Source organism: Crocodylus siamensis, chromosome 7 (genome assembly GCF_052110815.1).
Source record: "Crocodylus siamensis isolate JL-2025a chromosome 7, ASM5211081v1, whole genome shotgun sequence".
Classification (NCBI taxonomy): Eukaryota; Metazoa; Chordata; order Crocodylia; family Crocodylidae; genus Crocodylus; species Crocodylus siamensis.
In genome coordinates, this window is record NC_143401.1 from 8,042,600 (window position 1) to 8,307,335 (window position 264,736).

The 264,736-nt window shown below is 54.3% G+C and overlaps 8 protein-coding genes and 1 long non-coding RNA gene across 20 annotated transcripts in view; 3 read left to right on the top strand and 6 right to left on the bottom strand.

The window, feature by feature from the left end:
• The window catches only part of LOC149859429 (gap junction beta-4 protein-like), an 819-nt gene extending 656 nt beyond the window's left edge, over positions 1-163 (top strand). The window contains exon 1 of the mRNA XM_090058005.1: positions 1-163. This exon is cut by the window's left edge and continues 656 nt beyond it. Coding sequence (XP_089914131.1) covers positions 1-163 — 163 coding nt within the window.
• Positions 164-19,889: 19,726 nt separating this feature from the next.
• Positions 19,890-32,941, top strand: LOC149859430 (gap junction beta-3 protein-like). Of its 2 annotated transcripts, none has more exons than XM_090056855.1 (2): positions 19,890-20,037; positions 27,649-32,941. In XM_090056855.1, the coding sequence occupies exon 2, from the start codon at positions 27,680-27,682 to the stop codon at positions 28,487-28,489; it is 810 nt and encodes a 269-aa protein (XP_089912981.1). In that variant the 5' UTR covers positions 19,890-20,037; positions 27,649-27,679; the 3' UTR covers positions 28,490-32,941. The 2 variants fall into 2 exon arrangements, with proteins under 2 accessions (XP_089912981.1, XP_089912982.1); XM_090056856.1 differs by lacking the exon at positions 19,890-20,037 and adding an exon at positions 21,674-21,909.
• Positions 32,942-36,976: 4,035 nt separating this feature from the next.
• On the top strand, positions 36,977-42,350 carry GJA4 (gap junction protein alpha 4). Its single transcript, XM_090056854.1, has 2 exons — positions 36,977-37,110; positions 39,138-42,350. Exon 2 carries the CDS (start codon positions 39,159-39,161, stop codon positions 40,197-40,199), a length of 1,041 nt encoding a protein of 346 aa, XP_089912980.1. The 5' UTR covers positions 36,977-37,110; positions 39,138-39,158; the 3' UTR covers positions 40,200-42,350.
• Positions 42,351-45,122: 2,772 nt separating this feature from the next.
• Positions 45,123-65,222, bottom strand: SMIM12 (small integral membrane protein 12). Of its 5 annotated transcripts, XM_090056858.1 has the most exons (5): positions 64,938-65,221; positions 63,180-63,522; positions 46,457-46,609; positions 46,172-46,331; positions 45,123-45,235 (listed from the first exon to the last, which is right to left on the bottom strand). In XM_090056858.1, the coding sequence occupies exons 1-2, from the start codon at positions 65,135-65,137 to the stop codon at positions 63,189-63,191; spliced, it is 534 nt and encodes a 177-aa protein (XP_089912984.1). In that variant the 5' UTR covers positions 65,138-65,221; the 3' UTR covers positions 45,123-45,235; positions 46,172-46,331; positions 46,457-46,609; positions 63,180-63,188. The 5 variants fall into 5 exon arrangements, with proteins under 5 accessions (XP_089912984.1, XP_089912986.1, XP_089912988.1 ...); XM_090056860.1 differs by lacking the exon at positions 45,123-45,235 and having other exon boundaries at positions 46,199-46,331; positions 63,180-63,480; positions 64,938-65,222; XM_090056862.1 differs by lacking the exon at positions 45,123-45,235 and having other exon boundaries at positions 46,199-46,331; positions 63,180-63,480; positions 64,812-65,208.
• A 2,429-nt stretch (positions 65,223-67,651) lies between these two features.
• DLGAP3 (DLG associated protein 3) lies at positions 67,652-183,833 on the bottom strand. 3 transcript variants are annotated; one of them, XM_090057769.1, is made up of 12 exons: positions 183,649-183,833; positions 109,875-109,967; positions 89,823-90,879; positions 84,294-84,499; positions 82,467-82,533; positions 80,338-80,572; positions 79,165-79,505; positions 78,506-78,591; positions 75,947-76,371; positions 74,860-74,951; positions 74,155-74,298; positions 67,652-72,187 (listed from the first exon to the last, which is right to left on the bottom strand). In XM_090057769.1, exons 3-12 carry the CDS (start codon positions 90,819-90,821, stop codon positions 71,969-71,971), a joined length of 2,814 nt encoding a protein of 937 aa, XP_089913895.1. In that variant the 5' UTR covers positions 90,822-90,879; positions 109,875-109,967; positions 183,649-183,833; the 3' UTR covers positions 67,652-71,968. The 3 variants fall into 3 exon arrangements, with proteins under 3 accessions (XP_089913895.1, XP_089913893.1, XP_089913894.1); XM_090057767.1 differs by having other exon boundaries at positions 82,467-82,581; XM_090057768.1 differs by lacking the exon at positions 109,875-109,967 and having other exon boundaries at positions 82,467-82,581.
• Positions 183,834-202,285: 18,452 nt separating this feature from the next.
• On the bottom strand, positions 202,286-211,890 carry LOC149859434 (platelet-activating factor receptor-like). 3 transcript variants are annotated; one of them, XM_090058335.1, is made up of 3 exons: positions 211,800-211,890; positions 210,157-210,265; positions 202,286-204,068 (listed from the first exon to the last, which is right to left on the bottom strand). In XM_090058335.1, exon 3 carries the CDS (start codon positions 204,056-204,058, stop codon positions 203,045-203,047), a length of 1,014 nt encoding a protein of 337 aa, XP_089914461.1. In that variant the 5' UTR covers positions 204,059-204,068; positions 210,157-210,265; positions 211,800-211,890; the 3' UTR covers positions 202,286-203,044. The 3 variants fall into 3 exon arrangements, with proteins under 3 accessions (XP_089914461.1, XP_089914462.1, XP_089914463.1); XM_090058336.1 differs by lacking the exon at positions 210,157-210,265 and having other exon boundaries at positions 211,800-211,850; XM_090058337.1 differs by lacking the exons at positions 210,157-210,265; positions 211,800-211,890 and adding an exon at positions 206,293-210,106.
• A 4,850-nt stretch (positions 211,891-216,740) lies between these two features.
• TMEM35B (transmembrane protein 35B) lies at positions 216,741-222,802 on the bottom strand. The gene is made up of 3 exons (XM_090058268.1): positions 222,645-222,802; positions 220,165-220,345; positions 216,741-217,987 (listed from the first exon to the last, which is right to left on the bottom strand). The coding sequence occupies exons 1-3, from the start codon at positions 222,750-222,752 to the stop codon at positions 217,857-217,859; spliced, it is 420 nt and encodes a 139-aa protein (XP_089914394.1). The 5' UTR covers positions 222,753-222,802; the 3' UTR covers positions 216,741-217,856.
• Positions 222,803-223,257: 455 nt separating this feature from the next.
• Positions 223,258-232,235, bottom strand: LOC149859436 (uncharacterized). Its single transcript, XR_016443423.1, has 3 exons — positions 230,119-232,235; positions 223,823-227,151; positions 223,258-223,611 (listed from the first exon to the last, which is right to left on the bottom strand). It is a non-coding gene; the product is annotated as an uncharacterized LOC149859436 (long non-coding RNA).
• A 1,536-nt stretch (positions 232,236-233,771) lies between these two features.
• Positions 233,772-248,852, bottom strand: SFPQ (splicing factor proline and glutamine rich). 3 transcript variants are annotated; one of them, XM_090056578.1, is made up of 12 exons: positions 248,131-248,852; positions 247,794-247,982; positions 247,385-247,686; positions 247,122-247,217; positions 246,076-246,272; positions 245,784-245,868; positions 245,344-245,461; positions 245,085-245,133; positions 244,884-245,005; positions 235,566-235,613; positions 234,850-234,923; positions 233,772-233,866 (listed from the first exon to the last, which is right to left on the bottom strand). In XM_090056578.1, exons 1-10 carry the CDS (start codon positions 248,767-248,769, stop codon positions 235,590-235,592), a joined length of 1,821 nt encoding a protein of 606 aa, XP_089912704.1. In that variant the 5' UTR covers positions 248,770-248,852; the 3' UTR covers positions 233,772-233,866; positions 234,850-234,923; positions 235,566-235,589. The 3 variants fall into 3 exon arrangements, with proteins under 3 accessions (XP_089912704.1, XP_089912703.1, XP_089912705.1); XM_090056577.1 differs by having other exon boundaries at positions 235,566-242,047; XM_090056579.1 differs by having other exon boundaries at positions 233,772-234,923.
• Between the last annotated feature and the right edge of the window lie 15,884 nt (positions 248,853-264,736).

The following is a 264,736-nucleotide window of genomic DNA, read 5'->3' on the forward strand; positions in this document are numbered from 1 at the left end:
CCAGCACCAGACCAAGGGGCTCCCAAGCAAGACAGTAGAGAATGTGACTAACAGCTGGTCTCATGCCACCCAGGAGAAGAAGCAGGTTGTTAACATAGCCTCCTCAGGACAGACTACATTCAGGACTGTCCATCTGATATACGGAGGATGGCCCCATCCCTAGGAAGTGCTGATGAATAGAGAAGGTTGCCCTACCTGGGTTCAGGATCTACAGTGCAGGTGTAATCAACCCATTTAACTTTCCAGTGGCCTCAGTGCCCCTATACTCACCAAAGTGCCATTCTGCATCTTGCAGGATTTCACAGTAAAGTCAACTTTGAAGAAAAGATAGCAATGCAGTTACAGCTTTGGCAGAATAAGCTCTTTAAGGGCTCCATCCAGTGCTCGCTGAACCCAAGATCACACCTGTATGTGACACCTACACTGACAAATAGCAGAACCATTCAGAGTCTTCCAGACATCTATCTTTTCAATGGCAAAACAATTTTTTTTTAAAGCTTCCCCCCACAAATGTTTTCCATTTCCTGGGCAATTCCAATCAGTAGTCTGAAAGGGGTTAATCAAAGTGTGGCACGTGTTGTAGGCATGTTGCAGACATGAGTGATAGGTGATGGCTTAAGCACATTGGTGGAAGAGGGCTGAGCAGTTCAAAGACCCATCTGTAAGCTTCCTATTGATCTTCTGAAGTCTATAACTCTTGATGAACCATTTTTTCAACTACCTATGGATCATTTAGCAATTCTTTTTATAAACTATTTATAAATACATCCGTCATATCAAGTCCTTCCTGCAGAGTCTTTCCATTGACTTCAAGAAGCATTAGGTTTTGGTGCTTGATATGTACCTCAAAGCAGCGGATAAAACAGCATCTCATAGCTGATTGCAATAGGGACTTCTAATACATCTTTGTACATCTCTCCTTTTTGGTTTATGCTTGACATTCTCTGTACCTGTCTCTTATCCTTTGAGGGAGTTTGGGGGTTCCTTCATGAACAGAAAATGGTGCAAAATCTGCATCACAGAGCCTCACCACAGAGCTCACAGACACCTCACCACGTAAGCAATGCCTGCCCGGAAGAGCATTCCAGCTATATACCCCTCTGTGAAATATGAAACGTCATAACCAGAAGGAAATATGACTACATCTTGCTTACCACCAAACCACTTCGAGGTAAACAGACTATTCCAACTTTTCTCTGAGCCTAACCTGCACAGAAAATGAACTGTTCCAAACAGGAGATTTGGCCACAACTTCAACTCGCCTACGAAATACGAACTTTCATTTCTACCCAGGAAAAATTTTACAATGCTTTCTCCGATGCCTGAAGAAGGACGTTTGTGCCTGAAAGCTTGCAATGAAGGATTTTTTTATTTTTTTTTAAAAATAAAATCTAGTTGGTTTAATAAAAGATTACCATGAGTCCTGATTGCTTTTTCCTCTAGACCAATACGGCTACAACCTGGATACCTAGGCAAACTAGGCACATGCCTAGGGTCCTTCTCTCCACGGCGGTGGCATGAATGGCCCATCCACCTCCCTTCCCTTCCCTTCCCTTGCCCTCCCCTCCACTGGCCTTGTCGCCATCATGGCTGCTTCCTCGCAGAGGCACCGCGCCCCGCGCCCCATGGGCAGCAGCACCAAGGTGGAGAAGGGGGCCTCAAGTTTGTTTGCCTAGGGCCAACTAAAGGGTTAATCTGGCCCTGTTTGATCACCTGTGTTTGGTTGTGACCTCTTTGGAAAATCAGAGCACAGACCCTATCTGGAACATGCCCCCTAACAGTCCATAGGTGGTATGTCAAATAGCTCCTCGTCTCACGGCAGGTTTGCTGTAACAACCAAATGCCTGGAAGCAGCAGCCCACTCTCATCAGTCATGATAAAAGCCATTCGCACAAACAGCACGGAGCCAGCAAGTAGGGCAGATGTATAAACGAATTGCAACGGTATTCAGCCCACGCTGGTTTTGTTCCTCTCTTCGTTGCTGAATTTCTCCTTGCCGATCTGTGCTGAGGATCTGGCCAGACCTCTTTTCTGTAGTGAGCCCTGCACAGAACTTCTGATGTTCCTAAGACAGAAAAGGAAAGGAGAGGCAAAGGAGTCTCACTGCGGAGGGAAGAGAGCGAAGCACTTAGAGATGATTTGGTGATTTGGGGGCATCTCTGGTTTTGGGTGCCCAACTCAAGGTGCCACCGAAGGGGCCTGGATTTCAGAGGACGGGGGCTTGCTGGATATCATGTCCTTTTCAAGTGCTTCCAGCTGAGCCCTTGGAATCCAAAAAAGCCTTGGCCCCAGGTTGCAGGAAGCTGCCTGACTCTGTAGACCCACTCTTTCCTCCCTTGCCCTATCTCACCTTTGTCATCTTCCACTTGCTATATCAGGTCTTAAACCGGAACCGCCTTAGGTCAGGAACTGCGCTTTTCTCCCTGTGCTGGGAACACACCATTCACATAGAGATAAAAATGAATTTCAGGAGCGAAAGCGATGTAGAAATGACCTAGATTTGACCCAGTTACACTTGGCTTGAATTGTCCCTGCAATCTGCCACCAGCTCCAGAGGCCCTTGGATTCTGCCATCTGTTTGCAAGTGCTCTCTGCTGCATCTCCGGCACAGTAAAGAATCTGACAGCAAATCCTTTGCTAGGACGATGTGGGATTCTGGTGGGTTTTAGGGTGGCAGCTTGGCAGTTTTGAACACAGTCATCTTCCCGGTTTTCATGCCAGGCTTTATTTTTAGGGATACTAATTAATAATGCCGTAAAAACTAATTGGGAGCTTCATGGCGTGTTTGTTTTTGCAATCTGAAATGACAAAACAAGTGCAAACAAATGCTAATGTGGGAGTTTGTACAGCCGGAGGACTTGATGGGGTGTGAAATGGTTTAAAACAAGGATATTAAAAAATAAAATTAAGCTAAAATGGACAAGCTCTACAAAGATAGAGCTCACAAGCCCATCAATACTCATAGCCACGCTGAATTCTTGTGAGATGTATAATATTGGGCAAGGCCCATCCTGATTTCCATAAATAATGGAGATGCTGTGTAAAGGAAGCTTGCTTAATAATAATGATCTACTAAGCTTTTAGGGCCTGTGGCACAGCTAGTGTTCACTCCCATGGGAATCAAGGTGGGAAACAAGGTGACTGACACAACAGGAGTGTCATTTCCAGGAAGGTCAGATCTCAGAGGGGGTCATTCAGGTCTGCAAAGAGATCAACACCAGCAAAGTGCTGCTTAAGCCTGATGGAAACAATCTAGTGTTTTAAAGATGAAGACATAGGTGCAGATTGGGTGTGATTTTCCCCAAGTGATGCAAATCTTCCTGGAAATGACACTCCTGTTATGTGAGTCACCTTGTTTCCCACCTTGATTCCCATGGAAGTGAACGCTAGTTTTGCCACAGGCCCAAAAAGCTTATTTGATAATTATTCTGAAGCTAGCTTCCTTTACCTGGCATCTCCATACCTGTGACTGGAAACAGGGATCGGGATGGGCGCTGCCCAATGGATTCAGAGCTTGAAACCCCGGTCCAGTTGAACCAAATGCAGAATTCTCATTAACTTCAGCAAGTCCAGGATTTCAGCCCTGGGTTTTGGCGCTGGAAAAGGCCTTTTGCAATTATCCTGTCTGACCTCTTGTAGCACACGGGAAGGCCTGTTTAGAAAGACACCCCAACCTTGATCTAAAGCCTCCAAGAGACAGAGAATTGACTGCTTCCCCCAAGAAGTTGTTCTGATGATTGATTCCACTAGCTCGGGCCACTTTGGGCCAAGAGCGGTTTTCTAGATTGATCTGATTTGAATCTGGCTTCTAGCACCCCCTTCCCTTGCAGTGGGGGGCAGGGGGAGGCTCTGTTTTGAGCACCCGTGCTCATCACCACTGAGGTCTAGGAAGCCAAGCTAACTACTACTTTATTTTGTAGCACTGCAATGATTTCTTTCCTTTATGAATGCCCTCAGGGGCTCATGTCCCTTCTTTGTGGCCAAAATCCAGCTAACTAAGCATTTCACATTTGCAGCTGGGACATTCCCTACTGGAGCAGGTGAATGGGGCTTTTTGGGTGACCTAAATGGAGTCTTCCATTTCTGAGCCCTTGCTCCCATAGCTTCTGCTAAATCTATTGGTTAGCTGTGGGTCTCCAGAGAATGCTAGACATGGACAAGACTTGTTAGGACACTCCGGCCAGCTCTTGGCTAATTCAGGATTGTTCTTTACAGCATGTTAACTAGTGTTTGCTGTGGACCAGCGGTTGTTTCACCAACTGAGCAGCAGGCGTATTGCCCTGGCAAGTCGGGAAGAAATCAAAGGCAGAATTCTACCTTTCCCCGTGATTAATCTCTGCAGTGTGGTCTGCACATGTGCTCAAAGCTTACTGGTGGCATCAATAGGGGTTTTTAGGGCGAATGTGTGCAGAGACACTGCCCTTTCTGGGCAACGAGGCTAGCAGCTAGTGGAGGCGCTCGCCATGCTGACCGAAGAGGAGATGATTGACCTTGCACTGCAAAGCGACTCGTCTCTTTTCGCATGCCGCTCCTCCGCGGGGGCTGTGTTGAAGTCGGTCTCAGCTGTCACGGATCACTTCTTCTCTCCCTTTATGCTGCCTTTTCTTGTAACCAGTTTGCAATTCATTACTCGCTGGCTGCAGGCTGGTGTTCCTATCACTCTTCAAGTTTTAGATCTTGCCAAGAATCCCCCTTCATGCATGAAGCATGCGTGAAACTCAGCTGCCTCATGAAAAGCTTCATAAACTCATTCTCCAGTTCCACCCTCTGTATTGGGTGGAATCGGAGAATTGGAGAAAATGAGGGTTGGAGGGGAGCTCAGGAGATCACATCTAGTCCAACCCCCTGCTCAAAGCAGGACAGTTCCCAAATATATCATCCCAGCCAAGGCTTTGTTTCCCTGGGTCTTTAAAACCTCCTAGGACAGAAAGTAGCCTATTCCAATGCCTTACTGCCCTCCTGGGGAGACAGTTTTTCCTTTTATCTAACCTAAACTTCCCTTGCTGCAACTTGAGCCCATTGCTCCTTGTCCTGTCATCTGCCACTGCTGATAACAGCCCAGCGCCATCTTCTTTGCAACCACCCGTCAGGTAGTTGAAGGCTGCTAGTAAATCCCCTCCATCTTCTCTTCTCCAGACTAAATAAGTCCAGTTCCCTCAGCCTCTTCTCTTAAGTCATGAGCTCCAGCCTCCTAACCATTTTTGTTGCCCTCCACTGGACTCTCTCCAATTTCTCCACGTCCTTTCTGTAGCAGGGGGTCCAAAACTGGACACAGGACTCCAGATGTGGCCTCACCAGTGCTGAATAGAGGGGAATAATCACTTCCTTCAGTCTGCTGGCAATGCTCCTACTAATGCAGCCCCATATGCCCTTAACCTTCTGTGCAACAAGGGCACACTGGTGGCTCACATCCGGCTTATTGTCCACTGTTACCCCCAGGTCCTTTTCTGTAGACCTACTGCTTAGCCAGTAGGTCCCCAGCCTGTACTGGTGCATGGGATTGTTCTGTCCTAAGTGCAGGACTTTGCACTTGTCCTTGTTGAAATTCATGAGATGTCTTTTGGTCCAATCCTCCAATTTATCAAAGTCTCTCTGAATCCTAGCCCTACTCTCCAGCATATCTACTGCTCCCCCCAGCCTGGTGTCATCTGCAAACTTGCTGAGGGTGCACTGCATCCCATCTTCCAGGTCACTGATGAAGACATTGAACCAATCCAGGACCAACCCCTGAGGCACTCCACTTGATACTGGCTGCCAGCTAGACATCGTGTCATTGATTACTACTCTCTGAGCCTGACGATCCAGCCAGTTTTCTATCCACTTTACAGTCCATTCATCCAATTTGTACTTCCTTAGCTTGCTTGCTAGAACATCGTGGGTGGTCATAACAAAATCCTTCCTAAAGTCAAGTTATATCATGCCCACTGCTCTCCCTGCATCTGCAGAGCCAGTCATCTCATCATAGAAGACAATCAGGTGGGTCAGGCATGACTTGCCCATGGTGACTCCATGCTGACTGTTCCTGATCACCTTCTCTTCCTCTAAGTGCTTAGAAATGGATTGCTTGAGGAGCTGCTCCATGACTTTTCCAGGGACTGAGGTGCAGCTGACCAGTTTGTAATTCCCTGGATCTTCCTTCTTCCCTTTCTTAAAGTTGGGCACTATATATGACCTTTTCCAATCGTCTCCCAGCCAGCACAAGTTTTCAAAGATAATGGCTAGCGGTTCTGCATTCACATTGGCTAACTCCCTCAGCACCCTTGGGTGCATCACATCCAGCCCCATGGACTTGTACATGTCCAGCTTTTATAAATTGCCTCCTGTTATAATGGCTAGTACAGCATGAATGGTTGCTGCACATTGTGAGCGCCATCAGGATTCAGTCACCCTATCAGCCTCAGAATTTAACTTTTCAATCTATTGTGGCCTTGAACACCATGAGAGGGTCCTGTGGGCATGTTCCCCACAAGACATGGGTGGGGGAGCACTGTTTTAATGACTTCCTCCATAACACAGACCATAGTAAACCCTGCATCTGTTCCAACAATTTGAAAGGGAATCAGAGCATATACTTGAGAAAGTCATCCAGCATGGACTTAAACAGCCCAACAGATGCATGAACCCACCATGTTCATGGGCCAGCTGTCTTGGTGGATAATTCCCCTGACTGTGAAAACCTACATCTCATTTCCAGTTGAGATTTTGCTCTGCCTTGGCCGGCTACATTAAAAGAGCTCTCCAGTGCTGGATAGCTTCCTCTAAAGGTACTTATCTCCCTTCATTTCCTCAAGAGGACCAGTTTAATAACTTGAGTTAAACAGCATAAAACCAGGGGGACCTGGAAAACCTAAAGACTGCAGAGATTTTATTGCAATTTAAAAAGGATGGTGATGGTTTCCAGCATACTGTCACTGCTGCATTAATAGGAATGAATTTATTGTAATCAGCATTTGGAACTGAATTAATAGCTGCTGCCTGGTTTAGACTGAAGGTTATCATCATGTTCAGATCCAGCATTTGCAATGGGCACACGCTGGAATAGGGTGGGGTTGGCTGAGCCCTTTGAAATGGGAAACCATATCGCTCTAATTTCACCCTCTCTGTGCTCCAGGTCTACTTGGCCTGTGTCCCTTTAAGACCATGTGGCAAGCGATTAGGTGCTAGAAATTTCCGATTTGGAAAAAAGGAAAAGAAGGCGCTGGAAGCAAAGGCATTTAGCAAAGAGCTGGCGGGGCCTCTCCGTAACCCACTGAAGTCCAGAGATGAACAGGGACCTGGTTGCTGTGTGACTATGGGAAAGTTGCCTCTGTCTCTGTGCCCCATTTCCCCCCACCTCTGTCTGTCCAGCATAGTCATGAAACGGTGAGCTCTTTGGAGCATGGGTTGTCTATTACTATGCACATACAGAACCTAGCACGACGGTCCTTGTCTCTACTATAGCATCTAGGCCAGGGGTGGGTCAAGTATGACCTATGGGCCAGATCCAGCCCACCAAGGGATTTTGTCCGGCTCATGGCAGGCCTCTCAGTCTCACCCAGCCCAGGTACCCCTGGCCAGTGGCATGTGCTGCCAGTCCCACCACCCCCAGGCATGCAGCAGGCCTGGGGTGGTGCAGCAGCTGGACTCTGTTTCCTGGCAGCCCTGTGGCACCAGCATCTCCTTCCAGCTGCCACCACTGCTGGACCCAGCCCTGCTACCTGGGCACCCTACCCTGTCCACTAACCATTGAGGGCAGGACCCTCAGCCAGGCGGCTGGGATGGGGCTGTGGGTGGGTGTGGAGCAGTGTCTGGGAGTGAAACAGGAGGGGCCGTAGAGACCCCAGGATCTTGGGGTGGTAATAACGTGGGCCTGGGGGCAGAGCCACAATGTGCTCCCCACATACCCCTGCAATGGGCATGAGTTCTGCAGGCAGGGGCATGTGGGCAGTGGATCGCTGCTTTGCCCTAGCCTGTGCTATTACCACCCTGCAACCATGCCCCATGATCCCAGCCTCACCAGCTTGCCCCACTCCCAAACACCAAGCTAAGGAGGATAGTTGGGGAAGCGCTGAGGACCCAGAGGGGAAGGGAATCAGATGTCGAAGGTGAGTGGTTGCTCCTTAAGGAGACGATCCTCCATGCCCAAAGGGAGGTAATCCCAACAAGGGTCAAAGGGAGCAGGAGGGCACATAAACCCCCATGGCTCACTAAGAGCATCCGGGAATGTCTCCTTGCTAAAAGGGAGGCATATACCCAATGGAGAGATGGGGTCATCGCCAAGAAGGACTATGTTATAGTCGCCCGAGGATGTAGGGGGGGCAGTCAGGAGGGCCAAGGCGGAGTTGGAGATAGGACTAGCTTCCCGGATTAAGGACAATAAGAAGTCCTTCTTCAAATACATAGGGGGTAAAAAAGAGGGTCCCGGGTAATGTGGGGCCCCTGCAGGACACGATGGGCAACTTAGTCATCACGCCAGATGACAAAGCTAACATATTTAACGATTTCTTTGCCTCTGTCTTCCTAAGTAGGGACCAGTTCAGCCACCTCCCTGCTGGGCCCCCCTCGGGCCCCGAGAGAGACACGCCTGGGCCAAGGGTTAGCGAGGAGTTAGTTAGGGTACTTCTGGAGAAGCTGGACGTGTTCAAGTCCGCTGGTCCGGACGATCTTCACCCTAGGGTTCTACAGGAACTGGCTGAGGTCATTGCGGGACCCCTGGCACGGCTCTATGAGCACTCGTGGTGCTCTGGCGAGGTGCCGGAGGACTGGAAGAGGGCCAATGTGGTCCCTATCTTCAAAAAGGGAAAAAAAGAGGACCCGGGAAATTACAGGCCAGTTAGTCTGACCTCAATCCCGGGGAAGCTCTTTGAAAAAATTATCCTGGCACACGTCCAGGAGGGCCTTGCGGGGGAATGCATGCTCAGGGGCAACCAACATGGGTTTATCAGTGGCAGGTCTTGTCAGACCAACCTGGTGGCCTTTTACGATCAGGTCACCAAATCATTAGACGCAGGGGTTGCTGTGGATGTAGTCTTTTTGGACTTCCGGAAGGCTTTCGACACTGTCTCTCACCCTGTTCTCATCAAAAAGCTGAGAGACTGTGGTGTCGATGCCCACACGGTCAAATGGGTCGCCAGCTGGTTGGAGGGCCGCACCCAGAGGGTGGTAGTGGATGGGTTCTTCTCGACCTGGAAGGATGTGGGCAGTGGGGTCCGCAGGGCTCGGTCCTCGGGCCCGCACTGTTCAACATCTTCATCAGTGACTTGGATGAGGGGGTAGAAAGGGCATGTGGGCAGTGGATCGCTGCTTTGCCCTAGCCTGTGCTATTACCACCCTGCAACCATGCCCCATGATCCCAGCCTCACCAGCTTGCCCCACTCCCAAACACCACTCCCCACCTGCCCACAGGCCACATAGGGAGTTTTTGTGAGCTGCTGCATGAGGGCGGGGGTAGGGAGCCCATGACAGCTCAGCAAGACTCCCTACCTGGCCTGCAGGCCCTGAGAATTGCTCTCCCTTGATCTAAGCACTGCAAGGATTCATATGATAATGGATCAGCCCTGTGGTGTTTCTGTTCCTGCTTCCTGCCTCTGACATTGGTGGACTCTAGCTCCTGCAGAGGAAGGCACTAAAAGGGGGGACAAAAAAGACCCTGTGACTCATAGTGATGTGGTCACTTGGTCCCAGAGCCTCGGTCCTGAACTCCCACCAGTTAGTGGTTGGTCTATGCTGCAAAGCAGAGTCTTGTTCAAAACTCTCAACGTCTTTCAGTCCTCGCTGCTAGCTCTTTCCCCTTCTCTGGGCACTTCTATACGTGCACAGTAGCTGAAATTACTGCACAGTATGGGCATGCATCTACACGTGCATGCCCACACTGCACAGTAAATATGGAAACTTCCACCAGCGTGAGGCTAAATTTGATACCTGCACAATGCAGGTATCAAATGTATGCCCAATTAGTTACTGTGCAGTAACGCACGTGTAGACGCCTTACTGCTGCTCAGTAACAGTGTGTGTGTGTGTGGACTGACTTGGGAGTAACTTTAGTCCCAAGTCAGTCCATATACACCATTAATGTGCTTTTATGCCTGCACGTGGAGACACTGCCCTATTCTTGCTAACTGCACAGGAGCTTACTACGCAGTAAATTTAAGCCAGAGTAAATGCACATGTAGACCCATAACCTAGCCCAGTCCTTGAAAGCCCTGTCAGGCTCCTGTCCTCTAAGCCGTCACATGGCAGTGAATTCCACCAGGCTAACCAAGACCGTGTTTCCTTTCTAATCTAGATGCCCACGGCAGAAAGCTGCAGGCTTCCCTAGAGCAGAGGAAGTTTCTGACATTCGCATGGAGGAAACCTAGGGAGCCCAAGCAAGCAACACCGCCCCTGTACTGAGCACAGCGCTGTAATTCCTTCATGTACAATTAGCACCTGGATGCCCTGCAGAGAGATGCGTAAGGTGATGAGAGGTGGAAAGCCATGGAGATGCAGGTCCGAGCCTGGCTTTGCTCTTAACGAGGCATTAGTATGGGAATCATGCGGAGCCACAGCCCTGGCAACGTGTTACATTGATTTTTATGTTATTTAAAAAAAGGGGAGGGTTAAAAAAAGGGGAGGGGGGCACACTCTTGGTGTGTCGCAGGAGCTGTTTGAATGTTGCAGACAATGGCAGAATGAGGGCCTGCTGCTGTCTCTGTCTCCCATGTTTTATGTATGAAGGGCACACCAGTTTCCCAGCATGTGACATCAAGGGTGATTAATTAAGCGGCGGGGGAGGGCAGTAGTTCTGCAGATCCCAGGAGGAGGCTGCCAAAGTGCAAAGGGCCCCTGCTGCCCGCAGGCCACATCCTGCAAGCAGTGCTGTCTTGTGCTGGAGGCTGCTTCCCAATGCATGTGGCATTCATGGCCCAGGAGAGACAGCGCTCAAGGGAGTCTCAGACAACCCATGTGTTCTGGTTCTGTGCCTCAGTTTCCCCACCTGTAAAAGGAGAACAATGCTACAGACCTCCTTTGCTAAGGGCTTGGAGATCCACTGGGGGAAGGGGTTAGATTGCAATGGTCATCATCATTGCACTGCCCAAGCACAGCACAGCTATGGTTTGCTGGGTGCTCTGCAGCATGCCCAGACACAGCAGGCAGCGATGTGAAGAGCGGGTTAAGGCACTTCAAAAAGATCCCAGCAAGTCTGTGGCAGAAAAGGGAGTCAGTACTGACAACCAGACTGGGATCATCTCTTTGATCCCAGTTGGAGCTGCTTCCTCACCCAGGGAACCATGTTGCCCTTTGAGCTCATTGCCACAAAAGCTCACTGAAACCAGGTGCCTAATGGACTTCAGAGGGAGGCCTGGGTGCTGGCAGGGATAACAATACAGGCATTAATTGAACAGCAAAAGTTTGAGAAGCCTCAAAACTCTCCTCCTTCAGGGCATAAAGCAACCTCGGATACTTAGCTAGGGACAGACGTTACACATAACCCGGTTTAAGTGATCAGAAACTGGTTTAAACCTGTAACAGAACAGATGTTCACTGCATATAAACTGGTTTGAAAATGGCTGAAATGGGCTTGAGATAAGCCTGGTTGAATGCAGTTATCAGACTTAACTGATTTGGGTCAAACTGGTTTATGCAATGTCTGTCCCAGACCGAGGGCTATAAGGAAACATCCCCTGGGGAATAGGTTAGCCACGGGGGCAGGATTTTTACATCTTCTGAAGCAGCCGGTTGTGGCCACAGTTGGAGACAAACACTGGTCTCGAGGCACAAGTCTGATCTGTTGTGGCAAGTCTTGCACTCCTGTGTGCGCCCCCCTCGCTGAGGAGCTTGTTCCTCCCCTGCATTCCCATGAGGCGAGTCCCCATGCGGCACAGCCCTGAGACAGAATTGGGAGGGACGTGGCTCCATGAGCAAGAGCGAGATCACTGCACAAAACGTTTCCTTTTGCAGATGTCTTTTCACCTCCTGAGTATACTTAGCTCCTGTTAAAACACATTGATTTGCTCAAGCATGCGGAGATTATGTAAAGAGCTGAGGGACTGCCTTTCACCTACCCTGGACGAACCTGTTCTAGGGATTACGTGCAGGGTTTCACCAGTTCCTGTCTTTGAGAAAGTATCGTGCAGAAAACTGGCTGAAGCATTGGGGCCTGCCAACCTCCACTTCCCTCAAACACAAAGACATGCCCAGGGGCTCTTCTTTGGGGCGGGTGGAGAAGATCAGAACCAACCCAACTCAGCCACGGATTAACGGGACACACTGGACACATCTACACGTTCATTAATGCACATTTAGTTTATTTCTTCCTTAATAAAGTACTAACTAAATGGGCAGTACCTAGAGTTACTGTGCAGTAGCACTGGCACGTGGTTATTTGGTGATGCTTACTGCACACTTGCCTAATAACACTGCGCAGTAGGCTATGAGCACAGTTTGTGCTGTGATGCGCTACTGCGCAGTGTCATTAGGCTAATGCTCAGTAAACGTCTTGTGTAGATGAGCCCGCTGTAATGGCCACTGCTTGACCACCAGAAGAGCGAGCATACAGCAATCCTGGAGGTAATGACCCACTAGCAGCACCTGGGTGCTTCTTGCAAAGCAGTGGTTGAGGATCAGCATGATTACAGCAGAGGAGCAGGACTCGGGACTCCAGGGCTCTGCCTCTGGCTGTACCTGCTTTTCCTTAGACGAAGATGAGAGGGAAGCTCAGTAGCAGAGGTGTAGAAAGTTGTTTCCTTCTTTATACTCCAGCAAACACAAGAGAGCAGCAGGTACTCCTGAGATTTCTGAGATGAAGGAAAGGAACGTGTGAACACCACTCCTCTGTGCAGTGAGGTCCAGCTCTCCCACCGTGGACTCCCGATAATGAGCAGACTATGGCTCTCTGGGGTTTCTGATGGGATGCTGCCATAACAGTGAACAGAGCACTTACCATTTCTACCAGTCACCCTGTTCTTTCTAGAAATCTTTGTCATTCTACTGCCTTCAGCTTACCTGGGCTGAGAAATGGACCCCTGACCTTTCAGGAACAGGTCTGAACTGAATGTGATTCACCAAGGACTCATGTATCCAATGCACAACTTACTCTTCTTCTTAGAAGAGTCTCAATAGAGTGAGTAGGGGTGTCGAAGCCAGAGTTGCACCACATCACAGATCTTTCCCTGCAGATCCCAATAAAACCCGAAATTAGGGGAATAAACAAGGCTTGGAACAAACTGTGCTGCAGGAAGAACAGTGCTGCAGTCCTGCAGGCCTCGCTACTGACTTCCAGCAATGCACACAGGATGAGATAGCCCCTGCTTCAGGGCTCCCAGTCGAAACAGGTGAAGGGCAGGTGAGGACATGACTTGCCTAAGCTCAGATAGCAGGTCCAGAAACAGCACCTCGACCTGCTGCGTCTCAGTCCAGTACTAGCCACTGTGGACTGTGGGGTCTCACTCAGGGGATGGGCATATGAATGATTTAGCATGGACATGGAAGCAGGGCTTTACTAGATGTCAGCAGCTCTGTGACAGCTGCCCAAGTGCCCACCTGGCTCTGGAAGAAGTGGATGCTAAGCCATGGAAGCACAACGGTTTAGGGACGGAGGGTAAGTTGCTCCGGGCAGCCGCCACTTACTATGGAGTAAGAGCGTATACACAGGAAAGCACTGCAGTGCGGAGCCACTGCTGCGTGCTCACGGCCTCACTCCCTTTTGCCCAACAGCAAGCTGCTTACAAGCCCCGACCCATCAGACAGCCTGGACAGAGCCCTCCTCGCTCCAGCTGGCCGAGAGGGCCGGACCGTTTCTCACAACGGCAGCCCTCCAGCCCAGAGGGGACCACTGGCTTTTGTACTTCCAAAGCCTGGATGCAAAGTCCACGAGAGGCTTCTGATGCCAGATTCGGAGTGGGTCCCCCTTCTATGTTAAACAACAGGTGCGGAAATCCACTTTCCTTCCAGCAGTCCCTTTCCCTAGCCCCTTTCATGAGATCACTCGGTGACTCACCTGGCTGGCCTCAACTTTCACTCCAGACATCCAGCCACCTTTATCAGCCCCCTGGCCGGGCCATTTGTTGTTGTGTGGAGGGCAAAATTAGGATCGTACACACTGAGGGACAGTGCCCTGGCACCCACACCGTGGCTGGTCGGGTTTGCTTGCTGAGTTAATGCTGAGCGAATGCTCCGAGCTGAGTGTAAATCAATGTAAGGGCATATAGAGAGAGTTTGTCACCAGCACAGCTCACAACACTTGACCCAGGAGGTCAGTTCCATTGTGCCCATTACATATAGGGGGCAACTGAGGCACAGAGGGATGATGTGACTGACCCAAGGAACCAAGCCTCAAACCTTAATTGTTGATGCCCTTTACAGTGCTCCCCGCTGTAAACCCACTTCTCAGTTGCATGGGGCTGTCATTCCCCCCTGCTGCCAGCTCTGCTCCAAAGTCAAGTGCCATCCAGCATGCCTCCAGCCAGTGCACCCTGCCTTGCACCTGCAATGGCGATGTGCTTCCCAGGGCATCATCACCTGCCGTGCAGGGTTGTTTGCTCAGAGAGCTTCGGTCGTGGTCCCAAGCATCTCCGTGAGCAGCTGTGAGATCCAAGCATAGTGACCTGATGAAAAGGGTGGAGTCGAGTTATGCTGGGCACGTGTGTCGGGGGAACAGCACACGCCGTGTCACTTAGGAGAGAGGCAGGTCCTGAGATCATTGTGGTCTGGGAGATCGCTGTTTCAGTACCACCGATGCCATGCTCAGTGGCTCATGAAGCTGCTTCTCTATCTGGAAGGAAACCTGGGTTCCTGCTACTAGACTGGGCTACCTCACTTATTAGAGCTATTACATGGAGCAGAGAGAGTGAAATTAGAGCAGAGAAGTGGCATCACTGAGGAGGGCCAGGCAAAGCAAGACAATCCTGAACCTAGCTAAGCTCAGACACAAGCGTTACCCCCCGCCACACACACACACACACCCATGTCAAAGCCAGTGTGCCTGCACTGCATGGGCAACTATACCCTCCACACACCCCGGATAGAGATCTGGGCTTTTCCGCCAGAGTCCCCGAGGGTGCAGCATGGCCGGCATTTGGAGCACTGGGTAGATAAGGGATAGAGAAAGAAATCTCCATGTTAAAACACAGGGTGGGGATGGGGAAATCCTGGCAGCTCAGGGACATCTTGGCCAGGACAAGGGCATTACCACCCCGGCCTTGATAAAAGAAACCAGGGGATTTTTCTTGTCTCCTTGCCTTGTTCTTCTCCAGGACGTTTCCAGCAGAGACCCATTCGAGGGGGCTCTTTCCTCCATTCTGACCACAGCCCGTTCCCGCCACCCCCAAAACAACACAAAAACGCTCCGAAGAACCTGGGGACTGCACATGCATGCACGCAGACGCACACGTGCACACTTCTTTTGCCCAAGTTTGAGAGAGGGCTCTCATCCACAAAGCACTCCAGAGCGGCAGCCTGCTCTGAGGAAGTGCCAGAAAAAACACACCAGGCTTTTTAAGGCTGGGCCTGGTCCGGGGGCTTGTTAGAACAAGGAATGCCACGCTTGGCTCCTGCCTTTTGGAGGGCGTCTGTGGAGCATGAAAAACACTCAGATACTGTGAGGAATTCCCTCCTTCCTCCGCCCTCCAGCCGTGCCCGTTCAGACACGGCAGCACAGAGATGAATCAGTGTTCCCCACCTGGGTTTACACAAGGAGGAACTCCCAGCTCAGATGTGCCCCGGCCAGCAATGAATTGAGCCCTGTTCCTCCTTTGAAGAGAACCCCAGATGATTCATGAGAGCTCATGTCTTTAAAGGTGAGGCAGGAAAGAAGCCTACGACTCTTTCTGCAAATAAATTAGGGGCCAGGTATAAAACTCATACGAATTTTCATTTCTACCCAGGAGAGCTTTTACAGTCTTTCCAGTCTCCTATGCCTGATGAAGGGTGCCTGTGCCCAGAAGCTTGCAAATCTATATCTATCTATCTATCTAGCAGGTAGGCTGGGGAAGCTTGCCTGAGAGCAAGGATCGGTGTATGGGGACAGGGATGTCTGCACCATGAGTGCCAGCAAATGCACTAGGAATCAAAACTTGTGGCAGAGGTGGTATCTTTTATTAGACCAACCAGATAGCTGCAGTCTATCTATCTATCTGTCTATCTAGATGAAGGGTGCCTGTGCCCAGAAGCTTGTAAATCTATATCTATCTATCTATCTATAGATATAGATTTGCAAGCTTCTGGGCACAGGCACCCTTAGATAGATAGATAGATAGATAGATAGATAGCAAATATCTAGTTGGTCTAATAAAAGATATCACCTCTGCCACAAGTTTTGATTCCTAGCACATTTGCCTAGCACTCATTTCCTAGCACTCATTCTCCTATGCCTGAAGAAGGGTGCCTGTGCCGAAAAGCTTGCAAATATTTTTTTTCTTTTTTTGCAACTATCTAGTTGGTCTAATAAAAGATATTACCTCTGTCACAAGTTTGGATTCCTAGCACATTTGCAGGGACTTATGGTGCAGCCATCCCTGGCCCTATACACTGATCCTTGCCCTCAGGCAAGCTTCCCCAGCCTAGCTGCTAGCTGAGCTCCATCCACCCCAACCTACAGAGCCTCCTGCTGCTCTTCTCTCAACAGGAGGTGATCTCAGTATTAGAGACCATCTGTCCGTCCTGGCTCATTTTGTTTGTGATTCACTTTCCTAGAAAGCAGCAGTCCAAGGGGCCCTCGGGTCCTTGATGGAATGAAGCATCTAGAGCAAAAGCAATTTAAGTAGCCTGAAGGATGCTCTGAGGCTGAGGCAACAGGCTCTGAAACTACAAACAGGACACCATTGTTCATCACCTTTTTCGCCTTCAGGCTGCAATTACTGTTAGGCACGAAGCTGAACCTAAATCAACTCTCCCTTCTCAACTGAGCAAAGCACTGATTGTTTCTCTCCTCGGTGACTCCCAGAAGCTCCTTCCTCATCCCAAACTCCCAGGCAAGGTCACTTCACGGTCCTTTGGAGGTTAGATCTTGAAAGTGAGGCGGCTCCAGAAATACTTTGTCATCTGCAAATTCAGTAGCCCATCCCCTACTCGATGTAAATTTACCCAGTTCTAGTGAGGTCAATGGAGGCATATCAAGGCACACCACAGGAGGGTCTTTGTGAATGTGCTCATTATTTCTATTAAAATAGGTTCCTTTGGTAGCAACAACAGGCTCTCACCCATCTGTAACATGATGGGTTGTTCAGAAGTCCAATTTCCCCTGCGCCTAACATTTAAAGCCCACCATGAGCCTTGAGAGCAAGCGTGAGGATTAAAGGAATGAGGTGAAAATAATATATGTCCTTCAACTAGTAAGAACCTTCTTCAAGTGGAAAATGTAAAAGAGAGACCTGTGTCCTACCTTGAGACAATAGGGTGGAGCCATATAGACACAGGGTAAGCTGGGCAAATTCTGTCCCTCTCATTGCAACTGAGCGCCCGGAGGAGGGAAGAGTGTCTTTGGCTTGGAAATGGACCCTTTAGAAATAATAAAGGTCCATTTCCAAACAAAAGGGGTTCCTTTTTTTGAGCAAGCAGCTGAATGTTGCAATGTTTTTCTATACCACCTACCAAAAAAAAAAAACCCATGCTCTCCACATTCATGAAAAGATGGGGTTTTTGGTGCATAAAGTTGCCTGGAGTTTAAAAAAAAGGTCACTGAAAGGGAAATTTGGTGTGTATTGGGGGACATTTGGTGCATGCTCCCCAGTGGCATGCACAGTTATTCACATTCCTTTGAAGCTGAGCAGTTGAGCTGCATGGGACAAGGGGGAAACTTTATCTAAGGATGAAGAAATGGGCATTCCTGAGTGAATGCCTGTGCTTTAAATTCTCGGGGATGGACGTCATTGATTTAAGTGCTCAGGAACGGACACGGAGACGACTGGGCTCTGCACGGCGTTGCGCTGACTCACCAACTTCATTTGCAACAGGTTCAGATATATTTATCTTGGCATCCCACCCCAGTCCTGACCCAGCATGACCTTGCCTCTCATGTCAGAGCTGATAGGATCGTAGGGTACGGTGATACAACTGCGGGGAGCCTGCGTTGCTTTGGGGACATGGCATTCCCAGTTGACACTGTAAATGCCCATGTCATTGGAGAATGGTAAGGCTCTAGACTGCATAAAAGGCAAGAAAAAAGACTTTCCTGTGCATTATTGTGCCTGAGATCTTGCCTGCCCCATCGGCAACCAGTGACAAGAGGCCTGATCCTGCATGAGTGGCCTTGAACCCTCCCCGTGTTTGAGCAACCACGTTTTCCCAGAATGCTTTCCCAACTGGATGGTGTGGAGAGAGGAGCTGATTGGCTACCGCTGGCAAAAGGGGCCGGCCCTTTCTGACAGTGCTGCAGAAGTGCTCGGTGGCCCTTGTTACACTTGTAACAAAATTCTGTTCAGCAGGAATCCTACATACAAACGAACCAGGGTCGTTAGAGATGGGATCAGTCTGCAAAATGCAGACCTGGACCCTGATTTCAACCTGGCCAGTGACCAGGCAGCTTTGGAGTTGGGTGGTCCTGGACAGGTGCCAATGTCCAGGGGTGTTTGGGCAATGTCCAGGGGTGTCTAGGTCCAGAACGGTGTTTCTGTCCTGTGTGTATTTGTCAGCTAATACATGAAAGTGGAGGGACTCTGGCTGAGGTTGTTCAGATAGTTTCATGTCTCTTCTTTATGGTTTTCCAGAATCATTTGGTGACCTGGAGCCTTCTGGTTTCGGGGTGTCATTTGCGGAGTTTGCTATTGCTATTTGTCATTGATTGTAAGCTGCTCTGAGTCTTTCTCAATAGAGTGGGATACACAGCTAAATTATAATAATATAATGTCTCATGACCCACCACCCCAACAGGGAGACTTTAGCAATGCTAGAATCAGGCCCTGCCCCAGCCAGTCCAGCTGCCGGATTTATCCTTGCCTTCCTTTTTCAGCATTTTATAATACACCGGTAACGAGGCTTAGGGAACACATGTGTGTATGTGCATGTGTGTACATATATAAAAACAGTCCATTCCCGGTATGAAAACTATTTGATTGGTAGACCCACCCAGGAAATAAGAGCTAATTAAACCACACCCCAACCTCCTGAGCAAAAGAGCGGGCACAAAGTTTCATCACACCCGTGGAAAAAGAGGTTAGTCATCTCAAGCGCTGCTCTTGGAAAACTGCTCTGCAACTGCCCTCTAGATATTTAATACTAGGGGCAGTTAGTCTAGCCCCTTGGCTGGCAGGGAGAGAAGTAAGTGCTGGGTCCTTAGGGCCTGAAGCACAAAGGGCTGTGGAAATCAATCCAGAGGAGGGCACAGGAGGCAATGCTGTGTAGTGGCAGTGGAGCTGCACACAATATGATATTCTCCAAGGAAGATGGCTAGCAGACCAGGCTCGTCTGGAGCCTCACTGGTAGACGTGCAGGCACAGCCCAAAGGGCCCATGTCTGGTTTGGGACAGTTGTGCCCTAACCCAGGTGGAGGGAGCCCAGACCCAGCAGTAGGTGGGGGGAAAATCTAATTAAAAGTGCAAAACTCTTGCCCTTGAGGGGCTGAGCTGTGCGCTCCCCTCCGTGCATTGGCATCTCTTCCTGCCAGGTCAAGATCTCCATGCTATTCACTGCCCTGCACCCTGCAATAGGCAGGATTGGGCCTGTGACCTATACAGTAGCTTGTCTGGCACACAGCAGCATCCTGGGGTCCCTGCCCTGGTCTGGAGGTTGCAGCATCGGCCGGGTTTTGCTAGGTGCAAACAGCCTCTCTGCGTCTGTCCCAGCCGCAGATACAGCCCAGTAAAAGTTCGGCTCCCTCTAGCTTCGCACACAGACTCGCCATCCCCAGAGGGCTAATCTTCCCCTTGCTCAACTCCTCCTGGGCCCCACCCTCAGCACTGCCCAGAAAATAAAGGAGTTTGTTGCATAGAGATGAACTGAAAACCTCATGCTCCTTTTCTCTCTCTCTGCCTCCTGTCTGCACAGGAGGCATTTTAATGGCATAATCTTTCAGCAGGGCTGACCTGGGGATTTGCTTAGTTTTGCTGAAGCTGGGACTAGCAGGAGAAACAAAAACCTGTGCAGGTAAGTGCCGTGTACCTTTGGCTTCACTACAGTCTTGAGGAGGGGATGCCAGGCTGGGTGTATTGCTAGAAACGTTGTACTGAAGAATGGCAAGAGGAAACAGTTAGGGTTAACACCGGAGTTAGACAGAGATAGGCTGATATGCTTGTCCCTGCAGTAAAGGTATGATATAGCCCTTGATAAAAAGCTTTCGCTGGGCAAGATGAGCACTTTCTGGTGCTTAGTGTCGTTATGTTCTGGTTTCCAACTCTGTAATATTTTTCAAGCTGCGTTCAAACAGTAAAGGAGAAGGAGGCTATTTCCCCTTCTTTTTTGAAGCAATACTTAGACACGTTTGAGAAGTGGCTCCACATTTATTTCCTGTTTTGTTTTTTTGTTTTTTTGCTTTAAGACCCTTTGATCAAGCAGGCAGCTGGATTTGAGGACAGAAGAGAACGCAGGGCTTGGGGGAAAGTAAAAGGGCAAATTAGGCTGTTTCCTTGTCCCTGCACTATTCCATGCCAGACTCATACATGTGCGCTGCATTTGACTTTCCCTCTCCCAGCTGCTGGTCACTGCAATTGGGGATCAGAGGAGACAGGAGCATGAGCAAGTCTTGTGGAAATGTTTTTAGGAGACAGAATGATGAAAAGTGGTGAGGATCCAGGACAAAAGTCCACTAGGATCTTTCCACTGGCTCCTGTAGGCATTGGATCGGGGAGTGGGGGTTTTGTGCATCTCTGTGCGGGAAGGAGAAGTAGCCTGGGGAGCTAGGAGGTCTGTTCCACTTCTGGTTGGCTCCATTGCAGCCCAGAGACCCATGATTTCTGCCCCAGGCACATACAGATGCTCCCCAAACTGGCCCAGCTTTGCCTTTGGAAGGCCCTCGCTTGCTCTGAACACCATTTAATTCCATATAATGCCCCAGCAGCCCCAACAAGGCTGGACTTCCCACCCTGTGAATACAGGGCTTGTGACTCAAGTTACATGCTTATGGCAAGGGGCCACTGTGCACTGGCCATGGCCATGTCCCTGAAACAGGCTAAACCCAAGACAACCTGAATAAAGTCCCATCCCCACATGCAAGATATAGAAACTGGGTGGCATCCCTTTAAATAGTTTGGGGCCCCACTGCTGGCCCTCCCTGCCTTCCTTTGCAGAAGTCACCCCAACCTAATAGAAGAACAGTGCATATATGCAATCACTCCTGTGTGTGTGTCCAAAATTCATAACTAGGGGTGTTGGGAATCTAACCTTCTCTGTGCAGTTTCTTTACACTCATTGCTGTGTACAGAGCAGACACACCCCAGCCTGGTGAAACCGGGCTGTAGCCAAGCCGCTGGCACACGTGGCATTCCCTTGGCAAGATAACAGTAGTTACAGTTTGGGGCCTTCCTGGGCCTGCAGGCATCCCAAGGTATCTCATTGCACTGATTCATCATGTTCAGTCCATAGGCCACACTTGCAAACACCTGGAGTACTTTACCCACTGAACCAAAGGTGGAGGCTGTGTATTTCCAAAGGATCTGGGAGTCAACCTTTATGCTTTTCCAGCAGCTCCTGCATTCACTGCAGCTTCCTTTGCACCAGCTTCAACTTCTTCTTGGGTCTGGTCTGAAGCCAATGGGAGTCCTTCAAACAGGCCTTTCATCAGGGTGTTTGTATCCTCTGTAAAGTGCACCTGGAAACTTCCATAACCTGCTTGTCCAGTCCAGGAAAGCCTTATACCATCTCACAGTGTGTTTCATTGCCATGGGTACATTCTTTCTGCATGACTAGTGCAAACACCCACTGAGCGGGAGTCAACAGAGCTGAACTGGCCCCGATCTCCGGACACCACTTGGAACCAGGGTGGTCGGCCATTGTGGGCCTGATGAACGCTGTCTGCAAAAGGTAGCAATTATCACTTTTTCCCCGATAGTTTTGGCAATGAGAGAGCAGCAGTTTCATGCTAGCATGTGAATTTGTAAAAGGGCCAGTCTTACCCAGAAATGTTCTGAACATTTGCAAGTTGCGCAGACTTCAAAAGAAGTTCTGTGTTCAAATGAAATGTTCACATGTTGTGGCATTTGCTCAGAAAGTACAGCCCTGGTGTTAACACATGTGAGCTATTTCAGCCCATAAATCATCGCATGTTTTGAGCAAAGAAAGGCAAAATTTGGCCTTTCCACCACAGTGCTGCTTCCTCCCCCTTACTCATTCCAAAGAGCTCTTCGGAGAACTTCAAGTGTCATCCCATACCCTTGGCAAGGTCCTCACTGGTGTCATTTGTCCAGTTATTTTCAACAATTGAAATTTGCCTCTGTCCAGAGAGCCAGGGAAAGGCCACTTACATCCCACGCTTCTGGGATTTACTGGTTGCCACCTGGGCCCAGGAAGGAATTCCCCCCTCCCCCCCTGTTTTTCAGTTTTTTCAGCTTCCTCAAAAACATTGTGTGTTGGTAGCCAAGGCTGGAGATTTTGGCTGGGATGTGTGAATACTCCTGCTGGGACTCATCCCAGAGGTAACTGGTTAGAGGATCTTGCCCCACTACTCATGGTCACATTGGTACAGACTTGGGGAGGCAGGGGTTGCCTTCCTCCATAGCGGCATGGGACATTGCCCTCTTCCTTGGATCTCTCAAGTGTATTCAATAATCCTGGCAGTGGCAGGACATTGGCAATGCCCTCATCTCCCTGCTTGTCCTGTGACAGGGTAGGGTGTTCTTGGTGTCTTTGGGCTACAGTCCTTGTAGTTAAGTGACAGGGTGGTTGGTGTAGTTTTAGGAATATGTTAGCACTTGCAGTATTGCCGACTCTCATGATTTTTTGGTGTTATTCTTAAAGTCTACACTTCGGGAATGTGAAAAATGTAGCTCTTTCTGATAGATAGATAGATTTTTCACATTCCCAAAGTGTAGACTTTAAGAACTACATTAAAAATCATGAGAGTTGGCAATACTGCACCTTTACGGGATGGTTCAGATAGGAATGATTGGCCTTGGAGATGTAACCTCTTGCAGTCCCTTCCAGCCCTATGTTTCTACTATTCTGTGACCCTTTTTAAGCACAAAGAAGTATCCTGTTGGCTTTTTGCTTGCCATACACACAGGAGCAAATTTTATTCAACACGAGTGACTCCATAAAAGTTAACAACATGGGTATTCCCTCTTAGTCTTTCTTGCAGACTCCTATATCAAAAGAGACACATTTACAACTGCAGAGATGATTTTGTTAACTTACCATCACATGAAATCAACTTGGGATTTAGAAAGCCAGCCATCTTCTTGCTGTCTCTCACATCACCATCCGCCATAAAAATTCTGCAGTCGAGACTGAACTGATAATTGCCTTGATGAGGCAAATTCCTGGAGCTATGTGGACTCCTGCTGGGTGGTGGTCATAGGAGCTGCTGTTTGCTTTTTTCAGGGAAGCAAATGGCTCTGGCTTAATGGTGCAAGACGACATTTTCCAAAGGGGCTACTGATTTGGAGAGATGGTTAAAGGTCCTGCCAAGCACCTGCTGCTGAAAAAACAGGCCCCTGGGAGCATCTGCTCGAAAGGCATAGACAGCAAGTATGAACCAGTGAGGAATAAGGGCCTGTTTTAATATCATTGCTTTTATTTTACAATTTGGAGAAGGTTCAAATTCTGCTCTGGCTTCAGCTGCTGTGAGCAAGGAATACTGTTGCAGTAGGCTGGCCTGTATAGACCTGCAACTGGTCTAAATAGTCACAAACTGACAGAGAACAGATTTAGGCTAGATATCAGGAAAAACTTCACGGTAAAAGCGCCCAAAACTTGGGCCGGGCTTCCAAGGGAGGTGGTGCTCTCCCCTACCTTGGGGGTCTTTAAGAGAAGGCTGGATAGGCATCTGGCTGGGGTCCTCTGGCCCCAGCACTCTCTCCTGCCCAGCCAGGGGGTTGGACTCGATGATCTGTTGAGGTCCCTCCCAACCCTAACAACTATGAAGCTATAAACACAAAGAGAATGAAGTCTTTAAATGCTGCTCTAGGTCTGTTGCACAGCTGATAATCCCCAGCTTCGAGGCCTTCTCCTTTGCCTCAGGAGATGATAAAGCTTGTTGCAAAGGGGGACAGTGTCATTAGCCCCATTTTGCAGATGGGTCAACTGAGGCATGGGGCCATGAAGGGAGTTACACAAAGTCACCCAGCAGCAGAAGAGAGAGCAGAATCCAGGCTTGGGCTTGGTCCACTAAACCGTGCTGCGTAAAGGCAAGCTGTGAAGCAAGAAAGAGCATTAAACCTCCAAGGAAATTAAGCCACCCACCCGATGCTTTTTCCAGTTCATTTCATCCAAGCCCACAAAAGGCCAAAAGTGTAAGGTCAGGGCAAAGACGGGACCAACCTTCCTGTTTTGTGCATCCCAGGCAACAGAGAGGCTTAATTTAATATACAGAGACTCATTATTGAAGTAATGAACAAGCTTGTTAGCTACACAGTGATCAGCCATCTGAAACTAAGGAGGCTGGTTAAGAATGCGTCCGCTCCTGGCACACGGGTAAAACCTGAGCTGGATTCTCCGGGGCGAGTGCTGCTTGGCTTGTTCCACTGCTGCAACCAAGCAGGTGCCAAAATCTCCTTCGGGAGCTCATGCCACAGGGTGCTTGAGCTTCACCACAAGCCTGGCTGTTCCCAGGAGATCTTTGGGTGCAAGGAAAGAAACCTAGTAGGACCATACTAAAACATACTAGACCAGGGTCCTTTTGCCATGCCGGTGCATTATCTGCCAAGGATCCTGAGAGGAAGGATAACCTTTATATTCTCCTCTCACCGGTTCACAAACTTGATCCACACAGCATTGCACACAGCCAGTCTGGGAGAGGGCAGCAGGCGACATGGTGCACAGCAGCGGAAGAAGAGTTATTTTGGCCAAGGGCCTGATGCAAACCCCAGCCCCTTCCCTGCTCTTAGGAACAGGGCCATGGGGTCGTTAAAGTCCGCGCAGAGTAGAGCGAACCTTGGTGTTGAGCCCTTTGGTGGCTCTGTACGGAGAGGTGAAGGCAGATGGACTTAGTCTGATGTTTCAGGGCAATCCTTCAGGACCGGGGCAGTGCAGAGATGGAGCTGGCCAAGAACTCAGGGCAGGAAAGCCTTGAATTAGAAGCAAGTTAAATGGTACAAATGGGAGGCGCTTGTTCCCAGCGCAAGGAGCTGCCTGAGATGAGGAGGCCCAGAGTGTGAGAAGGAGGTGGAGGGGGGCATAGGAGGCAGGAGGGAACAGCAGACATAGCTCAAGGGGGAAGGCCTCAAGGCAGCTGCTAGAAAGCTAGCACTATGGAGCGGCTGCGGTCCCCATACAGCCACCAGGCGCTGCCATGGCTTGGGCAACGTCTGGATGAGGCCCTGTGCTGTCCCACGGGAAGACAAAGCTATTGGGGCTGGCGTCACTGAAGACTGGCAGCACCCCAGGCCAACCACAGTAGGTGCCGAGATAGCGACAGGGGCCAGGAGTCCAAGTCTTGCTCCCTGCCTCTCCTCCTGCAAAGGAAGCTGTTTCCTAACTAATTACAGCACTCCAGCAGCAAGCGACTAAAGCAGTGATTCAACTGGAAATGTTAATTGGCTAATTATTTGTTGCATCTCCCCTCCTAGACTAACGCTGGCAGCCCAGGGTTTCTTAGTAACATGAAAGGAAGTGCCCTAAATAACTGCTTAGGCTTGCAGGCACTTGGAGTGAATGAGGCTCTTGCATTTTGGAAGCAAGGCCAACGAGATCACTAAGAGCCTATTTGCAGAGGGATACCCCTCATCGCCTTCAGCCAAGGCCCCCGGAGGTAACTGCTGGGAGGAAAGCTATGATGAGTTGGGTCCATGCTCTGGAAGGGATGGCATGGGGCTGCCCATTCATGCGCTGGTGCTTGTCCCCTGAACAGGGTGCACTGTGCTTCTTTCATCTGGTCAGAGGTCCCTATCCGTTCACAATCTTAGGGCAAGAGATGGAGGAGGTGGGGACCTCCCACAGGCCCTGGTGTCTCGGTCTGTGCCACAATGGTATTTCCGGTGCAAAAATGTCAGGGCAAACCAACCCATCTTTCAACTTGCTTCCTGGAATTTGTGGATTAAATCATGATGTCTTTCCCATGCCATCCAGATCCACCCTGCTGGTCCCCTTGTGGGCCCAATTGAAACCTTCTGATCACTGTCTAAAACCATCCAAGGGTGAAGGAAACAGAGCTTTTACACCAAAGGTTTCATTCTTCCTATGGCCATTTTGGGGTAACGAAACCTTCCACTAACTTTGGCTCTCTGGGCTCAGAGGTGTTCTCCTCCCCCCCATACCCACTCTGTAGTGATCGCTCCCCACGGACATAGCTAGCGTGGGACTGGACGTGCCTTAGTGCACGCCCAGCTTGTGCAAAGAGCGTCTTCCTTCTGCTGAGTGCTCTCAACCCTCCCTACTCCCACACCCCACTCCCAACAATACTCAGGAGTAAAAGCCTGAGTTGTCTGACTTAGACCAGCTGATCTCAGTGCAGTTGTTCCCAATTTGGACTGGTCCAAGTGTGTAAAAGGTCAGCATCTTGTTGTCCGAGGCTTTTGGTCTGCCCATTTCATCCTGCCTTACTAATAAGCCCAAAAGCCAGGGAACGAGTGAAGAGACTGAGTCACTCTGCAAACCGGCCGTGACTCAGAGGGCCAATTGAAAACAGCACAGCATAAATGTCGTGCCGCCGTCTGACCCAGATTAAGCCAGCGCTCACATGGGATGGGTCACCTTTCCCTCCCAGAGGGCCTGGGTCATAGCCCAGCTCTGGGCTTGGAAAGATGAGATTTCCAAAGGGGTGAGGTATCTGTGCCCTACTGAAGCGAGAGCTGGATGCTTTAAATCCCATAAGTCCCATAAAGTCCCCTGGGAATACAAGAACTGGGATCTGCAAAAGCCTGGTGGGAACACTCATAAGCCGCACAGACACCGCCCCATGCCAGACACTTGCTCTGTACCCGAGGCAGCGATGGGGACCCACCCATCCCTGCTCAGATCCCCCGCTGGAGCACATGGGCCGGTTTACAGAGAGCAGGGCAGGTCCCAGGTCCTGAGATTTTAAGCTACTAGTCCTCAGCTTGCTGAGCCCCCTGAGCCACACCAGAGAAAGGGAGAAGCCCTGTTCCCAGTGGAGCAATTCTCCCATCTCCGGAGAGCAAGACAGCACCCCCGTGACAATCCCTCTCCGCCAGCATGCTGCCCTGAGGGGTTGCGGAGGACCCGAGCTGGGTTAGGGTTGGGGGCTGGGTTTCTGCACAGGGGTGGGTTGCTGCTCTCCACAGCTTTTGCCTTTTCCCCGTTGGTGGAAACTCCTTGCTCCAAAGGGGTTGAAGTTGCACTCCCCTTCTTAAAAGGATGCCCTGCTGAGTGCTTACTCTAGTGCAAGGGGGAAGCCTGGTGTGAGGCTCAAGGCAGCCAAAGGCGAGTTGTTCCCAAACAGAGGTACTGAGCAAAACTCCCTAGGACAGATCCTGGCTGCAGTGAATCCATGGATGTCGGCAGAACGGTGCCGGTTTCCTCCAGCGGGTGCCCCCGGCCCATTGATACTCCTAGTTCTCCACTGATTTACCCCATCTGAGGATGGTGACTTCTGATCTTTCCCCTTGCAGTCCCTTCACCTTCTCTCTTTGTTTTCCCTTGGCTCAGGTGAATCTGGCCTCCCCCAGCAGCCGCCACCATGGACTGGAAGACACTTCAAGCCCTGCTAAGTGGGGTGAACAAGTACTCCACGGCCTTTGGGCGCATCTGGCTCTCCATAGTCTTCGTCTTCCGGGTGCTGGTCTACGTGGTGGCTGCAGAGCGTGTGTGGGGGGATGAGCAGAAGGACTTTGACTGCAACACCAAGCAGCCCGGCTGCACCAACGTCTGCTACGACCACTACTTCCCCATCTCCCACATCCGCCTCTGGGCCCTGCAGCTCATCTTTGTCACCTGCCCCTCTTTGCTGGTCATCATGCATGTGGCCTATCGGGAAGACCGGGAGAGGAAGAACCGGGAGAAGAATGGGGAAGGCTGCCCCAAGCTCTACAGCAACACAGGCAAGAAGCATGGCGGGCTGTGGTGGACCTACATACTGAGCCTCTTCTTCAAGCTGACCATCGAGATCACCTTCCTCTACCTGCTCCACTGGATGTGGGACAGCTTTGACCTGCCGCGCCTGGTCAAGTGCAGCAACGTAGACCCCTGCCCCAACATCGTGGACTGCTACATTGCACGGCCCACGGAGAAAAAGGTCTTCACCTACTTCATGGTCGGGGCTTCCTCCATCTGCATCGTCCTCACGGTCTGCGAGATCTTCTACCTCATCTTCAAGAGGGTGGTCCGCCACACGCGCAAGTGGGGGAAGACTTCCAGCAAGCCCTCGGTCACCTACAGTAAAGCTTCCACCTGCCGGTGTCACATCAAGCTGGAGCAGCAGGACAGCCAAGTCAAGAACAAGCCCTTGGATGCCCTCAGGGCCTCTGCTCCCAACCTGACCGTGATCTGACACAGCATCGGGGTGGAAACAGAGGGAAACTTCCCTGACATTACCGAGACAAGACAGCTGCCAGAATTACCAGACTATTTCACTGGGACCTCAACAGCTACAGAAAGGTAAAGGAGAGGAGGCGAGTCTCGGGCCAGGGGGCAGGAACCCGCTTTGTTTCGTGTTGTCGACTGAGCTTCTTCCATGAAGATGCTTCACAAGTGGCATGCTGCTGCCCTTTCGTGGAGATAAGGCCCTCGCGGTGTGGGGTCCTCTTTCCATACGTGGCACGGGTGTTCCCAGGCAGCTGGGTGAGGGCCATGTGAATCCAAGGGTCTCTGCTTCTCTTTCTTTACAAGCTATTAGGACAGCTGAGGTAGAAGCTTCTCCTCTTCAAAATGCTCACACATGCCAGAGATGAGGGGAGGACATGCCTTTCAGTCTTGGGTAGGTCACCAATGTAAAGTGGCTGCTGTTAACATCTGTCTCATGTTCTCCACAGTCGCCGATAGGTTTGCAGCCATCACTCCTCAAAGCCCCGCTGCGTCACACAAGAGGGAGATAAGCACAGGCTCAGCAGTTTTGATGAATGGTTAATGAAGTAGGGAGTGGACGGAAGGGGCCTTATTTTGGTACTGAAGAAGTAAAAGGATCCAAGCCTTGCCCCTGAACCACCATTTTATCATAGATGGAGTCCAAGAGATGCCCAGGTAGCAAGCCACAGGGAGGATGTGATCTCAGTGTGCCCCGTTACTCTTTTGAATGGTTTGCAGGAGCTTCCAGCTCCCTCTAAAAGCCCCCACGCTGGAGAGCAAAGATGCCAGGCCCATCCCCTGCCACCTCTGAGATGCAGGGAAGGCAATAAGCTCTGCCTAGTCAATGTATTCATTATGAGGGCTTAGCCTAACCTTGCTTTTAATGTACTATTTATTGGTGGAGAAAGCAGCAGTGCCCCATGGCCCAGCTTCTCCTTCATAGCCTGCCTGGTCAGAGACATGCGGTGCCACAAGGGAAAGACTTCTGCATATTGTCCAAGCAACAGAGAGCCCAAAAGCAGTGATACAGCCCTGTCACACTGGACAACTACAAACCAAAATCCCAGCTCTGTCATTCCCCAGCCGTTGAGGTCCTGGCCTGACAGTTTTCTTTTTAAGGCTCTGTTGTCTCTTAAAGTTCAAGCTTTGGCCTGTGCTTGCTTCTCGCTGGCCCCGTGCACATCCGAGACAAAATGAAATGAGTTCTCCCCTTGCTGACGGCTGGGGGAATCTGAACAGAAGCTCCAAGGGGTCAAAGGCATGTCTGGAAACAGGTGTCCATCAGCTCACCCTTCGAGCGGACCTGCCCCTGGGAGATGGCTAGGAATCGGTCACGGCTGGCAGTACATTCCCCATCTCGGGTTGTTTTACAGCAGACTGGGATGCAACGAGCCCACAAGCTCTGAAGAGTAAGGGTTTTTTAAAGTGTTTTTTCTGAGTTGCTCCTGACTAAAATAAAGTACTGAGCAGATGCGCTTCAGTAAAGATAAAAAAAAACCTTCAGCGCAGAGACTGCAAAATCGGTGGCCCAGACCTGTGTTTGCTGTATAGGCAAGCAGATCTGGGGTCATGCATGCAAAGGGCAAAGCTGCCTCCTTAGCCCTGCAAAACAACCCACAAGCCATCCCAGGGGAACCAGAGACCCCACGGTGTGGACAAATGAAGAGCGGAGGGAGAGGGTGAGGACTCACCACACCTCGATTCAGTCCCGGCACAGGTGGGTGGGGAGAAGCAGGCGTCAAGCCAGAACAGCGGGATCACCAAACCCAAGCCAGCTGTTCTGCACGCTGGCGCTTCTCGCTCCCACCAGACGAGATGAGACTCACCGCGAGCCCCTTGACCACCGCGTTGTGGATTTCCCAGGATGGCCACGTGTCCAGCTCCCTGCTGTGCTGGGGATATGTGCCTGGCTGCCAGGCATTTCCCTTGTGTACTCAACTGTGTAATGAAGGGCCAAATAAACACTGCATCGTTTGTACATGCACAGGTCTCAGCTTTCCTGAGCAGTACGTGGGGTGGTGAGTAACCAGGGAGAAGGATGGCAGTGTTGGGGTGGGCTCCTTGCCTGGTGTCACAGACCCCGTGTATCCCATCCCGAGTACAACGGGCCTGCTGTTACATTTAGAGACTTATTGTGTTAGGCACAGTACACCCACCTCAGGGTGGGACAGGCCATGCCCCAGAGACGTTCAAGTCTAAATGGGCAAGAGGAAGAAAGAGAAACAGAGGCTTAGAGAGACTAAATGCCTTTCCACACAGCGGGTCACGGGGGGAGTCCTCGTCCAGTGCCCCTCACGCAGCCACTGCTCCCAACAGCTCACGGACGTTGGTTTGGATATCGTTTCTGCCACACGCAGCACTTCAGGGATGAAACATTAGAGATGAAGACAGCCACCAGAAAATACTGTGCCGTCCCATCCCTGCTTGGGGAAGTCCCCGTTCAGCGGAGGTCATGCAGGGAAAGGAAGGTTACAGTGGTGGAAAGATGTTGAGCCGGAGGGGATGGAGGCGGCGCTGCTGTGGTGGAGGAAAAGCACCATTTGGCCCCTTGGTGGGGATGAAATGGAGAAGGACATAGAGGGAAGGGTGACTTGGGTGACTAGATGGGGTGAAGAGCTGGACACACAGCTACAGCAGAAGGGAGCCCCAGCCCCAAGTTTGGCTGCGTGCTCAGATCCGGACCCTAGCAATGCTAGGGGCACCGGGCAGGACCAGGCTGAGCCGTGGCGCTCGGCAGGGGGCTCGGCCATGCTCGGTTCCACATTTGCTGTCCCCTTCGCAGTCCTCGGACCTGCCGTGCATCATTAAACTTCCACTCAGCATAGCTGCATGTTCCCCCAGGAAATCAGCGCAGGATTGGCATCAATTATTCACTGCCCCTTGATAAATATTACAATAAATACGAGTGATTGCCATTTAATCTGTTCTTAACCACCCCAGGCTCCTCGCACAGGTCCTGCCCACGCTCCAGTTGTGCCGTGCCCACTCCTGAGCTCACTGAGCAGCTCCATTAACCTTTTTGGGGCACCACCCCCCCAGCTCCCAAGATTGATGCATCCCATAGCTCTCAATGAGACGCCCACAGCACATTCAGCAGCACACGAAGTAGGTGGCTTCCAGATGTCACTGCAGTACAGAAACCCCTACCTACCCAGAGGCACCTGTAAGTGCTTTGAAGCTGATGGAAAAAGCCCCCTTCACCTCAAAGGGCTTCGGGCCAGGCCCTGAGACAACAAGGGAAAGAAATCTGAACCCTCACATCTGCATATAAGTCCCCCATGTTGACCTCTGCAAATCTGTCCTCCCTCGCCTTTGGGAGAATCTAGCACCCCTGAAAACTTAAGGCCGGCTTTGCAATCCCAGCCGTGCTACTAAGGAGGCTGGTTCCTGACTCCCAGCCCTGCGTCATGGGAAGCAGGGGCCAGCCCCATTAGCAAGGATCATCAGGATCGGCTCTGCCTTGGCTTGCTCTGTGCTGCAAACAGCCATGCTGAGAAACAGTGATGTTTGGACCTGGGGAAGGGTCCATTGAAGTGGATCCCATGACAGGGAGGGGGTTTTCTCAGACGGTAACATGTTCCCACACTGCATGCAGCAGATCAGAAATGCAGAGGGCCTTTGCAAAGAGAATACCTACTGCCAAAGCACCCGACACCCAGGAAGAAAAGGCAGGGCAACATAGCAGAGCAAGGGCCTGACATGAGAATCAGGCTCCAGGAACCAGGTTGCATACGAGTGGCCACTCTAGGCTTGTTCCCCAGCAGCAACCGATGCAGTGAGCACGATCCCACACATTACCTACACAAGCACGAATCAGGAGTCACAGCTTTGAAGGGGGGACCCAACCCTCAGCAGACCTCAACCAGCCTCCTTCACAGGTAACAGCTTTGCATTCAGCCGATTGGCAACAGCTGAGAAACCAGCCTGCTGGACCAGGAAGGGGGAAGAGAATGGACCCAGCCAGTGGCTATGAATCAGAGCAAGGGAAAAGGTAGGACGATGAAGGCAGAGTCAGGAAACTGGATGCGATTCCAGCTGGGCCCTTCCTTACTGTTTGTGCAGCACCGTGCCCTGCCAGGAATGTCATTACTGGGCGTTAAATAATAGCTTATTAGTTAAATAATAGCTGATCCACAACAGCTATAATGATAGCTGTGAAGTGTCTTGTTCTACTCTTCCCTGTCATTCACACACTTTTTTTAGGAGCAGATGTCACTAGCGGCCGTTTCAGAGCAATCCCTGTCCTGGATATGGACTGCTTTGGCATCACCTTGGGTGGATTTGAAATCCTTCACCATGCTGGGCCAGCAAGCTAGCTCAGTGAATGCACATAGGCTCTACGGCCCATACATTCCTGGCTGACATGGAAGAGCTCTGGATGGAGATAACATAGCCTAGCCAGCCTCGTGCAACACGACTACCAGTGACTGGATGTACAGCCATCCACCACTCAGCTAGAAACCTGCACATCACCCAGATAACATCCAGGGGATCTTTCTGACACTCTCAGCCCTGGCTTGGCACAACTTCCAGTAAAGCCACTGGACTTTCAACACATTCATAAAATGAAGCACTTGCTTCATTACTTTGCTGAATCAGAGCCTGGAGGTTGAAAGCCTGGTTCTGATGCTCATGGTGACCTGCACAATTGCATCTCATGCCAGCAGCAGGCTTTGGAGACACCATTTATAAACAGCGAGAGAGATGCAATCCGGCCTGAACTGGTCACGTTTTTTGACCCTTCAATCTCTGGGTGCCTAACTCACAGGCAGGGATTGCTGTCCCTTTAACAATATCCACAATAACCCTTCCATACAGCTGCACAGAGCCTCCATGGCTGTTCCAACGAGGGAGTTCTGCTTAAAATGTGATGGCGTGCTATGGCCCCTGTATATTTAATTAATCTCTTTGCATTAGATTACTGCGTCCCTTTAACTGACTAAGGGGTTTATTTATGAGAGACAGAAACTGCTCCATATTTAAAAGAGCTCCTCACTGAGGCAGGTCTTCAGAGGAGGAAGCTTTGCGGAGACTCCTGCATCCCTGTAGTGCCACCCAGTGCCCAAGCTGGTGAACGTCACCACAGGGAACACCACAGATCCCTGCCCCAGTTTGATTCGGGAGCTTTCTGCTCCCACCAAGCTCCCAAGACAGGATGGAGGGGGAGGCTGGGACCCTTCCTTGGGCACCTCACCATCTCCAGCAAGTTCCTCTTCACTGTTCCCCAGGGAGGCCCAACACTGCCAGGATCCGCACGGTGCAGATGGGGAAACTGAGGCTGAGTGATACTGGGGGAAACTGTTGAGTGACCCACGGGTTGTAGCTGTATTGGTCTAGAGGAAAAAGGCAATCAGGACTCATAGTAGAGATGATATCTTTTATTAGACCAGCAAGCTTTTTGCAAAAAGTAAATAATTTTTTTTGCAAAAATCCTGTTGGTCTAATAAAAGATATCGTCTCTACTATGAGTCCCGATTGCCCCTGGAACAGAGGCACTTGGGAGACTCGCATCCGAAGTGACTCGCCCCAGGTTGTACCAGGGAGTCTGGGGAGCAGACAGACAGACAGCTCAGGAATGAAACAGGGCTGAGGGTCTTGCCTGGACACCAGGAGACATGGGCTCCTTTCCTTGCTCTGTCCGGCCACTTGGTTGGTGCGCTCCCCCCCTGGACAAGCTCACAGGATAATTTCATAGATTTCATAGACATTAGTGCTGGAAGGGACCTCGGGAGATCATCGAGTCCAGCCCCCCGCCCGAAGGGCAGGCAGTCAGCTGGGGTCATAGGATCCCAGCAAGATAAGCATCCAATTTGCTCTTGAAGGTGTTCAGTGTACGTGCTTGAACCACCTCCGATGGCAGGCTGTTCCAGACCTTGGGGGCTCGGACAGTAAAGAAATTCTTCCTTATATCCAGCCTGAAACGGTCTTGCAGGAGTTTGTGACCATTCGACCTCGTCATCCCTTGGGGCGCTCTGGTGAACAAACGTTCCCCCAGATCCTGGTGGTCACTCCTGATAAACTTATGGGTGGCCATCAGATCACCCCCGAGCCTGCGCTTTTCCAGGCTAAGGACCCCCATGGCTCTCAGCTTGTCATTGTAGGGTCTGTTTTCCTGACCTCTGATCATGCGCATGGCTCTTCTCTGGACTCCCTCAAGCTTCTCCACATCCTTTTTGAATTGCGGATCTATCAAGGTCCCAATCCATAATAATTGGGACCTTGATAGATGTCATGAAACAAAACAGGTTCCCCCACTTTGTGTCCACTTCTGAGGTTATCCAGGTCCAGCAGATGGAGACAGGGCTAATAATTCACTGCCTTCCCTCCCTAAACTCAACCCATCGGCCCAAGCAGGAATTCCCCAAGTGCTGCAGGGAAACAGGGACCTGGATGCCTGCTTCCACCCCGGAGGCCAAAGATCAGCCAGGCCCAGAGCTCGCCAGTGCCACTACCTAGCAAAACAGAATTTCTTTGCTGCAGGCTTGGCTGGCCAGGGAAGTCATGGCTCGGGAAGCGGTGTGAGAGGCAATGTGCGCTGGCTGCTTTGCACTGACCTGCTGGTGCACGCACAGAGTACACTGCAGCTGCTCCCCTTGCAAAGAGTGATGGGCTCACTGGGGCCACACGTGGAGTTCACATGCACTAGCAAACAACTTCCCTGCACTAGCAAACAACTTCCCTGCACAGACAAGCTCTCAATAGCCTGAATAGGAAGTCAGAAGCTTAAACTCAGGCACTCGGGGAAGGAGAACGGTGGCCTAGTACATCCCCTCCGTTGGAGGGAGGGCAGAGCGGGGAAGGGATGCTGGATGTTGGTGGGGGAATCCTTTTCATCTGCTAAAGCCCGGTAGAAAGGTCTGTGGACGTCGGCCTTCGTTGCCAGGCTGCGCAGAAAACAGAGGAAGCCACACTGCCCAGTACAGCTCCAGGCCGGGGAAAAGCAGCACCGGGCTGGAGAGCTTTGCCTTCCCCTTCAGGGGAACCACAGCTTCCCTCAGGGCCTGCAGGACAGACGGTTCCTGCCGTGTCCGAGGGGCGGCATTGCTCTCCAACAGCTGCCAGGGCCGTGCAGGAAGGGGGAGAGCTGCAGGGTCCGGCCCTGCAGTGCAGGGGTTGTACAGCAGGAGAGAGAGGGACTATGGGCTCAGCTCCCCCTGTCCGGCGCTGGGTATCGGCTGCTGGGCAGAGCCCCGGGCGTGTCAAAGGGAGAGTCTGCGCACAGCAAAGAACAGCCCGACCTGCGCCAGAAATAGACCTGGGGGCATTTTAAACAGGGTTGAATTAACCCCGCAGACAACATTCAAGCACCGAGTGGGGACAAGGCTCAGCGCCTTTAAACCCAGCTCTGTGCTCCCCTCGAAACCCCACCCTCAGCCCTCTCTCGTTGCCTGGTCCACCACCAGCAACCTCCTCCCTGCTCCTTTGCTAAACAGCCAACAACCCGCTGCCTTCTACTTCAGCCGGCGGACTAGTTTCCCACCCCCAAAGCTATTCGCCCTTGGGAGACAGCCCCCGCCACCCCACACCTCCCCTATTGGGTTGGTTCTGCACTGTGCTCACTCAGATGCCACGTGGGAGTTGGGCCAGGCCCCTTGCAGCAGCTTGAACCCTTGCTGGGTCTCAGACCCAGGCGTGGAGCTGCCTGCTAACTCAGATGCACAGGCCAAGCCATGCACCAGCACCAAGCCCCAGAAGAGCTCAAAGGTCCTCCAGAGTCTGCAGACTCCTCCCTCCCGTTTGATTTCCCATCGCTTGATTCCAGTGAGCACTGAGTACCCCCCTGTTTTGAAGGATTCGGCCTTAGCTAGGAGGAAAAGGAGACAGGCAAGTGGAGACGTACCTGCCCTGAGGCTCACAGCCAGGGTTTACCAAGGGAGTTTGCTGGACTTCTGCAACTCCCAGGAAATAACCAGGCCAGCTACCAGGACAGCACAACAGCCAGCTTCAGGGGAAGACAGAAGTACTGACCAGCCTACCCCAGGGCACCAGCCTACCCCCTGCAAGCCTCACTGCTGCCAGCTTCTCAGCCCCTCATTGTTTCCATGCATTGCCCTGGCATGGGATGCTCCCCACAGCCCTGCCCATGTTGGTTTTGGCTCCGAGGGCCTCCTGACCCGGACCGAGAATTATTATTTCAGTCTCGTCTGGCTTGTTTTCCTCCATTTCCTATTTCCACAAGGCCCTGGCTCTGTCTGCGAGTCCCTTTAAGAGCGAAGTGAGCCCAGCAAGGCCATTGTACCCCCTGCCCCTAAAAATGCTCTTTCCCCCTATTCCAGTGACTTCATGATGCACCAGCAGGCAGGAAAAGAATGAAGTCACCACTTCCCCCCCCCCCAAACACCTGTCCCAACAGCTGGCCCTTTAAAGCCAGGCTCTGCAGCTGGACTCTTTGCTTTACCAGCCCCTCTTCCCACCCCTGCTTCCTGCAGCTCCTCCCCTCCTGGGAAGTGACTCTCCATAGCCAAGTTTTCCCTAGAAGCGTCCCAGGGATTCGGGTGGGCAGCACTGGCTTCCCTCACTTGCAGCCACAGGTAGCACCAGGTGGGGCAGGCAGGGTGCCCCACTCCCAGGAGCAGGGACTTGGCTACGCAGCTGTGCCTGGTGCAGGTGAGTAAATGCCAGCTGTTGGCATGCTGCTGGGTCTATTTTCCAACCAAGCCAGTGACATGGGACCTGCAGGCTTTGTGCCCCTGAGTGGCTGGGGGGGGGCAAGTCACAAAAGGGGCTGTGGGATGATACAGGGAAGGGATAATGCACTGGAGCTTGGCTTCCTGCTTCATGGCATGCACCTTCCAGCCTCACTTCAACCCATCTGCTATCTCCCTTCTGCTTAAGACCCAGATCCCACTTCTCCTGGCCTTTAATTTCACTTTTAAAAAGTCAGTGGAGCCCTTAATTGGTTAATTGAAGGGGGAATAATTACAAAGGAGCTTCCTACCTGTGTCCCTTCCTGGGCCTGGGGTTGACTGGCAGCTGGGGGTAGGAGAGCCTTGTAACTGGGATTGCACGTGCTCTTGGGAGGTGAGTGGGGGGCTTGGGACTGTCCCCAGTCAGCTGCTGCTGTGCTGGGGATGTAATGCCTCCTCTCTAGGAGCAATGGGGGTGCCCAGGCTGAGCCAGGAGCCGAGTAGCTATCCTCTGTTCCCTTCCTGTGGGAAATGAGGGAGTTGTGCCCACAGCTTCTGCTTGTTGGTGGTAAGGGGGAACTGGGGTGGGGGTCTTGCCCCTGCCCCATGAGAGAGAATGTGGCCCCAGGGATGAGGGCTCCCACCCCAATAGGCAGGATAAGTTGTACGAGCTGGGGAGGGGCTGGCTTGTTCCTGCCCCCCTCCAGGTGGTGGCTGCTGTTTCTCTGGGGATGTGGCCCTGATGGGAGGCCTTGAGCCTGGGAATAGTTTTGGGGGTGTCCCCTGCTGCACAATTCAGCTCTGCCAGGGTGACTAGAGTCCCTGACTTGCTTCAGTGGCTTCTCTGCTCTGCCTCTTTCCCCAAAGCTGTTGTAAAGAGTGGGTGAGAGCTGCAGGGTTTTGGCTGAGTCTCCACGCTGGGCAGCGCTAAGGGGCCATGCTGGCTCCTTGTGAGAAGCCTGAGGGCTGCCCCGCGCTCTGCTTCCTTAACCGAAAGCAATGAGCTCCCTGCTTTGCTCCCTGATGGACAGGAGGAAACTGCTGCTTGCAGACCCAGCGATGTCTCTTGAAATGGACTCTGGCAGCATAAGGGACTCCTTGCTGCCCAATCTTATTTGGAAAGCAGGCTCTTTGGGGAGGGTGTCCTAGCTCCTCCTGAACGAGAAGCTGGGGAGCCTGGCTAACACCTTGCTGTAGCAGCTGGGTTTGAGCAGAGACCATGCTTGAGAGCAGCGTTTCTCAACCTGTGGGTTGCAAGAATACATGAAAGGGTCTTCAATGAATTTTAAAAATGCATTCTCCTTTAAAAGAGACAGAAGTAGGAAAGGGTTTCTTTTCCCTTGCAGGCTGTCAAAGTTGTAGCTTGCAAGAAGCTGCTTGGGGGTGGGGGGGCCCATGCCCCACATGCATCCTCCCACATGGGGAGGTTGGGACCTGAGGGCGGGGGGCAGCAGGTCAGGAGTGAAAGGCAGTGGGTCAAGACTGGCCATCGATGTTTACAAATGGGTCCTGGTACAAAAAAGGTTAAGAACTGCTGCTTTGGGGGTCTCAGCCACAGACCCACAAGGCACCTAGCAAAGATGCACTCCCTTTCCATGCCACTAAGGTGGCTAGAACAGTCCAACCAGCTCCGCATGAAGTGTGTACTGGCTTCAACTGGGACCAGCATATCCTGTGCTCCCTGGAACACCCCTTGTGTTTCCCCCACGCCGCCTTCCTGCAGTGATGTAGGCTCCCAGTGTAAGCTGAAAGACGAAGTTCCCTGATGCTAGAAAGCTTAGACCACAAAGTGAAGCTGCTCTTGAATACCAAACCTGTATGCCAGACTGGCAAAGCACCTATGCCTTGCTGGGGTGACCTGTCTAGGGTGTGTCACCCATTCAGTCACAGGGATGCTGGCCCCAGGGAGTGGACTAGTGAGGTGTGGGAGGAGACCCCACGTCTCCTCTGTTTGGCAGGAGCCAAACAACCAAGCTGATGTGATTCTTGTTGTCTCTCTGCTGCCAGACCCTCGAGACCTCCTAAGAGATGGGAGACTGGGGCTTCCTGGAGAAACTGCTGGACCAGGTCCAGGAGCACTCGACAGTGATTGGGAAGATCTGGCTGACGGTGCTGTTCATCTTCCGGATCCTCATCCTGGGCCTGGCAGGGGAGTCGGTGTGGGGAGATGAGCAGTCAGACTTCTTGTGCAACACCAAGCAGCCAGGCTGCACCAATGTCTGCTACGACAAAGCCTTCCCCATCTCCCACATCCGCTACTGGGTGCTCCAGTTCCTCTTTGTCAGCACCCCCACCTTAATCTACCTGGGCCATGTCATCTACCTCTCCCGCCTGGATGAGAAGCTGAAGCAGAAAGAGAGCGAGCTGCGAGCTGTGCCAATCAAGGACCTGAAGGTTGAGCAGGCCCTGGCAGTGGTAGAGAAAAAGATCTCCAAGATCTGTGTCGCAGAGGATGGACACATCAAGATCCGGGGGCCCCTCATGTGTTCCTATATCGCCAGCGTGATTTGCAAGAGCATCTTTGAGGCTGGCTTCCTCTTGGGTCAGTGGTACCTGTATGGTTTCTCCATGCCAGCTGTCTTCGTGTGCGAGAGAGTCCCCTGCCCTCACAGGGTGGACTGCTTTGTCTCCCGGCCCACTGAGAAGACCATCTTCATTATCTTCATGCTGGTGGTGGGTCTCATCTCTCTTGGTCTCAACCTCATGGAGCTCATCCACCTCTGCTGCAAGAACATGCTCACCGGCTTAAAGAAGATCTCATCCCGGTCCCCTGCCAGCCTGGGTGAGGAGTCCTTCCCGGACGAAAAGCTGTGTGAGGTGCCTGGTGGCCCATACCAGCCCAAGCAGTACCACTATCTGCCCATGAGCACGGCTCAGGCTCCTCCCTACCAGTCTTACAATAAGCTGTCCAGTGAGCAGAACTGGACCAACTTCAACACGGAGGAGAACCTGGCCCTGCGCAATGGTAGCAGACCTTTGCCCAACGGCTATGCTGCTAATGCCCAGTCCCTGGAGGAGAAGCAGACCAGTCGTCCCAGTAGCTCCGCTTCTAAAAAACAGTATGTCTGAGCATCTGCAATCAGGCTCATGTCTTCTGGGCTGCCCCGCTGGAGGCTGTGATGGCTCACAGACTTTCTGGTTGTGTCCTCTTTCTTGGAGAGGCTTCTCTTGGTTGATGGGCAGAAACCTGGTTTCCTCATGGGTCTGTGCATAAAGTAAGGGTGCTGTAGATGTTGCTCCATGGACTCCTGTGAGCCCACAGCAAGCATGGGGGGGGTCAATGGCATGTGGTAGCCAACTGGCCACAGGTCCCAGTGCAGTAACCTTCTGAATCGTCCTGCTGAAACCTACACAAGACCGTGGGGAAGAGGACTGTCCTCTGGACAAAAGACCTTGAGTTAACTGTTGCTTCAAACAAGCTACACTTGGACTTTTTTCCAGCTGCTGTCCCTGGAGGGCAGTTTATGTGACTTTTTTTTTTTTTTCTATTTTTTTTTTTAACACTGTATAAACATGGAAACCAAACCAAATCCCTTCTCAGCTGGGATCATGGGTGGTTTGCATGGAAAACTAAGTTGTTCTTCCATGGGATAGAACTGCTACTGGATTCTCAGGGGAAGCTAACTGGATTGATATCCATAAAGCAACTATCAGGGAGAGGAGCAGGGGGCTGATCAAGGGTTACGGCAAGTCAGTGGCTTCCAGCTTGGCAGGTCTTGGCTGTTATAGCCTTCAGGTGAGAGTAGTCGACAACGGTGGTGGAGAAAAGTGAATCTGGACCAGGGCAAGGAAAGAAATCCCCTTCTAATCCTGTTGGGATCTGCCTGCCTCCAGGGTGTTGCCAGGTGCTGGCTTCGGCCTAGCAATCCCCTTAAGCAACACTTCCATATAGGCTTTTAATTGAAGCAGGTGGTCCTGAGCTGAAGCCAGCTCTTTCCCTGGCTTCAGAGCCCCTTGCCCAAATGCTCTTCAGGGAGAGAGTTTTAAAAAAAAAAACAAAAACCAAAAAAAAAACCTAGCACTGGCTACTCACTATGCTATTGCCTGACTTCAGTAGCTTATTTAACCTGTTAAGTGCCTTGCTACACTGTGTCCCCCTTGAGATCAGAGTAGTTCCCAGGGGGATGCCTTTGGGTCAGAAACTGCTGTAATGGAGGATACTGCCTGTCCTAAAACCCAGGCTCCCTTGAGCTGCCTGGTGGCAGAGCTGAGCTATGTGCGCTGTTCACTGTTTGTGTGTAAAGCAATGTGCTGTTCATGTATCTATGTATGCATTTCTCCTGTACACATCAGCAATAGTAGCCTTGCTGCTTTACCCTGGGTTCTTCCTAACTTCTATGATTTGTCTAATTTTCGTTGTTGTTGGTCTGAGTGAAAGGAAAAAAAAAAATGACAGTCTCTGCCACTGGATCTACAGCTGTCTGGCTAATATGAACCACCCTATCCATGTCCAACTCTTCTAGAAGACTTGCTGCACATCCAGAACTGAAAGGCCCACGTTCTGGAGTGCGGACTCTCATAATACTGTAAGAACTTGGCTGCATCCAAAGCTGGGGGAAGGATAAATGCTAGAATTGAGTTGAGATGGTCCTTTTGGATGTCCAATGTTATGAATGTGGCCAAAGAACTCCTCCCCACGCTTGTTCCTTGGACTCTGTCATTCAAGATGGGGATCATGCGAGTCCAGGACTGGTAGCTCTCCTTTCCATGCGTGGGGGCTCTGTGGGATAGGGTGGAGCAGCAAGGCACAGGTGTTCACAGCTGAGAGGTCTGCACTGCAACAGCATTAAAGTCATTTCACCCTCTGGAGGCAGGGGAAGAAGGAATTGGATGGCTCCTCTTCCACACAGGTCCTCTCCTGCTGTAGCAAAATGTCACCATGGAGGGGGAAGAACAAACCTGTTGTTCCTGTTCTTAAAGCTCAGGCTACAGTAAGCTGTCCCTGGTATCCCAAAGCTGTGAAACCACAAGGATGTGACCCAACATCCTTCTTTCTGTTTGTTCGTGTCACTGGTTTTTTGGGGGGTTTTTGTTCATTCCAGAGACCAACCAAAGCACTGCAGATGCCTGTCCCAGCATAACCAAAGTACACGGACTCTGCTGTGAGCGGGTGGCAGACTGGAGTTGCTCTCCAGGATTTTTGTTTCCTTTGTATTTCTCTCTTGGCAGACTTCCAACTTGCATCTCGTCAAATAAAATGGTGACCCAAATACCTTGTGCTTTACAGAGTGGTTCCTTGTCCCCTGCCCCAAGTCCCAATTTGTATCTAGTTGCGTGGTTCTGGGAGCCGGCATCCCTTGGCAAGAAGGTTTAAAGGGCTTTGCTCAAGGCAAGTTAAGCCAGAACCAGTGTGGTTTTTAAAATCAAGTGTTCCTATAAAAATTGGCTTGGGAGGGATTCAAAATGACCTGTAGTCTAAGTGTTTGGGGTGTTTTTTTGTTGTTTTTGTTTTTTCCTCCCTGGCTCCAGACAGGATGGTTTCTGCTTTCACAAATCTGAGATGGGTGTTTGTTATAATCTCCACTTAAACTCCTGAGATGCATCCTTGCCTCGCTCTACGTCAGGGCTTCCCAACCTCTTCCTCAGCGTGACCCTATTTAAACAGTGGGAGCTTTTTGCATCCCAAGATGCTGTAGATGAGATCAATGAGGAAGGATGCATCAAATTCCTGCTTTCATGTTTCGCGTTCCTTTTGTTTCTTGTTCTCATCCTTGTCCATTAGCTTTATTGCTAGAGCTTGAGGCAAAACTTTTATTTATTTTTTAGAGAAAAGCATCCATATTGGATGTCTCCATCAGGTAAAATGTATGCCAGCCAGCCAGTATCAACAGAGTGATTTTTACATCCCCTTCCTATAACATACAAGTGCCTCGTGTCGAAGCTGCAGCTGCCACGCGTGGGCGAATAACTGCCATGCATGAGAGTTGCGTGTCTATAAATGGGAAGGGTGTTCATCATAACTGGCTGATGCTGTCAAGTGTCTTTTGGGACCCCATTTTTTTTATCATTGCAAATAGAGGAGCTGAGTACGTGGGGCCCTGGTTCCCCTTGGGCTGTCACCTGAAATGCATAAAACTTTCCACATGTCCATGTTTTGGCACTGCCCCCTGCTCCCCACTGCAAAAATAAGTCTGTGCCTATGGTTGCAACCCCCAAGGGGGTCACAACCCCAAGATTAGGAACAGCTGTTCTAGGTGATCTGTTCCAGTGTAGCATGGCAGCCTCGCTGGCTCTCACATCCCGGTTGCATGACTGAGCTACGTGGCTGTGCCAGGGTCTTTTCTGCCCGCTCAGGACAGAGGGGAAGGAAGTCTGACCTAATCCCATTGAGTGCCCTGAGTTACAGTCAGAGCATTAATGATCTTGTGCTGGTTGCTGATGTCATTCATGATATGATCTTCACCTTTTGGACTTTTCTTTCTTGTTTGACTTGCCCAGTGCATAGGCCACCCAAAAATAAACTCCTTTGGTGCTCTAGAGCCATGGTAGCGTGCTTGAGCAATCTCTCTGCAGCCCTTATTCATCGGGGCAGTCTCGTTATACAGCCCTGAGTCGCACAGCCTCCATCCTTGCACAGTAGTGACTGTCCCTGATGTTGTACTACTTGAAGCAGATGTGGGATCTTAGAAACGAAGCAAAATTTCTCTAGGAAAAGGGTGCTGGGATTGTCCAGCTGTTAACTTCCCTCTGCATGCAGGCTAGCCTTACATCTTCCTAATAAACTGCCTGCCTCTCACATAGGGAATATGGGCTTGGAGATGGTGATAAAGGACCATGCAGGCCATAGACCTAGTTGCTGCTACATAATAGGTGGAAATGAGCTCCTGATAAGCTGAAACTCCTATATTGTTTACTGTTCCTATAACCAGAAAGCTTAAAATACTCCAGCAAAGCACGTTCCCTTCCCTAACGCTGTTGCATTCTTAAAAATAACTCTTGGAGTAGACAAAAACGCGCCCCCTCCCAGCTGTGTGAATGGGCCCAGTATCGCTGCAATCAGCTGTGGAAGGAAAGAGATGGAGGGAGGAACATGTAGAGAGCTTTTGGGTTTAACCCTTCAGATTCGGATGCATTTCCCAGTTCTTCCTCCCCTCCCGCCCCCGGTCCTTCTGTCCCAGCAGTTGGATATTGGCCACCCTCTTGTACAGCAGCACAAGTGTGGGGGGCTCTGCAGGCCAGGAATACCCTGAGCAGCGTGGAAAGCAGGGGGCTGGCATGAGAAATCAGGGTGGCTCTTTATTGAATCGCTCTGCCAATGTGGGGTGAGCAGCTGTGAGCTGCAGTCCCCCTCCCCGCACAGCCATGCTGGCATTTCAGGGCTGGGGTAGTAGCAGAAAGCCCTTTTCTTGGGGCTCTGTTGTTACAGGTGGAAGAGAACGGGCTGGTTTTTCAAAGGGCCACCTATACTGAGCAGCTCTGCCTTGACCCTGCTGCTTCCTCCCTTTCATCCTCACAGCCCTGTGTCCCCTCGGCCATAGCAGAGTGCTGTGCAGAGCTGGTGTGAGCCCCTGGCTAGGCCTTGCCCTGGGAACCTATGCCCACCATAGTGCCCAGAGGGAGGCAGGCATCTCTTGTGTGAGGTGGAAAACTAGTGCTTTCTGATGCCGTCAGGACAGAGCACCTCTGTGCTTCGGTTCCCATAGACCCAAGTTGTTGGGGTTTTTTAAATATATCTATATCTATCTATATCTATCTATCCATATACACACACACACACACACACACATATACCTTCTGGTCACCGCTCATTACCTACTTAACCGACCAGGGAACACCCTCGCACCCATCACAATATACCCACCCGCAGAATTGCGCTGCCACACACCCATCTGCAAGGTTTCATCTTCCTCCAACCCTGTCTTTTAGTCTGATCCCCGAATACGGAGTTTAAAACTCAGTTCATTCACGGTTGCTTTTGCCGGAGGACTTGCTGCTGCGGTCGCTGCTGCTGTCCTCGTTGCTGTCTTCTGATCCGGTTGTCTTCCTGTAGCTCCGAGTGCTGGGGCACCAGACGTTGGCAGAGGGAGGCTACACCAGGCTTGGTGGCTTCGGTGTTTCTGCCTTCCCCACAAAAGGGCAGCTGGTCTCACGGTTCCTGCACGGAGCTGAGAGCAGCGGTCAGGTCCCAGCTCTGCGGCAGACTCCCTGGGACTGCTGGGGTAGGTGTCGAATCCCCCCGTGCCTCCGTTCCCCAAGCGTCCGCGCCTTCTCCCACCCTCCTCTCTGGTCCCTCGAGGCTGCCCCTTCTCTGGGGTAACGACCCCTCGCTGTGGTTGTACAGAGCCTGGCCTGGAGCATCCCTGCTGTCAGCTGCTGTAGCAGGGCAAAGCCCCTGGGCACCCGTGGAGAGTAGATGGGACTGGAGCCAGACTCTGCAGCCTCAGCAGGGCGCCAGACCTCACTAGGTGCTTTCTTAAACCACCTCAGCAGTGTCATGAGAGGAGTCGGGTCATGCTGACAGGAGAGGAAATGCTCGAGTGAAAGGTAACAATGCAGGCCCCTCCGCCCGCCGGGGCCCTTGGCAGCCCTGCTGCTTAGTCTGCGCTTTATTATTTGGGTTGCTCGGTGTTTTTGCTCCTGGAACTAATATTTTCATTGGCAGGGCCAGAGCATCACGCTCTTCCCCGGCCCGCCAGCCAGCAAGGTGGAAAACAAGACAGCAAAGAGCCCCTTGCCTGGAACCTGCAGACGTCCCTGTCCCGACCTGCGCGCTCCCTGGGCCGCGGCTGCAATAATAACGGCCTCAGCAGTGCTATTGTTTGTCTGTTATGACAAGGCTGCCCTGCGCTGCCCCAGGCATGGCCAGGGGCTTGCACAGCTGGAGGAAGCAGCCTTCATTGCACTCCAAGAACAACACACAGGAGTTAATTCGCGCAGCAGACTGTTTCCAGGGGTTGGGTCGGGAGCCAAGGAGGCAATGAGGGCTCTGGCCCTTTTCGGCTGGTGTCACATGCATGTGTGTTTTCCTAGAAGGAGGGTGGGTGGCTCTTGTGCAAATAAAAGTTTTCAGCTGATAAGGTGATGGGAAAGAAATCACTCACTATTCCCCTTCACACGGGCCAGGTTGCAGGGGGTGGGGGAGAATCTGCCAGTGAAGCGCGGCGTGGGTCTGAGTCAGCAGGCAGGCTTCCCAGAGGAGGTGGTGGCGGAGAAGCAGGACTGCTGCTGGGCATCCATGGAAGCAGGCAGGGGTGGGCAGCACTGTTTCAAGTCATATAGCAGATGCAGGTAGCGGTAAGGTGAGCAGCAATCCCCACAGGGATCTAAGAGACCAAGGGCAATAGGGAAACAGAGGAACTGGGGGGGAGAAGAACCCACTGACTCACCAAGTAAATCCAGGAGAGATGCACACAATAGGTCTGGCCTGCGCTGGTCTTTCAGAGCCAGGTCCCCTGCACGTGGAAACCTGACCCCAGGTCCCTGTTGCAGCACGCTGCATGCTAAAGCGTTCCTTTAGTAGAGAAGGCTGAATATGTAGCCTGTTGGAGAGAGCAGACAGGTGAGAAGTCCTTGGTTTGAGGCCCAGCTGGAGGGCTGGTTCTGCTCTTAGCCAGTGAGGAGATCCCAGGAGGCAGGGACCAGATCCAGGTCTCCCTCCCCTGACCCATGCCCTAATCATTATGCTACAGAGGCACTTCACGTGACAGCTCCTGCTGGCCTCAGGGCTCTTGTATTTAGAGCTGGTCCGGAGTCAAGCTTTAACCATCTTTGTTGCCTTGCCTATAGCCTGCCGCTTAGGGCACTGTGCTAGGAAGCAGGCCGGACAGGTGCAAAGCCCTTTGGGTGAAAAGCAGCTGGCTTCTTGAGCCTGTGCCGTGGTCCCTCAGAAACTAGACAAAAAGAGGAGCTCCTTTTGCAGGCTCAGTTTCAAGTGGTGAATCCCCGTTCCACCATCACCTGCCCACAGGCCTGAGTTGGTGACCACGTCTGAAGGAGTGGTGGGCTTCCAGACATGTGCCCCCTTCCATCTTTCCTATTTGCTGGTGTCAACACCATTCACCTGCTGCCTGTTATGAATCCCAGCCCCAGGGGCCCATGTTTAACCTCTGAAGTCCAGGGAAGCAGTCCAGTAAGCCCCTCGCTTGGGCTTTGGGAGCTGGTCAGTGCCCTTTGAGGCATGGGAGGGCATGCCTATACCCCCTGTTTGGGGATGAGACCTCCAGCCCTGCCTTTGGCCTGGCCTGGCAATGATCTCAAAGGACTCCCCCCTACCTCTACCACTATGACAAGAGCCTGGCCTTGCAGAGAACATCCAAGCCAAGTGTCCACGGGCCAGTTGCTGCCCTCCCCTGAGCAGAAGCTGCTGATGGCTGGTCTGACATTGGCAGTCAGAAAAGTGCACAGCAGCCTTGCTTGAGGGGCAACTCCTAATCAACCTCTAAGGCTCCAAACTGGACTCAGGTGGTGTGTAGGCCCCTAAGGCCCTCCAGGTAATATCAGTTAGGACCTCATATATGTGTATGGAAGTCAGAGCAGGGCCCGCAATGGTCTGGTGCACTGCACTGCTGGGGCACAAGTGCCTTATGGCCACTCTACGTGGAAGGATTGCAGGGAAGGTTGCAGCCGGAAACCGGGCTATGCCACGCTGCTGGCCACCAAGGAAGGCATATTTGACTATAAGACACCTCCATTTCCAGCCTGTTCTCTGCTGGTGGCTCTCCACTGGCCCCTATTCCTTCACACCTGACTTTTACTGGTTTCTGTTGCCACGTGACACAAGATCACATAGAAATACCTGTGAGGTGACAGCCACAGCACAGTCTTCTGAGATCAGATTCCCGACGGGAGCCCAGCCAAGATGAAGTGGGGGTGGTCTACCTTTTTCCAAGGACTTGGAGAAAAGTCAAGGCCAACCTCCCCCCACTACTGCACCTCAGCTTCCCCATCACATAGCTGGCGATGCTAGCTAACAAAGCAACTGGAGATCCTCCAGCCCCAGCCAGTGAACCTGTTTGTGCTGCCAAACACCGTTACACTGATGTTGAGAAAAAGCCACATCCGACCGTTCACTACTTAGAGCTCAGACCCTCATGGCTGCTATAATTATAATTAAACACAGTAACTGCCACATTAACAGTAATCCCACGACCCTTCTCGAGGGGGTGTGGATCAAACAATGAATCATGTTCAAAAGGCACATCCTATGCAGAAAAAAGATGCTGGCCTCAAATCCACAGAGCATCCCCCCCCAGCGCTTACTGTGCAAGCAAAGTTTGGACTCATGAACAATCACAGGCTTTCTCCCCATTACAGCTGGTGAGTTTTGTTTCCCTTCTGAGCCCTTCTGCAAGCTAAATTGTCCCTGTTCCTGAGTTTTCAGCAGTGATAAGGCAAGCCTTTGTGCGATAGCCTGGGGTGGGCCACTGGAATGAGTTCCTCCCCTAGACTGTCCATTCTTTTCTGCGATCAGGAAATGGGCTTCTTGATAACACCACCCAGAAAATACCAAACAAAGCATGTGGTGCAGGATAAGCACCGTCAGAAACTCCCTCTGGGATGCCACGGGCCCAGGTCAGCCGCTCCAGCTCAGCCGCCACCTCCAGACAACCAGCCCATGCCCTCAGCGGGGAGGCAGCAGTGGTGGAAGAGCCATGGAAGAGTGGCTGGGATGGAGCAGAAATTGGGCAGGAGTCTATGTCCATCTCTGCTTCAAACCTCCTCTGTGACCGTAAGCCAAGCATGACCCCACTTGGTTTCTCCATCTGTAACTACCGGGCATTTAGCCGTCTCCGCAGCTTTTCCCAAGCTGAGGGAGGGCACTTTGTGGCTCAAAGATTGTTGGACGTCCCTGTCAGTTGGTCCGATAAAAGAGATTATCCAACAAACCCTGCTGCTCTCCTGTTCCCTGGGCCATCACAGGGACAACGCCACCACGGCCCATCTGTAAAGCCAATCTAATAACACCTCTCTCTTTCACAGGGCTTACAGAGTATGCTGGATGACTGTCTGTGCTGCGCTGAACTCACTGCCAAGGCTCCTTGGGATGAAGAAGCAATGGTCACAAACTGACAGAGAGCAGATTTAGGCTAGATATCAGGAAAAAACTTCTTCACGGCAAGGATGCCCAAAATTTAGAATGGGCTTCCAAGGGAGGTGGTGCTCTGCCCTGCCCTGCGGGTCTTTAAGAGAAAGCTGGACAGGCTCTTTCCTGCCTAGGCAGGGGGTCAGACTCGGTGATGTGTTGAGGTCCCTTCCAACCTCAGCATCTATGAAGATGGCTTTATGCCATCCCAGTCACAGGCCAGAGTAGCTTCAGTAGCTTCAGTAGACCAAGTGGCTTGTCTAAAGCCAACCCTTGGATGGGAGTCCTTGGAGAGCAGCTTTACAGCTGTCTTCTACAGCTCCTGCTACAGGCAACTGCTGCCCTGGCTGGAAGCCAGGTAAGAAGCTCCCTTCTGCACCATTGTTGTGCTTTCACCTGCCGAAAGGGTCAGGGGAGGGATGAGGGTCTCCCCCTTCGAGGGGGTTGTACTGTACTCTTTGGCTAACCCTCATGGCAAGCGCCTTGGTCAGGGGTTGTCATTATTGTACCTAGCACACTGGGACTGAGTTGGAGGTGCCTCCCAGAGCTGCCCTAGTACGGCCCACTATTGCAATGCACCTGTGAATTCAATGACTGGAGGCAAACCCCATGCATAGATGCCCGGCAGGTCCGCATGTCATTCAGGCATTCCCTGCAAATTCCCAGCTCTCCCACTGCCTTCAGACACATCAGGCTCCTTACCCTAAGACCCCTACATGGAGGTAATGGTACAACTTTTCTCCCACGCTTTTTCTACCTTATTCGGGTTGCAAGCTCTGCGGGGCAAGGACGTGCTTTCTCTTACCACAGCACCTGGCACCACAGTCTAGCTGAGGTTGGCTTCTTTCAGGGACCGCCACCCATGTCCCTACGGGAGGGTCCTGGAGCAGGATGGCTGTGATCACTTCCCCAGTATGGGGTGGACTTGCTGGGGAAGCTGAAGGGAGAATTGCTGCAGGGTGTGAAAGGAAGGCTCCCTAAGCCCTCGCTAGCCCTTCAAGTCTTGACTCCTTCTGCGAGCCCCCCAGTAGAGTCCTACAGGACCCTGCTTCATCCCTAGCAACGTATTTTCCCTATAGGCTTCTCCGCCTGCCCACAGCTCATTTCTAACGGTGATCTCGGGTGCAATAGCATTCCCCATGCCACAGCTGCCCTCCCCGCCCGTCTTTGCTATCCGGACCCGCTCTGAGGCTGCTATTTCCTATGCTCCCCCTATTGCTCCCTGCAGCACAGCAATGAGACTTTATTTTTTGCCAGCTAAATAAACAGATAAGCAAGGATATTTCAGTGCCGGCGGGTCCTGGACTGTACAGTGGCTCCCAGGCTCTGGGACAAATGGCCACAAGGGGATTAGAAAGAGCTGAGAGGACTGGAGGGAGGAAAAAGAAATGCACAGATTTTTTTTAAACCAGTGCAGTGGGAGCTTGAGGAACTCTAGGACAGGATGGCCTGATGGGAACGGAAACACTTGTCTGCTCGGTGCAGGAGACAACGGCTTGCAGAGGCTGCTGGGAACGGATGGGCTTCTACCCAGAGGGGTCAGCAGTCAGTGGGGCTGGGGTTCACAAAGTAACCCACGGCTCTGCAGCTGCATGCACACACACTTGCGTATGTGAATATGAGAGTGGGCAAGCAAGGAGAATGAGAGAACGTGTGTGTGAGAGACAGAGAGTGTGCGCAAGCATGTTTGCAGTTGCAGATGTGGGACTATGAGAGACAATATGTGTGCGCATGCGTGTGTGTGTGTGTCAGAGAGAAACAGAGCATGTGCATATGTTTGCAGGTGCAGGTGTCCATAAGAGAGCCAATGTGTGCATACCTGTGTACGTGTGTGTCTGTATATGAGACAGAGGCAGAGAAAGAAAATGCGTGTGTTTGCAGTTGCAGGTGTGTGAATATGAGAGACAATGTGCACATGTGTGTCTGTGTGCATATGTGTCAGAGAGAGAGACTGCGTGTTTGTGGGTGCGGGTGCATGCATATGAGAGACAATGTGTGTGTGCGTGCATGTGTGTGTAAATGCCTCAAGAGTATCCATTTCCCTGGGGTAGGGGGTGTAGGTGTGTGTGTCTGTCTATAGATCTTAAGTATATGTGTAAGTGCCTCAGTGCCTATTTCCGTGTGCATGCATGCATGCGCATTTCTGTTTTGATGGGAGTGAGCACCTCATTAGAAGCATTGATTTCTTTCCTTCTGTGTGTCTTTGGGCGCCTGCAGGTGGCGGGGGGGGAAGGGGGCACCCAAGGGACACAGCCCCTCTCGCTGTCTCCAAGGCATATCCCTCACCTGTGCGAGTGAGCTGACACCAGTCCCGCTGCACCAGGATTGGGGCGGCAGCATGAACAAAGTGCCTTTGCAGAAGCAGGCAGGAGTCGGAGCTGTCAAGTTAAGGGCTGGCTCCGCTGCACACCTCCCCGCCCCTCCCTTCCCCAGGCCTGGCAAGCTGGAGCCACAGGCTGACGGCAGCACTTCCTCTGTGGCTCTGGGGATGCTCTGGCCTGCCCTTTCTCAGAGGAAGAGCCCTCGAGCCTTGGCCTGGCTGGGCTCTGCTGCACACTGGGCCTCCAGCACAAGGGTGGGGGATTGGGGTGGGATTCCCTAAGGGATGCTCCAAAGGCCTGGCTCAGTGAGCTCCTGCCTAGGCAGTGCCCATGCTCTGAGACATAAGAGCCTCGTGGCTCAGTGTGTGGCTGCTGCATGCCAGCCCAAGTGCCCTCCAGTGAATCCCCAACCTAAGGTGAGTCCCTGGCATGGCTGGCTCTGTCCAGCCTGTAGGACCTGGCGCCCCATCGCTGTCCCCAGCCCTGCACCCAGCCGGACCTCAGCAGCAGCTCTGGTCCCAATGGGATGGGCCAAGGGGAGGTCTGGGTTTGCTCCCTGTCCTGCCCCTAAACCTTGGGAGGCAGGGGGCTGTGCTGCAGAGCCAAGGGCCTTTGAAATACCTAGAGCCCAGGCCTGGCTGGCATATAAGTGAGTTGTGCATCTGCCTGTGGGAACCCCTCAGACCTCTCAGGGCCCAATCCTGCCCAGGTAGGTACTGCTCAGGCTTACAGATGTCAACCATGGGAGTGCAAGACCCCTTGTTGTCCCCAATCTTGCTGCTCCCATGCCATCAACCTGCTTGTCCCACTGCAGCCCACAGGCTGTGGGTGCAAGAGCCTTCTCCTCCACAGCCATTGACTGCTCAGAAAGTGCCCTACCACCCCCCCCTTCCCATCCCCTAGAGCTTGTTTTATTGGGACCCGGGGCACTCCCAAACTGCAATCATGGGGGGGGGCAGGGAGAGAAGCTCCTCTAAGCATCAGGCCCACAATCCTGTGACCCTGCTATATATACCACTGGTGCCAGAGCAGCATCTGTCCCCGTGGATTCAGCTGGTCTCCTCACTGAGCCCAAAGGCAGGTGAGACCTGAAGGCACATGGAGCCAAGCCAGGAGCCTGGCAGAGCTTTGCCCGGTTGCCGGGCCATGGGAAGGAAGAGAAGGGCCAGGGAGGGGAGGGAGGCCGGCAGGTAAGCCATGTCCCCGGCCCCTCCAACAGGCAGGGCCCTGTGGCTGGCAGGACACCAGCATGGTTATTTTTAGTCATTCCCGTTATAAGGAGCTTCCAAATCAGGTTACTCGCAGGAAAAACCCGGCTGGAATCTACAAGGAGCAGCCAAAGGAGGAGGGGACGGTGGGGGGAGCAGGAGGCCTGGCCTGCCCCGCCACACTCGGCTTTGTTCAAGAACAATTGCCCTGGGCTGGAGCAGCACACGGCTCCCCAGAGCTACTGGACCCCCTGTACCAGCTCTGGGCTGGGCCAGATGTACCAAGCTGCCACCCTTGCAAAGGAGGGGATGCGGGTTGGGGACACAGCCTGGAAGGTGGCCAGAAAGGATAGCAGACACCCACAGGGTGCTCCATCAGCCTGGGAGCATGGGCTGCAAACACAGCACTGCAGGGTGCTCTTGCAAACAGGGCCCTGCGTAGGCCAGCTGCCCTGCCCCGAAGGAGGCACCAGTCCGCCAAGTCTTCCTGTCTGGCGGGCTCCCCAGGGCTATGCCGTCAGCGAGTGGCTTGTTTCCTTTTCCTCTATTGCCGTGACCCCTGCCGGGCTCGCCGCCCCAGGGCAGGTGGCATGACCCAGCAGGGGCAGGTAGCAGGCAGGGGGTAGGCCAGCCCCAACACTCACCATGGCCCCTGCAGTACCACGAGGCCCACTCAGACCTCATGCTGGAGCCCAGACCAGCCCTTCCCTAGAAATCCCAGCCTTGCCCACCTCCCACAAGCTGGTGGAGAGGGGAGGCTTTTACACCCTATTCCAACTAGGTGGTAAACTGAGGCACAGGAGGCTAGGACCCACACCCTGCTTGGACTCCATTCTGCTCTCTGAGCCAGGACTGAAAACCAGGACCCTGATCTCTCCCCTCCTCCCTCCAGACCTGAGCACCCAGCCCCCTGATCCCACCAACCAACCAACCCAGACCCTGAGCACCCCCCACCCACCCAGCCCCATCTCACCATGACGAGTCAAGCACCATTAACGTCACTCTGAGTCCCTGCCGCGTCCGCACACACAGGTCCTTGGAGGCCTCGGCTTGCCCTGTCTCTCTTGCTCCCCCTCCCCAGGTCCCAGTGGCCCCTCCAAGACGCCAGCACCTGCCCACGTGGAGACGGGACCTGGGCAAGCTGTGCCCACCCCACAGGCCTCCTATTGTGCTTGGAGCAATAACAAGCCCGCGTCACCGGAGCGGGATCCCAGGCACGATCGGCTCCCCTGCCAACAATTCAGAAGAGAGGAAAGCAAGCCCCAAACAATCCCTCCCCCCCAGCCCGCTCCCCACCGGCGGGGGGGTTATATATAGCGCTCTGCGCTAGCCCAGACAATGCCAGGGCCCTTCTCGGCCCATTGGGCTGGCCCGGCCCTCCTGACGAATGTGTGAGAACGCCGAGGCCGGAAGAAGTGGCTCAATAGCCTCTGCAACTTCCCGCATCCTGATATTGTCAGTCACCTCCAGACACTTCCTCAGAGCGAGGAATGCTTGGGGGGGCAGGGGATGGAGGCTCACAGCACCCCAAGGTATCACATCTGCCCCCAAAATCACCCCCTAGCCCCCCCAACAGCTCCATTATACTGAAGGCTGCAGATAGCAGGAAGGTAGCACAAGGCATTGCTGTGTAGGGCTCAGACAGGGGTGTCAGGACTGCTGACCTTGGGAGGGGAGCAGGGCTGGTTTGGACGAGGTAGTAAAAGGGAGTAGGAGTGGGTCAGCGAGAGCGGGGGGGCGGGCATTAGGGCTCGTGGGAGCTCAGAGAGAAGTGATGCCCAAAATCAGATCAGAAGGAAGGAACCCAGTTCTGCTGGGGTCAGCCCCCAGCTCCAGGAAGGAGCATGCGAATAGAGCCAGGGGCCAGGACCCAGGACTCCTGGGTCCCAAACAAGTAACTCATCCCAGGCTAGGCACCTGTCTCCAGGTGCAGCTCTCTGCAAGGGAGAGAACTACCTGCCTCATGGATGCCACACGGCATCCATGCACGATCCCAGCCGGGTTGGCAGCAGGCTCCTCCCCGACCCCAAGACTTAAGAGAATGATCCCCGGGGTTGAAACGGATCCACACAGGGATGATACGGAGGAAACCGTGGGAGAGCACAAGCGAAGGACACGGGCACCTGCCAGATACCTGCCACGAAGTGTTTGAAGATGCATCTTAAAACTCTCCTTGAATAAAAGCCCCAAGGTCTAGCTCCAGCCTCACCTACGCCCTGCCCAGCCTTGCTCCATCAGTTAGCAGAGGGTTGGGCTCCAGGGGTGTAGGAGGGCCCTACCCAGGCCAGACCCCACCCCAGAGTACCAAACATCTTAAATATGGCATCGCTCCTCTCGATGGCTGGGACAGAGGGGCAGCAAGATGCAGGCATGCCTGGGCCATGGGGACTGTAACAGGCAAAAGGGTCTTGCAGAGAAAGGGAAGGAGGAGGCTGGGAAAAGATTCCCACAAGCTCATGGCAAAGGGCAGATCAGAGCCTGGGAACCAGATACGCCTCCCCGCAGCTCAAAGGGAAGAGAGGCCGAGGAGCGAGCAGTTCCCCTGGGGATGTGTAGGACATCCTGCTTTGCTGCAGTTCCTTTGGCTTAGGTGCTGCCTGGGCCGTGGGCACTGGGGGTGCCTTGCACGGGGCCTGCAGCTCAGCAAAGGAGCCCGCCAAGCCACCAGCAGCTTGGGGGCATGAGTGGGTTTAGTGCCCAGGAAAGAGGCTGCACCCCAGCCATGCCTTGGGGTCTGTAGGGGAGTGGATGGAGCGGGGTATTGAGGCCCTGGCCCAACTCGCTGCCTACCGCAGAGCAGCAGCAGGGCTGATCTAGTGCAGGTCCCTGGAACAGCCCCTCTGGTGAATCTTGTTCTTCCCCTGCACAATGGGCTGAGGCAGCACTAGAGACAAGGCCTTGGCCTGCTCCATCCCCAGCAGGTAGGCTGTCTGTGCTGGCGGACCCACCGGGGGCTACTTCCCAAGCACTTCCCAAGCCTGCTCAGCTGTGCAGTGCCCCAGCCAGAGAGACCAGAGCCCTGGGTGCAGAGGCAGGGGCAGGGACAACTGCAGGCCTGGCTGGAAAGAAAGGCTACGTGCTGCTGCTTCTGCCTGTTAGCAGCTCTTTTGCTGTGCAAAGCAATGCAGGCTGTTGTTCACACCAAGCCTGCATCTACCCAGAGCCCCGGGCTGCTCAGCACCACACTGCAGCCAGGCCCCTTGCCATCAGCTGCATCCTGCATGTGGGGAAGAGATCTCCAGTCCTATTGCTGGCCAGGGGCCTGGCTATGATCTCACAGGACTTCCCCCACCATATGTGTGCTATGACCAAAGCCTGGCCTTGCAGGGGTGCAGGCAACATCTGAGCCAGGTGTGCCCGGGCCAGCTGATGCCTTCATCTCAGCAACAGCTGCTGACAGTCAGGGAGAAAGGGGGCTGCGCCCAACCTAGCAGCAAAGAGCACATGGCTATAAGGAGCCCAGAGGCAGATGTCTGATGTCCCTGGTTGTCTCTGCAGAGGGATGAAGCGCCACTCCATCAGAGGAGGGGGCCTCGTATGCCCTGCTGGGACCAGGCTGCGTCACCCAGCACTATCAGCACCAGCTCCACTATTCACTCCCCTCCACCCTGCCTCCAAAAACAGCTGCCTGATCCAAGCACCCCCGTCCAGCCACCTGCATCTGAGGCGTGTGGGTTGAACGCTCGGCAGAAACAGCAAACTAGGGGCAATGAACAAAGTCCAGGAAGAGTGGGCATTTCTCAAGGGACTAATCCTACAGGCACAGAAAAGGACCATCCCGGTACTTAGAAAAGGGGGCAAACAAGCAAAGAAACCCTCTTGCTGAAGCAGGGGAATCCAAGAGAGCCTGGAGGCAAAAAAAGATGCCTACAGGCTGTGGAAGCAGGGGGCTGCCACCAAGGAGAGTGTACCTGCTTGGCTCGAGCTTGCAGGGAAGCACTGAGGAAAGCCAATGTGGAAATGGAGCTTAGGCTGGCAGCAAAAGTTAAGGATAACAAAAAGTCATTAAGGAAGCAAAAAGAAGGCGCAGGGTAACTTAGGGCCCCTTCAGGATGAACTAGGGCAACTGGTAACAGATAGGATGGCCAAAGCAGAGCTTCTAAATGATTTCTTTGCATCCGTGTTCCTGGACACGAATACAAATATGCATCCCATTGGGACCTTAGGTGAGCCCAGTATAGATACCAACCCTCCCACTGTTTGTGCTGACCTAGTAAAGGGGCACCTGGAGGGGTTGAATGTATTTAAGTCAACAGGTCCTGATGATCTTCATCCTAGGGTACTTTGGGAATTGGCTGAGGTCATAGCGGAGCCGCTGGCACAACTGTTTGAGCACTCATGTTGCTCAGGACAGGTCCTGGAAGACTGGAAATGGGCCAGCGTGGTCCCTATTTTCAAGAAGGGGAGGAAGGAGGAACCGGGTAACTACAGGCTGGTTAGTCTCACCTCTATCCATGGCAAGACCTTTGAGAAAATTGTTAAGGATCACACTTGTGGGGGACCAACGGGTAAAATGATGCTAAGGGGCAATCAGCATGGGTTCATAGCAGGCAGATCCTGCCTGACTAACCTGGTTGCATTTTATGACCAGGTCACAAAATGCTTGGATGAAGGAATAGAGGTAGATGCTATTTACTTAGATTTTAATAAGGCCTTTGACACAGCGTCACACCCAATTCTTATAAACAAACAGTTGCATTGTAGATTATTACACAGTCCAGTGGGTAGAAATTGGGTCATGGGACGCACCCAGAGAGTGGTGGTGGACAGGTTGGTTTCTGCCTGGAGAACTGTAGGCAGCAGAGTCCCGCAAGGCCTGTCCTGGGACCTGTACTATTCACTATCTTCATTAGTGACTTGGACGAGGGAGTAGAAAGCACCCTGTCCAAGTTTTCTAACACCAAACTATGTGGGGAGGGACACAAACTAGACGGCAGGGATCGAATTCAGGCTGATTTGGACAGGTTGGGAAAATGGGCCAAACACAACAGGATGCAGTTTAACAAGGATAAGTGTCATGTGTTGCACCTGGGGAGGAAGAAACATCAACAATCCTACAGCCGGGGAGGCACTGCTCTAAGTAGCAACTGCGGACAGGGATCTTGGAGATGTCCAAAATGAACATGAGTCACCAGTGTAACGTGGTAGTAAGTAAAGCTACCCACACCCTTTCTTGCATAAGTAGGTGCATCACGAACAGGTGCAGGGAGGTGATGCTTCCCCTCTATGCGGCGTTGGTGAAGCCGCAGCTGGAGAGCTGCGTCCAGTTTTGGGCACCGCACTTCAGAAGGGATGTGGATGGCTTGGAGAGGGTTCAGAGGAGGGCCACTCATCTGGTTAAAGGCCTACAGAAAAAACCTTATGTGGACCGATCGGGAGACCTGAACCTCTTCAGCCTCCGCAAGAGGAGGTGGAGAGGTGATTTCATGCCCGCCTACAAACTCATCCATGGGAGGCAGCGAGAAATAGGGGATGCAGTGTCTACCAGGGCGCCCATCGAGGTAACTAGAAATAATGGCCACAAACTGGAAGAAAGCAAATTCAGACTGGACATCAGGAAAAAATTCTTTACAATGAGGGTTGCCAAAATATGGACTATGCTTCTAAGGGAGGTGGTGTTTTTCCCTTCCCCGGAGGTGTTTAAAAGGAGATTGGACACCTGGCTGAGGTCATCCGACCCCAGCACTCATTCCTGCCCAGGGCAGGGGGTCAGATTCAATGATCTAATAGGTCCCTTCCAACCCTACATCTACGAAACTATAGAAGTGCAAGCAGGTGCTTTAGCAAGGGGGCAGTTTCATGGCCAAGCACACGCCACGTATACAGAGTGAAGGGCACTGACTGGGTGTGGGGGCAGAAACAGGTTTGCCAACTGCCCCAATAAACAACCCCACAGGCTGCTACCGTCGGGGCCACAAGCCCCAGCTTACCCGCCTGCTGCTCTCGGCCATGGCACTGACCGAAGGGGAGTGAGGTGGGGCAAGTGACTGCCCCCAGCTGCACCTCAGGGCCTTGTCTTGGTGGCTTACTGAAACTGTAGTAAGCATTAGCATGCCACGTTAAAAGCCAGAACCCACTCTGTGCAGTCTTTCAGTAATTATTACTACAAATCTCCCAACCCACAAGCCTCACAGGGAGTTCTGCTAAGCCTGGACTCTGCCACCCAGGGTGGATGGAGGCCCGGGGAGCCAAGCCTGACAGAAGTGCTGGATCCTACGATCAGAGCCAGTTTGAGACTCTGGTGCAGTCCTAAGGCTGGGCCCAACAATCAGCAGCCCCAGACCTGGGATCACAAATTGCTCCTTTTATCTCTTTAGAGCAGTCAGATGATAGCAGAATGTGGGCTAGTTAATGCGACGCTCCTCCCACAAAACGTCCTAACTTTGCCATATGAGCACACGTAGTACATTTTACTGCTTGAACACACAGACTCATGTCATAAGTGCACTTAACATGTGCAAAGTGTAACATCCGACAAAGCCTTCAGCTTTCCTCTCTGTAAGGCTGATGTAATTAGCCTGCCCTGCCTTTGTGGAAGTCCTGGAAAGACGCGCTGCAAAGGGGAGCCGAGCTCAGGGACTCCAGCAGACCCCTGCTGCTACAGCTGACCTACAGCACCTGTGGTGAGAGGAAGCCACTCGCGCATCTCAGTGGGGAACACGCTGCATCCCAGCCCCGGGCCTCGCAACCAGCCCAGCTGCTTACCCCACAGCTGCTGGCACTTCAGTTTGCCAGGGCAAGGTCCCAGGATCCTGTCCTCGGGTGCACTGAGACCTGGGACAAGGCAGGGGTCAGCACCAAGCCAGCACAGGCCCGCTGTGCCACTTGAGCCAGTTTCTCGGGCAGGCAGGTAGTGGACTTCGCCACAGGACTCAGCAGCAGCTCTGCAAAGCAAGCTGAAAAGGTTTGCTGTAGGTTACAGAGAAGAGGCCTCTCAAGCCTTATCAGCCCCAGCCCCAGCAACATGTGCAGGACAGCAGCCAGGCTGATAAATAATGCAGGCGGCTGCCATCAGAGGAGCAAAAAGCCCCTCACAGCCATTGCCTCCTTATGCCCATGTCTCTGATGCTCATGAAGGGACAAAGCTAGCCATTGCAGTAACATTTCAACCAGCCCAGGGGTGGCTGCACTTCAACAGCAACAGGACTTGATCCCAACAGCAACAGGAGATCCTTTCTGCGACGGGCTTTCCCCGAGAGACAGGGAAACTCCTACCACCAGAAGCTGGAAGGGAACCAGGCTGCAGCTCACACTCCCCTTTCCACCCCTGGTATTTCGGGCTGCTGCTTCAGGGCTGCCATGCAGATCTGAGGCCTCAGCCGTGGCCTCTGCTGCTGGAAACGTCCTCTGAAGCCCTTCCAAAAGGGCCTAGCAGCCTGGCCCAGCTGCCCTAATGGAGCAGTGTGATGACAGCATAACCGATTGTCCACATAGCAGCCCTGCAGTGGAGGAGGGAGGCAGGTGGAAAGGCAAGATCCAGCAAATGTAGAGCAAAAAAATCCAGCTCATTCGACCCCCGTTTCCCTTTTTATTTCCCATTAGTCACTGCCCAGCGCTCGCTTCCCCTCCCCCGAGTGGGTTCGCTGAATAATCTCCCCCAGACAATCCCCAATTGTTCAGGGCATTGTTGGGATTCAATGGGAGGAAGGGTGTTTTTGAAAGGGGAGCTCAGGAGAGTCATCTCTGTCACAGCCGTCCTGGGGCCAAGTCACTTCTCTACTCTGTGCCTCAGTTTCCCCATGTAACATGCAGGTGATACCTGCCTGGCCCACGAACCGCTTGAACAGATTGCTGCATTAACGCACGTGGGGTGCAGCCGAGGCAGAATGGCTGCACAGTGCCCCAAGAGCACCGCGCCGTTTGGTCCTGAACCGCACATGCAATCTGATCAGAGACGCTCAATGTTTGGATACGGGACTATAAGACTTCCCAGTACTGATCTATTGTTGAAGCTTCAGAGAAAGTCTGAGAAGCAACACAATGGCCCCTCTGCACAAATACTCAGGGGGTGACTGCAAGACAATGGGGGAAGAGGCCAATAGCGAGGATCCTGTCTCCAACAAGATGCAAGTCTGAGTAGCCAATGCTGGGAAACAACAGGCTCTCAGAAGTTTAGAGAACCCCTCGGTCTTCAGGAAACAGAGCGAACAAAAGGAGCCTGGGGTGCTGAAAGACCTTTTTTTTCCTGCTTCAGGGTTTCGGGAGAAATGCTCTGAGGCTTACAGGAACCACCTCTGCTAGCCAGACGGCAGAGATCCCAGGGCAGAGGGTCTACAGCAGTGTTTAACCAACTGGGAGCTCCCTGCTTAAGGCAGTAAGATGCCCAAGGAGCTAAGCAGGCACGTAGTCTGTTTTAGGACAAGTGGTTCTCTGTAGTGCTTTGGTTGTCATGAATATAACTGCTACTGTAAGGAGGCGATTAGTCACTTGGTGTCATTGCCAGGGGACAAGGAAAGGGCACCCCCATCCCCTTCATCTCTTCAGGGGGCAGGACCACAGGGCCAGGGCATATGTCAATCCTGGAGCCCTGGTCTGAGAAGGAGCAGCCAGTGATGACACAACTGCCTCTGGCCCCAAGTTGGGAGTCCCCCAGAGAGACTAGGACACAGGACCTGAGCCTCAGCAGGCACCAGTTAGCCTCATGCCCTCCATTTCAGCACAAGGAGAAGGCCCAAAGGCTGTAGATCACGCCCCTTGCTGGGCTGGGCCCAGGGCAAACTGCTCCCATTAAAGACAAGCCTGGAGAGTTAGCTCCCCCACAGACCAGGGGATGGCAGGGGCCACGAGGCAACAGCAGAGAGAAGCCTGAGGAAACGCAGGGCCCAGCAAGGTGCCACGCAGCTCTGCCATGGCAGGCACCCCCATCATCTGAGGGCTTGAGCTGCTTACACAGGAGGTGCTGGTGGCGCAGCAGGGCACGAAGAGACGTGAGCCTTGCACCCACAAAAAGCTGCGGGTGCAAAGCCAGGAGCAGGATTTGCAGTCCCCGCTCTGTGCTACCAATGGCTGGCTGCACAACTATGGGTACATTACTGTTGCGCCCTGTGCCTCAGTTTCCCTTCCTCCATTAAAACCTGGGAGGGGGCAGGGGACGGGAGGGCTCATAAAGCACCCAGACTTGAGTGCTGAAGGCCAAAGCGCTATTACAGCCCCATGCGGGAGCAATGCACAAGCAAGTGCAGCAGATAAACACAGCCAGCGAGGGCTGCTAATAAAGCTGTCAAGCACAGGCTCCACGCTCTGGCTGGCTGCTCCCTCAGCCATTACCACAGAACATCTGTGGGAACCGGGGTGACCTCTCACCCCACGGCGCTCAAGGAAATGGGGCTGGCGCAAGGCAGAGCGCTGAACTGGCTGGTGACCTTGGGGCCTCATGTGCTGCGGGACAGCACGGCTGCCTCCAGCCAGGCGGGAGGATGGCCAGGCCAGCATTAAGGGAAGGCTCCAGGAGCAAGGAAACATTAGCAGCTGTACCACGGCCAGCTCGCAGCCCCTGGGGCATTCGGTGACTTGGTCTCAACAGCTATCAGAAGCCACAGTTCTGCCAGTCTGGACCCACGTGCAGCCGTTAGCAAGAGCAGGGTCATGTCCTACTACAGCTTATACCCCAAGCTGGTCAAGCAAAAGGAAGCTCATCCCAAACCCAGCCCATTCCCTTCCCTCTCTTGCAGCTCATGACCCATTTCTCCTCACCCCCAGCTCCCATCTGGTACTTTTCCTCTTGTAAAGCCAAGAGGCCGGTGATGCACCCTCTTTCCCATGGATGAGGGAAACTGAGGCACTGAGCGGCAAAATGCCTGGCTAAGGTCAACCAGCAGGTCCATGGTGGAGCGGGGAAGTGAACCCAGGTCTGAATCCCAGCCCAAAGTCACGTGCTGGAGATGAAGTCAAGGTCCAGAGAGACAGAGATAAGATAAGGCTGCAGCAGAGGAGCCTCCCCTCTGCCCACAACAGCCAGGCTCACGCGCAGATGTTTTAAGCCAAGTCCACAGCTGGTGCCAGCCCCCGGCACCCAAGGGAGGCCACACCAGATTCCACATCCTTTGCTGGGAGTGTCCTCAGAGGGCCAGATCCCCTCCTCCTCCTCCCAGGCAGATCGGATCATGGCAGCCCTTGACACTGAGAGCTTCCTCCCAGGACAGCTCGAGGCTCTCCCCTTTGGAGTGGCTGGTGCCAAGGCTTCTGCTCACAGCCAGCCTCCAGGAAGCACTTCAGGGAGTTCCTTCAAAACGCCACAGCAAGCACATGCTTCAGACCCCAGAGGGTTGTAGTGCCAGCTGCGTTCTTAGGTTGAGCTTCGAGCAGACTCTGTGCCCCAGCCCACGAGCACCATCCACCGGGAAACAGTCCTGCCTCAGCCACCTCACTGCTCCTCCAAATGGACCAGGCTCCAGGGAACAGCCTTCCCCAGCCATACGTCTACTGGAGAGCCACCCACACGTGCAGCCCTGTGCCCGATCCAAACGCACACACACCGACCCATTTTCCACATGCATACCCTTTAATTTCAGCGGGAGATGCAGGCCTCAGCACTTCTGCCAACTAGGCCAGCAGTCAAGGCAGATCCTCCTGGGCAGAGAAACTGAGCGGCGTCTCTTCTGCTGGAGGAGTGAGATCCTTGAGTTGTGAGGCTGAATCCATGCGGTGTGGCTATTACAGGCCCTCTACAAGGGCGATGGGGGTCCACCAGCCTTGGAGTAAAACGTCCCGTGTCCCAGCTGTTGAGCAGAGATTGTGCGCAGACCAGAAGGGAATGACCTCCCTCTCCAGACGCAGCTGCATTTCTGCATACAGGGAGCCTGGGGATGACAGGCAAAAGGCTCAAAGCCTCAATCCTGGACCTGGAAAGAAGGGAAGGCTGCAGTTCCTAGCTGTTGTGCAGAAAGGCAGCACTCTGTGCTTCTTCCTAAACCAGCCCTTTACTGCGGCCGCTGACCCCTCTCCTTCGGAAAAGGATGCCCCTCACCGCCACTTGATGGCAGCCCTGCCTCAGCATCCCCTGCAAGCGCCCTGGCAGGGCCAGAGGGTTGGTGCCTGGATTTCAAGCATTTGCACTCCCTGGATTTGGGTTCGACTGCTCCAAGCTACCCCAGGGGGGTCAGCTTGGCAGGGTAGGACCCCCCATCCCAATCATACAAAACAGCTTCCCTGCTGTTGGGAAGATGTTCCCCTCCCAGATAAGAAAGGGACGGGGAAAGGGCTGAGGCTGACCACTGTTCAAAGCAGCTGCTGGTTGTGGGGAGGGGGTGGGAAAAACAGTTCCTGGGAAAGCCCGATACCCAACTAGGCCACAATCTTCAGGGTATCCCCTCACAGCACCACGGCCTTCAGCCGAACAGCGAGGCCCAGACATGCTCAGGATGTTTGGGGCAAGACACAAGAAGAGCCCGAACCCCCAGGCCAGGCTTGCATGCAGCCATCCTCCCCTGAGCCACCCCAAAGCCCCGAGCCTGGTGACAACAAGCCCTGGAGGAGGGAGACAGCTGAGTCACATTCCTCCGCCAAGGACATTCACTGGGGGCAGCGTCACTTCCAGGCCACCCCCACCCACTGCGCCCTTGACCGGGAGGACGAATTTAAGCCCGGCCCTTGCAGCCAGGCTCTCCGTGCAGCAACCCCTGGACCCACGGCCGGACGAAGCAGACACAGAGACCCACCGGGCCCTCCTCCCCCTCAGCGCGGTGTCTCGCAGGCCGACCCCCCGCCCAGTCGTCGCCTCCTACATGCAACACAGGAGACTTGGGTGGGAAGGGACCTCGGAAGCTCACATCTAGCGCACCCCCCTGCGCAGAGCAGGACCAGCCCCATCTACATCATCCCAGCCAAGGGCCTTGTTTAGGTGGGTCTTAAAAGCCTCCACAAAGAGAGATCCCACCGCCTCTCTGGGTCGCCTAAAAACTCGTCCTAATATCCAACAACGAGCCCATTGCTCCTTCCGTCACCTGCCGCCACTGAGAGCAGCCCTGCACCCTCCTCTTTCAAGCCCTGCAGGGAGCTGAAGGCTGCTATCGACCCCCCACCCCAAATCTTATCCCCTTCAGATTAAATAAGCGCAGGAGCCGTGTGCCCAGCGTCGCTCCGCCCCAGCCCGGGCGGGGGGGAGGGGGCAGGGCTATCCCCAGGCTCTCACAGGAGTTCAGTCCGGCTCGGCCCCTCCTGGCAGCGGCGCGGGCGGGCCTAGGCGCCCCCCGGGCGGTTGCGGTCGAGCACGGCGCGCGGGGCGAACTCGAGCCGGTCCTTGAGGCTGCGGACGCACGTGGGGTCGTGGGCCGGCATCTCGCGCAGCGCCCGCTCCTCCCGCCGCTCCGCGATGCTGCGCTCGTCGTCGGCGGCCGGCGGCTGCGGCCCGCGCACCAGCTGCTCCACGTGGTAGCCCACGGCGCCCACCACGAGGGCCACGGGGAACGTCACGTAGGGCGCATAGGTGCGCAGCGTGGCCCACAGCAGCGGCCACATGGCGGCGGGCGGGGGGCACCCACGTGCGGCTCCGCACCCCCCGCGCTTCCGGGTGCGCCCCGCTGATTGGATTGGCCGCCGCCGCCGCCGAGGACACGCCGGGCAAGAGCGGCCGAAGCGGGCAGCGCCTCACGCCGCGCGCCCCCTGCCGGGCAGCGCGGGCGGCTCAGGCCTGGAGGGCCGTAGCGGCACGGCCTGGGGGCTCCAGGCGGGTGGGGCACGGGCAGGGATCCTGGTTCCCTAGGGTTCAAAAAGTCCCCGGTTTTCGGTTAAAATAAAGAGATTCTCTGAGGTTTAAATAAAACACCCAGAGAGAAAGAGAGAGTGTGTGTGTGTGTAAAAGCCCAAAAAGCTCCAATGAACATTTCCCCATGATTTAAATGAAACGCCACATATATATATATATATTTGTGTGCATATATATGTATGTATACACACACACATATATATGTAGATAGATAGCTATTGTATATATATGTGAATGGATAATTTCTGAGGCAACTAAGTCCCTCTCAGGGAGTTTTAACCACCTTTTGCCTTTGCTGCTAGTGTCCTCACTCACTCACTGGCAAGTTCCAGTGAGCGATATAAAGTAAATAAGAAGATGTATTTGCATGCTTAGTTGCATATTTTTTTAAGTGTACGACGGTTTTTCAGAAAATACAGTGATTTTGAGCTTCCAGTATGATAACTTCATATTTAAGACTTGGCAACGCTGGTGGTTAGTGCCCTGAGTGGGCCGGGCAGGACTTGAGGGGGCTTCAAATCTGATTTTCGCTGGGCTCAAAGCACATCAGATCTTCCATGCGATTCCAATAGATCTCAGCACGGATCTCAGAGAGGATAGATCTCAAATAGATCAGATAGATCTCAAAGAGACTGGATCCAACCTGCTGTGGCCTTCCTGAGCTCCCTGAGAAGAGCTCCAGTATATTCCCCATAGTCAAGAGGGGAGCAAAAGTGAGGACCTGGTGTTGTCCAGGTCATAGTGCTATCACCTCATTCATGAATGGCCTTATCCATGGCGGAGAAGTCGGGCTGGCAGGGACCTCCAGAGATCACAGCTAGCCCAACCCCTGCCCCAGGCAGGATCAGGCCTGTCCAAACCATCCTACACAATTTATCTTCTACACACTCTACATAAGATGACCGTGACACAACACAGATATAACCCGAACCTGCTGCAGGGAAAGCAAGGGGAACCACAGCAGCCCACGCCCTGCTTCTATAAAAGGTTGTCAAGAGACCCCAGGGTAGATGACCTTATTAATTCCAGTCTGAGTCTAGCAAGGTTGAGAAGCACTGCAATGGGCACTCTGGGGCATCAGCCCCTGCAGGGACACATGCACACAAGGGTGCCCCTACTCCGCTCCCTCTCTCTGTCTCTGATACCTGCTGAGATGCTTCCTTCTTCCTTCCCTCTGTGAGGGAGTCTGCAAAGCCTGACACCTCCATCCACTCCCCTTGGAATGGGATTTCCTACCCCTCTCCTTGCTCAGGGCGCAGGTGGAAATAAACCAGCCAAAAACGGCCTCCCTGGGGGGTGGGGAAGCCATCTGGACTGCTGCTAGTCGCAAGTTTGAGCCACACTGCGCTGGGGCTTGGCCCGAAGCAAAGCTGCAGAAGGCAGGCGGCTGGGAGAAGGACAGGCAAGCAGACACTGACTGCTCCAGGACAGGTCCTTGACTCCTTTTCTGGCCCTCCCAGTGCTGCTGAGGCGGTGGGAGCATCCCACACCAGCTCCTCTCCAGCCAGGTGCCAGTGCCAGGCTCAGTGCATCAAAGCTCTGCTCTGGGCAGCCTGGCAGCACTGCCTGCAAACAGCCAAGCACCCTAGGAGACAACACAGGGGAACCGTCCCTGCAGGGAGCTGACGTGAGGAGGGGTCTCCAGACGGGTCCAGGACCTTCCTCTGACTCCACTACTAGCAAAGACAGCTCTTTAGACGGCCCCATGCAGTCAGGGCTACTAGACAGCCCAGGGAGAGCTACCCAGTCAGGGTTAACGCCAGACCTTCAAAGGGCTGTAATCATGGAGATACCCCCACGCTAGGGAATGTGCAGGCAAGAGCCAAGCCCCAGGCTACGCACACGCCTTGTTGCCCCCCATCCAGCTCTCCCCCTGGGGAGGTGGGTGAAGGGGAGGTGGGTATAAGCACCAGTTCTGTCGATTCCCTTGCACCCTGACCCGCAGGGCCACTGCCGCTCCAGACCTGTTCTCAGCCTTTCAACCCAGCTCTGCCCAGGGAGTGACTTGGACATGTTGGCAGGGCCCCACTTCCAGACTCAGCCAGAATATCCTGGGCCCAGCCCAGCTGCTTTGAGAAGCTGACTGGTAAGCACTGGATTCAACCCAGACCGCGACCTTGCAGTCCCCTCGGCCAGGAGAGGCACGGGTGATTCTGCACCTTCCCCGACATAGCCAACAGCTGCTTTGCTCCCGCCGGACTGCAACGCGCCCCTGACCCCTGCCGTGCCCCGAAATCAGACGATCAATGAGACACAGGATGCAGAGCTCAAAGGTGAGAGTAGCGCCGGCTGCCTCCCCTGTTGACGAGGAGCCTCACGCCGGGCCTGGAGTAATCAAAGAGTCGTCTTTATTACATTACGGTTAAGTTTGTTACAATAAAAATGGAACCACATGGCACGGTCACTGTACAGTATTGTCGTATAGAACTGACAGGTGGAAGGGCTTCCTCTTCCAGGCACATTGCTAAGAACTAAGTTGGATGGAGGCAGGGAAGAGGTGAAGCGCTCTGTTGACTGCCTGTTGCTTTCCTGGCTGGGATCGTAACAGTGGCGTTGAAAGGGACTGGCCGCTGCACACAGAATTGGCTGCCTTGGCTCTCCCCGGCAGGTGGATCTTACGCCGAACTATTCGATAAACTTCTCCCTCGCCCGTCCCTGCAGTGATGTTAACTGAGTCGTTGGAGGCCACAATATGGCTCTTTAACAGCCAGACAGGTAGATAACAGCCCGCAGGGAGGTTTGAGCGCCAGACCCCTCTTTCTTGGCAGCATTACATGCACCCCCCCAACCCCCTCCCCACCCCTGGCTGGACAAGCCACTAGAGCCGCGATCGCCCCCACCTCTCTGCACGTCCCACCGGCGCCACATGCTGCATGGAGGTATCCCAGCGGGCCTCAGGCAGCAAGTCCTGTTGGACCGAAGTGCATTATTTGTGTTACAGTGGTTCCCCCCCACCCCCCAGTAGTGCTAGGTGCTGCACACTCCTGAAAAGCCAGTTCCTGCCCCATGAACACCCAGCCTAGGTGACACTGCTGCTTCCCTCGCTGCAGGAGCCGGGGGCTTTTATCCCCTGCCGCTGCTGGCAGCAGGGCCCCTCCAGGATAGTTCGGCAGGAAGGAAGCTGGGGCTTGTATAATCAGGGGGGTGAGGAAAAGAGGGACAAAAGTCCCCCTCAAAATGTTTCACAGTGCAGGGAGCTCCCCAGTTTGAAGCAGGGGCGACATGAGAAGGCAGCACTGAGTTTTCCCCTGGAGCCCTCATTGTGGATGTAGCAGACCCGCTGTCCCAGGGCAGATCACCTCCTGCGTGAGGGGGCCGGGGGGCACGATCGCTTCTCCCCCGCTGCAGAGCCAGCCTTGAAGGCGCTGCCTCTGATGGCACAGCCTGGGCCTCGTGGGGGGTGGGAAGGGTCAGGGACGGGGACCGACGAGAAGCACCATGAGCAGGCTCCTGAGATCACTTTGATCTCCAGACCCAGCCTGCTACTGAGTCCCTCTGGGTTTGTGCCTTGTCTCCCACAAGCCTTCGCTTAGCAGGGCTGATCGGCCCGTACCCGCCCTGCGGAGAAGGTGCCCAGGCAGCCCTGGAGCCCTGCCCATGAGGAGGCCATGGTGCAAGGGCTGACCAAGCTCCCCCATGCTCTGCTCCTCCACCCTGGGCAGCGTGACACACTGCCTGGGGCAAGGGCATTGCTAGCAGAGCCCTGCAAGCTACCGCAGCAACTGTGCCAAGAGGGCCATCTCCTTTACGGCACCGCACATGAAAGTGCCACCTCTGCCAGGCCCTGGAGGATGGGGCCCGTCCATGCTGCCCACATCCACCCCTCATGAGCAGGCTTTCACCTGGGCAAGAGCAGACCCTTGCCTCAAGCCTGTCTCCTGTGATGGGGAGCTGAGAGGTTACAGCCCCTTGGCTCAGGACAGTGCTGTTACCCAGAGCCATTAAGGGAGCAGGTACGAGTGCTGTATAAATGCCCACAGCCATGATCAGTGGGCTGAACCCACCAGGGGCCTGTGTGCTCCACTGTCCTTCCCCAAAGCCCCTTATTTAGATTGGCAAAAGGCAGGAGCCAGGTGCTACTGGTTCAGGATGGCAGCATTTCCCCCACCATACAGCCCGGCATGGAGAACCACAGCCAGGCAGGTTGCAGGCCTGCAGACGGGATGCTTCTGCCACAGCAACCTCCAGCACCCTCTGCCATGGCCTTGCTTTCCCGCGTCATGCTCCCAGGGACCGAGAGGGGAAGGCGGGGACCAAGAGTCACTGCCTACAGGCATTATGACCCGGTAGAGCCTGGAGGTCCAAGCCTGCAAGCCTTCCCCGGTCTTACTCAAGCAGAGCTGAGTGAGGTCCTGGGGATTGACTGCTGGGCTCGGTGTGTGCCAACGCAGCGGTCGGTAGAGGGCATCATTGCACTGCTCGGTAAGGCATGTGGCTGGCAACAAGGGTCCCTGCCTGGGGAGCTGGGGGAGCTGGGGTAAGCCCCCAGAGTAGGAGCGAGCAGGTGAAACGTGAGCTCCGCGGCGGACGGGCAGAGCGAAGTGCAGGCACTGGCCATGCCAGCAGGCCGGGCAGCCCACCAGTGGCTGTGCAGGGGTGATCCTGAGGGAAGGAGGGCAAGAAACTGGGCTTGGCTGGAGTTCAAACTGCTCCCTCCCAGGGCATGGCAAATAGTCCCTGTGGGTTGCAGTCAGTTCAAGGCTTCATTCAATGCTGGGCACCCAGGGCCCAGCAAGCTCAGCACCATCACAGCCTGGCTGGATGAGCCCTCCCACGTGCCTTGAAATGAGGAGCATGAGGATCACGTGTGTGGCCAAGAGGTGGTGCCCACAGGACTGGGAGATTTTGTCAGGCCCTGCTCCACCTTGCTACCTCCCCAGGCTTCTCCCCACTCGGTGCTGGGGGAAGGACAGGGCACACCGGACCCCTGAGGTTGAAAACCCTGGGAACAGATTCACTCTCACAGGCACCCATCGAGCACCCCCTCTGCCTTGCAAACAGGCCAGTCCTGCTTCCAGCCCCATCACCATCAAGGGCTTTCCCCCGGTCCCCTTCTGTGCAGCTGGCAGGTCAGGGGGACCGGCCCACGCTCTGCAACAACGGCCCACCACAGCTACAGGACCCAGCTCAGGCAGCGCACCTTCCCGTGGTTTGGCAATGGCACGCTCGCCCCTCTCTCCCCCCGCCCAGCCCCTGGGTGCGGACAGGCCCTGACCCCTGCAGGAGACAGGCCACAGCCAGCACTCAGTAACCCCGGGCTGCTCCCCTGGAAGGTCTGGCCTGGATCTATGGAAAGTCTAAAGTGAAGCGCTAAAAACAGCAGGAGAAACCCAGAACCAAAACCAACCTCAGAGGCATCAGCTCCTGGCAGCCATGCCCAGACTCTCCTCCTCCTCCTCTCCTCTCCATAGAGTTGTCTTTGGAGGGGAGGGGGCATTGTCTTCTCCCTCCTCCCAAACCTTGCCCTCCTGAGAAAATCTAGTCAAGCCAGCGACCAGAGGAGATCAAAGACGTGTGGAACATAAAGTGACTAGTTAAGTTTGACCTTCTCCTTGCCTCCTGCAGCCAGCGGGCACATCCCAGCTGCAGTCCTGGTCGCCGTTTTCACAGGAAGAGAAAGAAAGAAAGCAAGAAAGAAAGAAGAAAAAGGAAGGAAGGAAGAAGAGCCTATTCCTAGTGATGAAAGATGTGAGAAGAAAGCAGGGGGCTGGTTTTCTGCTGTCTCGGATTTCCTGCTGATCTGATTCCAGTCTCACCAGCAGGAACACAGCGGCGGTTGTGTGTCTGCTTTGTTTTATTCCTTGGATTATATTTATATATGTATATGGGGCAACGAGCCCTCCCCGAGGTGTCCAAGCGAGAGGCAGGGGTGGGAACAAACTGGGGCTGCCCCTTGTGCTCGCCACGTCCTGGCGCCTCCCGCCAGCCTGAGAAGCTGGCCCGCTGGCCCGCAGGGAAGGGTGGCTTTGGCACAGGCTCCGGTGTGGCATGGAGCACAGCGGCGCTTCCCTTGCAAGACGCTGCATTTGCACTGAGTTAAGGTTGAGGCTGTGGGGAAGAGGATGCTGGCGGCCCCTGCCCACAGCTGCCCCATCTTGGGGGTGGGGGGGGGGCCCTTCTTTTCCTTTAATGGAAAAAGTGGGACAAGAAGGGGCTGTGAGGAAGGGGCTGGTGCGGAGTGGGGTGGTAAGCTCTGAAAGGAGGCGACAGGCCTCCCAAGAGAGGATGGACAGAAGGGAACGGGCTGGAGAGAGGGCAGAAGGGAAGTGAGAGGAGGAAGAGCTCCAAAGAGGCCCCAAGGAAGGCAGAGGAGGTTTCAGGGGGCAAGGGAGGAAGGAAAGGCCTGCCCTGCGCGGGGAGGCTGGGAGAGGCATGCGGGCAGGTGGAGGGAATGGGACAGGACCAGGGGTGTGTTCATTCGCCGTCGGATCCATGAATCGTATAAGACAGAGACTAGAGAAGCTGTGAGCGGGCCGGGAGCTGCCCCGAGGGGGCGGGGGGACCCCCCACGGCCCGGGCCCTGGCGATCACAGTGAGCTATGGACTCTCTCTGTACAGTCCAGGTAGAAAAGCCAGGGCTCCCTTCACAGCCTGGTCTGGGCCTCCGGGATGTAGATCTCGATACTGTCTGCGCTCTCCGTGGCCGAGTTCTGGCGGAAGGAGGCGGCTCGTTTGGCTGCCAGGAGCCTCTTCCTGGCTTCCTGCCTCTGCCGGTCCACGGAGTCCAGGGAGCGCTCCTTCACCGGGTGCACCTTGGAGCGCGGGGGCTTCTTTGGTATGGGGGGAGGGACCTTCTTCTCCTCCTGCACAGACAAAGAGAGAGGTTAGAAACATTCAGGGCGACAGCAGGAAGGGCCTGCCGCTGAGGCGGGTCATCTGGACCAAGGAAAAGAGTGGCTGGGACTGCATGGGGAAGCTGGGTGAGGGCGTGTGCATGCGTTCCTGGGTGTGCTCACCTATTCGCATGCGCTCGTGTCCATGCGCAGAAGACTGTGTGATTTAGTTGGGGATGGTCCTGCTTTGAGCAGGGGGTTGGCTCGATGACCTCCTGAGGGCCCTTCCAACCCTCACTTTCTATGACTCTATGACCGCACACATGTGCACACATCTGTGAGTGCACGTTCATATGAGCATGTCTCTATGTGCATGGGTAAGCTCAGCTAAACGTGGATGCTTGCACATCTGTACACCTTAGCCTGCACACATCATATGCACATGCCTCTGCATAGGCAGGTGAGCTCAGCTAGACATAGAGGCACACTTGCACATCTGGACATTGGGCATACACACACCTCCCAAGGCTGGTGGCACCCAGACAGGTGTGTGCATGTCTGCACACACAGCTGTGAGCTCACACACTGCAGAAGAGTCTATAGAGAGAACATGGGGCAGGTCCTGTGCCAGCTCACACCCATCACTGATCACTCCCACAGGGTTGAAAGTAGCTGGGGTCTAGCCCGGCACCTGCCGCACCTGACTGAAATGCTCAGCTCTTGCGCCGAGCACTAGGGCCGCCTTGCCCACCCAAGACAGGGATGGCAATGAAGCTCGACCTTGAGAGCATTCCCCTGGGGAATGCATCAGCCTGGAGGGCGGCAGAACCACGAGGGGTTGAGGTAAGTGGATTTTACTCTGCCGGGGCCTGCACACAGGGCAAGCATCTCTGCGGGTGTGTGCCTGCCCCTTTGGAGATAGCAGCAAGCAGGAGACACTCTGCAGAGCCCCTTAAAACACAGCGGAGAGAAGAGGCCTCTTCCTTCGGGTTCTTTCTTCCTTAAGCATTCACAACAATGCCCCTCGGTTGTGCCCAGCATATCTCAGCGGTCGCAGCTCCAGAGCAGACGCGTGCAGGGAGAGAGCAGCCGGCAGCCACGATCACAAATCTCTCCACGGACCCACGGTCTCCCCTTTCATGCTCATGAAATGCAAGAGATGCGCTCTAGGGCGGGACATGCATAAGAGCAGCTTCCAGCTGAGCACTGCAGTGCTCCGTCTCAGGCTGCCAAGGGGGAGGCACTTTGCAGAACAGCTCCTCCGGGGCTGCGCCAGCTCCGGCTGCGGGCAGGGCTCGGGGCAGGCAGGCAGGGTCTCTCCCTCTCTCACTCGCCATCTGGCTCTGCCCTAAGCCTGGATAGCCACACCAGATCCCAGCACCCAACCCCCCTCCAAAACAAATGTATTGGGAGGTGGAAGGAGGGAGGAGTTTGATCTCTGTTGAGACGTACACCCGCATCCAAGGCTCATCACAGCCTGGCCCCTTCTCCCTGTAGGGCAGCAGAGACCTCTGCAAAGCCCCTGCAGAGTTTACACCCACTCACCACTGCACTGGATCTGCAATAGTCAGAGCTCACCCGCCTGAATATGGAAACAGCTGAGATGTCCTAGGACCACATGGTTCCCCTCAGCTCCGCACGGGTTCCAGCCAGACCCACTTCTGTTGGGGATGGGATAGGAGCTGACCCTCTTTCCCTGTTGGGGATGGGAGCTGACCCTCTTTCCCTGCTGCTCTGCATTTGCTGGATCCAACACACATTGGAGACTGGAGGCAAAGGTGAGCAGGCCCTCTAAACCCAACAGGGCAGATTCAGTTCCCTCCTCTTCTCTCCCAGCAAACCTTCCGGCCTTCTGCCAAGAGAGGAAGGAACCAGCCTCCACCAGTCCTCTGTGTCCTCCGTAAACAGGTCGTGGCAATGTGAAAGAACAGCCCTGGACCCCCCAGCTGCACCCGGCCAACCCCAGCCGACAGGCACTTACAGCCCTGTCTCCCTACCTTGGCCTCAATGATCTTCCACCCGTTGGCCTTGAGCTGCAGAAGTTCTGCAAACTTCATGCTGACATCCTCAATGGAGAGCTGCAGGAGGTCCCAGAATCCAGCCAGGTCTTGGAAGGTGGGCACAGGGAACGCGTTAGGGTCCTTGCAGAAGGGGAGAAAGGGGATGCATCACTAGACAGGCAGATTATTTCCACACATCCCAGAGGACACAGAAGGCTCACAGACTTTCCATCACTTTGCTGCCCAAGGCAAGCTGCTAAGCACTAGCGCTGGGCTGTCTGACCTTTACCGACTGCATTAAAACGTGCCCCTTTGGCTCCCTGTGGCTGACATAAAATGCTTCAAGCAAACCAGGCCGGGTCTTTACTCTAGAGTCCAAAGCAGTCACCAGCATGGGGAAGCATTTGGAAATTGCTATTGCTTCCTAATTAAAACGGGGCAGCCTGTTTATTTCCAGCCGTGCCCAAATCACTGCCAGAAAGAACGGTTCATTTCCTAGACTTGTGGGATTCCTAGCCCGGTTTTCCCCACCTTAAGGGAGGAGACTTGTGATGGAGTGTGCCTTCAAATGGGACCAGCTGGAAATAAAGCCAGGTGAGGTATGCCCACCTCCAGCTGCTGCGTTGCTCGTGCCCCTTGGAGCTCTGCTGTGCCACCAGGCCCTGCCATCTGCTAGGTGGGCGAGGGGGAAGATGCACTCACCATGTTCTGCTGGCAAAGTCGGTAGAACTGCTGCACCTTCTGGGACATCAGGAGCTGGGCACTGCCCACCGCACTCCGGATCTTCTCCAGAACTGGCAGGACACCCAGAGAGAACTCAAGTTAGGGCTCTTGTTTGGGAGTAGACTGGAAGAGCTGAGGCATTATTGACCAGCCATCAGCTCCACCCTCCGAGCTATTTGGGTGTGCTGGAGGGGAGCAGCTCAGACCAACCCCAACCTCCCAAACAGCTAGGCTTGCCCCTCCCTGGAAGACCCTCAAAGTGATAGACCCCTGTTCTCTACTGCTCAACATGCAACAAGGAGAGAGAGAGCAGGGGGACTACGTGTGTATGGGGATGCACAGACAGGAAAACCCCATCTTCCATCTGGGCAAGGGTCTGTTGGCTCTTAACAAGCGCAAGAGCCTTAGGAGACCACCCTTGCTCTCCCAGTGGAGGTGGTGACAGCTGATCACTTGGGTCACTGGAATCCAGATCAGATCAAGCCCTTGGAGAACTGGCTTCCAGGGGGGACCCTACAATGGCCAGACAAGCTGCAAAGGGGCTGTCTCAGCTCCAAGGCCTCCCAGGGAGGCACACCCACTCACACCAGCCAGCCCTCAGGCCTGTGCAGAGGGGGGTTCCTGCCCTGTATCTCCTGTGAGCTGCTGGCCAGCACCAGGGCTTTGTCCTCTGCAGAGAGGACGGCTGGACTTCAGGCAGCCAGGATTCCTTGGGTGCCATTGGCAAGTGCCACACCAGTGCCACGGCTTGGACCTGGCAGCAAAGAGCAAGGAGGCAAAAAGGAGACTAATGAAGCCCAACTGCATGCCCTTCTCCACCCCATCACCCCTAGCAGGGCCAGAGCCCAACCCCCTGATCCCTCTGTGAGCTGGCTGGCACTAAGCACACATGGGCTGTGGGCTCAGCTCCCGCGGGGAACATACCAGGCACATCCGGCTGCATAGCTTTGCTGGTGCTTCCAGGACAGCCCCAGCTGGGTGATGCCGGCCCAGCCAAGACTGGCCCCACAGCCTGGGGGAAATCCTTGGATACTGCCCACCCCCTCCCCACCTCGCCGGGACTCACTCTCCTCTGGTAGGTCGTAGTCCTCAGCCTCCCGCTCCATCTGCTGGCACCAGCCCTCCATCTTCTCCACCTCCGCCTGCAGCAGCTTAATGAACCACTCTCCGTCCCGGTGGCAAGGGGAAGCTCTGCCGGAGTCGGGGAGGCTGCGGGAGCCCCTGTCGATCCAGGAGTCCCGCCGGGGCACCTCCACAGTGTCGTACTGCATCTGGTAGTCCTCGCGGTAGGCCCACTGGCCCTGAGTGTGCACTGTCTTGTACACCGCGTACTGCCGGGTGGACTCAGGCTCCGACGAGTGCCGCTGGAAGGGCCGTCCAAACTGCAACGCTTTGTCCTCCGTGGCCACGGCGAGGCCGGCAAAGCCCTCCAGCTCCAGGTCCGCCTGCACGCCGGCCGTCACGCTGTTGGAGCGCTTGAACCGGGCCCGCCTGCAGATGGGGAGGAGAAGGGGTGATGGAGACAGGCTCCTGTCCCCCAGGGGTGGGTGCAACACCGCCGGGAAAGGTGCATTCAGCATCCTGCAGGGCACTGGCAGAGCATGGAGGGCCGGCACGGCTGGGGGGCCAGGCTGAGGGGCATCGTAAAACTGGGTGTGCAGTGGGAGGTAGGGCTGCTGGCCTGGGCAAACCATCAGCTTCAGCCCAACAGCGGCGCTTCCCTTGCGAGACGCTGCATTTGCACGGAGTTAAGGTTGAGGCTGTGGGGAAAGGATGCTGGCGGCCCCGAGTCTCACCCGCCACCGACCCCAGGCACTGCCTGGCCCTGGCCAGAAGCTGCCCCTTTGCCATTAGACCTGCCCGCCGCGTTCAGACAGGGCTCCCCTCCCCTCCCGGACGCAGAGCGAGGGGCCATGTTGACTCCTTTTACAGCATGTCGGGGAGCAGAGGGAAGCTGAGCTCGGAGGCTCACAAGCTGTTTAGCTCCTGCGCCGTCCGTGGGGACTGCTCGCTAACAGCCGCTTCCTCATGTTCCCTCATTTAAATGCCTTCTCTCTGGCTTGCGCTCGCTAGCCCGTTTCTATGGAAACCAGCAATGGACGGATGCTGAAGAACTGGGGAGAGGGACGTGCGCTCGGCCCCCTTGTTAAGCCACGAGCAGGAACATTTGCAAAGTTCACCTCGGATGCCTCTCAGCGGCGGGGCCACGGCAGGGAGGACGGAGCCAGCGGATATCGGGGTGGGGGCAGTCAAGGGGAGCACCCAAAGCCACCTCCCTCCGTAGGGTCCCTCCCTGTGACACAAGGGGCTCGGGGCAACGCTGAGCAGGCCCCCTAAGGGTCTTCGATCCAAAGAGCCTAGGTGAATCGTGGCCCTCAATGGCCTGGCAGTCACCTGCAGGAGACAGAGGCTCAAATCCCTCCATCTCCCGAAGGCACGTGAACCCACGTCCCAGAAAAGTGCCCCAACCATTTGGCTGCAAGGTCTGAGACAGGGGATTTAACTCCCACTGTGGAGGCTGCTCCATGTTATGGAAAGCACATACCCATTCACCGAGCTGGGGGATAAGAGAGGGAGCGATGGTTTGGGTGCTGAGCTAGGAGGCAGCACGTCTGAGTTCCAGGCCCGGCCCAAACAGGCCTTGTTTGCCCCAGACAAAATGCTGTTGCTTCAGTGAGGAAAAAAAAAAAGTGCCATACTGGTTTGATCCAAACTGAGTTTTTTCAGCCTCTGAACCAAAAATTCAATTCTTTCCTCCATGCAACTGGAGCCTCTGCAACCTCTTGGGCTCTTAGACTGAGCTGCCAAGGCTTGGCCCATCTCATCATGAAACCCTGCAGCCTGGACAGCCTCGCTCAGCCTCCAGCCTGGCAGCAATGGTCTAGACAGGACCAAACCCCTGGCTGTAGGCTTTTATCACCGAGTGATTCAAAACGCTGGAGTTAGGGAAGAACCAAATCTGCAGAACCCAAATCCAGGTCTGGATCGGGACACAGTGAGGACAAGGCAGCACAGTCCAATGGGTAGGTACCCACTACGATTGCAAAAGTTAAGTCAGACGGCTGTGAACCCCTCAGCACCAGCTTAGCCTGCAGGTTATAATATGTTTCGCGAGCGCGTGTTGTTATAGGACGTAGCTCATGTAGTTAGCCTGCTGCACAGGGAGCCATTTGGTGACCGGTGTGAGATGAGTCGGGGCGGTCTCAGCCCGGCTCACAGTGGACAAGCATCCCCAGCACTACCCTCAGCCTCCAAAACAATCCTCATGCTGACTGGCAGCTGACAAGCCCTGGGCTGTTCCTGAATTACCTGCTTGCCCTTCTGACGCCATCAGATCAAACCCAACACGCATGCCAGGGGGCCGGGAGGGGATGGAGGGGCTTGCCAAGCTGCTGCCTGCACTGCCCGTCACTTTATGAGCCAGCAGAGAGACAGCTGTGCTTGGCCGTTGATGCGGGAAGCTAGCACGCACTGTGCTCTTGGGATGCTCGGGAGAAGAGGCACACTATGAATATTTAGTCTGGAGGAGGCATTGTGTGAAAACAATTGCGCCCGTGCGGCGGATTTGCTCAGCCCTGTCTCCTGCAGGGAAGGGAGGATAAAAGCTGCATTTAACCGGTGGTACCTTTTGTCTTCTTCCACCTGCACTCCAATGGAGTGGAATTCCCTTTGGCTCCGGCTTTCTGTGTCAGAGTCAGATATGGTCTCCACCTGCAGTGGGGATCAGAGGGAAAGCTTGTCAGGAAAGGATCTGTGCGAAGCCTCGGGCACATTAGACTCGTGCATCTGAATTTCCCTCCGCCAACACAGCAGTGCCGTGCTGGGAAAGCCACAGAAAAAAATGGCCTGAAGACAGCAACGGCCAGATCGCTCCAGGAGAACTGAACTGTGCTGGGCCCTGTTGGTCCAGGGAGAGGTTTAGGAGCAGGGCACTGCATGGAGGGAGTTTATGCCACCACTGCCTGTTCTGTTGAAAAGGCCTTTTCACACATCTGTCCCAGCCAGAGCTTGCAGCCCCCTGCCCAGCCAGCCACGATGCCCTTTGCAACAGCTCCTGGCAACCGTGACGGTGAGATGTGGGTACAGCAGACCCAAATCTGCGGAGAGTTGGGGCCAGGAGACAGGCAGTTGCCCTGTCCTGGGGCCCTCACCCAGACCTAGGGCACCGGAGACCCCAAAATGTGCTGGATGCTCTGAGAGGTGGGCGATGGCTTGGCTCCAAGTAGGCTTAGGCTCGGACTGCTCCTTGGGCTCTCCAAAGAGCTGAGGCAGAGCAACACCTACCTGAACCCCAATGGATGGGCGCCATTTCCGCTGCCGTGCCAAGCTCCTTAGTTCTTCCCGGCCAGGGATGGCCTTGATAATGAGTGTGGAGGGCTTGGGGGAAGCCCTGGGCTGGACGGGAGGCAGGTCTAAGGAGATGGCCGTCACCTTGGAGCTCTCCAAGCTCTCCATGGAATTGCAGCGAGCCGCAGCCTCCTTGGACCACGAGGGGCTCCGGGCGACCTCGGTGGGCAGGTAGGTCTCATGGGTGGACTCAGTGCTGCTCTGTGCCGTGACGGAGATGATAGGCGTGGCTTTGTTTCCTGGAGGGATGGGAGGTGGAGCTTTTCTGTAACTGAAGGCTGTTGTGGGAGAGGCGCATGATAAAGTTGCATGAAAAAAGGAGACACATTCTCATTTCCGACCGCGCGCGAATGCTGCCGAGAAAACCCACCTCTTCCTCCATCTGCCTCGTGGGGCTCCAGGAAAGGCACTAGGCCCACTGTCCAGACCCCATGAGCATGGCTAAGCTCAGTTACACCCATTGAGGACCTGTCCCCCGTGCCCACTTGCCCTCGGCCCGTGTACAAGTCAGTGCCCACAAATACCGGTAGGCTAATTGTGAGCATGTGCTGAAGGTCATGCTGAGCCGGTTTGCTTTCACACGGGCTCTTGGGCCAGTTCATTCCCATGGTCCCTCTGCTTTATCCTCAAATGGGAGGGAAGATCAATGCGCTCTTGTGCTGGCCACGCCATTGCCATGGCAGCCAGCATGAGCAAACACAGGACAGCAAAAAAAGGGGACGGGAGAGAGACAGAAAGAGAAAAAACAGGAAGGTTCAAAGAGGACAGGAAGGGAGACTACTAAAATAAAATGAGGAGAGATGGACAAAGTGGCTGGGGCACGGGTCAGTGTCTGTCCAGACTTTCTAGGCTTTCCAAGTGATGTACTACAAAGGGGTTGGCCAAGCCCTCAGACAGTCCAGGAGTCATATAACAAGGTGGTAGCATGGGACTTTGGTAGACAGATGTTTGGCAGGGAAGTGGGAAACAGGGTCCCTCTGTGGGAAAGGAGATGGGGGTGTAGGATCCCTAGGTCCTGGCAGTGAAACCAACACCCGGTTCCCTCAAACCCATGCAACAGAGCAAAAAGGGCCCAAGAGCTGAGCCCTGGGGCAGCAGGCCGGTACTCACAGGTGCTGGGCTTCAGGATGCTGCTGGTGATGGCAGGCCCGGCGGGGGCCGACATGGAGAAGAGCGAAAGGCAGTCGTCATCCTGGGAGCAGCCAGCCTGGATGGCCCGCAGGTAGCTGTGGCTCCGCATGCGGAAACAGCCGGGCAGGTCCAGAGCCTCCACAGCCTGCGACTCCACCTCGCCAAAGACAGACTCGCAGACGGCCTCGAACTGGTGGTTCAGCTCGTCGTTGATCTGGTGGGAGAGGTCGGGCGGTGAGAACGGAGGAGACGGGGCAGCTCTGACGGGGACCAGCTCCCAGCTCTGTCCTTCCACCCCACATCGAACTGCACCAGGGAATGAGCCAAACCGGGCCGCAGAGGAGGAATGGAAATGGTTGAGGGAGGTGAATGTCCCTACCCCCAGCCCACTCTTATCCCTGGCCCTTTGGTTCTGCCAAGAGGCACCATCTCTCCCAGGAGAAACGGCCCCTTGAGTTTAGCAAAGGGACAGGGCAGCTCCCTGAGCTCCCTAGCCGACACCACAGCTAAGGGACAGCAAGTCTCGGGGTCCCTGGCAGCACTCAGCTGCCTCCCTGGGTGAGGGGGTGGGTCTTGGAAACTTCAGCTGTGCCAGTGATGCTTTCCAGCGGATGCCATGTTGGTGAGAGGGGCTGTCCTGAGAATTAGGCCAGAGGGATGCTAGCACAACTGGGATCTCTCAGCCTGCCTCTGCCACCATTTCTCAGGACAGCCCAGCATGGAGGGCTCAGAGAAGAGCTCCAAGATCCCCTAGCCAACTGAGATGGCCACCCACATGCTTTTGGGGTGTGGAAGTCTGTCCACTAGGAGCTGGACCAGACCCATCTAACATGAGGCACAGATATTGCTACAAAGCCAAGCTGCCTGCAACCACCAGGATGGATTTGAGCCAACGAGCCAGACAAAAAAGCCACCCAGTCCTATTATCAGGCTACCGGTCCCTGCCACAACTTCCCTGCTATTCACGGCAGCTGCCTCTTCGGGGTCATGAGAATATGTGGAAAAGTGTGGGGCTCAGCTTGGCAGAGGAGCCAGAGACTGAACAGGCCACGCATACTGGGATCCCCCTCCTCTCCTGGAGGAACCAAGACTTGAGGGGCAGTGAAACAAGAATATGATAGGAGCTTGCCGGGCCACTGTCCGTGCTGTACCCATCCTAAGGAGGCATCAGCTAGGCATCGGTCCTCAATGCAGACAAGGGGGTAGGAATTACCTGCCGAGTGGAGGAGGCCTCTGCTACCCACAGAGCATCCTAAAACAACACAGCACAGCCCTGCACGGCCTGAGCTAGAAGCATCAGGGTCAGGGCCGGCCCAGGCAGGGCTGTGGGGGGCAGGTCTCTGCAAGGCACAGGCACTGCTCTGCAAAGCAGGCGAGGGAATACTGATGGGGAGGTGCTTCCAGCAAAGGCCCTGAAGGACCAGGGCAAGGGCACGGGGAAGGAGCAAGGTGAGGGGGAGGGAGCTAAGCCCCATCATGCTTAGGAGCAGCAAGGAGAGGCTGCAGGTCTGTGCTGCCACCTGTGCAACGAGGGAGAGGGCGGCACAGGGCAGGTGTCTGTGCCGCACCGGTCAGGACATCCCGGGTGCTCTCTCGGGGCCATGCTGAACCCAACCCTTTCCCCCATGTTCTGACACTGCTGTCATTCTCCCGGGCTCTGCCCCTACACTGAGCTGGCTGATCCCAGCTGAGTCAGCCCCAGCAGCATCAGCCCCCAGGTCCCAGCCCTGAGCTCCTGTCCCACCTCTCATGGCCTTAGGAACTGCTGCACCCCCATCCTCAGCATCTGAGCCCCAGGGACCCAAGCAGCAGAGGCCTGATCTTTTAACCCACCTGCCAGTCTCTGGGCTGGTCACAACTTCATCTCCATCTCCCCTCCAGCCTCCCTGGCATCCTCAGCACCCATGTGCCAATCTCCCCTCCACTCCAGCCCCTCACGGAGGTGCCTGTAGGGGTGCTGAGCGGGGGTCTTAGGTAAACCCAGGCATGGCTGTGGGTGCTGAGCACCTTCCTCCACCCTCCTCCCACCATGCGAACCCAGGATCTTCGGCAGCTAAGGATGCCAGGCAGCATGGAGCCAAGGGCAGCAAAGGGCCCTGCTGCCTTACCTGGCCAGTGGTGAAGGAGCGTCCGTAGCCCTGCCCCCGAGGGTGCACTCTGGGCGGCGTGCAGCAGCTGGGACAGTTACAGATATATGAATCAGAATAGTGCCTACTTGCAAACCTAATGAGACACAGTGGGAACAAAAGGGGTCGCACCAGAAGCAACACATTCCAGCAGAGCACCTGGAAGCACACCAGCCACGGGGCTTCTGCCTGCAGCCGCTGCAGCCACCGGGTCCTGGCAGCCTGCTCCACCCTTCCCACCATGCATGCACTGCCCCGGGGAACTGCGGAGCAAGAAGGACAGTCCTCATGCCTGCTGGGCAGGCACACAGCCATCCTGGCCAGGCTGAGCCCCAAGCTGCTCAGCGAGCAGTGGCCTAACCCCTCCCCTGTCTGGTTTGGCAGGGAACATGTGTGAGATGCACAGCTGGCTGGGTCTGGAAAGCATTGCAAGTGGCCAATGGCAGGTAGGGATGCAGGGCAGTAGCGTGGGGTTGGCAGACAGCGTGCCAGGGACACTGGGAGAGAGGAGCAACAGATTAACCCACAGGCATGCTCTTACCTGTGCTTCCAGCACTGGAGAGCACATTGGCCATGCCAAACCCATGAAATCCCCTCCACCAGTCCCTTTTCCCAGTCCCATTCCCATAGTGGGGATAAACTGCACCAAAGCAAACCCCTCTGTGCCAGGCTATGCTGGGCTTTCTCTAGGGATGGGCATGCAAAGATCCCAAAGTAGACAAGACCTCCCCCTCAAAGACTCTAAGATACAGACATCCCCTCAGCCCCAACCGGTTTCTTTCAACTTGGGGCTTTGGCCCACCACCCCAGCGTCTCAGGCCTGCACGCACAGACTGCTCACACAACTGGGCTCCCAGGGTGCAGCTCTGCAAGTGACTCCCTGCATGGATCCCTGACTGCAGGACACGTTCCCCAATTCCAAATGCGCTGCGATCGTTGCACAAGCAGCCTCCGTGTCAGCTGCCCCCGCGCACATGCACCTTTACCACGGCCGCGTGTGCAGGTCATGCAAACGCCCAGGTGTTGTGAGCAAGCAGCTCTGAGCAGTGGGACCTCTGAAACCCGCCGGTCATTTTCACAGTGTGTTTCTAGCAGCCTTCCAACATCATCCCCAACATTAAGCCTACTCGCCTGGGGAAGGGAAATGAACGGTTTTAATTGCCTGTAAAAATAAACAGAGGCTGCAAGCCCTCCGTGCCGGCGGCTTTCTCCTGCGACGTGTATGTGCATCACAAGGGAGCATCGGAGTCGCCACCGTGTTGCACGTAATAAATAACAGTCACAGAAGCACACAGGTAGTTAGCTGCGTTAGCCTGAAGCCAGGCGGAAGGCAGGGCAGGGTGGCACCTTGGAGACTAGCTGGTTCAGAGAGGCATGAGCTTTCCCAGGTGATGACCTACTTTGTCAGCTGCTAGGAACGAATGCACAAACCAAGGATTTTGGAAAGCTGGCACCTGTCCGCTTCCACATCCAAGCCCTTCTAAGCCAGCCCAGTGCAAGAAGGGGGCAGCGGGCGATGTTCTCCCTTGACACCTGCAGGTCTATACCTGAACTAAGGAGGTGCAGCCATCCCTGGGACAGGCTTTGCAAAGCCAGCTTTCTGCTGAGGGCTACCCCTTGGAAGAGGAACAGTGCATTTCAGCCCCTGCCCCTTGGCTCCATTTCAAGCCTGCCAAAGCCGAGCAGCCTCAGAGCACTTGCCCCTCCCATCTCAACACCCTGCCTAAATCCCTCTGCTTCCCAACCCTGCAGCAAGCCCCAGATCCAAACAGGTCCAGAGAGGCCGAAGCCCCCAATGCCCTCCCTTACTTGGTCCTGGCCTGGTCGGCGCTGGAGGAACGGCGGTAACTATCCCGCCGGGACGCTGCCTTGGGAGACACCTTGGCACTGGCATCCGAGTCACCGCTGTCGTCGTCCCCCATGGCCTTAATGTAGCTGCCGCTGCGCATGCGCCGGCAGGGGATCTCGCCGTCCTTCCCCGGAGTCGGGTACCCGCCCCACTCATCCTGCGGCACCTGGAGGGAGAACCAGGAGAGGGGCCTGTCAGGAGCCTGGGCTGCCAGAGCAGACGTGGGGTGCAGCAGACTCAGCCGTTCGTGCCAGGACTGCAGTATCCAGGGTCGGACACAGGGGAGAACCTAAGCGAGCGCTGCCTTGAAGAGCGGCTCCTAAACTAAGGGGCATGACCCCAAATGGGGTCAGTCCTAACAAGTAGGGTCACAAGCCCGACAAGCATCCCATTATCCGACCCGAGCTTGGACCAGAAGAGGGGTCACCCATGGTGGTGAAGGGTCGCAAGCCCCATCGTGGGGTCGTAGGCCAGAAAGGGTGGGACCCAGACAGCCCAAAGGAACAGGATGGCCCAGCCACCTCAAGGAGCATCCCCTCCGTGCCATTACAGGTAGGTCCCATCTGTTCCCCACAGGCTGCGCATGCCCCTAGCTATCAGTGCTGCTCTAGGGGTGAGGGAACCGTCAGCCACGGGAAGAAGCCATCCCTTCCTCATCATCTCTGTCAGACGTAGACAGTCCCCTACTTAGGGCTGGAGGAGCTGGGAGAAGCCTCTAAACCTAGCCAACCCTTTGAGACACTGCACCTCAGCCCCTGATACCCTGGCCCCTCTCCTGAGCATCCGTCAGATGGAGGCTCCCTCTCGGCTCTGGAGGAACTCTAACGGGGCAGCTATTGCCGGGGGGAGCTCTGGGATGGCGCCTGGTACAGACTTCAGGCCCAGGCTCTTTCCCAAGCACAGCCTGCCTGAGCAAGATGAAGGCTGTCGTAGAGACTATTCATTCACTGTCTCCTTCCCCCAGGGAAGAGAGGAGCTCATTAGTCTGTCATTAGAAAGGGAAACCTCACATGTACTGCAGAGGCACATCCCTCTCCTCGCAGTCCCGGTCAAGCCCACCCATAGCCCCAGGCGCTGGAGCAGAGACGGGGCTCTGAGGCTGCTAAATACCTTGCACCCTGCGGTGTGCGGGTGCTGCTTTGATGCCCCCAGGAGTGCTGCTGCCTTCTGACAGGCCCCTCCGGCCAGCAGCGCAGCCGAAGTAGCCGGCCAGACCCAGGCCAAGAAATGTCACGTGCGCGCATGCGCGCACACACACACACACACACGTGCCACCTCATGCTGGCAGACTCCGGTGTTCATTCTTACACAGGTTCACGCATTCATCACTCAGGCGCGCACACCACCCCCGTCACTTTCCTTCTCGCACACCCGTGGACATGCACGTGCAATCCCTCCCTCACACACGTGTTCACATACACACACAATCTTTCCCCCTCACACACATATGTGGACCCACCCACATGTACACACACATGCACACATGGACACACACATGTGGACTCACACACACAATCCCATGCATGTATGCACATGTGGACCATCCCTCCACTGCATGCGTGCACACGCACATGCACACACCAGCCCTCTCCCACTCGCACGCTGTCCTTCTCCCACGCTGTTCCTGGCCCAGTTTAGCGGTGCAGTCTGGAAGGGGTTGCCCCAGCCGGCTGGCACGGGCGGCTCCCAGCCGTGACCATGCAGGGGACAGGAGCCTGGTGATGAGCTCATTAGACAGGCAGGTTATTCACAATTTTCCAGTTTGAGCTAAGGAGGTGTGAAACAAATAGCAGCATGGCGCACTGAAGTGCTAGGGGGCAGGCGAAGGGTTCACAGCTTGCACACTCAGGGTCTAGTTCAATCACAGCTCATGGAGCAGTGACAGGTCTTCCCCAGGAGCTAACCCAGCAGTGACAGGCAAGCAGGGTGCAGGGGCTCCGTTATCCCAGGGCTGGTTCCCCCTTGGCCTCTGGGCCCCTGGGCCCCTGGACTCAGTTTCTTAGAGGCAGGTAAGCACAGATGGACATGGATGGAGCCTGGCTTGCCTTCAGGCAGAAGAAAAGGCTTTATTGCAGGGGGGAAAGCAGATCCTATCATTTGCACTTCAGGAGCTGGGGAGCTCTGCAAGGGCCTGTGAGGTGCATGTTAAAGAGCAAGGCAGGCACCGGGGGAGGAATCCTGACAGGCTGCAGCAGGAACCGGAGGCTGGAGGTAGCCCCGAGACTGGACGCAGCTGCAGTAGCTGAGCTGGCCAAGCCACCATCTGTGATGCCTGCCTGGAAAAGAAGCTGGTGAAGGAGCGGGGCAGAGTTTCAGGGGCCTTGCTAACCTGCAGCGAGCGGCCACGGCCTGGCAGCAGCCTCAGCGTGTTCCCTGGTGCCCGTGGGACGGAGGCTGCTGAAACCTGCCCACAAATCGGTTGCTCACAAAGATGAAGAGAGCTGGCTGGAGCCAGCAAGAGCACGGGAGCAAAGTCCCTCTGAGCTTGGGGGCTGTAGTGCTAGGCACTGTACATACAGAGGCCAGAGTTGCATAAAGCAACGCACAGCTGGATTCTGCTCAGCGGCACTCCAGTTCCCATGATATTAGGCTGGCCCAAGCAGAGGGGTGCAGCAGAGAGGACACAGACCCACATGTCCTGCAGGGTGAGCTTGGGCCGGGGGTCCCTGTGCAGCTCGTGGGTCTGACGTCATCAAGGGCTCAGTGAAGCCAGGGTCCTTGGGGCTCCATCCTGCTGTCACCCTGATAACGCCTCCTCGATTTACACCAGACAAACAGAATCAGGCCTCAGCTTGGAAGCTGTGGGGCCAGGGCTGTGACTCCTGAAGCAGGAGGAGCCTTGAGCTGTCTACGCCTGGAGAGGGGCGCTGTCTGTCTGCAGGCTCCTCGGGGAGAGGACAGGGCGTGATGAAGGCAGTAGCCAGGCTCCTTGAGCCTTTGCCCTGCTTGGGGACATCGCTCCTTCCTGCAACGAGCTCACAGCTACGTGCGACTCACTGCAGGGCTGGCTGCTCCGAGGAATTGGAGAGCTCAGCCTGGGTCCTTCGGCAATGAACAGAGGATGTTTTTGCACAAGCTGCCTCTCTCCCTTCTGCCTCCGCTGCTCTGTTAGCTCCTCATTAGAGCTGGGACCCCACTGATCAGGCCTCCATCTGCCTCCGAAAGCCAAGGCCCCTCATTGTTTATTCGGCCGTTATTAGGAGCGAGCGGGAGCCGAGCTGTGCGGCGCTGGGGACTCCGGCCTCTGGAAGCCCCCCGCCGCCAAGAACACAATCCTCTCTTCCTTTAATAAAAGCCTCGCACTTTGTGTCTTTGGAGGATGAGGCTATTATAGCACTGGCATTTCTCTCATCGCACACATCAAGGCGCCAGCCGCCATGCATTGTGGGCAGGCGGGGAAGAGCAAAGCAAAAGGGAAAGACAGCTGTGGCCTCCTCTGCTCCCATCTCCGGAGACTGGCAGCTGGGCTTGCCCTACAACTGAGGGCACCTCTGCGATCCCCCCCACCACCCCAAGTGCCCAAGGGGCCGTCATCCTGGAGCCCACGCTGCTCCCAAAAGCAATACAGGTCCTTGGTGCAAGCCTCAATCTTCCAGCTAATGCAGGGATGGGGCCTTGCTGGGTGGGGAGGGGAGTGCCAAGCGTTTCTGGAGATGCAGAAGTGGACCCAGCATCAGTGGCTCCCTTCTCTCCAAGCCGCTCCTCCAGGAAAAGCTTGGGCTGGTGTTGCCAGATGTTCCAAAAGAGGGCTCCAAAACCCAGAGTCAGGGCAGCGCGGCTCAGGGCCTTTCCCATATGTGTGACGGCAGAGACGGGCTGCAGTAGAAAGAAGAGCACTTTCCTTTGAAAGACGAGTGCTCATTAAAAGCAGCCAGCGCTGGCCAGCCAGCCAGCTGCCCACGCAGTGCATCCCCCCGGGGAGCTCTCGGCAGGAGGGGCTGGTAGGCTTGAGCTTCTGTACCACCACTGAACACAGCAACATGTCCCTACCCTGGTCTTCCTGTCCATCATGGCACGGCCCGGATCCCAGGCTCTCTGCCTCCTAGCCCCACGGCATTAGAAGGCACTGGGCTGCTGCTTCTACCCTCGGAGGCTCCCCATCTTCTCCCCCTCCCCGGTCATCCATGGTGGCTCTACTGGCATAGGTGCTTCACTTCCCATCCTCAGCTCGAATGGGGAAGCATGCTGCTGACTATTAAGATATCATAGCACCGAGAAGTATCCTTCTCATTCGAGTTGAGGACAGCAAGTGGGACACATACAGTACTAAAGAAGTGCCCAGCAGCTCCAATCGTAAGATCAGAGCCCTGCAGAGACACAATGAGACCTCACCCAGGCAGAGAGAGGGAGGGATGATGGAAGCTGCAACCCAGCCCTAACCTTTGTGGGCCACCTACCCCACAGTGGCATCCCTTCCTCCCAGCCTTCTGCTGCTCTCCGGGCACTGCCACCTGCCTTCAGAGAAAACTGCAGTTGATAAGGCTGCGGGGGCAGTGGGTGTGAGAGCCGGGATCAGGGGGACCGGCTCCAGCTGAGGCTGCTAAGGACTTTGGAGTTCGCTTGAGGCACAACCCAAAGCAGCAGATAATGGTGTAGCAGGCTGGGGAGGAAGGGCCTCAGAGCAGGGGGCTCCCAGGCAGACAGTGCTTGCAGGGCGTGGAAATGGCACGTATGATGCCTTGGGAAATCTGACCCTGAGGGTGCCAGGGAGCAGCGCTAGCACGGGCCTGCTTCAGACACCTGCCAGTGGCCTAGACAGGCCCCACTTCTGGGCGGTTCTATTTTTGGCAAGTCTGTCTGTGTGAACTGGGAATGAATCCCTTTCCCACTCTGTGCCTCAGTTTCCCAGTCTGTACAATGGACCTAAGCAGCCTATAGTGACCCAGGCAAGATGCTATGAGGGCCTGCAGGGGTCACGGGCACCCTGAGATGACAAAAGGCAAAAGCCTACATGTGGCCCCACTCTGCAGCACCCTCATACTCATCCCCACGCGGCGGTCCTTGCCTAATCCCCCAAAGCCTATTCGCGATGCCTTGAAAACCCTCAGATGGGGGATTCCCCATCCAAGAACTGGCAAGAGAAGGGCGGGGGGGTAGCCCTGAGGTTGTGCCAGGTCAGCAATAAGTTCCCCTCTGCCACACAATCCAAGAGAAAGGACCAAGCAGAGGAGATGACTCCAGTTGTCTTTCTTGCACTTCCACGGCACAAAATAGGAGTCCTCGGCTGGGCTCTGCAGAGGGCACCGAAGCCCCTCAGGGAAGGCTGGGACACGGGTCAGCTCCAGCGCTTTCTCATGCTGTCCTGACCACGGCACCTTGTTCCCACCTGCTTGCCAGCCATGGTGCTGGGCAAGGCTGCCCTTGCCCCTAGCAGTGCCCACAGGGGATGAGAGGATCTCCAGGCGGACTAGATGTGATCCCAGGATCTAGAGCCACCAGGCTCCTTGCACTGTCCCACCCCGGGCTCCTGCCCCAAGAACACTCCTTACCTGGAGGTACTGATAGGCTCGGTCTTTGGCCTTGGCCTCCTGCAGCATCAAGGTTTTCTCCTGGCTGCCTCCTGAGCTGGGGTACGCCTCCCGGGCCTGGCTGACCGTCATGGTGTGCCAGGCGCTCCTCTTCAGCGTCTGGCCGTCCAGCGACATGGACATCCCGGCACAGGCCAGGCACTTGCCCTCCCCACCGCTCTTGAGACTCTTCAAGGTCAAGTCTCTGAAGGCACTTTCGGGCGCGTCCACACAGTACTGGGTGCCCTGGTCCACGGCGTGCCGGCCTGACACCATGTAGCTGCTGTCGCTGTCCAGGTTGTCGTCGGAGCTCCACCAGCCCATCATCTTGGTGCGGTGGCGAGAGTCCAGTTTGCGGTCCTTGCTCTTGCTCCGCTTGCCGTGGCGGGACTGGTGATGGTGGTGATGGTGGTAGCCGTCCCCTCGGCCCTCCATCTTGGTGCCGTTGTACTCCCGCTTGGCCGGGGCCTCCAGCGAGTGGGACTTGGCAAAGAGCTTCTGGACGGAGTGGACCAGGTGGCGGATGCGGCTGGGGCTCTCGCTCCGCTGCTCCGTGGTGCTGGCCCGCTGGTACTGCAGGGTGTGGAAGCCGTCGTGGTGCAGCGGCAGCTGCTTCTCGAACTGGTCCAGCAGGGTCGGGGGGAGGCGGTTGATCTTGCTGGAGGGGTGGGTCGCAGCCATGCACTCATCACACGAGTCGTACTGCTGCGGCGTGTGGTGCATCCTAGGGAAGGTGCTGCTGCTGCTGGCTGACAGCGGTTCGGTCAGGCTCATCGGCCCGCCCGGGCACTCGGGGCTCCGAGAGGGGCAGTAATGCTGGTCCAAGGAACAAGGCTCGCTGGGGCTGAGGAGATATGACGGCCTGCCTTCCTGGCCATGGCGGATGAAGTCCATGGGCTGCTCGCAGTCCTCTGGGATGCAGTGGCAAGGATGCCCCGTGGAGTGCTGTGACTGGCTACGCTCCCCATGGTAGCCCTTCATGGTGTCAGAGCCCTACGCGTAGCCACCGCATTCTGCAGGGTTGTCCCTGCCGGGTCACCTGCAAAGACAGGACAGGTACATTAATCGCCTCCCGAGCCCTCATCACGCATCCAGGCCTTGGGCCCACGTTTCCAAACCCCCAAGCTTCTGCCTCATTCCCCAGCCACGACAGAGAGCCAAAGGGGACCTTTTCAGACCTGCATAGCTATATGGACCAAACGTATGGTCCAGATGTTCCCCATAATAGCCAATCAGCAGAGCTCTGCTGGCTTTGAGGGAGGATCTGGACATTGCATCTCAGGATTCAGCCGCGTTTGCAAATCAAGTCTGAAGGGGCTGCAACATTGCAGGTGCCAAACGCGGCGCCTCTAGCCAAACAGGCTGAGATCCCCGGCCTCCAAGTCTTGCCTCCCTGTGGAGCTGGGTAGAGGACAGCAACTCCATGATAGGAAGGGATTTGGCTTCATTCAGAGCAAGAACCTGAAGCATCGAAAACTCTCCTACAAAGCAAAATGCTGGGAGGGGAAGAACCCGTGGTTTGAACCGATCAAAATGGCTCGTTGCAACATAACCCAACTGCTCGGGTTTTGACCTGGGTTTCTCAAATGGAGCTCAGCATCACACTGCCCTGCCAGACTGGAAGCATCAGCGCAAATGGCCGTTGCAAGTAGAAAACCCCGAAGCTTGCACAGTCCTGAAATGTTGGAGCTGGAATTTGCAAGACGGGCAGAACTTTGCGGCTGCTTTCTCCCCTCTCCCCGCCCCGGGTCCCCAGCAGGCAACCGCACAAAGCCTTTCCGATGGCAACGGAGCGGCCTTTTCCGAGGGAAAATGGTTCTGGCAAAATGTTTTCCCCCCCCCACCAGCTCCACTCACGTGGCTGCTAATGAGCTGCGATAAGGAGCTGTAGGGAAGAGAGAGGCTCCGCTGCGATAGGAGATCTCAATCCCTCCCCGGCCTCCCTGCAGCACTTCAATCAAGCCGTCCAAATGGCCCTTCTTCAATGTTCGGGTGGAGGTTACGGAGGTATTTATAGCAGCTACCTCATACCCTCAGGAGCCGATCGGCTCCTACCATTTATCAAAGCACCTGCCGTTCTCCATTCAAGCCAAGCGAAATAATAGGAAGAAAGAAACTGAGCAAAGAAAGTTAAACTGGATCCAGGGCATTTTATTCCACGGTAGGTTTGGAGGGAACAGCCTGGCTCTTCTCTCTAACAGGCTTCCCCCTCGGGCCATGGGGGTGCTGGCATTTATCTCACGTTGCCCTTTCCTGACTCTTTGCTCAAGCATTGCCAGGGCCTCATGTCAGTCAGAGATCCCAGCCCTTGCTGGAGACTGGCCCCAAACTGTGCCCTAGAACAACCCATGGAGCACTTGGCCCCCAGCCACTTAGAAGTAGGACAACCCTGTGTTATCCCAAGGGACCAGCGACTCTTCACACCGCTCCTGGCCTTTGGCGAGTCTGTCAGCCCCAGGGGCTGCAGGTGAGAAAACCATTTCTCAGTTTCTCATAAATGAGGGAGTCCCAGCAGCAGCCAATGACAGGGCCTGGAGAGGAGATGAGATGCTTTTGTTCCTGCCATCCTGAGCAGGGTTAGACCTGGTCAGTGCTGGGGCAGGAGACCAGAGGGATGCTGGTAGCCAGGAGAGGGAGTCGTGTCACCCTGCTCCATCCTCCAAAATCAGAAAGGGCCTCAGCTAAAAAGGACAGTCCACTGTGCATCCCAAATCACCAACCCTGCTGTGAAAGCCCCAGTGCCTATGGGTGCCTCCCATAGCGCCGCCCCTCACTGGGGATGCTGAAACATGCAGCCACGGTCTTGTCCCTTTGCAGTCTCTAAAGATCCCAAGTCATTTTCCCAACAGCAGTGTGAAGCCCAGTGGCCTGGCCAAATGGAGTCATTATAATCAACCACCTGACCTCTTCCGTACTTTGCCAAGCAGGTATGAGATCCGCCTTCACTTCCCATCCCAAACTGATGAGCAACACTGCAGCCATTCAACAGCTGTCACCTTCCACCCTAGAGGTAGCCAGCCACATGCCCCTGGCCTGGGAGAACAGTACCTGTAGGTATAACCCATGAAGTGCTTTGGGAGGACAGGTGCTGCAGGGCTGGGTGTTTTTATCCGCTGCCTCTCAACTGGAAGGAGCCAAAAGAATTCTTCAAATTAAAAGCCATCGTCTCGGCTGGAATGTGACATGGGTTTATTGTTATTAATGGCCATAATAATGCTGTACTCTGAGCCAGGCCAGGTTCTTTGGGTAGATGTGACATCTTTTATTAGACCAATTGGGAAAACAGTCTCTGCAAGCTTTCGGGCACAAGCACCTGGCATAGGGAGTCTCTGCTCTTGTTCTGGGATCCCAAGGAATGATAGACGCTAAAAGTGCAACAGGAGGGCAGTGAAAATGTAAATAGGTGGGAATTAGGAGAACAAAAGGTAGAGAAGGGAGGGAAGGGGACATGTCAAAGGTAAGCAAGGGAGCCTGCTGCAGTTCAGTTCTCCAGCTACTCAGTTGGTCCAATAAAAGATAGCACATCTACCCTAAGAACCTCACCTGCCTCTGTCCTTAGACCAACACGGCTGCAACCAAAAACCTTACTCGGAGCCAGCCACTCACCACAGCAGATCTCAAAGCAGTTCATGTGGGGAGGGAGGGCAGTGTCATCACCCCTGTGCTGCAGGAAGGGAATCAGAGGGACAAAGTGACTTGGCCAAGGCTGGCCCGCAGGCCAGAACGGAGTCCAGGTCTCCGGAGCCCAGACCCGTTCCAGCCCCAGACTAGAGAAGTGCACAGCAGCTTCCAGGGAGGTGCAGTCTGGAGGATGGAGAGCAAGGTTAGCCACCCAGAGGCCCTCGGTCCTAATGCTGGCTGGCTGCAGGGACACAAGCAAGTCATACCACTGCTTTGCCTCACTTTCCCTGTCTTTAACTAGGGAGCATTCACTGCCTCCCAGGAGGGGCTAAGGTCAGCGTGGTAGTCTGAAAGGGCGCCATCAGTGCTAAGTGCTGTGGAAGCTACAGAGAAAAAGGGGGATTTAGGGAAGAAGAAATTACCTCCCTGGAGAATGGGCAGGACATGAGACTGCCCAACCGTATCATTGCAGGGATCCTCAGTGAGCACAAGCAGCCAGGGAGACTCAGTCCCACCCCAGCACACACCCCAACACTCAGGTTGGGGCTTTACTTTCTGGTTCAGCTTTGCTTGGCGGTCTCACGTGCCAAAATCAACCCAGACCCAAACTGCTTAGTCGGCGACCACAGCCCAGGCAGGAAGCACAAGAGCACTGCAAGGCCTATGACAGTCAGCCCATGTCTTTCCATCCCAACAGAGCACTGGCAGCAAACAGGGCCTTGAGATGCAGGCACCGAACTGGGTCTCCACGGGCTGGCTCCATCTATCAGGTCTGCTACCAGCTTGACCTTGAGCAAAACCCTTCGGAGGACCCGCTGTGACCCCTGTGAGAAGTGTGCCGATGCCTGGCGTGCAGGAAGGTATTTCTCAACCCTTTGAAATCCTTCCCAATCAGGGAAGGGAGAGGAGGGGGGAACTTGCTTTTCAAGCCTCTATAGTAGTGTCAGCTTTAGGGCTGTTTTCTATTTTCCCACCCTTTTTCTCTGCCCTATTCTGAGTCTTTGTAGCAGCACGTGAGAAAAATAAAAAAGCCATCTCCACAGACACAAGAAACAAGGTCAGACTATTCCCCCGGCACCGTTCTCTGGGTTTAGTTCACGTGGGAGCCTAGAAAACACAAGTTGTGGTTTAATAATTATTAATGCAGACTAAATCAGGAAGGAAAAAGGTAAGCAAGGGGAAAGCCACAATGGCAACATGCATCCTCGACAGACAGACAGACAGTAGCTTCCCCAAGAGCAGGCAGGCAAGCCGGGTGTATCCTATCATATCAGTAGCTTAAGAATAAGCAGCTCGTCAGCAGGCCAGAGCGCCTGGTGCTGCCATAAAGTATGAGTAGGACAAATAAATTCAGTGGCACTAAGGACGTTTTTTTTTTACAGCTGCCTTTTTAAAGCAACCGGAAGTGTCTTGCCTCGGCGGTTTCATGTGGCCATAAAAATCAAATTTAATACATGCAGGCACTTGGCAAAGTTCCTCACACACAGCTGTGCCATTGCCCTTGAAACCTGACCCACAGCTCCCCAGCCATCCCAGTCCTGGGCTCCTTCTGCTCATCAGCACCAGCTCCTCAGCCCTGACCCACAGCCCCCCTGCGATCTGAGCCCTGGGCTCTTCCCACATCACTGCCAATGGCTCGTATCACCCAGGGCTCCCACAGACACAGGCCCTTCTCTCTTGACATGCAGAGTCCTATACCAACTCCCGTTGCCCCCCATTTCAACAGCAGTGCACGAGAGCTTGAAAGGGCTGGGCAGCAAATGGGACAGTCCCAAACCAGCCAGCCCACCCGGTAACTCAGCATTTGAGTTACCAAAGCTAATGATGCAGGAAAGCGTCCGGTATGAGCCAAGATTGGGAACATCCACCAGTAGCGAGACACTAAGAAGGCTCAATCTGTGTAGTCCATCCTGGGGCAGGTGAAAAGATGGCTTGTTTGTGGTTGGCAAGCACACCACCCCCCCACAAAGACACCCGCCATGAGGTGGTTTTTGAGAGTGGATAAAGGCAGACCAAGGTCCAGACACCAGGAAAATAAGACAGTAAATAAGATCTCCATGCTTGGATTGGAGACTGTGGAGTCTCCATCCTCCAAGGTTGCAGACAAAGCCTTGGCTGGGATGATCTAGTTGGGGCTGGTCCTGCTTTGAGCAAGGGGTTGGACTTTGTGACCTCCTAAGGTCCCTTCCACCTTGGAAAGTGGCTGATGACTTATCTGCCCCATCAAGCTGAGCAGGGATCTCGGGTAAGGCTCTGTGTCAAATGGGACACTCAGCATGGCCCCCTCCCGCTTTAAAGAGCTGTGAGAAGCGGCTGGGAGAACACACAGGGGGAAAAAGCTGAAAGCAGCTGATAGCTAGGACGCGGCAAAGAGGGAGGGATGGCGAACTGGGCTGCCACGGACGGGGAAGCGAGGCATTCACAGACTGCCTGCCACAGCCGCTCATCGTGGCACAGGATTCCCCGCGAGATGCAGGCGCAAGAAGGCGGCAGCTCTGCGCTGGAGAGCACAACGCTGCTGCTCGTGTCCTGCAGTCGCAGCCCAAAGCCCAAGCATGATGCAAACAGCCTGGGGCTCGGGCGGCAGAGCGCACACGAGACTGCGTGCTTTTGACTTCATTAGGATCCGTCAAAGGGCTGGCTTTGTTATGACTATAAATGAGGAAATTACTTATTCTCCAGCGTAGCTTGGCTAATTAACAGACGCCATTAGCGATCTTGTTAGCATATTTAGCAAGGGTGCCTTGGGCAACCTGTCTTCGAGATCATACGTTAGGAAAGGTAAACTGCACGTGAGACCAAGGTAATTGCACAAGTGATGGCTCTGTACAGAGACAGGGAGAGGTGGCTGAAAGCATCCATCTTCCCCTGTTGGCTGCGGGCACTTCTTTGATCCATTTGCTGTGGCCAGGAAGCCTCCATCCCTGGTAACCTGCAGCAGGGCTTTGAGTCTGGTATGGGTCACACACAGCACGTGAGAAGAAGAGCCCAGTGATGCTGTGGCCACCTGCAGTCACAGCCACCCCCAGTTCAATCCAAGCCCAGCTTGGAAGTGGGGTGGGGTGGGAAAAACAGACTTTAGTCCATCTGACAAAAGCCTGCAGGATGGATTTCAGCAGAGCTCTGGGCACTTGCAGGAAAGGGAGAGAGCAGGAGCGAGGCGCATCTGCAGAGCAGTGCATTGGGGAGCTCTGGGCTGGGGTAGCAGGGTGAGACTGCGGCTCCGCACAGTGCCCGCATGGCCCCACGATGCCTAGCCCCCACGGGATGCCCTCTCCACGGCTCTTCTCTTGCGAGGAATCCCCCAGCCTTAGACCATCAACTCAGGTCCACCTCCTGGCTGGATGACGAGGCCTGGCGGAGTGACAGAAAGGCCAAGGGGGAGACGGCCCTTTACAGTGCCCAGTAAAAGGCTTCAATCCTACTGACACGGGTGCCGTCACCCCAGGGACAGAGCAGGCCTGCGCGGAGCCGGGGAGAGGGGACAGGACCGCCAGCAGCCCACGTGGCCTCAGGCACAGAATGACAACCCCTAGGAACGAGTCTCCTCTAACAAGCTCCTTTCCTTCCCTTTCTTCCTCTCCACAAGGCTGGATGTTCGGTCGCGCTCGCCTGCTTCCCTCCCTGGCAATCTGACTCCTGCTCTAACGAGGCTCCTTAATTGCTCCATCTGAAGCTTAGCCCAGTACAATGGACGACAGCTCTCTTCCTGGCGGAAGCTGCTGAAGAACGAGTCCGTGCCCAGCTGCCGGAGCCTCGTGGCATGGGCAGGGCTCTCTCGTGTCACCCCACCGAGCTGGACAGGTGCAGGCCCCTCAGTCCTGTAGACAGGGCAAACCCAGCATTAACAAATCCAAGTTATTTATTTATTAAAATGGCCACAATCCTGGCTCCCCAGCCCTGCTGATGTGAGCAAGAGCCGAGCATGAGGCACTGCAGAGACAGAGCGGGCAATTAAAAGCAGAGAGCTGCTCAGTGGATCATGAGCGGGCCCCAACGGGCCCTGCCTGGGCTCTGGCGACAGGAGATGCCAGCTTAGCAGAGAGAGGGACCAGGGAGAAGACCGCAGGTACAGGGAGAGGTCGGAGCGATGTTCAAAAGGGGCAGCTAGCCTGGAGCAAAACCACAGGGCTGAACCCAAAGCCTGGGTCCAACATCATCCTTGGCAGGAGCTCCCAGCACCAGCCCAGCCTGTGACTACCTAAAGAAGGGGCTGTGCCAGTAGCTCAGCCACTGGGTTGGCAGCCTGGGGAAAGCTCTGGGCAGGGACTTATGAGCGTCCATTCCTGGATCTGCCCAGGATGCCCGGCCCCATTACAATAGCCTACAACCCCCGCAAACTCTCCTGGCTGGCAAGCGGCTATGGCTCATGCCATGAATTCTGAGGGGCATTTAGACCTGGATTCATAGCTCAGCCCCATCTCTCACTCCAAACAATAAATCCACCTAGGGTGCTAAGAGCAGCCTCTTCCCCAGAGCAACGGGTGATTTGCAGACTTCATCACAGTGTCTGCACTTACACACGGCCAACGGCGAGCAGCAAAATCTCATACCCTTGGAATAAACTGAGCCCCGCAGGGAATGGGACACAACCTACCATGGCACAGAGGAAGGTACCCTCCCCCCAGGTATGAACATGAGCAGGGGGTCCAGCTGGCAAAGGGTAAAGGTGGCTGGACCAGTGTGGCCGGCGTGATGAATTTAAAGAGAAGCTTATAAAAACTGGAATGAGAAATGAGATGGAAAGCCTTGCGGAGACCTGCAGTGAGCATGGCAGGGCATTGCCTGCCTGGGCTGTGCAGGAGACAATGGTATGTCTTCATTAGGATACGCAGAGTGGAGCAGCCAGGAAGAACAAGAGCTTACAGGACAGGTCTGGCAGCTGCTGCCATGGGGAGATGAGCGTGAAGGCTCCCTGCTTGGGCAAGTCCCAGCCAGAGCAACGACATTCAGAACCCAGGCCTTGAATGGGGGACTAGCTGGTCCTCTCTGCCCATCCCTGGCACAAGTGCCCCTTCTGCAAGGAGACAGACACCGTTGAACAGTGGACTTAGCCAAGACATGACTCACTGCCCCACCAGCATCCAGATGCCACCAACCAAGGAGGCCGCTTGGTCCCTCTCTCCCCCCCGACCCCCACTGCCTCCCCTGCCGGGTCAGAGATCTGGCCACGGAGATGGGGTTTCTCAGACTCCTCCACTGGTTCCTGCCCATGGGGATGGCTCCCGTGCCCGGTGCCACCTGCTCTTCCCCACTAGACAAGGGGAAGCATGGAGATGGAGATGTTATCATGGCTGCTTGATTTTCTGGCCAGCACTCAGCAGGGGCAGCGTCCAGTTTTAACCCTTTCACAGCTGCTGATAAACTAGCAGCAGTTTTTGGCCAAGCCGTGAAAAGCTAATGTCTAGCCAGCAGCAGCTATGAGAAAGCTGACAGTAGCTTTGCTGGAAGCAACCAGAAGCTGGCTGAAGGCGAGCGAGCCGGTCCATGCAGTCAGGATTCAACCACGACACTGGGAAAATCCATTTCTTCTTCATGCTGCCCTGCCAAGACAAGGTATGCATCTTCCTTGGCGCACGTGGTGTGCTAGAAATAACAGCATATGTGTGGAAACGACAGAAAATGAGACTGGCAGGGCCCTCAAGAGAGCATGACATCCAACCAACTGCTCCAGCAGGGTCAGCCCAGTCTGTACCAGCCCAGTCAGATATTCATCTGTCCTGCAAACTCCCAGTGACAGGGACTCTGCCCTCGCACTAGAGCACCTGTTCCTCACTTAACCAGCCTCCGAGCTAGACGGCTCTTTCTAGCAGCTGACAAAATCTCCGTTGCTGCAATTTCAGCCCATTACACCTTGTCCCGTCCCCTGTGGACACAGAGAACAAGCAATCATCATCCTCTGTGTAACAACTCTTTTTGTATTGAAGACTCTTATCAAACCCCCACTCAGACTTCTCCCCTCCAGACTGGATAATCCCAGATCTTCCTGCCAGCCAGATACATGCACAGCCTGCCCTGGATTTATGTTAGGGAAGATGTGTCAAAGAAACCTCCCTGGCACTCAGGCTGGGAGGCAGCATGGTTTACGATAGCCCTTGCTCCCTGCAGAAATTCATTTCCAGGCTGGGTCCAGCACTCCACCTCCCCACAGAGAAGAGTTTCACAAGAGAAACCTCATTGGAAAATGTCACCATCTAGCACTTAGAGCAAGAGATAGGAAGGCAGGATGTCTGGGTCCTTCCACGCTGGCTCTGCCTCTTTCCCTTCAGGAGGGGAAGGCACTGACCTCCTTCAACCGAGCTGGTTTTGGAGAGAGGATACTATCAAACAGTCACCAAACCTGAACACCAAAAATATGGCAATTCTAGTTTGTGCGGCAGGAATCCTACACTTACCTGCTGTCTGGCACCAGAGCCTCTTGAGCATGTGTCATAAGCCCCATACTGCAGTCACCTGCACAACGAACTTGCCACACCAGGCAGCAGCATTCCTGCCTAAAGTGTGCTGCTTCGTTTGAACAGCCCCTGAACTGGAAGTGGCACAGCTGCACTCACACAGTGCTGAGGGCGGGCTAACGAGCATCGCTGAGGGTCTGGGCTAATGACTCCGCGGACAAGCTAACTAGTTTGCATGCAGCCCTGCTCCAGCATAGCTCAGGAGGCAGTTTGGCATGCAGAAGGGCACTGATGCTTGGCACGGCGAGTTGGTGGCATAGGCACACTTTGCAAGTATGAAAGCTCTAGATTTGGGCTATAGAAGCAGCAGGGCTCCGGTTGCATATTCACTCCCCCGCTCCCCAAGTTTGTGCAGCACGGAGGATAAAGGCAGCTAGACCAGGAGGGAAAGTGCTCACTGCGACGCAGGGGGGACAGGTTAGGGACTGGACTTCAAGCCGCGGCAAGGGGGACAAGTTCTGCTCTGTTTCTGACCCATTGCTCCTCTCTCCCTCCTGCATTTGTACAGCATCTGGCACAGCAAGGGCCTGGGGTTCCCCAGCGCTGCTGCAAAGCAGCCAGTCCATTGCTGTAGACAGCCGTGCTCCCCCTCGCATCAGGCAGTGCAGTGCAGTGCTCTGCACGCTGAGCCGAGGCTGGGGGTGGCAGCCGGTTGCGAGCCTCGGTGGGGCGAGAGCGTGGGAGCAGAGGTATCAACGCCTGGCGTGGAGGGAGGAAAGCCACCCCGCTGATTTAAATATTGCGACTGCATCGGCAGGCGCGAGTCAAAATAGCGGAGCAGCCCATGATTACGTGCTGCCCGGGCTTTTGTGCCGGGGAATGAGATGAATTAAACAAAGCCAGGCTCGGGGCCTGCGAGAGCAAGGCAGCTCTGTAATTTTCTCATAAAGCGCTGTCAGCACCGGGGAAGAAGAGCCCTGAGGAAGCCTTGTAATGAAGCCAGGCAGCGCGTGGGCAGGAGGTGGGGGCGAGCAGCACCACGGTCCCCAGCCCCCATCCGGAGCACTGGGAGGGGTGGGGTGTGCAGTAGTGCCCCCCGGGGCCTTCCTCACCCACCCTGGGATCTGCCACAGCCAGGACAGGACGGGATAAGCAAATGGCCAGCTCAAGGCTGGGGGTGGAAAGGTCTCAGACCGGCCTCGAAGGATGGGGGGAGAAGTGGGAGGAGAGGCAAGGGAGGGATGGGCAGATCTGTCCCCAGGGAGGGTTGCAAGCTGGGGATGGGATGGAGGAGTCAAGAAAGAGAGAGGAGAGAGACAGAGAGAGAGATGGGGGTGCAGCAGGACAGCCCAGGGTGTCCCTGCCAGGCACAGCACCATGAGCATTGGCTCTGCCCCTGAGGAGCAAGGCATGGAAGAAAAGTGGGGAGGGGACTTTCAGTACTGGGCTAGAGGAGACAAGGGAAGATTTCCCTTCCTCAGCGCTGCAGAGGGTGGGTGGAGGAGCATCAGGACGGGGTACAGAGCAGGGCAATGGGCTCTTGCTAGGGAGAGGGTGGTGGGACAGCAGGGAACGGAGGTGAGGGGACAATGACAGCCCAGCAGCATAGCCCCCTAACATTGCAGCAGGGATACCTGGGATACTAGCAGGGACCCAGCCTGCTGGATAGGGTCTGACGGTCACCCAGCAAACCAAAACAGATCAGCGGGAAGGGAATGCCCCCTGGCTGATCTCCACCCTCTCAGATACCCTGCATGGCATAGCCCCTACCCACCACAATGCAGCACAACCCCCTGCATGCCAGCAATCCCTGTGTGCCCCACCCCGTGAGCCTGCACCCAGCCACCCGCCTGCTAGTGCCGTGGGAGCCAGGGCTAGCCCCAGAGCCACCCCCTGAGCACCCAGGGAAACACAGTGAGTGCAAGGGATCTGGCTTGACCCCCGCCCACCCCCAGCCCTGCCCACCACAGCACGCACACCCCCCAAGCCGGCCTGGCAGCGCCATGCATCACGGCCACTGCTCAGCACAGCAGCCTTGGCAGGATTTACAGAGCACATGAGCTCTGCTGCATGGCAGTGATGCCTCAATTACTGCAAGCTGTGTGCAAGCCCAGCCAGCATCAGCGCCCAGCCTGGGCGTCACATGCACGGCACCAGGGCAGCCTGGGGACCAGCCTCACTGGGGCTGGCTGAACAGTGGCAGGAGAGGCCCAGGTGCCAGCAAGCCACGAGTGAGGCCACTGCGTGGATCACAGCCCACAGGTCAGAGCTGGAACCCCAGTTTCAGTGAAAAGAGTGGCCACGGGCCCCCCAGAGACCAGGATCCAGGCTCCTCTCATGCCCAGTGGGCACTCAGGGGCAAAAGCAGCATCGCTGCAGAGGCTAAGGCTGGAACTAGAGTCGCGGTGCTGCACTTTCCTGGGGAGATAAGGGTCATTTCAAGGACTAGTGCTCAGAGAGGAGCCGGCAGGACCGATAGGAGAGCGATGCTGCTAATGGAAAGCTGCTGGGGACAGCATGCGGGTGCTGATAACGGGGATCATCACCTCCCTCCCTGCCAGCGGCTGCTGCTTCTCATGGTAATACCACCTTCCACAAAGCCTCTCCAGCCAGGCGTGTCAGCGCCAGCCCCGGCTCACAGCAGCCCCTGCCAGGCATGGCCCTCTCAGGAGCCTGCAGCAGGTGGGGACGGAGCTGGCTGTATCTGGACAGCTCAAGGGCAGAGAAATCCAGCAACAAGTGGAAACAGCAAGGGACTGGTCCAACCAGGAGCCAAGGGGGACGACAGGCAAGTGAACTGGGAACACAGAGACAACTGCTGACCTCCTCCAGAAAGCAGGTTGCGGTCCAGCAAGCGCGCCAAGGAGACCTCTACAACATCCTCCCAGCCTCGCGGACCACTAGCTGCTCAGAGGACTTGGTCCCATCACTTCCTAAAAGGGCCTAAATTTGGACCAAGTCCCCACAATCTGAGCTGCTTCTTTGGTGTGCAGCTGTGGCTGGAGATCCTATCGCGTCCCCAGCTCAGGGTAGAAACTGCCCCCTCATCTTGCAGAGCCAGACAATGGTCCATGATTTGGGAGGCCCTGGGTTGCCATCCCAGCTCTGATCCCCTGGCAGGAGGCTCCCCATGAATCCAGCCCCCGGTTCCTTTCATTCCTCCTTGCGAGGGTGGGGTGGGATTTAAGGCTCATTTCTGGACGCCTCATCGCTAGTAGGCCAGAGATGCGAGGGGAGGACATGAATCTGCTCCCCAAGCTTGGGTGAAGCTCAAGAGGGGCCTGTTTTGCTTGCCTAGCATCGAGAGGCAGGCCAAGATCATGACCAAGTGCTTCAACAAGGAGCTGCTCTGGACTTCCAGGAGCACGGGCTGCGGCGTGCCATCACCCAGTGCTGTTCTCGCTTCCCCTGCACATGGGGGCTCCTCTCAGCCACCAGCCCTCCTTGCCCACTGGCTGAGTCACCGCCCCGAGCGCTCCAGAGAGCCCCGTGCTTTCTTGACTCACAGATCAAATGGGGCCCCATGGCACATGGCCCAGCTGAGAGGCAGAGACTGCTTCAACTTCCCTGCACCCAACAACCTGGATGCGTGGGTCCGCCCAGGGGCATCTTTATCTCCTCCTCCAACTCATCATTTAATCCAGGTCCCTGCACTCAAACACTTCCAGAGAGCTAGGGAGAGGGGCGGCCTCCAAGCAGAGATCCAGACCCCCATGCACAGACAAGCCCCAATGACCTCCCATGCTGCAGACCTCTCGTCCCCGACGAGTTACTCCAGGGGAAACAGTGCTGGCTCTGAACCCCTCCGCCCCCCACTCCCCCACATCACGGATCGATGGCACAGAGACCCATCTACTTCAATAGCAGGCATTCCCCAAAGACGGGCAGCTTATCACCGCTCTTCCACTGACTTCAGGCAAGCACCCCTCTGCCTCCACTACCTCAGCTCTCCTTGCAGGAGAGGGTGCCAGGCCCCATTCCCCACAGACTCCCGTGCACCAGGGTATTTCTGAGGCACCCTCAGACACATCTACCCTCTGTCATGTACTTGATCCTCCTCCTGTATGGGTGCGCTGCTGTGTACTTCCCTCAAAGAAGGAGCTGAGAAACATGCCTGGCCTTGGAGCAGCCAGTAGGGAGGCATTTGATGGGCTGAGTTCCCATTGGGAGTTCAAGCCACAAGGCCAAGCCCAGCACAGATGAGATTTCCCCTCATTCTGGAAAGGCTTCCCCATGCCAGACTTGGGCCCATCCAGCTTCAGGCAATATTTCAGATAGACCTTGGTCCTAAGGGGCCAGTTCAACCCCCCAGCCAGGGAGATGGAGTTCATTAGTGACTCTGGGTGAGGAACCTGCTGCAGATACTTGGGAAGTCAGCAGCTAGAGGCAGAGCGGAGATGGAAACACAGATCAGACGCATGGAAAACCTGGTCACACGCCCCAGACTCCAACGCTTCCAAAAGGAGAGCGAGGAACAACCCCACAATGGGCAGAGAAAGGGTGATCCGATACCTCCATCACCAGCCCCACCAAATTCCCACCCTCGACCCCAAAGAGAAAAAGGATTCCTAAGTCTCCAGCCAGCAGATGGACCACGCTGGTGCCCACGTTGCACTGGAAAAGTGGCACCCACACCCATCTCCCAGACAGCACATGGAGCTGCAAATTCAATATCTCTGCAAAGGTAAAGGGGCTGTGGACAGGGCACTGGGCTGAGGCAAGAACAGCCCATCTGAATATAGAAAGGGAATGGGAGGAAAAGGAGATCTGAACGAGGAAGAGCGGGAAGCAAAAGCTTACAGGTGAGGAAGACATCGGGCCAGAGGGTGGCTCAGCATAAGGGACTGATGTGTTGACTTGGATGGGAAGGGGAGAATCGCCATGGGGGCGTCTCGTATTCAAGACAAGAAAGAGCGCAGATGTTGGGCGAGGCTAGGATGGAGGGAGGCGAGAGCAGAAGGCTGCCACAGCTCGGGAAGGAGCCAAAGGGGGAACAAGACAGCAAGACGGAGATGAGAACAGCTCCTCAGAAAATCAGATCTGAGCCAGAGCCGGGAAGCGGGCTTTGCCAGGGTGGGATCTTGGCGTTAGAGCTGTTGATACGAGCCGAATTTGTTACAGTAAACTGCAAAATAAAAAAGGGAAAAAATCAGCACGCCTTAATATTGTGCCATTTAACACCAGGGTAATTACCACCAGTGGGAACCTACCGCCCACACAATTATGTGCTAGGATAAACTGGAGGCACGTAATTACCATTACAAATAACTCACTTCTTGCCTTTATTACATCTGACGCCAGGAGAAACTCCCATCAGCAATTCCCCCACTGCAAAGTTAGTTGCTTGCTTTTGCTTCCGCTGCATTTTCTCCCCGGCAGAGCGGGTCAGGCGGCATGAGAGAGGACTCATCATCAGCGAGCGCTGGGTTTCGAGGCTAGCAGATAAATGGCCCCTCCGCCGAGAACCAAATGCACTAATTTGCTGTGGGGATGACAAACCACATGGTGCCTGGCAAGGGAGGCTTTTCTCTCCGGCAAGTCCCAGGTGAGCCACCGCTGCACACAGAACGGGGCTTCTCCTGGGGGCAGACTGGGGAGGCAACCAGGCACTAGAGCAGCCACTTAGGGTAGGGACTGGTTTCATGTGGATCGCAGGCTCCCCGTCTCTCCTTCTGGCTTCTGAATGGAGATGGGTTCATTTAATTGTGCTTCATTTCCAGCCAGTCCATCTGAGAGCACAAGGAAGTGGGCATGTGGAGGCTTCCTCGGCCTACATGAGCAAGGACTAAATACCCCAGGCCTGGAGGCCTCTTCTAGTCCTTTGGTCAAACATGGTGGACAAACCCATGCAAAGGCAGTGTTTGGGTCCATCTAGAAGCAGCCAAAAAGTCGGGGTGGATCAGATTTCCAGCTCCCACTTGCTCCCTAGGGCACCGGGAACTTGGCACAGGCCTGTTCCCCATTCCACGTGTAAGGGGGCAAAGGAATTAGGATCTAGGCTGGAGCTAAATGAACACCTGACCTTTCTGATCTACCCAGCCCAGCAGTGCCGATGTGCTGCAGCTCTGCAGGCGGAAGGGACCTGGCCTGGCCAGTGCTGTACCAGTACCAGCTCCCCCTCCAGGAAGAAGCACAGAGGAGCACTGGTGTGCAACTCCGAGCGTGTGTGACATGCTGCCGCGTACACGTCACATCTCCCCAGCAGCTGCTGCTCCCCTGGATGGGCACAGACTCCTACTCCCACCTGCTAAGGAGGCTGTTCCTTTAACTCATCTGGTAGAGGCACCTGCCACAGTATTGGCAGTCCCCAGGTTGGATCCATGTTGCTTACTGTTAAAGGTTATCACACGGGAAGAAAAGTCAGTGAGAGAAAGGAGAGGCTCCGGAAGACTAGGCCATGCAACACATCCTATTTCTCCAGGCTGCAGGGAGTTAAAATGGCCTGGGGGATGCCAAGGGGAACTCCCAGGGAAAGAAACTCAGGCAGATTTCTCCCTGATCTCTGGCCACCCTTCAAGCAAGGAGAGGCAGTAACTGCCCCCTGGGGTTCTGCAGAGCACACCCAGGCCACCACATCTGAGGTCCCTTCCAGCCCCTAACATCTGTGGATCTGTGAGTCTCATTCTCTTTGTTTCCACAGATGTGAGAAAGAGAAGAGGGTGAGGGAGAGGATGGGATTCACCCAAGAACACGCTGAGTCAATGGCTGAGCTGGGGGAAGACCCCAGGAGTCCTGACTCCCAGTCTTCTGCTCTGACTAGACCCCAGTCCTTCCATTTGGGTAGACAAATCATTGCAGCATCTGGCTGGTGGGAGAGGGTGCAGTGTCCTGCTTCGCTCGACCCAGGTCCAGCTTGGAGAGGAGAGTGCCCTGTTCCCGGAGTGCCCATGGGAGCACTCTGCCAAATGCAACCAGACTCCAGCCCTGTCTGCAACAAGGCACCTCCCTGGGCATACAAGCAGAAGGCAGGCAAGCAGAGCCATGTACCCATTCAGTCAAGGGGTGGCCAGTGGTGGCACTGAGGGCAAGCAGGGAGCACTTGGGCCTTTGGTGAAGCTGCTCTGCCTTGCACCAGGGACCAGGGCAGCCTCTGCAAGGCACAGCTCCAAGAAGCTGCCTCCACTCCTCTCTCCTGGCCCTCAATCCCTGGACCGTGGCTGCGTCGGTGGCAGCCGACACCTGCACAGCAACCACTCAAGCACAGAGGGAAATGACCGTGCACAGGAAGAGGGCAATAAAGCATGTGCATGAGGCAGGGCAGAATGGCAGCACTGGCTGATTTATCACCGCGCTTCTTAACACCAGCTCAAACTTGCTCTCGGGCAGTTGGAGGGCATCAGACAGGGATCTCAGCAGTGTCAGGAGACACAACTTTCCCCAAATGCCTTTGCGGGGACTTGGCCCCAACCTGCCTGGTCTTCCAGCCCGCTCAGCTCTTGGCCACTCCATGATTGATGCCAGCTGGTGCCTGCCAGGGCAGGTGGGTATCAGTCGGGTGCAAAGAGGCTGGGACTTGCAGGCCCTCAGAGGACCTACAGGCTTGCTGTAGCTGAATCTCCACCTGCAACCACAGTACGTGTCTTTCAGGAGAGTGCTGCCCAGACTCCTGGGCTCTATTTCCAGTTCTACCATTGTCTGGCTGACCTAGAAACTCAGAGGTGAGCCCAAGCTGACCATAAGTCATCCCCACACCCAAGAAGCTGGTGCCTTGTCCTCAGACAGCCCCAGCCCAGAGACACAAAGAACATGATTGAACGGTCTTGTTATCTGGGGACAGTTTCCACGTGGGCTCCAGGGCACCCCGACATGCCCAGCCCCCCCAGCACCCCTTGCTGTCCTTTGCAACTCCAGGCTTCCTTCCCTGGAAGAAGGGAAATAAGGCAGAGAGAGACACCAGACTCTGTACCCAACTCTTCCCCCACCTCAGGAGCACTCCTGGACAAGTCACCTTCCTGATTCATGCCTCAGTTTCCCCATCCGTCATGCAGTGAAAAGTGAAGGAGACACGGGTGAGGGAGTCTCTGCTCCCCGCCTGCTGAGGGGTCCCCAACCAGTCTCTGCACAATATTCTCCTCCGCCTCCTCCCACCGTCTCCAGAAACCCTCTCTGCTTCTCTCCTGGCCTCTGCAGCTCCATCCCCACTTTGCCCCATGTCCCACATCTCCTCCTCTCTTGCACCAGCCTTGCAGCAAGTAGCACAGCAGCAGCCCATCAGCAGGACTCCTTGAGGCGAGAAGCACCATGTCAGACTCCATTGGGAGGGGTGGGGGAAGAACTGATCCATCTCAGTCAGGGCCAAAGGGTCCCAGCCTGAAAGACAAGCAAGCAATGGGCCCAGGTAATGGCAGGGAGACAGGGACAGTGGGTTGCCCAACCACCGAGTCTAGTGCCCATTAGGATAATTGCAGGGGAAGAAGGGGAAAGCTGAAAGAGATGCAGGACAGTGGGAAGGCAGGCTGGGCTCTGCAGGGCAGGGGCACCTAGACACAGGCCATGGACACGGGAAGAGCAAGGGAGGGCAGGCTGTGTGGGTGCAAGGAGTGACACTGGCAGCTCCTGTTCCCTAAGGGGCAGAGAAATGGCAGGAGGGCACCCAACCAAGGCATAAAAACCCAGGGCCCTGAGACACAGCTCATGCTTACCCCCAGCCAATGCTCTCCCCACCATCCAGGGCTCACCAGCCAGGGCTCCCTTAACAGTAAGGGCCAAGCTCGTGGCAGACAAGACAAGGGCGGTACCGCCGCCTTTTCCTCCATTGGCCACAAAGCACATCACACCCCAGACTGCAGGGAACCTACAGCCTCACCTCAAAGTAAAGGAGTAAACCTGAGTCTCTCTTGGGACTAGGCTACACCTCTGAGCCTCCGTGCAACTCCCTGCCCTCTGAACATAACCAGTGCTGCAAAAAAAACTGAGAGGAGCCTGAGAGGAGCATTAAGAACCAGTTGACAACAGATGTTCTGAGTCCACCAGCAAGTCCAAGCAGCGTCGGCAAGAGCAGCAGCATTGACCCGGCGTCCTGGAGATGCGCCAGGTCGAGGGCTGGCCCGAGCCCAAGAATTCCCTTCATTGAGCTGTCACCACGTCCCAGCCTCCCAGCAGTACGAGGCCAGCACTATCACGACAGAGACAGAAGCCAAGATCTCTGCAGTTGGGGTGTTCATCTAGGACAGGCAAAACCCAGATCCAAGGGCATGCCCTGCCCCATTTGGGCCAGGGACTAAAACTAAACCAAACCAAAAGGAGGGTGCCTGGCTGCTGTTTCAATGGGAGACCCATTACCATGAGCAGCAGCTCCACCCTGGATCCAAGACATCCTCTCCATGGAGGTGGAGTCAAAACAGATCTACTGTATTTGCAAAGACATCTTAGTTCCAGCAGCAAAAGCTTTGTTGGTAGGTCTACGAACAGCTCCGCTACTCAGCATCCTCTGCCTAATTGGTGCCCCCCTACCGTTCCCCCGGACTAGGCAGCACACTCCTCCTTTTTCCATGTCAAACCCACTACAGTCTGCTTCACTGTAACAAGGAAGCAAGGGAAGGCAGCAGAAATGCACAGTTAAAGGGCTGCTAAGCTCCAGCCCGGAGACAGCCACATTTTGGCAGCAGGAGGGACAGGACTCCAAGCAGCGAATGACAGCAAAGTGCCTAGATGCTCCTGCATACAGAGAAGAGGAATGTCGAGAGCATCCTTCCCAAAACTGGTCACACTTATGTTCACCTCTGCCCACCCCTCAGTAAAGCCTCCTTGCTGGCAGTCTCCATGCACACACAAGCATCCTCCAGGCTGTCTAATCTCTCCCAGGCTTGGCCTCTCTATCCAGGAGCGTTTTTGACACTATATCACCCAGATCTCTACAAAGATATGGTGAGATGTACTTCTGTGCTGTCACCCAGCTGGACAATTTCCAAGGCACTCAGTGACCCAGTCTGCTCCAGACCTTGCCAGTGGGACTGGCCTCCTGAATGGAGCCTAAAGGAAGCATTGCAAAGAACAAACACATGTCCATCTCACTCACCGCCCAGCTCCTACTGCGATCCAAGCCTCATGGTCCCAGGGGACTGTTCTCTTCTAGGGAGAGTCCTCCCTCGGGCAACACAGCACCATGGGTCTGGAAGGAAGAATGGCAGAGTGTGTGAAAAGCAGAAGATGGCGGTGGGTGATGTGCTTTGTTGGGAAAATGATTTTCATCGACTCCAAAGCAACCCCAAGCCTTCCAAAGTTTCTCTAGAAAGATTTATCCCATGCAGCAAAAGACAGGTGCGCATGCACACGCACACCAGGGGATGGGGCTTCTCCCCAGAAGCCTTACAGCCCTGGGAAGTGAGACAGACCTGCTGGCTTTGTTTGGAGCCAAGGCAGGCATCCTTCCAGGGAGGACAGGAACAACTGCCCAGGGATAAGACACATTGCATTTGCTGGGGGACCTGAGCCTTCAGAGGTCGAAAGGTGATGCTGAAGCTTTGAGGGGGGAGCTCACAAAGGGATCCGCTGTCCCAACTTTCTGAATCAGAGCCATAATGAGCCCATTACTTAAATGTCACCCAGCAAGACAGCCCCTCTGATGCCTCCTGGGGTCTTTCAGTATTCAATAGAGGCTCATGAAACACCATTGTTACCTTCCGTGGAGACGTAACATCTTTCACCTGGGCTTTCGGGGCTCTTGCAGACCTGCTGTGGTGAGAGACGTGGGCCCCGAATGCCAGCCTACACTTGGTTAAACCAGACCCACTTTGGGGCCCTGGGACCAGTCAAAAGGCGCAGTGGCGGCTCAACCTTTCAGCTCTGTGGGCCAGATGAGTGGTGCAGGGCCAGTCTGTGGGATAGATGGGATTCTGCAGGACAGGATTGGGCCTGTGGGTGCACAGGTAGGTCCCACACCACCTCTGCCTGGCTCCCAGGCTCTAGGATCAGGCCCTGCACCACCTCCATGCAGCCCGATGTGCCCAGATCAGGCCCCGCATGCCTGATCTACTGCACTGAGCCATGGCCTGTGGGGCTACCCACAGACCTGTGGGGAAACAGGACTCTGGGGGCCAGATATAGCCCATGAGCTGGGGACCAAACACCCCTGTGTTGGTGCAAAGAACATGGGAGCCATTGCTTAAACCAGCACAGCTCTACCAATTTCCACGGTGCTACACCAGATTCTGCTATTTGAGAGCCCGACCCATGGGTTTTGTTTGACCTGCGAAGATTTCGGAGAGAATGCTATTTGGAGCTACGGCTTTCCCTCCCAGCCAGCCCTTCCCCGATATATAAGCAAGTTTACATTTATTGGAAAGGAAACATTTCTGCCCATTGTTCCTTCCATAAAGGCAGTAATTCTGTAGCTATTCAATAGGAAATGACTTTTAAAAAAAAAATAGAGGGTGCGGGGGGGACATTCTCAGCTGATATAAATCAGCAAAGCGACACAGCTCAGAGCGCAGGCTGGGGAACCTGGGTATGCTCGCATTGGTGTATTGAATGCGTCTCTGGTCATTTTACATACAGCTCACACTACTTGTAGGGGTAGGTGGTGTTTAGCTTCTTATTGAATACATGTCCAAGAGGATCCTACAGAAGCAGCCCAGCAGGCTCCCTCCAGCAGGGGAGTTACTGCTGACTTCAGGATAATTACAGCAGTTCTGCTCTTTCAAATGAAAAAGACGCTGCTGTTAGCAGAAGGCTGCAGCCATAGCATCACGCCAGTGGGAGAAGCAATGCTGTTACAGTCAGAGCGACTCAAAAACCCCATCAATGTCACTGCTGGGTTTTATACGGACTTGGCTCAATAAACCGTATTCTGCCAGGCGCTGAACATGCTGACCTTCATCCACCGCATGCCTCAAGCCTGCAAGCAGCCAATGGAGGGCAATGAAACGACGCCCGCTGTTAAAGCCAAGCGTGCACCCAAGTGCCTTGCAGGTGAGATGGGGGGGTGAGAAAAAGCCCCATCTGAATCAATGCTCTACCTAGGTTTCGAGTCAAGGCTCAGTAGAAGCTTCTCTGTTGCCTTTGCTTCGCTTAAGATCAGTCCATAAACTCCCCGTTCCAAATCCACCCTGCTCTTTGCCCATCTTCCCAGTCGTCTCTGTCTACTGTAGTAAGACAAGTAAGGCTTATGACAGACATTTGCCCTAAAGAGCTACCCAGCTATGGCAGAGCAAGCTGGAATCCATTCTGCTTCGCAAATTAGCAGCCAGATTGCCAGAGGAGTTCCCGCCATGGGATCCTTATTGCTCCCGACGAGAGCAGAATGCACACACAGATTGAATTTCCAACACTGCCTTACAACCACGGCCACAGCAGTCAGAAAAATGGCCTTTCCACTTACAAACTGAGTGAATTTGATCTACATTCATTGGAAGAAAATATGGAATCCCGCCAGGTCCTTTTTACCGCACTTTCCATCTATTTCCCTTTTTTTTAAGCCGGTTGCAAAAGAAGAGTTATAGAAAGCAAACATTTTATTTTAATCCTAATTACACTCTTATTTTATTAGGCTGCATTAGTAAAATTTACTCAATCCCACAAGAAACGGGCTTCACAAGGATCCACCTAATTTAGTACGTAATTTTGTATCAAGTAATTATTTTTTTTCATAAGTTGAATTAGCTAAAAGCAGGTCCCAAATATTTCATTAGCTGTTTCAGGCAGGAAAGAGATAGTGTAATTAGTCAGAACTTTGTCATTCCTCTAAGTAATTACTTCACTCAGAGCATGTGAAGAATGCACCGTTGTACGAGTGCGGAGACGGGCGGGAGAAGATGGTACGATGGAGGGCTCGGGTGAGGCCCACCGGATGCAACGTTGGGAGCCCCAGGGTGTCAGTGGGCTTTGGAACAGGCCTTCCAGGGACTGCCCAAAGAGGATAGATGGGGGGAGCTTCATGGAGGTCCATGTTGCCACCCCAGTCCACACCAGTTAAAAAAAAAAAAAAAAAAAAAAAAAAAAAAAAACCAACCCTGTCCATATTCCAGGTCCAGAAGACATTGCCTTTACGTATTGCCCCTCGATAGGTTTGCATTACATGCCACCTGTCCTGGCAGAGAACAGAGGCAGGACCCTAGGCTCCACGCCCAGCCACTGATGGCCACAACCTCTCAGTTCACCTCATGGCCTCTCTCATCTTTCCTTTCCTCCTCAGTTTGGAAGAGAGCCCATGCCCAAGGACTCCTCACACACAGACGTGGAACAACGGGCTCCTCATGCCAAGTTAGAAAGCCTGGACAGAAAGATGCCCATAAAGCACTAACACGTAGACCACCGATCACTCAGCCCACTTTCCAGCCAAGCCAGTACCATGTTGTTGCACCCTGGCTGATCGCCAGGGATCCTGGTTTTCTCCGATTTAAAATAAATAAATAAATAAATAAATCACCAATTTTCTGTTAAAAAGGAACCCCAAATCCACATTTTTCCATGAGATAAATGAAACACCACCAATATAGATAGATATAGATATAGATATAGAGATATAGATCTATAGTGATGTTTCATTTTAATTATGGAAAAATGTGGATTTGGGTTTGGTTTTTTTTTTTAACCAAAACTTGAGGATTTTTTTAAAAATCAGAGAAAACCAGGATCCATGCTGATCACCAGCCCCAAGACACATTTTGAAATTACTGCACATTGACCAGTCTGCATCTATCCTTCTGTTGCAGGTGACTTGCTTCTGCCTGACTGCAGAGACCTCCAAGGATGCTGGCATGGAGGAGGAAGGACTGCCCTAGAGGCAAAATCTCGGGGCAGGAAGAGAGGCTGAGTTTACAAAATGCAAAGCACAGGTCACTGCTGCCACGGCATGCCTGGCAAACCAACAGGCCCAAGAAGTGTGGGCCCTTCCTAGAGACAGAGCAAACACCTTACATGCATTACAGTGTTATAGCAGCCAAGCATCTCACAATCTAAGGCACTCACACCCCCCTCTACAATACAGCAGTGCTAGTAGCTGCCGGGTATAGATCAGAGCTGTCCAACTGGTGGGCTATTGGCCACAAGCACCCCTGAGAGGTTAACCAGCACCCCAGGCTCTTCCGCACTCCTCCAGCTTCCACTGCCTGCCCCCACCCCTGGGGGCAGGGCAGGGTGGCATGGCCTGGTAGGCTGAAGGAACGCAGGGCCAGGGAGCACCGTGTTGCATGGTGCAATGGCGGCACAGACCCCATGCAGTGTGGCACAGCGGGGGGGCCCATACGGCATGGCATGCAGCCAGCATGTGCCCCAGTGGCATGTGCCCCAGCCACTCAGAACTCAAACAGCTCTGTTACAGATAATGCAAAGCGTTGCAATACTAAGCAATGATCCCAGGGTCACAATAAAAGTCTGTGGCACAACAGGGGTCCAAATCTAGGTTCCAGGTGGCTGTCCACGGGTTCATCCTCCCTCCCTCCTTATCAAAGGGGGCAGGTGGTGCCGGAGGACCCCAGCTGGGAATGATGCGTTGGAGAGCACTGTACAACCGCAGTATGAGCCTCTAACCTTTGCTCTCCCATGAACTCAAGCCTGCAAAGCAGTCCTGTACACATGCGGAGGTATTCACCAGACACCCACACTGCACAAACGCCCACGGGCACGTGCACAAACTCCCCACGTAGCTCTACCAGGCTCCAACCCTGCTCACAAGGAGATTCTCCCAGCAGCCCACTCCCGACTAGAACGACCCTGGCTGGCTCACTTCACCTCTCTTACCCTCCCTAGGCCTCAGCTGGTCTGAAGGAGCCTGCAGGATGACAAATGCCTCATCTTCCCGGGCCCCCCTGCTTGCAGAGCGCTGCCCGTGGCGCCACGCGACGGCCCGTCAGCGGGCCCACGATGCAGTACAGGGGCTGGCTGGAGACTTGGCAATCCTCTGCCTCGCGTCTAACAGCTGAACATTTTCTAGCTCATTGGAGAAGATTAGTGGTACGCTTACTGCGCAAGGAAACGCTCCTTGGCCTTGTTTATCCTCAGACGAATGGAGCCTGTTAAAGGTTGCGGGGAAGCTTTCCCAAGAAGACCCTGGGAGCACAAGGGGCCATGCAGGATACACACCAGCCTCCGCACTCGTCTGCATTAACCTCATCTGCCGGAAGGGCTGGCCAAGCCACAGGGCCCTCGCCCGGCCACTTCCATGGTAGCAAAGGTTTGCCATGACGTCCTTAAGAGAAAAGACAGCCAGCAAAAATGGAAGTAGTTGTGGGAAAAACCTCTGACTTCTTCACTGGCCAGACCTCTTCCCCCCTGTCCAGGGGGAGTTTGTGGGCTTCCTACCACTTAGAGAGGGCAAGGGCTGGTTGCCCCACCACCTTTCCAGCCAAGGCATTGCCGCCACCACCCTCACCCACATCTCCCCACTCCAGCAGGCTGCATGAGAAGCATCACTTCAGTTGTACAGAGTGGGAAACTGAGGCACTGGGCAAGGCAGTGACTTGCCCTCGTGGCCCAGCAGGGCAGCAGCAGAACTAGTAGTCCCAGTGGCCACCCCTTCTCCTAACCGCCGGATCCCCGTGCCATACAGTGCCATCGAGGGGAGTGTGACTTCAGTGCACAACAGGCCAGGCCTGTGCTTGCAAGTCCCCTGCCAAGTGCCTGCAGAGAGCTCCAGGCAAAAGGAAAGAGCCCAGATCCTCGGCTCAGGCCCAAAGGCAGCAGCTGGAGGAAAGGTGCTTGCTGCACTGGCCCGGCTGACCTGCCTGGGGTATGTTTGCAGAGGGCCAGAGGCTGAAGAGCCAGCTGGTGGCTCCCATGGCTGCACCTTCAGTGGGCAGAGCAGGAGAGAGGATCATTCTCACCCTGCACCAGTCCTTGCTGGGCTTTCAGCTGCCTGTATGGGTCAATGCAAGCTGCCGCTGGCCTCTGTCCAAGCTGCTGTCAGCACACTGGGCTGCCAGTGCCAGGCAGTAGCTTGACCCCTACTCGGGAAAGCGGGAAACTGAGGCACGGGAAAGGACCAGTCTTGTAGTGAACCACCAGGACAGCCCAAAGCAGCTGCCAGGATTGCTCAGCCCCCAATGCTGGGCTCAGGGCTGCAAGTTGCTGCATGTCACAGCCTGAAGCAGGGCCATGCCATGATAGACGCTGGGGAACGCAGGCCGTTGTCCCTGCCGCTGGCATGGCGGGCAGCAAAGATCCAGCCCTGACCTCCATCGCAGGATACAGCCGCCTGCAAACGTGCTTAGCTATGCTCCAGCCTGGTTTTAAACACCCACCCTGTTATCCCATGGCTTACTATGCTGACCTACATAGCAGCTCCATCTTGTTTGCCGTTCTTCCGCCCCTTCTCCCTGACAGATGTTGCGCTGCTGCTGCTATTACTGGATTGCACAGCATGTCACACAGCGGCCCGGAGCCAAGCCAGAGCCGGGGGCTCAGACAGAAACGTCGCTTACTGAACAAGCCCTGCTGAAGAGGAGGTGAGCTGATACCCCACTGCTTTACAGCTGCCAAGAAGCCGTCTCAGGACACGACTGGCACAGGCCCGCCGACTAGACCTTGCGTGGCTCACGGCACATTGATTCCAATTACCCTCCTGTGCACGGCTTAAACCCTGCACAGCCTCTCTGCACTCAAAGCCCATTGCCATTACTTCCATACAGCAGTGCACTAAGCCACACAGCATCCCCAAAAGGCAGGCCAGAAGTGACCCCCCTCTTTAATAATCAGGGAAAATGAAGCATGGGGAAGCAAAGTGACTTGACTAAGGTTACCCCATACATCAATGGCAGAGTCAGAAACAGACCCCGCCCCTGCCCCGCAGTTCTTCAGTCCAATACAAGCTCCTCCCTGCCTCTGGCGTCCTCATTTCAAGGACACAAGAAAGAGGGGGGGTGGAGAGGGAGAAATAAAACATGCCTGGTTTCTAGTTCTAGGCCACAACTCAGAGCTGAGCAAAGCCCAGCCTCTCTCACCATGTCTTCCCAGGGATTAGGAAGCCCCCTCTCTCAGGGAGCTGAAGACAGTGAAAGAAAGAGCAAAAGATTTGCAGGGATCCAAAGGGGATTGCGATGCTGAAGCCTCACACTGCAGGCTTAGGCCAATTAAGAGCCAGGCCTTAGCACGGCACCTCATGTGAAAGATTGGGGCAAGGGCATTACCTTCATCTCTGGGGCAATTGGCTGTCAACCCCCACCCAAGGCAAGACCCTACCCTATATAAATCCACATATGACCAGCTCTGGGACTTGCCGTTGAAGTCAGTGCCTGATCTCCTACGGATCTGCCCAGGGAAGCCCATCTTAGGCATCTCTTTGCTGTTTAAAGCTGACCTGGAGCAGACAAGAGCCTGAAGATAAGAGAAACTGGGGCAGTGAATGAGTGGGATAAAACGATTGCAGCAAATGCAGCAAGTAGGAACTGGAAATCAAACCCAATTACCGTTCACCAAACAAGAACTAGAGGGCTGCAGACAGGCCCAGCACAGGGGAGACATCATGGGGCAGGCACCCACCAGCGGCAGCTATAAATAAGGGATGAGGCGAGACATGAAAGAGTCATGAAGGACAAGTATCAGGTGAAGAATTGCAAATGTGGGCTGAACGGGTAATATGTGCAGAGCGACACGGGAGAGGCTGGGGGCAGGGAGTGAGGCAGAGAGCCTGAAAGCTGGACAGTCTGCAATCACGGCAGCGGCCAGAACAGAGAAGGACTGCAGAAGGCCAAGCCTGCAGGGGGTGGGAAAGAGTCATTTGTTCTCCCACCGCGCCAGGTGCTGCACATACACATGGTAAGAGAGACAGCTGCTGCCCTGAGGAGCTCGCAGTGTGGAGAAGAAAGCACGAGAAGGGCAAGAAAGATGAAATGGCCTGCCCAGTAACAGGATTCAGCTCCTAGAGGAGACCCTGCACATCCAATTGCTTTCATGGATTTCTGGGGTCGCAAGGGACTTGGTAGATCGCCGGGTCCGACCCCCCTGCTCCAGGCAGGAAAGAGCGCTGGGATAAAGTAACCCCAGCCAGATGCCCGTCTAATCTCTTCCTGAACACTGCTAGGGCAGAGGAAAGCACCACCTCCTTTGAAAGCCCATTCCATATTTTGGCAACTCTCATCATAAAGAATTTCTTCCTTATGTCCAATCTAAATCTATTCTCCTTCAGTTTGTAGCCATTATTTCTGGTAACCCCGAGGGTAGCATCTCCTATTCCCTGCTGACCACCCCCACCCCACCCCCGATGCGTTTGTAGGCAGCCACAAGATCACCTCTCACCCTTCTCTTATGGAGGCTGAAGAGATTCAGGTCCTTCAGTCCGTCTTCATAGGGTCTTACCTGCAGGCCCTCAACCATATGCGTAGCCCTCCTCTGAACCCTCTCAAGTTTATCCACATCCCTCTTGAAGTGCGGCACCCAAAACTGGATGCGGTACTCCAGCACAGCCTCACCAATGCCGCATAGAGGGGAATGCTTTGGGGTGCACCCAACCTAGCAAAGCACTTGGCACAAGCTGCATCAAGCTCAGCACCTTGGACCGTGAAACTGGGCTGAGGGCAAAGGCCAGTGCTATTTTTTGTCTACCTGTGAGGCTCAGCCCTTCTCCTTCACCCTCCCCAACACCCTTGCAAACAGGCTTTGTGGCCTTGGGGTCATGCCCACTGATGAGTGCCCCACTTCCCACCCCCCCCCCCCCCCCAACATCCCTACCATGGCAAGCAGCTCTTGCAAGTGCCCCAGACCCAGCTCCTAATCAGCCAGGGATATGAACTCCCTGCTTCCCGGGGGCCAGGAGCACAGCACAAGAGAGACTCTCCAGCACTAATTAAGAGAACTCTCTCCCCTAATTACCCAGCTGCAAGTCCCTCTTCTGCTGGATCAGCAGGAAGATGGTCTGCCCTTCCCCACCCCCAGCCCTGCCAAGCCCTCCCCTCCCTTCTCAGAAACCAAGGCTCTTGCCAGGGCCTGGACCCCTCCTGGAGAGGCTGAGCTGATTGAAATTCGCAGTGCTCCTCTGAGGATCACCCTAAAGGTGCCTTGATGGAAGATAGCGCAGCTAATTAGCTGCAGCAGGACCCTGTTTCCACTAACACCCCAGCCCAGCTATTTATCACTCCTCCTTCCCCTGCCTCCCCTCTCCCCCAGAGGTGACTTTAAAACAACACACTTATCACAGCCCGGCACTGCGGCTCCACCAGGCAAATGTGCCCTGAAGCGGTATTAAGCCAATGTCACCTGCCAGTGACTGGCATGCAGAGGTGAACAGCTCTGTTCCTGTTTTAGCCTGTCCTGGATCCCCTCTTTCAGCTCCGGCGGTGGGGCTAGAGCTCAGAAGGCTCTGGGTTCAAGTCCTGTCCTTAACTCATGCCAAAGAGAATGACAGATGCATCAACCCCCAGTATGGCTCTTACCTCCCAAATGCTTCCTTGCGCGTGCCACAGCTGCAGGGGCCCTCCCTGGTGTACTCGCAGGCCTCTGCGCTTGGAGCACTGGAGAGACGCTGGATGGCGGGCTCTCCTCCAGGGAGGGCTGTGGTGCTGCAGTATCAGAAGCAGAACTCACCATCAGCTGCCCCTGTTTCAGTCCAGCCTGAGGTCTTTCCAGGCAAGGGCTCTGGGTCCTGGACAGCAACGTGGTGGGGGCATGCAGAGAGGCACTTGCCGTGAAACTTGTTAGTAAAAAAACTCAGGTTGAATCCCCAGAAAATGCAGGGCAGGTGGAACTAAGTTTGCAAACAGGACACCTTGAAGGGGAGGGAGCTGGTGGGCATCACTCCAGTGCAAGCCCCCACGCTGACAGAAAACCAGGACACTGCAAGAGCAACAGCTGCTCTGGACGTTGCAATCCATTGCCTTGAAGACCCTCCTCTGAATTTGTTTGGGTCCCTATACCAGGGTTGTAAGGGTGACTCCAGCTCCCTCAGCCCATTCCTCCTCTGTGGACTCAGGCAAGCACCACAACGGTGTTCTCTCTTTGCCACTCAAAGAGGAAGGTCCCTTGAGCTCAGCCTTCAAAACTGGGCCTTTTAAGCACGGAAATGGCCGAAGAAGCCATAGGTCCAGTTCAACTAAAGCCCATTTTTGTGGTCTCCCCCACCCCATTTTTGTTTCAAATCCGCAACAAAACCTCCTCGAAGGGGAGTCCGGCTCCAGCAGCCTGAACATTTCAGGGGCCCTTTGAGATCCATCTGAAAATTCAGCCCACCCAGCTCATAGCAAGGGGCAAATTGGGTTTCTCAACAGCACTGAACTGGGACCTGGTTTAGGCATGTCCCTTCCCAAGATACCTTGGTGCTCAACTAGATGCTCCGCACATTCCCAGCCTACAAAACCCACTGGGATCATCTGCTTCCCAGGAGGCCATGAACAGCCTCGTAGGGAAGAAATAACATTTCCACTCCCAGCCCAGGGGGTGAACAGGAGATCTGAAATATGCCTGGTCCCCCACATAGTATGGGGAACTGGCAGCCATTTGGGAATGCCCTCAGCACCAAAGTTACCCTCAGTGATCAGCATCCCTCCCCTCTGGTTCAGCCCTGGAAAACCCTGCGCAAAGGCACGACTCCACAGTGCATCCCAGCTGCATCAGCCCTTCCCAGCTGGCTCCAAGCTCTCCCAGGGGATAGCTTGGCACACCTTGCCCCAAACATCGGATGCACCTGCAACTGGGAAGTCATTAAGAGTGAAGCGGGAAGAAGCTACCAGCAACAGGTGCCACAGGGGCCATAAAAACACACACCACTGAGGATTACAATAAATGGGGCCAGTGGCATGATGCAGGGAGCGTGGCACAGAACAGCTACAACACAAAGCCTCTGTGGAGAGTCAGCAGAGGGGGTGTAGCACCAGGTGCTGATTTGGAGGACGATGGCTAGTGGTGTCTGGTTTTACATGCTACCCTGATGCTGCCCACTTTTTCCTCCCCGCATGTGTGCATGCACGTGCGCGCACACACGCCCTGTAACAGCTGGACAGTGTGTGCAGAAGCAGGCACTAATTCAGCAGTCTCTAGAGCTGAGCTTCCAACCAGAGGCAGCTTCACAGAGTCTCATTTCTCAGATACACCCACCATTCACAGCTCCCAGTCAGTGACCGGGGGTCAGTCCTGCTGGGGAAGTCGGGCCCCTTTGGGATGTTTCAGCTCAGGTCGCCCACCCAGCCGACACCAGCAGCCACTTTGGAAAGCCCGGGAGGTTTCCAGAGGCCAAGCAGGGCCCCCACCCCTGGATCACAGCAGGAGCCAGGTCTGAACTGTCCTTCATACAGCTCTACTGTGTGAGCCAACAGCTCATCCCTGACCCCCGCTCGGCCCAAGGAGCCTGCCCTCCAAGGCTGCTCATGCTCCATTATCCTGCCTGTTCTCAGGGCAAGAGAAAATGGCAGCTTTGGTTAGGAAGTCCAGGAGTGAGGCCCTATCCGTCTGGTTTAACCCCATGTATTGCGCAAGCCACAGAGCTCCACCCAGTTACCCCTCTACTGAGTCCAATAGCCCTGGTATAAGTGACCACACCAGGTGCAGGGATTGAGAGACAGAGCCCAGGGCCCAGCAGGCATGGGTTCAGGACAAGACCAAGCCCCTGTTCTTCCATAGACTTGCCCTATTTTTACTGCTGCAAGACAGCAGCTCTGAATTATTCACATCCTCATCACGCCAGCAATTCCAGGCACCGTGCTCCAGCTCTGTTGCATGAGAATCGCTCTTTCTGCTCTTCCACGATTAAGCAGAGAGCTTTCACCCGAAAGAAGCTGGCATGGTGGCTGGATTGGACTCAGCTTAATTTGGCTCTGGATACTTGTGCCAGCAGGCAGGGGAGGGGGAGGGAGTTGGAGCCCCACACCCAGATGTGAGCAGCCGAGGAAGGGGAGGCCAAGCTGTGGCTCTGAGGATGAGGAGCGTGTGGAGGGCGGTTTTACGACGCTTGGCGCACCTGGCTCATCCTTCACGAGGGGACTCCGAGGACAGGTTGTTTGACAGGAGGTATAGTTTATTAGGCACATGATTAGTTTTGGCATGGACTCCCTCTCTCTGACAGATCCCTCTCCAGGGCTGGGAGAGAGGTGCTGCCTGTGCTGATGCAGCGGTTGGTGGGATGAAAAATCCTGCAATGCAGCACTGCTTCTTAATGAGCCATTTGTCTTCCAGGCTCCTGGACTCATTAACATTCCAGGAGAGGGCTGGGAGTTGCCCCAAGTCCCCATCGGAGCAGTTACTCCTCGAGCAGAGAGAGGAAACACGGACGTGGCACATGCCCCAGCTGCCAGGAATCCCTGCAAGTTCAGAGAGCACCAGGCTGGTGCCTTCACCTTGCAGAACACCTCTCCATCCCTCAGTGCCCTCTGCCCGCCACTGCCTTTCAGTGGCATGGGTGCAAAGCGGCAACATCAGAGGCAGGGCAGCAGCACATGCAGTCCCAGGGCTCTGGCAGTTCCTCTCTCCGAGGAGCTGCTCCTTGGTCGCTCCGTTGCAAGCTATGAGCTGCTATGAGCACACCCATGAGATGCTCAGAGACCTGCTGGGCCCCCTGCAGCCTGCTATGATCTATGAGTGTGGAGGAGATCAGAGCACAGTCCTTATACAGTGCTCTGGGCCCCCTCGGGAAACCCTGCAGCATTGCATTGCCTACCAGGAGGTAAAGCCCAGAGTGTCAGCTTCCAGAAAAGCACTTGAGCTGGCGCTCCAGCCTTAAAAGATAAAGCAAGCAGAAGAGACAGGCAAAAGTCTCCAAGGGAGAGGACTTTCAGTTAAAGCCCAGCAATGCAAGGCCGGATGCCTGGGTTCTATTCCCAGTTCAGTGACTAATTCAGTTCATGACGGTTTACGCTGCAATCAGGGGGCTGATTGCAGCACGTAGTGCACTCAAGCCTGCTTTCATGAAGCTGGGGGACACCAACAGCAGCCAAGATGACAGCATGGACCTGCGGCCCCCAAGCGGTCTAGAGGGGGCTTGTAGCAGCCAGATCAAAGTCTGCAAGGCCACATTGCCCTGGAACGCTAGCAAGGACATGCCCCATCCTGTTGCAAACACCCTCCCAGCTGCATTGCAGACTCACTCCACGGCCCACTGATACCCAGGGCCCCACCACCTCCCCAACAAGAACACACAATATACTTAAGGCATCCAAACTCCCTCAGTCCCTTCTGATGCCCTCCAGATGCACAGGACCCACTGCTTGAAGATCTCAAAGCTCCCCACAGGGGCAGTAACAGAAGCCGGCATCATCCGCTGCTGCAGACCGTGAATCCAGGAGACAGAAGACAGCAACTCTCGGGAAGTATGCGAATGCGCCCCGACGCCAAGCCGTAGCACTGGCAGCCCAGGGCCAGCAGCCTGCACCTGGAGGATGACAGCAGCCCATCCAAGCAGCTGACAGTGTCACTCAGCAGCGATCACAGGAGCTTGAGGGCTGCCAGGCTCTGACTGAGGAATTCAGCTGGGGAAAGTGGAAGAAGAAAGAGTCCGTGCAGGCTTCCTCCGTGCTCAGAGACACAGGGCCAGGTCTAGAGCAGTCCAGCTGCATCCAAGCGCCGGGGGAGAACCCAAATTGCACCCTGATGCACAGCAGCAAGGTGCTGAAACAGCAAGTGGGGGGTCCCTGCTTTTCTAGGCAACACAGTGAGAAAAATATGGCAGGAGAGACCACAAGAAACAGGGGGTGGGGAACGAACGAGAGCTGAAGTTGTGAGGCAGACTCGGGAGGCGGCAGAGCCGAGATCAGCACCCCTCGGAGAAAGATGCAGTGTGACAGGTTTGATCGTGCAGCCGACGCTGTTCAGAGGCGCGCGGCGGCGGGGGAGAGCACGAGGGGATGGGGGAGGGAGGGATGCATGGGGCTGGCGAGCAGCAAGGCACCACCAAAGAGAAAGGGGAGCTGTTCTCTGGCGCGGGGTGGGAGAGATGGAGTCGAGGCTGCAGTGCATCATAAGTCCCATGCAGCTCAGGTCAGGTGGCTAGCAGGGGCACTGTAGTGCAGTAGACACTGCATGGGGCGTCACAACCGGATGAGTAGGGGGGCAGGGTCTGCTGTCATCCTCACAAGATGGGGAAGTGGATGTGGATTGAGATTCCTGGGCCCCGAAGGAGACAGACCCAACAGGCTTCAGGATTCGGCCTCACTCCAGCAGGAAGAGCTGGGCAATCATCCTCAAGGGAGAGTTTCACACTTCCTACCTATGCCACGTGAAGGCCTTGCCATGCCGCAGCCCAGTCCATGTGCCCCAGGGGCATGAAGCACTAAGCTCAAGACAGGCTGGCACAAGGGGTAGCACTGAGCCCCTGCAGCCCCACTGCTCAGCATTGCCATCCAGCCCAGAAACACTTTGTCCGTGATGAGCAATCGGATGGACAGGGCCCCCAGCCCGGTGTCCTGGGGAAGAGGGAGTCTCTTGGCAGCCCCGATGCTGAGTGATAGCAGGGAGCCAGGGCACGCAGCAGGGAGGGCTGTGGTGACACGCCGCGTCCCCTTCCCACCCACACGCAGCTCGGTGAGCCGAGCCGCAGAGCCGCCCCAAGGAGAGTCCTCGCAGCTGGGGAGGAGAGCAGCCGCTCGTGGCCTAGTCGCAGCGAAGTCAGACAGGCAGGAGACGGGGGAAGCCAGCCCGGAGGCGGCCTCGCCCAGCAGGCTCTGCATAGCCACTGTCCTCTGAGCTGGGGGAGCAGTCAGGCATCCCCGACCCCTGCAAAAGAGCAGTGACACGCTTCCCCGTGCTCGGCGGTCGCATGCACGAGTGCCCCGGCAGCCTGCTCTGCCCGTTCCCTCCGCTGGCCGACGGGGAGAGCCAGGCACGGTGTTGAATCCTCCCCGCCACAATGGGAGTCAGGCCCCAGTACGGGCCACGTGGCAGGAGGAAAGCCAAGCCATCTAGAGACAAAGCAGGGAGGGAGAGGGCCAGGGGCCCACAGCCAAAGACAGCCGCGCTCAGAAACAGGTCGGCTTTTTGCTCTTAACTGCCCCCCGTGACTGCTGCTTAGGGCAGGAGTGGCCACCAGACAGTGCCACGGCCATCGTATGAGAAGGAAGATGGCCACGACAGGGAGAAAAGCAGCCACAGACCCCTCCAGTCACCTAATGCACCCAAAAGAGACCCCTCTGCCCACCTATTCCTCCTGACTTTTCTACCCCTCCAAAGCAACTTGCCTCTACTTCCCCTACACCAGGTGCTGCCACCTTCGCGCTCTGCCAAGCGGGGAAGATTAAGTCCCCCTGGAACGGACCAGGAGGTGGGATCTGGTCCAGAGGAGGCCCGGGGTTGATCCAGAGGAGGAATCCAGGCTGAGACCACTGAAGGAATCAGACATTTCTCATTTTAACTAGACTCTGCCAGGCTTTTGCCTGGCCCCAGCGTCAGCAAGGAGAGTCTCTGAATAGCACCGTTCTTCAAAGGGGAGCCTCGGCAGCCTTTTGAGAGGAAAAGGACAGAGTTGGAAGTTCACAAGTCGGCAAAAGAAGTTGGCTCAGAAATAAAGAGCCGGCAGACAAAGGGCCGGGGAGCAGCGAAGCGAGAACGCTTTGTCGGGCGGCGAAACAGAGAGGCGGAGGCACGCGCGCGCTGCTCGCTGCCAGCCTAACAGGCGACTGGGAGGTGGCTCGGCGCAGATGAAGAGATCAGCATGGGCTTTGAAGTGCCCCAGCTCCAACGCAGGCACCAGGCACCGTCGAATTCAATCAGGAAGGGGGAGGGGGACTGCAGGAAACAAGAAGCCAGGGAAAGAGGAGAGAAGCTGGGCAGGAACAAGGGGTGGTAGATGTGCCCTCAGATGCTGTGTTACCACCTGCTCAGACCCACCTTCGCTCCTACGGTGTATTCCAGTGGCGCTTGGGAGCCCCCATCACAGCCCCGGCCCCCAGACACAGAAGCAGAAGGGGACCCTTGCTACAGACAACCAGGGGTCTAATGAACCCATCGCAGATGGGCACGCGCGCCAGAAGCCAGCTGTAGACCTGAATATACCATCACCCATCACTGAATATACCATCACACATCGGTGAGCGGGAGCACTGGACTGCTTTACTGGTCCGAGTTTAGGTGGGACGGAGCCTGAAGCGCCCCTGAGAAGAGCTAGGGGCATTAGCCGTTGGGGTGCCAGGCCCCAGGGACGATCGGACTGAACGGCCTTTCCTGAACGACACCCGGCGGACAAGGAGGACTCTGTTCTCCAGAGCCGCTGGGAAAGCTAGAGGAACATCAACAGACGGGCAGGCCCATTACGGAGCAGGATAGAGAGGACCACAGGGGACGGCAACACTATTTCCAGGAGCGCTCGGTCCAAGCCACAGATGCTCCCTGAAAAACCTGGCACTCAGGATTTTGGAGACACAAGGACGCTTGCTGCCCTACTCACTTGAATGGCGGGGCTCTCTTTTCTCACCGCAAAGCGAGAAGCTGAGCCGTGAAACGTAACAGAGACTTTCCAACGGCATCCAGGGCCCGAGGAGCTTGCAGCGCATTCCCACAGCTGCGGCTCTCCTCCACCAGCCAGCAGCTGAAAGTAAAGGCCAAGCAGTACTCGGCCTTTTACACCCCAGAGCTGTAGTCATCGGACCCCTTTACCCTCAAACTCACAGTCACCCCAGCAAAGAGGAGATATTGTCGCTTTACCATAACAGGGGGGTGAGTTAGGTCACTTTATATGGTCAGTGGGAAGTGTTTGTCATGATAAAACCTTTCCTGAGCTCTTAGACATAGGTTTTTACCTGGCAAGGGTCCCTAGCACAGGCAGAAGGACATGTAAAAGGGCTGGGGCCTGGGCAGAGAAGGTGCCCCGTAGTCAGGGACCATCCCGCAGGCACCCCCTGAGCATGGGGTTATTAACGGCACCGAGCCACCTGGCTCTCTGCACCCGGTATGGAGCCTCTCTTACTAAGAAACCCCCCTCCCCATGCCCCATGTGCACATACCCTGCTGGCCCCACAGCGCAGCCAGGATCAGCCAGAGGCCCCATCGTCCCACAAGGGCAGAAAGCTCCTTTCGGGGCTTCGTGTCGGCCTGGCCTCGGCTTCGCTTCTCATCCAGAAGGCAGCAGCATCTGCCGGATGCGTTGCAGCCAAGTAAAACCCCCTCTCCCCCGCCCCCAAAGCACCAGTGCTGCCATGGCAATTCAGCCCCTAGTTCCTCCTTGGAGGTTACCATGGCTGGTACTGTCTGTGCACGATCCCAGCCTGCGGGGCGGTGGCTGCAGCTGTGCCCTTGCTGCCGGCAGACTGTCGCGATGCTGCCCCACTCTTAGTTAATCCACCGAACTGGCTCCCAATGCCCCACGTGTGTCACGGGCACACGGCTGTCTCTGGGGAACCCCAGGCGCCTGCTGGGATATGAGCCGGGCTCTGGCGCTGTCGCTGCCGAGCCAGTGATTGACAACGGGGTTTCAGAGATCTCAAGGATTCTGCACCGGCAGGTGATGAAATGGCAGCTATCAGCAGCACAAGTGTGCTCAGGGGGTCAAGAGGAGTGACTGATTGGAGCACGAGCCTGCGGGATCCACGCAGCGAGTGCTCTGATACACAGACACCACGCGCACACCTGGTACTCTCCTCCTGCCCGCTGCCCCAGCCTCCCCGGCTCCGAAATCTCTCTCCGCCCCAGCACTGAGGCCCCCGACAGAGTCAAACTCTGTATTACCCCACCCGTCAGGGGAAGCAGATATTATCTTAAATGCCTGGTGGCATGGGGAAGCAGGGCTGATTTCACTAAAGTGCTCCAGAAGCTGCTGTGTTAGGTCAGAGCAGCCCCCGTAGGTGAGCACACATGCCTCGGGCTGATTTAGGTTACGCTCACCCCAGACAAACCACCCTGAAGCTGAGACAGAAGCATTTACCAGGGCAGGGGGGTTGTTCTGGAGAAATAAAGGCAGCCCCTGGGCTGATGCAGTCAACCCCCACCTTCTATCAGTGTAGCTTCACCCTGCTCAAAATCAATCTGAACACAAAAGCCTGGTTTAAACTGAAGTCAAAGCCCTCACCCGATCTGTAGCACCTGCCTAGCTTAATCGCTCTGACAAACCTGCTCCTAGTAGGCCCCTTACGTTTCTGGGACCTTAGTGGGATCATTCTCAGAAAGACAAAGGCTAATCTAGCAACCGCTCACAGAAGTTGGGGAGAAGCAGCAGCATTATTCGACCCATTTTACAGATGGGAAAGCAAAGGCAAGAAGTGATGCCCTTTTTCAAGACAAGGTCCTAGACCAACGCAGATCAGCCTGCATGCTAGGCCCTGGCATGACTTGCCGGACCACAGCACCTTTCATTTCTGCTTGCAAATGCAGTTACCACCCAACATAACCTCCAGAATCACACGCAGCGCTGGGCAGAACCTCCTGCCCTGTAGCACAATGCCAGGGCTTTTGGGAATCAGCCTCCCACAGTCAGGCCGGGGAAGGGCTTTCACAGGAAAAATGTGGCTGGAAAGGCACAACAGGGGTGCAAGAGGGGCCAAGGGTGGAGAACAGGGTCTTCTACTTGTACGACGATCCACATTGAGTGAGTGAACACGCATGGCACAGGCTCTGCCGCTGCTGCTGGGTGGGGAAGGCTGATCTCACCCAGGCAGGACACAGCCTCCAGCCCCAAACCAGCCTGATTAAAACTTCCCCTGATCATCTGCTGGACTGGGAGCAACTGGGGAGAAGGCAGCAAGGCTTAGGACTATACCGTGCACCCAGCATCTGTCACAGCACAGCGGCTATTTGCTTGCTCTGATCCCAACCTAGCGTTATGGCTTGGAGCACCACTGCAGTCAATGGGTTTGCTCCACAGTTGATGTAAATCAGCACGGCTCCTACTCCAGCTGCAGATTTGGCCGTTGTTCTTCAGCTGAGGCAGAGTTTTCCCTGCCTTCGGTTTCTAGCCATTGACTCAAAAAAAAGCAAAGCTCAGCTGCACCTCTCAAGCTGAGCTGGATCACAGGCTTTTACAGCCAGCTTTCATGAGTTTAAACGATTTGAGAGGCAATGATTTCACAAGTCCTGCACGGATTTGATGCAACGTTGTCTCGGCCTTTGCAAAACATCAGTGCACAAATGTCCATAACTCTGGTGCCAGGCGTGCAGATTTTCATGGGGTTCAGGTGAAGCGCGGCACATTTTCCATACAAGGCCTGCACAAGTCTTCCGGGGACTTGGATAGGAGATTTGGATAGTTTCTATGCAAACTTGCACTCGGATTTTAAGACTGGCCCTGGTTTCCTCATAAGTAGCTCGGGGAAACACAGAGTGTGGGTCCAGCTCTACCTCGGTAGTCAAAAAACTCAAGTGAATCGGCTTTAAAAATTCTCAGTTGATACAGAAATGGGCACGCAGGCAAGTTGCGCCACATCCAGCTCTCACTGAAGCCCCTGGCTGCTCCCCTCCTCCCTGGTGCGCACATCCAATTCACCAGAAAACATTTAAAGAACGAACCTGGAAGTTGACAAAGTAACGTGCACCCCTGAAGCCCTCAACTGCCACAGTTGGAGCACCTCGGTCACCGACAGGAGCACGGGCTGCCATCCCGCAGGCATGCTCTTGCAGCTGGGAGTGCTGCTGGCAGTGATTGAGCTGGGTTCCCTTTCCATGTGAGCTGCGCTCTGTTCAACACCCTCCCGCCGCCTTGACCAAGCAGAGGGGCAGTGACCCAGAGGCAGTAAGACAACTAACCGGAGACCCACGCACCTTTCTCCCCTGAACTACAGTAAGTCGAAGTGACAGCCCCAATACCTCTCCCAGGCATCGAGCAATGGATGATGCTCCACCGAGTCGGTTCATAGCAGTCTGGGCTGCTCCTCCCAATTATCACAGCTACTCGGGGCCGCAACACCGGGCCAGACGCTGCTCGAGTCTAACTGTTCCCATCACCACTGGAGTGGGCACGCTGTATGAAAGCTGTTCTCCTCCCAGGCAGACTGAGGTCATGCAGAGACCGTAGCGAACACACAAAATCAGGGAAAAATCTTTCCCAAAATTTTATTGATTCCCCCCTCCATCTCAGCAAATCCATCTCTTTATTTGGGGCTTGCTCCTGCTCCCACTGAGAACAACGGAGATTTTGCCCTTCGCTGCACTGAGTCCTTCTCTGCTACACAGCGCTCCTGGCTGCTCTGTGTTGTACCTCAGCTCCTCCCGGAGCCAGGTCCTTATCAGTCAAGGAGCATCTAATATTATCATTATTATTGCTTAGGTAACAAAAAGAATCCGGCGCGGGTTTGTGCGCATAAGAGGAAATCGATGGGCCCCTATCGCGCCGGACAGTCATTACGGCGCAGAGAATTCATGACTGCAATAAACCGGGACTATTTCATCAGGGGGAAGCGAGAAACCAGGCAGGCTTATAAATTACTGAGTCATCAACTTCAGCGCATTAAGAAGATCCTCCCAGGCTACGGGTCCGATTCACCTCTGGGCACAAATCCGATGCAACCCCGTCCATGCGAGCGAGGCAAGGGACAATGGCATCCAGCCCTGCTTCCTCCAGGCGGCCGGGGAGTAGGGACAAGGGAATCCCACTCCGGGAGATTCATGAGGACAATAAAAGCAAACACAAATGGGGGAATTAGAGTGGGCTGTAAGAGCAACATAAAAAGCCAGCGCGGGGGCTGGAGCGCTCTCAGCAGAGCTGCCGCAGATAGCCTTCCTGCTTGGGGTCGGTTATGGAGCGGGCAGCATGCAGGGGTGGTGCCCATGGGACCAGTGGGGACGGCTCTGCCCTGCTCCTGGGGCAGGAGACTCCAGGTCGACACTGGTGAGCTGTGACCATCAGCACATACACCTCACAGGCAGACACAGGAGGACGAGCAGCCGATGGCTCCCAGTGCAAAGGGGCCCAAGGACCTGCTGGTGCGGCTCCAGTGACTTCTGGGGAGCTGGGTCAGTTCACACTGGTAGATCACTTGGCCCAATGGGGTAGCAATCCCGCACACACATGCTCTACCCTGCTCATGCTCTCCCCATGACACTGTGCATGCACACGCACATGTTCACATGTGTATGTGCATGAATGGGGAGGAAGGGGGCAGGCCAAGGATAAGCCCCATGTTTCTCTCCTAAGGGGAACACGTCCATGGGTCTGTTGCCCATTCACACGCTTCTGCGAGACCAGCCTGGGGCCCAGAGCACCAGCTGCTCAGCTCAGCAGCCCAGTCCTCCAGTGTCCTGCACCTCGTGGGGCCGCTCACACCTCCACAAAGCAAGCACAGGAGGCTGCCGGCCTGGGAGGGAAGACAGACACCACGTCCCCTTTGTATTGCTGGACCTGGGCATGAGGCGCAGAGAGAGAGAGATGCTCAGGCCCAGCCGTGGTGCATGGGGCGGGGAGACTGCAACATGGAAGGAGGAAGCTGCACTTCCCCGTGTCCAGCCCCGCGTGGGGCACTGAGCACTGCGACTCCCCCGTGGACCCAAGTTCCTGCTCTCAGCCCCATGGCCAGCTTCAACTCTTCCTGGCAGTTCACAGCCCACCCAGCCACACATCCCACGGGCCTGGCCTGGGGGAGCTGCACCATCTTCTGTGACAATGGCTTACAAAGAGTGGCATTGCCACCATCCCCTCCTGCCACTTTGGACTCCCCGCCACCAGGTATCGTGCCCAGCTGGGCTCCCCAAGGGCAGCCTTCAGCCCAAGTCCTAAACACGGCTCCTGCTCACACCTACAGCATGGCAGCAGCATGCCTCGACTGCTGCATGCCAAACCCCAGCCCTCCGAGTAGCAATTACACTTAATTGCTGGCACTGCGGGGGCTTCCAGAGCCTCAGTCCCTCCTGTACCCAGCGGTAGCTTCCCACCGGCTCGCTCCCCTTAGCCCCAGCCTGCCTCTTCCTTCCCCATTCACATCAAAAAACTGCCCCCCAGATGAGGGAGGCAAGACCATGGGGCCAAATTCATGCTGGTGTAAATGCTGAATCAGTCCCTGGAGTTCATGTTTTACCCTGGATTTATACCAGGTAACACAGGATCAGGGTTTGGGCCTGAGGGCCAAGCACAAGAGAAGGGGAAATGGCTGCATCCTTGACAAACCAGTGCCATTCTGTTAACCCCGGTGCAGCGACACTAGAGCAGGGGAGGGCAAAATGTAGCCCGGGGGCCAGATACAGCCTACCAGGCCATTCTATCCAGCCCGCAAGGGCCCTAAAAATTTAGAAAATTAATATTCATCTACCCCTGGCTGCATCTCATGCAGCCCTCGATGGCTTGCCAAAACTCAGTAAGCGGCCCTCCGCCCAAAATAATTGCCCGGCCGTGGTCTACAATCTAGTTCACGAGGGCTGGGGTCCAGCCCCCTGACTTCAGTGGAGCTCTGCTGACATGCATGGAAGGAAGGAGGGGGAAACAGAGCTCATTTGGCCCAATTCTGCACTCAGATGGGTGTAAATGAGGAATAGCTCCACTCAGTTGCAAGGACTCGAGCTCAAGCTGGAGACAGGCAGGGAGAGATGCAGAGGCAAGCACCCAGATGTCAAGCACAGCGACACCAGTGGAAATCCGGAGCGACAGCGCTGACCGCTGAAGGGTTACTCTGGATTTACACCCAGATGCATCCAACCCACAGGCACGTCAGGCCATGATTTCCCATGAGCTCAGCGATACCCGCTGCCATGTGGGGGCCCTAGCACATGTCTCTTGCCAACCCCCCTGCTTTTGACCCTGGGGGACCCCCCTCTCCCACTGCCCCCAGCAAGAGCAGCAGGGGCAGGACACTTTGCAAACTTCAGCCAGCAGAGGCAGGGAACGCCTGCTCTTGGCTGCTAATTTCAGCTCCATTAGCCACACAGGAGGGGGAAGGAGAAAAATCAACATTTGCCAGACTGAAAAGGACAAACATCAGGCTGGAAATAAATGGTATTTCTAAGCTTCTAAATGGGAAACAACCGAGAGCAAATATAGAGATTTTAGTAACTGTTCCAAGGCAGCGGCTGGCGTGCCAGGAAATAGGTACCTGCACGGAGCCACAGCCCGCCACCTGCCAGCCCCAGACAGGAGCGTGGGCCTGCCTCCACCTCAGCTCGCTGGGCATGCCAAGGGCCCCAAACAACCCGGCAGCCTGGCTGAGCTCGACTCGAGTGACCTGAGGCAGTAGCAGACCCAGGACACTGCAGCGTGGGGTGCGGTGGCAGCAGGGAGCTCTCAGCGTATGCGTCTGGCAGCTGAGGCCAGAGCTCTTGGTGATGGAGGGGCGCGACTGCATTGCTGCAGCCCACTGCATCCAGCCCTGACTTTGGGCAAGTCACTTCATCCCTCTCTTCCCTGATGGAGGCAGGAGAAAGAGCCCCGCAGCCACCTGCCCTGCTTAGGTTACGGGCCGTCTGCAGCAGGGAGTGGCTCTGTGCAGGCGCAGCCTGGCACTTCTGCCTGGCGTCCCCACAGGAGAACGTATAACCAGGCTGGGCCTTTCGGTTTTGTCCCCACGTGGGGTGGATCCAGGGGGAGACAACAGGAGCCATCCTGGGGCTCGCCCCATGCCCAAGTCAGCCGGGGACAGCAGCAGCAAGGGCAGATAGATCCCCCACTTCTGACACCGACTCCCTGCCCCGCTTCTCGGCGTCCTCCACCAGCCCAGGGGCTCCAGCGACACCTCACCCCCACGCCCCTCTAATACACCCTAGCTCTGCCTACGTCCCAAACTCCTGGGTTTGCCCCTGCTCCCCCATCAACATCAGGTCCAAACAGGCCTGAGACTATCGCAGCCAGCACAGGAGTCCAACCCACCAGCCTGACACAATTTCCATGCAAACATATTGGCTGACCCCAGCTTGTCTGGAACAGCGCCCAGGCTCACGGCGCAGGCTGACAAAACTCAGCATCTTTTCTGCCGAACCTGGCTGTAAATCAGGTTTGCAGCAGGAGCGGGAGCTGGGAGGGATCGGGGCAGGCCTGGGGGTTTCCTCAGCAGGTCAGAGGAGGGGGGTTAAGGTGTTGGGAGGCTTTCATGAAAAGCCCAGGTCTGAGTAGCACCACGCCCCCCGGGACTTTCGCTTGAGTCTTCCAGAAGGGGCTGGCATAGCCCGACACGGTAGGACTTGAACCCAGACCATCTGCACGACCAGCATGAACAAGCATCCCCTACCCTAAAGAGCAAAGCCTGTAAACTAAAGCTACAACAGGCCAACGTGCCTCTCTCACGCACCAAGCGCAGTGGGCAGCAGAGCCCCACGTCGAGAGAGCATGCGTTAGAGCAGCACGCATGGGCTAGGCCCAACCCAGCCCACCCCAAACCTCAGAGGTGGAGCCGCTGCCAGGGGTGGCTTCTCCATGCCTCCCCCAAGTAGGGAACGGGTGGAAATGTCAACCAGGTGCAGCTCAGCCAGCAGCTCCGGCATCTGATTACCCGGCGTGGCGCAGATTAATCAGGGCTCATCACGGCTCCCAGACACAGCCCGGAGCGAGGGGGGAAGGCGAGGGTTTAATTAGCAGCCCTATTAAAGCAACATGCAAATTGTGCTTGATCAGTGCTGCAATTACACCGGGCAGGAGTCACGTGCGATGAAGACCAAGCAGCGGGGATGTCACCTGGGGACGGCACGGGCAGCGTTCGGGGAGCCCACGGGCCAAACCTTCAGCACGTGTGATTCGGTGGGGCCCCAGTCATGCCAAAGGACTGGGGCTGGTTTACACCAGCTGAGAATCTGACCCCTTGCCTCCAGTGCTGCTGCTCCAGTTAACCTCTGAGGGCTTGGCCCGATATACTCCAATCTCCCCTCACATCACGAGCCCCGACAGAGAAGGATGCAAGTGCCACGGACGGCTTGGGTGGATGGACGGCCTTGCCTGGAGCTGGAGGCAAGGGGCTGACCCAGGTGGTAGCTCCAGGGAGACTTGCTGGAAGCTAAGGATGAGTAGGGAGAAGGGCAGCACAGGCTGCCCTGAGTGGGTAGGGGTTTGCACCCAGGTGAAAGCCTCCTGTAATGCCCCAGCTGATAGGACTTGCTCACACTGAGGGGGTCAGAGGTGGAAGACCAAGAGCCAAAGCACCCCCCTACTCACCATGCACCCCAGGAGCCCTGCCGGCACCCCTCCGCGGCAATAGCTCGGCCGAGGCTCCTGGGGAAGGGCACGCTCCTTCTGGGACTGCCTTGCCAAGAGGCTGGCTCGGGCAAGGAGGGGCTCTCGGGCCCGGCGCCAGCGGGCCGTGTACAACACTGTCGCTGAGGCCCTCGCTGTCGATAATGAGGAGCAGTGTCAAGGAGCAAGCGCTGACACGTCAGGAACAGCGCCCAGGCCACCCCCTTCGATGCCAGCCAGCTGTGCCGGAGAGCGCCCTCCTCACAGTGCCAGGGCCCGGGAATGAGCCCTGCCGGGGCTGAGGGAGGCTCAGCGATGCTCCTAGCTCAGCCAGCAAGCAGTGCGCTGGGCTCAGGGGCTGTGCACGTGCCCTGGGGTTGGAGACGTGCGGGTGGGGGAGCTCCCCTTCCTCTCCCTAGGCAGAGGAGCAGCCACCTCCACCTGAGCTGATACCACAGCAGCTGCCCTGCCTGCCTGCCTCTGCTCTAACCTTCAGCTTTGCCCAGGAGCAAGGCATCGAACCAGCTCTGACAGTACCCCAGGAAGTGCCTCCACTGGATCCCCTTAGCCTCTCCCATCTCAGTCTCGATGCCAGCCTTGTCACCACTGGTTACCAGGGGATAAACCCTGACCCGGGGATCTCAGCCAGCTGGGCTGCCTGGGAGCATGGGTCCCCAGGCTGGGTGGAAGCCCCCACAAGCCTGTGGAGATGGAGGTTTCTTGCCACTCCAGCAAAAAGCCTCAGTCTCCCCGTCATGCCGGAGGCCTGACCCTGACACAAATTAAAACAGCTCTATTGGGCAGCATCACCGATTTACCCCACCTGAGCCCCAGGCCCTTTTTTTAAGCAGCTCCAAGGTTTCCCAGCCAGACGTGCGTACCCTCAGCCTCCAGCTGACTGCCTCTGTCCCCTTCCCCCAGGCGCTGCCACCAGCTGGAGCAGAGCGAGGGGCACCGCTGGATTAATGCATAGGGCCCTAAGTGAAGAAGGGCCCCGTTGTGCTTATTTTACATATTATAATTACTGAGTGAAAAACGTAATATAAATATACAGTATTAAGTAGGGGCCCATGAGTTTGTTTGCCTAGGGCCCACTAATGGGTTCATCTGGCCCTGGGGAGGGGGTCATCCCAGGAAAAGCGTAATGAGTGTCATGCCACAAGTGATGGCGGCTCTGAACATCTGCTCCACCAGCTTGCTGTGCTGGAGCCTCAGCCACGCTCCAGCCTGACCCGGGGCGGTGGGTGAATGGACCAAGGAGAGGTTCCCATGGGCAGGACAATACCAAGTGTCCCAAAGACGTACGCAGGGTGAGGTCAGGAGCCAGGGTAAAGGGGTGCAGCTCCCACTGACCTCCCTGCTTTACACCTGCTCCGGGTTCTGTCTCACTGGCTAACATGGCCTGCGCTGTTTGGCACAGGAGGAAGGTCCTGTTTGCTGGGGGTGACAGTCACCCCCATGGAAGGACCCCCAGCCACCTCTGCCCTGAGCACAGCAGGGGAGGCCAGGCCTCTCGCAGCCCCGTTAGACTCAGTGGTAGCTCCTGGGCTTCACATGCACTGGTGCATGCAAGAGAAAAAAGTGAGGCCACCACCTGCAGGCACTGCTTCCATGCTCTGTGGCCAGTATTTGCTAGCACTGACTGCACCCAAGGCGAAAAGCCAAGCTGCTGTTACTGGGCCTAAATGGACTACTGCCTCCTGCCCCCTCTCCCCACTCTGCACCCACCCAGCTATGGCTTTCTCCCAGGCCCAGGAGTGCTGAATCCTGCCGTGCTGAGGTCCTGAGGGCCTCTCCCCTGGGAACTGAGCCACTGCCAGGATCAGGCCATTAGCACTAGGGCTAAGGAGGGAGCCAGGACTGAGGCCAAGCCAAGGGAGCTCTTGAACCCGAAGCTGAACAGCAGAAAGCCCCAAATGCAGCAGGCAGGCAGGGAGGGACCTCGCAGAGGTCAGTGTCCTCCAGGGGGGCTGGAGCCTGGGGTCACAAGCCTGGCAATAGTGCAGAAAAACCATAATAGTAGCAGGTAGGACAGGGCTGCAGGTGTGGTCAGGAATTGAATTCAGCCCAGCGAGAGCATGGGGCTGTTGGCGGTCCATCACTCAAAGGAATGGTGCTGTTAGCAAGGCCGGTCTCCTTGCCCAACTGAGAGGAAAAAGGGGAGAGCTGGCACATGGGAGCTGCAGGTCAGCCCAAGAGCTTCTCAACAGGACATCAAAAGGGACCACCGAGAGTGGGGCTTATGCCTCAGGCCGAGAGGAGGGGCCAAGGTTACACCAGTATCAATCTGGCATCCAGCTGCCCTGCAACTACTTCACAGCAGGGTCAGGATTTGGCCCAGAGAGGGGAAAAACGTGCTGAGGGGGGCAGATTTGTCTTCCAGAAGACAAGGAGCCCCTTGAGACCTTCCCCAGCAGCAGGCCCCATGCCAGACAGGTGCCGCCTGCCAGCAGCCTGGCCAAGAGGCAACAGGGGAAAGCGATGGGGGAGTCCAGCCTTGCCTGGACACCTGGCGCTGGGCAGACACACCGGGGTCCCATCCTGGGTTCTCCAGGGGTCCAGATTTTGCACCGGGATAACCTGAAGCAAACCCAGCTGACCCGTGTCCACGCTGAAGGAGTGACAGCACCGAGATCACAGACGCCAGCGATCCTTGCAATTTGCGGGGCGGAGCAGGATTTACTCCCACGAAGAGCCTTCCAGCCCAGCCCGATTCTTGCACGAGGCCACTGCTGTGAATACGGGACATCCCCAAAGGTCTCACCTGGTTGACGCCAGGGTGGAGGCGGGCAGAGGGCAGCCCCTCCCTGCCTGTGCCAGCCTGGGACCGAAAGGCCCCGGGCAAGGAGGAGGGGGACGCTCCGCGGGCACGTGCCAAGCTGCTCTCGCAGCTGTCAGCTCTGTGCACGGATCCTGCCGCGCTGCCGTCACACTATGCTGGCTGGAGACAGCTGCAAAGGGGGCGGAGGTGGGAGCGAGATGGGCCCCTCCGGGCCTGCCTGCCTGTCAGGCTGTTCTGAAACGCGCTCCAGCCAGGCAGCCCCCGACAGCGGGACTGCTGGGCCCACGCACGCAGCCCACGCGCTCTGCCCCCCACCGCATGCCCAGAGCGTGGCCCTGCCACCCCCTGCCAACAGCAACTGACAGCGCTGGACTGCACGGGCCAAGGGCCGGCTACATACGCCCCATCCCCGCTGCCAAGGAGGATACGGGGCAGATGCACACACAGCAGCACAGGTTCATCCACAGAAATACACACACGGACCAGGAGGCAGCTGCGTATACACAGAGACACACACACACACATGAACACACACGCATACTCCTTTTCAAACTCACACGGAATATGCTTTTATGACAATCAAATTAAATCCTTCGGTATTTAAGGACCAAGCGTAGATCCTATTCTAAATAGGACCAGATATAAGGACGATGGGTGGAAAGCATGACAGAGGAAGAGAGAAACCACGTTACAGCATCATACCAGGCCCTTAGGAGGGGATGGGGGGGAGCCTTTCTGCCCCCACAATCTCAACAGGAGAGAGTACAGCTTTGTACAAAGGGGGGAAACAGGCACAGAGAAGAGACATGACGGAGTCACCTAAGGGAGGCAGGAACAGTGTCAGGAAGGGACCCGGGAGTCCCGACTTCCAGCCAGATGCTCCTCCTGGCAGTTCTGTGCCACCGCAAGGCAAAGCATGCCGGGACCTGGCTGCCGTCAGGCCCTGCCCAGCCCAATTCCTCCCCAGGAGGGGCAAACTTAACGCAATAATGCCATGTTGGCAAAGATCATAGGTCGTGGGGGGAAGGTCACTGTCTCCAGCGAGGTCAGGCTCCCACCACAGTTTTATTCAAGCCACCATCCCCACTTCATCAAGTCAGAGCATCCTGGAGCTGTGGAGTGGGGGAGGAAGGAAAGGGGGGAAAGGGGGAAGCAGCATCTAACACGGGGAAAGACCAAGTGAGCTGGGGAGGAAGTGAAGCCTACCTAGCGGGACACTGCAGCCTGCTGTGGGGATCAATAGTGCCAAGTGCTGGCCTGCAGGGAGGAAGCAGGGAGCAGCAGGTGCATATGCTGAGCAACAGCCTCCATCGTGCTCAGCTCTCATCCTGTCAGCTCTGCCCGGGTCCACAGAGCCCCTGCTACTGCAACTGCCCTGCCTCGCAGCTCCGACAAAGCCTCCCGACCTTGACCTGCAGCCCCAGCCCTGAGCTCCTCATCTGCCGCCCTGCCCTGGCACCCCAGGCTCCAACTACTTCAGTCCTGGCCCCCTACGCTCCTCTGTGGATGCCCCTCTCGCTGTTTCCCATTGCACCAAAGCCAGCCTGAGCTTTGCTGGGGAAGGTGACACAGAGACCAGCAGTGACAGTAGCAGAGCTCCCAGAGGCATGTGGCAACCACCCCAGCAGGGCCTCCAGGGAACAGACATGATGCTTACAAGGCATCAAATCCTGATCCTCCAGGGACTTGGGCTTCTCCTGGGAGGCTGCAGGAAATTCAGGAGCTTCTCAGGCCTGCCAAGGGAGGGAGGAAATGGCAGCTCAGACCTGCTACGGCAGGACATGAGGAGGAGCAAGCGGGGCGGACAGGCCACCCTGGAGAGGTTCCAGAGGCAGGGGGAAAGGACCAAGGTGCAGGGGGGATGCAGTAGCAGAGGAATATGGTTTTACCTGCCCTCACTTCCACCCACCTAGTGAGCTCACGTGGGAGGAACCCAGGGCAGGATGTGGCCCATGCAGTCCTGCCAGAGTCTGGGGGAAACCTCACTGCCATAAAAAGAAATGTCTGTGGGTTTGGGACCGTGAGGCCAAAAACAGACAGCTGATTTCATAGATTTATTTCATAGATTTCATAGACATTAGGGCTGGAAGGGACCTTGGGAGATCATCGAGTCCAGCCCCCTGCCCAAAGGGGATTTAATGCAGTACGGATTGGTCCGGGATATAACTCCCATCAAAAAAGATGCAACCGTGACATAGGGACACAAGGCTAAAATAGCAATTAACTCAAATGAGCCAGGACTGTTTCGAGGGGACGCACTAATTCAGATAATTCACAGGTAATGTGGGACACTGGGCTTGTCTATCTGTAAAGGCCTGGGGTTTGAGAGCTTTATCTCACAGCAACTTTGAATAAAGCCAGTTGTTTTTGGCCCTGTTGCCCAGGTCAAGTGACCAAGTGGCTGCAGCTCTGACCCAACTAGCTACTTCCACAAGTGGGAGCCAAGGCCTTGCGAGACAGGGGTGATGGTAAATCCTCAGCATCATTCACTAAAAAGGCCAGTGCCTTCTTAGGTTATTTAGAAAAAATGAGGATTATTTATCTTGGAGAATGGAAGCCAGAGGGGGGAGGATGTGATAACAGTGTTCAAATACCTGAAGGACAATTACAAATGGCTTTTATACACATGCCCCAGGAGGGTCAGGGGAGTGGGGGGTACTTTAAATTAGAGCAGCTCCGAGCGCCGTTCTAATTAAAGCACCCAGAGCACCACATGTATCAGCATCCCCATGCTGAAAAATGGCAGCAGGGTCTCTTTAACTAAAGCTCGTTAAACAAGCTTTAGTTAAAGCACCCCCATCACCATTTTTCAGCATGGGGACACTGCTACCCATGATGCCGGAGTCTGCTGGAGCACGGTAATTACCACACTCCAGCAGACTCAATTAATCGAGTCTGCTCCGACGTGCTGTAATTACAGCATGTCAGAGCAGCCTCGCTGCACATGTATAGGCACGCAAAGAGGACAGAGATGAGCTTGCATGGGTTAGGACCAAGAGCAACGGCCTCAAGCTGCAGCAGGGGAAATGTAGGCTGGAGATGAGGAGGATCTTTCTGGCTGTGAAAATGGTCCGGCACTGGAATAGGCTACCGGGAGAAGTTGTGAGTTCTCCATGGTTGGAAGCTTTCAAGAGCAGATTAGGAAGACACTCGGCTGCAGGATGCTTCAGTCAGGGATGATCTTGCCCTGAGCAGGGAACTGGACTCAATGACCTTGTTGAGGTCCCTTCCAGCCCTGCGATTCCTACCTCCAGCCAAGCCATCAGGCCCAACCCAGGCTGCATGCGGTGGGAAGTTTCCTAGTTGTGCAGCACATCAGGCTAGCCAGAAGAGAAGCAGGGGGACACGGGGTGGGGGGAGGTGGAGTCTGTTCCCCTTCCTTTGGCTGTGGTTCCTGCAGCGTGGGCCTCCTCTGGGTTTCATTTTCAGCTTCTCCCTCCCTTGCAGAGAATCCTGGGATGGAAAGTGCAGCAGAAGAGCTATGAAATATTCAACACTCCAGGGCCGCATTGATGGGCTCCATCCAGCTCCAGCGCCTGCCTCTGCCGAGGCCGGCACCACCTGCTTCAGCTGGCAGAGGAAGCACCCCCACAGGTGTTGCCCCAGGACAGCGTCTTCCTGGCTCTCAAGACGTGGAGGTTCATTTGTGCCCAGAGTTTATTGCCTATCCCAGCCTGGAGGGCTGCAACTCCTCCCAGTTAAAGTCCTGCGTGCTCTCAGCAGCTAAACAATCCACCTTCCCTTCCCAACGGGGTTACAGGAGGAAAGAGCCACTGCACAGGCCGCCACCACCACCTTTTTGAGCCCCCAGGAGAAGGATGGCTGCTTTCAAAAACATGGGCTACACTCTGCTGGTGTGGACTTTGGGCCAAAGCTTCCCCAAGTTACAGCGACAGCTGGATTAAATCAGGGATCCACCTCCGACTCACACTGGCTATCTTTTCCCCCTGCGTCAGCATAACAACTTCCCCCTCTTCACAGCAAGTTCAGAAGAAGGAAACGTGTTGACATGTTCTTAAAAAAAACCCAGCCATCTCCCCAGCCATGTGGGCCACGGGCTGCAGGCTGGGGTTGCATCAAAGCTCCTACGGAGAGCACCCCAGCGGCACCGGGGATCAGCCGCAGTCCTCCAGGCTGCGGGAGGTCTCGGGCACTTCAGCTGCTGGCTGCCCCGTCACCTGCCGGCAGGGAGGCAGAACCTGTGTTCCATGGAGATAAATTCGCTCCGTGACAAGGGAATTATCATGGAATAGTCCATTCTTTATGCTTAAGACCATAAAAACTGCCATCTCCTGGGTCAGATCATAGGCCCATCTTGCCCAGTATCCCATGTCGCGCAGTGGCAGAGAGTGGATACTGGGAGAGTGAACTAGGTATGACCGCGGGTTTTTCCCGACTCTTCTCATCTCACTTGCAGCCTCCCTACCTAACCCTGCCTTTCTTGGGGGCTGTAGGAGCTGGACAGCTAGGAAGCGGGAGAAGGTTGGACCTCTGTCACACGTGTACCTAGTACCCTGGAGGTGAAATGTTATGCAGCGACCGAAACCTGCCCCCAGTAACCCTAGCACAGCCACGCTGAATGGCTCAGGCCTATCAGCAGGGTCACTCCAAGCCAGCCTTTCACAAGGCTCAGCACCCAATGGTTGCCACTGCAGCAACAGCCAGATTTTGCAAACCAGCTGAGCTGTCAAGCTCTTGATAAAGAGTATTTCCCTCCCCTGCCTGGCTGAGTGTTTCCACCCCTCAGAGAAGACCAGGCCGGTGGGATCATAAACAGAGGCTGCTTTTCATGTGAGCCACCTCTTGCTAGTCCCTCTCATTGGCTTCCATTCTCACTCCTGCTTGTCCCTCAGCTGGACGCTGGAGTGAGGAGGCTCAGGTCAGCTGTGCTTCCTAGTCACCTCTCTACCTTTTACTAGCTATAGTCCATCACCAGGTCAACATTCCCACCTTTCCGCCCCTACCGACCAGTCTCACACCTATTAAGTCACATCCCTTCTGACCTTCCCTGCCTGAAAGCTTGCAATTAAAGAAATATTTTGCAAAACTCTTGCTGGTCCATGAGCAGCGTGTGCCCGTGGGGGCTGGGGGGGCACGGCTACAGTGGCGGGAGCTCTCCGCTTACCTCCGCTGGTGCAGGGGCGGCAGCGGGGGGGTTAGTGAGCACCAAACATAGGTTGGCAACCACCCGCAGGTGCCGCTGGCAGTGGCAGCAGTGGCCGGGGCGATCGTGGACCGCCCGCAGATACATGTGCACCCGCATGCACCCCCTGTGCATTCCCCCTGTGTTGGTCTAAGAAAAGATTTCACTTGTACCATGAGCCCTGACTGATTTTTCTTCTAGACAAATACGGCTACAACCTGGATACCTGACAACGGAAGATATCAAATTTTAGCTGATTTTTTTAATGAAATCTTCATAATTTCCCAAGGAGGAAGCAACTTTGACCACCTGAAACCTGAGATACTGCTCCTGCCTCTGTTCAAGGTAATTTGCATCATCACCGAGCCTCACAAGAGAGCGGAGAGACACCTCACCAGCTAAGAGCTGCCTGCCCAGAGGAGTCTTCCATCTATTGACTCCTTTGTGAAATCCTATGTAATATGAACTTTCATTTCTACCCAGGAGGACTTTTACACTCTTTTCTCCAATGCCTGATGAAAGGTGTTTGTGCCCAAAAGCTTGCAATTAAGGAATTCTTTTTTTTGTACAAATCTTGTTGGTCTAATAAAAGACATCTCCTCTACCATGAGCCCTGATTGCTTTTTTCTCTAGACCAATACGACTACAACCTGGATACCTGCCACCTGCATTTTCAGAGACCTGCATTTTGTATACTGGAGTAAGCTTCTATTCCACCCAAGAGAGCACACAAAGACCAGTAGACTCCCTATGCCGGAAGGAGGGTGTTTGTGCCTGAAAGCTTGTAAAGAATGATTTTTCCAGCTATTAGTTGGTCTAATAAAAGATATCACATTTACCCCAAAGCACCTTGCCTGCCTATGTGCTTAGACCAACATGGCTATAACCGACATCCCAGTCTTCAGGCATTGGTCCTAGCTTGACGCCTGGCCACCATGGACAAAACTAGGAGTTCAGTGTCCTGGGTATGAGGGTGCCTAACCCTGGAAAGTAGGTATGGTGGGAAATGTTAAGCACTTTTATCTCCTAACACAGGGGCTGTTGCAGCTGCTGTGATGGCATGAGCTCCCTGAACACAAGCCCCTGCTGCATCCGCACAGGAGACAGCACAGACTGTGCCATACTGGTGCCTCTGTCAGCCCCTGGGGCTGGTGTCCCACTCACCCACCCCGGTGATGCTCCTGATGTGTTAAAATCACACCAAAAAAAGGATAGCATCATTCTGGAGGCCAATTCCAAGAGCTCTTGCTCACTCCAGAGGAACAACACAAGTGGCAAATTTATCTCAATGAATCTTACAACAGAAGGGCTGGCAAGACCCTCAAAAGGTGACATCTTGACCAGCCCCTACTCAAGGCAGGAGTGTCCTTATCTACACCAGCCTAGACAAAGGTTTGCCTAACCTCATGCCCTATGTCCAGGCACAATGCCCTAAACATCAACAACACTTTTTAGGTCACCGCAGGAAAAGCAGGGGACAGTCATGATCACACAGCTAAAGGTGCCCAGCACATTGGACCCATGTCATTGCAGAAAGCTGGCATCCCTGCCTGAGAGGAGGTGAGCTTTGACAAAAAGTTGGGCCTACATACAGTTGTCAACTCCAAAAATCGGGCCTCAAAAAAGTAAAATGAATACTTAGAGTGACTGGCTTGAAAACCAGACCCTTTCAAGATATCTAGGTGGTAGCTGTATTGGTCTAGAGGCAAAAGGAATCAGAACTCGTGTTAGAGGTGATCTCCTGTATTAGAGCAACTAGATTTTTGCAAAAATATGTCTTGATTTGCAAGCTGATTTGCACAAGCACCCTTCTTCAGGCATAGGAGAAAAGATTGTCAAAATTCTCCTGGGTAGAAATACCCTTTCAAGAGGCATTTAACAAAGGAAAGTTGTGGTTTTCTTTACAATCACCTGACTCCAGGAGCTGGGGCTTTAAACAATGACAACAACAAAACCAGCAAAGGAAATTGCAGAGGTGCCAATCACTGCCCAGAAATGGGCAGGCTGGATCTGAGCAGCAGCCTGCCTCATTCAAAATCCTGTTTCTGCCTCCGTTTAAGCCCAGCAGCTTTTACATGTAATTGTTAACTACTACACTGGGGGTCTGAGTTCCCTCCTTGCAAGAGGGCTTTATGGCATGCTGGCCATCTGGTGAGCATGGACTGGCTTGAAAGGAGGATGAAAGCTTATCCAGGCTCTTCTGGGCCCTGGCAGGATACTCAGAGGCCAGCACGTGACACTGCCTATTCCCAAAAGCCGTGCGATGCCAGGGGGTGCCTCTGGGCAAGGGGGCAGAAGGGGAAGAGATTTGTCTCCGAGCCGTGGGAGTGAACGGGGAACATGCGGGGAGCGGTGAGGGCTGTGCTGCAGCTGAGTTCACAAGAGCTGGGCAGAAGGCAAAGAGCAGGCATCTTCTTTTAATGGATGGGCTTAATTTGCAAAGCTGATGAAAAGCTAAATATTTAAATACATAATTCCTCACCACAGCTCTTAACACCAGCCCAATAAAAGGAAAGCAAGCAAGAAAGAGGGAAGGCATTAACCCGAGAAAGGAAGATTGGAGGGATTACGGCTGGCACAAAGCTTGCTCCGCTGGTTATCAGCTGCTAGCTCCTGCCTTCTCGCTGGGGTTTCATCCACCCACTCGATAGCATGAATGGCTCACTCACCATTTGGGCATGCCCACGTTAACCCCACAGGCTAGGTCACCCCAACCGTCCAAAAAAGGCTCTCACACTCCCTAAGATCTTGTGGTCCCCATGCTTATATAACTCAGGGGGGTAAGCCTCCCAGTCAGGGTTGGCTGTCTTAAATGACCAGACCCCTTTCTCTCCCCCTCTTCATTGCAGGCAGCCCCTTGAACAGAAATCAGGGGCTATCAGCTGCACACAGACTGGAGTCCCAGGGGGGATCCAGCCCACACCGGGGGGAGATGGCACTGTAATCCCCCTGCAGAGCACCCTGACTGGGTGGAAAGGGAAGGGAGGCCTGAGGCACAGCTTGCCTACACGGCTCCGCTTGCTTCAAGGGGCTTTCCTCAGCTTGGCAGCTTCACACCGTCACAGCTGACATCTGTCCTCAGCAGCAGCCATGCAGTCAGGAAGGACAGCCAGGGGCCAGGGCTCTAGCCAAGCAGCTCCCTGCCCTGTCAGCCCCTTTGCCTTTCTGCAGGCACCCACAGCGCCTCCAAGCTGGAAAACCAGACCCAGTGCAGAGAGCAATGGCTCACAGCGGCCGTGAGACCTGACAGCAACTTGGCGCTTCTTGACTCGAGACCAGCAGATCCCATGTAGCCCATATTTCCTGGATGAGTCAGAGCTGCAAACTCCCTGTCTTCACAGCGCCCCCACTCACAGCCGAGGGGATCTCAGAGCAGGATGTTCCCCTAGCCCTGCCTCTTCTGCCATCCACAGTTGCTTTACGTACCGCCGCCTCGTTCAGTCTTCAGAGACTCCTGTGCCCCGCACGCAGCTCCCAAACCCCCGGCTACACAGCCTCTCTCTGCCAAGGGGATACCCCAGCCCCATCCCAGCCAGCAGAGCCAGAATGTCACCCTGAGGAGCGAGCAGAGTCAGAGCCAGGTCAGGAAACACTGGCCACGTGACGAACTAGACATTGGTCCAGCTTGTCCATACCCAGAACCACCACGGGAGCCATGGTACAGCTGCAAGTCTCTGGGCTGACCTGAAGCCTCCCACAGCCTGGCACTAGAAAATGCTCCTGGATCAAACCACCTTGCTGGGGAGAAGCTGCAAAGCTACGTGGCGGGAGTGCGTCAAAGCACAGAGCAAGTCACACATGGGTGGAAAAGTCATGACCAGGGTGAGGAAGGGAGTTTGCATGTGCGGGGGGCGTGCCAGGAGCCTGGCAGATCTTACACACACACACACACACCCTCTCTGAACCGGTCCCTAGGGCAGTGGCTCTCAACCCCTTCTTAGACTCAAGGCACCTCTCGGGGACACCAAGCTGCGCCACCCCTCACTCCGATCTTTTTACTCCGTGACTGCCTGACCCCTCGAGTGCCCGGCTGGCTGGGGGGTGCTTTGTCACTGCCGGGCTTCCACAGGAGCAATGACAAAACGGAGATGCCTGAGCATCCGCCTGGGAGCTCCTTTAATGTCTCATAAACTGGGTACAAATTAAACGTCCTTCATTGGAGCAGAGCTGAGCAATGCCAACCTGCGGGGCATGGGAACCCTTCCAGCAGACTCCCAAGGTCATGCACAGAGCAGATGACGCCTCTGCAGCCCCTTCACTGTCCAGCGCCAAGGACAGCTCATGATTTTTAACAGGGCAATTAAGCAGGGGAACCAGACAGAGCCTTGGAGGCCTTCCTGACAGATCAGACGTGGCCCACCCCAACCTTGTAGGCTCGATGCCGATGGGCTGGGTAGGCAGGAGCCTCCAGGCTGCTCCATGTGAGAGGCAAGACCAGATCACAGCAGCTTTTTCTGATCTCAGCCTCTACCTGTTTTCTTCCAGCAGGGACATAACAGGGTTGTAGCCCTGATGGTCCAGGGAAGGTACGAGGAGCAGGATTTGTTCTATGGTAGCTTTGGTCAGACCGCCTGTGAGGTCGGGGGGTGACAGGCAAGCTCTGGGGCACAAAGTGCCCTTCCTCAGCTCCTTCAGGGCACAGCAGCCTGCTTGACCCCTCTCCATGCTGTAGCGTGCTGCTTACAGCACACCTTTCCTTTTCACAGCATCCGAACCTGGGCAGCTGCAGCTCCCAGCCCTCAGTACTTCTGAAGGGCCAGCCCTGAATTCACTTCCTTCTCAGCCACATGGTTTCATAGTTTCACAGTTTCTAGGGTCGGAAGGGACCTGAGCAGATCATCTAGTCTGCCCCCCTGCCATGGCAGGAAAAAGTGCTGGGGTCAAACGAAGGGGCCACGTAGCCCCACGATTCTTGGGGAAACATCTACATCAAAGGCAACCCCCGCATCCTGGTGACCATAAAGGATCCACCAAGAACCAGCAGATGGGGAATGAGGGAGACATTAGCCCACAGAGCCAGATCCGCAGCTGCTGCAAAGCAGCAAGCCCTCTTTGAAGCCAGTGAAGCTCCCCCACTCCCCACTGTGGGTCCAGTGTTTAATTTGATAGACACCTACATTAGGATTCCCTGTTCCAGCGTCTGTCTCGATAATTGACACTTAAGCATCTCAACACCTGCTCTAGGCACCCGAGCTCCCTAACGGAGATGCCCACATTTAAAATTAGATTAGTCGAGATCATTACAGCTTAATCTTGGTGCGGAATTAAGATTAGATGAGACGAGATAAGAGCAATTGAGAGAGAGAGAGAGAGAGAGAGGGAGAGAGAGAGAGAGAGAGAGGGAGAGAGCGCGATCTTCCAGGCACTGCTGCATTTTTGAATCAGAAGAAAACAGCTTGCAATTTTTGCTTCCTTTTGCTGCTGGTTGGATCTGAGCGACGTCTAGTGATTAAAGCGGGGCGAAAGGGGGTGGGGATGGAGACAGGACTCCTGGGCTCTATTTGCATTGCCACCCCTGAACTCCCGACGTGACCACCGATTTGTACCCATCGGGGGCACAGGAGGGCGCACGGGTCAGCGAGGCAGTCGATAAAGTACTCTGAGGAGCGCAAAGTCTTGTCACTGCCGGCAGTGAAAGCCATTTGTGAGCAGCAGAGAGGAAAGGGCATGTCAGCTCGGGAGCTCAGGCCGCAGTAACAATACGACATGCTCGGAGAGCGGGCAGGGGCACGGGTGCCCTGCCGAGCATTGCATTAGTTCCCTTCTCAAGCAGCCCGCCGGGCGGCCCTGCACCCCATCTGAGCCTGACACCATACCCATTCGCCACCCACCCCTGCAATGCAACTGCTCATTTCCCCTCCTGCCTAATCCTGAGCCGACAAGCATTTGCATGGCAGGAGGGTTTCATCTCTCTGTGAAAGTCATGAATGCCCAGGAGCCTCTGCTCTGTAATTTGCTGCTTTACGTTGAGGATTTAAAAAGCTCTGTGAATGGAATGAGTCACGGCAGACGGACATCCCGCCTCCCCCTCCCCGCTCCCACCTCTCCTCTTCTCCCGGAGGTTTTCCTTTTGCTGCTGGCCAGGTGAGGGGGTTATATGGGTGTAAAGCAGGGGGGGCTGGAGGCAGCACTCCTGAGGTCTACCTCCAGTTCCACCCCGACCTCCCGGAGGGCTCCCGCGTACAAGCCTCTGGAGATTGCACAAGCCACTGGTTTGCAGAAGCGTTGTGCCCTTGGGCTCTGGGGGGTTGAGGATGCACCCCCTTCCCTTGCCAGGCTGCAGGGAAGCGTTGCAACCCAGCCCCATTCTGTGAGGCACCATGACCCCTGAAGACCGCCGGGCTCAGCCCCGTCTGTGCCACGGTTCGGCTGTCTCGCAGGGGGTGTCTTGAGAAGGATGCACAGGGGAAAGCTCTGCAGGACACCGGGCCCTCAGACAAAAGACAGGAAAGCTCTATAAACCCTCGGCTTCACGGCATGAGCTAACCACTGCCCAAGGTCCGGGAGGAAATCTTTGTCCGAGCCTGGTATTGTGCCATTGTCTGTAGTTGGCATCTGGATCTTTTGCTGAAGCAGATAACGCTGGCACTGCCAGAGGCAGAGCTACTTCTATGATGATGATGGGCCACTAATTGTACAGCACCTGATTCTGTGGGACAAATGCTGATAAACCCGGGACAGGAATGCAGGTGAATGCTAGTAACGAGGACAGGCCCTGAGCAGACAACTCCAGCCAGCACCCGCTGCCCTCGAATATTTCTAAGGAGCCTGTGGCCACTGCCCCATGGCCTCTGCTGGGAGACATGCACATTCAAGGGACAGAAGACGGTCCCAGTCGCTCAGGCTCCCCGCGGCCAGCGCCTCCTGCCTGGCCTAGCAGGCAAATCATAGAAAAGTCAGGTCGGAAGGGACCTCCAGTGGCCATCTAGTCCAGCCCCCCGCCTGAGGCTGGATGGATGGAAACTTGGCCAGGCCAGAAGAAGGCTGACCACTGCCAGAGGCAGAAGACTGGACTAGATGGGCCAATGGTCTGGTCCAGCCTGGCAAGTCCCGTTTTCCTCTGGATGTGTACGTTGGGCCAAATCCCAGCCCTGGCAGCTGGCTGTGGTGCAGGGAGGAGGCTGAGAAGATCCGAATATGGTCACTGTCCCCAAAACCAGCAAATAACTGAGGCTGAAGGAAACCTCCTCCAGCCCACCCCGAGCCAGTGCTGGAAGCCGGTCTGCCAGCCACCCACCTGGAGCTAGCTCTTGTAACCCACATGGCTTGGGAAAGCAAATCCAGAGCTGGAACGGCTGCCGCAGGACAGCATCTCCAGGCACGAGAGCCAGGCTGGGCCCAGCAGGGCCAGAAAGCACGAAGCCAGCCGATCCCTGAATGTCCAGGGTTAGACAGCAAGTCAGCCCACGCTCTTCTCCCAGGCAGAAGCAGGGGGAGACAGACCCTGGTGCTCTTCAGTGGGGTAGGGCAGCTGTTTCCACCTCTCTGATCTTTGGAAACCTCTTCAGGAAGAGTTTTTTGGAGCTGAGAGAGAAGGGGAAGACAGCAGGTCCTAGCCCCTCTCATACTCCCCTGGCATTAGAGCAGTTAAAGGGAACATGAGTTACTCCTCTACCCTTCCTGCTCAATCCCTCTTACTTCAAAGCAGTGCCTGGACCTTAAAGGAGATCCCTGCCCAGCTGCACTGGGCACTGCACAGACACACAGCAAGGGATGAGCTCAGCCCCAGAGCCCTTGCCAGACCGGGGGGAATGGCTCTCCCTGTTTTACAGCAGGGAAAATGGGGCACGGGGGCCAAGGGGCTAGAGCCAGCGCTGTGGGTATGGGTGTCCATTGCACAATAAGCAGCCACTACATAAAGCCCTGCAGCAGGGCCAGGGAGCTGGGATCCCCTCTCCCTGCAAGACCTGAACCCCCAGGCTGCAGGGCCACGTGCACAGTCACTAGCTGCCTCTGCCCCCCAAACCTGGCATGCTTTGCAAAGTGTCAGCAGGGGGGGCAGAGGGGACCCCAGCCCAGCCCAAAATAGCCTCCAGCCTAGTGGCAATGAAGAGGCATTCCCATCTCTTCAGGTGTTCATGCAGGGCTGTCACTATACCGTCATCCAGTTCCAGGCCCACGGCTGAGGCTGCCAGCCAGGGACTATGGTGCTTCTGTTGTCTCCCCTGCACGCCTGTTCCCCGGGGAGCTGCAGAGACCTAACGTGCTCATCTCATCGAACAGGCCTGTGATAGCACCAACAACTGACCCTGCCAAGCTGGGCCCCTGCCTGGTGCCTCCCATGGTCCGGACCCCAACAGACGTGAGGCTCTGAGACAAGCGGAGGGAGCCGCTGCCCCATGAACCAATAAACCCTCGTAATCCCCTTGGCTCCCAGCGTCTGGTCAATCCGATTACCCCAAGTGGCTCCCTGCTCCTCTGTGAGATGGTCCCAGATCTTCCGTCTAATTAAACACACGCAGAGGTCTCTGTGGACACAGGCAGCTGTGTCTCCATGGGGGAGCTGGCCAGGTCAAGCCACCAGAGACCTCCCAGGGCCCCCGCACCCCAACGCAGCTCTGCTCCTTAGGCACTGAGAGGCTCCTGATCACACACGGCTGCGGGGCAGGATCAGGAAACTTTCTGAAGTTCAACCCCTTCCTTCACGACCCTGCCATCCTTACCTGGCACAGGCTCGGCCAGCTCCTGGGGCCAGGGGTGATGGAGCGGAGCAGCCTCGGCCTCCTGGGCTCTGACTGTCCTCAGAGATTAGCTCATCAAGAAAAGCTCCAAGAAAGGCAGAGGAAGCTGCTTTGGGAGGGGAAGCCACCACTAGACATCCTGATCTGAGAGTCTCATGGCTCCAAGCTTGAACTGGGCACCTAGCAAGAGCGTGTCTGCCTGCTGGGAGCATCCCCAGGCTTGCACCGTCTGCCTGGGCCCCCAGGCTGGGTACTGCACATTGCATCACACACTGTCTGAAGGGGGAAGCCATCCCCAGGGAGCTCAGTGAGGAAACCCACCCAGTCTATCCAGCCTCCCCTGCCTCTAACAGTGTGGAGCTGTGTCCTGGCTGGTTTGAAACATTCCTGCCAAGAGCCAGGCCCTTCAGAGACACTTGTCACTCAACCCCAGCTGTGACCCCCAAGCACCAAACACCCGGCGCTCTCCGAGAATTGCCCCTGACAATCCTGAGCTCTCACTTCCAACCTCCTGGGCAGGATGCACCCCGGGCACCATCCCCCCAGCTAAGCCCTGCATGCTTCCAGCTGGGCCCCAGGCAGGGCCTGTTCCACCCATGCCCAGCCAGGACCTCTGGGCTTATTTCCTTCTTGCACTGAATGTATCTGTCCCCAAGGTTCATTTGTCCAAGTCTGCCACTGGCTGCGAGCTGAGCCAGGCAGCTGAGCTGCCAGCTGGCACGGATGCCAGCGCCGGGCACTGGAGTATCTTCCTTTCCCTTCCAAGAGCAGCTCCTCCCCTTGACTAGTTCATTAACCCGTTGTTGCTCCAGCACCCCTCCAGCTTCCACCACCCCCTCAACCCCTGCTGATGGAGCAGTCAAACAGGCTCTGCAGGGGGAGATGCAGGTGGGGCTGGGAAGTGGCCAGGCAGAAGGATGCTCCCTGGGGCTGGGGGTGAGGGGCAGGGCCCTTTCATGCAGCTCCCTGGGGGCCCATGCACACTGCAGGCACCAGGGGCCTTGCACAGCGCTGCTCCATGTGGCCTCTGTGCAGGGGAGAGAGCCCAGTGCCTTGCCCTGCCTGGTCATCATCCCTTGTGAAGGGGGTGAGAGCCTCTCTACTCCCTTGGGTCCATGGACAGTAAAGTCCCTACCCTGCCTGGCACCCCCGCCCTGCCAGGCCAAGGGGACACTGGCGCAAGACCAGCAGCTTTCTGCTCCTCTGCGAGCAGTGGGGCAGGGCTGTGCAGATGCCAGCCCGGCACCCCCTGCCCCATTTGGGGGGCACATACATGGCGCAGCTGCAGGGAGACCTCAGCCGAGACAAAATCCAAGACCTGGCCCTGCCCTTCTTTTGGGGCTCCTGGCCCTCTGCCCACAGAGGTGAGGGGTTTGCCCATCCACACCAGGACACCAGACAAAGGGTCCCAGCCTGGACCCTGCCAGAGGCCCCACAGCAAGGACCTCCCCCCTGAAGCATCCTCCTAGTGCCCTCAGCTCACTGTCAGCGAGACCCCTGTGCTAAGGCACGTGCATGGGTACAACCACTCCATGCCCATGGCCTCTGTGGCTGGCGGCCCCAGAGGACAGCCCGGGAGCAGCGGGTGCAGACAGCACCGGGGCTCCGGCACAGCTGCTCGGAGAGGAGAAAGGGGAGGCCAGGGGTTGCGTCTGGGCAACAAGACAGCGATGTCCTGGAGCAGGACAAGGGATCCCTGCTGAGGCAGGGGGAGGGAGACAGCAGCCAAGGGAGGGAGTGACTAATGGCCCTGTCTGGAAAGTAGGTCGTGTGCCGAACAAAGGGATATTTATATCCGGGCTTGTCCCCCGCAGCCCTCGGAGCCAACAGAGCAGGGCACGGGCCTTATAATCCCAGGCACACCTTCCTGGCAGCAGCCCCCACTCACCACTACCACCCTGCCCTTGCCACACCTCCCCTGCCAAGGCCCCTCTAGCACAAACCCACCCAGTATCCCTCTCTGCTGGTGCTCCTCTGCCCCAATCGACAGTCTCCCCACAAAAGTCCAGACCCCCTCAACCCTAACGTACCGCCGTGCCCTGACAATCCAGACATGGGCTGCCCCCAGCTCTGCTGACGCCCCTCAGTGTCATCCTCTAGCCTCCCTGCCCATGCAGCCATGGACCAATTGCAGTCATTATTAGGCTGTGGATGAAAGCTGCCAGGGGCACCCCAGGGTCTCAGCAGTCAGCACAGCCCGGGGCAGTGAGTCTCCCACTGCACTGGCCCCTGACAGTTCGGGATTACACATGCAATCTGCCTGTGGCCTAGAGGCAAGCAATCCCAGCGCGGCTGCTTTCTGCTGAGGCGGCTGAGGGCTCACGGCACCCACGTGATGGATTGCAGCGGGTTATTTTTAATGTAAACTTTGCTAATGTGTAACATACCCCAGGACAGTCCCCAGCTGGACTAGTTCTCAGCAAATGAGGCCAGTAGAAGAACTGCCCCAGGCCCCGCAGCAAAAGTTCCCAATGAATAGAGCAAGCGGCCCAAAATGAAGAAAACTCAAGTGCCATGCACTGAGCAGACTGGGCTAAGCCAGCAAGTGCCTTCATCCTCCAAAGGGAACTCCATCCTCCTCGCTCGCCCCAGCAGCCAGGGCATAGCTTGTCCCTTTAGGACTCCATGCTCTCTTGCTGCTCCTTCTGCACTGTCACGGGCTCTTCCCACCCTCTCACTGGCACAGAGGTGTGCTCCCTGTCTGGAAATGTCCCTACCCCCAAGGGAGCCAACACCATCCTCTCCTGCAGCAGGCCTGAGTGCAAAGGCTCACCAGGAGTGGGACAAGGACATGGCCAGGGGAGGAGAAAGGGGCTCTCCCACTTGTTCTGCACCCCCCAGAGCCCCAGAAGGGGCATCAAGGCAGAGCTTTGGGAAGCTCTGAGGCATGAGAGAAGGGGCAAGCAAGGAGGGGAGCTTGCTGTGGAGGGAAGGCAAGAGTCCTACTGCAATGCAAAGAGCTGCATCATTCATCTCTCGTTGCCTGGGGCAAATGTGTCCCAGCAGGACACGGGGGTTCAAAGAAAGCTGCTTAAGGCTGAGGTTAGACCAGGGCCCCAGGAGCCAGGACTCGTGCATTCCTGCCCCAGCCTCCGTGGCTGGAGCCGTGGCTTGGGAGTCAGGCCAAGTCTTTGCTTTGCCACTGACTTCCTATACACCCTGCATGCCCAGGCTGGCTCAGAGAGGCTCCCCAGAGCCTTGTCCTGCTCCTCCAGAGCAATGTACAGCGGTGGGTCAGAGCCCTGGTGAGCCCATGTTCAGGCTCTTTGAAATCCGAGGAGTCACTTGTTAATAAACCCCTCTCTTCAGTCGGGGCAGGGAGCTGCAGGCCATGCAGGCTGCCCCGTTCAGCACTCGGGAGAGCGCCTGCCACAGCCTGGCCTCCAGCCCAGCCGGCTGGGCCTACCGGTGCCCGCCGCTAGACTGGGCCCAGCTAGGAGGAGTCCCCACGTGCAATGGCTCTGTCCTGGGTAACGGGCAGGCAGGCCTCTCCCCTGCAAAGGGAGCTCCCACCAGCTGCACGGTACCCTGCATCCTTGCTAGCCACAGGGATGGACGTCAAGCGAAATCCCTCCCTGTTCAGCACCTGCTGCCTGCCCGCCCCATCATCCTGGCTTCTCAGTGACCTCCCAGGGCACAAATGCACCCGGAGGCATCATCTGCCCTCCCCAAGGCTGTGCTGTGCCAGCAGCTTCCCTGGCTGCAAGCCCCGTTTCGACTCCACCTTGGCACCCACAGCACAGCGTGGGCATGGCCAGGTTACGAGGTGCCCTCACCCCCTGAGCTCTTGTGCCTTCGGGTTCATTTGCTCCAGGAAGGCACCCCCACTGGGCACCGTCAGGGGACCCCCCCACCCCATGTCACAGCCTGACTGGAACTGGTCCTTGAGGGGTTTTGTTGGCTATGGGGCAAGGGACCATTTCTTTCCATTTTAATAGGCCATGAGGAGATATTGCCCAGCATTGTGATGGCTGTCTCTGGTGGGAAGGGATGAACTTCCCAGTTTCTTTCCCTCTTCCAACAGCCAGCGTTGGCTCTGGTGACTACATGCCAGTGCAAGCTCCACAGCTCGCCCCTGGCCCCTTTCTGCCAGTGCACCTCAGCCAAAGCAGCTCCCTCATCATCCTGGATCCTCAGCAGCTCTCCCATCATCCGTTCAGCCCTGCCTTGCAGTGTAGACCCTCCGCTCCTTAGCTGGGAAAATACCCTTCGTGCCCAACTCCCCCCCTCCATCCAGTGCCCCATAGCCCTGCTCTCCCAGTGCCCAGCTCCCACGGCTCCACCAGCCCCTCTCCTCCCTGCCATGAACTCCCTTGACCTTGTTATTCCAGCCTATATATGCAACCCTGCAGGTGCCCTTCATCCTGACCCACAGCCCCTTGCTACAATGCACAGATGCCCTCAAAAAAAACCCCTCCCTGACATCCTCCCTTGCCTACCCCTGCATCTGAATTGGCTGCAGCAGAAATGTTGCCATAGCACTGCCCAGCAGAGCTGGTCTCAGCTCTCCAGGGCTGGGGAAGCCACAGCGCACCGCGTGTTCATATTAACTGAGTTACCTGTGCAATGAGGCCGTGCAAGGGAGACAGGTGGGGAAGGCACAGCCCCCCCCACCACCACCAACCCCCTTCCCCAGCCTCACACTTGCCTGCTCCAAGCAGCTGCTCTCATCTCAAGAGCGGTGCTGAACATGCACGTGCTACCAGGCCCATCCCAGCCCTGCCCCTGCCCCTGCCCCTGCCCAGCCTGTGTGGCCATCTTAACTGGGAAGGGCATTGGAGACCACAGTGATGGGCAGGGAGAGGAGGAGATGAACCTGGTGCATATGGATGAGGCTACTAAATCGAAACTCCTTTGCATCCCTGGCAGCTGGAGCCCTCTGCCTGCCCCCGGCGAGTCACATGGCCCCATTGCCACAGTATGAGAGCCCCTCACCATTTGTGGGGCAACGGAGGCACGGACAGCCTCAGCACCTCCAAGGTCACCCAAGGAGCGTGTGATGAAGCAGGGAATGCAAGCCCCATCTCAAGCTCCAGGCTAGCCATCAGCACCAGTTTTATTGCTCGGCTTCTCTACGTACTCTCATAGACCCATGGTCATACTCTCTCCGTGCCTTCCCTAAGCCTGGGACAGGCCAAGCCGCTACTGCCAGGCTTGGGCTGCCAGCAGCGGGAAGCCCCTCAGAGCGCCAGTCCGTACTCTTCCCGGCAGTGAGCTCCAGTTCTTGTCATCTGCACTTTACTGCTTCTCATAAAAGCCGGGGAAGCAGCTCGCCAAAGCCAGCCAGAGCCAACTGCTGCCGAGATGGATTTCTCTGCCCTGCCTGCAGATTTCTCTCCCTTCTCTGGCAGGTGAAAAGCCCCTGCTCTGGGAGGAGGAGGAAGCGATGGGGGGAGGACACACTGAAGGACTCCACTCCCCTGGGCCCCATCACTGGCTTGACCCTCCTGGACACAGATCGATCAGTGCTGGGGGAAGGAGAGAGCTAAGAGCCAGCAGGCCCTGCCGCTCCAGCTCCACGTGCCATGAGAAGATGGGTGTAAGTCAGCAGGCGTCCGCAGGGCTGATGGGCCATGGCTGGGAGCCGAGCAGTGGTTCCAGAGCCACAGCCCCTCACCACCCTCCACGTGGCAGGACTTTGGAGCAGTACTTTCCCTTCCCGTGCCTCAGTTTCCCCTCGCACTCTCCAGCTCCCATGACAGAACGATGTGGCGTGTCCGCTTTCCCTTCCCCTCGCCCTGCTGCCAGCAGGCCCAGGCCATCCCCTGCCTCTGCCCTGGTCCGAGCTGCTGCAGGAGAGAACAGCTGAATGGATTAAAAGGAGAGAGAGCAAAGGCTGATTAGAAAGAGGATGCCAGGGCTCTTGTTCCAGGGCTGTGTTAGCATGGCACGGCCCCCTCCCTAGCTCAACACAGCTGCTGCTGAGCATATTGTCGGCACAAGCAGGGGAGGGATGGGAACAGACACAAAAGGAGATGGCTGGGAGCCAGGCCAGGCGTGGGGGAAGGAGAGCACCAGCTGCAGGGATCGGCATGCCCCACATGCTGGCACTCTCCCCTTATGCCTACCCCTCACCTTCAGCCCACGAGGCAAAGGGCCCCCCAGGGCCAGCGCCTGCTCCACCTGGGTTAGAAGCCAGCCTTTAAAGCCCACAGGTGACATATTATCCCTACCCAAGTGCCAATCCCCTTCCCCTGACCAGTCTGCTGCTCTTCTTTCTGCTTCCTGCCCTATCTGCCACTGTGCCCCACAGCCCCAAAGACCCAGAGGCTGCCTGTGCTACATGTCCCACAAGTTGGCCAACCCCAACCTATTTCGCGGTTAAATGGATTGAGGGGCTGAAGCATGACCCAGAAATGCCAGGAACACAGCTGCAACCCACTGCCATCTTGGTCTGAGGACAAAAGTCACAGAAAAGTGGGGTAGTGGAGGAGGTCCCACCCAGAATAGATATTTTTCAGAGTCTGGTGCAGGACGGGGCAGGATCACACTGAGGTGCCCGGCAGGTGGAGTCTGGGAGCTGGTAATAGACCTGTTGCCAATTCCTGTGCTCTTGTCAGCAGTCCCACACTCCTCCGTGGTCAGATCATGCCCCCCACCCCCATGTCCAGACCCTGGAGAAGTGCAATAACCAGAGAAATCCTCCTTCCCAGCCCTCACCACATGCCCAGTGCCAGGGCACCCAGAGGCTGAGAAGCAAGCAGGCAGAGAAGACCCCCAGGGGCTTCACTCAGAAAGAGCCCAGGAGTTTTGAGCCTGTCTCATGATCTAAGTGAGCCTGACACCACGGTTTTGTTCCTGGTTGGGGGTGCCACAGCCACCATACTTCATTATATTTCCCAACTTCTCAAGGGAGTGGGGAGCCATGTCTGCAAAGCATTTCTAGGCAGAAGGCAACAGAGGAGCTCAAAGTGCTACTGTTAGGCAAATACAAGCTCTGGGTGCATGCAAGAAGGCTCCCGAGTGCATGTGTGTCGGGGACTGTACACGTATGCACATGCCCAGGGTTACATGCCCATGCATGGGCACATGAAGGCTAGACGTGCCTCACTGGGTGTACACGTGCACCTATACGCACCCTGTTGTGTGTCTGAGTGTGTATACGTGTCCATTTGTGCATATGCATGCATATATGCCCTGCAGCATGTATATATGTATATAAGATGGGTGTCAAGGTAATCTTCAAAAAGTGTCCTGACGCCCATCTTGCTGGGGTCATCTGATCCCGGCAGTCTTTGATTCCCAAGTGCAGGGGGGCTGGACCCGATGAGGTCCCTTCCAGCCCCTAACAACTATGAAATTATGCCAAGTTATATGCACAAGTGGGGGCAAGCATACATGCCCTGGGGAGGGTGTGTGTACACACACATGTGCACAAGCATCCAGATACATGCACACACCAGCAGCCAGTACACAAAATCACAAGAGCCCAACACTTCTCTCTCTCCAGTGCTTCTCACCTGGCATGTTCCCATTCCCACTCCAAGAGGAGCCACCTGTGCCAGCTTTATAATACCCGCTGCCCTGAGCATACCCACTACCCCCATGCCCAAAGGAACCCTCACCCCTCCTGCTCCAGGCGGCGGCCTGCCATGGGCTGGGCATCTGGGCATGGGCTTCGAACGCTTTGTACTTGTGCTTCCTCTCCTACTTCACCTTGTGGCGCGGGCAGATAAAGGAAGCAATGCTAATGCCTCCGGATGAAGCAGAGGCAGGGCGCCTGGCGCATTGTTCCGAACACTGCAGATGCTCAACAATAGCCAGGCATTGTGTGCACAGAGTCACATGTGTGGATTATATTATGGGTTAGAGGACAATGCCTGTATTGTGGCAAACATGCCACCACAGACAGAGCTCATCACCCGCAACGAGAAGATAACCAGGGCAGGAGGCAAGGACACATGTTGGAATATGACACGCCTGGCCCAGACCTGCCAGGAAACCTACCCACACAGAGCAGAACCTCAGCTGAGGAAAAACACGGGAGCCCCATTAGTACGGATGCAGCTACACCGATTTCCCCCAGCACAAGGACTGGCGCTGGTGCTTCTCAACACCTTGCTTTAATGCCCCCATCTTCCCCTGTCCCACAGCCTTGGCAGCCAGGAACTGCAATGGCAGAAGGGACGGGAACCCCTGAGGTCCGGTCCCAGCTCCACCACCCTCTGAACTAGGTGACTTTGAGCAGTGACCCTTTACTGTGCCTCAGCTTCCCCGGCTGCAAAATAAAAACAATGGTACAGGGGGTCTGGAAAATGGCCTAAGTGCTACATGTGCTGGTACAGGATACTTTGATCATCTCTGCTGTATGGATTTATGGCCGTCTTTCCAGCTAATAATAATAATAAAGTTCTTACCTACAGACTTCCCTCCATAGATCTCAAAGCACATCACAAAGGAGGGCTGTATCATGAGCTTCACTGTATTTTTCCCACATGGATAAAAACCAGGCACAGACTGAAGTGACATGCCCAAAGGGACGTGGCAAGACAGTGGCAGAGCTGGAAATGGGACCGCAGTCCCTGTGTCACAGTCCTGTGTGCTGGCCACAGTGCCACCACACCCCTTTCCACTGCAGCCCCTGGTGCTGGGTGTACCCCTATGGACCTACACTCTACATCAGTTTTTTCCCCCCTATTTTTGCACCTCAAGCCACTCCCAGCCATGGCTGGCATGTGGAGTCCCGAAGCCAGCATATTCAGGGCATCAGGGCAACCAGGCATATCACTGCTAATACTGGCCCCAGGCCACCAACTCACACCAACAAAGCAAAGACCAAAGGGGGGTTTCAGTACAATCATGCCCAGTTTCGTTTTTAAACACGCAGCCCAGCCCATAGAGCAGCAGCCCCGAGAGACCAAACCTCAGCCAGCGTTAAGTCACCCCTGCATGACTGGTGTCAGAGAAGCTGTCCTAAGCGGCATCAGATGAGGATCTGGCCTCAAACAGCTGTGGATACAGAGGCCCTAAGGCAGATCCAGGGAGGGCAGCTGCCCCCCTCTTTGATTTCTCCTCCCAGTAGCATCATTAAAGGGTGGGGGACTGCAGCACGAGCCCTGGGCATTCAGTACAGAGTGGGGGGTGCCCAATGGAGGCAGAGGCTCAACTGTGAGGAAGAGCAGGGACAGGAATCTCCTTCTCAGTCCCCTGCCCCCCGACTCCTCACTGCTGTGAAGTGTTGCCCCCCAGAGCCAAGTTAGCCTTGGCCCTGCAGCTGCTACCAAGTTCAGGGCCTTGGCTCCTCAGCCACTGCATCCTGCCCTGCTCTGCACCATGCAGCCAGAGCCTTGAGCCCCGCCTGCCCCCATCCCTGTGCCCCCAGGAGCAAACCCTATCAAGCACAGATCTGCTACCCAGAGCTCAAACTCTGCCGCGCCATCCAAACCCTAGATCTGCCGGTGCCCCAGGCCTGCTCCTCAGCTCACATCAATCACCAGAACTGCATGGTTACACCCACTCAACATTTGGCCCCTGTCCCCGAAATAAGTTGACCAACCCCAGCACAAAACCAGTGTCAGCTCCACAGGACTGTGAACTTCAGGAACCCGGCGAGACAGGGAACATAACCCAGGCTGCTCAAATGTCTGCACAAATAAAGAGAGGCCTTCGAGTAGTGGAGATGCAGCGAGACCTCCTGGTGTAATTCAGCAGTTCTTAGGACACCCATGGAACTACCCCTGTTTTGCATCAGCCGTGGGTTTGGCCCTTGGGATCTGCCAGGTGAGGGCAGCCCAAGCTCAGAAAGCCTGGCAGCAAGTCAGACATGATGGGCAGCTCTTGATGCACTACGGGTTTTCAGATGCATTGTTTCCCATTCCCTTCCCCTGCACAAAGTCTCAGGCCTGGGTATACAGAGGTACAACAGCCCCCACGGCCCTTGGGTGGGCAGCACCCAGGACAAGTCAGGCAGCAGGGCATGTTGCCCTGGTGTCCACAAAGATGTGCCAGGGGGCTCGGAGCATGGCAGCGTCAGAGCTGTCATCTCCAAGGCAAGGACCCAGAGCATCGCTACAGGGTCGGCCCACAGGTCCAAGCAGCCCAGAGTCCTACCGTGAGTGCACCAGGCTACAGCCCCTCACCACCTTCTCAAGAGCCTCTTCTGGCTGCACTTTCCCCTGCACCTTTTATTTTCTGCTCACCCTCCACTTAGCCCCATAAAGTCCTGGGACCTTCTGGAAACCTCCTGGCCTGGCCAAGCTCTCTATCTACCAGCCCAGAAAGGAAGCACTGGCCAGAGGGACCCCAGGCCACTGTAGGTGGGGATGTCTTCTGTTCCTTTGTCTGCATGCACCTCCAAGCAGAGTTGCACCAAGTGGCACCCACATTTGGGGGGCACGGAGTCCTCTGCTCGGTAGCCTGCTTGGGGCCTTCCCTAGTTACTAGCCTACAACCTGCACTCCTGTTCCTGGCTATTTGACCATTTGCCCTAACTATATGTTGAGTGGCCTCCCTCAGGTCACTGAAAGGGCTTGTCATTCATTCCCAGTGGAACAACACCCACCATCATCATACAACAAATAGAGCCATCTCATGGTGGCAGAGGGCAGATGCTAAGAGGGAGGAGTATCTAAGCAGAGCCTATCCAGGCTGATCCATCCCCTGCCCCTACCAGATTTAGAGGCCTGGGGAGTCCTCAGTGAGAAGTGGTGAGTTCAGCACCCAGAGATGGGACTCTGTTGCACAGGTCTGCCCGCTCTCCTTGACACGTGCAGTTAAGCCATCAGCCTCCGATGGTCCAAACAACAGGTGCAGCATGCACGCAGGGATGGGGGCAGCTCCAATGCGGCACAGCGTGTTGGAGCTGTACCAGTGACCTGCTCCCACTCCCTCCTCCTTGCAGGTTGGTCCATGCCCTGCACACTGGTGACTGGAGAGGAATTGCCCGCATGGGCACAGCCTCCCTGGACCTGCCTCCATTTGCTTTCTGAAGACCAAGCCATCCACCCTGAAATGCAACTCCCCCCCGCCCCACACACACACACACACACACGTGCTCATATAATATATGCCACCGCTTACCCCCTTGTACGGATCTCACCGGAGCTCTATAGACAGATTTATCTCCCCGTAAAAGCGCTTTGATCTCAAGTTATTTTTGTTTACTAGCAACACAGCATTGTAAATACCTCCTGCCTGATAATTAGCGAGGCTGTGTGTGCACCTTCATCTCCATAAAATATCAGCTGCTTCCACTTGCCTGATTTAATGAGACTGGAGGCTGAGGAGCTGCTGAGGTGAGATGGAAAAAATGAAGGGCACCAACAATCTAGTTACAGCCCTCTCCTTGCTGCCCCCTGGCCCCAAACTTTGCTGGAAAGCCTCTGCTCCCACCAGGTCTGTATGCAGGGCTGGGGGGCTGCAACTGTCACCTCCGGCTCCATAGCATACGAGAACATTTTTAACTACTGCTCAAAGATGCAATGGGGTGAGGCCTTTCACTACTCACAACAGGGCTGTTTCCTCTAAAACGTGGGGAGCTTGCCCATTCTGCAGAGGTTTTCACGCAGATCTGGGCATTTAGGGCAAAGGAAGCTTTTTATATGATTTACCTCATTAAAGCTAAAACAGCTTGGAGAAGTCTCCAAAGCATTTAGGCCATGCCAATCCTGCCTGCAACGCAGCAGATAAAGGGCTGTGTTGTCTCAGCAAGCAGAGCTCCAAGGGACCCCATCAACCAAGCGCGTGCCTGGAAGGATGCTAGGGTGTCTGCAGCTGGGTGTTTGCAGAGGAGCAAGGGCTGTAAAGTCTGTGCTTGAATGTAGGTTGTGTGCAAGTTCACGCATGTGCCCACAGCAGGGATAGATGTGTCCCTGCATGTGAGCACACACGTTGTGCATACAGTGTGTGTGTAAGGGTATGCAGCTGAGCAGCTGGCAGGCACATTTCTGGTATGTGTTGGGTGCACACAAGCAGAAGCAAGCATGTGGCATCCACGCGTGTCAGGTGGCCAGTGCGTGAGCAGATGGAATGTGTGTGTGTGTGGGAGTGGGTGTGGGGGTGTGTGTGTGTGTATCCGTGTGTGGAGACACAGGCACATGGGGGTACACAACATGTATGACAGCATGGGCATGTGTGGGAGAATGCATGACTGTACCAGTGGATAAGGCCACGGGAGACTTGTGGGTGCATGGGGTGAGAGCACACAGCAAGAGCCCAGGTCCACGTGTGCCCGCAGAAGCAACCTGACAGCGTGTGGGGGAGCCAGAACACACTCTCCTCACCAAAACAGCCCCACACATCTGGATCCAGCTGGGAGAAAAGCAGGTGTTTCCAGCTGGCACTGCCCCACCTGGGGTCTCGGCTCCCAGGGACAAGCAGCTTGACTGGCACCATCCTGGCAGCAGCACCATGCAAGCGTGCGTAGCAAGTAATTTCCCCTAAATCTCCCAAAATAGCATCAAAGAAGCCAGCGCTGCAGCCTGAGGAGCTGGGCACCACCTGCTCCAGGTGCCAGCGAGCAGATCACAAGCCTGGGAAAACTCCTGCCCCCGCGAGAAACAGCCTGAACATCAAGGTGCCCAGAGAGACGGGAATGGCTGTGCATCCCGGGCTGAGGAAGTTCCTCCAACACCGAATGAATCGAGTCACCTGGGCCTTGGCAGCTACTGCCCGTCACAGCCCCCGGGAACGTCAAACAGCAGCAGGGCTACAACATCTGGCACAAAAGCCCGTCTGCCCAGCAGGATCCCCTGGGGGCTGCATGGGATCTAAACCCACAGAGGAGCAGGTCAGAGAGCAGCCGAAAGAGGGCAATGCTGTATGGGTATGGGGGTGCTCCTCCCTCCTGTTCACCCAGACACCAGCCCAGTGGAAACACCCAGTCCTCCTCGATGCCCCCTTCTCTGCCCAGAGCCACCCTCTGCCCTTTGGCCATGTCACCAGCTGCTCACGACCTCTCCTGAAAGTCCAGAGACTGGCTTGGCATTGTGCTGCAGTCTGTCCTGCCCCCATCCCAGCACGCTCATGCCAGGAGCCCGCGGGCCAGCTGGGTATCTGGGGCCTGTAGCTGAGGCTGGGGGGAAGTTTGTTCCCGGGAGAAGATGCCAGCGCAAGGCCCCATTTCAGTGCTCTGCACATGGCCTCATACTCGCCGCTGGATGGAGGGACTCTCACTTGCCATGATGGCCCCCCAGGGTCTCTGCCAGTCATGGGAACAGAAGTGGCACATGCGCTGGGCCCCTCAAGCCTGCTCCCCGGGGACTCTGAGCCATCTCCTGGTGTCCCTGTGCACACCCGCCATGCTCTCCCCACACCTCCAGCTTGGTCCCTGCACCATGCCAGCTCCCCTGAGCCCAGCACTTTGCCAGCAGAGGAAGGAGAAGCCCTCAGCAGCGCCCTCCAGGAGACACCAGTGGGGTCCTTCCCTTCCACCTGAATGAGCCAGGGGTGGGGTGGTATCACTGGGCAGGAGACAGGGCAGAAAGCCCCATTGGGCCCCTCCCAGACCATGCCCCAGGCACTGCCCGCATGGCGCACGGGGCTGGCAGGCATGGCATCAAGCATCCGCCATGCACGGGGCTCTCCCAGCCCCTCTACGGCACTGGGGCTCTGGGCTCCCTGGGGAGCCCCGCTGCAAAGCAGGCACCGAGCTGCACAGGGGCACAGGGCAGCGGTGGGGGGGTGGGAGACACGTGCCCGCATGCCAGCGGGTTCTCCGGCAGGCCGAGTGCCACGATTGCCATAGTAACCTTAAAGGCACAGCACTTCACCTCCGCTGCAATGTGCTCCGATTGTACCAGAGATTGTCTCGCTGTAGGAGGAAGGCTCCCTCCCACCCCACGCACAGCCCCCCCGCTGCTCCCTCAGCCCCACAGACAGCTCCGCTTCTGGAGTCTCCTCCTACGGAGATCAGTGGGTAAATGCATCCCCCCGCAGTGGCCCAAAGGGTAGCACCCCCCCAGCATTGACCCACATCTCTGCAGTGGGAAAGGGGGGGGCGGGGATGCTGTACCGCACCAAGGCTCTTTGGGCTTCACAAGTGCCTTTGCCTGAAGCAGTCCCACTTGCTGTCCAACTTGCCCTCTTCAGAGCTGCAAACCTGTCCTTGCCACATAGTACTTCCACCCCCAGGAGCTGGAGCAGGTGCTTGCACACACCATTCGCACACGCTATGCATACCCAAGCCACGTGCACAGTTGCAAGGGCCTTGCACACGCATACTAGCAGGTGAGGTCACCGGCAGAGCCCAAACCCTGCTCCTCAGCACCCACGAAGCTGCCAGCCCCAGGCCTGTGCCCTGCTTCAGTCTTCACAGGGACTGATCACGAGTGCCCAGGGTTTGTGGTAACCCCTCGCACGGGGTGAACGTCACCCCCAAGGATGACTTAAGTGGAACCGACACCTGCTAAATATACCTGGCCCCGGCCCGTGCTGCGGGGGGAGTCGCCAGCGACCTACAAATGTCAGGCTGACAGGTTAATTCATTTTTCCCTTCCTTGGGCTCCTATCAGATGGAATAAGACATCACCTGAGACTGTTAATTGGGTTAATTATTCCGCTTTTAGAGGCTGAATAATTAGTTACTGTTGTCTCCGACTTCAACAACAGGGCGGGTGGTTGGAGTGGCTGTGAGCAGAGTGAGAGCGAAGGGCCCAGCACAGCCACGGCAGGGCCCGGGGGAGGGGATGGGACACCCGGTAAGTGGCTCCCAGGCTTCACCACAGACCACCTCTGCAACCTTGGTCAAGTCATTTAGCCACTTGCTGCCACTCTTCCTCACTGTGACAGGGGGCCAGAGCACTGCCTCAGCCCAGCCTGGGGTCCACAGGCCTGTAGGCATAAAAATCATAGAAAATTAGGTGGCCCTACCTCATTGGAGGTTGCCCTATCAGCTTTCCCAGGCCCTGAGAAGGCAGCTGGGCCCTGTATAGATCCATTCCACGGCAGGATCTGGGCCGAGCCACCTCAGACTTAGGACATACAGCCACCAGCCTGCTTCCTATACCTGGAGCAAACAAGGAGCTAGCACAGTGGTGCAGCTACCAGCTGCAGGTGTGCAAGAGTCCTCTGGAAGGGCTGGGCTGCTGGAAGCACAGGACGTCTGAAGCTGGACACAGCAGGGAGAGGCAAGGGGGGCAGATGGCAGAGTCCCCGTTCCACATGCTCACTACAGCCTCCGAGGACAGTCCCCATGCAGCCCCGCCTGTTCCTGGTGTGCATGCATCTGCCCTGCTGCATGCATGGGGGTTAGGAGCCTGTCCCTGAGCACAAGCCACAAGGAGAGCCTGGGGCTCCTGTCACAAACACCACTGTGACCTCTGTTTCACCTACCTGGGTAAATGTGGGGAGACCCAGCCCCTCAGCTAGCCCAGGAGCCAGGCAGTGCCTGCAAGGCAATGACAGGACCCATTCTGATCTTGGTCCACGGCCCAAACCAGTGCAGGTCTTTCTACTGACTTCAGGGAGCTGCGAATCAAGCCTTGTGTGCTTGCTTTGCAGAGGTTGTGGCCTGGCTTCTCACTCCCTTGAGTTAGGTAGGATCCTGGGATCTAGTCCTTGGAGACTGCAAGGAATAAGGACCCTTAGGAGCCTACTACAGCAAGGCCAAGCCCTCCCCCCCCTCCCCCCAACTGCCTGGGAGGTTTCACCCTCAATCCTCGCAGTGCTCGTAGCTGGCTCTTTGCTTGCAGTAAAGCTCACTGGAAAGGCAGGGATAGGGAGGGAAACAGGCTGGAAGGAGAAAGAGAGAGTGGAAAAGAGAGCATGGAGGGTTGGGGGGAAATGAGAGAAAGACTTCTTCTCCTATCCCCTCCCAGACCCCTGCCCCTCAGTGCCTGCTGCACATGAATTGATGGGCTCCATCCCACCAGCAGCCTGGGAGATCTGTGCCACGGCCAGGCCAGGAGCCGAGCCAGCTGTGCCCCCATGGGTTACCGCTTGCCAGCACAGAGCTGGTTCCCCCTCCCTGCCCTGTAATAGCCAGCTAAAAGTGTCAAGCACATGGGAGCTGGGACAACCCAGCGCAAGGCTGTGGCCATCTCCTCTGTCCAGCTTGAGCCTGCCCAGAGGGCTGCAGCCTTCCGCAAGTGCGCAGAGACACGTCCCTGACTATTAATAGTCATTATGAGCCTTGGGAGGATCCATTTGCATATTTGATTGCCTTCCATGATGAGGCCTGGCCCCGCAATCAGAAGCCCCCCTGCAGCCTCATTTGCATGGCTTGGTGTGAGAGAAGTATGCCCCACCAAGCCAAAATAAGACACCCAGAAACAGCCAGTCTCTTCTGTGGGGGGTGGAAGGAAGGAAGCTTTCCAGGAGCTCCACCTTACTTGACCCCGCTCCGATGCCACGTCTCCAACCCATGCTAGCAAAGAAAGGGGAGTGGAACGGGTGGGAGGGGGCTGGGGAGATGCCACAAACACAGCGGTCCTGGGGATTTAGCAGATTCATGGCTTCACCTCTGGCCACTGCCCCTCCCTGGGCTGGGTCCTTGGGAAATGGACCCTGATGCCCCTACAACTGCTCCCAGCCCAAGCACAGGGCACCACACAACGGGTCTGACACAGAGCCCTGGTCCAGCTCATCCCACAGAGCCAACTGGGCAACCCCCATCTTTCCCAAGTGAACAGGTCTCTGCAATCCCCACAGTGCCCTGCAGGAGCCATAACTGCCTCTGTGCCACTTCCCCGGGGCCGGGAGCCACCCCAGGATGCTGCACTCAGTGCGATGAAGCCCCCATCCCATGCCCTCAGCAGCAGCGAATGGCTCTGGAGCCCTCAGAGGCAGCTGGGGTCTGACACATCCCTCCCTGCCCTGCAGCTTTGTCTCCTGCTGCCCATGTCCCCGAGATGCTGCTCACACCGATGTGACCTGTGCTTCCTCCCGCTGGTGATTCACATCAGCTGCTCCCTGTCCCCGGCAGACCCAGTGATTCAGGCCATTATCAGCATATGGCCTGGCAGGAAGGGCTTTGCTGAGAGTCCAGCTGCTCCCCCTGCCCAAGGCAGTGGCTCTGGGCAGTGCTGGGGTGCCCGTCAGCAAAGCGGGGTCGCTTCTCAGCACACGGAGCTGGTTGGGCTGTGAGCAAATGGAGACTTGCTTCACCCCCACCCTCCAGCAACCAGGGCCTGCCAGCTGTGGTGCCCAGGGAGAGATGAAGGCAACGCCAGCACCCCAATTCGGGTCCTGTGGGAGCTCTTCCAGAAAGGATTGAAGCAGGGTTTGCTGTAATATTCTCAAGCACCTTGTGCCCAGGTCTCTCCCCAGGTGTCACCCAGGATAACGATCCTCTGAAGCCCATGGTGGGATCTGCCCATGAAAAGGCAGAGGCCTGAAGTCAGTAGGAAGCTTTCCCTGCCCGGGAGAGGCCGGCCCCGCACACGCAGACTCGCAGGCTGTCAGCACGCCGGACAGCTCCCGGCTCCCAGCTGGCACATGGGGCGCTGGTTACCTCCAAACGCCTCCGGGCAGGGGCAGCACCCAGGCTGCGCTAGTGCCAGGTGCCCATCCCCACACCCCAGGGCTGGCTGCGCCCTCCACTCACTGGGGAAGGGGAGGCCGAGGTCTGGTCTGGCCTCGTCTGCAGCCTGGGGGAGTTGTGCTCAGGCTGACAGACCCAGAGAGCTTGCAAGGAAGAGTTGAGGCTTCCAAGCTCCAGCTCGTCCCAGGGTGCTGGCCATGTATGCCGGACAGCCGCCAGCCTGGCCCCAGAAGCACAGGGTGAGGTGGGCATCACTCATGGTGCAAGAGGGAAGAGGGCTTTGGTCCCGAGTCACTGGACTGGGTCTCCAGGGGTTCCCAGCCCTGCTCGCCTGCTGCAGTTTCCCCCATCTGAATAACAGAGGAGATGGCACTGATCAGCCTGGGGCAAAGGCACGGGTGTGAGGGCAAATCCATTCAAGTGCAAGGGCTGCTTATGATGGGGGACTGTCAAGCGACCAGCATTGCATCCACCCTCTTGGGCCACTCCGAGGCTTTGAGGGCTCAGAGCACGAGTCGGTACAGCCTGAGGTGATGGCCTTGGTGCTGCCGCCGGAGCTGGGACAGATCCGAGTCCTCAGTGGACTCAGGGGGCAAGGCGGGGACTCAACTCCAGGTCATGCTCCTGCAACCTCCTCTGCTGCTCACCCCACCAGGAACTGAGCGTCCTGCCTGAGCTCACTGATGGAGGCAGATGCTGCCCCCACGCCTTGCATGACCCCTTGGCCCTGAGGGGTTAAGACCCCTCTCCTCTACTTCCCCTCAGGCCTCCCCATGGACTCGCCTTCCCCTGACCTCATCATCCAGCTGAACCCCGAGCTCTGTGACAGGTCATCCGAGGTCGGAGGACGCTGACGGAGAGGAGGAGAGTTGTGATTCTAAGGTACAAACGGAGCCATAGGTGCCCCGCTCCTCCCTGGAGCCCTCTCCCATGCCTTGTGAGCAGGGGAAGCCCAGCACATGCTCACCCCCCCACCCCAGCACAACATGCAGAGCCACAGAGGGAGAGACTCTCCCACACAGGGCGGGCAGCTGGGCACCAGCCCTGCCAGCACCGCTCCAAGGCTGCCAAGCAAGCAGCACTGGCCATCAGCCCTGCGGCCGACACCAGCCCCGTCTTCTGCTCTCCCCTGGCCAGGAGAGGAGCAGGGGTCGTCCAGGACAGTCCAGGAAAGGGTTCAGAACCGAACCCGCAGGAGGAGGGCGGGCTCAGGCATTAATGCAGGGCTGTGGGGTCCAGAGCAGCTGGGTTATAGTTTTCAATCCAGCCAGGGGAGCAGCAACCAAGGGACAGAGGTGGGTGTCTCCCAGGTGCAAGGATCTGATGGACCAAGTCACCGTCCTGCAGGCCAGGTGCCCAAAGGACCAACCCAAGCTGGCAGCAGGGCCAGGGACTGGACCATGGAAATAGGAAGCTCCTGGCCAAGGCTCCTTCCAGCTCGGGATCCAGGCACATGAGCAAGTTTTCTCTGCGGCCCCGCCGTACAGTATCCTCCCCAACCATGCATAAAGAGGGGCCTCCTTTCTCCACTGCTCTCATCCCGGGGGGTCACTCTGCAGCCCTCAGCAGGTACAATGCCGGCTCCTCTCTGAGGCCTGCAGACCGCGCTTTGCCACCGGGCCCCTCCAGCGGAAAGTCTCGACTCACCCCAGCATTGCCGCTAATCCCTAAAGTTGCTTGTCTCTGCTTGGCAGAGGGAGGAGGAGGAGGAGGACGGAAGCAGGGAGGAGGCAGCATTCGCTTTCTTCCTGTGGAATCCCCCCAGGCTTTCCATGCCGAGCTCGGAGCGGAGCGGCTGTGCGACGCGAACGGCAGGCCACGCCAGTACATCTGCTGGCCAGTGGCCGGGGGCTGGAGCGGCCTGACTTTGTTGGGGGAAGGGAGTCCTGCAGGGCTGAGCATGGAGCAAGAGACCCGATCAAAAGGAAGCGAGACACAGAGACCCCTGAGCGGCCCCCAGCACACGCGGCAGCCGGCAGATCCACAGAGGCGCGCACATGCTCGGAGGCATGGGCCCCCTCCCCTGCCCAGAGCCCACCCGCGCCCGTCGGCACACGGTCACACCTACGCGCAGAGGCAGGCACGCACCAGCACATGCACGGACACATGGGATCACGCAGGCTGCAAAACACCCACGCGCGGCCCCAAGCTCGCACAAGCACGTCCTGCCGTTCTCACACTACGGCAGAGACATCTGCGCCGAAGCCTGTGTACAGCAACATGGAGGGAGGGACAGACTCACATCCAACCACAGAGACATCTGCATACAACCCCACAGGCAGAGACCCACATGCCCCTAGCACCACAGCACAGAAATACCCCCGCACAGCTGCACACCCATAGCACATGCTGCCAGCTCTCCTTGCAACAGTGAGCCAAGCCTGCATTAATATTCCCACCCTCCCAGGGGAAGAGATGGGGGAAAGACCTTTCCTTTTAGCCTGCAGCCATGAGATACGTGCTCCCAGCATGTGTGGGCAACAGCCTCAGCCAAGACCAAGTGCCTACGGAGCTGGGTCAGTGCTGGCACCCTTGGAGGGTGCAGGCACTGCACTTTGCAATGCAATAGTCCAGAGACTTCATGCAGCTGCCTGGCAGCCTTGCCCACAGGGCCCCAAGAGATTCGCTACTGGGAGCTCCACTGGGCTAGAAGCGGGGCAGAGCGTGACATGCTTGTTCTCAGAGGAGAGGCGCATGTTGTCACCCTGATCTCTCCTTCCACTACGCAGCAGGAGCATCGATCCATGGGCCTAGGCAGCAGCAGGCTCCACACACCGGTATCCAGCAGGCAACTCTCCTAGGAGCGAGAGTCCCGCTGGTGGGATCCTTGGGGGCAGAGAAGCAGAGCCAGGATCCACGGACAGAGTCCTGGTAGAAAGAGAAGGCAGTGCCAGCTGCTGCCGAGGGCAGTGCTGGAGCCCTGCCATGGCCAGGAGGGCATCTCCTATCCTGGCAGGGAGGCATCTTCCAGCCCCAGTCAGCTCCTGGATGCTTTATGCCCCAGCTGACCCCAGGTCCTTACAGCTTCTTGGCAAGGGTCACTGCCTACACAGGAGCGACACTGCCAGCTCCTATGAAGTTCTGGGCAGAACCAGCTGTCAGCCCCAGGCTGCAATCTCAGGCATCCCATCCCTCCAGCCCCATTCAGGCAGGGGCCTGGCTTCCAGCATCAAGCACCCAGCTTGTATCTGAGAAAATTACCTTCATGGTGGCAAAGAGTGTGCTTGGAAAGGTGCCCCCTGGCTCACAGGGTTCAGCCTGAGTCTGGAGAGAGCCTGAAACCACCACTCAGAGACACGCGAGCTGCCCTGAGCACAGCTGGCACAGTAACATCTGCAGGGACCCCCCAGCACGGGGAGCAGTAGCTGCCACTCAGCCCAGGAAGAAGCATCAGGTCAGACCAGGAGCAGAAGCAGCCTCTGAGGCACCCCCCACCGCTTCCCCAGCAGAGAAAGGGGATCACTAGCCATGATACTTGTCAGAGCCATGACCACTGTCCCTCCTCCACCTGTCCCTGCCCAGCGCCGCCCAGCATTGCAGCCACCCAGCTACAGCTTGTAGGGCTCAGCTTGTGGGTGAAGCCTGGAAGGAGAGGAGACTGTGCAGGGTGCATCCTTCCCACCGATCCCCCTCTGGCCCCTCCGGCACTGACTGGCCCGTCTGTGGCTCTCCTGAACATTGAGGCAAATGTACGCGATCCCTGCCACCCCTCTGCGAATTGTGGCCAGCTGAACTGGGAGAGCAACTCAATCCCATTCCCACCCATCCATGGCCTCACTGCAGGCTTGGGATGCTCCCTCTCCTGGAGCCAGACTGCTGTTCGCCAGGGTCTCTCCTCCCCCAGAAGGAGCTGTCTGGGACCTCAGGGATGGGGTCTCCACCATGCCCATGGCAGCGTGCTTGAGTCTCGTCCCTCCACCCCTGAGCTAGCTCTGTCACGCTCTCCCAGCCTCCTCCTTCCCTTCCCTGGGCTGGATGCTCTCCCGAACACTCAATAAGGCAGTGGAGGTGAGTCAATGAAGCACTGTGAGAAGCAAGAGCCACAAATCTTTTTAAGTAATTCAGGGCTGTGCTGCCACAGAGGCAAAGGATTAGATCACAGGCTTCATCCACCAGCCTCGGAGATGAAGGCACTTAACTACGCGCTGGCCCAGATCCCAGCCTCCAGGACCGCTGTCATCGGACTGTTGGCATAGTAGCACACATGGACACCGTGTGCTCCTCCGCAGCACCTGCCAGCTCAGGAACATGCAGCACTTCCCCTCAGAGCAGGCACGGGCCATCCCTACTGCGTCCCTGCAAGAGCCATGCTACGTGTGGCAAGATAACCACATGCATCCAACCCCCTTGAGAAAGGAAACGGGATGTGGAAGTGCCAAATTCCCCATCAGTGAATCCAGTGCTGGGACTACTCAGCAGCAAACTCCCAGTGACTACCTGGGTCACAGCACTGCCTGCTTGCAGCATCCAGACCCCACTGTGCAGGGCACTGCGGAGACCCTCCCCCCGACCCAACGGTCCAGGGATCTGCAACCTAAGCAGACCAGCAGCAGCTTCCCCTGTTATAGGAGGAGGCCTGAGACCCAGAGACTTGAGCCTGTGACTCAAGGTCCCACAGCAAGACTGTGACAGAACTTGGCTTGTTGGAGTCTCAGCACTGCATCTTCCCCAAGACCCAGCCCTTGCCCTTGCACTGCACTCCTGAGGCTCCTGGAGAGCCCGGGGGCCCTCGCCCAGCCTGTTCTGTGCCTGGGAAGCAAGGCAGGGGCATGGAAAGCAAAGCACCCACCTTTGGGAGGACCTTAGAGGACCACCCACAACACCCGCAGGCTATGGGGCCAGCAGGCCAGAACCCCATTGCCCGAGTGGTTCTGGCCCGGCAAACCTCCAGCCTGGCTTTCCCACGCAGAGGGAGGAAATCTCCACTTCCAGAAGTGGAGAAAGGGGGAGCAGATTTTTATGCAGTGCCCAGAAAGCCCTGTGCTCAGCCCTACAGCCACACACATCTTTGCAGACAGCCAGACAAAGGTGTCAGTACACTACAACTGGCCCAGTCCTCCTGGGAGCTGTCAGGCCCCAGCCTATCTATTTCAATCCATCATTGCAATCTCTCTGGTGTCCAGGAGTTCACAACACAATGTGAGCAGAGCCAGGCCCCAGGCCTAGGGCAAAGAGAAGAGTCACTACCAATCTGGCCTCTGTCTAGGACAGGGTGGGGGCACCAGTCCAGGGCCCTGCATGCCTTTCCCATTCCTCACGGGCAGAGGAGCAGAAGGGCCCCCTAAGCACTGCATCCCAGCCCTGCTATTACAGGCACCAGGTGACATAGTCCCTCACGGAGACATGAACTCCACTGTCAACCCAGCTGGGCTCCAGCTGCCCCAGAGCCTCACCGCACCTTCCTCCTGCCCCCAGTCCAGACAGAGCCAGGGCTAGCTTAGCCCTTTTGCTCTCGTGCCAGCTTCATAATACAGCATCAGCAGGTCTTGTCCCTCCCATCTGCTGACAGACAGCAGCCTGCACCTCATTTGGCTAAAGCAGCTCAGCTCTTTCAATCGCCCCCAGCCCCTCTCCATCAGACTGGGCAAGCTGGAATCTGTGTGGTCAAAGCTGCCACCCCGCTGCAGGCCCAGCTCCTCCAGGACACAAGCGCAGAAGGCATCTTTGTGCCATGAGACCGGGATTCGGGTCTTCCCAGTCCAAAAGCAGAAGTAGCCCCTGCCTCTTGAGCTGAAGGAGAATCACCCTGAGCAGTACAGGAGCCATGGCTCAGCCACAGCACAGTCCTGGACAGGCAGACCCGTATAGTCACTAGCCCACTGCACTCCACTCCTGGCCAAAAGCAAACCAGAGATAGTCCTGAATACACATCATCTAACAGCCTCTGGGATGCTGCTGAACAAGGAACAACAGAGTGGCAGGCCCTGTGCAGATCCAGCCCTGCCAGCTCTCACCAGTCCCTCCGTCTTTGATGTTCCCTCTCAGAGCCCCCGATCCTGGAGTCATGCAACGGTTGTGGCAAACACCCGGGGAATGCAATGTCTAAGCCACTACAATACCAGAAACTAGATAAACTTGAGTCCGGAGCAGCTCCCTTTACTCAGCCTGCCTCAGTTTCCCTTTCTAGCCTTGGCCTTCCTTATCTATTTGGAAGCTCTTTGGGAAAGCAACTGCCTGCCACCATCTCGGGACGGGCATCCAGGGGTTGCCCCAGGAAAGTCCCGGGTTCCCAGCTTCCTTCTGCAAAGGCCTGAATCTGAAGAATGGGCTCTCACTCGCACGCTGCAGCAGATTCGGGCACCAACCCATTGGCTGCACCAGACACCCTGCCACTGGGACCATATCCAGAAACCAGAGGTGGGAAAGGGGATGGAGGTTGGGTCCAGCTGTACAGTAAGGGGTGGGTTTGAATCTGGCTCCAGCCCCTGCTTCCTTGTAGCCAGCGGAAACCTCCAGCAGAAAACCAGCTCTGTCGCAGCATCCCCAGTGCAAAGCAAGCTCAGCCAGGATGCCTTTGCACCGCTGGAGAAGCTGAGACACAGTCACAGAGCTGGGAATACAGCTCAGGATCGCCAGCTCCCCCTCTGCTTGTTCCAGTGACTAGACAGCAATCACTCCCTGAAACACAGGCTTCCCCTTCTCCTTTGTGGCTAAGTTGCGGCAAAACAGCTTTAATACATACACCGATAATGGATACACAGATCAGAAGCTCTTCAGGGGAGGCATAAGGTGCTGCTGCCACACAAATACATTAAGAAGCACAATGCTTTCCAAAGTACTTGCCTTGCTGGTCAACTCGAGGCTTTCCCGCTGCAGGAAGTTTCACCAATAGTTGTACGTCTCACCGAAAGCAGCTCCCCCCCTTGCCCTGGTAATAAATAGTCACATCTCCCGTCCCCCGCCACCATAAGCGTGGTCAGTCAGCCAAAACTCAGAGGACAGGAGGAGGAAAGAAGCAGTGTGTCAGAGCCTTGGCTTTAAAACAACACCGCCAATTCAAAGCTGTTTGTTACCACACAGCTTGACATATTTTTTAACTCCCTGGCACAAACACACACAGAGAGGGGTGCATCTCCACCGCGATTTTCTAGAACTCAACGGATTAAAGGCAGCCCAAAACATTCAAAAATTCCTTGGATCTGCATAATTAATAGATTAATTTTTAATTAAGACTGTGGCCTTCTGTGTCTTTAGCCTCAAAGTTGCATTTGCTCATGCTCTGGTGTTGAGACTTGCCCACGATCTCCTGACTCTGGGAGGTGGGGCTTGACAACAAAGCTGCAAGCAGCATGCTGGTCACCTAACGCAAGAGCCGGCAGGGCTGCGAGCAGTCAGGATTCACAGGTCGTTGAGCTGGGGGTGGCACCAGGGAGAAGCATTTGTATCCCTGGGTACCAGCCCATCTGAACGGGCCTCAATCCCAGACAGCAATAAGTAAAAAAATGCCCCCTTTGCTGGCAATGCACATACTGGGAGGAAGCATAGATGGAGCAACACTCAGTTTTCTACTCCTTACATGTGCGTAAGACTTGCCCACCCAGCTGGGCGCTCCGCCTCCCTCCCAGAATGAACAGAAAACAGGGCTGGAGAGCTGGCTACAATCCCTGCCTGAAAGAGCCCAATGCTTTCGCTCACCCAACACAGGCTCAGGTGTTTTGGGGCAGAGCCCCATTTTCCATCCAGGTCCTCAGAGCCCACAGCGCTGCCCAGAAGACCTAGACTCTGTGCTGGAAAGATCTTGTGCTTCCCAGGTGAAACTTGGCCCTGTGCAACAGGACTTACTTGTTAACATAAGCACTAAAGAAGCCCTTGGAGGTTACGGCCAGGCTGCCTCTCCCTCAACACAACCAGGAGGGCATCTCAGCATGGCATGCACGGCTCCTACAGCAGCTGCTCTCGCCCTTACCCAGAGGCACCTGTGCCACCCGGAAGAGCTGTGTACAGGCTACCCCCAAAGAAATGCTTCCCTGCTTTGAACAGCCCAGTCCAGCAGCTTGGTGCTGCCCAGTCAGGCAACCCTCTGCCTCCGAGGGGGCGTCTTGGAGAAGCCGGGCCAGGCTGAGGCCATCCATTTGCCTGCCCGTCTCCCACTGTGTGCTGTGAACTGGATCGTCAGTACTTGGGCGCCCACCTGTAAATGCCTTTTCAAGTGCAACTCAACAGCTCTGAATAAGAGAATAAAATAGGAACAATGCTTTGCATTCCCCAGGAGCTCTCAGCAGAGGAGCTCCAGGGACGGACACCCTCCCTGCCAGGCCCATCCTTCCAGCCACGTTACAGAGGGACAACCTGACACATAAAGAGGTGACATAAGAAGGTGAATTTGCAATGGTTCGGCACAACCGCAGCTTCCACCAGCTTTCAAGCCAGACTCCTAATCGCTAGCCAGGGCCCCGGGGGGAAAACCCAGGAGTCCCGACTCCCATTCCCTCTGGTGGGGTCACTCGGGTAGCTGGCATGGGTCCATCCATGCCACTGAGCTATCACAGGTCTGCTCAGTGTTACAGCACGGTCACTCCCAAATGCCTGGCTGCCCTCACCTCGCCACGGCAGTATTTCTCTAGGGCTACTGCAGGTGCTTTCAGGATATTCATTTTCTGGGGCAGTGAAGCACTTGCATGTGCCGTAACCAGAGCTCAGAGCAGGGGAATTGCAAAGCAGCCCTTTTTGCTTGGGCAGCAACAGACAAAAGGCTTTGCAAATCCCTCCTCGGAACCGCACCGGGGCCGGGAGAGAGAGACGAATTCCCGGGCTGATTAGAAAGCATGTCATGGCTCGTTCTGATCCCAGCTTTTTGAGGGGCGGGCGGCAAGGAGGGGGAGGGGGATGAGAAAAATGTGACAAATCTAATTAGGATTTATAGATGGGTTTATGGGAGTTTAAATAGAAAGATGCCAACGCTCATCTGCTGAGACTTTGCCCCATAGCCCTGGAGTGGGAGACACACGCGCAGAGCTTGCCTGATCCTGCATCCACTTAGACTGTACAAATTAATTCTCCCAAATCTAGTGTGCGCTCGCTCTCCTGCCACGTGCCTCTCCTGGCGTCCAACGCCGCCTCAGCCAGGAGCTCACACGCGCTGGTCCATTCAGCGCGATCAAACCCCTCCTCCCGCGCACATGCTCCGGGTACAGGCCTGGCAATGATTAAGTCATTTCTTTCCCCTCCCTGCCCAACCCTCCCTGCATGCGCCAGGTCACCCTAAGTGGAACGGCAATCTGTACGCTGAGATGCATCGAAACAATCCATCAATATCATTCGGCTTCAGAGGAGCCGGGGCGGCTGGGGACCGTCTCTGCTCCCTAAAAGGCTTGGCAGAGCTTAAAGGGAGCCCAGAGGGGACCCGCCTGCTCTGCAAAGAGGGATCACAGCCTCTTTTCACATGGTGGGCTGGGGGAGTGCTAGCTTGCAGCGAGGGGCTGCAGACAGAGAAGTACAGCATTTCACCCCAGCTTGCCAAGGCTGGGCCATCCTAGGCTGCAGCACGGAGGGGAGGGGATCCGGGAGAATACCACTGGGGTGCAGCCAGGCCTATTCTTCTGAGTCTCCCCCATCACACAGAGGCTCGCTCACCCCTACTCAAAAAGCAGGGCTGCCTGCGACCTTGAAGTGGCCGAGTGCTTTGGGAGGCGATTGATCACCGCAGCAGCCCAGTGCTGCAACAGGGCGCTCGCTGCTTCTCCTCCGCTCCTCATGCCGATGGCCAGCCCTGGGGACGCACAGGCTGAAGCGCAGTGCAGGTACCCGAGCTGCTCTGGCTAGCAGGACTGGCCCTTGGACCCAAGCTGACAGCACACTAAAGACTGGGACTTTATGCTCAGGGATTCTTCCAGGGTTGCAAAGCCGCAAGCCTCCTCTGCACTGTGGAGGCCCTGGCTACTCACAGCAGCCTTTAAAATCAAACAAGCATAGACGGATCCTATCTCAGGTTAAAGAGCACATGTGTCTGTAATGGGCAGGGCATGCACATTAATCCCAGCCATGTCCAAGACCCCGTACTGCTCACCCGCAAAGAGGATTTCTCTTTAGCTCAAGTGGGACAGCAGGGCCCGCGTCTGCAGAAGGTTGAATTCTTATTCATTATTTGTATTTTGGGAGCACCCGAAAGTCCCAGCTGAGCTCCGTGATGGATGATGCATGGACACCTTGTGAGACTGATCCTGCCTCAAAGAGGATCTAACTAGGAAGAGGGGAAACTGAGGCACAGGATGGTGCAAGCAGCTTGCCCAAGGCTACAGAGGAAGTGAGTGGCAGGGCCAGGTCCAAGCCCGGTCTCCTGTGCCCACTGCGTATCCCTGGGTGAGCTGCAGAGACATCCCTGAAGGCCTCGCCAGTCACAGACCTGCAAGGCTGGCAGAGCAAGGTGGTGGAAAGGCTCCATCAAGGCAGGTCTGGGGTGGTCACGTTGCTCCCAGACAGCAATGGAGACTCAATGAGCCATGAAGAGAAATAGCTTCTGGGTGGGGAACAGGGGTGCAGACAGGGACTGGTGACATGCCCATTCCCGGAGCAGGAAACCAAACTCAGATCTCCCAGTGCCTTCCCACAAACCTGCAAACAAAATCCCCCCATGGCCTTCACAATGAACCACATCAGCATCGTCTTTACCGCCACTGGCCCCTCACACCCCAGAAGCTGCTCCATGCAACAGCTGGGCCCACGCACAGCGCTCCAGGCTGGGTCCCAACCCAGCGCAGGGGGGGCGTGACAACCCCTCCTTCTCACACTCCACTGAATCCTTCTTCTGCTAGATGAAATGGGGACATTTCCAGGGATTGCCAGGAAGGAGCTATTTTTCAAGCCACCCTTAAAGCCAAGTGATTTCACCTTGAGAACAGCCCAATAAAGCGGCGCACGAGGGGCAATCATGCCCCCGCTGCTCTGCCAACAGGCCCATTACACCGTACAACTCAAGTGCCACCTCCACCTGCTTATACACGTCCCCGGTGTCACTTGTGAGACCTTCCCCTACTGCTCCCAATAAACCTGCTCCTTGTGCGAATCGTTCCTATATGCTGGGAAGCCACCAGAATGGAGTGAATTCATGTTCTCGCAGCTCCCCGAGCCTGCTTTTCAAGGAGCAGTGCCCTGGACTCCGCACATCATATCAGTCCAGGGCTTGACATTTAACCTAGTTGCAGGTGGCAGGAAAGAAAGAAACAGCTATATCACGGCAGACAGGTGATAGAGTAGGGAAAAGAGCTGACTGCTGTTGACATCAATGGAGCTATACCGATTTATGCCACCTGGGGATCTGACCCAAGGAGTGTAGCACCTTGATGCAAGCTTCCTATGGCCTCTGGGCATATCTGAAATACAACAGAATTGAGGGGACTATTCTTAGCACTCAGACTCTTGTACCTTTCCAAGCAGTGTTCCTCTATATTACCTTTATTACTCATCACCAGACTCCCTGAATGAGCACCAAAGATTGCACTGGGGATTTCTATGCTGTTCAGAGGCCTGTTCAGTGAATAGCTTTACTGGGCTAACGTTTAGTCCCTTGCTGGGCTTGGCCCCTTTAAGAGCTCCATCAGGGAATCCTGCATCCTGGATCTGGATTCCGATTTGGATGTGGATCCAAGCACCTCAGCTGGGGTCCAGGATTTGGCCCGTTATGGAAATAAGGGGCCAAGAAAGAGAAAATCGGCTCCAGATCCAAATTTCAGGCAAGTTTGGCTCCAGGGTTTTGGTTCAGCTGGTTAATCGAGAGAAAAGCCATGTGCAAAATCTGGAGCTGGGAGCCAAAGCTCCCAGCTGTTCGGATGTTGGGCCTGTTACCGACACAAGAACTGGGTGAAAATTTGGAGCTGAGACCAGGTTGGTTCCAAACTATCTGGCTGCTCAGCCCCCGGGTTCAGTTCAGCGCCATGTGCATCTCAGCACCAGGTGCCAGTCAGACCGACGGTACTTGACAGGGAATATATCCTCCGCTGCGGAGAGATGGCAACCCAGACCCTTCCCACAGCACTCTCGGCGGGCCTGAAACAGGATCCTACGCACAAACGCCTCCGAGCACTAGGAAACAGTTAACCCCAGCCAAATTCTGCATGCCATAAAGCGCACACTGCAAGCAAACCAGAAAACAATGGCTTCAAATAATTAAACGGCTTCATTTCCAGGCTGTCAGGGGAGGCTCTGGGGTGCAGAGGGAGGAGACCGGAGGCTGTAGGATCTTCAGAACCAGCCTCTGCTGAAGGGTTCCCTACAGGCACCCTTTTATCCCAATAAAGCCCAGGAGGGTGGAGCAAAGGGCATTATTTATCACAACCACCTTCCACCGCAGACAGAGCTTGAAACTTAAGAGATCTTGCTCCCAGCAGCAGCAGCAGGACTCCCACCCCTCTCACTGCACGGTCTCATGCCTCGGAGCTCTCTCCCTCCCCCCCAGCAGCAGCTATTCATTTCCATCTTGGATCCCATTGCACTGGATCCCCTGCACTCCCAGGCTTGGCAGCGACCCAGCTTCTGGCTAAGGGCCAAGCTGCCTCTACCTCCTACCTGCAGAGTGTCCAGTGCAGCGGCGGATCTGGGATCGCAGCACTAGGTTCTGGGAGGGGATGCAAGCCTCGTGATTACCCACAGAGCTGGTAAAGCAGTAAGACAAGCTCCCGCTGACCCAAACCGAGACGGGAGCTGGGTCCCTGTGGCCCATCTGGGTTTGGGCATTTCTAAGCAACGCAGGGACAAGATGCGCTCATGCCTTTGCACCACGTACAGCTGCCCACTGATGCTGGCTTGTGATCTCCTCTCTTGCCAGCACCAACCCACCGCTGCCCTAACAGGCCTCGTCTCTGACCCATAGTGAGGAGGGATCCCAAGCTCACAGCTTCTCTGTAGGGAAACCTCCTTGGGGCCAACCCAGCAACGTGACCGAGAGCACCACACACTGCCGTTCATGGGGAGTCACACCAATACGCAACACAGAGGGCCCTCGCTGGACCAGCTCCCAAGGTGACAAGCCTGGACAGCCCCAGACAAGCATCGGCTTCCCCGTCTCAGTACTGAAATACCCCGTGGCTCCATCTGCGGGCTCCACCTATGGGGTTCGCGCTTGCATCAAAACAGGAGCTCTCTCACCACGTTATAAGGGCTGGCTGGCCCCCACCCCCAAGTACCTCCATGACACCATTGTGCACCACTCCTCACGGCAAGCTGCTCACGGTGAATCAAAAGAAAGATCCCTCCAACGCCTACAGATGAGTGTCCTCAAGGGCTCCAGCAGCTGGGGAACACACAGCAATGTTTACAGGAGAACACTTAAAAGCATGCGGGGGGAAATACAGGCAGGCAGGAAATTACATCCGCTTCATGGAGCAATCCAGGCTCGACGGGCCGCTTCCTGCACTACCTTGCTCCTGACTGAGCCTTTTGGATCCGCTCTGGATAAGCAGCTGTCACCCACCAGGAGCAAATGCAGCCCAGAGAGGTAGGGTGGCTACAGGAGATCTTCCCAAGGCAGGGGAGACTCTGTTAATCAGCAGGGCCCTGTCACCCCTGGTCCGGTCTATCTCGTACCCAGGCTTTTACACTTCTGGTGCCCTGCAGGTCTCTCCTGGGATCTTATATGACGACTGCGGCCCATGGAGCAAGACTGGTTCTCTGCTACCCTGCAGCAGGCGGGAACAACTCTCCAATGTGGACCATCAGCAGGGGTGCAGAGGCGCAGTCAGGAGAGTCCCCACCCCCCCGTGGGCTCTCAGCATGTGGCATAGGAAGAGGCAGGGAGAGAAAGCTTGGGCATTTCTGGTCCTGCCAGGGATATCGAGATGCCCCAAAGCCTGGCAAAGGCCAAAGGAGAAAGGTGTCTCCCTCCATCACCCCACGGCGCCACGTGCAGCACTCTGGCCAATTCTGCCTTGCAAAGAGAAGAGCGCAGGGGGAAACACTGCCATGCCAGCGAGTGGCCCTTGGGGCCATCCAGCGCAGCAGCCAGCAGCCTGCACTCAGCTCCAAAAGCAGCGGACTCACCTCCCCACCCTCATGCTGGTGAAAGGCTTTAATATCACTTCAATTCCTAGAGCTACTCGGCAACCTTTCACCAGCCCCAGCCTGGAGATGTGAACGAGGAACAACTCAGCCCACCAGAAACCCCTCCGGAAGACCGGGTGGGGAGTCACCGGGCAGAAAACCCCTGGAGGACACAGCTAGCACCCAGCTAACCCACCAGGTCACATTCACTGGACTGTCCCCAGCAAATCCCTCCACCTGCCCTCCCTGTGCCTGGGCGCAGCGTGTCCCGTTCTCCTCCAGCTACCTGTCCGCTCAAGGATACCAGCCCTACTACTGCCAGCACCCTTTTAGCTGGGGGGCAGGGGTCCACGCTGCGGTGCTGGAGGTCTCGGCTTGAGGACAGTCCTAGGTGCCACCCAGTTCCCTGCAGCTGCACGCAGGGCCGGAGCCTGGTCCTGTTCAGACAGCAGAGGAAGAAGCCACGGTGACAGCGGATGGGCTCAGAGCCCAAGCGCGCTGCGACTAGGCCTCAGGGGAGGAAGCCGGGGGCTTAGCCAGCAGGCCACGCCTGACCTCCGTCCCCGTGTCCCCCGCCCCGACTTTAAACACCTGCTGGAGACACGGGGCGACGTGCGAGTTACCTGGGGCGACTCCCCAGCAAGAGGTGGGCACGAGCAGCTTTCTACCCATGAATGCCCCCACCCGGGGCACCCCCAGGGGCATAGCCAGGCCGCGCCGGGAGCACCCGGGGGCCGTCAAGGTAGCGAGACCCGCCACGAATCCAAGCGAAGCCCGGGCCCAGCCCGCACCGGCACCCTGCCCCGCCGCCCTGGAGCGCGGCCCCCGCGCCGCGCGGCCTGCGCCACAGGTGGGGAAACTGAGGCAGGGGCAGCCGCCGCCCCCCGCGAGGCGCCCCGCCGCCGGGGCCGGCCGAGGGGGCTCCCCCGGCGCCCCCCTACCTCGGCCGGGCCAAGCTCCTCGGCGGGCTACATCCTCCGGGCCGCGCCGGGCCTCCTCCGCGGCCCCCGCCCGGCTCGCAGGGCGGCCGCGGGGCAGGGGCGAGCGCATCGCCGGCCCCGCACTGCAGAGCCGCGGGTCCAGCGGAGCCCGGAGCCGGCGCCGAGCAGGAGGCGGCGGCGGCTTCCCCCGGATCGGCGCGCGCACGCGGCTCCGCCCCCGCGGCCGGGGGGAGGAGCCAGCCCCGCCCCGCCCGGCCCGGCCCGGCCCGGCCCGGCCCGGCCCGGGGCGTTTCCCGGCGGCCGCGGCGGGGCGCGGGGGCGCTGCGGGGCCGTTGCCCCGGCCGCCCCCGGTGACCTGGGCGCGGGTGGGAGAAGCCCGCCCCACGCAGCGGCGGGCCGCGGGGCCCCGCACGTGGCCGGCGGCCCTGGCCCTGGTGCTGAACGCAGGGCTGGCGGCGCCGGAGCGGGGACAGCGGCTCGTGTGCGTGGCCTGCGTACGGCTGCGAGCGCCCACTCGAGCCTGGGGCCGCCTGCGCACACGCCCGTGCCCGTGCACAGGTGTTTGCACGAGCGAGGCCGTGCCCCGGGCCACAAATGCCGGCTCGGCGAGCGCGGACCTGGCTCCCGCTGCCAGCCTGCGGCCCCGCACCAGCTGCGAGCCTCAGGGCCCTTCGCCTGGAAGCGGCGAGGAGCCGGGTTCGCTTCCCGCCGCCCCTTCAGACGCGCTGGGGGGTCGCGCCACTGCCCCCCTCCCGGCTTTTGCAATACGCCCCGCATGTCTAGGCAATGCCCTGCAGCCGCCGCATCTCTGCCCTGCATCAGCCATCCACGAGTAGCCCAGCGGGGAGAAATTCAAGTGCCACAAACACCCCCCCGCCCCCGGCCCAACCTCTTCCAGGGCACGACAGAGCCTGAGCCGAGGTGATTAGCTCCCTTTCCACCTCCTGCACTGAGCCGCCTCACCGTACTCAACGTAATTTGCTAATACTAATAATTACAGCGGGCACGGCTTACAAGTGCAGTGAGAGAATAAACTAGTTACAGCACCTCGCTGGGCCCTGGGGAGGGGGTGCTCAAAGCAGCCAGTGCCTCGGCCTGCCGGGGGAGCGGGCTGCTCCCATGGCTCTTACAGTAATAACAGGCCGCCCTCGCTCTCTGCTTCCCCGGGGCCAGCCAAAAAAGAAACCCCTGCAGGCAACAGGGATGGGGCAAGGCAATTTTCCCCCTCTGGTTAGGGCAGGGTCTGTTTAAACAGCTTGGTGGGTGGGGGAGCTTTATAAGACTATTTGCTACGGCGGGTTGCTCTGTGCTGTCGGGCAGGCAGGTCTCTCAGGACTGGGTCGCCAGGTGCCATGGCTGCATGGGCTGATGCCCCCAGTTTTGCCCAGAGACCCAAGGCTGGAAGAAGCGTGCCCAGCATGAGACTGGCAGGTCCCCTGTTGGGAGCGTCTGGAGGCCTGGCCCATTTGCTTTCACTCCATCTGCCACTTCCAGCATGGGCGTGTGGCCGTGGCAGTGGCCCAGGGCAAGCGGGTGGGGGAGGAGGCATGCGAGCCCTCTCGATCTTACCTCCCCCTGCTACCTCGGATGCTGCCTCCTCTCCGAGCATCCCTGTGACTTACCGGCTGGCCCGTGACAGCCCCTGCCCCCCGTCAGCCAGCCTGGTGGACCCCTGCTCCTGCACAGCCACTGCCCTGGACCATAGGGCTCAACTCTTTTCCTGCTGGCCTCCACACTGTGCGCCAGGACTGGCAATGCCCAGCTGAGAGGAAGAAGCCAGGCCCTGGCACTAGAAACAATGAACGCCCAAGTCCAGTGCTTTGGCTGCACCCTTGCATCAGAAGATATGGGCCATAAAGGTCGTGAAAAGGAAGGGTGGCCTCGCGGGTCCAACACTGAGACCCAGCAGCAGTCGGATCCCAGCTCTGCCACTGCCCCCTGCATAACCTTGGGCAACACCTTGCAGTTCCTCGCCATCCTCCATCAATGCTGCTTCCCTCCTGCCTGGCCAGTCTGGGGTCTGCACTCTCTGGGGTGTAAGTGGTCTCCTGCTGCGTGTCCATGCAGTGCTCACCACCGCGGGGTCTGCTTCTGGTGCTACCGACCATGTGTTGCCACGGGCTGGAGTGAGCAAGGGGCAGCTGAGGTCCCCAGCCAGAGACAACTGGCTAATCGTAACAGCCCCTCAGCCTGCACCAGAGCTGGAGCCAGCACGAGCACACACAACCACTCCGGAAGCAGCCCCCCATCTCTGCAAGGACACACCACCAGGCTCGTCCATGGGGAGCTCTGAGCCTGGACCTCGGAGCCCTTCAAGAACAGAAATTAGAGCAGGCAGGGCACAGTCCTGCCCCCATAGCCCCACGTCCTGTCCCCACTCCCAACCAGGGGCACTGAGGCAGGGGCGTGGACAGATTCGCACAGCGATGAGGTGGCGGGGCCAGGCGTGCCCGGAGCTCACCACCGACGGGGCTGGCAGCGAGCACAGTGTGGTCTGATCAACAGACTGGGAGCCAGAGGTCCCCAGCTTGCCACCTCGGCTGCAAAGCTAACTCTGCCTCAGTCTTCTCAGATGGGAAATGGAGCAGGGGAAGGACTGCTGTTGCCAGGACTAGGCTACAAGACTGTGAAAACGGAGCTGGCTCATGGCAGTTTAGAGCACTGTGTGGCTTTAGCACTTCTGGGGATGATGGGGACATCCACCCGCCCAGCCCCAGCATGGAGGGCAGTGCTGTCTTCAGCTGCAGTGGCGTAGCACTGCTGAGAGAGGCTGTCACGCTACCCCTACCTGCACTTCCACTCAAGTCAGTGCATCCAAGGGAAACGTATGCTTTCAACAGGGAGGGAGGCACAAAGCACAGCCAACACCCCTCTCTCCCTGCCTCCCTCCCTCCTCAGTATCCCAGCAGGGCAGACAAGCCCCAAACCCTGCTCTGTGCCCAGCCAGCTCTGGCATGCTAGGACCAAGAGGGCACACAGAGGGAAGGTAGCATTAGGGGGCCTATCAGGATGTGGGAAGTGGGAAGCAGGGTTTCCTGGTCCGGGAGCCAAGATATCCAAGTCCCGCTGCCAAGTTTGGAAGAGATAAGGGGTATTTCAAGATGAGAGCAGGGCTGCAGGACTCCTGGCTGCCTTTGTCCCCCCCAGCCCCACCCTACACACGTACCCATTTGCAGCAGGAGTCACTGCTCTGCTCTACTGCAGTTCCCCCACTGTAAGGGCAAGGTTTAATTCAACGCCTGCCTTCAGGCCATCAAGTGCCCTGGGATGCCAAGGGGTGGACTAGCCCCAGCAGCACCATCTCTGCACCCATCCCTGCCAGCCACCAACACAGTCCTACTTGGTCCCCAGCCATGGCTGAGTGCCAAGAGCTGAGCATCCAGGCCCCTCAGCCAGGCACCCACTCGCCAACACTGCCTTGCAGTCTAGTGCTGCGCCTGCAAGGCACACCACAAACGCCTGTCTAGTGAGAACAGCGGGGACAGAGCGGGAGGTACCCAAAGCTGCAGCCTGGAGCCAAGAAACAGAGCAAGGCCAAGCCTGCAAGCTGTATCTCAGTGCCCGGGGAATGAGGAGCTGAGCAGTTCGGCTGGGATCAGGACCTGGAGCAGGCCAAAGAACGGCAGCCCGGGGCCAGTGGGAGGGGACAGCAGTGAGATTATCCCCGTTGCACCTGGTGGGGAAGTGGAGGCACAGAGAGGGGACACCATCTGCCTCGGGTTGTGCTGCAGAGCTGGGAGAGGAACCCAGAAGTCCAAGGTGCGCTCAGCTCCAAATCTGAGCAAGTGGCCCAGGCACAGGGTGGGAGGAGCTAGGTGCTGAGTCTCCCCTTAGCCAGCGCCCTCACCTCCTAAGCAAGGGCATTTACCCAAGGGAGGCAGCCGGGGGACTTGCCAAGGACTCAGCCACATACTGGAAACTGCCCCGGTAGAGAACATACCTGGCCGCTAGATGGAAACTTTGGGCTGCATCAGGTACCATGGGCAGGGCGCCAATGGGCGATGTCTTAAGGGATATCCAGAAGTAGGACCTCCTGTTCCCATCTGAGAGAAAACATTGACGGGCTCCATCTCCTCTGATGCAGACTGGCAAATCAAGGGTCACTTGCATAGGCTGAGACCTGCCCTCACCATCCACATCTTCCACCCACATGCAGCATCCAGCCCCTTGAGTGGCACTGAATGGACATGGGCCCTTCAGGCCATGGCACAAGCCACCGGCAGGTCCCACCTCTATGGGTATCAGGGTGGCAGCTGGAGACTCATACCAAGATCCAGGCCTCGCTGAGCTAGGTGCTGGCCATGCATAGGGAGAAATTCCCACCCTACCTGAGCAACCCTGGCTGGTTACAGCGCAGGATCTCTATGAAGTCCATGACCAAAGGCAATGAGAAGCCAAGAAGCAGGGCTGTGGCAAAGCTGGGTGCTGAGTCCCACTCCACCTCTTCCTCCTCCATCTCAGGCCCTTCTAAGAGGACTCAGGGCCATGTCACAGTTCTGGATGCCTCATCAAACCTTCCAGCTTTCACCCATCCCACTGGGGATACATCCCCTCAGATTTCTCCTTAGAAATCTCCATTGCTGTGTCACCTGCCACAGAGATCTCCTGGGCTGTGGGGGTGGGGCGAGACAGCTCTCTGCCATGATGACCACTACTGCATCTGTCTCCTTGTACTTCTCCCCTCACTCAATCCATCTAGGGTCTCTTGTCTATCATGCTGATTATAGGGCTTTTAGGATAGGGACTCTGCATTTGTACAGCTCCTGGAACAATACAGTCCAGCCCCAAGACATAGCTTTGCAGCACAGCGATGCTTCAAATAGCCATGATGGAGTGAAGTAACCCACCGAGCAACACCGTCCCAAGCATGTGTCATGCACAGGCAAAATGGGTGTCATATCCCCATCAAGCAGGCTGTCTGCAAGAGGATAAAAACCTACTACTGAGAGCAGCCTACAGGGCTCCTCCTTTAGCTGCAAGGGCAGAAGACTGCACTGTGCGTTGCGCTGCAGAGGAGAAGGGGACCCACACTGCTCGCTGCATTCAAGATGGGCGCCATGATCGCACCACCCCCAGAGCGGCAGGCCAGCTCATTTGCAGGCATCATCCCCAGCGCAGCACAAGGGAGGCTGCAGCGCCAAAGGAATCCTGGCCACCGAGCTGGGAGGGGGAAGCAGCCTGGACAAGCTGCAAGCCTATCACTGCATGTTCCTGAACATGGGCTGGGTGGCAGGTCCTCTTCAGCAAGAGGCAGCATAGGAGTCCCAGAGACAGACACCACTCCACCTACCAGCCCAGTAGGGCTTGGGAACCCAACTTCCTCCTGCAAAAAAACTACAGCTGCTGCTCAGGCAGGGCAAACAGCCCTGAGCTGCTAAGATAACACTCCCGCAGGGTCTCCATCACTCCCCCAGCAGCAGAGGTTTATTTTTTTATTTTATTGTTTTGTTTTTGTTTTCTGTAAAAATGTATGTCTTTATGTAGATATAAAGAATACATATATCTATCAAGTTAATGATCAGTGACTTGAAGGTGTGTGTGTGTGTGTATATACCCTCAAGTCACAGATCGTTGCCTTCTTAACCCACCACCAGCACCTGCACGCCCATTACAATACTCGCACCCGCAGAAAGGTGCTCCCGCACACCAGTCCACAAGGCATCATCTCCCTTAAAACCACTTGTGTCTTAGTCCAAACCCCTTGTCTCTTAGTCCTGTCCCTGAATTGGAGACAGGATTAAGAGACCCCCTGCTTATCCACTGTTGCCCTCACCCCCGTTCATCCACTATCACTTTTGCTGGAGGACCCGCTGGTTTCCGATCCGGGTGTGGTGCAGGAGTCAGGCCAAAGAACACCCCCTCCTGCCCCATTGCTCCTCATCAGCTGCTTTGTGCCTGGGGATGAGCTCTTTACTGGTCCATTCCCAGAGGGAAACTGAGGCACAGCAAGGGGGCAGTTAGCCGCACACAAATCAGTGCTGGAAGCCAGGAGTCCTAGGAAGCAAAGCCATCACTCCAGTGGCTCAGTAACCCACCGTCTGACACTGAACTCCCCCCACACACGTACTCACAGCTCCTTCCTCCAGAGACACAGCGGGCCTAGGGGTTGCTGCCCTCCGCCCACAGGGCTTTATGGTTGGCACTCTCCAAATGCAGACATCCTCCCTGTGCCAAGCTGGGTGCCCCCAGGAAGCCAGGGTGGGCTCAGCCCCATCACAGCAAGGACCGCTGTCCCCCACCCAGCCCTTCTCCCTCTCCCTGCAAAGCCTTCCTTCCTCACTCACTTCACCCCCATAGTTATTTTACAGGCACAACCTCCCCTTAGCCCAGGATTCCCCCTGCACCTGCCAAGGGGAAGCCCCAGAGGCCTGGCTGTCCCTGCCCAGCCTGGCTGCCGCTCTCAGACAAGACACCACGGCCTTTAATATTTATTTACTGCTAAATATTTAAACCTGTTAAATAAATCTTTGCACAGGCTCCGCTAGGCAGAGCCAGGTCCCCACGGAGGCCTGCGGCTGCCTTGGCAGCGTGGCGTGGGCGGCTGGGAAGTTACGCCATGCTCTCCTGGCACTTTGGGGCAGGCATTCGCCTGACGCCCACACGTGCTGCCAGGTAACTTCACCCGTGTCAGGCCCATCCTGCCCTGCTCTCCTCTCAGGCCTGCCTCACCCTGGCCAGCTTGCTGCAAGCCAGCCTTCTGCAACCCGGCTCCCTTCAGCCTGAGCTTCCTATGGTGGCATTTCCCATTTGCCTGGCACCAGAGCAAGGCACAGCCCAAAGTGCAGGGCCAAGGGAATGAAGTCCTAGAGGGCACGTTTACCAGCCTTTTAGGGAAACTGAGGCTCAGCTCTTAAGCCCCCTCCCCAAGATCCTCCAGCAGGTCAGCAGCTAAAAGACAGCCCAGGAGTCCTAGTGCCAGGCACCCCCTAAAAGGAAAGAAGAGACACCCCCCCATCCTGGGAGGCATGCCTTCCAACGCAGGGCCAAGCCTCAGCTCTGCATGCTCTGCCAGGACCAGAGCACAGAGGCAGGGGTGTTGCCAGCCCCACAGACCCCCAGTGGCAGGCTGAGCGGGCCCGCTCACAGCTTCAGCTATGGAGAAGGCTGCATCTCCACCCTCTACAGGCAGCACAGCCCAGGGCACGGGGCCCAGAGTCATGAGAGCTGGGCCTCACGACTCCAGGCCCCTCTGCTCAGCTACTGATCTGCTACAACCTCAGACAGGCCCTTGTGCAGTGCCGTGCCTCGGTTTCCCCTCTCCACCTATCAGCAGGGCAGTTCCCAGGCTGAGCTGCGCAGGCTGATAGCAAGATCCCTTTGCACCTGTGTTTTGCATGACCTGAAAGCAATAAGCCAAGGGATCGGGGAGGTCTATTGGGCTTCAGGGGGCCTGGAGCAGCATGCAACACAAGACAGGATGGTGCCAGAGTCAGGGGTGACCTTGGGCCTTCAGCGGGCTCATTTTCCATGGGGGAGGAGGAGGGAGGGGTGCAGCAGGTGGGCAGGTGCAGCTGGCTCGGCACTGATCAGCTCTGCCAAGGGGCACGGCACAGCTCTGAGAGGAACACAAAGCCCAGCATGCCACCTTCACCCCCTGAAGCAATGGCACCAACTCCTGGCTCTGCAGGGGAGCAGGGGGGAGACAGAAGGGAACACAACAGGTGATTCATGCCAGGCTCCCAGCAGGGCCTGGGGCTGCCCCTGCTCCCAGCACACAGAGACTCGTTTCACCTGCCTGGGAGGCTCTGCAAGGACCCGGAGCTGCTGCTCCCCCTCTGCAGCCTTCTTGCATGTGGTGAAGCCAGGTGAGAAGCCTCCTGCTGTGCTCCTGAGCAATACTTGCCAGAGCCTACGGCAGCCGGAAACAACATCAGCCGGGTGTTCACTCTGAAACCCAGTGACGACCAAAATAACATTGCCGAGCACCAAAGCATGAGACGAGGGAGGATCAGACCGTGCCAGTCCACATAATGCAGATTTTGTTCTGGTGTCCCGACCAGGTAGAGCGTGGCATTGCCGCCACTTCCTTGGAGTGCGAGGAGAGACCTTAAAGAGCCAGTGCAGCTCCTTACATACCTTCTCCCCCCACCCCCAGCACCCAGCCCAGAATTAGGAGAGCCTGGATCTACTGAACGCAACGAAAGGGGATGGCACGTCCCCGTGTGCCACAACCCTGAAGCTGGCTTTCCTTAGCTCAGGGGCTTCCCTGGGAACCTCAGGCTCTCCTTTTCCTACAGCATGCTTCTAGGCTGCCAGACTAGGAAATTCAGGCCCATTAAGGGAGAATCCAGGGAAGGATTTTACGCTACCCTACGCCTCGTGAACCCCTACAGCCAGCAACGCTCCCCGCCCCACGCTGTGCTTTGGGGCTGGGCTCCGACAACGCGCTGCAGTGAGGAGCTGCCCTCTTCCGCCTGCGTCCCCAGCCCTGTGCTCGCTGATGCAGCCACGGCGGCTGGAGGAGCCGTGGTTACCAAGGGGGAGTGGTGGTTACCACGGAGGGGACCAGAGCAAAGCGGGAGCGAACAAACTTGCCCCGCGCTCCCCAGCCACGTGCAGGGAAGTTACATGAATTGGAATTAAATTTTAATCATCTCTTAAAAAAAGCAATCCACTACCGAGGCAGTGACACGCACGGCTTCAGGATGGCCCCGTTCCCACCTTGCTGCCGGTTGATGGGGCCCACGGTGGGTGCGAGGATTCACCCCTCGTGGGGTGAGAGGTGGGGACCCGCAGCCAGCTGGAGGGGGAGCAGGCAGAGGGAAGGGGTGGTGGCAGCCTGGCCCAGCAGGCTGGCTCCGGCCTGGCCCCAGAGCCCTGCTCCACCAGGACAGACCCAGGCTCCCTCCTGCCATGTGCAGGGCTGTCACGAAATGCTCCCTGGCCCCCAAGTCTGGACCCAGCTCCAACCCAAGCCTCTCTGCCATGCACCTAGAGATGGGTGTATGCAACATGATGCAGGCCCTGGGCATCTAGCATTCACCTGGGTCACCCTGGGGCCGCTGGGAAAGGCCTGGAGGGGTGAGGGGAGGAAGGGAGCAGCTGCAGCCTGAGCCGGGGCAGCAGGCAGGAGTGGGCTGCACACGGTTTAAACAGCCCAGTGGGGTTTAGCTGTCAGGGGCAGCATTTCCCAGGACGGGCCAAGCCCAGGGGACTCAGCAGAGAGGGACAGCTCGGGACTGATGCTCCTTCTCCCCTCTGCAGCTCCTTTAATGCCCCAGCTGGGCGAGCTCCACAGCCCTCCGCACCTGGCGGCCTCCCTGGAGCTAGGGCCAACTCCTTCCCTGCCAAGCAGTGGATGGGAGCTGTTCCCTCCCCCTCACAGGGGATCCGCCTTCCCACCTCCGGTCTGGGACTCTTCAGGTCCTTGCTCCTGGGTGCCAAGCACTCAGCCATCTGGAGACGACCTCTCCCGGCCTCAGAGGGGTCAAAGGCTGCAGGGAGAAAGCTGGGGAGAAGCAGGAGGCAGTGCTGTCCCCACACCCAGCCCTGGCTCGAGGACATGGCAGGACAGTGGGGCTGGGCAACACCAGGGCTCACTTCACCTGCATGATGGTCCCAGCCCTGGCATCCCAGCCAAATTCTCCCTCTGACCATCACCCCCTCCCTGTTGTCCAGCAGAAATGGGCAGCCACTCCCCTTCCTGACCTGTGTGGCCATGAAGCAACAGCCATGTCCCACCCCAGAGGTGGCCGCATCTGCATGGTGGGCGAGCTGATTTATGCATGCCAGTGGCCAGGCCTTGTGGATTCCCAGGGGCAGCTGGTGCTGGTCTAGGTGGAGGGGATGATCCTTAAGGTGGCTCCAGCTCTATTCAGATCTCCGCATGTAGCCTAAGCACAAATTGCTTGGAGCCTGTGGGCCTTGCAGGCTTTGTCCCCAAAGCCAAAGCAGCAGAGAGGGGAGAGTTGGGAACAGGGGCAGGGAAGAGGATTGGCTGCTCCCTGACCCTCCTGCATTTATCATCCTGCTCGGGGGAGCTGTCGGATGCAGGGGGACATCCTTGCCATGATGAACAGACCTAGCTCAGCTTGCCCCACGTCCCCTGAGAGCGCAGCAATCAAACACAGCCAGCCCTGCCCCCAGGTTCCTGCAGAGCCTGGAGGGAAAGAGAGCCCTGATGATTTGTTGAATTACACAGGCTCCGGCTGCCGGGCGGATGAGGTCTTCCATCACCCTGAGCTATGGCTCATACATATTCATCTCTGACCCGTGGAAGCCCCTTGCCCTGTGGCTCTGCCTCCCCTCTGACAACGGAGCTGCTTTCAATGAGCCAGAGCACAGGGCAGCATTGATCAACGGGAGCGTGCTCCAGTGGATAGCAGGGGCAGGCAAGGCAAGGGGTTTCTCCAACCCAGGCCAGACACCAGCCCTCGCAGCAGGCAGTGATCTGCCTGGGAGAGATCGGAGACAACCACGTCCCTAACACTGCCGGAGACGCCCCTGCTCCTTACAGCATCTTGCCCTGCCGTCCCCATGTGCTCGAGTAGGCGCAGCCTGGAGCTTTGGCTGCGAGGCTATCGCCAGGCAGGGGTGTGCAGGGGTGGGACGTGTGGGTCCAGCTGGTCTGGACAGGCTGATCCCGAGGGGCATTTCTCAGTGACAGGAAGGGATGGAGAAGTCAATCAATGCCCTGGAGGCATCTCAGCCGAGGTTGCATTAGCGCAGCCCAGCAGGTGGAGGAGACCTTGGGAGCCCTAGTGTAGACAGGGCATCCGCATGCCTGACACCGAGCTGTGTCCTCAGTGTCTCCAGGGGGAGTCTCCGGCCTGTGCTAGGCAGAGGTCATCCTCATGGTCCCGTTGGCCCTCAATACCTACAGGCATGACTCTCTATGGCACTGCCCCTCGTGCTAGGATTGACACTGGTGCTCAGGGTGAGGGGAGCCCCCTGCTCTTTGTCCTTGCAACTCAAGGCAAACTGTCCCTGTGAGTCCAACCCAGCTCAGCACACCAGGGCCGTGACAAGGCTAGGGTGCCCATCACTGGTCCCCCCCGGGGGGAGCTACATTTGTGTTCAGGTGGTGCATGAAAAGCCCCTGCAAGTCAACCATGGCTGCTTCAAGCCACACAGGCAAGGGCTATATGATCTCTCCCTCCCTGGCTGGCTTTTAGTGTGGGGCCAATGGGGCAGAGCCTCTCAAGGGCACCGCATGCCCATGGGTTGGCAGGGGCACTGCAGGAGCCGTCAGTATGTCCTGGCCAAAACAGAGCACTGCAAAGGGCACATGGCCCCAGGAGTACAGAGCCAGCACATCCTAGGGAAGCAGGACAGGGTCACCCCCAGACAGCATGTTCCTGGGGCCATAGGGGGGCACTTGGGGGACCAAAGAGGGGTCACTGCGTAGGAGCCAGGCATGGGGAGAGGGTTGTGGTCCAGGGAGCCTGCCCAGCTGGCACCAGGGTCTCTACTCAAAGCTGGCTGGCCATTTCTGCCCAGTTTGCCCAGTCCCTGGTGCCTGGCACTTGCCATTGGACATTGAACAGCAGCTTTCTCTCCCCAGCCAAGCTCTGACCCACAGCCTGGAGGCCCAAGGCCGCTCTCCTAGCCGGACTGAATGCTGCACTTGAGGGGCAGTGCAGAAGAGGGCATCAGAGCCCCCTGCCGCCCTCCCAGAGCTCCCTGTCCCCTCCCCCCACTGCTCATCTCCACCGCTCCTGCTGAAATATTTAGCAGGCAGGAGCCATCCTCAGGCTTTCCAATAGCTGTGCACGGCACTCAGTGGCAGGCACCCCTCATAAATCAATCCCAGTAGATAATAGAGCTGTAATATGGATGAACCTGCACTAAACCAGTGTGCTTTCCACCTGCAGCAGTAAAGCGAGTCCTTTCCCCACAGGCCCATAACAGTCTGTCCCCTCCCAAGCACCCCAAGGGTCCAGCCGCAGAGGCATTCAGACCTCCGACGCCCGCCAGAGGAGAGCAGGGCAGGAGGTCTCTTGCCAAGAAGATGGATATATGGGACTGCTGCTGGCTGGGTATGGCTGGGGGCCAGGGGAGCTAGACAATCAATAAGTCCACCCTCATCGGGTTTATTTCATGTTCTGGGTAGTTGCTGGGTATTTTATAACCTTCCTCAGTTTTATTAAGAACAATCACTTCGAAATAAAACCTCAGGCAAAGCCAGATCCAATGTCGTGGTGCAACAGGTGGAAAAAGGGCCAGCGGCTATTAATAAAGGCGATAGTCATATTCATCTGACCACAGCCTGCCTGAAAAAGCCTTGAGGAGCCTTGCTGGGAATTTGCTCCCAGCTAAAATGCAGCCACCTCTGGGGAGGAGCTTGGCAGCTGCTTCACAGAGCACAGCACCAATTTAAGAGAAGGACTCAAGGTGGGTCCTGTGTCCGAATGGAGCCGGCATGAAGAGGATGCTGAATGCCTGATGCCAATGGAAGAGGCATGGAGGAGTCCCCAGTAAAACCCCTGCTCTTGCCCAATGATAAAAGCTATGCTCCAACTCAGCTCAATGCAGGAAGCACTGCCACGGCATGTACATGCACACATCCACAGGCATGCACACACGTGTGCCCTGGTCCAGGCAGCAGGGGAAGCACAGCAGCCCATGGGCTCTGCCAACCTCTGTGTGCTCCAGCATCTCTGCAGGGCTTTTGCTGGCCCTGGGGTCCTGACAGGGGCCATTAGCACCCAGGGGTTTGCAAGGAAAGGAGGCGCATGGGATGAGATGGGGCTCAGAAAGTATCTTCTCTCACACCCGTGCACACGCAGCCCTCTGGCTGACTGGCACAGAGGCAGGGCTGCCTGTCCCTATCCACACAGCCCCCAGATCAGAGAGAAACAACCAGCTCAGCTCTTCTACAGACGTCCCAGCCGCAGAGCCTGATGTGCAGGACCAAGGCATGACTGGGCTGGTGGGTGCGGGGCAGGCAGGGCTGGACTGAGCTAGGACTGAGGCACAGCAGTAGCATGGTGCAGTGAGGCCCAGCATGGCCCCTGCCCTCCCTGCCCCCAGCTCCAGCTGGCACCTCCACCCTGTCGCTTCTCACAAGCACTTAATTCCCCAGCCCATTAAACCAGCCGCTGCAGAGCCGCACACCACGTGCCAGCCATTTGCATTTGGAGAGCGGCTCATCCCCCCTGGCTCTGCTTGCCAGCAACAGCAGCTGCACCCCACATGCCCACAGCCCTGCCGGGCCGCCAGAACAGCCAGCTGCCTCCTTGGCACGCGCCAGCCCAAGCCGTCCGGCAGGCTCGGGAAGCCCTGGGTTCATTCGTACATCATGATGAGGAAAGGCAGCAGGCATGGGGCTGGAGGGGGTGGGCTCAGCCCCATGCCCCTGTGAGCTGCTGGGAGATGTGGGCACTTGAGTTCAGGAGCCCGCTGGGCTGGCAGCAGGAGGGGCTGGGCCTGTGGCAGGCAGAGACTCACAGGCTGCCCCACCAAGGAGCCCCCCATGAGGATGCTCCTTCCTGGGCAGGCGCTGCCTGTGCCCCGTCTCCTGGTGGGTCCCACCTCTGCTCTCAGCCGCTTGCAATTACAGACCCACGCGGCCTGGAGCCATGAGCTCCCTCCTCTCCGCACCAATCCTGCCAGCAGCAGGACCCCCCGGCCCGTGCTTCCCCACCCCAGAGCTGCGGGATGGCTGCGACTCTCCACGACAGGGAGCAGTCTGAAACCAAAGCCTCGAGAGTGGGGGCTGGGGCAAGGCTCTTTTGAAGGGGTACAAAGCTGAGGCCTGAGCCTCATGTCCCTGGCCAGGATCAGAGCCACGGGCTTCTGATGATGGGGTCCCTGTCCCAGAGAGCTGCGGGTGACAAGCTCATCTGCACATGGCATCTGCCTGGCCGTGTCCAGCTGAAAGGGAGTTCAAGCACTTCAGCCCCCTGCAAGGACACTCATCCAGCCCCTGAACCACTGTTGCACTGGGGAGAGCAACTTGCTCCCTGGGCAGCTCTTGGTGCTGCTCCAGGGTCAGTGGGGAGACAGGCCGTGCCTCAGTTTCCCCTTCCTGCCTCAATAATGGCGGGATGTGAGGAAAGCAGCTGGCTGCTGCCTGTCCCAGGAGGGGAGTGGGGTGGAGGGCTATGAGCTGGTGCAGGACAGGCGGGTGATCTGCCAGATCTGCCCCGGGTGGGTGCCCAGCTGTGACCACTGCCCCCAAGGTCCGGCTCCTGACACAGGGCAGGGAACTAGTGACACGGTGGGGGGCAGCCAAGGGAAGCAAAATGGGGCACCTGCCCCTGAGAGAGACTCCCAAGGCATGAAGGAGGGGCAGGGAGACAGGTGGATGTGCAAAGAGAAAGTGTGAGTGCACAAGTGAGTGTGACAGCAAGCATGTGCAGGGGCGTGAGCGAGTGCGAGCCATTCCGTGAGCTAGTGCATGTGTGTACGTGTGTGTCAGCACCCATGAGTCAGTGCATGTGCGTGCGCTTGAGTGGATGGGTGAGTGCATGTGCACACACCCATGCCTGTGTGTGAACGAGCAGGCACGCACCATGCCCCACAGCCTGCTGGTGTGGGCGTACCCACATCCTCTCCTTGTAGCTGCAGCATATCCCTGCATCAAGAGGGCAGATCAGAGGGGCCGCGGGCTCTGGGCTCACACCAGTTAACCCCGACCTGCTCCTGCGGTCCTGGCAGCAGGGGCAGGGGCGGTGGGAGCTGCTGGAAGCGGCAGTGATGGATGAAAGGGCACAGAGAAGATACACAGACGGACCCTGAGGGAGGGGAAAATGGACTGGCGGGTGGCCCGAGGCAAAGCCCCCCTGCCTGCAGGCCCCACGGAGAGTGGGGCAGGAGCCAGTCGGCATTGCCAGGAAGCATCTCGTGGAGCCATTTGGCGCTCATCTGGGCTACCACGGACCCTGACAGCCACGGGCACCGGTCTCACCGTGCAAGAGGGAAGGGCCGGCTTCAGCCAGCACCGCCTGCTGCGAGGCTGGTGCCGGAGCGGTGTCTGCCGATCCGATTAGGGTGGAAATCAGGACACTTGGGTTTTAGTCCCAGGCTCTAGCCAGCAGCAGGGTCTAGTGGTTAGCGCAAGGAGGAGCAGGGCTGGGATGCAGGACCCCAGGGTCTAAACCTGGCTCTAAGAGGAGAGTGGGGTGTCACGGGTGGGTGTGGGGGACTGACCACGTGCCAGGACTCCTAGAGCGGATGGGCGCAGGCTCAGGCCTCCTGGGTGCTGGCTGCGGTGCCGATCAGGCCCCTCCTGGCTGCCTCTGGCTGCTTTGCTCTCCCTCCCTGTGCTTTGCTACTTGACTTCCAGCAGTGCTGCTCTGTGCAGAGGGTAGGAGAGGGGGCCAGGCTCTGGCGCGGTGACCGCCTGCCGCGCGGTGTGACAGGAATGCTGAGCCCCCCGCTGCGCGCTCAGCCCCCGGCTCCCACCTCGGACAGGGGAGCAGTAGCCCCGAGCCCCTGCACCCAAGGCCTGCCAGTCCCCAGCCCCAACCTCTTCCAGGGGCAAATCACGCTGGGTTTGCAGCCACCGCCGCACCCTCTCTGGAGCTGAGGGTGGGGAAGGGCACCCCTGCCAGCTGGACTGGCAAAGCCCCTGCTGAGCCCCTTCGCCAAGAGGCAGGTGAGCTCTTCCAGCTGGTGTTGAGGCCTGGCACCTGGGACACGCACCCTGCACAGTCCCCTGCGCGGCTGTCGGGGCGTTTAGCGTGCCCTGGGCGTGCCAAGGCCTGGGTGCTGCTGCCCTCTGCCGGTGCACGTGTGTAAAGCCGTAGCTGCCATCCCGGAGTTCAAGGTCACCTCTACTACATCACCGCAGGAATCCCGCACCCGTCACCCAGCCCATGGGAGACAGTTCATTCATAAGAAACGGGCTCTTCTCCCCCTTTGCCTCCTGGTTTTGGAGGGGGTAGCTGTAGCCAGGTCATGTTTCCTGGCCTTTCTCCTCCTCGTTCCTGTTCTCACACCAGCGATGAAGCCGGGGGGTGCTGGGACAGGTAGGGGAGTGCAAGGCTCCCATTCATGGGCCACAGGATGGACGCATGTGATCGTACAAGGCCCGGGAGGGTCATATTTCCGTGTAGGGCCCTGGCGGCTACCCCGCACAGCAGGGACTGCCATGAAGAGGCAGAGGACATGGACTCTCCTAGGGCATCTCTGTGCTGCAAAGGCCAGGGCAAGCCAGCAGCGGGCAACTGCATCTCGCTCCCTGCCCCAACTGGAAAAGACAAGGAGCTCCCCTGATTTTGCAGAAGCTCCTTGGCTTTTGTTGCTAAATCGACACTCCCAAAGTGACGGAGCCGCCCAAGCCACTCACCCCCTCCCGCACACACACATAAGTCACCAGCTGGGCATTTTTCAAGGAACCCAAGCTTGGGGGCTGGAAAAAAGCAGCAGCGTGTAAAACCAAAGGTCTTTGCAAGAGCAGGCCGGCTCTGGTGCTGTAGAGCACGCGAGCCAGAGCTCGGAGCTGGCGAAACATCCTTTTTCAGCATTTTCACCCCAAAAGCTCTGGGCTTTGGCATGGAAACCCCTTCTCTTTTCCATGCTGCCAATCATAGAGGTGAGGCAAAGGCCAAAAGGCCCAAGCCTGCCCTGGGGGAGCCACTGAAAGGTTTGGATTGAACCCAGCTGACAGGTTTTGGCTCGCGCTGGGAGGATTTGGACTTTCCACCCCAATCCAGACAGCTGTCAGTCTCGACAAGTCCCGGCAGCCCCTAAACTTCCCAGCCCAGCTTGTTCACCTGCCTGGACCCGCGGCCCACAGCCGAGTGCCCTCACTTGAAAGACAGCCCTACCACAGCGGGCGCAATCTCTGCTGGGCTCAGGGGGCTGCACTGCCCATCAGCGCCTCTCCTTGCTCAACCACAGAGGTGGCTGTGAAGCTGTCCCCTCACTGATGTGTCCCAGCCACAGCTGGGCTCCAAGGAGAGACTCACCTGCCACCACACCACCTCCCCAATGTGCTTATAGCCTGGGGCAGCTGATCATGCTGATGGCCAGGGTCCTGCTGCCCTTAAGAGTGATCCTCCCCAGGAGACAGGGCTGCAGGCACCACCCAGCTGCTGACACATCCCCAGCAAGTGCTATCACCAGGGGTCTTGACCCAGGGGTCCTGATGACTGCCAGGGAGCAGTGGGGCTGCAACCCCCCCGTGGCCTTGCCAACAAGCCCACCTTTGGGTCGGGATGTTGGGCCTGGGGCCTGCTCTGCTGGCCTGACTCACAGCAGGAAAGAGAGAGGAAGCCACAGACTTTGCATAATGAGGGCCCCAGTCAGGAAGGAAGAGGCAAAGGAACCACAGCTTTGATCACTGGCAGCTCAGGGTCCACTGTAGGGCCCCCCGCTCCCAGCCGGGGTCCAGGCAAACTTACGGGGCATGGAGCATGGGCCACAACGCACAGCTGAGCCATGGGCAGGATGGCACATGTGGGCAGCCTGGCAGGGCACAGACACATGACCAGAATGCATGGGAGTATTGCACAGGCCAGAGGCATGCGAAGGACTCGAGTGCACCCCACGCAACACCCTGATGAGCCCACAAGAGCCTGCAGCTACATGCATCACGGACGAGTGAGCCCAAGACATTGTACACACCGCAGCCGTGCAGAGCACTAGGACACAAATCCCTGGAGGAAAATAGCACCTGCCTAGGCATGCATGAGTCCACACACACACAGAAGGGCATGTGCACACCTGCATCTCCATCATCTGCTGGCCCAGACTGAAGGGCTGCAGTGGGACTTGCTGTAACATGGAGGTGTCACACATCCAGCCCACATGGCAGACCCAGCCAACAGAGGTGGGTCATCCAGCCTGCCATGCTTCTCTCTGGCTGGGCAACTCACCCCTGGACCCAGCCTGGGGGCTTCTCACCATGGTCCCATAGCTGCTAGACCCATGTGCCCAGCACCCAGGGGGTTTAACGCTGCCCTGTCCTTTATTCACCCCATAATTTACAGTTTGTGACTGCTGCTCAACTTACAAATCAAGCAGCTGCAGCAAGAAGGGTCCAGATCTGGCCTCTCCATTTAACTAGGTTTGATACCCCTGCCCTAACCCAAGCTGCTCCATAGGATCATAGGAAAATAGGGCTAGAGGGGGCCTCACGAGGTCATCTAGTCTAGCTCCCAGCTCAAGGCAGGATCACCCCTGACTAACCATCCAGATAAGTGTCTATCCAACCTGCTCTTGAAAACTTCCAGAGACAGAGATTGCACAACTGCTCTAGGCCTGACCACCCTCATAAACAGAAATCTCTTCCTAATCTCCAGCCTAAATTTCTCCTGTTGCAGCCTGAGGGCATGACAGCACCAAGCTGACTGCTTGAATTTTGCTTTGAAACACTTTGGTGACCAAAATCCACCCTGCTTCTGCTCCATCAGAGCTCAAGGCTCCTTGAGCCTAAGGGTTGAGCACTTCTGTTACAAGGGAGCTCCCAAACAGGCAAACCCCCTTAACCATGCAGTCAAAAAGCAAAAAAGCAGCAGCCAAACCCCCTTAACCACCCAGAGGTAACTGAGCCCCCTGGCCACACGGCATCCTATAGTATATAGCTCCACGCAGCCCCTCGGGCAGACTTTGCCCAGGGGAAGGTACCCTGAAGACCCCATTAGAGGGACCCCATGTGAGCGCTGGAGCAGGGTGGATGCCCCGCAGTCATCATCCTCACCAAACCACAGCTGCACACAGTGAGGAGACAAGGCCGAGAGCTCTGAGCAGAAAACGAGCTTTATCCACACACCCACATAGGTATTTCCAGGGATCCCGTGCCCTCCTCCTGCTAGAGAGTGAGCCCAGCCTTGGGCATAACACCACATGGTAATTCCTGCTGGCACCGACAGCCCCATGGGGTTGGAGACCTCATCATGACCAGGCTGATGGGTGGGTGAGGAGGCGCTGCCATCAGCAGGTGTCTGCCCAAGCGGGGTTTGAACTGGAGGAGCCAGAGAGGCAGGAGGGTGAATGTGGCAGCCAGCTCCAAAGAGCTGCTAAGCCAGCAAGGAGGGAGCCCCAGTGGGCCATGACTTCCTTCTGCCACCACAACAGCTTGAGAGGCCTTTCTCTGGACCACAGCATGAAGGGGATGCAAAGGCAGCACTTCCAAAATCCCACCCCAGGCAAAGCAGAGGCCAAGGCAATGTCTGCCAGGAGGGCCAGCGTGCACTGGGAGCAGCTTCTCACCGTGTTGGCATCATGTGAAGGGCAGCTCAGACTCCTCTGCTCCCTGATAACTTCCCACCATGCGGCTGGCTGGTGAGAAGGACCACAGCCACGGGGAACTGATTCCCACCAAGTTGTTGCCCAACATCCAGTGAGGCAAGAGGGATCCCTTTGCTAGGTGAGCTCACCCGTCTGCTCAGAAGAGCTCATGGAGCAAGCTTGGTGACTCGGAGCACGGCTGAGAGATGCTGGCATCAAGGCAAGTGCAGGGCCAGGGGTTCAGCAGCGACCCTCCCCAGCCCACCTGCAGCCCTGCCTATGAGGAGGTGAAGGAGGAGGACCTGACATGGGACACAGGCCTCGCCAGCGGGGACGGAGGCGGGGGCAGGCAGCGGAGGATCTTGCGCGCCGTCCGCCAGAGGTCGGCCCGGAAGCGCTTGATGGAGAAGCAGTAGATCAGTGGGTCAATGCAGCTGTTGAGGCTGAGCAAGGCCACGCTCAGAGTGTGCAGGTTGTCCAAGGCAGAGGGCGGGCGGCAGTGGGGCGCCCCAGCATGGCTGTCCATCCAGGGCACCAGGATGAAGTGATAGGGGGCCACACAGACCGCAAACACCAGCAACATGCCCAGCACCATGGCACGGGCCAGCCGGCGGTGGGCACCTTGGGAAGCGGTGGCACTGTCCGAGAGGGACCTCATGATAGAAACATAGCTACCCATCACCACCAGGAAGGAGAGGACAAAGAGCCCCACCATTGCACAGGCGTAGCTCCGCTGCCCCGCATACCGTTCGAAGCACTGAACGCGCTGCGTGCCCATGGGGAAGGTCTGCTGGACCACCACAGAGGGCAGGGCCGAGCACAAGCACAGCAGCCAGGTCACCACGCAGGCCGCCCCGGCCCCACAGCGCCGGTTCAGCACCAGGTCCAGCCTGGCCACGCGGACGGTGCAGTAGCGGTCCACGCTGATGAGGGTCATGAAGATGATGGCACTGTAAGTGGCCAGGAAGTAGGCAGCCCCGGCTATGCGGCAGGCTGCCTCCGAGAGCACCCAGTGCCCTCGGGCAAAGTAGTAGGGGATCCAGAGGGGCAGCGTGAGATTGAAGAGGATGTCGGCCAGCGTGAGGTTGATGAGGTAGATGCGGATGGCCTTCCTCACCTTGCTGCTCTGAAGGAAGACCAGCAGGGCCATCAGGTTGCCCGGCAGCCCCACGCACAGCACCAGGCAGTACACCAGGGGCACCAGCAAGAACTGCATTGGGTCCCTGGGCTCGCATGCCTCAGGGTCCTCGGGCACCTCCAGACCTGCCAGCCCATCCACTGAGCCGTTCATCGTGGGGCCCCTGGAAGAGAAAGGGGCAGGGTCAGAGAGGGAAGGGTCGGCAGGGGATGAGTCTGCCAAGGGGAGCCAGAGCCCTGAGGAGGGGAGCAGACAGTGAGTGAGAGCCCCAGTAAAGCTGTGCCAACTGCTGGCTCCAGCATGACCTAAGGGATTGGGGAGCCAGCCTGATCCCTCACCCTGAAGAGCTGTGTGGCTCTCATACACAGCCCCCTGCCTCTGCCCCAATACACACTCCCCCATCTGTCCATCCCATGCCCGGCCCTGTGTGCATCCGTCCATCCGTCCATCCCCAAACGAGTCCCTTTGTCCGCCCATCCATCCACACAGAGCTACATGATCCCTCCCCGCAACCTCTCTAGCTGCCACCCAGGCACTGAAAACAGAGTCCAATTCAAATTAAAAGCAAACAGGGGCTTGATTCCCCATGTAACCACTGCAGCCCAGCCCCCACTGCTGTCCCCCGGGCAGCCCCTCCTGCAGGGCCAGAGTGCCAGGCTAGGTGAGCACAGCAGGTCGGACCCAAGGAGCCTCCACCAGCTGCTGACCAGAACAAGGGGCCGGGCAGATGAGTCAGGGACCATGCTCCACTTCCTTCCCCCTCCCCCTCTCCCAGGCTTCTCCCCCTGCAAGACCCCTCAGGTCTCAGCTGGCAAGGTGCCCATCTCTCCCTGACCCAGGCCTATGCCTTTCTTTCCTCCAAGGGGCAGCCCTGCTCCATGAAGCCTCAGGACAAGCTGCTTCAAGAGCCGTGCTAGGGGCCCCAACCCCGTGACTGCACCAAGACTGCACCGTGGCTCCGCAGTACATGCTTCCGCACGTCCCCATCTGGGAGGACCATGAGCTCTCACCCTGTGCCCTGCCCCTGCCTGATGCCCAAAAAGAAAGGCACTGCCCTGGCCCCGTGGTATTCAGCCGCTTGCCCCAGGGCTCACTCTGTAATGCAAGCCAACTCATGCTAAGCTGGGGCTGATGCACAAAAGTTAAAATACAAAATCCTAGCGCTAACTGCGTAGTGCAAGAGGCTGCGAGTTCATGGCTAGGCCATCTGAGAAGAAATAATGCGGTATCCCTTCCAGCTTTTCTTACTATATTCATGATGATTTTAAGCAGGCCCCTAGTTGTCTGGCATGCAACCGGGGGAAATCTTGTCGATCTTTGATTAATTAGTATGGTAAATATTTCTTTTGCAATTAACTCGTGTTTATGTGCAGGAAGAGACATTCTCCATGTGTAACAGGTGTCTCCTCCTGATTTACTTTTGTTTTGCTGTTTCCTCCTGATTTACCTTGTTTTGCCTAGTGGCTCCCTTGATCTTCCAAGGGCACGTGAGTTTTTCCTGGTTGTTAATCAGTTCCTTGATCCGTTCCAAACTTAGCAGAAATGGATGACCTCTTGTCACTGAGGAAGGTAACTCATTCAAACTGGAACTTTCTGATAACCAGTAATGAGCAGTTTGATTAACAGGGTTTTCCTGTCAAATACGGCTTGGGACTCTCTCTTGATTTATGCAACTACAGCAATGCTTGGAAGACGTTGGACTAAGGGTGTAAGTAAGAAGTGGAACAGCTACCAGGGTACACTTCAAGAGTGAGAAATCCCTCTCTGACCCCCACTACTGCTGCACCCAGCTTAGTCATGAAGCAGAAGAGAAGCAGGCCACCTTTTCATTGCCTGTTTGGTGAGAAATCATCCCCTTGCAGCTAATTGCTGGACTTTGCTTTGCTTTGGGCTCATTTGACTTTGAATACTTGTAGTAAATAAAGCCTTTCTGGCACTTATTGAACGAGGTGTCATCTCAGTCCTCCGAAACTAGTCCAGGACGCCACGTTTTTATTTTGCTAACAGGGGTGCAGGGGCCAGGAGACCCTTGGGGGCTGCAGGGTCTCAAGGTTACTCAGGACTCCCCAGACAGGGCAAACACTTTCCTTGCTGCCCTGGGCTCCCTCCCCAGTGCTGGGGGCTCGATGGGGTGAGAGCAGGGGGCAGGGGAGAGGGGTGGGGAGACTTTCTCAGCAGAACTAGGGGTCCAGATCCTAGTGAGAGAGGCAGGCATGAGAAGCAAAGAACAATATTAGCTGCTGTGAGATGACCAGCAAGGTGCCCAGCATCTGCCACCTGCCCCAGGTGCCTGACGCCAGGGCAAGGAGCTGTGGGTGGGATTCCCAATCCTGGCACGTCCCATGCTCCCACAGCCTGCAGGGCACAACCTGAGAGAAAGGACATACCTGGCTCCTGGGGCTCTCCCTGAGAGCCTTGTCTGGCCTCAGCCGCCGTGTCATGGGCTGGGACCGAGAGGCATCGGTGAGGCTGCGTGCCGTCGGAAAGGTGCAGGCTAAATAGTCCCGGGTAGGGCTGTGTGGCTGGGTAAGGGGAGCAGTTTGGAAGGGAGGGACACTGAGACAAGTCATTGCAGCCCTGCCGCTGAAGCAGAAGCAGCCCTCTACGTGACTCATATCATCTGGCTCAGCCCTGAAAGTCCGGAGGCTGAGGAACCCACAGACCACAGCCAACCGTTAGTCTCTCTGAGAAGCAGACACGCCACCGCTGCCTCCTCTCCGCAGCTCCCTAGTGGCAGAAGGGGATCTGCAAGCATTTGTAGGTAACAAGGGGGGCTCCAGACTAGCGGGAGAGGTCACTCTCTGTCCCCATCCCTTCGCAACGTGGGCTGCCCATGTGCTTTGGGTTCTCTGGTCTGCACCAGCAAGCCATGCACCCTTCACCCCAGAGTCTGGACATCCAGCAGAACAAGCCACGGCCTGCTGAGGACTGGCTGCCTCCCCCCTGGCGTGCTGCAATACAAGCCCAGGGCTGAGCCCGTGCAGTGGCTCAGAGCTGTGCCATGCAGCGGGCCTCCCAAAAGTCTGCTGAACCTGGGAGCTGTGCTGCTACAGATCCCCTTGGAGCCGAGGGGTCCCACAGAGGAGAGACCCATTCTGCACCCAAGCTCCAAACAATCCACCCTGGGTGACGTGGACCTGGGCCCAGCATCTCCACCGGCTCCAGCTGGCTCTGGGGATAGCCCCGTAAGGGCTCAGTACCCCACAACAACGGCAGGATCACAAGGAGCATCCCTCCTCCGGCAAAGGGGCAGACACGCATGTCTCCAAGTCCAGCCCCGAGGACGAGAAGATGCACTGAATCAAACCTGCCTCAGAAGATCTCCAACAGGCATCCAGGCCCCAGTACAGGTCAGCCTGGGCGCTTTGGGACTCACAGCCACTAGCCCATGGTGGAGCTGAGGCCTCAGGAAGATGTGGAGGTCCTCATGACTGCAGGGGGCACCCTGGAGACCCACTGGCCCTTATGGCCTCGGAGCTGTCTGAATGTGCGCTCCTGGACACCATTAGTGCTCATCAGTAATTGTCAGGGCTTTATTGAGCCCTTCAGGAGGGGCCAGCAGAAGAAGCAACCCAGGAGAGCAACCCAGCCCCAGGTCACGGTGTCTGTATGGAGTCAAGCTCCCCTGAGCCCATGAACAGAGCCCCAAACCAGTTGGGGATGGTCCGCCTGGAGAGTAGGACAGATGTACATCCATGGCAATGGCAGCCCCCTCCCCACACCGTGCCCTGGTTCAGGGGGGTCTCCGGCGCCAGGGCAGCATGTGTTGAGCTGTGCCCTGGCTGGGCGCACAGGAAGAGCTGGAAGGGTCTCCCACAGGAGATTTCAGTGCCAAGAGCAGCCAGGGAAGCCTCCGACCAGAGCGGGACTCACACACGGCAGTGGAGAGAAGCCAGACAGACCTCGCCTGCATCTCGCCGGCCCCTCTGCTCGGCACGGGGAGGGGAGGGGGCTCCTGGGGAATGTGCAGAGCCGCCACCATGAGTCAAGGGCGCAGCTGCCTCCTGCCAGGCCTCGGGGACCTGCTCCCATGGAGATGCTGCTCCTGGCTCCAGCTCGCAGCTGCAGGGGCTTAGCACTCCCACCCCAGCGCATAGCTGCGCCTGCTGGAATGTCCTCCCCTCCCCGCCCCAGGCTCTGCGTGGGCAAGGGACAGCGCGGCCACCCCTCGCCCCTGCCCCAGAGCCCTGCCCAGCTGGAGGCACAGCTGAGCCGGGTCCTGCCTTCCCTGTGCCTGGCAAAGCTGGATTCACCTGCTGCGCGCGCTCATCCAGGGCTGCTGCTGGCTCCAGACAGGGGCGTGCACCTCTGCTGAGACCTGCAGCTGCTGCCCAGCATCCCAAGTCAGACCACCCTCCTGATATCTAACCTAAACCTACCTTCTGTCACCTTGTGACCGTTATTCCTGGTCACTCCTGGCGGTGCTTGGGGAACAGGGACTCCCCCAGTGCCTGCTGGTCCCCTCTGACTAGTTCGTAACAGGCCACTAGATCCCCCTCAGCCTTCTCTTGTGGAGGCTGAACAGGTTCAGGTCCCGTAGCCTCTTCTCGTAGGGCCTGGCCTGCTGCCCCCTGACCATGCGAGTGGCCTCCTCTGGACCCTCTCCATGCTCTCCACATCCCTCCTGAAGTGTGGCGCCCAGAACTGGACGCAGTACTCCAGCTGCGGCCTGACCAGTGCCGCATAGAGGGGGAGGATCACCACTTTGGACCTGCTCGAGATGCATCTGTGGATGCAGGACAAGGTGCGGTTGGCCTTCCTGACCGCGTCCCCACACTGCCGGCCCATGTTCATCTTGGAGTCAATGATGACTCCAAGATCCTTTTCCGCCTCCGTGCTGACAAGAGGGGAGTTCCCTAGCCTGTAGGTGTGGTGCTGGTTGTTCCTCCCCCGGTGCATCACTTCACACTTGCTGGTGTTGAGTCCCATCCTGTTCTCATCCGCGCACCCCTGTAACCTGTCTAGGTCCGATTGCAGCCTATTCCTCCCTTCTAGCGTGCCCATATCCCCCCACATCTTAGTGTCATCAGCAAATTTGAACAAGGTGCTTTTTACCCCCTCGTCCAAGTCACTGATGAAGATGTTGAACAGTGTGGGCCTGAGCACTGAGCCCTGGGGGACCCCACTGCCCACATCCCTCCAGGTCAAAAATGACCCATCCACTACCAAGTAGGCCAACAGGAACCATTTACTTAAGCTAATTACAGGTTACACCCTAAATTCTGGTGGGAAAGTGTCACATCACTGTCCAGCTCCATTCCACAGGGAAGGCCACTGAAAACCCTGCTGACCCTCTGGTTTCTCCCGCTTTGGCAGGATCAAGCCATTGGATTGATTGTGATGTTCTCAGTCTTCCTGAGTCCATCAAGCTGGGTTCTAGCACACATCCAGGACTACAGAGCCCACCAGGAGGAGTGAAGGACAGGGAGGAGGAACCTTTTCCCAGCCCAGAGCCAAAGGATGGGAATGAACACAATTGAACAGATCCGTTCACAGGAAGCCGCTCCTTAAGTGTTTTATAATTAAAGCATTATGAAAAAAACCACACCATAGCCTGGACTTTTTTTTTCCTGTAGAACTGGGGATTTGTTTGGGAAAGGACTGACTTGTATAAAGCCCAGAAGAAAAGGCCTTGGTCCTGACTGGGAACCACTGATTACCACTACAGGGAGGACAGCAGCAGTATCCTCTTATTGAAGACACTGACTAGGGTGCGTGCTTCATGTTCTTTATGCAAGATGTTTCTGTCATCCCCACTATTTTACACACCTTGTACATTTGGAGCCTTCTAGAATTGTCTGAAAAGAGTTCATAAAATTAAGACCAATAGGACACAATTTATATTAGGCAGAACCTCACTAATTTGCTCCAGTGAAATGCCTCCTGCAGGAGGTAGGGAATCCTGATCAGGATACACAAAATTTCACACATTTCAAATTTGTACTAAGAGAGCTTTCATAAGGTCCCCTTAAGTTAAAATTTTCAGGCCAGCGAAGAGCATCAAACTGTGAACTACGGCCATTAAAACCTAAATGGCCAAGTAAAACAACCTGGCTTGATTGTGTTCTAGTTGCTCTTTAAATTTGCAATGACTCTGAAAGCAACCAAATAGAGGCTCTACCTCTTTTTCTTTCTTTCTTTTTTTAAAGAAGTCCTCTCTCCCTGCCTCAACTCTGAAATCTTTTTCTTTTTTGTCACTTTTAACTCTATCCTGTATGAATAAAGAGCAGAGAGATGCAAATCTACCTTACCTTCTGCATGAATTAAGTCAAAGGCGGCCAAACTACAGCACAAGTGACAAAAGTGGCAAGGACAGCTTCGGTGTATGAAAACAGATCAGAGAAGGCGCAGACACCACACCTGCAGAAAACAGAGCTGCAGATTGGATTGGGCAAGGGGATCAGACTGGGCAAAAGGGTTAACCCCCCCTGCTGAGTTGTCATCACAAGTAGCAGTAGGCAATCAGGGTTTCTTGGGTGTGAGAGCACTGTATGCTTGGAGACCACATGCTGCCATCAGACATAGCTGGGCACTCACCACTCTGAAAAAAAGCTCAGCCGCCCTCCCGAAGCTTTCCCCCTTTTCCCTGAGTGCCAGAGACAGAACCGCTTTGTATCCCACAGAAGGATCTCTATGTCCCAGCATTTAGGCCATCAGGGACTTTACAATGTAACCGCACTCAGATCACCAGCTTCCACACTTGCAAGGTTTCCATCGGACATCCAGGGCCTGATTTTTGCCAGGCACCCAGGCTGGGTTGCTGAAGACTTGATACTCTGATCTGGGCCGGGCTTTGGACACATCTTAACTCAATAAGCATTGGCTGCTGAGCTCCTTTGGAAAGCCTGACCCCGGCTGGAGGCACCAAACACTCATTATAGGTCATGAAGACACAACCAACATGAGCCTCTTACCTGCATTGGCTGAATTTTCGAATGCATTCAAGGAACAGGGAGTTTGCTGCGATGCAAAACAAGAAAAGATTTGTTTTCTGCTGAGATTCTTCCTCGGCCTGAGCAATTTTTGCTAAGCAGCTGCAGCACTCGGATTGGGATATAGATCATCATAATGGTACCTGGCCCTTGCAGCCTGCTTTGTCATCAGTAAATCTTAGAGCACTTTGCAAAGGTGATGCATCCTTCTTCCAACATCATTGATAGGGAAGTTACAGATAGACAGAGAGAAAGACAGACAGACAGATACAGTAGATAGATGGAAAGCAAAAAGGTAGATAGATAGATAGATAGATAGATAGATAGATAGATAGATAGATAGAAAGATAGATACCGCTCAATTGATCCAGCCCAAACTCCGTCATCCACACACTCATCTGCACTCAGCCAGGTCACGCATAGCACAGAGAACGATACAAGAGGTGGGTGTTGCAGCCTCTGCCCCTGGCCTTTCTTCCCTTCCTCCTTCCCTGCCCAGGAAGCAAAAGCCAAGGCTCCCCTTGCCACAGCAGAGCTTCCCTGGCACGTCCTGCAGCCAGCGCTTTCAGGGTCACAGCAGAGTGGCAGCTCAGCCCAGCCCACAGCAGCTCGGGCGGGTGCGGGGGTGCCACCTAGCAGGGAAGGAACCGAACATCCTGGTGACTTTCCCATCCCTGAGTGCTATCAGCTTGTCCACAGCAGGTCACAGGCTTTCCAGGCCTCCCTGTGCAGCAGGGCTGTTGCATGAGAGGCATGCACTGGTGTAAGCTCAGGTCACTGAGAGCTCCCAAAGCCTGTCCTGCTACAGCCCTCCAGCTTCTCTTGGGAGAGGAGGAGATCAGGATTCGGCCCCAGCCTCAAGGATGGCCCCATCCAAAGCGTGGCCAGGTCTGCACATGCCCTCCCAGGAGATGCTGCCCAAGGCCTGGAGCAGGGAAAGCTGCTCCCAGCCGGCGTCTTACCAGGGCAGGCTGGCTCCCAGGCAGGCCGTGCTCCCCTCTCGGCTGTGCTTCGCTGTCTGGCTGAGCCGGGTCTCTGGGAGGCCTTAAAGCATCTGGCTGGGTTGTGCTGTGGGGGGAGGGAGCCGACTGCCCTCCCCAGCCCCTGAGCCACGGCTCTGGCAAGGGTTAATCCATCTGGTATGGCAGGGGCAGCTGGAGGCAGGCAGGGCACCTGTGCATGTATGTAACTGGGGATTCCCCAAGCAGCCGGCAGAGCTCGGGGGGCTGGGGCCGCTGGGAGACAGGCTCAACCCGTGCTGGCTGGCACGTCACACGCCTACCCCACATGGGGGGCAGGTAGGAACAATGGGCCCTCACAGCCCAGCCTGGCATCCAGGGCACGAGGTAACTGGGATGCTGGAGCAGGAGGTGGAGGAGACCCCAGTGTCACCGGCGCAGCCCTCACGCCCACACCATCCTGCCCAGCAGCGCGGAGCCAACGCGATGAATGGCCCGTGTGTGGCGTCAGGGATAAAAGCCCCTTTCATTGCCTGCCGCCCCTGCTGCACAGACAAAGCAGCATGGCACCTGCTGGCACAGAGATGAGCCCTGAGGGGCTGTAGGCCCCCCTGAGCTCTGCCCCCAGCCAGCTCACAGTAGGACTGGGGCCTGAGAAGGGGAATGGGATGCAAAGGAGTCAGACATCCCCCCCACCCACCCTTGGGAGCTGGGTATTACCCCCTCTCCACCAACTGGGAAACTGAGGCACAGAGCAGGAGAGTGACTCACCCATGGGCCGAGTCGGGGAAAGACCCTAGGTATAGTAACCTGGCCCCCACCCTCTCACCTACACCCACTCTCAGTCATACAGGCAGTTTCTTTCCTACCATTACCCGAAGTGGATGGAAACCCCACACTTCCCCCCCAGGATTCACAGGATCGCAAGGCTGGAAAGGGCCTCCAGAAGCAGCGTCCGGTGCCCTGCAACTGCAGGCAAAACCACCCCACTACTCACACCCATGGGTGCCCGACTGCCAACGCAAGGGCTGCCTATCGCAGTTCACAGCTCAGTGGGCAAGGAGGGTGCAGGAATTGCGTGCTGGGAGCAAGCAGCCCTCAGGTGTACGCCGAGGGCAGTGTGTGCAGATCCCCTGTATCAGTAGAGAGATGCAGGCAGGGAAGGCACTGGTAGGACCAGCAGGCATCTGGGGACTCTGAGCAGCTGTTGGCAGCTTGTTCGAGCGCCCTGGAGTCGGACGGGGAAGTTGAGTGTGCCCACGTGGCGTCAGGTTTCCCCCGTGCGCAGCTCTGATTGAAGCGGGCACTTCCGGGGTCTGCCCCTGGCTGGCTTCAAGGCCAGACTCAGAATCAGCCCCGACCTGCCCCGCAAGCCCACACATGGGCCAAGTGCTCCATGCCGCCTAGGACAAGGGTCCCCCAACCGCGCTTTGCAGCTTCCTCCTAACTGAGCACCCGGCATCTGCACCGAAGCAGGGCACGGCCTGGAAAAAGCACATGCACGCCAAAAACATGCCACTGACCCCGGCACAGGTCCAGCCGCAGACAGAAAAGTAGCAGGGCTCTCCTTAAGCTTCACCCACACCATCGGGTCCCACCCGAACAGAGACCAGCTGTAATATCTCTGGGCATTCAAGGTTGCCCCCAGGGCTCACAGGCGACAGTCCCTTAGCAGGACGCCTCAGGCTGTCTGCAGACTCAGGCAGCCAATGCTGCTCTGCGCTTGCTCGGGGAAAGCCTGGCGTGCTGTGCCAGTCCAGGGGCTGCCGTTCTTACACAGTCCCGACGTCAAAGCATCGCCTTTCCCCTTGTCATGAGCTGGACGTCAGGAGCCCCCTGGCCATGAAAGACCCCTGAGCTCCTCAGCTGTGTGGGCCTGTGGCACAGGCTGGGGGCTGTGCATGTTCAAGATCTCCTTTCCCAGCCTCTGCAGCCCTGCGCTGCATGCTAGACATAGAGAGGACAGTCCTTCCTGTTTCGGTAATGAGTCAGCCCCCCACAGCCCCTGGAGTCGAGCAGGGGATTTCAACAGCCACCAGATGTCCAGAGCAGAGCCCAGAGCTCCTCTCTGCTCCTGGCTGCCTTCCCCTGAGTGATTGCAAAGTACATTACCCAGTGGGCCCAGCCCCTTAGAGCAAAAAGGTCCCGCTCCCTGTGGGAGGGCACAAAGGTTGCTCTGAGACTGTGCTGCCCACAGCTTTCCCAGAGCTCAGTTCTCCATTTCTGAAGCCAAGAGCAAGCAGCTCCAAGGTGCCGGCCCTGACCCCGTCCTGCTCTGACCCCCAGCACAGCTGCTCGCCTTGCAGTGGTGGGGGGAAAGCAGCTCTTTGGGCTGGGTGGGCAGCGCTGAGGAGCAGCTAGCTGAGTGATGGGGCTGTGCCTCTGGGACACTGACCTGCGGGACTCCAGGCTGCAGGGAGTCTCTGAAGAAAGGCTCCCTATGAGGCCAGATCCCGACACCTGGTCCATTCCCAAACACCATGCACAGCTCCCGCAGCAGGATTTAGCCTGAAGGGCGCAATGACAGCAGTAAGAAAGCTCATGCTCCGAGGTGAGGGTTGTGGGGGACAGGAAAGACTCTCTCTGGGACATGGCAGCGTTGCAGGAATTGCCTCCCCCTCTGCAGCCTCAGAAATCAAACAGGCTCTGTCCAGGCAGCCTGGTCTGTTCAGTGCTTGTGGGCCTGATTCTGCATCACCAGGCTGCAGGGCCACCGGTGACATGAGTCCAGTGCGAATGTGAAGCTACAGGTTCAAGCCTGGCCTGACTCCTGTGTGCCGGACAGGATCCGGAGCAGCGCTGGGTGGGCAAGGGTGCCCTGCCCCAGACGAACCACGGGGAGGGGATGGGGGCCATAAACCCACATGGATGAAGAGCCAAGAAGCCTCAGCCCAGCAGAGCCGGCTCCAAGCCGTTGGCCCAGGGGGAGGAGGTGGTTTGCTGTGTCACTTGCTCCCCAGATCTGTGACAGGTGGCCAGGCACATTTTTCTGCGGCTCCCGCCCGCCCCCGCAGTGGCTGCGTCTCCTTTCCATCTGCCTCCGAGCACTGGCTTTCCTCTCATCTCCTGCTTCCAGATACAGGGTGGAGAGGGCAGGTTGGTTTCTTCTGCTGCAAGGTAGAAACGGTTTCCATCGCTGTAACTGGTGGGAAGGCTTCTACCCAGGTCTTCTCACAGGGGCCAAGGGACCCTGCTAGGCACTGGAGAGCCGTGGGGTGCACAGGGCCGGCTCCTGGGCTTGGTGCTGGGATGCCACGGCCCCCGGGAGATGCCTGCGGGCTTTAGCCCCCATGCACTCGGGCAGGAATCAGTTACCAGGAAGCCCCTGCCTCCCGCCCAAGTGTGCGTCTCCCTTGCCAGGGCTGCCTGCTAGGGCTCAGGGCACATGTAGCGCTCTGGGAACTGTGAGAACAGTGCAGCCTGTGCCCGGGCCTCTTGCTCCAATTGCAAGCCCTCCAGGGAGGTTCAGGCTCAGGCAGTGGCTTGATAGCTTTGGAGATGTGGCTCCAAGGCCTCCATGAAGCCCTGGCAGCAGCCCCCCACCTTGCCCACTGGCCCCCAGCGGCCCTGGGCTGCCCAACGTGGGGCTGCCAGGTTCAGCAGAGGCTAGCACCAAGCCAGGCTGGAGCAGGGCGCCGGGGGCATGGAGTAGGGACACCTGTTCATGGTGCTTTGCAAAGCCCCCAGGCAGCTGCCCAGAAAGGGAGGCGGATGGTGCTCCTTTAAGAACAGGAGCCAGGGAAATATGCTGGGAATGCTGCCAGCGATGGAGGTGAGAGGGGAGGGAAGCCTGGACTTTGGGCTCACCGGGGCCTGGATCTCAGAGGGCCACCCCCTGGCTAGCAGCTGCCCTCCCGAGTCCTGCGCTGCCACCACACCTGTCACAAAGGATCCTGTTCAGCTGGGCTGGGGGCTGTTGAAGAAAAGCAAGTGAAAGCTGCCAGGGCATGGGCCAGACGGGCTTCCCCTTTGAAGGAGGATGCCTGCCTGACCACCCCATCCCCAGGGGATCCAGCTCTGCTAGCTGGTGGCCCCCAGAGATGCAGCATGCCTGGCCCTGATGGCCCATGTAGCAGGGCACTCCTTGCACCCCAACCTCAGCCCCTGCAGGAAGTGGTTACCAGGGTCAGGGGGAAGCCTCGTGAGGGCCCCAGGACCCATATTCCAGTGGGCGCTCTGAGATACAGGGGCCCATGCCCCGTACAGGATGGCCCCATTGCACTGAGTATGCCCATCCCGGTCTGACTAGCTGCAGCTCTTCCCCCTTGGAAGAAGTGCAGCCCCCACAAGGGCTGACCCCCTGGCTCCCAGGCCGCCAGGGCTGTGCAAGGGAACACGGTCCTTGCACCCAGGGGGCTTGCACAGAACGCCCCTCTCCCAGCAGGGCTGGGGAACAAGAGGCTTGTAACAGGAACGGCGCAGCCAGCGCCGAGCAGGCGCAGGGGCCCCCTCAGAGCTGTGCGGCAGTGACTCATTTGCAGCTGGCAAGGCTGCCCGGGTCTGCCTCCTCTCCCACCCACGCAGACCTCTGCCGCCCTGCAAGCTGCTTCCCAGCATGCATTGCTGCTGCTCAGCCGAGCAGCCCTGTGCACGGCCCCCGAAGAGCCGCATGTGGACAGAGCGGCTCCCCGGCCAAGATGCCCTGCATTCTTCCGCTTTTGGCCTGGGGCTTCCCCCCTCCCCAAGTGCCCAAACTCATTCGCTCGGCAGCTGCTGCCGTTCACCGTGACCCCAGGAGGGAGTCAGCGGGGGCTCCCGGGGTGGTCACAGGTGTGGGCTCCCCCTGTCCAAGCCCAGCCCTTCTACCCTCTTTCCCCGCTGCATCTCCCCGTTGCCCTGCAGAGGAATGCCTTGCTTCTGCAGCAGCCCCACAAGGCGCCATCGCCCCCACCACAGGCCCTGGCCAACACAGCAAGCAGCCCGATGCGAAAGGTGAGACTGGAGGAAAGGTTAGAAAGAGAGGCTTTATTTAAAAGAGTCAGAGGCTGCAGGACATGCACAGCACCGACCCCATAACGCTGCCACCCCCAGGCTGGCCACGTGGGATTGTCAGCCATAGAGCAGGGGCATGCCACACCCCATACAGAGCCCCCCAAGAAGATGCCAAGCTGGTGGCATGTCAAGCCTGGACCTTGGGGGTCTTCACGCTGGTCTCCAAGCCTGGCTGCTTCTGGGACGCAGATGGGCTCCTGCTGGCCTAGCGGAGACAGGCGGGGCCGTGGGAAGTTCAGAGGGAAGGAAAGTGCAACAGGCCGGCGCGGGGGGCTTTGGAGGGCTGGCTCACAAGGAGGGGAAGCCAAGGGGGACTGGGCTGGGAGCGGAGCATGGGGCTGCACTGGGACCCCTGCGGCTGGTCTGGGGAGAACGAAGGGCTGAGAAGGGAGGTCCCAGCAAGAGGCCCGTCGGTCGCACCACATCCGTCCCAGAGCCAGTGCAAAGCCCACCGGAGTCAGAGCTGGGAGGGACCTGTCCAGAACCTCCAGGCCGGCGGTTCAAACCCAGCCAGGGGTTGATGGCTCCCTGTGCCTAGCACTGGATCTCAGCCCAGCTCCTAGAGGACCCCCCCAGCACAATTTGGCAGCCTCAGCCGAGGGACTGAGGGTTTCCTGGGCCTTGAGCTAAGTCCACCTCTTGAGGGGCTCATGAAAAGGGGCTCACGTTGTTGTTTCCCATTCAGGACAACTGCCAGGGCTTTCCGCCAGCTCTCACAGCATCACACAGGGTGTGGGCCACAGCCCAGCTCCAGTTATGCTGCACCCCAAGAGGAGAGATGGGGGGTGCAGGGATCAAGACAGAGAAGCCATCCAGCCACTGCCCTCAATGCAAAGCTACCAGGGGGGCAACTGCTCCCAGTCTCCCTTGTACAGAAAGGCAGCGGGTCCACCCAAAGGAGAAGCAACCCCATGGGTTATTCAGCACCAGGTCCACCAGCGGGGCCTGCCAGGAACAAAAGAGATGTCGGCTGCATGTGAACTGGCAGGAAGTGAGGTCCTCACCATCCTTCTTTGGGGAATCATACCATCACCTCCTACCAACCAAACCCACACTCTGCTCTTCTAGTTACTCAAATTTTGGCTTGGCCCTTCCCTCCCTCCCTCGTATGTTGAGCAGCAGCAGGAGGCCAAGGCAGACTGTGGCCGGGGCACACATGGCAATAGACTCCTTCAGCGCCAGGAGGGTGTAGATGGAACCTGGGGAGACAAAAACCAGAAAACATGTAGGGGAAAATCAATCAATCAATTAGGATTTGGACCATTAAAGAACTCAGAGCCGCTCCTCACGGGGCCAGGCGCAGGTAGAACTGGAGCCTGAAGCATACAGCTCCAAAGAGCTTCAGTGCAAAATGGTGCCGGGGCTTCAAGGTGTCATCATTACGCTTCAGAGTCAGCAGACACGTGCAGTGTGTGGGGGCAGTTTGCTCATCTCCGAGCTATTCTCTTTGCTCGCTTGAGGCTGCAGGTAGCCAGCGTTACTAGCCCAGCAGGCTGTGAGGAAGGGGACTGTGCCGCACAAGCCACAGGCAGCGCTTCGTGGCAGCTAACCATGGCGAACACCTGCAGACAGTAAACCCAGGGCCCTTCACGCCCGGGCAGCACTGCCTGCCCCCTCCTTGCCTCAGGGGCTGATCTAACAGGATGGGAAAAAGCAGATTACACCATCTCCCTCCGCCCAGTCCCACGGCAGGCAGCTCCCGTGCAGCAGCACAACATGGCATGTGGCTCTGAGCTGTCTGCCAGTCTCCCCCTGGCATCTCTCCCCAGGACTAAGCTAGGCCGGGACTATAGTCTTGACACCCCTAGTTCTCTTACTGACCCCCAAACCAGGGCCCAGTGGGTAAGGGGAGGGTATGACTGGAATCAGATGTGCACATGCTCAGCCCGGGGGCTTGCAGGTTTCATTACGATCAGCTCTGAAATGAAGGTCTCTCAAGTTACATCTACTGGCCCCCAATTCCAGCAGCCTCCAATTTCCAGCCCGCAATCAAAGGGCCGTCACTTAAGGCTCACTGCAAACGTCAACTCCTGCTGCAGGCAAGGACTGAGAATCCAGGCTCTGGTTTTGAGCCATTGCTTCCCTCTTCCATAGGGACACAAGGGCTTGCTAGACAGATACCTGCTTTTAACCCTTACTTTGTGGACACAGACCTCCTCCAAGCCCTGCTGCTGGGAGGCCATGGGACGGTTTCTGGGCCTCACCCAGCAGCAGATGAAATTCTCCTGGCTGCTCCCCAGTGTAAGGGGAGCCCCTATATTACCTGGCTTCAGCTTGGCAAGCAGTCACCAGCAGCACACAGCTCCCGTCCCCCAGTGTCTGCACCAGCTCCCAGTAGCTTTCCCGTGCAATTCAAGATGCTGGTTTTGACCTATAAGGCCCTAAACAGCCTGGGCCCTACATACCTAAGGGACCCCCTTTTCCTTTATGCCCCATCGTGATCCCTCAAGTCAGCTGAGAGCACCACGCTGCAGGTACGATCAGCGGGACAAGTCCACTTGGTGACACCACGTGGGAGGTTACTCCCAGTGGCTGCACTTCGGCTCTGGAGCTCCCTCCCTCCTCGACATGCGCCCCAGCCCGAGTCCGGCTGTCGCCCCAGAGAACTGCAAGACCTTCCTATCTGGACAGGCACACAGCAGCCAAAGTTAAGCAGAGCTGCTACTCAGGTCCCTGCTTTTAGTTTGTTATTTTATTTAGTATAGTTGCCCTTTTTCAGTGGTCTTGTTCTCTGACAGCAGTGATCCTCAACCAGGGGGCCTCAGGGCACTGCCAGATCCTTTGAAAGGGGGCCACAACATGCAAGGAGAGAAGCAGATAAGAGCAGGCTCAAGGTTGTCCCTGCCTAGCCAATCCCCCACCCCCACTGTCCAGCCCCTCTGCAACTAGGTAAGCACTGTACTAGATAAGATAGCTTTTGAAATTGGTTGCCAATCAATGCATAACATGCAAGGAAGGGTGCCTTTCGTCCAGTGAGGGGTGCCTCGAGGCCTAAAAGGTTGAGAGCCACTGGTTTACTGTAAGCCCCCTGATCCCTTGTGGGCAAGTATAAATAAACCATATAAATAAATACATACATAAGGAAGAATGGGAGACTCCTCCCCGCCTCCATGATGTGCGCGGAGGCTATCGGGGAGGAAGGGAAACTCCCAGCTGAAAACTGAGCAAAGGAAAGAGCTAGTTTGGGCTGCAAACTTATCCAGCGAAGCCATGGGAAGAGTCTGGCAAGGGGTCCCTGGAGGCAGCAGAAGAGGGGACGCCTGCCTGGCCCTCATTCCCCAGCTCAAGATGTCAGGGACATCCTAGAGGGTACAGGAGTCTTCATAATAACCTGGCCGGTGGGCAGTGCCTAAGCCTGTGCCCAGCTCGCCCTTACCGATCATGATGATGGTGAGCACAAAGTTGCTGATCTCTTGCAGGAGCTGGGGCCCGAATGCCAGCAACAGCCCGGCCACCACTTCAATCCAGCCGACCACCTCCAGGTACCGGACCGGCTCCGGTTTGTAGCCAAATTCCTTCAGGGGAAAGACGTCGGCGAACTGCACGAACTGGGACTTCTGAAGGGGGAAGACGGCATGGCACCAGCATTGGTGGGGGCTCCAGGCCTCCCTAAGTTTCCTTCCTGGAAACAGGGGTGCTTATCTCTAAGGTCTAGCACCATGGCCTTTGGCGCGGGAGGAGACGGGCAGCCTCGCCCACTGCCTGAAGCCCCCACCAGGGCTGCAAGAGGAGCAGAGCCCCCCTCCCCGGCCTCCCCCAGGAGGAGTATTTTGAGCTGCACGAGATAGTCACGCGGCACAGGCGGGGACTGCCGCGTCCAGGCGGCTGGCATCAGCTCACAGCTCCCTCCCTCCCCACCCAGCCGTTCCCACACGCTCCTGCTGCAGGGCCCAGTCTCTGAGCAAGCAGCAAGCAGGACCCGAGACCTTTCCCAGCAGATCTGCAGGGCCCTCCAGACACAGCTGGAACACACCAAGTCCTTTGCAAGCAGACTGCCATCTTGAAAAGGCAGCTGGCGGCTCAGGAGCCTGTTTTCCAAGAGGGCAAGTCACCCGCAGCAGGGAGCGGGGCAGCAGGCCCTCAGGCCTCTTGGGACCAGTCCGCACCTAGGAGGGCTCTGAAGCATCACCAACCTGCTCTGCAGAGCAAAGCCAGCACCCCCTTCCAAAGCCACCGCGCTCCCTGCCCAGGGGCCATTCAGATGTCACACTGCTTTCCTGGGCCAACATGTCAGCTTCTTGTGCCAATGTTTACAGACAAGTCTTCCAACGGGCACGGGGCGTCCTGGCCTTCAGGCTGGTGGCCAAAAGCCCGCTCAGGCCTTAGGACAGCTGGTTCCCACCAGCGTGTCCAAAGCTGCTGGATATCTAAGTCCCGCTGGAGCTGGAAATCCCCAGGGCCCTCTGCCTTCCTGCCTGGAGGCCGTCTGAGGAGTTCCCCGGGGCAGATCAGGGATCCTCACAGCCGTGAGACTACAGGGGAGCTCTGGTGCCGACGGGGCTTCGGGCCAGCTCTGCAAAGGACTCGTCACACGCCCCTGGCACTGGATCTTCCCAAAGGCTCAGCTCCCAGGCAGGCTCCAAAACACGCTCAGAAGAGCCTTAAAGGGATGCCGCCAGCTGGAAAGCTAGCCCACAGTTTTTAAATAGGGAGCTTGGCTGCCATGACAACGAGGGCTCTACATAAATGCATCAATCGTGGGCATCACGTATTAATTAGCCAGATCCCCGTTTGGGCTGATCAGACACCATGAAAGCGAGGGCCCCGGCACGCTAGGTGCTGTACCAACATGCTGTGTGCGGCAAACATGGCAGCTCTGAAAAGCCCCGTGTGCGTGTAGACAAGGGGTCTAAGAAAGGAGTGCCCAACCTCCAGCTCGCAGGTCAAATCCAGCTCATGGAGCCATGGCATCTGGCTCACAACCAAGCCCCAAACCCTGTGTGGCAGGTCCAAGCCGGACCATGCCCCCTTCTCCACCCCCCACACTGCTGGATTGGGGCTGGGCCATGCCCCCTGCCCTCCTCCATGCAGTTAACTGGGGGGACCCTGGACCCGGCTTGGGATCACCAGCAAGTCCAGCCCCTAGACAGACTGGGCACTGCCCACCAGGCCTGCTGGGCAAAAAGGCTGAGTGCCAGTGGCCTGAGATCATGCAACCAGGCAGGGGCAGAGGCAAAAGCAAAGCCCCGTTCTCTGCCCCTGCCCAGCCGGGATGCACCCACTCTGGTGCCAGGCCCTGTGCATGCCCCGTCCGACTGGGCTCTTGTGAATCACGTCGTTTTCCCCCCAGACACTTTTTCTTCTCCCCTTGCAGGAACCCGCACAGGGGACCTGGATTCCTGGGGTGCAGAAACCGACTGCTGGGCCTGGCCCGCCCCACGCCCCAGAGGCAGGAGCAGAGGCGCCCCGCAGCTCGGCCCGCCCCAAGCCCGGGGGCAGAGCAGGGGCGCCCCGCAGCTCGGCCCGCCCCAAGCCCGGGGGCAGAGCAGGGGCGCCCCGCAGCTCGGCCCGCCCCAAGCCCGGGGGCAGAGCAGGGGCGCCCCGCAGCTCGGCCCGCCCCAAGCCCGGGGGCAGAGCAGGGGCGCCCCGCAGCTCGGCCCGCCCCAAGCCCGGGGGCAGGAGCAGGGGCGCCCCGCAGCTCGGCCCGCCCCAAGCCCGGGGGCAGGAGCAGGGGCGCCCCGCAGCTCGGCCCGCCCCAAGCCCGGGGGCAGAGCAGGGCACCTCGAGCAGCGAGGGTGCAGAGGAGCCCCTGGGTGCTAAGCGGCCCCGGGGCGCGGCGCGCGCAGCCGGCAGGTGCCCCCCCCGGGAAGGGCGCCGGGTCCCACTGCCGGCCGGGGGGGCGGGGGGCGCACTCACCAGGCGCAGGTGGAGCTCGGCCGAGATCTGCTCCGTCAGCTTCGCGGCGCCCACGAAGAGGAAGAAGAGCCCCAGCGCCACGCGCACGGCGGCGAAGAGCAGCGCCATGGCCCCCCGCCCCGCCCCGCCGCGTCCGCGCGCTCCCGCCCGCCCCGCCCCGCCCTTGCGCCCATTATAGAGGGGGAGAAGCTGAGGCACGGCCCAGTCGGAGGGTTGGGCCAAAACAAATGGCGCGGGGCTCAGCTAAGGGCAGGGGCGGAGGCCCGCGCTCCCGCGGCCGGGCCAGGCCGGGCCCAGGGCTTCCAGGGGCAATACGCTGAATGCAAGGCGGCAGCAGGCCCTGGGCTGCACGGGGGGGGGGGGGGCACAGCTGGAGTCCTGTGTCCAGGGCTGCCCCCGCTGCAGGAAGCATGGGGACACACGGGCAAGTGTAGCAGAGGGCAACGAGACTGGGCCAGGGCCTGAGGAGGAAAGACTGAGAGAACTGAGTTAATTCAGCCTGGAGAAGGGATTTAGTAGCAGCCTTCAGCTCCCGGCCGGAGGTTGCAGAGAGGGTGGAGCTGGGCTGCACTCAGCCGGGGCAGACGACAAAACAAGAAGCAGCGGGCTCAGGTTGAAGCGAAGGATGTTTAGGCTGGAGCGGGTGAAGCACTGGAACTGGTTACACAGAGAGGTGGTGGCATCTCCAGCCTTTGAGGTTTTTAAGACCCAGCCTTGGACAAAGCTGTGGCTGGGATGAGGTAGTTGGGGCTGGTCCTGCCTTGAGCAGGAGGCCACATCTAGTCCAAGCTCCTGAAGTCCCTTCCACCCTCATGTTCGGCAATGCTATAATTAAGCAACTTGCAGTGCCAGCCTTCCTCTGGCACCTGGGCATGGACTTGACCCAGCGTCCTGCCTCCCCGACTGCCACCCTGGGCCGCAGGCTGGCTCTGCCCCCGCTGGGCTCGATGGCCTCGGCTCCTTCTTGCTGCACAGAAAGGAAAAATAAAAATCATGTCACAAGGCCCAGATTGCCAACATTGATAAAAACAGTAGCATCAACTTCCCCCATGTCCCAGCAAACACTCAAGGGCTGCGAGGAGACAGTGCCAGGAGAGGAGAAGTCCCACAAGTAAAGGTTTAGAAGAATTCAGGCTGGTTAAAAACAAAAAAAACCCCAAACAAACAAACCAACTTACAAGAGGGATTTTATTTGGGACGTAGGTCCTGCAGGGAGGATGGAAGAAGCTTGTCGTGTCTATGTAAGGGGGTCAAAAACTTGAAAGAAGATAGGAATGTAGGGTCCAGCCCCAGAATCAGCGTGTGGTATTCCAGCCCACAAGAGACAGCAGGAGCCTGGCTGCTGCGAGAGATCAGAAAAGAGATAGGGGAGCAGGTAATCCAACTCCTGTCATCCCATCTTACAATCTTCCTGATCCAATCCACCCTCCTTTCTTCTCTTCATTGCTTACCAAAGCACGTTAATTGTGAACAAACTTGACATTTAAAAGGATTATCTTTGGGCAGCTCAGGAAAGACCCAGTGGTATGAACGTGACAACACCGACCTTCTCAGGTTGGGTACAGACAAGGCATCACTGCAGCAATCCCAAATTGCAGCAGCTGGAAGAGCTGGGATCTTTCTGAAAAACAGGTTCTGAAAACCAGGCAGTTTCAGAGTGACGGTATAAGCCAATATATGGGCTTGTTAGTGCAGGACCTGAGCTGGGGCTGTTTCCTAGAGAGGGTAAATGGTTTGAATTTGCATTATGAGGATATTAGTTTGCACTCCTGGCAGGGCACATACATAGATACTCTTTGTTGTTCTAAATGAAAGGACAATGTATATGGTGTGTATTGCCCCATTTTATATAAAGAACCACCTGAACACTAGATATTAATTAAATAATTAACCATTTCCATACATATGAGTTTCCAAAACACATGAAAAGCTTGGTGTGAAATATCTGCTTTTTCTAAGGCAGATTTTTTTTTTTTTTTGAGCTGAAGAACAATGGTTTCTTCAAGCAGGTTTCTTCCTACATGCTCCTGCTCTATCTTCCCTTAATAGTAGCCCTGGGAGAAGAAGTCATATATATGCAGGGAAAGGCAGCTTGAAGGAGCCCTGGGAAAAAGGCAGCTTTAAGAGGCTGTGCACTGCACAGTGCTCACCTTGTGCAAGGAAGGTTTTGTACCTACAAGAGCACAATCATGAACAGTTAATGCAAATGTCAGGCGTTTCAAAAATAATTGTAAACATTTGTGCACTAAACTCATATAAATCATCCCACTGAAATTTCTGGAGTCTGCAGGATCTGAGCCCAGATCTTCCCACAAAGTTCATATAAAATTATATAATTTCAGAGTTTCCAAAGCCAGATGTTTGCTTTTATTTCATTTATCAATCCCTTCTCTTAAACAGTCCAGCGCTTTGGTGCATAGAACAGAACAGCATAAATGCAATCCAAATAAATATTTTCTTTCCCCCAGCCCTTCAGATGTGGTCAGACAATGCACCAGCACACCAATTTCAGAACTCATCACCACTCAGCAAACTAATAAATAATAAAACGGCAGTTGAGCCAAGGCAGAACTCAAGCATTATTTTATATGAAAGACTTATATTAAAAAATCCTGTCTGAATAATAGATTCCTGAACTCTAGAAACCCGATTCCTTTTTTCCTTCTAACACAGGCTTGTCTCCCCTTACCAGATTGCTGGCTCCTACATGAAAGATTATAAGTTCTCCCGGGACTATCGTTAAGGCAGGATAGGGCAGGAGAGTGCAGGAAGAAATCTGCTTGAATAAACCATTCTTTTTCAGCTCAAATAATAACCACCCCCAACAGCATGTTTTTAGAAAAGGTAGATGTTTCAGCCCAAGGTTTTCATGTGTTCTGGAAGCTCCTAACAACCTCTGATCCAAATTCTCTTTGAAAGGGGAAAAGGGTCTCTTTTCTCCATCTGAGACCACAGAGGGACATTATGGTGCTAGATTTCACAGGGTCCCATGAGAACCTGAGCATATGTAGTGGTTGGTCTAGCCTGACCTACCAATACACAGAATGGAGGCCTGACTGCAATTCTGTCTTGTTTTTTCTTTTTTTATGCTGCAGCTGATTGAAATGTTATGTTTTTTGGGGGAACAGATTAGTTTCTATGCTGCAAGGGACAAGTGCTTTGCTTCTGTAACATCGCTGAGCTCAGCGAGTTCACACAAGGGGTTCATTTGCCCTGATGTATTTAAAATGGAGATTAAATTACCACATGATAAAGTCCCAAATTACAATTTACTCAAAGATCTAAATTCCAGCAAAATTTCAACATGCTCTGAACCCCTCCTTAGCATACACACAGCCTGCTTTCCAGAGGAGCTTATACCAGTCACCAGAGTTAAAGAAGTAATTTGGGAGCAGATTGTTCCACATCTGCCTACCACAGGGGTTTCATCCACCTTCCTCTGCAGCATCTCATGCTAGCCCCTCTAACATAGCTGGGCACCATAAGACTTAGATGTAATGCAGTCAGACAATTCCCCAACATCTTTCAATGCTCCAGTAGACAGGACCCTGCCCATCACTGCACAAAGCTAGAGTAACACTGCCACATAGCCTTGTACTCTTACTGAAGAATATTGAGATATTCTCTCCAGAGGATTCTCTGTCAACTTCCATTCTCAGCTACCAGGGACTCAGATCTGTCAGCCAGTGTTCTTCACCCCATCTTACAGATGGAGAAAGCAATTGAGAAATTAAGCAACTCACCTGAAAATATATGGGAATGGGGCCAGAAATATAACTCATGAATCATGAAGCACCCCCTAGATGACACCTCCCACCAAAGGAAACTCTGGACAAAACATGGGTTTTCCTCCTTAGATTTGCCATCATTACATTTCTTGCAGAACAGGCTCTATTGCTAAATGCTAGGGCACACTGTCATGTGGCAGATGACATTTGAGATGGTAACTGCATCACCATTTAAGGCCAGACACTAATAATTTCTCCAGGATCAAATTTACTTCTCATCTTGCAGGCTCAACGAACTCAGCTTATTGTCCACATCTTCCAAAAACCCTTCATCTAGTGACTCGCAATCCATGCCGTCTTCCCCACTAGGTATATAGACATGGATCTCTTTCCTTGATTTTCTGATCTGCGGCAGTACAGGGAGATCCCCTCCAGGCACTGGCAGGCAAGTAGCCCCATGCACTCGCAGGATCTGTGCCATTGCACTGGCAGGATGCTTCAGTGCTGCTGGCTGCCTGTTCCTATGCTCTACTGCTCCTCCAGGGAGGTTGTTCCTGTTCGGTCTCAACTTGCTGGGAGATGTCCTGGTGAGAGGTTGCATGGGACAGGAGAAGTGTACAAAGGTGCATCTTTCCCTCTGGTTAAGGCAACAGTCATCCTGTGCTCTGGCCCCTGCAGGGCAGAGAAGCCCTGGGAAAGGCTTTAGGAAGGGTAGCTTGGTCTTCTTTAGGAGGCTGTGCAGTGCAGTGTGTTCACGTTGAGCAAGGAAGGTTTTGTACCTGTTTTAGAGACAAAAGCACAATGAACTCAGTGACACTTAGTGCAGCGTCAGGCTTCCAACCCAGTGCCCAGAACCTGATCCAGTGCCTGCTACGCTCTATGGAAAACCTTACTAGGTCCCAGCTGGAAGTCTAGGGCTCATTTATCTTCTGCCCTCTCCTCTCCCCAAGGCCTCGAGCCGCCAAGCCTTTTGACCTCTCTGTTCTTGGAACTCAGGTGACCAGGTCAGGGACAGCTCAGGCTCTGGGGCCATCACCTCCAGCTGCATCACTAGCATGTGCAACAGGGTCACGATGTGAGCTGCCTTTAACTGGGGCTGAGTTCTAGAAGCTGCTCTACCTTTCAGATGCCCCCCTGCCCAGCAACAGGAGCAGAGGGAGCTGCTATCCTGGGAACCACTCTCTGCCTCTGTCATTAAAAGTTGCTTTTTTAAAGGTTGGCTCAGTCTCACCGCAGTCACAAAGCAGAATGACACAACTGAGCACAGCAATCAGGTCTCCTGGCTCCCAGAGCAGCCTGCTTTGTTTGTAGGCAAACACCCCCACTTGCGAAACAGAGTCTAAAGCTCAGGGCTCTAGGCAGATTATTACCCCTGCAAGAAGGGCGGACATAACTGGGATTGCAGTCAATTAAACACAGTCATACTTTGGGGTTGCTATAGCAGCCCACCTGTAGGGCTGTACCAGGGACCTGCGTCATTATTCCGGCATTTGGCCCATGGGATTGTGGGATCAGAGCTTGTTACAACCCCAGGGAGACAGCAGCAGTGAAGCCAGTAAAGCCTGATGCTGTTGGAGGTACCACTTCGGCTTCTTACAAAAGGGAGTACAGCAAAAGCTCCGTTATCCGGCATCCCCCACGAATGGGGGATGCCAGTGAATCAGATATGCTGGTTAATCAAATGTGCACCATCTAGTGCACTCCCTGGCATCAGTGTGCCAGGGGACAGGGAGGGGGGCCCCCCCACGCAGGCTGCTTTGCTCTGAGCCGTGGGCCGAAGTAGCAAAGGAGATCTTAGCTTGTGGCTTTTGCCGCATCCCTCAGATGCCGGTTAGTGGAGCTTTCTGGTTGATAAAGTGCCGGATAAAACAACTTTTGCTGTACTAGGAGCAAGAACGCAGGCCCCAAGTTGTTAGTTTTCGACTGACTTTAAGCATCAGATTTGCATTGCTCCATAAATTGAGAAGGATTCTCAACCTGTGGTTAAGCAGGTAGTAAGTAGACCTGGAAAAATATTAAAATCCAGGGCAGTTATACTGTTTGCAGTCACAAAAGTAATCCAGAAAGTACCTCCCAAGCACTAGATACAGAATACTAGATGCTAAAACTCTAGAAATGGTGATTTAACCAATAGTTCTCAACTCTTCTGCGATACAGTCCCATGTTACAAGAAAGCAGTTTGAAAACCCTAGTGCCACCAGGCTACAGCAAGAGGCAGGGTGGGCTCAAATCCGCAGCCCTTTTTGGGACATCAAAATCCAGAACTGGTGGCTGCTACAATGCAGGCCGTAGGCTTTGGTTCTAGCAAAGGAGGTTTGGTTATATGCAGGCTAATTCACACACCTGGACAGGGTCAGAAAGCCTTTGAGGGTTCAGTACAAGAGTTTCTGGTTACAGCTCCCCTAGAAGCAATTAAGGAAACTGAGCTCATCACAGCCCCAGGGTTGAGGTAAGTGACAATACAGCCTTGAGAGTACAAGCGCTGCAAAGGGGCTGGAACCGACAGCTGGCAGCGACATGCGGGGGCACTGCTGCTGTGGCCTGCAGGGAGGAGCAGCACTTTACTGGGCATCTATACTTCTCTTCCAGTGGCCTTGTGCTCCCCACCCTTATGTAGCCTGGTTCCTCTCCTTCAACCACTGTTCAAGTCCCACCCCCCAGCTTCCCTCTTGGAACATTTTCGTAGCTCTTACCCCTTTTTATTCATGTGCACCCAACCCCGGTACTGCTCACACCACTTCTCCATCCCTTGGGGTATTTCCCCCCAGCATTATCTACTTCTAAGGTCCAAAAACATCATGTCTGACCATGGCAGGTCTATTCCCCCTATGCCCCCCAGTCCAGATCTCCACATAAAATACAAATGCTGTACTTGGGTTTTATCTTTGGGGCAGAAACTCTGGCATCCTTTATGCTTTGGGAAACATAGCAGCAGCACCAGTGATTCGAAGCTCCCAAGGCACTACAGGACCAGCTGGTGAGAGAAGAGTTTCATCCTGAGGGTAAGGCAGAGCCTAGATGTAGGGAAAGCCATCAGGGCAACTTATGGCAGGTGAAAGCAGTATTTGAACTGCAATGGCAACAACCCCTCTGACTTCATGCACAAAGTGCATGCGTTTGACCCAGATTTGTCTTTGGATTTTCCTTTTCTATTCTGAGAGTTGTTACATCAACTCCACTAGAATTGGTTAAATCAGGTGATCCCTGTTAGGAGCCAGGAATCCAAATCAGCAACTGACATACTGCCAGGCCCATTTTGAAAGTCTGTCACAGGTGAACACTAAATCAGCCCTGGAGCCACTGGCAGCCTGGATCCAGAAGCAGGAAGTCCTAAAAGGTAGCTTTTGCAGGCCTCCCTTAGAGGGCCCTCTTGTGGCTCACTCCCAAGACGACCAATTTGCAGTTTGTGGTTACAAGCCGGTGCAGGAGGGTTTTTATATACAAGGGATGTTCCTGGATTTTAGACTCACATCAACTTGGAACAGCCTCACTTCAGGAGAGGCCCAAAACCCCACGCTGGAGGCAACCAAGATAAATCCTTGGCAGTTATAACTTTGGTAAGAGGAAAAGAGAAAAGCTCCACAACCCAGAATTAACTGGGGGGGAAGGAGAGAAAACGAGATGGCCAGTGCAAAACCTACTTTCCTCCCACTTCAAATTCCTAGTTTTGTAAGAAATTCTGCAGCAAGTTTAATAAAAGGCTATTATTACACACTACCCCACACCAAAAGGACACAGGGACTTACCTAGGTACCAACACGTTCCTCAAGTGCCGTTTCCCAGCGTGCTGCTGCTGGCCAAGGCAAAAGCCTCCCCTAGGTAGCTGGGGCAAAGCTGCTTTCCCAGCATTTGGAAGAGCAGGATTTGCACGGGAGGGGAGAATCTGGTCAACCGCTGGCCCTCGCCTTGCAACGAACTCAAGAACGCACGGGCAGCCGAGTCCCAAGGATTGCTTTGGCATAGCCAAGCTCAACTCTCTACTGCAATCATTCATTTCTGCAAGCTGACCACAGGAAACAAGGGCTACTCCTGGAAGTTTTAAGCCTCTTTCCTACAGCAGCAAAATCCTCTCTCAAGATCTAAATTAAGAGATAAATAATTCAGTCATTGAACTCTATGCAATATTTATTAATGGCAAGTAAAATGGACTTAATTACCACCTGTTGATGGAATGCAACAGGAGGGCTGGCTTGCAATCCTTCTAAGATAAATGACCACACAATGAAGAGGCATCCTTTCCCTCATTTTGAAATCCTTGTAAGTGGCAGAGAAATGGTTTTAGTGGCTATGATCCATCTCCTTGTAGCCAAGTTATCTGTAGAATCACACAATCTGTTTGATACAGGGTAACTGGAAAACACAGTAGAGTGCTTAAGGAGCCAAATAAGCCTCCTTACTAGGCTTACTTGAATACCCCTGGTGTTTTACCACACCTTGGCTTACAGCTCCCTCCTATTGCAGGCCTGGAGTTATTCTCTACTGCCAATTATGCTAATTGCTAGAGGCAGTTTCTTACCAAAGAATTATCCACAGATGGAATTGTATTAAATATGGTCTTAACTGGGTCTTACTGCTCCTTATCCCATTACTTGGATTAGCTTTTATGTCTGCACATTTATGGCTTCAGTTTCTCTCTCCAATCCCATCTCCCTCAGCACTGCCTTTACTTCCCTCATCTTCTTGCATTTTCTATTTAAGACACTACTTCTACTTCATAGCCTATTCTCTGGAAGGCTGAACTTCCGTGGCACCTGATCAAGTGAGTTGTGGTTCTCCAAGTTTATGCCTCTGATTCAGTTAGCCTAAAGGTGAACCTTGTAGACTGTTGTAGGCTTTTAAGTTGCTTAATGACAACATAATATTTGCTTGACCAAAGTTTGGGTAATAAAAGAGGCAAAGGAAATAAGGGCAAAGTAGGTCACAAGATGCAAGCCATTTTAGAAAATTCAAGAAAGGTGGAATGGGGGTGGGAAATAGGTTACAGGTCTCACTGAGGCTGCTTTAAGTAAATTTAGTGGATAGACAAGGTTAATTTAGGACAAGATGGAGCTTACATAGAAATAATATTCATATATCTCTTTATCCTTTAAGTAGTACCCATTAGGAATACTTTCACACCCACTTATTTATTTAGGAAGCTTTTTGTATTTTAGTCATGCCATAAGAGTCCATGATTCATCTCAGTATCTTTACTCTTCAGCCTTGAACTATGTATAGCTAGCTCTTGCCAAACAGCCCCTCTGCAGAGGAACTTTTAAGATATGAGCTTTCAGAAATCAAATTTCAAACCTAGATGAAAAAGATACTTTCCCTTAATTGGCTGGCCAGCTATTAGAAGCTTTCTGTGACTTTAGGACTTAAAAAAGTCTTAAGAATAAATTGCTTTCAAACACCTGATTATTTGCAGCTGTTACACGCATGCATTTTGTACACTTTAATCATTTTCTTCTGTTAATCATTTTCTTCTGTTTAGTCATTTCCATCTTTTCTGTATGTTGTTATTCAATTTGCTATTAAACATTTTAGCTGCTCTTATGCATATTTCATTTTGGTGGGACTGCCTCTTCAAACCTTTCTTTGCTCTCAGAATCCATCTGAAACGTCAACCTCTACCTTGCCTTACACAAGGTACAATCAGCATATTTAGCAGGAAGTCTTAATTTATACAAACACTAGATAAGGGCAAGGTCGAGACTGAACAAAGCTTTTTGTATCTTAACATTAGATAAAAAGTAATCTAAAACAAATTGAGGGGACAAATTCTGAGTATGACACCTCAAGCACGGTGTTACTTACCACACTGTCTGATGTTACCTGGGCAGTTGATTTTTTTTTTTTTTTTTTGCCAGGGCCGGGTTTTGAAATTAAGCCTTTAAAACAACCAACCCAAACTTTGTTAATTCAAGCTCAGTAGATAGGACAGATCTGATTATTCATTTCAAAACTTAGGCACTTCCTTAAGAAAGATTGTAGGTCTATTCCAGTAGTTTGGTTCTCAACCAGGGTTCCACAAGATCCTAAGCAACACGCAATATCAAACAGCACCATTGAGCTACAAACACCTACGTGCCATCCACAAGACAAATACAGAAATTTCAAATAAGACTCAATAGTTGGGAAACCATTTTGCCATTGTGGTCAATTCGCTGCAACAGAATTTGTCTGTTTCTTACTAGAAAAAAAGTGAAAAAACTTAAGAGTTAACGTTTTCTAAAGAGTGCCTTGAATCTATAACTGGAAGCGCCTTTGGTCTATATATCAAGGTGAAGAACCACTGGTCTACCCCCAACCCCCCTCCCCAGTTCTATAGCCTGTCAAATTGCGTGCTTCGGAAGCATCCAAGTTTAAAAAATTTGCCTAAGACAAGTACACTCCTCCATGAAACATCCCTGTTGGCCAGACAAGTTTTATACTTAGTTTTTCAGGGTCATCGTCAGGCATGAACAAGATGGGTCAAATCCACGCTGCAATAATACATCCACAGCACCATGGAAATGAAGGACATGAATCTATTTAAAGTTTTGCTGCCCACTGATAGGCATGACTATTTGTAGCAAGTATCAATCCCAAATAGATTAAGACGACTAAAATGTAAATTTTGAATAAAGTGGTTTCTCAAGAAATGCCTTCAGTTATTCCATGTGTGCATGAACCCAATTAAATCAACCCAAACATTCACAGTAAGCCAAGGGAAAGTAAATGCAAACTGAATGACTTAACTGCATTTTGTTAACAAGTCATATAGACTCAGATTACACTAATTAGAGATGACTGGTTAGTAGAGGAGTATGCATTTAATACTGGGTCTTGGAAGCTCTCTCAGCTAGATTTAAACTTACACAAAAACTCAAGCAGTAAGATTACTGATTATCCTTTTATTGATTCAGAAGAGCTAGAAGCCATTTTCTAAACGAGTCCTGGTTAACAGTTCTAGCTGCTCTAAAAAGCAGCTGTTCTCATTTATAAATTTCTGAAGGGAAAAATATTTTCGACAAAGATTATTTTTCTACAGCGTGCAGAACTAGAGAACTAGTTTTGTGGCTAGATTGAGCAAGAAGAAACAGTCTTCTCTATCCTCCCAAGCTAGCACCAGCAGTTGCCAAGGCACTTGCTCTGAGGGTCTCAGGCAAATGACAAGAAAAATAGTTCCGCATTGTGGAGTTGTACTGAAAGCAGCGAAGCAGACACACTCAAGTTCAAGAAAAAGGGTCTGAAGTCCTTTCTGTACAGTAATGCTTGCATATTTATATATGCAGAAACTCACAGCACATTACCTACTGCATCTCCCTCAACTTTTTTTTTTAAATAATGATTCTGAACGCATGACTGCATTCAGATAAATTCACGGAAACACACATGAGCTTCAGGATTAATGTAAGAGAACACACCAAGCCATATCTATAGGAAAATAAAAAAATATTTTATTGAAAGCAAGATTGCCACTTGGCTCCTGGCTCCCCTCCATGGGGCTTTTGGACTTCAAACCGCTTCCTCCTGTGGATAACAAAGCACAAAAAGTTAACACCAGAAATTCTAAGCAGATGGAAATCAAACTTTCATGTATGAAGGCCATTAGTATATAAAGTGGTCATTTTTTAAGAAATTACTCTTAATATAATAAACAGAAAGGTCCATGCACCTGGCCCCATGCATGCTCTAGCATAGTGCAAGATGCACCTGGGATTAAGGGAACAGTTTTCACAATTTTTGCCAGTGTCACGCAAATCGAAGTGATATATGGTTTCAGAGCTTTAAATCATGTTTTTATATCCTAGAAACCAGAGCAGATGGCTTCATTCCTGATGAAATCTAGTCCATCTCAACTTTCCAATACTAGGCTTCAGACATCTCTGCCTACATACCATTCAGATGCACAAAATGATTAGTGCCTGAACAAAGACAGTATCTAGCATGTTTTCTCTATCCCTGTGGCTGTAGGAAATTCAACATTTAAAGCATTTTAACCTAAAGGTTAATCTTCACATAATGCATGGGGAGCAGGGAGGGGGACAGGGAAGAGACCAGACAATTCACAACTTAAATTCCTGCTACCCACAAGCTGGCCCACTTGGTCACCTGTTTCTCTATGTAAGATGAATGCATTGCTTCACTTTCCTTGCTGAAGTTTAAGATCCATAAAATGTTTTGAAGGTAAGAAACAAGAACCAAAATGTTTCTGCACTAAGCCTAACATTTGAGCCAAACAAAAAACCTCTCTGCTATAACCTTTTGCTTTGTTAGACAAGGATTTCCTCCCCACTACGTGAAGACCTTTAAAATGAACATGATAACCTGCAGATGCTCAATTACGCAGTTAAGTGACTGATGCTGCAGAGGCCAAATATCTTGAAATGAATGTCAATGGTGGTTCTATAAAGCAAGACTAAAAAGGCTTGATACAAAGCACACTAGAAAAATGTGATCGAAATTTTAAGCAGAAAATCATTTAGCTTAATTTACTATGGTAAATAACTTACCAACTGAGTTTGTATTTTGGCTACGCAATAGCACCTGAGATCGCATCATGCTGGATTGTGCTCATGCTCTACTCCTGCACCAGGAAAAAAATACAAGTTAATTTCTCCCATAGTTATTTTGTACACCAAAAATAACGAAATGGAACATTTGTTAGAAAGACAGCTCTAATATTGTTACCAAGTCACAATTAAAACAAATCCCACTGGAATTCACATCCATGAAATGTGTTCTAAACCTCTAATCACTCCACAGACACGTACTGCCTAGAAGAACTGTTGCATCTAATGTTGAAAATCCTGAAGGCGAGTTACTTTCAAAAACGTTATGCAATGGCATTCAGTTGTGCCCTGTATGTGAAACAACATCTAGGGAAAGTAAGGAATCAACGGGAAGAAACACTGGAACCAAACAAAAGGAAGTTTTGACCAAAGTGATGGCCAATACAGGTATGCAAGGCACATAGAAAAATATAAAAAGCAGTCAATAGCAGGCATCTCACAAATTTAGTAGTTTGAACTATGTTTTAGTATTAATAACTTCTCCATAAACCCTATCACAATGGGGTGCATGTAGCAAAACTACTACCTAGCTATGTGGTATTATAATCTTAGCTTCTTCTATGATGTAGCAACTTGGAAGCATGGGCAATAAGCACTCTGATTCAGAGCAGGTTAAATATCCCTTTTATTGTAAAGCAATTAATAGATATACTTACTTCATATGGATGAGCACTCTGGTTTCACTCAACTTGCAACATCTTCACCTAAAGGATAATAAACTGAAGTTATTATAAAAGCACATTCAATTTTTTTCTGAAAATAGAATTCTAATTTTTACATTGAGTAACATTTAAAAGATACATGGACTGATTAGTTATGAGGGGAATTTACAAGTTATTCCCAAATGCTAGGTGGAAGCAGTGTAAGGGGCAAAAGTAGGCTAGTCTAAACACTTGTAAGAAAGTGAAAGAATGTACAGGTGGTGGACTGAAGAACTACACCTAAACTGAACACAAACCGTAACAGCTAGTTTCACCAGTCTGAGTACCGTGAAGTTTAATTGCAGCCAGAGGTATACTATCCCTTATGTGAAGGCATGTAACAAATTTTGTCAAGCTCACTGCCATATTTTAGTTGTAAAAATGCCCTCCTCTACATCAAGAGTGAAATGTCCCCATCCTAGCTATGTACCCAAGCCCAAGTATCCTAGCAGTTTAAAAAAAAAAGAAGCCAAAGAAACCCACTGGAGAGAATCACAACTGCTGTTTCCCCTCTGCATACCCTTCCTTTAATTACAGCTATGCTGAGGGCCAGAAGATCATCTACTCTCAATACCCGCTAGAAATGTAATCTGAACTATGTTCTGTGCACACCTTTGGCTGGAGGCAAAGCACGCTGCTATCACAAATGTCGCTAGCTCCAAGAGGGAGAAGCTCAAGTCTAATCTCAAACCCACCTCTTGATTAAGCATAACCCCTCCATAAGTAAACATGAATTCCCATTGTAGCAACAAACACCATGCATAAGGGATACTATATCTTTGTGCATCTTTCCAATACTCCAGATTATCCAGCAATAGCCACACTTCTGTCCCCAACCCCCCAAGTTAGCTCTTCAGTACTGGTGTTCAAAAGCAACATTTATAGAAGATGGGGTATTCACAAACCACTGTGGGATTGTACAATCAAGTCCTAACTTGTCAATCATTATCTAGCAGCAATGACAGAAGTGGGAGAAGGCCAATCCTCCCATTTTCCTTTTCCATGAGCAGCTATTTAAAAGAATCCCACAAGCTGGTATGGAGAGAAATCAGAGGATTATCAGCTGATTCCAACCTTGCTAAGCATCCAAGTATATAGTCCAAAGCAGCATACTTTTTATGTATTCTCTCCAGTATGATTAGCCTAATTAAACAAGAACACTGGCCTTCCTGATAATGTCACTGCAGCTGGCAATGATGAACAGAAACATGCAACCCCATTACTGCTCAAGTCCTAAAACTACTCACAGGCCTCAGTGTTTAGCTGCTGGGGAAACTGCAAGCAATCAACACTTTGCTGCTTAATGTTACAGTAAAGCCCCCATACACTATATGCTTGCTGTGCTCTCCTCTGGTAGCACCAGTATTTGATCTGAGGGCCTCACAGGTACGCATATGTATTCTGACACCACACTTCTGAGCTTCAGATTTACTTCTGAGGAAAAGTCCAATTTGCAGAGAAAGATGGAAACAAGATGAAATACAATGCAAGCACTTTGATGTTATTTCTCATAATGTTATTTCTCATACCCACTTGCTACAAGTTGTTTGCTTAGGAATAAATGTGACTATTTGCTTTTGAAGCAGCTACAGCAGTAAGTTTCATTACTGCAGGCAGAGCCAATGTAACCCATGGTTTTATCACAAACCACTTGCTCCAAGAGTGTAAAACACCCCTATTATTTCCAGGTATGTAGAACAAGATAGTGGTGTCCATAAAACCCCTCCACAGCACTCCTGAAGGTAAGTAAGTGTGCCCAGAACGTAAGAAGTAGACCTGACCATTGGTTTAGAGATACCTAATGAGTAACCCAACTGTCACTGTGACAGTAAGCTGCCATCCCTTACTAAGTTTTATTCACAGAGACTAGAAGGTATTGTCAAATGTCCAAAATGGCTTAGTTGCCACTACTTGACTTGCACGTGTTCAGCTACACTTACTGGAATGTAAAGACCCGTTACAGTCCAAGTTACCAGGTACAGAAACTTTTTTTCAATGGTCCATGACTACCTCTACCGCAGAGGGTAACTGGCTTATGACCTGCTTATTAATAAAAGTTTCTTTCCTGTAAGATACAGTAACGGTGTCTAAGTCTGACAGAAGTGTACACCACAGTCAAGTATGCAAAATAAAAAAAAAAAAAACCCACCCCCAAAAAACCCCAAAACCAAACTTTGTAGCTCTAATAGGAAAAAAACCTCCTTACAAACTCTTAACCTCCGAAACAAGCTCTTATTTTTCAGCCAAGAACCACATCAGAGGCTGAAAAAGAACTTGGAATAAAAACATCAAGTCAAGAACTAACACAGAGGAGACAGGGCCTAAGATCAGCGCACATGCTAGTCTGGAAACATGCAGGCATGTAACCTTTTAAAATGATGCATTTATTAGTTTTAGTACTGAAGAGCCTAAAATCATCATATGCTCAAACAATATTGGTGGAAAGTGAAACTACCAAGAGAACAGAGCAAGGAATCTTTGGATTCCTAGTATCTTGTCAATTTAAGTCACTTGAATGTATCATGACCACTGCCACCCAGAGAGTAAGTAGTACTGAGTTGCTGGTAAATCCTGGAAAATTATGAGGATGTTCATTTGAGCACAATTTATGACCTAAGATGTTCTTTTGCCCAGTCCTAAAGCTCAATACAGTGAGCTTCACATTATTATTACCTAGGTCACTCAAGGATAGCACAATGATTACCAGTGTTACTTCCTAAATAGCAAAGACCCTACAAGGAATGCACTGCAGACAGGTCATTTTGTTGCTATAGAAAGTTAAAGCAAAAAGTCCTTTCTTTTAGGTGCCAATAGCACCAGGTTGACTAGTTAAATGATTCTAAGTTCCCACTCCCTCTTCCCCACAGAGAACATCTAAAAATACCTTTGTCACAGCATAACTAAAAATCCACACAAATCAAGGCATGTACAAAGGAATCGGGTCTGAGATGCTTATCTAAGAATCACAAAGAGTTGCTTGTTTTAGAAAAATAACCCTCAAACCGAAAGCCACGCAGCAGCTTGGATGCCAACTAAACATACACGTATTAAGAGTGCTGCAATGTAATTCCACAGTCAGAAGTGTGATGTCAGAATACCCACAGAATAAGGTTACAAAGAAAGTCACCAAGTTATATTATATTGCTTGTTACCTACCTGTATGCAGTCGGCAATGAGAATCTTGGAGCAAGCAGGAATACTACATCCGGGTCCTAATGTCCATTGCCATTTGTGGTACTACGTTCCTCACAGTTATGAACTGCAGAAATGCTGGCTAAGTGCAGTTATGTAGCAGGCCACTATTTAAGTGTAAATTGCAGTCTCAAGAACTCCAGCAAAATTTGCTGCCACAGTAAATGGTTGCCAAGGAGAAGCCAAGAATTTTTCTACCACAAAAATACCACAAACTCAAAAGCAGTTTCAATTTCTCATGTATCAATATATAAAATCAGGTAGTGTTAGGGGTCTACAAAGCACTGTAGATGTTCTGCATTCATTTGATAGTGTGAAAAATAGTCAAAAGAATACCCATTTCGGTTGCTGCAGAAACTTCCAGAAGTTACTAAAAGTACTTCAAGAAGCCCAGTTTAATTAATTGAAGTAGGCTAAAATGCAACAGCCAACAGTTTCTCCAAATCCAAATATACAACAAGGTATTCTCTACACGGTCTAGGCCATCCAAAAGTGGGCTGGCAGACCAAGTGCTCTTCCAAACAATTAACAAAAACTTTGAACTCAATTATATGAATAAGCCTAATTTTAAGGAAAACTTCAGAAATGTAACAGACCGGAGGATCATGAACTTCCTTACTGCCCACATTTATTAAAAGTGGGCATATTCACTTTAAAATTCTGATATAGATGCCAGCTTTTAAAAAGACAGTAACTTTAAAGTTTGAAATCAAATTAGCTATGATTTATTGTATCCTGATTAGCACATGCAACTCAAAGCAGGACTTGAGTTTGTTTTGAACAATCTGGTCATGCTGCTACAAGCACTGTTACCCTGTTCTCAGTTTAACATTAAACAAAACTATTTCAGGTGTTTAGGAACTGCCACATCCTTCTGTGTATTTGCTAAGCAGTTTTGCAACTAGTCTATTTAATACCTAGCAACAATAGCTTACATAAAGTGGGGTACCCAAAGACCACCTTTGGAAGATATTAGGACATCAGCATCCTTCACTCTTCAAAGTTACAGTACTACAAAAAAAGCATTTCAAGATATGTACCAGCATCTCTTTAATAAAGAATGACATGTAATCTGAAAAATAAACTGAAAAAAATTAATTTAACGTTTATGTTCAGAGTTCCCCACCTCAGACACCTTCACCTTCTCTGGGTGTCCCATGAACACCCTTTGGAAAATATTTTCATCATTAGGTCCCTACAATAAAATCCACCTACGTAAAAACTGGACCTCTGATTTTGAACTGAGGAATCCTATTCAATGGATCCCAGACAACCTCCAATTTAAGTGCTGTTGGTCCAGTACTTCCTATGTATCAGTTTGTATCAGTTCACAGTGGGAACGTGTCTTTTTACCCTCTACAAAGTTTTTGGGAAACAGAATTCACCAGAGTCTATTTAGTATACTTAATATTCAAAGTCAATGTTACCTTGTATCAACATTTCACAGCTTGCTAGTATTTGGCATTTAAACAGCTACAGTCAGCGTTTAACTGGGCACAGTTCTAAAGATAATGCAACCTGCATGCTAAAGTTTTATCCATACAAGATAAAATTTAGCCTAGAATTTAGAATTAGCCGATGTTAAGCACAAAGAGTGGGAACTTCTTCAGAAGTTTAAAGGCTGTTGACAAATGCTCAAAATTTGTGCAGAGAAATGCACTAGGTTTTTACCTACTTTGTGCCAGGCAGGTTGATATATCCTACATTAACACCAAGACATTTCACACTGGGAAGTGATGTTCCCAGCTTGTTGGATACAAAATCATGGTAATAAAATAACTACTAAGTATGACATCAAAAAAAATCCAGAATACCTTGAAATCACACGGGGTTTAATGAAATTGATAGCAAGCTAACAACTTCATCAAACCATTCAGATAAGAGCCTCAGAGGGAGTTTATTTGTACTGTGTACCATTAGCAATTAAACTCCATGTTTATTCATTACTTGTTAAGCTGAGTCTTGCAAAGATCAATAATAAAACATCTGATAATACTGTAGTGACAGAAGCTTCATTTCCTCTGAATTTAGCATGCTAGTTTGGGACTTACACACCAGCTACAAAGGCTAAGATGCACTTTATTGTCTACAGATCCCTTAGAATTTACACTATTGATTTCTGAACTACAGAAGTTAGTCCACATAATTAACATAAGGACATTAGCAAGTTGCAGAGTACAAATTAAAAGATTCTCCCTGCTTTACTCCAGTAACACTTGTTCTTTTTTGCCAAATTTTAGTTAGGTATTAAATACCAAACCAGATCAAATCCTGTATTTCCAGCTTGATCACAAGCATCGCATTAGGAATCCTTTAAATTAGAAAAGTCAGTCAAGACAAGCCATTCTATGGATTCATTTTAATATGACATTTTCTACTTTTCTGTTTAAAGTCTTTAAAAGATTTTAAACAGCGACTGCCAAGGAGGTCAGTCTCTGCCACCATCCCATACCACCCCCTTTCTCCATGGCTAAAATCCAAAATTCATTACATGACTGCATCATTTGCAGTATGGCTTCCATTACTACATCTTACACAGAACATGCAAAGTTTGTTTGCTTCCTTACTACAGCATAGTTCACACTCAGAAAAATCTGTGCCTACTGGAAAAGCAATCAAGTCAACAACTATATTGACCCAATATTATAGCTACAGCTAGTATGGGAGGAGACCTCACCATTAGCTACTCTTCCACACCTTGGTCCAGTTAGACCTACAAGACTCTTGTTTTATGTTGGAAGGTGTGGCATTTGGCCTCATCATTTGGAACCACGAATGGCAAGAATAGTTACTACATTTAGTTTTCTATTTATTTGAAGCACAGTAAAAAAAAGTTGGTACACTTTGGGAATTCAGTGGCACAAGGTACACTGCCATCAAGTTAGGGACGTTATACATCAAAAAAACAGCTATTTTTTTTTTTTTTTGAAACACTGCATTACATAATTAAGTTGTACTTGCCCAAACAGACCACTTACAAATATTAGGTCAATAAGTTTCTAACATCCATAAAAACGTAGCTTTCTTACTAAAATGCAAGAATTAAAAAGTAGGTGTCTAAACAAGACAGACAAAAACAAACTGGAATGAAACTCTACAGGTCACGTCTAAAATCGGGGCTTTTTGTTTGGGCCTTCATATTCTTCTCTCCCTCTACCATATCCTGTTGGCGTTCCAGGCCCCATTCCTCTAGGACCCTGGCCACCCACAGGCCCCGCGCCTCCCTGCCCAAAGCGTTCAGGACGCTATTGGAACAGTATTAACAGTTCATTATATGTAGTTGATGTCCATGTGTGTTAAGTATATATTTTTAGAAGGTTCCGTAGTCAAGGTTCGTCGATACAATCACCATTGAGCCGATCCACAGGTACCGGGAACATAGAAAGGAAAAAAGGGTAATTTAAAAATTAGTTTATTGTAATACATGCCTTGAGGTATGTTCCCACTTGATGCATTCTCATACATCTGTTACAGAGAACAGATACTCCCTGCAGTGCTAAAAATGTAAGCATTAGTGCAGATGTGAATTAACATCCTTTCCAAAATGAGATGTAGCAATTTTTCAACAAGTTAATGCAACTAGCTTGCATACTCTCACCTTTAATTCAGGACAAGTTTAGTTTACATCAACCACCTGTTTCCAAATAAGCCTCACCAAAAAAAGTAGATTTAGTTCACTGAGGTATAAGCTGACATTCAAAAAATGTCATTGTAAACAGGATGCCTACTCACCAGTTAATGGCATGTGCTGCATTAGAGACCATGTGCTTGTCAAGATGTGGTTAACACCACGATCTGCTGACTAAAACTGCAGAGGCCTTAAGCAGTAAGACAATGCTGTAATAGTGTGCTACTGGATTACAAGAAAAAGAATATGAAAAGCTAATGACCGATGATTTAACTAACCAACACAATTCCTGGATCAAGACTTGCATTTATTAAGTCTCACATACTTCGGGACTACTGCTATAAAATCGCCAGATATAAAATGTGCACACAGAACTAAGTTTTAATCAGTGATCCAAAAGTTAGCAATATGCACCAGGGGCAGAGTGCACCCATTAGAAGCCTCACCCCATCCCCAGCTTCACCACAAGCTCTCTGAAAGTCCACAAAGGCTTTACAATTATTGAAAGGCTTCATGGACTGTCTTCTACAGAGCTGCCAAGAGCTGAATTTAACTGCAGTAAAGCAGAGACGAGTATCTTGTACATCTACAGTTGCACGTACTTCTCATCAGCTACCAGAAAGTGAGTAGGTGTCATAAGCAGTAGATTTCTAAAGTTACATCAGTTCTGCATAGTCAAGGATGGACTTAAAAGCTTTAAACTTCCATTTCAGGTAAGTTTCCCACTATCCCATAACACAGCAATAGCATATTCAGTTTGCTGTACTAAGTCTGCCACTACAGAACATGGACTGATTCACACTTGACGTTTATAGTAGAAAGTTATTTGAAAAGTTGGCCTCAATCCTCCTGAGGAAGGAGTGTTTCCAAAATAGGAGTTCCTAGCTTCTCCATTATTTGTGCCCTCAGTTACAAATTTAAATGCCAGCTAAAAGCCTAACAACGATTTTTCTTAAAGAAGTTATTAGTGTAGTAGCTGGAATAGCACTGGGTAGCAGAGTGCCCCGTCATTTAGAACTGTCACAGGTTGATTGTATCCAGTTGTTTTAAAATATTTTCAAGTTCAACATGCACCTGTTCCATGAATCCCAGGACAAGGAGAAACAAAATGTACGCAGCGTTCACCACAGACTACCTAAGTGTTCACTGAAAGCTTATAAACTGCTCAAGAATGTGATCAGCAATTCTTAATACATTATGGCTACCAAGCACCATCTACTGAACTGATGCTCTGCGAAGTAGATTCCAGAAGCATGGTTTCATAAAGCAGAAGATACCTGACGAGCTACTGTGGTAGCTCAACATGTTAAAGCCAGAGGCCTGAGTACAGTCTAACCTTAAACCCACCCTCCACAAAAATGATTTTCTGCATATTGTGCCAAAGTCCACCCTCAATAAGGAAGGTGGAAGCACACTACTATCACCGCCTAGGCCAGTATAGACTTCCATTCCAACTGTTAAGTACTGCTGTTAGCTATTGGTACTGCTTCAGTGATAACACCAAAGCAGGCTCAAAGCCCCTGCACGCATGTAGTGTGCTAAATAGAGATTTGGAAACATACCTCCGAACATGAGGCATGCAGTAATTTAACAAATTACACCTACAGTCATACCCAACAAGTGGGAAACAACAAGTTTGAACAGGCCATCATTATTCCTTTGTAAGTCACAAAATGACTATGGTGAGTACTGCAATATTTAAAACATGCCTGAAGTCTAAAGCATTTCTGCTCTTCTCATACTATGGCAAACCCCAGGATAAAAAAAAATGGTAGACTGTTTGCCATTGATTACTCACTATCTGTTCCATAAACAGATGCAAGTACAGAATTGGATTTTACAATGCATCAATGCAAGAATGCACTGATTCTGCAACTAGGCTTGGAAGGACCATACTAAAAATTGGTGCAATTAACACTCTGGAAAATACTGAGCAGCACTGGTGACAGATGATACAACCTGCCAAATTTACTCAAAAAAAAAAACCCACCCTCTTTTTCATCTCCAAGTTCTCTTTTTTAATTGTGTCAGTTTAAAAAAAAATACACATTAGTGATTGAACTTTAAAAATTTTCCTTAATAAAAAAAAAAATTTGATCTCTTCAAAAAATCAAGGTAGCATTTTGAGGCATGAAAATTTATGAAAAATCCTTCCAAGCCTAACTATAATGCAGGTATTCCCAACCCGACTAGTATCAGGGTTAGCTGCAAATATGCTTAATAGCACATTTGAATTTGTTCACAACCAGCTTCCAACTAATCTGAACTACGATCCTATTAAGAACTAAAACTATCACTATATATTGCCAGACGAGCCCTCCATGCTGTATATCTGACAGAAAAGAGTAGTCAGCCAGTAAGAGAATGAAATGTACACAACTGGTACAGAGTTCAGAATCCCCTGCCTTCAACATTCACTTGTACTAAAGTAAAGCCACCGCAGGATACATTACCATGTCATTTCCCATCATAGAACCACTCATGGCTGGTTGCCCAACTCCAGGACTAGCTTCATATCCTATGCCACCACCACCTCCAAGAGGTGGGAATTTCTGGGCTGCTGAAGCATATGGATCTAAAGAAGAAAAAATATAATCATTTTGTGACACTTTATGAATAAGCCAGCTGAAGCTGTTATTTTAACAGTACTTTACCTCCCATATTCATTGTGGTGGCACCACCCATTCGCATGTCTCTCTCTCTCTACAAAGAGAAAAAAGAAATTTGCAATGAGTAACCACAAATTTCAGAAGCCCGCACTAGTTTAAAACAAAAACACAGTATCTTTGTATTAAGTTGCTTCTGACATTAACAATTTCTGCTTTTCTTAATTAAAAGGGGAAAACCAAGAAAAACCCCAAAATCTCTCTAAGTAGTAATAGTTTAAACTGAGTCACAGAGCTCTTCACTTACTGGATCCATATAACCCATTCTACTGTAGTTCTCTTCCCTCTGTCTTCTCATTTGCTCTTCCATCTCCCGCTGGCGGATCATCATTTCTTCTTCCCGTCTCCGACGTTCTTCCTCCTGCCTAATAATTTAAACATGTGCCATTAAGCCTCAGAGAGATGTATCCTTAATATAGATGTACTTGTTCTCCGCAGGAATACCCAACGCTTTTAATGTGCATGCTTTGGGTAGGTAAGAGGCAGAGCCACTTCAGATTCAGCGCAAACCATCTGATGCTAGTAACTGTCAAGGATAACTGAGAAAAGAGCTACTTAATTTTGCAAGCCAAGTATTATGCAAAAGTTTCACTAAAACTTAATGTGTGAAACACATGTTTAAAATCATTCACTTCACCAGTATCAGCATATGATTGACTTGTAACAGACAAGCATGGTGCAACCTACCTCAACTGCATTTCCTTGCGTTTCTGCATCTCCTGGTTATGAAGTTCCTCCATACGCCTCAGCTCTTCCTGACGCCTCATAAGGTCTGTAAACATGTAGAACACCATTAATTTTGTACAAGCAAGGAACCCAATGAAAGAAGTGAAAAAGTTTTCAGAGTAACATCGTGAAATATCATTCAGTTGTTTACACAATTTTTTTTTTTTTTTAAATGCAAGCGTTCATATACATTTGCAACTATTCCATATCAGCACAATCAAGGAAGCTCTAATAAAAGAGTTGCGCTGGTCACCTTGACGCAAGAGATTTGCCTGATGCTCATGATAGGCATCTTCCATTTCACTTTCAAGCTTGTCCTTGGCATCTTTCATGTTCTTTTCAACCTGGTCTCTTTGTTGTTTTTCCATTTCATCTAAGGATTTCCACCTCTGCGAATACTCAAATTCAAAAGTGCCAGGCTGAGCAAACCGAGGTGGTGTCTCTCTTTCCCTACAAAGAAAATAAGAAATTTGTTCATATAGTATTTAAGAGATGGGTTGGGTAACAAGTTTCATTTAAGGTATTTGTTCCATGTGCCTTTTATGGCACTATGATTTGAGAAATTAACATTGGGGCTGCATTTAAAAACACAAACTGAACATTAGGGGCTAGGTTGCATACTCTGGCCAGAAGCAGCACCAAACCCCTATTCTAGACCATCTTAAATCTTACAGACCACTACATTCAATAAATAAAAGAAACCAGAGCCAATTAGCTGGGTCCAACAACAGGTTCCACAGGTTTTAACAAGTTACCAAAAGTTGTATTTTTGAACTGCCGATTAATCAAGGAACATTTTTTTAAGGAAAAATTTTAATAGCTGTATTCAAAATACTTGCATCTGCAGTCCTTTCAGAAATAACATACAAAGCTGTAACCATCAAAAAGTTAGAAATTGTTTTTGTTAAAACCATTTTCGCAAAAATCTTGACTTTAGCTGTTACTGCCACATTAAAAACCAAGTTAGTGGCTTTGGGACTCTGTTTTACCCAGTGTGAAATACATCATGTTTCTTTCAGCAGTCTGTACTGCCCCACCGGTTTTATTTCCATATTCCTGTCTGAAAACTGACAAGCTGCAGTTAAAGGCACATCAATCTAAAAAAAAAAATGCTTCAATGTAAACAATGGTAGGTAGAATTGCCTCCCTATTTATAAGCGGCATAAATAAGTGCCTATTAAATAGACACCAAAATATATAAAAAAAATGAACAAGATCTCTAAACAGAATTAGACATTTAAGGCATGACATTTTTAAAGCCACTAAATCTGACACTCGCTTAGAAAACAAAATACATACTTTTGATACAAAGGATTCTTCTGAGCAAGTTTCTCTGGAAGACCATCTTCATCATCCAGTTGTTCAAGAGGTTCTACAATAACAGGTCTAGGAGTACTAAAAGAAAAAAAAATCCATTTTAATCTTTTTAGTTTTGAACTTGTTTCACTCTAGAAACCAATTTGTGTTTAAAAATCTTACGAGACCACAACACAGAATTGTTTTCCTAAAATGCAATTACTATTCCCAAAACAGCAGATAAATCGCCATAAACTTAAACTTACGTTGTCAGCAAGAACACTCCTTCAGTGCACCGTTCAAATGCTTTTCTAGCAGCGGGCTTGGAGGCAAATTCAACAATGCCTTTTCCTGTAGATCTACCACGGTCGTCTACAATCACAACAGCTCTTTCGACTGGACCAAACTGGGAAAACGCTTCCTCCAGCAACTCATTGGACACATACGGTGAAAGGTTACGCACAGACAGAGCGGCAGCGTGTGTGGCAAAACGAACACGGAGCTGTCGACCCCTCATGGGAGTATCATCAAGTTCTGCCTTGGCAATCTCAGCCAGAGCTCTGGACTCCTGAGGGAGGAAGAGAGGCCGGTGAGGGGAAGAACAGCTTCAACAAAACTGTTGTACTTTTGCAGCCAGCTAATGCAAAGCAAATGCCAAGAAGCAGAAAAACCCACCAGTTTAATGAATCCAAATCCTTTTCCTTTATTGATAAAAACCTCTCCGGGCTCTCCATACTTGGCGAACAACCTTTTGAAATCGTCGTCTGTAATATCAGCCGGCAAGTTGCCGACAAAGAGGCGGCAGCGCTGTGTGTATGTCTTCTCCCCAGGGCGCCGCAGGAGCGCCAGGTTGGCTTTGAAGCCCTGCGGAGACGGGGTGGGTGGGTTAAAAGACGCCCAGCTCCCCCCCCACACACGTTACCCCTCCCCCCCGCAAGATGGCGGCGGTGTGGCGCGGGTGCCGCCGCCATCTTGCGGCAGACAGGGCAGGGCAGGGAGGCACCTCACTCACCTCGGAGTCGGAGATCTTTTCCCCAGGCAGAGCGTGCTGCGACGAGTGGCCCTGCTGTGCCTGGTGCTGGCCGCGCCCGCCGCGGTGTCCCGGGCCGCCCTTGGGGTGCTGCCCGCCGGGGCCCTGTTGCGCTCCGCCAGGGCCCTTGGGCCCGCCGCCGCCCGGCGACTGCCCCTGCCCCTTCTTGGGGCCGCCGCCAGGGGTGGGGCTGGGGCTGGGCTTCGGCTGCTGCTGCGGCGGCGGCTGCTGCCCGCCGGGCCCGGCCGGGGAGGCAGTGGGCGCGGATCCCGGGCCCGGCTGCTGCGGCGGCTGCGGGCCCGCGGGCGAAGCAGAGGCCGCGACGGCGGTGCCGGCCTGGCCGCCTCCCGCGCCCGGCGTGGGAGTGGCGGCGGCCGCCGAGGCGGGCGGGTTGGGGGCCGAGCCCGGCGGCTTGGGGGGCTCGGGCTTCGGGCCGCCGCCGGGAGGCCCGCCCGGGCCCTGCGCGCCGCCCCCCATGGGCCCGCGGCTCTGACCCAGGCCCATGCCGGGCGGCGGGGAGCGGAAGTCGTGGTTGGGGCCTCCGCGCCCGCCGCCGCCACCGCGCCGGTGGAAGCCGCCGCCCCCGCCGCCGCCGCGGCTGCGGAACCGATCCCGAGACATGACGCGCGACGACTGCTTCTTCTCAGAGCTTGCTGCACAAAATGGCGGCGGTGCTCAACGGCCTCGCCGCCGCCTTTGTCCGCCCCTTATATACCTTCCCCTCCGGAAACCGCCCCCGAGCGCGCGGCAGCCAATCATCAGGCTCGCTCGGGGAGAGGGATAGAGGCCGCGAGCAATCGCGTGCCCCTCCTCTGCCACCTCTGTGATCCCATTGGTGGGCGCACTCTTACAAGGTGATTGGTCCGTTTGACTACCGGACACGGCAAGGGATGATCCTTCAAGCTCCCGCGCAGGGATTGGGCGCGTTTTGCCCGGCAGGGGGGCGGAGTTACCTATTGAAAGGCTTCGCGATTGGCTGCCGCGCCTGTAAGTCAAGTGCTGGCCCGGCCCCTGCAGTGGAGCAGCGTGCGGCTCGGGCAATGCAGCTCTATATCCCGCCTCGGCCACGTGGCCCTGCGGCGCCCTGGGGAGCGCGGCGCCCTGGGGAGCACGGCGCTCAGCACGCCGCTCCCTGGGTGTCTGCGTAGTTGTGATCTCATGTATTAGCAGGGATCGTGGTTTTCCCTGATTTTAAAAAAAATCCCCAATTTTTGGTTAAAAAAAATAACCTCAAATCCACATTTTTCCACGATCAGAATGAAACATGGTATATACATATCTATATATTAGTGCTGTCTCATTTAAACGCACATACAAATGTGGATTTGGGGCTTTTTTTTAAATCAGAAAAAAACCAGGATCCCTGTTTATTAGAGCAACTAAATAGCTGGAAAGATTGTTCTTTGCAAGCTTTTGAGCGTAAACCCCCTTCTCCAGACGTAGGCGAGTCTGCAGGTATTTTGTGCCGATAGTATCTCAGCACCCACAACAGGTTTGAGCGTGTCCGGCCAAATCCTTTTGTCCCAGGACAAACGCAGAATAAGCAGGCGGTGCTCAAGAGGCTGCAGATACTGGTGCGGTAGCAGAAGCTGAATACAGGAAATCAACACAAACAAATGGAAAATAATAAAGTCATCAGCATTTAGGAATTTTTCCCGTTATGCCAATTTACATCCAACTCTGGTGCTGTTGAAAGTTGTTGGTTTGAGCACCGTCGAAAATGAGGTTCGCTCTATTTGCTGAACAACTGGTGGGATGAAACACAGCTCAGATGTTGAGCATGCAGTTATTCATACGGCTACTCCTCGCTTAACATCGTGGTGCCATTCTTGAAAAACGCGACTTTAAGCAAAACAACGTTAAGCAAATCCAATTAGGTCACAGTAATACTTTCGTCTTTCGCAGGCGAAGACGACCGCATCCAGCGGGGGGGAGGGAAGGGAAGAAGAGAGAAAAGAAGTGGGAAAGAAAAAGGGAAGGAGAAAAGAGAAAAAGACAAAAAAAAGGGAAAGGAAAGAGAACGAAGTGGGGTGGAGGCTGTCATGTGAGTACGTAGGTGAGTTATAAGTCTGATCTTCGCTTTGAACAATCTGCTGCAGCAGGGGCAGGAGAGTGATGAGGACTGGATACGGAAGGTTTTAGTTTTCCTGACCACTCGTTTCTTCGTTGCGTTGCTGTTCAAAGGCCAATGCTCCGTTCTGGATTTAGGACCTCCAGGATGGATGGTCACGAGCTATTTGCTCCCATGACTCTGGGTTGATGCCAAAACTCTTTAGGGACACCTTTAGGGTGCCCTTGTCCTGCTTCTGCGTGTGCTGCAAAAGTGTACTCCATTTGACAGTTCACCATAGAAGGCTTTCTTTGGCAGGCGAGTGTCAAGCCTTCTTGAGAGGTGGCCGGTAGGGCTGTGCAAAGCTCCGGGTGGTGATTTGATTCAGAGGAGATTCAGCCCGATTCGGTGGCCGAATCTCCGAATCCGAATCAAATCAGGAGACCAATTTAAAGGTCCGAACCAATTAAAAGATTCAAAGATTTGGAGAGCTTTGACGATTCGGGCAGGCCCCGGTGGCTGCAGCAGGGAGCTGCAGCCAACTCCAAGTTGGTAAGTACTAAGGGTGGGGGAGAGGGGGCTGGCAGAGGGGGAGGGGACCATGGGGGGACTCCTGCCAGCTCCCCCGACCCCTACCTGCTCCCCCAGACCCCCGCCCGTTCTCCCAGCTCCCCCACAGCTGCCCCGCCCGCCCCAGCTCAGTATTTTAAAAAAAAGCCCTGGTGCTCACTGGGTGCTGTTGGGCGGGGACCAATCCCCACTGCTCCCCACTGCCCCACGCTGCATGGGGGGCTCTGCCATGAGCCCCCCAACGCCACCCCGTCACTCCCCCAGCCCCCCCATGGGTGCCCCACCCAAGCCAGCTCCGGCCTTTTACAAAAAAAAAAGCCCCAGGACTCACCGCTCCTGCAGTGACCTTGGGGCTTTGGGGGCTCGTGTAGAACCCCCCACATGTTGCAAGGCAACGAGGGGCAGCAGGGATCACCCGCCACCAGCAGGAACAGTGGGTCTGGGGTTTTTCAGGGTTTTTTTTTTTCTTAAAGGGCGGGAGCTGGCTCAGGTTGGGTACCCATGGTGGGGCTGTGGGAGCAGGGGGAGCCCCCCATGCTGTGGGGGGTAGTAAGGATCACCCCCTGCCCAGCAGCACCCATTAAGTCAGGGATTTTTTTTTTAACAAGTGCTGGGAGCTGGGGCAGCCATTGCTGGGCTGGGAGAGGAGCAGGGGATGATGGGCCTGGCTGATTTGGAGATTCGGCAGCAGCTAAATCTCCAAATCAGAGTTGGCCGAATCTAATCGGGACAGTGATTCAAATCACCAGAATGAATCACTGTCCCCCGAATTGGCTGAATCTGAAGCGAATACTAGCCACTTCATGCAAGCCCATCTTAGCTGTGCCAGTTTCAGCACGGTGTGACTATGGGGGAGAGTTGATCTTCTGAGCACCTCGGTGTCCCAAATCTTGTCCTGCCACTTGATCTTTAGTATCTTTCGCAGGCAGCACAAGTGGAAGCGATTTAGTTTCTCGGCATGACACTGGTAAATGGTCCAGGTTTTGCAGGCATAAAGGAGGGTCGGAAGGATGATGGCTTTGTAAACCTTCAGTTTTGTCGACATTCTGATGCCTCTGTGGTCCCAGACAGACGTATGGAGTCTGCCAAAGGCCACACTAGCTTTTGCTAATCTCACATTGACTTTGTCATCAATGTTGACAGCACATGAGAGCATGCTGCCTAGACAGGCAAACTTGTCAACTATCAACACTTGTTGGCCTTTAACTGAGATGTGTGGCTCCTGGGGTGTTGTGCCAGGTGCAGGTTGAAACATCACTTCAGTCGTCTTCGTGTTAATAGTGACTCCGAGGTTGGCACGGGCTGACAAGAGTAGGTCCATGGATCGTTGCATGTCAGCCTGTGAACATAGTCATCAGCGAAGAGGAAGTCGCGAAGCGTGGCTGTCTGGACTTTGGAGCTCGCTCGGAGCCTGCGCAGATTGAAGATGTCTCCATCAAAACAGTACCTGATCCCCACATGTCACAGCAGTTACCTATTAGCAGGTGGCGGTCTAACATTATATAACAAATATTGCACAACTTTAAATGGGTATGTTCCCTAATAGATCAGATCAGCAACGTAATAACAAACCGTTAACCAGGATGACGTTAAGTGAGGAGTACTTGTACTGTTCCCTAATGTAGCCTAATCGACACATCAGAAGGTATCACAAGTGAAAACTTCCCCTATAAAAGATAAAGATAATTAACAAACCTTTCATATTACATGTGAACATTAAGTAAATTTGTGCTTTAGCCCTAAACTCAGGTAATAGTTTGATCGTATTATCAGATTTTAATAGCCTGAAAATTGATGCACTCAGAAACCTTTGTCACCATGCTAGTAGAAAATGTGGATTTGGGGCTCAAAGATTATAACTGAGGGGCCCCACAAGAGTAGTAAACAGGCAACATTAAATTGGGATATTTAAATGAATTACACAGCTTTCCATAGAGTAATACAGACAATGGGGCACAAGTGCATGTTGAATATATAGTATTACTGACTTCAGTTAAGCCATACTAGAGACTTGTTTCGCCAGCTGTTATCTGAGTCATATGACATTTTTAGGGTTTTAGTTTGCAGGATTTCATCCCATGCAGGTTTCAACGGCTCCTTACTGTTTCACATTCAGTTTCAGATTTGATGACACCTCCAAGGCCAAAGTGAAACCCAATCAAAACTGCGTGCTTTGCTTGATTCCACATTGCAACTATAACCTTCACCTGTCCGATTCTAAAGCAGCCCTTTGTTTGTTCACCAAAGGTTTGTAAATCCTTCAATATGCCAAGGTGGAGACTGGATTTGTGTATAAAATGAGTTTTAGCACCGTTTCAAATTTGTTGAAAGAAAACTTTTGTACACTTCTAACCATTTCCAAAGTTAGATAAATATGAAAGGTTGAATGCTTCAACTCCCTCTGCCGGTAGCAGAATGAAATCCAGAATTATGTTTTAAAATGGATACTCTTCTGAAATGAGAGAAGCCCTTGCTGAGAGCAGTAAACATTTCCACCACTAGGTGTCTCAGAGCTTGCATTACTGGGGAAAGAAAATTTTGACTCAAGTCTAAACAAAATGCAGACAGCTAACATTGTCCTCTTCATTTCATTGGGTTATTTCCTGCCAGTAGATAGTGGAGAACGGTCAGTATATATAACAAGTAATGATCTGCAATTGAGGAAGCCATTATTTTTCAACAATCCTTGATAAAAACACAAAGAATGAAAAGCCATGGTGAAACAACTGTGAGCGTCTCTTATGGACCCCCCACAACAGAAGGCTAGTTACACTGAAAAGTTCCTTGGATCTACTCTCAAGATAGACACCTGAGAAGCAGGAGACTCTGCTCATGAAGGATGTAAACAATCAAGATATCCACTGGGTAACAAAGACAGTCAGATGGGCATCATCCAGGAGGTCCCTGAGTGGCTTAAGGGGCATCTATGTATTCCAGAAAGTGGATATTCTAAGTAGAGAAGAATTCAATGGAGATGTATAGCATTTTGATAAAGAGGAATGTACCTGGAAGAGAAGAATGATAGGAAAGGTGGGACTAATGAACATCTGCACAAAAGCATCACAAAGAATGGATTGACAGAATGTTGTCACACGAGGGCACAAGATTTTGGGAATGTTAATTTTAGGAAGATGCAAGCAAAGAAGCATTAAATACCACCCATGTGAAAAACAAACTCTAAAAAATCCTGATTAGGGCACAACAGACTACAGCTCCTTTAAAATAAGAATATAAAGAGGATGAATCAGCTGGTGGGGCTTTGAAAGGACATTTTTGAGGTTAACATGAGAATGAATGGGAATCAGAAAAGGAGAAGACAATGAAACAAGAAATCTCAGGATCTATTTGGGTTTCTGGGAGCAGAGATAAGAGCAGCAGAGACCCCTAAATGAGCTAACGTTAGTATACCGGGGAAAATGGGGTTTATAAATAGAAAGGAAATGTGCAAAGAGAAAAAAGGAAATCAATTAATAAATAAAAGAGGAAGGGGCTTAAGTTAATGATTTGGAAAAAGCTGAGGCACCAAACTGCCTTGACAAATGTTATCAGGAAGTAGGGATTTCTTAGGATAATATCTTTTATTGGACCGACTATGTAGTTGGGGTAGAGTTAGACAAGCTTTCAACTGTAAAGTTGAATTAGTCCAAGAAAAGATATCACCCTAAGAAATCCTTGCCTCTTGCATAATTTCTGGACTATCGTGTCTACAACATCATTTTATACTACCAGTAAGCCAAGCATGGGTACATATTTCCCCCCCCCTTGCAGAACTACCTAGAAGAAAGCTGCAGAAGAGATCGTAAAACACCATGCACTCTGGAGGTATCAGGGAATTAGCACACAAGTGCAAAGAGGGGTATGGGGAGTTGCTAAAGGCCAGATATGCCAACCTCGTGGATCTCAGGCAGTGGTTTTCAACCTCCATAGGCTTGACACACCTCCCAGAAAATGCCAGCTCTTCACTTTCAATTGTTTTTTGACTACAGAAAAATAATAAATCAATTCTTCTCTTGCAAAGAACACAGACAAACCGCAACAGGACAGAATGTTTTTCAGACTATGGATTCCTATTTGAAATCTGAGTTTATCCTATGAGTCATGTGCAGGTGTTTGCACACATAATAGGTGCCTGTACACAGGCCTGGAGGCTGCTCTGATGCGCTGTAATTACACTGTGTTGCAGCAGACTCGATTAATTGAGTCTGCAAGAGTGGAGTAATTACCGCACTCCAGCCAGCCTCCGCATCTCACATATCAGCATTTGATAAGCTTTAGATAAAGTGCTTCCACTGTCACTATGAAGTGTGGGGAAGCTAATACACGAGATTCTCTGGGCACTTAGAGCAGATCTGAGAGCCGCTCTAATTAAAGCACCGCCCCACACACACGCCCAGTGCATGTGTAAAAATGCCCAATAGTACGAATATTGTACAGCACCTTTTCAGCACCCTTAAAAGGATCTCAAGATACCCAAGGGGATCATGGGACCCAAGTTAAGAATCACTGATTGAAGGAGCACAGAAGTTCATGGAGCATGAATCTGTTGGTTTCTTTTTGTGCTGCCTTGCTGGCCTCTTTCTTTTCCCACAGAGGTATGAAACTGGAAAGCGCTTTCCTTTTTCCTGTCATCTTTATTGGTGCAGGAAAAGGTTTCCACTTATTTTTCCAAATAAACACAAAAAAAAGACTGAACAGTAACAGTTTCTGGTAATTTTTATATTGCATAAAAGCAGTGATTTGCATATGTGTGCCCACCTTTAAAGTGATCTGCATATCTAACTCTAAGCTTAATACACAAGCACAGACAAGGAGGGGCAAAGAGCTAGCCCAAATGAGCAAGTGGCTAAGTAATTGTACACGAAGCCTTGTCCTAGCAGCAAATTTTAAAAGTGTTTGGGGTGGGGGGGAAACATTTACACCCATCACAACGTTACTGTATAAGTGGAATAGTCTACATGCATCCCTGATGTCATTTCACTGAGCTTACTGGAATGACACCACGCGTTAATTTGACCTACTGTTTTTTCTATACATTTGGCAAAGTTTAGGACGCTACAATTGGCACCATTTAGGGTACTGACAATACCAGTGCTTTCCATAGTCATAGAAAGAATAAATAAAAGAGGAAGATTACTAATAGCATTTTCAGTTACACTAGTTTGCATGCAAATGCTACAGCTTGTAAATGCTCCTGTTTCAGGAACGTGCTGACTGCCAGCAACAGGGGGAAACAATCCCTTTTTTCCCCTTCTGCCCAGCCTACTTCCCCATTCTCCTGGCGCTGGTCTCCCCCCTTCAAAGACCTATGCATGCTCTTAAAGTTAAGCCAATGCCTTTGTCTTTAAAGCATCAGGGAAAAGAGCACGCGGGCCAATAACTTGAAGGAATTCCATTCCAGCCTCAAAAACTCCTCAGAGGCAAATTGCACCAGACCTACAGCTGATTTTCTGCTTTCTCCGTTAGACTTTTACATATCTAGAATAGTTTAACCAAAGTCCATGGAGTAATTTTGCAGTTACACAGATCTGGGAGAGAGCAGGATATGATTCAACATCTACCAATGTGACAAGTACATTGTGAACATGTGTGCTGAGCATGAAATCAAACAGGCACTCCCACAGCTGTTCAGAATTTAAATATAAATGACCTCAATTAACAATTGCCTGATTTTGTAAATGTTCACATTAGGCAGTTTACTGCTAAACCACACACGCGCGCACACACAGAAAAATGTGAGAGAGTATTCAGAACTTAGCATGTGTCCCACTGGAGAGAAACTGGTGCCTGAAATTAGAAACTCCTCAAGGCAGTTTGAATCTGAAACTGTTTTGTAATAATGGATGTGTCTCATACACTGAGCTAGTTATTGGGATGTTTCTTGTATGAACACACTAGGTAAATTTAATAGGGATTGTTGGGGAAAACCAGTAGGAAGGAGAACAGATGACTCACGATCAGTGGTTTTCAACCTCTTTTCTTTTGCAGAACCATAAAACAAATTTGAATGGAGATGCAGGCCCCTTTGGAAATTTCAAACGGAGGTGCACACACTTTTGAATTGTAAGTGTGGGTATTCACATGTTTTTAATTGATCACAGTCTTCTATGACCCCTTAGACACAGTATGTGGGCCCCCAGGGGTCCACAGACCACAGGTTGAAAACCACTGCTCAAGATAAAAAACTATTTTGTGAATACTTGAGGTTTGTTAAGAGGCAATGAGGGAAATATTACCTTTGAAGATTTTTCCTCCAGTCCAGCTACCCTGCAAAATTGGTTTGAATTAGAACAGGAAGAGGCCCACAACTAGAGATCAAAAGAACTGTAACAGGTTTTTAAAGGAGCACTTAGGACACGGGGAGGAAGGGGAGGGAGAGAAAGTTGTTTAAGGAGGACCAAGCTGAAATATAAATATGACATTCATGTGAGAAGACATGCATGTGGATTAAAATGCTTTTTATCTAAATGCTTTGTTCCTAGTATTGAAATAAATATACTCTGCTATGTTTGTCTTTATATACTACTGTTTTTAGATTATGGGAGGAAAGATCTGCGAGTGCATGAATTCAGCTACACACACACACACTCTCTCTCTCTCTTTCTCTCTCTACACTGGTCCCCTACTTAAGATGGCTGGGTGTACTAGGCAAGACACACTGTGGCCCCTGGCAAATATAGAATAGCTAAATTATTAACTGTATGGCAAGAGGGGATAGGATCAGTGCACCCATGGGAGTGAATATCCTGTGTCAGGGCTTTAGCAATATGAGCGAAGGATAGTCTGATGGATACAGTCACAGCTCCTATGAAAGTCATCAGAATCCCTCAGAGTCAAGGTTGATCGTCTTCCATGATTGTCTTATCTGTAGGTCTGAAGGTGGCTGACAAAACCTATCCAGGATCATAGTTTCATAGTTAGTAGGGTCGGAAGGGACCTGAGCAGATTATCAAGTCCGACCCCCTGCCATGGCAGGAAAGAGTACTGGGGTCAAACGACCCCAGCAAGGTGATTGTCAAGCCTTCTCTTAAAGACCCCCAGGGTAGGAGCCAGCACCACTTCTCTTGGATGTTGGTTCCAGATCCTAGCCGCTCTGACAGTGAAGTAGCGCCTCCTGATGTCTCATCTGAATTTACCCTCTGCCAGCTTGTGACTGTTATTCCTAGTCACTCCTGGCAGTGCTCGGGGGAACAGGGACTCTCCCAGTGCCTGCTGGTCCCCCCCGACTAGTTTGTAACAGACCACTAGATTCCCCTCAGCCTTCTCTTGTGGAGGCTGAACAGGTTCAGGTCCCGTTGCCTCTCCTCATAGGGCCTGCCCTGCTGCCCCCTGATCATGCGAGTGGCCTCGTCTGGACCCTCTCCATGTTGTCCACATCCCTCCTGAAGTGCGGTGCCCAGAACTCCAGGATCAACAGACTCTGTTGCAGCTCAGGCACATGTTTCTGCATGGGGCAGGTGGTTCTGGGGTTTTGATTTGGTCCACGACACAGTTTCTGCTGCTCCCATTTTTCCATCTCCTGTTGTCATCACTTTAAGGTACTGAGATTCTTGCAGAAGACTTCCTCCATTTGGGCTATCCTGGGCCATGGTTTCCCATGAGTTGATATCAATGTTGCATTTTTTCAAGTTGGCCTTGAGGATGTCTTTGAAGTGCTTCCTCTGCTTTCCTTTTGAGTGTACACCTTGACTGAGCTGGGGGAATACAACTTGCTTTGAGAGTTTGGAGCCAGACATCCAGGTGATGTAGCCAACCCAAGTTGATGTCCGATGATCATCACCTCAATGCTCATGGTGTTTGCTTGTGAGAGGACACTAATGTTGGTGCATCTGTTCATCCGCTGGATTTGAAAAATCTTCCAGAGGCTGCACTGATGGTACTTCTCCAGTGACTTGAGGTGTCTCCTGTACCTTGTCCACATCTCAGCTCTGTACAGTAAGGTGGGGATCACGACTGCTTGATAGACAATGAACTTGGTTTTAGATCTGATGCCATGATCTTCAAATACCTATTTCCTCAGGTGTTTGAAGACTGCACTAGCACATCTGAGGTGAAGTTGGATTTCTCTCACTGTTGGCCTTCTGCAAGAGATGGCTTCCAAGGTACGGGAAATACTCAACGTTCTTCAGAGTCTCACCATGCATCTGAATTACTGGAGCTGGGGCCTGCTCATTAAGAGCGTGTTGATGGAGGATTTAGTCTTCTGAATGTCAAGCATCAATCCCATTTTCTTGTATACCTCAGTAAAGATGTCTAAAGGTCTGTTTCCAAGTAAGCACAAACTACAGCATCATCAGCACACTGGTGCTCTACAAGTCCTCAGTGGCCAAGCAAGTGGAAGATGTTAGAATCTCAACAGCTCCAAAGATGGACAAAGGCTGCAGCAGAATGAGATCTCCAATGCCTTGGGCCTCCTTGCCATTAGATCAAGATCCCATTCTGTCAAGAAACATATAGAGGCTGATGTGCAGCATTTTTTCCACAATAAAAGAAATCATGGACAAGAGTCTTCCATGGAAACAGTTTATGACTAAGAGCCTCCAGACCAGCTAGTGACACCGGGAGCAGAATTGTGAGGTCTGGAGGCTCTTAGTCATAAACTGGCACGAAGGTGGCAATTACAACAAGGTCATCTAATGCCTGGAGCCAGGAGTACGATTCAGCAGCTGTCACTGCAACTGAGCAGCCCTCTTCAGGATCTGCTCTGCTCACCCCATATAGGGAGGGATCTAGAAAAGGTACCTAAACATAGTCTGGCTACCTTTTTCCTGACTGGATAACTGCATCCAGTGGGATTACCTTTACTGCAGTCAAAATTATCAAAGACAAACAATCAGCTTCAGGACTTGGAACATCAGGACCATCGTGGACAAGCCTAACAGTGAAGGCCCAGAGCACTGCACCATGATTGTGGCTCAAGACACTCAGGTAACACAATGCTGGTGTCATTGCACTGAGTGAGACCAGGCAAGCAGGATATGAGCAGCTCAAAGAACAAGGGAGACGGCTGGCTGTACCTTCTTCTGGAAGGATAAACAGGAAAGAGAATGCCAGCTTCATGGAGTTGGTTTTTCCATCAAGGATGAACTCAAAAGCCAACTCAACAAGTTCCCTATCAAAATTAATGAGTGCCTCAAGATTTTTCATCTTAAACTGACAGGGAGACAACAAGCCACTGTCACTGGTGCATATGTCCCAACTCTTGATGCTGCTGGGGAAACCAAGGAGCAATTCTACATCAACCTGCGAAAGTCAAAGGAGCTGTGACTGTGCAGATCTTTAGAAAATCAGACCATGAGAGGCAGGAATGGATGAAGAGAGAGAGCTGACCTTTGAAAACCTGGTCTCGGCAGATTATAATGGGGGGACAGTCAGGACTAAGGTGCACTGTGGCAGAGCCTGGGGCGCGAGGCAAGCCTGGGAAAGTAAAGAGTGCTGTAGTTCAAGCCTGTAGGGGGGGAAGCTCACCCAGCTGTACTCCTACCAAGCATGTAGCCAGAGAGCAACTGTTCACCAGGGCACCCTTGGGGAAAACTAGAAGTAATGGTCAGAAATTCCTGGAAGATGGTTTCAGGCTTAACATTAGGAAAAACTAGATCCCAACTAGGGTGTCTAGACTGTAGAATAAGCTCCCTCCAGAGGTGGTACAATTGCCTACCCTGGAAATCTTCAAGAGAAGACTGGACGATCACCTCGCTGGGGTCACCTGACCCCAGTTGTCTTCCCAGCTTGGTGCAGGGGGCTGGACACGATGATGTTTGAGGTCCCTTCCAGCCTTGCAGTCTATGAATCTATGTCCACAGGTGGCAGATAGTGGAATGACCTTCAGGGAAGTTTAGCTGTGAAATAAGCAGGGGTAGAGCTGATGATAAGCAGTCACAGACCAAGCAACAGTACCACCAGGACGTGGTGGGGACAGCAGATGGCAATGCCTTCCCCCTTGAAAAGCCACATAGATCCTTTGACAGAGCTGTGACATGGTGAGTACAGGTTGCCGCTATTATAAGCCTGCACAGCCCCCAGCCATGGGGCTGCAAGTGCTCAATGGCAGCGCAGGCGGAAGATATTAGAATCTCAACAGCTGCGAAGGCGGATGAAAGCTGCAGCACAAGATCCCCAGTTGTCTTGGTCTCCTTGCCATTGAATTAAGGTCCCATTGCATCAAGAGCCAGGTGGAAGTTGACATGCAGCAGCTCCTCCACAATAAAGAAGTCACACACAGGTGTCTTCCATGAAACAATCATGAAAGACAATCCTCAACTGGGAGGGATTGCCAAAGAAGATTATTCCAGGGCTCAAGCCCTGTTTCTCCAATACCAATTCATAACTTTCAAGAACTAAGATAATGAGTGTGGAGGTGGGGAGAATCCCACATGGCAACATCTGGTACATAAGGATAAGAGATGGGAGCAGGAAGGGTGGCTAAGTTTTACTCCAGAGGTTGCTCAGATTTCCCTGCGAAGTGCTCAGCAACTTCCCTGAGTTACTTGATAATCAGAGTTCTCCCCCTCCTCCACTCCTCTCTCCTCGCCTTAGGACTGATTAAATCTGCTCTCCAGTGGCTTTTCCTGTATGCCATAACAAACATGCCTGCAGGGCACTGTTAACTCAGATGGGTAAGAAAGCTATGCAGGATCAGTTAGGGGACTGCAGTGACAACAAAGCAAAGACAAAGATCAGGGGGCCTCATTCCCTTTGCACTGACTCTGGCTTTACACTGCTGGAATTTAACGGAGTCAGTTCCGATTCCTGCCGCAGTAAATTAGATCACAACCAGCCCCAGACACTAAGGAAAAGAGTAAAGAAAATCCTAGATTTACAGGAAAGATGGCTGCAGGTGTCTTGCAGTGGCTGGATTATGCATCCTGTTGAGGACTGGACCCTGTGACTTGGGGAAGAGGCTTCTTCACTTTTAATTTCTCTGGACCAAATACTGCTTCCCCCACAGTCACTGGAAGCTTGACTGCTGATTCCAGTGGAAGGAGATCCAAGCTCACAGTGAAAATTCAAACCATCACAAAGGTGACTTACACAGGAGAAAGAGTTGGCTGTTGATGTGTTATAGGTGCAAGAAAATAGCTGCAAACTGGGGACATCATACAAGCAAAGAACTGATCACAGAAGACTTTGTTCTACCATGCCATTCCCCTCCCTCACTTTTCCACCTCCTTCTCCTCCCTGCTCAGTGCCTTCCCCTCCAGCCCCAGTGCCATAGCCATTCTTATTCACTGACTTGACCAGGACTGCTTATGGGACCAAGTGTGGGCAGGGGCTAGTCTATGAGGCTGGATGAAATGGGGGAACCACTGAGCCTCAAAGGGGATCAGTGGAATTTCTGACCCAGACCCAAGAAGAGAAAATTATTCCCTGCATTTCTAATCTAAGGTGCAAGGGTAGAACTATTTATCTACGGTAATTTTGCAGTCCATTATAAGACTTTCTGAGCACTTCATGGATGTATGTGGTAGTCATGTGAGACAAAAAGAAATGCAAAAACCTAGAACTCTTGGTTCCAAAATGATACCTTTTGTTAGACCGAGAAATTGCAAAAAAATGTATTTTTTTTAATGAGCACGTCACTATCTTTCACACAACTAGTCTCACCCCACTGTGGGAGGAAAGTATTGTTACCCCAGTATCACAGATGGGCAATTAAGATACAAAGAAAAATCTTTGACCTGTCCAAGGTTGAGCAGGTAATCTACAGCACAGCAGCAAACTGAGTCCGGGTCTTTCTAAACTAGCATCATAACTACTGGTCCTTCCTTCATCCTGGTTATGGGTATGCCCCCACTCTCTCCAGAAAACACTGCATTGCACTGGTGGCCGAAGTGATGCTTGCCTGTATTCTGTAGGCCTGTCAAAGTCCCACGGCTTGCAATTAAATCAACTGGAGTTAAGCGTGCTCACCAGCTTGCAAGAAACACTCATCCTGCTGCACGACTGCGAGATTACTTTGTAAAATTTCTGTGTGTCCTATTGAGAGGAATCATGTTTAAGACATACACCGTATTGTTATTCTCCAGGATTTAGGAATATAAACAATATTGTTCTTGTATAGTTAGCACTGTTCCCATTTCTTTTATCAGAACTTCAAATCTCGTCACTGATGATCAAAAGAAGTTACAAAAGTGTAAGATAGCTGTCAAAGATAATCCCGTTCTTTATTCTTATTGAGCAAGACAGGAGCTGCAGATATATCAGCTCTGCAGGATGCTCCAGCAGCTCTGAACTGCTGTTTAAGCCAAATGTCAGCCCATCCAAAGAGGTTGAGTTGGACTGATGGGATCTGACAGTTCATCTTCCCCTTTACTCTCAACAAAGCTCTTTGCCACACTGCCCTGATTTCAGTAAACTCCACGTATGGAGGATACATTTCCTTTTCACGGTTTCAAACATGAATATTATTATCAAAATATAAATGTTTCCATTAAAAAAATGAAACATGGGGAAACAAGACTAGAAGATTATAAAGAAGAAAACAAATATTTGTCACTAATAAAAAAAGGCAGAAGTCTGCAATCAATATTTTTGTTTTTTATTTGCGGAGAAAGAGTGCATGAAGTGATCTCATATAGCTCATGAAGGACACTGCTGAAGGATTGTTAAGAGAAGAGACATGAGAATGAGTTAAGTATTGGAAAATGTATCAGAGGTGAAGACTTCAGGACTTCAATCTATCAAGCTTATTAAAAGAAGGCTAAGCAGGGACTTGGTCATAGCATTTAAATACTTACATGGGGAACAAAGCCTTGATGATGGATCTATTTTTCTCACTTTCCGCACTGTAGATGTACTTATCCCAACTAAAAATGTGTTTGGCCAGGATCATTTATTTTATTTATTTATTCATTAGATTTATATGACACCCTGCCTCAAAAAGGCTCCGGTTGCCTTACAATAAAAGACAAAATAACTTACAAAAGCAGATAAAACATTAAATAAGATATATGAGGTCTACAACAAACACTCCATCCAAAGTATCCCACTCAGCCTTGCTTGCTAAATACGTGCCCAAGTAAAAATGTTTTGCAGTGTTTCCTGAAGATGTCCAGGCTCAGGCTCTGGCAGGCAACAAAGGGAGTTCCTGAGCAGGAAGCTACTACTGAAAACCTCCCACGCCTTTTCACCAGGCAAATTTAGCGCACAGATGAAACATGCAGAAGATTGCTCTCAACTGACCTTTGGGATCAAGGTCAAACGTGGAAGGAGACAGTCCCTTCGGTATATAGGGCCCAGACCACTTAGTACTAGTATTTAGATTTATATTCTGCCCCATCCAGACAAGCTCAGGGCAGCCCACAACAAAAGGCAAGCAACCGCCAAAACAAGAAACAACAGGCTGCTTAAAAGACACCCCAAAACTTTAAAACTCCACCCCATCTAGGGTCTATTTTACCTACTGATTTGATTGGATTTGAATTGATAACGGCTACATTTGCTAAGGAAGTGTGCAGCTGCATCTTCACTGGGAGGGTTTGCTTGTATAATACAGTACTAACAATGCAGACAAGGCTTGATTGTAGCAGTAGGGTTCTGAATACAAAATAGAAGTTTGGTTACTATACGCAGGTTGTGTTCTCTTGTTTTCGTTAATAATCCTCGGCTAGCAGGGAGGCATGCTGTGGATCAGCATTTGCTTATATGCTGTCACGGACCATAGTTAAACAACACATCTGGTTCTCTCCTTCAAATGATTCTGCCACCCCTGCCATAGATTCAGAGTAGACAAGATCTGAATTTTTATGTGAAAAATAAACAGCAAAGAAGAGATAAGTCATGAATGGTTTATTGACCATTCGCAGAAACACGGGTCAAAGAAGTTGAGAACCACTGGTGCAGACAATCCCCATGTGTTTTAAACATGGAAAAAGTGCCTATCTTTGGACATCCAGGTTGGTCAGTTTAGAAATCTTATTCACTAAACCAATATATACTTTTATTAATGTTATTGACAATGTGATATCCAAC

Bases quoted from the DNA above. Each gene is read 5' to 3' on its own strand.
- GJA4 (XM_090056854.1), top strand. From the start codon at position 39,159: ATGGGAGACTGGGGCTTCCTGGAGAAACTGCTGGACCAGGTCCAGGAG.
- DLGAP3 (XM_090057768.1), bottom strand. From the start codon at position 90,821: ATGAAGGGCTACCATGGGGAGCGTAGCCAGTCACAGCACTCCACGGGG. The intron at 78,592-79,164 runs GTAGGTGTTGCT...TCCCCACTGCAG, and splicing joins GCCCATCCATTGGGGTTCAG to GTGGAGACCATATCTGACTC. The intron at 76,372-78,505 runs GTACCACCGGTT...CCCCATCTGCAG, and splicing joins CAGGTGGAAGAAGACAAAAG to GCGGGCCCGGTTCAAGCGCT.
- LOC149859434 (XM_090058335.1), bottom strand. From the start codon at position 204,058: ATGAACGGCTCAGTGGATGGGCTGGCAGGTCTGGAGGTGCCCGAGGAC.
- TMEM35B (XM_090058268.1), bottom strand. From the start codon at position 222,752: ATGGCGCTGCTCTTCGCCGCCGTGCGCGTGGCGCTGGGGCTCTTCTTC. The intron at 220,346-222,644 runs GTGAGTGCGCCC...TTCCCCCTTCAG, and splicing joins CCGAGCTCCACCTGCGCCTG to AAGTCCCAGTTCGTGCAGTT. The intron at 217,988-220,164 runs GTAAGGGCGAGC...TTGTCTCCCCAG, and splicing joins GCTCACCATCATCATGATCG to GTTCCATCTACACCCTCCTG.
- LOC149859430 (XM_090056855.1), top strand. From the start codon at position 27,680: ATGGACTGGAAGACACTTCAAGCCCTGCTAAGTGGGGTGAACAAGTAC.
- SFPQ (XM_090056577.1), bottom strand. From the start codon at position 248,769: ATGTCTCGGGATCGGTTCCGCAGCCGCGGCGGCGGCGGGGGCGGCGGC. The intron at 247,218-247,384 runs GTAAGTTTAAGT...TTTTTCTTTTAG, and splicing joins GGAGTGTTCTTGCTGACAAC to TACTCCTAGACCTGTTATTG. The intron at 245,134-245,343 runs GTAAGTGAAGAG...TTCTCTTTGTAG, and splicing joins GAATGGGTTATATGGATCCA to AGAGAGAGAGACATGCGAAT.
- SMIM12 (XM_090056858.1), bottom strand. From the start codon at position 65,137: ATGTGGCCGCTGCTGTGGGCCACGCTGCGCACCTATGCGCCCTACGTG. The intron at 63,523-64,937 runs GTGCGTCCGCAG...CCTTCTTTCCAG, and splicing joins ATGCCGGCCCACGACCCCAC to GTCCAGGATTGAGGCTTTGA.